General features: G+C 36.7%; 32 protein-coding genes and 1 pseudogene across 59 annotated transcripts in view; 13 read left to right on the plus strand and 20 right to left on the minus strand.

Annotated features, from left to right (window-relative positions):
* Positions 1–798: 798 nt before the first annotated feature.
* LOC119993575 (heme oxygenase 1, chloroplastic-like) lies at positions 799–7,185 on the minus strand. Of its 2 annotated transcripts, XR_005466551.1 has the most exons (5): positions 6,566–7,185; positions 4,984–5,207; positions 4,534–4,641; positions 4,218–4,396; positions 799–882 (listed from the first exon to the last, which is right to left on the minus strand). XR_005466551.1 is itself a non-coding variant. In XM_038840761.1 (4 exons), the coding sequence occupies exons 1-4, from the start codon at positions 7,005–7,007 to the stop codon at positions 4,304–4,306; spliced, it is 867 nt and encodes a 288-aa protein (XP_038696689.1). In that variant the 5' UTR covers positions 7,008–7,185; the 3' UTR covers positions 4,213–4,303. The 2 variants fall into 2 exon arrangements, 1 of the variants encoding a protein (XP_038696689.1); XM_038840761.1 differs by lacking the exon at positions 799–882 and having other exon boundaries at positions 4,213–4,396.
* A 683-nt stretch (positions 7,186–7,868) lies between these two features.
* LOC119993577 (SPX domain-containing protein 1-like) lies at positions 7,869–10,652 on the minus strand. The gene is made up of 3 exons (XM_038840762.1): positions 10,300–10,652; positions 9,611–9,737; positions 7,869–8,609 (listed from the first exon to the last, which is right to left on the minus strand). Exons 1-3 carry the CDS (start codon positions 10,591–10,593, stop codon positions 8,164–8,166), a joined length of 867 nt encoding a protein of 288 aa, XP_038696690.1. The 5' UTR covers positions 10,594–10,652; the 3' UTR covers positions 7,869–8,163.
* A 6,304-nt stretch (positions 10,653–16,956) lies between these two features.
* LOC119993574 (ubiquitin carboxyl-terminal hydrolase 26) lies at positions 16,957–30,775 on the minus strand. Of its 2 annotated transcripts, XM_038840759.1 has the most exons (16): positions 30,646–30,775; positions 30,235–30,362; positions 27,972–28,077; positions 27,295–27,894; positions 26,789–27,044; positions 25,276–26,030; positions 24,630–24,738; positions 23,285–23,463; positions 22,660–22,944; positions 22,371–22,578; positions 21,482–21,553; positions 20,987–21,217; positions 20,310–20,573; positions 19,507–19,648; positions 18,273–18,606; positions 16,957–17,185 (listed from the first exon to the last, which is right to left on the minus strand). In XM_038840759.1, the coding sequence occupies exons 2-15, from the start codon at positions 30,350–30,352 to the stop codon at positions 18,512–18,514; spliced, it is 3,420 nt and encodes a 1,139-aa protein (XP_038696687.1). In that variant the 5' UTR covers positions 30,353–30,362; positions 30,646–30,775; the 3' UTR covers positions 16,957–17,185; positions 18,273–18,511. The 2 variants fall into 2 exon arrangements, with proteins under 2 accessions (XP_038696687.1, XP_038696688.1); XM_038840760.1 differs by lacking the exons at positions 16,957–17,185; positions 18,273–18,606; positions 19,507–19,648 and having other exon boundaries at positions 20,437–20,573; positions 20,987–21,105.
* A 1,162-nt stretch (positions 30,776–31,937) lies between these two features.
* On the minus strand, positions 31,938–33,529 carry LOC119993784 (stemmadenine O-acetyltransferase-like). Its single transcript, XM_038841014.1, has one exon. It carries the CDS (start codon positions 33,527–33,529, stop codon positions 32,213–32,215), a length of 1,317 nt encoding a protein of 438 aa, XP_038696942.1. The 3' UTR covers positions 31,938–32,212.
* Positions 33,530–38,417: 4,888 nt separating this feature from the next.
* LOC119993816 (stemmadenine O-acetyltransferase-like) lies at positions 38,418–39,904 on the minus strand. The gene has a single exon (XM_038841089.1). It carries the CDS (start codon positions 39,895–39,897, stop codon positions 38,596–38,598), a length of 1,302 nt encoding a protein of 433 aa, XP_038697017.1. The 5' UTR covers positions 39,898–39,904; the 3' UTR covers positions 38,418–38,595.
* Positions 39,905–46,456: 6,552 nt separating this feature from the next.
* On the minus strand, positions 46,457–47,782 carry LOC119992680 (stemmadenine O-acetyltransferase-like). The gene has a single exon (XM_038839476.1). The coding sequence runs from the start codon at positions 47,780–47,782 to the stop codon at positions 46,457–46,459; it is 1,326 nt and encodes a 441-aa protein (XP_038695404.1).
* A 6,933-nt stretch (positions 47,783–54,715) lies between these two features.
* On the minus strand, positions 54,716–55,372 carry LOC119992681 (BAHD acyltransferase BIA1-like). The gene has a single exon (XM_038839477.1). The coding sequence runs from the start codon at positions 55,370–55,372 to the stop codon at positions 54,716–54,718; it is 657 nt and encodes a 218-aa protein (XP_038695405.1).
* Positions 55,373–65,257: 9,885 nt separating this feature from the next.
* On the plus strand, positions 65,258–67,024 carry LOC119992682. The gene is made up of 2 exons (XM_038839478.1): positions 65,258–65,456; positions 65,649–67,024. Exons 1-2 carry the CDS (start codon positions 65,258–65,260, stop codon positions 67,022–67,024), a joined length of 1,575 nt encoding a protein of 524 aa, XP_038695406.1.
* Positions 67,025–72,654: 5,630 nt separating this feature from the next.
* LOC119993605 lies at positions 72,655–73,486 on the plus strand. The gene is made up of 2 exons (XM_038840800.1): positions 72,655–72,919; positions 73,015–73,486. The coding sequence occupies exons 1-2, from the start codon at positions 72,670–72,672 to the stop codon at positions 73,239–73,241; spliced, it is 477 nt and encodes a 158-aa protein (XP_038696728.1). The 5' UTR covers positions 72,655–72,669; the 3' UTR covers positions 73,242–73,486.
* Positions 73,487–84,635: 11,149 nt separating this feature from the next.
* Positions 84,636–87,972, plus strand: LOC119993569 (EIN3-binding F-box protein 1-like). Its single transcript, XM_038840753.1, has 2 exons — positions 84,636–84,961; positions 85,425–87,972. The coding sequence occupies exons 1-2, from the start codon at positions 84,818–84,820 to the stop codon at positions 87,318–87,320; spliced, it is 2,040 nt and encodes a 679-aa protein (XP_038696681.1). The 5' UTR covers positions 84,636–84,817; the 3' UTR covers positions 87,321–87,972.
* A 14,467-nt stretch (positions 87,973–102,439) lies between these two features.
* Positions 102,440–103,678, plus strand: LOC119993496. The gene is made up of 3 exons (XM_038840651.1): positions 102,440–102,994; positions 103,075–103,247; positions 103,340–103,678. The coding sequence occupies exons 1-3, from the start codon at positions 102,488–102,490 to the stop codon at positions 103,479–103,481; spliced, it is 822 nt and encodes a 273-aa protein (XP_038696579.1). The 5' UTR covers positions 102,440–102,487; the 3' UTR covers positions 103,482–103,678.
* A 1,203-nt stretch (positions 103,679–104,881) lies between these two features.
* On the plus strand, positions 104,882–107,984 carry LOC119993497 (methyl-CpG-binding domain-containing protein 11-like). 2 transcript variants are annotated; one of them, XM_038840652.1, is made up of 3 exons: positions 104,882–105,026; positions 105,169–105,275; positions 106,868–107,984. In XM_038840652.1, exons 2-3 carry the CDS (start codon positions 105,174–105,176, stop codon positions 107,756–107,758), a joined length of 993 nt encoding a protein of 330 aa, XP_038696580.1. In that variant the 5' UTR covers positions 104,882–105,026; positions 105,169–105,173; the 3' UTR covers positions 107,759–107,984. The 2 variants fall into 2 exon arrangements, with proteins under 2 accessions (XP_038696580.1, XP_038696581.1); XM_038840653.1 differs by having other exon boundaries at positions 104,900–105,038.
* A 1,967-nt stretch (positions 107,985–109,951) lies between these two features.
* LOC119993340 (glucan endo-1,3-beta-glucosidase 11-like) lies at positions 109,952–115,221 on the plus strand. Its single transcript, XM_038840441.1, has 3 exons — positions 109,952–110,405; positions 111,339–112,378; positions 114,545–115,221. The coding sequence occupies exons 1-3, from the start codon at positions 110,345–110,347 to the stop codon at positions 114,623–114,625; spliced, it is 1,182 nt and encodes a 393-aa protein (XP_038696369.1). The 5' UTR covers positions 109,952–110,344; the 3' UTR covers positions 114,626–115,221.
* A 1,393-nt stretch (positions 115,222–116,614) lies between these two features.
* LOC119993341 (umecyanin-like) lies at positions 116,615–117,625 on the plus strand. The gene is made up of 2 exons (XM_038840442.1): positions 116,615–116,906; positions 117,138–117,625. Exons 1-2 carry the CDS (start codon positions 116,741–116,743, stop codon positions 117,482–117,484), a joined length of 513 nt encoding a protein of 170 aa, XP_038696370.1. The 5' UTR covers positions 116,615–116,740; the 3' UTR covers positions 117,485–117,625.
* A 6,050-nt stretch (positions 117,626–123,675) lies between these two features.
* LOC119993056 (putative disease resistance protein RGA3) lies at positions 123,676–126,523 on the plus strand. The gene is made up of 2 exons (XM_038839965.1): positions 123,676–126,161; positions 126,295–126,523. Exon 1 carries the CDS (start codon positions 123,941–123,943, stop codon positions 126,152–126,154), a length of 2,214 nt encoding a protein of 737 aa, XP_038695893.1. The 5' UTR covers positions 123,676–123,940; the 3' UTR covers positions 126,155–126,161; positions 126,295–126,523.
* Positions 126,524–128,409: 1,886 nt separating this feature from the next.
* LOC119993794 (WD repeat-containing protein 11) lies at positions 128,410–139,898 on the plus strand. Of its 2 annotated transcripts, none has more exons than XM_038841032.1 (20): positions 128,410–129,516; positions 130,082–130,562; positions 131,462–131,549; positions 131,673–131,854; positions 131,980–132,116; positions 132,408–132,474; positions 133,494–133,662; positions 133,765–133,879; positions 135,006–135,081; positions 135,173–135,355; positions 135,479–135,639; positions 135,901–136,006; positions 136,890–137,094; positions 137,206–137,489; positions 137,648–137,769; positions 137,883–138,027; positions 138,125–138,217; positions 138,696–138,769; positions 139,082–139,135; positions 139,212–139,898. In XM_038841032.1, the coding sequence occupies exons 1-20, from the start codon at positions 128,531–128,533 to the stop codon at positions 139,510–139,512; spliced, it is 4,029 nt and encodes a 1,342-aa protein (XP_038696960.1). In that variant the 5' UTR covers positions 128,410–128,530; the 3' UTR covers positions 139,513–139,898. The 2 variants fall into 2 exon arrangements, with proteins under 2 accessions (XP_038696960.1, XP_038696961.1); XM_038841033.1 differs by having other exon boundaries at positions 137,206–137,366.
* Positions 139,899–140,044: 146 nt separating this feature from the next.
* Positions 140,045–143,489, minus strand: LOC119993795 (actin-related protein 6). 2 transcript variants are annotated; one of them, XM_038841034.1, is made up of 8 exons: positions 142,640–143,483; positions 141,784–141,988; positions 141,643–141,706; positions 141,366–141,450; positions 141,201–141,251; positions 141,049–141,111; positions 140,815–140,961; positions 140,045–140,665 (listed from the first exon to the last, which is right to left on the minus strand). In XM_038841034.1, the coding sequence occupies exons 1-7, from the start codon at positions 143,356–143,358 to the stop codon at positions 140,832–140,834; spliced, it is 1,317 nt and encodes a 438-aa protein (XP_038696962.1). In that variant the 5' UTR covers positions 143,359–143,483; the 3' UTR covers positions 140,045–140,665; positions 140,815–140,831. The 2 variants fall into 2 exon arrangements, 1 of the variants encoding a protein (XP_038696962.1); XR_005466568.1 differs by having other exon boundaries at positions 140,150–140,665; positions 141,201–141,273; positions 142,640–143,489.
* Positions 143,490–145,137: 1,648 nt separating this feature from the next.
* Positions 145,138–155,717, minus strand: LOC119993542 (topless-related protein 4-like). 5 transcript variants are annotated; one of them, XM_038840715.1, is made up of 26 exons: positions 155,607–155,717; positions 155,310–155,403; positions 155,039–155,218; positions 154,820–154,933; positions 154,570–154,728; positions 154,287–154,467; positions 154,080–154,203; positions 153,281–153,390; positions 152,124–152,301; positions 151,881–151,990; positions 151,706–151,775; positions 151,501–151,571; positions 151,279–151,374; positions 151,113–151,208; positions 149,714–149,841; positions 149,366–149,600; positions 149,114–149,278; positions 148,959–149,051; positions 148,630–148,776; positions 147,847–147,951; positions 147,572–147,754; positions 147,062–147,190; positions 146,884–146,979; positions 146,336–146,524; positions 145,824–145,990; positions 145,138–145,740 (listed from the first exon to the last, which is right to left on the minus strand). In XM_038840715.1, the coding sequence occupies exons 2-26, from the start codon at positions 155,387–155,389 to the stop codon at positions 145,548–145,550; spliced, it is 3,399 nt and encodes a 1,132-aa protein (XP_038696643.1). In that variant the 5' UTR covers positions 155,390–155,403; positions 155,607–155,717; the 3' UTR covers positions 145,138–145,547. The 5 variants fall into 5 exon arrangements, with proteins under 5 accessions (XP_038696643.1, XP_038696644.1, XP_038696642.1 ...); XM_038840716.1 differs by having other exon boundaries at positions 151,917–151,990; positions 152,124–152,313; XM_038840714.1 differs by having other exon boundaries at positions 147,853–147,951; positions 152,124–152,313.
* Positions 155,718–159,757: 4,040 nt separating this feature from the next.
* LOC119992683 lies at positions 159,758–162,196 on the minus strand (annotated as a pseudogene).
* Positions 162,197–166,295: 4,099 nt separating this feature from the next.
* On the minus strand, positions 166,296–167,888 carry LOC119993627 (auxin-responsive protein IAA29-like). The gene is made up of 4 exons (XM_038840829.1): positions 167,466–167,888; positions 167,094–167,368; positions 166,911–166,995; positions 166,296–166,612 (listed from the first exon to the last, which is right to left on the minus strand). The coding sequence occupies exons 1-4, from the start codon at positions 167,705–167,707 to the stop codon at positions 166,564–166,566; spliced, it is 651 nt and encodes a 216-aa protein (XP_038696757.1). The 5' UTR covers positions 167,708–167,888; the 3' UTR covers positions 166,296–166,563.
* Positions 167,889–173,469: 5,581 nt separating this feature from the next.
* Positions 173,470–174,519, plus strand: LOC119993319 (transcription factor MYB82-like). The gene is made up of 3 exons (XM_038840395.1): positions 173,470–173,569; positions 173,660–173,789; positions 173,884–174,519. Exons 1-3 carry the CDS (start codon positions 173,470–173,472, stop codon positions 174,329–174,331), a joined length of 678 nt encoding a protein of 225 aa, XP_038696323.1. The 3' UTR covers positions 174,332–174,519.
* Positions 174,520–174,725: 206 nt separating this feature from the next.
* LOC119993318 (TBC1 domain family member 17-like) lies at positions 174,726–185,825 on the minus strand. 2 transcript variants are annotated; one of them, XM_038840393.1, is made up of 16 exons: positions 185,641–185,825; positions 185,341–185,514; positions 185,167–185,218; positions 184,969–185,076; positions 183,767–183,851; positions 183,286–183,340; positions 182,484–182,885; positions 181,516–181,593; positions 180,230–180,289; positions 179,322–179,420; positions 179,095–179,205; positions 178,209–178,280; positions 177,997–178,113; positions 177,295–177,444; positions 176,181–176,281; positions 174,726–175,252 (listed from the first exon to the last, which is right to left on the minus strand). In XM_038840393.1, exons 1-16 carry the CDS (start codon positions 185,701–185,703, stop codon positions 174,925–174,927), a joined length of 2,055 nt encoding a protein of 684 aa, XP_038696321.1. In that variant the 5' UTR covers positions 185,704–185,825; the 3' UTR covers positions 174,726–174,924. The 2 variants fall into 2 exon arrangements, with proteins under 2 accessions (XP_038696321.1, XP_038696322.1); XM_038840394.1 differs by lacking the exon at positions 181,516–181,593 and having other exon boundaries at positions 185,641–185,823.
* A 21,859-nt stretch (positions 185,826–207,684) lies between these two features.
* LOC119993781 (zinc finger BED domain-containing protein DAYSLEEPER-like) lies at positions 207,685–212,066 on the plus strand. Its single transcript, XM_038841007.1, has 2 exons — positions 207,685–207,909; positions 209,795–212,066. Exon 2 carries the CDS (start codon positions 209,819–209,821, stop codon positions 211,823–211,825), a length of 2,007 nt encoding a protein of 668 aa, XP_038696935.1. The 5' UTR covers positions 207,685–207,909; positions 209,795–209,818; the 3' UTR covers positions 211,826–212,066.
* Positions 212,067–212,735: 669 nt separating this feature from the next.
* Positions 212,736–217,117, plus strand: LOC119993782 (zinc finger BED domain-containing protein DAYSLEEPER-like). Of its 5 annotated transcripts, none has more exons than XM_038841013.1 (3): positions 212,736–212,964; positions 213,208–213,404; positions 214,824–217,117. In XM_038841013.1, the coding sequence occupies exon 3, from the start codon at positions 214,873–214,875 to the stop codon at positions 216,877–216,879; it is 2,007 nt and encodes a 668-aa protein (XP_038696941.1). In that variant the 5' UTR covers positions 212,736–212,964; positions 213,208–213,404; positions 214,824–214,872; the 3' UTR covers positions 216,880–217,117. The 5 variants fall into 5 exon arrangements, with proteins under 5 accessions (XP_038696941.1, XP_038696938.1, XP_038696940.1 ...); XM_038841010.1 differs by lacking the exon at positions 213,208–213,404 and adding an exon at positions 214,050–214,183; XM_038841012.1 differs by lacking the exon at positions 213,208–213,404 and adding an exon at positions 214,064–214,183.
* Positions 217,118–218,514: 1,397 nt separating this feature from the next.
* LOC119993592 (CCR4-NOT transcription complex subunit 10-like) lies at positions 218,515–225,662 on the plus strand. The gene is made up of 6 exons (XM_038840782.1): positions 218,515–218,973; positions 220,537–220,623; positions 221,827–221,988; positions 222,109–222,195; positions 222,278–222,349; positions 223,376–225,662. The coding sequence occupies exons 1-6, from the start codon at positions 218,773–218,775 to the stop codon at positions 225,314–225,316; spliced, it is 2,550 nt and encodes an 849-aa protein (XP_038696710.1). The 5' UTR covers positions 218,515–218,772; the 3' UTR covers positions 225,317–225,662.
* Positions 225,663–227,627: 1,965 nt separating this feature from the next.
* Positions 227,628–231,856, minus strand: LOC119992557. Its single transcript, XM_038839311.1, has 3 exons — positions 231,181–231,856; positions 229,849–230,033; positions 227,628–228,389 (listed from the first exon to the last, which is right to left on the minus strand). Exons 1-3 carry the CDS (start codon positions 231,683–231,685, stop codon positions 227,814–227,816), a joined length of 1,266 nt encoding a protein of 421 aa, XP_038695239.1. The 5' UTR covers positions 231,686–231,856; the 3' UTR covers positions 227,628–227,813.
* Positions 231,857–234,440: 2,584 nt separating this feature from the next.
* LOC119992684 (cold shock-like protein CspE) lies at positions 234,441–234,758 on the minus strand. Its single transcript, XM_038839479.1, has one exon. It carries the CDS (start codon positions 234,756–234,758, stop codon positions 234,441–234,443), a length of 318 nt encoding a protein of 105 aa, XP_038695407.1.
* Positions 234,759–236,196: 1,438 nt separating this feature from the next.
* On the minus strand, positions 236,197–247,301 carry LOC119992605 (N-alpha-acetyltransferase 35, NatC auxiliary subunit-like). Of its 2 annotated transcripts, none has more exons than XM_038839380.1 (16): positions 247,088–247,301; positions 245,968–246,035; positions 244,951–245,106; positions 244,249–244,416; positions 243,618–243,768; positions 242,028–242,107; positions 241,073–241,345; positions 240,823–240,966; positions 239,727–239,861; positions 239,323–239,421; positions 238,492–238,548; positions 237,880–238,084; positions 237,451–237,569; positions 237,147–237,215; positions 236,700–236,798; positions 236,197–236,619 (listed from the first exon to the last, which is right to left on the minus strand). In XM_038839380.1, the coding sequence occupies exons 1-16, from the start codon at positions 247,203–247,205 to the stop codon at positions 236,380–236,382; spliced, it is 2,181 nt and encodes a 726-aa protein (XP_038695308.1). In that variant the 5' UTR covers positions 247,206–247,301; the 3' UTR covers positions 236,197–236,379. The 2 variants fall into 2 exon arrangements, with proteins under 2 accessions (XP_038695308.1, XP_038695309.1); XM_038839381.1 differs by having other exon boundaries at positions 236,380–236,619; positions 244,951–245,054; positions 247,088–247,160.
* A 736-nt stretch (positions 247,302–248,037) lies between these two features.
* On the minus strand, positions 248,038–251,024 carry LOC119993824 (probable glycosyltransferase At5g20260). Its single transcript, XM_038841102.1, has 3 exons — positions 250,864–251,024; positions 249,652–250,006; positions 248,038–248,765 (listed from the first exon to the last, which is right to left on the minus strand). The coding sequence occupies exons 1-3, from the start codon at positions 251,022–251,024 to the stop codon at positions 248,103–248,105; spliced, it is 1,179 nt and encodes a 392-aa protein (XP_038697030.1). The 3' UTR covers positions 248,038–248,102.
* Positions 251,025–253,614: 2,590 nt separating this feature from the next.
* On the minus strand, positions 253,615–257,698 carry LOC119993588 (translocase of chloroplast 90, chloroplastic). The gene is made up of 3 exons (XM_038840775.1): positions 257,398–257,698; positions 256,925–257,056; positions 253,615–256,265 (listed from the first exon to the last, which is right to left on the minus strand). Exons 2-3 carry the CDS (start codon positions 257,049–257,051, stop codon positions 254,032–254,034), a joined length of 2,361 nt encoding a protein of 786 aa, XP_038696703.1. The 5' UTR covers positions 257,052–257,056; positions 257,398–257,698; the 3' UTR covers positions 253,615–254,031.
* A 2,564-nt stretch (positions 257,699–260,262) lies between these two features.
* On the minus strand, positions 260,263–262,998 carry LOC119993798 (actin-related protein 2/3 complex subunit 3). Of its 2 annotated transcripts, none has more exons than XM_038841065.1 (5): positions 262,841–262,998; positions 262,525–262,609; positions 261,900–262,008; positions 261,516–261,785; positions 260,263–260,721 (listed from the first exon to the last, which is right to left on the minus strand). In XM_038841065.1, exons 2-5 carry the CDS (start codon positions 262,525–262,527, stop codon positions 260,579–260,581), a joined length of 525 nt encoding a protein of 174 aa, XP_038696993.1. In that variant the 5' UTR covers positions 262,528–262,609; positions 262,841–262,998; the 3' UTR covers positions 260,263–260,578. The 2 variants fall into 2 exon arrangements, with proteins under 2 accessions (XP_038696993.1, XP_038696992.1); XM_038841064.1 differs by having other exon boundaries at positions 262,525–262,631; positions 262,841–262,995.
* A 1,709-nt stretch (positions 262,999–264,707) lies between these two features.
* On the minus strand, positions 264,708–270,957 carry LOC119992685 (probable disease resistance protein At4g27220). The gene is made up of 5 exons (XM_038839480.1): positions 268,124–270,957; positions 267,348–267,782; positions 266,622–267,257; positions 264,955–265,010; positions 264,708–264,807 (listed from the first exon to the last, which is right to left on the minus strand). The coding sequence occupies exons 1-5, from the start codon at positions 270,896–270,898 to the stop codon at positions 264,708–264,710; spliced, it is 4,002 nt and encodes a 1,333-aa protein (XP_038695408.1). The 5' UTR covers positions 270,899–270,957.
* Positions 270,958–279,603: 8,646 nt separating this feature from the next.
* Positions 279,604–282,860, minus strand: part of LOC119993797 (probable disease resistance protein At4g27220) — a 9,787-nt gene continuing 6,530 nt past the window's right edge. For all 12 annotated transcript variants that reach the window (XM_038841063.1, XM_038841054.1, XM_038841058.1 and 9 more), the window contains 5 exons: positions 282,024–282,626; positions 280,614–280,678; positions 280,298–280,354; positions 280,075–280,142; positions 279,604–279,939 (listed from right to left, as the gene is read on the minus strand). In XM_038841063.1, the coding sequence (XP_038696991.1) occupies positions 280,324–280,354; positions 280,614–280,678; positions 282,024–282,626 (699 nt within the window). In that variant the 3' untranslated portion in view covers positions 279,604–279,939; positions 280,075–280,142; positions 280,298–280,323. The remainder of the gene's footprint in view (positions 279,940–280,074; positions 280,143–280,297; positions 280,355–280,613; positions 280,679–282,023; positions 282,627–282,860) is intronic.

A 282,860-nucleotide genomic window follows, 5' to 3' on the forward strand; every position in this document is an offset into this window, starting at 1 on the left:
TTACCTTATAAGCCACTCAACATATCCACATTTTTCCAATGTGAGACTCTTGTGTGGGTTCCAACACCCCCAAATATGGGTTCAATGCAATCCATGCTAGAATTGTTTTCCACAGGCATGTCCTCTATTACAATTACAACCTACTTCTCCACAGTGCAGACCTAGACTTCGTGGTTATTTTCCAGGTATGAGGACACACATACTATTGGATTTTTAATCATTCTGCTATATGACAGATTCTGTGGTGTAAGATGAGGTAGGCTACTCCAGTCGTGATTTTCGGGATCAAGAGGAGAGGAGTTGAAGAATGTTTGGGAGCTCAGGCAATGAGAAACGTAACGAATCATTTGGACAATAAATGAGTAGAAGAGGAAGTGTCATCAACTCAAAGCTTGACAGTGAAAAGATTTAGGTGTCGAAAATCTTTTCACGATCAAACCTAGAGTCGATGGCACTTCCTCTACTCATTTATTATCCAAAGAAGAAGCCGATTCGTACCTTTCTTGTTTCTTCTCCTCTTCAAAATTGTGTTGCTTATTGTTTTTTATTCCACACATTTTCATATAACTTAACCAACTGTTCTTGGAAAAGAACACACGTACTCTCACATACCAAATTATGCACGAGATCATTTTTTTTAAAAGAAAATATGAGATTATTAATGTTTCAATTACATTGCAGAGTAGTTTTTCTTATGATCATTGTTTTGCCTCATTATCCACTTTGTCATTGGGAAAGTTTTCTAAACTGATAAGAACTGAATTTACTAATTGTGTTCTTTTTCTTCTTTCTTTTTTGTTCAGTCAACAAAGAGTTATTGTTATGATTTCAATTTGCATCAAACCTCCCTGTTTCTAATAACATTGCAAATACAGAAAGGAACTGTTGGACAGGAATTTTATTCTAGGGTATAAAGAACACTGTCTATTCCATCTGCAACAGATCCAAGTTGTACTGTGATCTCAGTGATTGCTTCGTGCAATTTATCTGGGTCATGAGTACTTGCTTGTCTGCCCCATGACATATATCGAACACCTTGTATGGCATACCTTGAAACCATAAGTTGCCTTTTGTAGTCTTGAACTTTGTCGGTTGCTTTTTTAAGTCTCCTTTTGGTTTCCATCAAAGCTTCTTGTAGAGATTCGATGGTTTTCTGGGGATCGTCCTCGTATACGTCTTCCCTTATAGGGGAGAGGTTAAATCTGGGATCATCTCCACCTTCTTCTTCTTTAGAAGTAGAACCTTCATCAGTTCTAGACCTTTTTGCAGGTGGAGAGTTAGGAGTATCCATCCTTGAAGATTTCTTGAGGAAGATATTGGTTTATGCTGATTCTTAGTTTTGAATATTTATACGAATGGAATATGAAGGAAGTGTTGGACTAAGACTTAGTGTCTAGGTCAACATTGTGTTTTTGATGATTGTGTATGATTGTATACTAAAATGTGTGTGAGCATGCTTGACTTGAACATATCCTAAAATGCTAGAAAACATGCTTAAATGGTTACTTGGTTAATTGTTTAATATCTTAATTGTGCATATACAAATGAAGGCTTATGTATATCTCTATGTGAATTTGGTACCTATATATTTTTGAGATAGTGCTGGAAATTAAGTTTTGGAAACAAACATATATGGACTAAGTTAGGGCATTAATCTTCTAATGATCATAATTTATCTTACTTAGGTCCAAATGACTTGAAACTTGAACCACATGCACATGAAGGTCTAATATATGTTCTAGGACTATAATCATGATAAATTAAGTGCATCACATATATATTTGGTCATATGCTTAAATTCCGCCAAAACTAGGTTTTACCTAATTTTGTGCATATGTGTTCTTTGTGAACGTGGTGAACCAAATGAACTCCGATTTAAATGAAATTTCATGTGCATCTTAGTTTCATCACTATGAACATATTTGATTTAGTAAAGTTCAAGAGAAAAGGTCATTTACACTGAGTTTGCAAAATGACTTTGAATTTACACTTAGAATTTATCGGTTTCACTATTAGTGATCTAATTGCTTGGTTGAGTGACAAAACGATTTCCGATTGTTATGAAATTTTACCTGGACATTCTAATACATATAAAATGATTTATCATGCAGTAATATGAATTTTCTGGGTTGTTTTTCTAATGTAATTAACTTATGCGCTCCATATGAAGCTCTTTGAGTTTACATGCAATTGGGGAGTTCTACCTCCTATTTCTTTGTAGGTTAATCATCATTGTGGTCTCATATGACTCAGAATTCAGTATGCTCAAGTGAATTGAAGTCCGGTTTTCGAGTATGAGCTTGGATCTCTAGAAAACCAAGAAAAACCTATGTTCATCAACCTTCCACTAAGGCATTTTGATTGATGATTGGAACTAGCCTTAGGGCTATATAATATGGATATATTGGTGCTGCCAAATTCAAAGTTTGAAGTCAAGATTGGAGGGGTATGTTTGGTCACGTGAAGGATCTCTTATCTTCATCAAACAAGATCTTGCACATGCTTCCTTTATTGAGGTCAATGATCAGATTTTTGTGAGAAGACAATTGATGAAGCTAAAGGACAAATGCAATGGTTGAAATTTGTAAGAGATGAGAAAGTATATTTTGCAACTAGACAAGACTTAGATTATGAAGATATTCTTGAAGACTACAAGCTCCAATGGTACACTAATCTATGGCTGAGATTGAATTGTTTTGAATTATGAATGGATCAGATTACAACAAGACTTGAAGGGTTAAGATGACCATTTAAAAGGTGGATCCAATGGTTGTGCATAAGACCATATTCTTGCTTGTAATTTTTGACTTAAAAGAAGATCTTGATTTTTGGAGTTAAAGATGGTTGCAAGTTGATACACATTTTGTAGGAAATCATTGGAGATACCAAGGCCAAGATTTGGTGTAAGTTTGATCAAATGGTCAAAGATGACAAAATTGTTGGAGATACCAAGGTCAAGATTTGGTGCAAGTTTGATCAAATTGTCAAAGATGGCTGCAAGTGCACATGACAACTCAAATCTTGGAAAGCTAGACTTGGAAAATAATGCAAGTGCAACGGCTACATATTGTAAGGTCAAGATTTAATGATCTATTCATTAAATAGCCAAGATTTGCACATGTAATTGAAGGTCGAGATTTGAAGATGGAAAAAGATCCAATGGTGGAAATCACAAGAGCTTGGTAAATTATAAAGAGGGGTTCTTCCTCATTCCAACTTGGAGAAGCCAAAATTACATTGAAGAAATTCTTGTTCTAAAAGCTTCCAAGCTAGTTTGTGCCATTGAATCCAAGCTTCTACCCAAGCCACTCTAAAGGCTTCCTCACCATTTTGCTTTTGCAAAGAGGGAGTGCTTCTCATTTGGCTTCTTATTTTTAGATTCGAAAATTCTCATTATTCTTCATTTTCTATCCAACCCGTGAGGTGATATTGTGATTCTTGAGTGTTCCTCAACCCCATTTGCTTAGTGCAAACCTTAAGTGAACCATTTATACCGAACACTTGTAAAAGTCCCTTCATTGGGCAAAAACCTTGTTGAGGTTGAGTTTAAGGGAGTGCTTGAAACCCTTGGTTGTAAAGTTTGAAGATTATCTTGAAATCTTCAGTTTTAAGGGTGACCTAAAAACCCTTGTGAGTTTTGTGGAGTTCTTGAGAAAACCACATCCTTAGTGGAGGTTGGAAAATCTTAGGTTGGTGAACCTAGGTAGTAGATGTAGGAGAAGAGTCTCCGAACTACTATAAATTGCTGTGTGGACTTTCTTGATTGCATTGCTTGCTTGTTGATTGATTAAGTGTTTTGATTACAGAATTTTCTGAACCACTAGTCTGTCCGTGCACTGTTCACATAGCTAAACTTTGAATTTTAATCTGAATTTTTGATATAGTATTCATTAGGGTGTTGTGATACTGCATACCAAATTTCATTGAATTCTGACTTGATTTGCTAGGTGAAATTTGAGTTGTAAAATCTGTGCGCAGTGCGTTGTTTAAAAAATCTAATTTTGCAATTCCTTGATTATTTGATAATTGATCATTCACCATATTGTATCACATCTTGCATTGAAATGAATATTGATTAAGATAATCATTAGAGTCCAAATTTGTGTGTTAATTGTTAATTGACATTGATTTTCTTTTAAATTATAAAAAGAGATTCCTATCAGAATTTGGGGACACAATTCACCCCCCCTCTTGTGTTAAGTACGATCCATCAGGAACAACAAATACATTTTTAAAAAATGGAAAGGATTGAGGTATGGACACCAATGTTCAAGGCTTGCGCCTGGTACTTACAACGGGGTCATCACGACATTATTAGACGCAGAATATCCCCTGAATTCTTGAACGATTGCTCAGTTTCCTCCAAACAATGGTTCTTCTCTTCTCTGGTCCAGCTCTGGAACAAAACACCAATTAAAAGACATTCAAAGAAGAAGGCACAAAATCATCATGCATGAGAAATGAAAAACCGACAGACCGAACAAATTGCACGGAAGAACAGACTTATTATAGAATAGTATGTATGATATTCACCTCAGCAACTTTATTCAGCTTGTCTTTGACACTCTGCAACAGTTGGGAAAGATCACCATCCCATTTATAGAACTCTAATTCCTTCTTGTCAAGTATCTTCTCAGCTACCTAATATGGAAGAAACACGAATTAGAGAATGTTACCTCTGAAATAGCAATAAATTCTGGGGATTATTATCTCAAAAGAGAGTAAGAGATATCAGATGGACAGAGCTCCGTAAAATATTTGTTCATGCCAGCATAGGACATGACACAAGATGGGTTCTGCAACTCTGCATAGAACGGAAATTCGGAATATGTTGGCATAATTTCTGTTAACATGCACCCATTGCGTATATGACTCATACCACAAAATAAAAAAGGACTGAAATTACCCCCAAACAAACAGTTCATACAAAAGATGTCTCACATTTCATAATCTTGGACATGCTTTTAAGTACAAATCCCTTACCTTCTTTCCAATCATTCGACCACCAGCTGAATGGGCAAAATATATATTGTAGAAATGGCAAATGAATGCTTGAGGATCTTTGTCTGATAATTCCTTCAAAAATTCCGCATAGGTGACACCTGGAGAAGAGGGCTCGGGAATAACATGGCCTTGTTGTATGAACCAATCCAAATCTTTTGCCAATGCTTCAGATCTTTCCAATCCCGTGTTTCTGAACTCTGCATCTACAACAACAAAAAATGAAGTAAGATAATACTTGAGAGGTACTTTCATCCAGCAGAACCAAAAATCAATACACCTACAAGACCACATCCTCCATCATATCATCGACCTCACACACCAAGTGCACTTAGCATGAATATTCGCATTAAGTGGAAGCTGCAATGCTAAGGATGCCATTCATAAACATCACATGAGAATGCCACGAATACTGAAAAGAATAATTCAAGTACTAGAAGAACTAGATCCTTTCTTGTCCCAATAGACCGTTAGAGTTTGGTACACCACGCCATGCTGAAACTACCTCTACCGATTCGTAGATTTAAAGTTACGTCCATAAACAGAAGGGCGAAGGCAGATAAAATTTATAATTAGAAAGAGAATGAAACACATTTTACTAACACTAGAAAGACAGATCCCTGACCAATTAAACACCAGAAGATTAGGTGTAATTTCATTCTATACAGAAAGTGGGCAATCAACTGAACAGGAAACAAAATTAATCAGGCAGGAGCAGAGCCTCAGCAACACCAACCTAGAAATGGCACCTCGCGGAATATAGTCGGTCAATATCAGAAAAGGCAATAGAACACAAAAAGCTCCACCACTAAGATTAAACTTCTGATAATAGAGTAATTAAATTCCACACATGTTGATGATTGTAGTCAATCAAAATTCATTCTCCTTTTTAAGGAAATAAAAATTCTATCCAATTTATGAAAATTTACTAAAAATCTTAAATTCTCAAATGGATGCTGAAATTATACAGAAGCCATCGCCTTAACTAAAGGCTAAAAACATTATGCAAGTACAACTATCATCGCAAGCGTGAGACTCATAAAATCAGTCCCCTCTCTTACAATGCCAACTGCCAAGTGATACAACTCCCATAAGACCAAAGCACAGGGCTGCCGTATTGAAAAAATAGAATCGTAGATTCGTCATCCTTCCATCATCACAAAATGCCTTATCAGAATATTCTATCTCCTATAACCCACTACTCACAGAGTCACACATGTAAAACACTAAATAAACATGCGTAAACTCCATATCCAAGCAATTTCAGAGAAGCCAACAGAAAGCAATTATACTTGCAGCAACAGCAAACATGCCCACAGTGGCTTATAATATAAAACACCCCCCACAGTGATATACAAAGACTGCAGCGCCAGATATACAATTGCAAGACCAAAGAAACCCAAAATCCCACATTTGAACACAGAGGAAAAAATAAGACCAACGAACCATCCAGACAATCAAATTGAACAAGAACAAGCAAAGGTATCCCATAATTAACGACAACAAACAAAAGGTACCTTAAAACATTATCAGGGCAAAAAAAAGCTCGCAAAAACACACTCACAAAAAGGAAAAGCAGCCTTTTCGACGATTTCTTCAAGTGTATGATACACCAACTTGCTATCCACAAGAAACCTCAAATACCCTTCAATGGAAGGCTCCCATTTGGACACAGGCCGCTCCTGTGGCTCCCTTGTTTCCTTTTCGCCCTCCTTAGCCTGGTCTCTAGTGTGCAATTTCATCGCCACAAACCTCATCTCCTCCACAAACCCCTTTGCCTCTCCTGGGTAACGCCGCTTCGGCTTCTCTGCTGTGGTCGCAGACACAACAGTGGTGGCCTTTAAGGGCGACTTAATCATCCTGGAACAATTGGGTAATCGAAACTGAAGAGAAATACTTTTGGGTATGAACTCGGAGCCGAAATTTGCAATCCGGGCTTGTGATGGTTTGAGGTGGGCTTTCTTAAGAAGATATTGAGATTGAGAAATTGGCGTTAGCGTAGCCATGTTTGTTGACAAAGATAGATTCTTGATAGTTTAATGTAGAAGAAGAGTGCACGGTACCGCTTCAAGTAAGAAAATAAACAAAGGAGAGTACTCTTGAAGGCAAAGCAATAGCTACAAGATACAGAGTGCGTGTTTCTCGAGAGAAGAAAAAATAATTGAATAGAAGATTGTGCCTTTATCAGTTTATCTGGTCTGTCTGACTGTCTCTCCGTAAGTTTCTTTCTGTATGGAAAAACACAGGAGTAGACGACGGCGTTTTAGTCTTACACTGTCACCGTCTGGACTTTGGACCAAGAGCGCAACCGCCAACGTCTATCCTTACATTTTTCTATAATTTAATAATCCTAGCAATTGACATCGAAATTATTTGAGATTTTAGAAATCAATTTGTAATTATTGATCTTTATTCTTCAACAAATTTGAGTTCACTCAAAACCTTTCATACAAATTAAATGAGATTGAATAATTGAAGAATTATTTTTATATACTAAAATATTAAACAATTATTTGCTAGATATATATTCTCCTATTGGACATAAAATAAATACCTAAAATGCACGGATCATTTTTTGAGAATGTGGATAAGTAAAATAACAAGTGTGACCCATTTTTTTGGGTTTCACACATTCTAAATCAATGGTAAAAACGTAGGTCCGTATAAGAGAAGTCCTCAAACATAACATGTAGTCCAGTCTAACCTATCCCGAGTTATGTGGACTGTTTTCAAAATGCAAATTTACGCCCACACAACTAATTGATTCAAAGTACATGCCAAAAAAAGAAGCAGCAGCAGCGCAGCAATTAGAGATGTCTCATGTCTGTATTGCATACTTAATGATTTAGTAGCAACCTTCACACATGCTTCAAATTAAATGAACTTCAATTCATAAACAATACTCAATGAGCCATCCAACATAACCACTCGAGCCCACAAAATGTAAAACCAAATTGGATGATCAAGTTTCAATTTCAATGAGATCACATATTCTATCATACACACCATTCTCTACTTCATTTTACATCAGTGTTAGTAATATCTAAGCCATGCATAATAAGTACAGGAAGTACACACACAAAAAAAGAAGGGAAAACAAATAAAGGAGTAATGAAGAACACTAGATAACTCCCTGCTATATTTTTTCTCCTCAAAATCCAACTATTTGGCTACTTGTTCCAGAATTGGTATCTTCTTCCATGTCTCATCCATGCCACTTATTTGCAAAGGTGGCAATGAGAAAACACTAACCGTTGAGCTCCTGCTTCTAATTTCCTTTAAAGATCGTAACGCTGATATGGTGCTCTTCATGTATAAGCTCTCCATGTTTTCAATTTCTGTGAGTTTCTTGGGGACTCTGAGCATACCACTGCCATTGGTGGTGGGGGTTGAAGGATTGGAACCTCCTTCAACATCCACTGCCTCAGCAGATAACAAGGATGGTTCATTCTTGGGGAAAAGCTGATCAAGCATAGTCTCACACACTTTCACAAGCTTGTACAGCAAGTCTGTGGTGACGAAAGGCTGTTGTAATACCCATTGGATGAAGGGCAGCCGAATGAGGGCGCCAGTTCTTTTGTCATACTTCTTCAGTATTTTCCCAAGTCCTGTCAAGTGCAAATGCATACCAAGTTACTAAAAAAAGAATTTAAGCCACTACCTACAGAGAAAATAAATCAAAATTACAAGATACCCACAACTTCAAAAGATGAAACAGGAGAATCGAATAAATATTAGAAGGCGGAATACAGATGAACCAACTTAACAATCCATCTGTAATTTATAAGTGAGGAACCATGCAACAGCACCGCTTTACTTTTACGTGAATGGATGTTGTAACCGAATCCTAGTTTTGCAAGTAAAAAAAAACAAAAAGAGTGTGAATATAAATATTAGGTAAGCCGATTCCTGTCCAGTTATTTTTTCTGGAAGTCAACGCATCTCAATCTGCTCGATAGAATCTTAACTGCCAAATGCTCGATAGAATCTTAACTGCCAAAATGTTAACGCCCATGAAACTCATGATTTGATTCAGATTATCTCACATGTAGCTGAAAGCCCCACAAACTTTAAAAATACTACAATTGGCGAATATCCCGATTCATATGCAACTATTAAAACTAATTTCCAAGAAAAATATGCGGCAACCAGTTTCCGCGCAAAACTAATGCAGGACAAAAATCAACAAGTAAAAAGATTATATAAAGACAAATATTAGAGACACAGAGCGCTAAGGGGAGTGGATTTATACCCAACGGATGTAATACCCTTTCTACTAATAAGTTCCCAAGGTTTCTTACTAGACTCAGGTTTATGCAAGTAACAGTACTAGAACTTTGTATACACTATAACAGAGAATATCCTGATTCCTCAGTTGTGTAAACGATAATTTTCCGAGCCATCCCATGTCCATCAATGAAATATTTGGAAATTCAATACCAGTTGGATGAACTCTCCGTAAAATATAAGTCATGAGGGCTGCTTTACATTGTAATTAGAGCTTAGAACTTCCAATTTAGAATGCCAAAAAATGAGAAGAAAAACAGCAAAAAAAAAAATTAAGACACTTGAACAGAACAGTGAAAATGAGATGGAACAATTGAATTACCAGTGTAGTTCAGGGCACTGTAATTCTCCAACAAAACCATCTCTCCATGGAAGTCCACAAACTCCTTGCGAATCTGAATCATCTCTTCATTGAAATCCTTTGCTTTTGCAACCCTATCTTGTAACTCCTGCAAAAACACAACCAGAAAACTTCAGCTCTCACTACCCATGTCCATCAGTTCCGTCATCCAATCTTAATACAAATTAGAGGAAGAAACAATTCACAGGCCACATCAAAAAATCAACTACTCTAACAAAGCAAAAACTTTAATATACTCTTAAATTAATAAAGTTGACATATAAAATCCCAATCGTGATTGCAAAAACTACTTAATTAACAAGGGTTCATGGAATAGTTAATGGAATAAAATTGACTCTCACAGGTAAATGGAATAATTAGGCGCATCGTTACAGTAGTTGGCCGAGAAAAAGGAGGAACAGAAATGGCCACATCGCTAACAGACTTAACGGTTCGTTACAGTGCGCGAGTAAGACGAACCCCATGTGCGCACTACGCACTTCATCGGCCATTGAAAACGACAACGTTTCTGCTATGTTAACCTAAGAATCGATGAGGAGTTGTTCGAATTCCGACTCGTCGTTCTCTCAATCAGGTAATTTTCTCCCAACGAAACAGATCACACAGGAGCATAAGAAAGAGGACCAAATCAAATCAATAGACAAGATTACCTTCAATCTGATTATGTACTCTTCCTCCTTCTCGACGAAGAAGGTGTTGAATTTCTCGAGCTCGTCCTCCAACAACTGGATGAAATCAATTTCCTCTTTCGACATGCCATCTCCGGCGGAACCACTGCACTCTCCACCGGCGGAGTCCAATCTGAGGCGTTTATTGGGCCTATCTCCGCCTTTGGGCACTATTAGCTTCAACCGCTTCTTCAGTTCCTTGTAGGAGAGGAACTTGTCGCGCCATTCAGGTAAAGTCTCCTCGATCTGGTTGCTGAGGCTCTTGCCGAATTTCATGATTTTAGTGAACAAACTCTCTGTCTGTTTGGAAGGAGAGAATGAGAGGGAAAGTGAAGGAAATATAAGGGGTGGAGGTTGATATACCGGAGCCGGTAAAGGAAGGAAGGAAGGAATATTCGAGGGGTTATTTTTGGAATATCCGGGTTTGTATGAAAGGATATCTCTTGCTATATTCCCTCTGAAAAAGACATGTTTTATTATTTTTATTCGGACAATTGGCACTAGGAACATTTTAGACAATTTAATTGTAAAAATGTAATGGATCTTTTTAAAATTGTAAAAAAGTGTAATTTAAGGGTAATTTGATCATCTGACTTAAAATATTTCTTGGTTTATACCTAAAATACCCTTCTTCTTCTTCTTCTCTACTAAAAGCAATCTCCTCCTCCTCCTCCTCCTCCTCCTCCTTCTGGTTCTCGATCTGCATTGTTCTTCGTTACCCTCTTCTCCATTTTTGGTCGAGCTTCTCCTCTCTTCATCGCCTTCTTCTTCGTTGCTAGATCGGGACTACATCGAGTTGCTCTTGTCTCCGTTTTTGGCAAATCTGGACTATGCTTTGTTGCTTAATTTGGGTTGTGCTTCGTTCTCTCTTCTCTCCTTCCTTGTTATGTCTGGTTTGTACCTCTCTTGCTCGTTCTGGAAAAACATTTACAGTTGCAGAGATGTATCACTATAGTATCACCAATACCAAAAATCCACTAAAATGATACAATTGAACCAGTATGCATACTTCATTTTCCTAATTACTTTCTCTTTCTTGATTTTCTTTTCTTGGTTACCTCTCTTGCTTGTTTTGGAAAACATTTACAGGTGCAGAGATGTATCACTATAGTATCATTATAGTATCACCAACACAAAAAATCAATTAAAATGATACCATTGAACCTTAAAGACATGTAATGCAATCAAATATACATTCCAACATTTGTATCATCATTTTATGAGGAAAATATATAAATTGAACACTAAATTGGATCTTTTGTTTAAAGTATCACTATTGTATCAGTTCAACAAAATACCAAAGAAAAATGTCATATCTGCACTAAAATTCACCAGTAAGCAAATCAAAAATCCCTCAACCACTTACATTCCCACAAATTAATTGTTGATATCAATTTAATGAAATACACATTTAGTATCACTATAGTTTCAATCATTTACTGCAATTACAAAAGTTTCACTATAGTATCAGTTTACCAAAATTTCAAAAAAAAAAAGGTAGCTTCTGCACCAGAAACAACATTATTCAAACCAAAATTCGAAAATGTTGAAGGAAAATACATGAAAATTAACCACGTGAAAGCCTCAAATGCACAAAAGTACCAGTATTGTATCAAAAGCCCTAACAGATTTCAACTAACCCTAACTAGAAAATGTACCAGAAATTAACCAAAATTTTCAAAAATCAAGACATAAACATGATTTGAAAACGAACAAAGGTTTTCGGTGCACAAATTTCAAATAATATCACCAAAGTATCCATTAATCGAAAAAAACTTTGGGTATGTAATATGCTAACCATTTTCTAGAAAATCAGTATAGTATCACTCAAGATTGAGAAAGAAGCGTCATTATGGATGTGAAATATCTTAAAATAGAGGTTTTAAGGTATGAAAATCGGTTTTTTTACAGTTCGTGGAGAGAGAAAATCGCTGTGTGATGGAGAGGTTTCGTGGGAGGGATAATGAAATATGAGGTTATTTTGATAAAAGCAGGTCCCCATTAGACTTTTTTAAAAGGATGTTTTAGTGGTTGTATCTTTTTACAAATAAGTACAATCTATTGTACTTGCCCCCAATTTTCCCTATTTTATTTTTAATTTTTCTTTTTGGCTCTTTGACAAGTGACTTTTTGATGTGGCTTAATCTTCTTTTTTCTACACTAATTATATAGTAATTAACCACTAAAACATGATACCAATGAAAGGTAGATCGGTTGACAATCGATTGAGTTAGACATATGTGTACCCAATATTGAATTTCAATTTGAAACATATTTTTTAGCGATATTTAAAAAAAAAAAAACCCTACTAAAACATGATTATGTGGGAACTCGCAGTAAGATAGTTTCTATCAATCCACCAAAGCTTAACTTCCAACAACGTGCATATAATTCATTTGAGATATTGTACGATTGAGCCTTTGTTTGACCCAAAAGAATTTGCTTTCGGATAATTTTAACAAATTTTCTAGTTATTTCGTTCATTTTGGGAAAATCAAACTTCAATCAAAGAGAAGCAAACAAAATGAGTTCGAATGTAAAAATGACACGAACCGAGGAATCAAATTGACCCTATTTTTAATAGCACTTGTGGAGGATATGGTATGGGAACTCTTACTTATTGCAATTGCTAGTAAATCAAGCTATAAATGTAAAAAAAAAAAAATTCAAGACTAATTTTAATAAGGCGGTAAAGTATTAATGTATTGACATTCGAATCACCAATTAAAGTGATAAAGATGATGCGTATCATCCGGGTTTGAATCCCCTCCTTCTTTGTTTAAAAAAGAAAAACATACTAATGTAGTGACAAAGCCGAGCCAAACACAAAACAAGTGAAAACATAGGAATCATGCTCGTTACTTGGAATTTCCATGATTCAAAGGTGGATTTTTGTTTTGGACGTTTTAGCCATTTTCTGCCAGCAGAAGATTCGGATCTGTTAGTGGGATATTCTTTACTTAAACTTGGAATCTACCCATCCACATTTTATGGAAAAATGTGTTTTTACTACTATTTAACTACTTTTCTTTTTCTATTCCTTATTTAAATTAATTGTTTCAATTTTACTTTTAAGTTTAAAATCACCTTAGTAAATAGATTCAATTGAACAATTAGTTGCATATGGTCAAGGTGGATTCAGGGGGGGAGTCGGTGCAGTAGTGAACAAGTTAATAACCTGTTCACTTTGTGAACCATTGGATCTTTAAGGCATGATCTGACGGTCAATTAATCTGACTCCTCTTTATACAATTGTACTCTAACTTTTTCACAAAAAATACAAAAGAAAAAATTGACTCGTTCTCTTCATACTCTGTCTCTCATCAAAGTAAATCCTTTCCTTTCTTCTCGCCATCTCCTTGGTGATTCCTTCTGATCAAAGCTCATCAACTATCTGCTGCAAAGAGACGGTTGAGGTCAAGAATAAGATCGACAAAGGCCATCAGATCTGACTTCTATTTGTACTCTTATCTCTATCATAAAAAATACAACAGAACGAGATCTGACTCCTCAAGCCCTCCTTTGCTTTCTTCTCACCATCTCCATTGTTGATTCCATCTAATCAAAGCTCCTCAAGTATCTGCTGAAAAAATGGTTTTGATCCCAAATCCTAGGTTTGAAAGTTGAAGTTGGCATTATTCCTCAATCTCTAATTCAATAGCCTCTTTCATCTTTACCAGGTCAAGAACCCATTGTTGTTAGAGAGGGAAAAGTGAGAGAAAAGCTTAACAAGATAAGAACAAATTTAATTTAAAAATATTGAAAATTTGTTAGGTAAACTAAAAACCGTTGGATATAAATCATAAGATCCAACGGCTTAGATAATGAACCGGTTAATAGCCAGTGCATTAGTGCACCGGCACTCCCCCGGGTCCGGTCAAGGTTGGGGACTGGATCTTACCCCCACATAAATATGTGGATATTTTGAGAGATTGTCTTCATGAATTGAATTTGCGACATCTGAATTGCACATTATAACTCTACCACTAGATCACATATTTATCTGTAAACAATAATTGCAGAAACATCAACAATTTAATCTTCTAAATTACTATTATCATCATAGGTTTTTTATTGATAGTTTGAACTTTGAACCATGAAGTTTTTTTAAACGAGCATTGGTTGTCATAAGCCCTTCAGTTGTGAATTGGGTAAACTCATGAACCCATACAATAACTCACAAAATTACGCATGTTAAGTAAAACATTTATTGAAGATAAGTTACGAGAAAATCGTTTAAAATGGTATGGATATGTTCAGCGTAGAGATGGTGGTGTGGCGGTGAAGAGAAACAAGGGTATTTGTATAGGAGAAAGTAGGAGGCGACTATGAAGACGACCTAAAAAGACATGACTTGAAGTGATAAGAAATAATATAAAATTAGGAGTAAATGATTGTATGCTGTATGATATAAATAAATGGAGAAAACTAATACACATGACGGATTTTCGTTGATTTTCTCATAGACTCATGTAATCGACACCAAACCTTTGGGATGAATGCTTTGAGATGATGACGATGACATTGGATGGGGAGAGGGATCGAACTCCAGACCTAATGTCTAGGTGTGGAAATGTTTTACCAACTAAGTTGGAGATCATTCCCAATATTTTGGAACTGTTACATACAATCAATAAATGTATATGAGGGATAAAATTGTTTATGGGAATCTAATGTAAATGTTTTATACTGTTTTTAATTGAGAGCACTGTGAAAATATTTTAAAAGAATTCTTTGATGTTTATCATGCTCACATTATTGTTCTTAATCCAACTCAATTGTTATTTTATATGCGTGGTTAATTCATTCATTCAAATCTTACGATTTGCACATTAAAAATATTTTAAAATATATAAAATTCTAGAAAAGAATAATTAGGGGGCCATATATTTATACAGTTAGAGGTCGAGCATTAAAGTCTAAGGACTCATATTTGACAGTGGTTCAATGTTGTTTGATGTAATCTGGTGTCGTCCAACAATGTTTGACGATTCTCAATTTCGTGTTTATGTTTTATTAATTTGTTTTTGTTTTTTCAACCTTAGATTGTATTTCATATTTATGATGGACCCGAATGCTTACTGATCTCAATTACTTAATTTATTAGATAATTTAATGCAATAAGGTCTATTACCTTTTTTTCAAAAAAAAAAAAAAGGACTCATATTTGATGGTAATCAAATTCGAATCTCCCACTCTACTTACTAAAAAAAACTAAAGTTCAAGGATAACGTCTTTTTAAGGGCAGGTATATGCGTCCTTTAATTGTTAGTATTGTTCCCCGTTGGTGCGATATGGGTCCAAGGTCTTTTCTGTATTTTAATGGAGAAAATTCCAAGAAAGGAGTGCCATATTCCTTTCTTTGGATCCTTTTGTGCTTTCATACCTATTTAATTATTAGTAGTTAATAGTTGCACAAGCTCTTTTTTTTTATTCCTAAAACGGGGAGGGGATATTCGAACCCTATTCACCAGAGTGATACACACCAATCTTACCACTTCAACTAGTGGCTTGAGTGTAATAGTTGTACAAGCCGATGGGCCCCAATCCACTCCTAATCAATGTATCCTCAACAAACGAACGAAATTGTAAAAATTTTGAATGTTATAAAAATCGGATCTTGCTGGCCTATTGAACCGTAAAACCGGTGAAACGGTTACCAAGTCAATATGATATAACTAAAATACCAACTAAGCGATTGAGCTTGGAATAATCGGTGAAACAGGCAGTTTTTTTTTAAAAACCGTCGAACAATGTTGATAAAACCGAACAATATTTCAAAACTTGAATTTTGAATTATTGTTTTGTATGGTTAATTTACGATGTGAAACACTATTTTTATATGTCCTATTGTTCCGTATTAAATATGTAAAGTGAACTTGATTTTCTAATTTCTTAGATTTTTTTTATAGATAATCATATGATATTACTAAGATAGTTATTTTTAAAATTAATGTATATAATTTTTAATTAAGCATGCAATCCGATCGATGACCCATTAGCTGAACCAAAAACCCAATCCCTCGCACGGTCGATGTCCAACACGGTTCTTGTAAGATTGAGACACATGAAATTGCAAAAATATGGACTTTCGTTGCGGCCCAGCTGTAAGCCTGTAATGTAAGTAACAATTCGTTTGCTCTTTAAGCCCAGCTTACACATTAGCCCATATTTATTCACAAGTATTCTCTATGTAAATTGCATCTCATAGCGTACTGAAATAAAAAGTCTATTGTGAACAGTATACGCTTCTAACGGTCTGTTGCGGCGGTTGCGCAATGCACCTCTGTGTCAAATGCAGGTTTCCCAATGTTGTGATTCTAGGGACAACAGAAAGAGCATTCCCGTTGAGACACAATGGAATGAGTGGCTTGTAACACATTTTGGAAGGACGCAGGTCTTACCTCTTGTTGAGGGACGCAGCTTATCTGCAGTTAGTCAAGAAAACTCCTCTTGAACCCTTGAAACCGCCAGCAGATTCTATACAATTTACGATCCATCAAATCTCTTAAAATGCTATATCCAAGAGATGTTTAACCATGGTGACATGATTTCGTCCAAGGAACCACCATCCAGTGTTCCCATGCAAGCAATCGGCCAACATAAGAAAGCCACAGTAACAACCGAGACAGAGACAGATAGGTCCCAAGTGAAAAGCGCTGAAATCAAATCTCAAAAGAAGTTTGGCACAGCAGGAAACCTGAAAAAAAAGACGCATTTTCCTTCTTTTTTTTCCACAAAAAGTAGGTCACTAGGAAAATCATCTATTCACAAATGTTACAGAGATGCTGCAGGCTATTCGTATACACAATGAACCAGCATTTCAAAGTAGAGAAAGTCCACAAAGCTCCAAGTATAGCAACTGGCTCTGCACAACAACGACGACAAAAAGCCACTAATCAGAGACCAAATGTTTCAAAGGGAACAAATATATAATGCAAAGCTCTTAGTAATCAATATCAGAGAACTGTATTTAGAATAAATACTGGAGTACTGATGTAAAAGAATAGACCTGAATGGCTGAATTTGCATGTTAAAATGTGCACCTCTTACTGAGAATAAACCATTTGTGCATATTGAAAGGAAGCACATGCATGGAAGTAAAAAAAGGGCACGAGTTTCTATCGGCACTAGCCTGACGTAGACAGCTTGTTAGATGGTTAATTCTGCATAACCAACAAACCGCTTAAACTCAGTTCACTAAGTCATCTGCCTATACTGCTACTTCCTACCCAATCCATCATGGATTTTGAACTTCTAGAGCTAAATTGGATAGAAAAGAAGAGTCAGTTCCAAGTAAGAATTCCTTGCATATTCATGGAGCCCCTAGTGGATTCAACAGTTGTGTCTTCCTAGAACAATATCTAGCTTAGCCCACACTTACATCCTGCAGTACAAAAGCTTATTAACTTCACTTCTATTATGCTGTTAAACTATCCATAATCTAAAGCAGTTAATTGAGAAATATCATACCCTAAAAACTATCACACACATCAGTTTAGAGCTTATTCGAAGTCCTTCAGAACTCAATTCCATTAGATGATTAAAAAATTTCGAAGAAATAAAATGAATAGTATACATGTAGCAAAAACAGGGGAAAACATCAAATACAAGTCGAATGTGATCTTCACGTGGTGCATATGGAAACACTGTCCATATACTTTTGCAAAAAAAAATATACCTACAAGGGGAAAAAAGTGTAGCTAAAGTTTTGTAGGGTTGCAAATCCCCAAAATATTAAAGAGCATCAAATGAGGTAAAGGAATCCTAATTGGACAACTTCTTCAATGTTAAATCAACTATAAAGTATCACACAAATATTCTTTTAATAACTATTTGAGTGCAAATAGAACATAACAAGTAGATTAACCATGTAAGCATACATATCAAAACATTAAGAAAAATCAAAATTTTATTATATACCCTAATATAATTAGAAATCAAATTACCCTTACCTTCAAGATTAGGGAAAAGATTCAACAATGGTCCTTTCCAATTACTTATAGTCAAAAAAGGTAAACAACGCCCGCGCACAAGGCTCCCGTAGTGGAGAGGCTGTTTCCAAGACTGAACTTGTGATCTCTAGTTGCACCCCTGCAATTCTACTACTGGGGCACATGTTCGCCTATTACTTATATCTACACAATTACTTTGGATGCTATGTTTTTCAAAATATCAGCTAACTCAAGAATTATTAAACAACTCGGGAAGAAGTATTTGCTGTCAATAGTGTCCCCCGAAACCCTTCCTCAGTATGCTGGCCCTTCATTTTGTCATCAGAAAGCTCATCTGTGTGGTATTAGAATCAATAAATTAAAAGGCTAATTAAGATTGAGTAGCTCAAAAAGCTGGTAAGCATACAATAAAATTGGTCTTACTTGAAGCAAAATTCAACATGGCGTAAGACAAAATTTAGTATTTTCTCATTTATTTACAGTTTTCCCTTCTTATCACATTCCTTCATATGCCTTGTTTAATTTCAATGATTAATTCTAACACATAAAACGACACCTATGTCGATCATTAGTAAGCACGAGAGAATAGTTATGGGCTCTAAATCACACGGACATTGTATGAACCAATCAATAAGTAGTAAATTCAGCCCTTTTTATTTCCCCGCCACAAAAGGGTAACAACTTCAAAAGGAAATTATGAGAGTTTCATAAATATAGCCAAATGTAGCTTGTTCCATCTAAAAATGTTATATACACTCTTATTGAAGCAACATCGTGAAGTTTCACCCCCCTTTTGTATTCCCTAAGATCATCCGTGTTGTTCCTATACCCCCATGGTATTTCATTTAAAAGCACTATTGTGAACTTAGTTTCAACAGTTCCCCCACGACAGTGATCTGTACATACATTGCTACAAGAAGCATATGCTATACTAAACGAATAAAGAAAATTGTGGCCATTTTTCCCAATGAAAGATTCTCTCAACTATTTGTTTCCCTATGACATCACCATCAAAATTAATGACATCATATCTTTGGGAATTTGCAACGGTTCGATGTTCATATTTGAAGCCACAGTTGCAGAAATTTCCTTCAATGGACACATCTACTTTTTTACAATGATTCTTATTCAGATTCTGTGTTTCATATTTCACTCAGAAAAGATCACTGCCTTCCGGCTGAAAAGAAATGAAATAACCACCCACATACACTTCGTTAAAATATGCATTAATTACCTGCAATATCACGGTGAGCATGAATTTCGGAATCTTGCACCCAAATCTTATCTCCAGGGAAAATATTTAAGTCAGCAAGAGTAGCACCTTCTTGATCAATAACTTTTAAACCTTTGTGTAATATTTGGTTTTCCTTAACAATCTGCAAGCAGTGACTCAGTTATAACATGCCCATAGGCACCAGATAATAGCTAATCCAAGAACCACAGTCTGCAGAGGCATATGCAATGCAAGATAGCTATGTCATAATAAATCTAAAACCTTCCCCTCACCAATTCACATTCTAATATCGTGTTTAGCTCAAACAGGAACACCCAGAAATCTAAGCAAGAATACTGTCTTAAAAAACTACTTCTTTTTTTTTTTTTTTTTCCGTTCCTTTGAAATGAGGTAAACCTATGCTTTGCACAGATAAACCCCGAGCACTTGAATTGGCCCCTAACCCTAAGCGTCAATAAAAGTGAAATGTGTGTGTGTGTGGTGGTTTTTTTTTTTTTTTTCATGCTACTGAGACAAAAACAAGAGTTTACTAGACCTGGCAAACTTATCCACACCATAAGGGGGCAAGAAACTCCTACTTATTTCAATCAACACGCAATTTTAATATTTCAATACTATTCGTGTCCTTTAAACTGAAGGAAACAAGAACAATGTTATAGTCCCCCAGAATTTTCCCTTCTTAATCATCCATTTTTGCAAAATTATCTTACATTCACAAGCATATGTGACGAACACAAAGCATCGAACAATCACTGAAAAATTGAAATTCAGGTAACTATGTGTGTTTTGTCAATGCCACATACCCCAAGAGATTCCCATATCATCATTTTCAACTGATACAGTAACGTGGAACCAGAAACCTTTAAATTTATCATACTCCCATTGCTGGTCTTGCGGAAGCGCTTGGAGACTCGCCGATCTGGCTCAAAAGCAGTCTCCGATGCTTCTAAGATTGATCTTGGAGGTTCCTTGCCACGCACAAGGACAACGTATATGTCCTCATTGCTATAATTAAGTTTCTGCATCAACTCATGGCTCTTTCTCTCACCAATGCAATCCTCACATATCTTGAAAAATTAATGACATCACATTAGAATGCAAAAAAAAAAAAAAAGGGAAGCTTTTTTAGTAGATATGAATGCTCATCATATGCGGGTTTACAAAACTTAACAAATTCTAAGATGTAATAGGTGCATGTAAAATTTTGTTGAATGACTCTGGGAAACAGTTATTGAGATCCACATCCACATCAAACCTATCATATTGTATCAATTTTATGATTTGGATCAGCAACCATAAATCTCCAGAATATTTTCCACGCATTATGTTTTGAAAATGAAGTTAAAAATAGATTTTCCAGAAATGAACTAGCCTATATGGCAAGTAACTTAAGTTTAGATAAGAACATACTCTAAGGGACAGGGTGGAAAAAAAATCTCTACCACACAGCATGAATAAGCATATATAAAATTGGAGTTACCTCTGGCGAGGTCCTTATGACAGGCTGTCCATACTCAATCTCATTATTTACTTCATCATTAGGAATCAGATGATCCTCACATACTGGGATCTCTTCAGAGGTCCCAGGCAATTTAGTTCCTGCAGCATTGCTAATTTCAATTATTGCAGATATGCCTTTCTCCTCTGCACAACCCCACTCTTCACAGAAGCATTGCCAATCATTCTCACTAATTATTGTTAATCCATCTGTCTAGAATACAGAAAAAAGAACAAAGGCATTTAAAAATAAATCATGTGGAAATTACTCCAAAAAGCTCCCTGCAACGTTGACTTGAAAATCTCATTTATGTAGAATTTGAAGTTATGGGAAAAAATTGCATCACCAGCAGGAAAAATCAGGAAAAAAACAATATTAGCACCAGTAGCTTTTAAAAGGAAGAAAAGACCATGTGCATAGACAAGCAAGGTAACACAATGGGTGAACATAGTTGTATTCACATACAAAAATACTTACCGTAGAACCCTTCTGGAAAATTGAACCTCGCCTGCAAACAAGATCAGGAGGCCTTTCTAGGAGCTGTAAATGCTGGTTAGAGTACAAAAGAAAAAAGTCACTATAAGAACTATACGGAATATACTGATTGAAATCTAAGAACATGCTAAAAGAGAGTAACCAGAAATCTATGAAAATTATCCTTCCATAATAAAATAAGGGTTCAAAACACGAGTAGATGGACAAAAAAAAGTGTCAAATACATGCAGGTATCATACATCCAGCTCATTCATAAACTGCCTGGAAGCACCATTGGATGACCATGTTTTATGGAAGTCAATTTCATAACAAAGTTTCATGCATATTTGTGCAAGATCATCGTTTTTAAGAAAACTTATACGAGTCACAAAGAAATATTGGCTCATGGACCAGAAAAACCGCAAGGACTGCCCAAAGGACTAGTACAGATGATTTGTTTTTAGGACACACCATTAGGAATAACACTCACTCAGCTGAACCCATAAATGCAGGCTTTAAAGAGCAAACAAGACGAAATTGCTCTTACATCAATCCACAAAAGTTTTTAAATTCTTTGTTTTTTGGCATGCAATTAGTTGCCAGGGTTGACGAAAGAGGGAAAAAAAACACATTTCTCCCTTTTTCCTGCACCTTTATAATATTCGAACAATCATATATTTGTTCCATGGACAATGAGGGGTAAATTTAAGTGCTGCACTGATCAATAGCAGTCCAGTGTTTATTCACATTATACTTCTTGGTGTCTTAACGATCAAGGATTCAGAACATTAAAAATAATTTACAATTGACAGAAACTCAATCCCTCATGAAGTATGTCTTCCAACAGTGCCAGAATTTGATTTAACAACAGGCATTCAAGGGTGCAAGTTACCTTTTCACATTTCAGTGAATCAATTACACCATCAAGAATTTCAGGTTCAGCATGGGCAGCAATATTCTTTCCGCTTGCAATAATGTAGTTCCTCCATTTTGTCAGCCAAGAAGAGGGCACTAAGTAATTCTTGCAATTCACTGATAGAGGAATACTTTTTCCTGTAGCTAGTTTTTCATGATTATGGCGCTGTTTAAGCTTCACTTCCCTACAAGACGGATGCTAGCTGTAAGTTAACTAAACAATGCAGGTATATAAGATCCATGTCATTTAAATAAAGCATAAATACCTCAAGGAATCCTCTAAGCATGCAACTTCTGAAAGTTCACCACTGCATTGGGGACACTCAAGACAATCTGAAGTAAAATTTAGAAAGCCACAATTATCATCAGGTCTCACTGCAATGGCATCTTCATAAAAGAAGAGCCAGAGGTTGCTAGGGACCAGCACTCGCTTAGAGCCAACTGCTTGCTCAGGCATCAGTTGCCCATGAGGACATGTAATGGAAACTATTGGGCCCGCATCAGCTTCACAGGGAGCATCAATGATCTTTCTTTTAACCCACTGTTGCAACCTATGAAAATAACCAGTAAGTCGCACCATAAAAGTACTATAAACACCTAAAATTGACAAGGTTTGTTTGAAAGGAAAAAGAAATTTAATAAGAAAATCCTCAAGAGAGAGAGACAACGAGAGAGAGAGGAGTTGAAGTAGCAAAAGATTATGAAAAGCAAAAAAAGAAGATAAAAACGTAACCATTCTATTGGTTTCAATGAGTCTAGGGAACATCAATCTCAGGGTAAACCACTACGCTATCAAGTATCCTTGTCGGTCAACTTATGAGAAAAGAAGGTTTTTGGCATGGCAGGCTGAGGAGAAAACACTGAGGAAAGGAACAAGATGAGAAACCATACCATGGCTTAGATACAAAATATCTTCCGTCCAGGCAATTTATTGCAAGTGCATCCTTTGCAACATCAACCATTAGCTTTCTGCGATCCCTATAGCTGTCAGCAGATACCATAGTACGCGCCCTATCAATTAGGCAATCCCTACAATGGTCATTGTTGGACAGCTCTGGCCCCCCATCATACTGAATTTGGATTTGACCCAAAATCATCAGCAATAATAACAGGACGTGAATAGAAAACAGGAGAAAAATACAGAAACACAACTGATAAAAATCTAATGGATGAGTATGGGGAATAAGAGGATCTAATGAAGGGCAAAAATGAGATGGTGAGATATTACATTCCAATTGTTCTATGCAAAGCTAGCAATTGGTCTATATCTCCAAGCCATCTTACAAGGATTCAACGCTGTTCTAGGAAAATGTTGGAAAATGAAAATTCCATTGGATCTATTATGAACAACGAAGCTATTCTCCATTTCCAAAGGAAACGAAATAACAGTTACAACTTAAAGATTACAATATTTATATAGCCTCCATGATAAACAAAAGTCAAACACATCACTTCCAAGAAGGGTTCAAAAAAGCACATACAGGAGAAAATTATTATGGATATGGATAGAAATATTTTTGGAGAAAATATCTCTGATGAAATTGTTAAATTTGACTTATAGTGGCCTTCTAGATAGAGGAGAGGGTACCATATATATGCAAATACAAATCACCCAAACGACGATGTGGGACTTTTTCACTTTACACTCTCCTTCACTAGTCCAAAGGCCCAACAAGTGCAACAAACAAGCAAACCATGGCCTAAGAAACAGGTGGAGGTACGGTCATCCAAGAACACATCACTAGGGGTCCACTTCAATACCATGTTAAATTTTGCTTATAGTGGCTCATACACTCTCCCTAAAACGACCTATTAGAGAGAGGCGAGGGTATCGCATATATGCACATACAATTCACCCAAACTAGACAATGTGGGACATTTCTCTCTTAATATAAATTAATTAGAAACGATTTGTCCAATCTACTTTAGGAAAAGGTTTTCGGAACCATCTGGGAATTCATCAATAGAATCATATAAGCACATATCAAATACGATTGAATTGTAGCCACAACTACATAATTATACGTTATGTGAAAGCATGTAAAATTTGCATACTAAAAGTTTAAGTAATAATGGAATGGAATTTGGAAATAAACAACATTCCTTTATATTTAAAATTCAAGTATTTAATACCAAGTGACGTGCAGTTCAGTGTCAAATGAATCAGAAAACAATAGTTACATAAGTAAGGCTAAAATCCATGTAGAACAAGTGTAACAAATCAAATACAACAAACCTTAGAGTACAGTTCGGTCCAAGCTACAGCTGACACTCGCTTCATGAAGCCAACCTTTGATAACGGGATCTTTTCATGCAAACACTGGATAGGTGTGTTGTCTATCTTACTGCAAGGTTTCACAGAAAAATAACATTAAAAGCCTTGTAGCAGTTTCCATTAAGTAGTATCAAATTAAAACATGCAAAGATAAATCAATAAATAAATAAATAAATAACTACATACATACATACCAACATATATATGTGGGTGCTACAGACCAATTCCCTTCGTTTAAGCACCCACACCATTTTTTGTATTCACACAAAGCTGACAGAGATAAGAAAAAAGGCCACCTTCATAGCATTGATATATGTGCTAAACCTAAGTGCAAAGGGTTAGCATCCCTCTATGGGCATTATCATTACCACATCACGAAAATAATATGATATGAGAGATTAGATAACAATACATGAATCGAAAAATAAAAGATCTTAAGGAGACCGCTACTGACAAAAGGCAAGAATTTACAAATCATTACGCAAGATCATCAACGCCAAGATTGGAGAGCAAAGATGCTTAAACAGATGGGATAAAGGTCACATCAACTTCAGACGAATATAAACACAATGGCATCATGAAAAAAAAAAAAAAAACAAACACTTACGGTGGAGATAAGTTATCAGCCCACATGCGAAGCCAGTCAGTGGAAATCCAATAATATGGTTCTTCAAGTGATTGAACAGGAGCTTCCGAAAGAATGGATCGCACTTCCTCTCTCCGTTCTTTGATATGACACTCCTCTTTATCTTTCTTTAACTTGTATTCTTGGCAAGCATCAAGATATGATGCATTACACTTCTTCATCTCTTCCAACAGATAAGATGGGAGAGAAATACCATTACAACAAAAATTTGCATCAACTTCCATTTCCATAATGTCGGCAGAATGCACCTCGCTTCTCCTCTCCCCATTATTGGCATGTCTACGATTGTACATAAGCATATATGCATCTACCGACGAAAAAAACTCAGAATGATGGGGAATAGTAGACTCAGATGATTGCGGCTGAACACCATTTCTATGATTTTCACTGGCAAAGGTATTCAATCCTTCACTGGAAGATGGATGAACAATCTGTTCGGCATGAATAGATTTACTACTGGAACTTGAAGAGCCTTCTCCGAATGGGTGAAGACCCAAGTTTGAGACATTCTCATCATCAAATTCCCACCACTGCCCTGTATTATCATCCTTGATATGAGCAACGTAATGGCCACTGTTTACAGCTGTTCCCTTGTGAATAAGCACAGCCGACAAGTCATATAACAATTCATCTTGATGTGGTTCACATAGCCTCTTCCGCATATTCAGTTGCCGAGGAAAACAAAACACAGAAGTGATTTTCTTCTTCGTAGAAGTCTACTGACAAATCAATATAAATAAGACATTTGAAAGGTCATCAAACATCAAGAAGCGAGGTTTTTTCTACAGCTATGGTCAAATCCTCAAAAAAGAAAAAAAAAACAGCATATTTAATTGGTAAATGAAATTGAACATCATCAAAAAGAAGAAAAGAACATAAACCATTTCAAGGTTAAAAACAACCCGGGGTTGTGTTTTCCCAAGTGTACAACCACCTGAAGCCAAGACAAGCAATAAATGTTCATATCACCACGCAAAACAAAAACCAAAAAAATCATTGAAAAATGAAAATAAATATAATAAATGAAATTGCAAAAAATCACTGATAAAAAGAGAATGACCATAGTATCTGTGACTAAACCACATCTTATTAAGCTCTTTTGCAATCCCATAATTTTTTTACTGAAAATAGAGATCAATAAAACCTAGTAGATGTTCACATCACAAAGGACTGATTCTTCAGATTTTTTTTGAATGGAAAAATAAATTCAATAAGAAAATCTTCAGATACTTTTACTTTCCCAAAATTAATTGCCAGTAGTTTCCTATGGGCTTCACTAAGTAGGCCGGCCCGCAGAAGCATTTTGGATAAAAAACCCATAAAATTCATCAGTTCATGACACAGACAGCTATACATTACAATTTACACTAAGTAAGCAGCATGCATCATTCAATCAATCCATTTTCTATAAAAGTTCTAAGTAATAGCGAAAGAAAGAAAAACATCATGCTATCCTAAACGTGCTAAAAATTACCTGGGGATTGAAGACACAACGCCTAAGCTGAAAATTAAGGACATCAGGAAGTGTGCGCAGCTTGATGCTGCGAGTCGCATCAACTCGTGCTTTACATGTCTCACAAAAATATTGATTATCTCCATGAAGCTTTTCCACACTAAGGTAATCGTTTAAACTATCATCTAAGTTCTTCAAGCCCTTGACATTCAACTCCAGGTCATAAAAGTCCTCCATGTTTGAAGAAGCATCAGAATCTTTACCACATTTAGAGCACCTACATGCAAAGTAAGGACAAACTCTATCAAAACTAATGTTATGTAAATAATGCTGGGTGTGCAGAGATGCATCTGACAAATAATTACCGCAGCATGCAAAAAAACCAACTACCACTAATCTATAAATGATAGAAGAGCAGCTTACATATTTAAGTGACTGTACTGAAGATTAATCGCTGTAATATAGAAAGAAATAACATAAGAGTAAAAGGATGATCTGCAAATGGCATGTGTAGAACAAAAACATACGTGGTCACATGTGACACACTGCCACGGAAAAGATCTTGAACAATTGTTCTTGCCTCTGTAACAATAGAATGGCTCAAACAACGCTCAAGCAAAGAAAGCAGCAAGGTCAAGAACTCATGGCTATCCTGCTGAACTCCATTATCCAACTCCAATGTCGTTATAAATGGAGCTGAATCAATGAAAGACATCTTACTGGAATGCAACTGTGCAAAGAGCCGGGCTAGCTGATCCAACACCGGATGTTGTTTCAGAACATTATGTTCGACTGAGAAGAGACCTTTCCTGAAGGATTGATTCATGTACAGGCACTGGAGAATGCTGTTGGCATAACATGTTGCACCAAGATTTGTCAAACCAACAGGTGAGCCGGGGGAAGATCGAAGATTTATGCTGGGGTCAGGACCAAGTGTTTGAATAACATTTGATAGTTTCTGCCATAGGCCAGACTTCCGACTTCCATTGGGTGGTGGAGCCAAACCACAGAAGCAATTGGGGTTGTCCTTAGAATTTACCCTGCAGCCACCTTGACAAACTGGCTTCGAAATCATGTACAGCCTATTTACATCATCCTTTGTAATTTCACCAGTTCTATGAATTTTCCTGAAAGATGCAACAAGTGAGGTTAGAGTATGAAATAAGGCATCAGAGCTAATCTCTGCCTGAGATTGTAATTATACCTCAGAATTTCAGAAGTAACGTCTTCATTCTCCCCTTGTCTCAGTCTTTTATTTTTATTGCGAGTATTTGGTCGGCTCATGTTGGCGCCAACGTGCTTTGATTTGCCTATTAAAAATAACATAAAACAAATCACACCAATGGATGATTCAACACCGATCATAATCGCACAAATTCAGATATTTGGAGTTGAAAATTTGCAATTCTAGAAACCAGGAAAAAAACATTTTTTCAAGAATTATGAAACAGTTTACACACTTGTACCTGCTTCTATTGCATTTAATATCTTGAGTGCAAACAGAAATAATATGATAACATTTAGGAATAAGTATGTTAGGAATAAGATTAACCAGAAAATGATAAAGCACCATTTTTTGGGACACATTTTTTGTTAATTTTCTGTCGGGGAGGGGGATTCAAACCAGCAACTAGAGCATTCACAAATTCACACAACTCAGGGTCCTTTGGTAGAGAGTATGGTTGATAGAGTATATGCTAAAGTATATGCTGTTAATTTATGCTAAAGTATACATTAGAGTATAGGCTATTTAGGTGTCTGGTAAAATTGAACCTACACATAGAGTATATATATGTAATTTACCAAAAGGACATTAAACTATAAGTTGAAATGCACACTCATCATGTTTTATGGGGCATCCCTTGTTTGACACATCAAGTAACAATAAGTACGTGTCCTACTCATATGACATCCAAAGCAATCGGTTATATCATCACCAACACAGCAACCAAGCTCAGGAAAAACAAATGTGAGATAGGAGTAATGGCATTCACGTGAGAAAGAACCCAAAAGGTCCAAACAAAATCTAAGGATAGATCACAAACAGGGCCAATAACCAATGAGAGGGGCCAATACAGAACAAAGTGGATTATGATTTATGAGAGAGCACTCAGAGCGAAAACAACAAGAGATGTTAGCTGCTTCACGCTGTTTTCTTCCTTAGATATTATCTCTTTTGTCTCCTTTTATGCAATTACTATGTACTGCTTCTCTCCTTGATTGGTGAGAGACCCCTAAATATGAATGCATCTTTGCTTGCATCCTATGCTACTCTGCTTCTGCTATACCTACTGCAACCTTTTTTTTTTTTTTTTTTTACTTTTTCTCCATTGTTGCTTTGCTTAGACCGAATTGTCTTTTGTTCTGTTTGATGGGTTTCTTCGAGAACTCTTCATTTACCAGCTGATAACTCTTCAATGTTGTTGTAGACCTAAATGGGTTGTTGATAAGGAGGTTAATTTTCTGTCTGGTTGTATTTGGGAATCAAATGGCATATCAGGTGTTTGACAAAAAGCCTCACTGGCGGAGCTCACCAGGACCATGCCTCTGATGATTTCATCTATGTAGTAATCAGGTTCTCCGCTGTGAAGACTCTTCAAAATGGCTGGGATTTGTCACCATCATCGGTCCAAGCCATCTCCCGATCTCTGATTTCTTGCCCACACCAGTCAATCTTGACGACGTGAAGCCGCCAAATGTGGAAGAGGATGCGAGGGTGGCCGGAGTAAAAATACATAGCGTTTTTGAAATACCCTCAGTTGGGCAGCGTTTCATTTTTCGGCATGTTTGGTAGCTGGGCCATGCTCTACCAAACGAGGCTTCAGTCAACAAAAGATAAATAAAGCCATACACAATGACTCAATAGTCTAACCATTCATCCAAAAAAATTATGGGTTCATTTGGTGGAGCTCATAAGCTAGCTTATACGTTAACCTATAAGCTCTGCCCCCATACCCAACCAAACGCTAAAATATGCTAGCTTAAAATAAGCTCCTCATGATGCAGGATGACCAATCCTTATTAGAGTAGGAAATTCTACTCATAAGGATTCCTGATCCTGCATCACCTCATAGGAGGTCATACGCTCTTCATTCACTTATTGCAATTAATATAAGCTAGCTTATTTTAAAAGTATCACCAAAACATGACTGTTTATTTGACACCTAATAAGCTAGCTTATTTTTACCAAAAATATGCGCTACCAAACGGAGCCGATATGTAAGCAAAAACAAAGATGGAGTAAAGCATCATGCCTGCAGAATGGTTCCAAGCTTCTAGCTACTAATGTATTTTACAGGGGAATGCATGATACTTCGCACTTCAGTTGCGTTGGAACCAAGTAAATCAGTTAAGTAAATTTGACAATTCTCTCAACTGGAACAGACATAAAAGAGAAGTTTTAACCATCTTTCATCTTCAGTGAGAAAGTTTTTTGAAATTTTGAAACCATTGACAGTTAAAATCACCTTTGCCCTCGTCATCATCCTTGTCTAACGCTGAAACAAGGTCACTTGACTGCTCTGAAACCCCATTCTCTTCAAGATCAACAACAGGAATTTCTGTTTTCAAGTTCTCCTCTACCATTCTTGATTGCCTGTTAGCACAACAATTTTTCTTGTGAGATTTATGCAAAAGACTAAAAATTTAGGATGAAAATATCATTGATAATCTCGAATCAAGAGAGGAAATTCAAAGATCACAAGAAACAAACAGTAATGGTAATGCATTTAATCGAACCCTAAACGCGAGACAAGGCAGAACGCCGTAATTCGTAACAAGAACTTCATCAAAAAAAACAAAAACAAAAAATCGTGAGGTAACGTAATTGACGGAGCAGAGAGTCAAAAAGATGAACAAATTTGACAAAGAAAACGAACCTCGTGGCGTCACCGGAGGTCAGCGAGAGGCGAAATTCGAAAAGGACAAAGAGAAACAGAGATCAGTGCTTATGAGGAAGCTGTACAGCCTGCACGAACAGAGCATACCCCGGTAAACTAAACGTCTAAACCATGTCAAGTTGTCAACAGATATGAGATAACCCACCATGAAAGGTAAAGCCCAATAGGGAAAAATATAAAGCCCATTTTAATCAAGTTGTCAACAGATATGAGATAACCCACCATGAAAGGTAAAGCCCAATAGGAAAAAATAGAAAGCCCATTTTAATCAAGTTGTCAACAGGTATGAGATAACCCACCATGAATGGTAAAGCCCAATAGGGAAAAATAGAAAGCCCATTTTAAATTGTTCGTACGTAAGCCTTGTCCTAGAAAGGGAACTCTTAAGGCCCAAGAAGAATAATTGTGATTTCTGGTCCCATAAAGGAATTGGGGGTATTTTTTTTTAGGATCATTTACCATGAAAAAGTGCAGAGTAAACACTAAGGCTCCATGTGAAACTCTGTATAGGATAGTATAATTTTCCTATCCAATGTATAATTAAATCCTTGTATAAATTGATGTATAATTTAATCTTATTTGGTATTTGAAAATAATATGATATTAGGCTTTATTTATCGTTATTTACTCTTATTTACCAACCCCTCTTCATCTAAGGAAAAATACTTGGACATTTTTTTGGCAGCTGAACAAATTTTTTGTGAATAAACAGTTGTTGTCGAAAATGAAAAAAAAAAATCTTTGAGGGACGGAAATTTTTTTAATATGTCAAATGTGTATTCAACATGTAGTCCATTGTGTATAAATTTTGTCAAGTGGGATGTCATATAATATTTTTTTCGACGTCGAAACTTTTTGGAGGATCAACGAAGTACTTTTTTTTTATAGTTGAGGGACAAAATGAAGAGAAAAAATAATTTAAGAACGAAAATGAAACCACATATATAGTTGAGGGACAAAAATTTATATTTAACCCTAGGTCGAGTTGCAAAAAAAAGGCACCCAAATATCAAATTTGTCACCATATACTCACTTTGTCAAATCTTACTTTTTTGGTGTTGTCAACTTGTTGTCATTGGTTAAGGCTTGTGCTGTTTATAATTTGATTGATTGAATGTTTGACTTGTATTTAGGTAGGATAATATACCAATGATAAGGATTCTTATAAAATTGTGGAAATAAAATGCCTTTGTTGCCCAAGTTTTAGCTAGGTAGTGGAAAGTTTCATAATGAGAAATTAGTAATAGGATGTCATTCAGGGCACCTTTAGTTTGAGAAATGAATTTTACGACTAGATCACTTGAAATAATACACGCACTTACTCTTTAGTTTTTGAAATAAAGGATTTGACATTAACAAGTACATAAAGAATAACCACTTGGCGATAACATAACTAATTATCTCTCTAGACTAATCTCGCCTAAAATCGAGAGTTCGATTATAAACTGACACAGTTATTTCCAAGTAGTTTATGTGTGTCTAGGCTCGATTTTGGGCTTAGCATCTTGTCCAAAAGACACACGTTTGCTGAGTTGTTCTCGATTACCTATAGTTTTGAAATGGAATTTGTGTTGCAGCTGCCTTGGAGCTGTTGAAGAATATTAGGATCCAAAGTAGCGAAAGCAAGTAATTCTTTGTTACGTTCGAACATGGCCATCTCTTCTTCACCCAACCATACCAAGGCTTCAATTCCATCCCCATCCCTTGTATCTCGTATGAAAGTCATATTTGGGATCAACAAACTAGTAACACTCGCCCATATTGGCTTCCCCCAGCCAAAATCTGCTTCATACATTGGCATTCCACGCAAAGTAGTGCAAGCAAAATGGTGAACACTTTCCTTTCTCTCCGTCTCTTCGTTCGGTTCGCCTATAAGATTTTCACCTTCTTTGATCTTAAATTCTTGCATCGCTTTCCTCAGCTGGTGTAGTAAGGTTTTCAAGTTCAGATCTCTCCATTTCTCCACGTTTATCCGCGTACCAACTGAGGCTAAAAGGTTGCCAACTGCGTAGTCCGATAAACGTGGCGAAAACCGTCTTCGCAAGTCTACAGCGCGGTAGCAGATAGATTGGCGCGGAAGTACTCCATGGACTGAGCTTGATGCTGCTATTGCACACTTCCAAAGTAGTGCTGTCACAGCTTCTGCCTTGGAAGGTCTTTGCACGGTTGAACTAGCGGTGCTACCTTTAAGCGCAGCGATGCTAGAACCATCAAAAACAAACCTCCTCATTATGCACTTGCCTCTAGGAAATTCAAAGGGAGGCAATGAGGAATCCAGTGGAGGAAAAAGAGATGGTCCAATAGAAAATTGTGGTTGGACAACGTTGTGATCTTCTGCAGAGTTGTGGGCCATGGAGGCCCAGGTGTTGACAAATGTAAAAAAGGACAGTCCATCTGCAACTCTATGTGAAAGACATATTGCAATGGCCATGCCACCACATTTAAAGAAGTTGGCTTGAACAACTAGTAAACTGCCTGTGGCAGCTGCTTTAGACTCGACCTCGACAGGGAGTAATTCTTGAAGTTGTTTGATGTCAGGTTGTTGAATAATGTCCGATAAAACACAGTCGATTACTCGAGCTTCCACAAACTCAACACCCTTATCATTGCATTCAATAGAGGTGTTATCTCTGAATCTTCCAGCAAATGGGTAGTATAGGGTGAGAGTTTTGGACAAAGATATCTTGAGAAGCATTGAGCGTTCATTGTCATGGTAGTGACCATTTGCTGGGTAGAAGTAAATGAAAGGAGTGTATTCGATCATAGAGAGTTGATCCAGAAGAGAGATCTTGGAAATCTTGAGGTGATTGGGAGTGGGTGAGGATGGCTTGATTGTTTCTCTCGCAAGAATCTTGACTTTCATTGTGGAAGAATCCATGGGACCTTGGTACCTTGACATGGTGAGATACAGGCTATATAAATACATGATGCTCAACTTTTTTTTTTCTTTTTTTCTTTTGGTTGTGTCGTTGCTCAACTACTCCTACTGTGTGATTTATTTTTGTGCTACGTGTTTTAGAATCTAACCATGAAATCAATAAGAGTAGTAAAGAAGAGAACAAGTATTCACTATCATCTTTGAGTCTTGACGAAATTATTGAATGTTTGAATGAGGACAATCTACTATTAGGAAGATTAGCCACTCCTAATTTGACGACTAGATGAACCTCATGGCGTCGCCAGAGAGAGGTCAGCATGACATGAAAGGTAAAACCCACAATCACCACATCCAAAATCCACTTCAATATGACGTCAAACGCCACATTACTACCCTTTTATAAATGTTGGACATAAACGTCCAGGTAAATTTCTTTCTTCATTAATATTATACAATCAAATATTTTGTCTGTAATTCTTCAAATGTTGTTGTTCTTTAATCTACTTTAGTTATCTTTGTCACAGAATGTCAATAAAAAAAATTAGCATTATATGATGTACGTAGGACTAATGACATGATATTTATAAGAAAATCAACTAGTAGGATTGAAATGTTACATTGTTAGAATCGCGTGAAATTTTGATTAGGTGACTTGTTCTAACGTGGTGATCAAGACCAGTGGCTATTCCAAAAGTCGCACCCTAATTTTTTTTTTTTGTGACAAATTCCACTTTTTAGTGTCTCAAATGAGCCTTTTTTATGTTATAATGTTACTGTTTTGAAAAACACAGTAACATTATACCAACATTTGTCAAACAATGTCATGAATAAGAGTTAAAAAAACAAACTAGCATTATACTCACATGTAATGGCAAAAACTAAAGAATGGTTGGAAGACACTCTAATATGTCAGAGATAATAAAAGTGGCTTAATGTAGTAGTAGTTGAAAATTGTTTTGGATTCATACAAGGAGTGTAACCTCAGTTCATACAAGGAGTGTAACCTCACCTTGCATTTTCGAGATAGGTGGGAGAAAAGGAAAGCAAAATAGAAGTCAAATGTGGCATTAAAAACATGGGATGAAAAACTGGACTTTTTCTCCACTAAAAAGTATACGAGTCCTCAAAATTTGAAGGATCTTTCACCTTCTCCGAAAACACACAAAGCAACTAAAAACATGATATCTTAGAGGATTTCATTTGTTTTCCTCTGAGAAAAAGAGAAGAGGGAGAAAGCAACATACAACAGTTTCTCGTTGATATTTATATACACAGATCTAGCAATGGAACGAAAGAAGAAACCGAAGAAAGCGAGAAGAAGAAGGAAAAGAAAGAGAAGAATTTTTTGTGGGGAAGAAGTAGTAGTTATAATAAATTGGGTAAAAATACAATTAGTCTGAGTACTTAAATGTCTAAAAAAGATTAAAGGTACTAGTTGTCAAAAAATTACAGTTTTGAGTACAGACCTAGATTTTTCCCTTTCACTTATGGATCTAGCCCGTATATCCGAATGAAAACTCAGGCCCAATATGAATTATTGAGATTTGGGACCCGATAAAGGAATTGGGGGTTTTTTTTTTTTTGACTGGTGAAATACATATTGCTAAAAAAAATAAGGTATGAATCATAGGGGAAAAAAAAAAACTAAACCCTTTCAAACAGATAAGTGATCAGCCATGAAAGGTAAAACCCACTATCACCACATCCAAAACCCAGTTGGCCCGTTTGGCTCTCCGTTATCAGCAAAAATTTCCTGCCGCGTGAGCCTTGATCCTGACGCGTCATGTGCACAAGTCCATTTGGTAGTCGGTTTCGGTGGGGTCACACCACACCAAATGCAGGCCCAAACGAAAGCTTGTAAGAGCTGCTTTCAAGATGGAAGCAGTTCAGCCGAACTCGATTTTGGAAATAAATACGAGCAATTTATTATCCGCCTACCCTCGGAATTTGTATGTAATTCCAATTATGTTCTTGTCCAAAATTAAACCTAATTCGCGTATGTAGGAACCTGACCTCAAAGCTCTCAAGTTTGCGCCGCTCTCTCTTGCTCCCATCTGCTCGCCGCTTCTCTAGTCTTTCACAACAATTCCCGAAACCGGCGACAAAGAAAGTTCACGTAGAAAGAAGTAGCCGAGACCGATCTTTATAGTTTTACCTGATTATAGCTGAATCTAGGACCAATCTTTCTGTAGGGCTGTCCTCCGGATTTCTAAAGGTGTTGGCAGATTTATTTTGGGAATAATATTTTGTTCTCTTTATGGAAGTTGAAGAGTGGAGGTCATTGAGCTCCAACGTATGCTTCTCTTGGCTTGTAGTCCAGATTGATTTCACATGTCTATCGTGTCTCTTTGGTGATGATTCTGATGAAGTATCATGTGAGATGGTTCCAGTTGATGACAAATAACCAAATAATTATAAATTTTTGAATAATATTTTAATTCACCTCACCGTTTTGTACATGTCAATTGCCAAACACTAAACTAAACTGTATATCATCTCACCTCACCATAATTTTTTTTATGACACCAAACGCTTTTTTTCAACAGAACTCACCTCATAACACCACGCTTTTTTACCAACATCTCATCTCACAGCATCAAAATACAAAGCACTCCCAAACTGTAACAATATGACAACATGCCACGTTACTACCCTTTTACAAATGTTAGACATATAGATCCAGGTACATTTATTTATTTTGTAATATTATACAATCAAAATATTTTGTTTCACTTTCTTCAAATTTTGTTGTTCTTTAATCTGTTCTATTTATATTTGTCATAGAATGTCAATAAAAAAATTAGCATTCTATGATGCAGGACTAGTGACATGATATTTACAAGGAAATCAACTAGTAGGATTTAAACGTCAAATTGTCATAATCGTGTGAAATTTGACCGGGTGACTTATTTCGAGGTGGTGATTAAGACTAGTGGCTATTCCACAAGTCCCACCCTAATTTTTTTTTGGTGACAAATTCCACTTTTTAATGCCTCAAATGAGCCTTTTTATGTTATAATGTTACTGTTTGAAAAAAACAGTACCATTATACCAATATTTGTCAAACAGTGTCACTAAGAGTAAAAAAAATTAACATTATATTTACATGCAATGACAAATTTATAATGTTACTATTTTAAAAAAGTAACATTAACAGCTATGAATGATTTGTTGTTACCTCTTTAAAGTCATGTGGCACACTTACCTACTCTTGACTTCCACTATTGTGAAAAAACTATAGAATGGTTGGAAGACATTGTAATAAGTCAAAGAGATAATAAAAGTGGTCACACTCATCATCTCTTGATTTCCAGTGTTGTGGAAAAACTATAATATGGTTGGAAGACATTGTAATAAGTCAAAGAGGCAATAAAAGTGGCTTAATGAAGTAGTAGTTGAAAATTGTTTTGTGGACTCATACAAGGAGAGTGTAACATGGATGAAAAAACTACACGTTTTTCTCCACTAAAAAAGTACACGAGTCCTAAAAAATATTAATGGGTAAAATATCCTTACCCAGTTAAAAATAGGAGTGACAAAAATTTGGTTTCGATCGAACAAAATTACTTATCTATGAAATATTTACATGTCCAGACCCTAATTTGGATTGGATTGCGGACTTACTTAATTGACCAAATCCGGATTGGTTTAAATCCAGACAAGTAAATTGAAAAATAATCTAATTCGGGTTAGGATCCGGATAAGTAAACTATTATGTTTGGACCCGGACCTGAACCCAATTTTAAACCGGACAAAGATTTTGTGTTTGGATCCAGATTTCAGACATATAATTTATGTCAAAACTTAATTTATTCCGGGTCGGACCGATTCAATCATGCGGACCGAACAGAGTTTTGGCACCCGTAGTTAAAAAGATTTTCCCAAACAGATTTGTTTTTGTTTTGACGTTCTTCAACTTTCTCAGAAAAGAGAGAAACTTGAATCTAGTCATTAGCTTCCATTAATTAAAATTTTAGAATCTAAGACAGTCAGACCTTTCAAGGACGAAAGAGGAGGGATTGAGTACCGAAAATCATGAAATTTCTCCTGAGAATCACCCTCTGAGCTTGGGTAAGTATAGCCTTTCTTTCTGTGTGTTCGTTAGACTCTCGTAAGGAAATTGGGTCTTTTGTGTTTGTTTCCACTTGCTTGTTTTAGACGCACTTCACGTTTTGTTGAAATTCAATACCATATCTGCTAGCCCTTGAGAATTCGGCATGCTCTTATGAGTAATCATTTTGTCAAGACTAGAACACTCATATCAGTCTACCATAACCATGGATGTCAAAATCTCGATTCGAATCGATGTAAAATCCCAAAATTGATAAGATCTATCGATATTACCTTACGATCTTACCGATTTTAAGATCTTACTGATCATATCGATCTTAACCTTAATAGACTTATGGAGTCATGAGTTTATGGGTTGTGGTCTACGTACTAATAATGTGCTTATGTTTTTAATCCTAGTTTTTGTTGAAAAATTGGTTCTAATCTATTAACATGTTATAATTTTACACAATTATTGTGCTTGCTTTTCATAGTTCTCTAGAGGTCTTAAAAAATTATAATTTTGTGAAATATTAACATGTCTATAAATAAATAATAATCACATTTTTGAATCTTTTTATTACCTATAAACGATAGTATATTATATCATGTTAATTATTTATTTAAAAATAAGTAATTATATTATTTTACATTTATTTTTTAAATTTTATAAAATTTGACGATTTTATGATTCGATTTTGCATGCCTTCCACCGATTTTATATAAGATCCCGATTTTTACAACCTTGATCATAACAATTAACAGGTACAAAATGAAGTAACTTTCAGCGAAATACAAACACACACAGTCACATGCCCAAGACACAGGACAACAACAAACTCTGGACTCCAAAGACCATAAGAAACATAAGCGTAGAGGTGGAACCCATCCAGCTGTCCACTGGACAACTGATCGGTAAACTTCCATACCTACTGATGCAAAAAAAAACACGCCAAACCCCAATCCGAGTCTCCTTGACAATAACAAGGGCTTAGAAGAATCTATAGTCTTGAAAACACATCTGTGTTCCAGCTGCTGTTTACCTGTTGAAGACTATTAGTATCCGAAGTAGCGAATGCAAGCAATTCTTTGTTACGTTCGAAAATGGCCATCTCTTCTTCACCTAGCGACACCAAGGCTTCAATTCCATCCCCATTCCTCGTATCTTGTATGAAAGCAATGTTAGGAAACAACAGTTTAAGAACGTTCACCCATATTGGCTTTCCCCACCCAAAATCCGCTTCATAAATTGGCATTCCACATAAAGTACTGCAGGGGAAATTGTGCACATTTTCCTCTCTGCCCGTCTCTTTGTTCTGTTCGCCCAGAGGATTTTGACCTTCTTTGATGCTAAATTCTTGCATTGGTTTCCTTAGTTGACAAAGTAGAGTTTTCAAGTTCACATCTCTTCCTTTCTCTATGTTTATCTTTGTAGCAACTGAGGCTAAAAGGTTGCCAACTGCGTAGTCTGACAAATGGGGTGAAAACCTTCTTCGTAAGTTCACCGCACGGTGGCAGAAAGATACGCTCGGATTTGAAGCCGATGCTGCTATTGCACACTTCCAAAGTAATGCTGTCACTGCTTCTGCCTTGGAAGGTCTTTGCACGCTTACACTAGCAGTTTTAACTCTAAGTGCATCAATGCTAGAACCATTGAAAACAAACCTCTTCATCATGCACTTGCCTCTAGGAAACTCTAAGGTTGGGAGTGAAGAATCCAGAGGAGGAAAAAGAGAAGGTCCAACAGAAAATTGTGGATGCATTACTTTGTCTTGTGCAGACTTGCGAGCCATGGAGGCCCAGCTGTTGACAAATGTGAAAAAAGAGACTCCATCAGCAACCCTGTGCGAAATGCATACTGCGATGGCCATGCCACCACATTTAAAGAAGTTGGCTTGAACAACTAGTAAACTCTCAGTGGCAGCTGCCTTAGACTCGATGTCGATAGGGAGTAGATTTTGTAGTTGTTTGCTGTCAGGTTGTTGAATAACGTCTGATAAAGCACAATTGAGCACTCGAGCTTTCACAAACTCAACACCCTCATCATTACATTCAATGGAGATGCGATCTCTCAATCTTCCTGCGAATGGGTAGTATAGGGTGAGAGTTTTCGACAGAGATGTCTTAAGACGCTCTGCAAGTTCATCAGCATCGTTGTCACCATTTGCAGGGTAGAAGTAAACCACAGGAGAGTATTCTACAATAAATTGTTGATCAAGAAAAGAAATCTTGGAAATCTTGAGGTGAGGGGGAGTGGGGGAGGATGGTTTGATTGTTTCTCTTGAAACAATCTCGACTTTCATTGGAGGAGCCATGTGAGTTGTGAACTTGCTGCCTTTACATGGTGAGATATAGCTATATATATATATATAGAACGGGTACCAGTCCATTACTGGCTTATGATAAGAAACAATAATTCAAGAGGAAGAGACAACAAATGAACAGGAGAAAAAAAAAGAAGATTCCTGGCTGAACAATAACCATGCATTACACGAAATATAGTGCTTGAGGTCACAACAACACGTGAGCTAGTGGCCCATGAACGTAAACAACCTCAATTGCCAAGCCACCAATACTGAATTTGTAAACGTCCAACTAACAATCGAATGCAACTGATCACCTTAATTGAAATGTGCAACAATTGGAAGTAAATGCAATGCATGCAACATAACTGACAATGACTTTAGCCAAGCCACGTATCAGTTTAGTGGTGAAGCGGCATTTTCCTTTACCCAACTTCTTGTGGTCTATGTCTTGGTCTCTTGGGGTGTTTGTCTTGGAAGGACGGCAATCTTTTTTTAAGGAAGATCACCTACTCCCTTCTGTTTTATTTAACTTTATGTTAAGGTATTTCAGAATCGAAACACAAACGAAATCAATCAAAAACAAAAACAAAAACCAAAACAGAAACTAAGCAAATTATTTGAACAAAAAGAAAGGGAATGGCTTGAGAATAAGTCAGCATTGTCTTGGTGAAGGATGCTTCATTCATCGATGCTTGATTAATATAAACAAATCTCTCTTATCTAAAAAACTTGTACTACTGGACAAATATGACTTTGAGGAACCAATCTCCCCTTGGCCTGCAGAGAGCTGTTAGTTGAACATTAAGTTGTCTTGTTAAAATTGATCCTTGTTTTAACTTTGTAGTTACCCTTTCGTCATTTGAATCACCATACTACAACCATGCTGACTTAGGGCCCGTTTGGATGAGCTTTTTTTGGAGCATTTTTATTAGTTGCTAATATGAATGCTCCATGTCATCCAAACAACAATTTTTTGGCACCTATTCCGAGGTATTTTCGTGGAACATTTCTACTACTTTTAAAATGCTCCAACTTTGAACAATTTCACAATTTTTTTCCTATTTTGTCCCAGGTCTATTATTGATATGTTATTGATATGTCAAATATACCCTTATTTAACCTAAGTTACAAACTCGACTCTCACCTTCAATTACCGTCTTGCACATATTGAATAAATAAATAAATTAAATTAATAAATTAAATTGGTATAGCTACTGTCTTGCTCGTCCTTCTCATTTAATAAATTAATTAATAAATTAATTAAATTTAATTAAATTGGTAATTGATTTATTACATTATTTGTATGTTTGGATATAGCGTATACAACAAAAATGTATAATAGCTTTGCATGTAATTTTTCACAATATGCTACACAACACAAATGTTAACAGTAAAAGTTCAACCAAACACCTACCCAGCATTCAAGCAGCATATCTGCTACTAAAATTGTTCAACATTTCTGCTAGCCTATCTGCTACTTTGCAAATGCTCTACTAAATTAGCCCTTAGTTGCCTGATATTTGGGTTGAGGAGTGGCTCTTGATCTGAACACCTAGGTTTACCGAGCCACTCCGGGATGATGTTCAATGTTGATGCCAGGATTGAGTTGTAAACGCTTTAAATTAGCTGCTAAATCATCACTTAGACGCCTGATTTTCACACAAATTCTTGAGTCCCAAGAATGTGTTCCATCTAAATGTTAGTATTTGATCAAAATAATTGTCCCAAGTTGAAGTCGCCTGTTGGAAAAGGAAAATTATATTGCTGTAGCTTTGGCGGCCAAATAGATTTGACTAAGAAAGACATGATCGACAGGGAACTTCAAAGCATTAATTGTGGTAGTTGTGTGGTGATGTCCATATGTGCAAGTGTACATCACTTGTTTATCCACATGCTATTTTTCTTTGTAAGAGTTCAGAGGAGAGGTGAGCATTGTAAGAGCATATGCATCAATTTCTCTTAACGGATTCTCTAAAATACAGACAAAATGTCACTTTCCCCTATTTTATAGATTTTCTATCAAACCAACACTACATTAGATTACCTATCATAATCTCTATTGCATTAAAATAATATTGCTTTCTCTTTCCTTTGTTTATTCTATTAATATAAATTACTTCTATTTAAAATAATAAATTAATTCCATTTAAAACAATAGATTAATTATATTTAATGTTATTTAAAATAATAAATTAATGTTATTAAAAGTTGGAAGTTTTTTTTTTGACTTGATTTCATGTCCAGGGAAGAAGTGTCTGAGCGAGATAAGAGAGAAAAAATGAGGAGAGAGAAAAAAAAGTGAGAGGAGAGAGAATGGAGAGAGAAAGAGAGGCGTGAGGGGAGAGAGAAGGGAAGAGGGAAAAAATGAGGAGAGAGGAGAGAGAGTTAAGTAATAAAAAGGGTTATTTTATATTTAGGGAAGTGAATAGTGGTTCTCTAAATGTAGGGAATCACCTTCATATTTTGTAAAATAAGGAAATTTTAGGTAATTTGATGCAGGGTTATATTTTGACAAGTTCTCTATAATCGTTCTCTATTTTAGAGACAAATCCATATTTAGATAATCTGATGTGGATGCTCTAAGTACTTGCATAGCATAAATTCGGGGAGAGAAAAACAAAGTCTTGTAGTTCCGGTTAGGAGTGTGTTGGTTTTGTAGTGCTAAGGGTATTTGGGCAGTGAGAGAGAGTCCAAAGGTTAAGATCTGTTGTTAGTTCTTGAGTTCAAGAACTCATCTCTTTTGTAATCTTCTTCATATTAGTAAAATTCTTCAGTGTTCTTCTCCTGAGGACGTAGGCAAATTGTGTCGAACCTCGTTAAATCTTGTATCTTATTTCTCTATTTTGTTTTCGCATATTTTTTTATATTCGAATTTTGTCGTCAAAAGCACAACACTGAAGGCATAGGAATAATGGGGTTAGCAGATAAAACAACGGATGGTATTGAATGCTCAAAGGTGATCAACGAGTAAAGCAAAAATGTTTTGCTATTGTTGTGGTACTTCAAGAAGCAATGCAGCAAATGCAAAAGTTCATTAATTCTTTCAATCTCCCCTTGGCCTGCAGAGAGCTGTTAGTTGAACATTAAGTTGTCATTGTTAAAATTGATGGCAAAAAGATACTTTTCGTCCCTCAACTATGAGGCGAGTTTTATTTTGATCTCTAAGTTTTTTTTTCTCCCATTTTCGTCCTTTAACTATTAAAAAGTATCATTTTCGTCATTCAAGTGAGATTGAGGTTGAGAAATGCTTGCATGACACCTATGTGGCATGCAGGAGAAATCTGATATGATGAACAATAGGATGCCAAGTAGGATTTTTCCATCACCGGATTTATTCGAGGGACAAACGGAGTACTTTCCCAGAGTTGGGGGACGAAAAAGGGAGGAAAAAAAGAGCTAAAGGATGAAAATGAAACTTGACCAATAATTGAGGGATAAAAAGTACCATTTTGTCTAAAATTGATCCTTGTTTTAGCTTCTTAGTTACCCTTTCGTCATTTGAATCACCATACTACAACCATGCTGACTTAGTCGCATGATATTTGGGTTGAGGAGTAGCTCTTGATCTGAACACCCAGGTTTACATCGATCAAAAACCCACGACTCCTCTGTATAAACGAAACATGCATATCAAAATAAGCTAACAGCAAGCCACGAAATTTATGTTGGCCGAAAATGTTTAAATGATGCAAGAAAGTAAACTCAATGTCTCACGCGCTTACCATGTGACAACTCTTGCTTGAAGAGGGTTTTTTTTTCTGAGAATTAATGAACTTTTGGATTTGCTGCATTGCTTCTTGAAGTATAGCTAAAACGTTTTAGCTTTACTCGTGGATCACTTTTGAGAATTCAATACCGTCCATTGTTTTATCTGCTAATCCCTTTTATTCCTATGCATTCAGATGGAACACATTGCTGGAAATCAAGAATCTGATTTCCATTTTCATAATTTAGGATGCTCTTCTGACTAATCCTATTGGTGTTCAGGTAATTTCCTCGGCTATTTTTTTTTTCCGCAAAATTTTGTATTTTAAATCATATCGATGTTCTGAAAACAAACTCTATTGTGACCAGGATATGGAACGCTGTTGTGTGTGAAAATCAGGTGTCTGAGTAATTGTTTCGCTGGTAATTTAAAGCTTTTACAGCCCAATCCAGGCATCAACATTGATCATCTTCTCAGAGTGGCTTGGTATTTAATCCCTAACTATCTTAATAGTATATGTAAAGCCATGGCATTACATCTGCTTCTGTGTGCAAAATTTCTTTTGCTGATTAATATGGTTTGTAGAAATGAAAGAGACCTGATTAATATTGAGACTGGCTTCTTTGCTTGAAAAGAGTCATAGTACAAAATGAAGCACAATTGAGCACTCGAGCTTTCACAAACTCGACACCCTCATCGTTACATTCGATGGAGACGCGATCTCTAAATCTTCCTGCGAATGGGTAGTATAGGGTGAGAGTTTTTGGCAGAGATGTCTTAAGATGCGCTGCAAGTTCATCAGCATTAAAGTTACCATCATTTGCAGGGTAGAAGTAAACCACAGGACTGTATTCTATAATAAAGTGTTGATCAAGAAGTAAACCACAGTACCGTACCAATCCACTATTGGTTCAGTGGTCAAGTGGCATTTGGCTTTCCCTAACTTCTTGTAGTGTTTGTGTTGGAAGGACGGCAATCTTATTTTAGGAAGATCACCTGCTCCCTTCTGTTTTATTTAACTTTATGTTAAGTATTTCAGAATCGAAACATACGAAATCAATCAAAAACAAAAACCAAAACCAAAACCAAAACCAAGACAGAAATTAAACAAATTGTTTGAGCAACAAGAAAGGGAAAGTCTAGAGAATAAGTCAGCATTGTCTTGGTGAATGAAGTCAATACTTTTTGTTGGTGTCTTGGTTTTTGCTTGGATGGATGCTTCATTCATCGATGCTCGATTAAGATAAACAAACATTCTTGGCCTGCAGCGAGCTGTTAGTTGAACATTAATTTGTCCTTGTTAAAATTGATCCTTGTTTTAGCTTCTTGGTTACCCTTTCCTCATTTGAGCCACCATACTACAACCAGGTGACTTAGTCGCATGATATTTGGGTTGAGGAGTAACTCTTGATCTGAACAACCAGTTTCCGAGCTCCAAGAGACAAAAAAAAAAAAATAAAAAATCCATGCAGATCCGTGCCCAGGAAAAACAATATTTCTTGATTTTTTGGGCTTCAATTTCTAACATGATATCGGAACAAATGCTCGGTCCATTTCGACATAATCTCTACCAGTGTTTGTTTGTTGGGTCTCGCATAACCAAAACCATAAGTGCATAGGAGTGTCAAAATTTGTAATCCCACATCGGATTGGCATAGCCAAACAGAATGAAATATAAATAAAGGTGAAACACTTCTCTCACACAACAAACGCCTTTTATTGACGTAAGTACTAAAGAGACGGCTGTGCGGACCTGTGGCAGAAAGCAGAAAATATTTGTTGATGTGTTTGAGTTTGGATTTCTAAATATTTTTGAAAGAATTAATGGACTTTTGCATTTGCTGCATTGCTTCTTGAAGTAACCACAACAATAGCTAAAACACTTTAGCTTTACTCGTTGATCACCTTTGAGCATTCAATGCCATCTGTTGTTTTATCTGCTAACCCCAACACATTCCTGGGACTCAAGAATTTGTGTGAAAATCAGGCGTCTGAGTGATGATTTAGCAGCTAATTTAAAGCGTTTACGACTCGATCCTGGCATCAACATTGAACATCATCCAGGAGTGGCTCGGTATCTAAGCCCTAACAATTCTTCATAAGCGTAGTAGTATCTGTAAATTCACAGCATAAAAACCTGGCAATCTCTTCTTCGCCCAGCGACACCAAAGCTTCAATTCCTTCACCCATATTGGCTTTCACTCCAAATGGCATATATTTTGTGTTTTACTATTTTCCTTATCTTTGATCAACGGAACAATAACATTCTTCTTCTAACCCGCCACTCCTTATGATTTCGAACAAGTTACGGGTTTGAGCACGCTATAAAATAACTAACATTAAAATCAACATTATTCATATAAAAAAAACATTCTTCTTCTAGCATGTGGATTCAACAGAAGAAAGAAATAATAAAACTTCATGGAGATGTCAGATGCATGAACATAAGTTGCAAAAAACATTTTCTTTTTTCGAGAATAATAGAAACTTGTATTAAACCAACAAAACACGAGTTACACAATACATAGATGATGAGACTAGACTCATCTATAAGCATAACAAGAAAAAAATGAATTAGTAAATCAAGAACAAAGGAAAGATACAAAACAATAGCATATGCCACAAACGGACTAACAAAGAGATAATACTCTTTTTGAGAGGCAGGCAAGGGTCTTGGAGCAGCCGTTGCACGATGAGCTAGGGAGATATCCTTCAACCTTGATTAGACTTATGATAAGACGGACGTCAACGTTACCAAAAACCATCAGATCTGAAGGCAAAACCTTGGTATTGAGGGATGCCATAACCATTCTTCTTCTTTTGCAAGCTTAATTCACATAGCTTTCTTTTCTAGAGTCTCGAATTCGGATTTATGCCATATCCACTAGAATCTCCATAGAAACCAGGGCTTAAAGTTGCAAATGCAAGAAGCTCCTCATTACGTTCAAAAACAACCATCTCTTCTTTACTCAACCACACCAAAACTTCAACCCCATCACCGTCTCTAGTGTCTCGAATGAACGCCGTATTTGGAAACATTAGCCTCACATAAGTCCACCCTATTGGCTTTCCCCACCCAAAATCAGCATCAAACGTTGGCATCCCAACAAGACTACTACAAGAAAAGAAGTGCATATCATCAGCTTCTCCTTCTATCTCTACATCCTTATACCCCAAAAGACTTTCACCCTCCTTTCTCCTGTACTCTTGCAACACATTCCTTAACTGGCGAATCAATGTTTGTAACTCTAGCTCTCCTTCTATGTTTATGTGAGTAGCGACATATGCCAAAAAATTGCTAGTTGCGCTAACGGGCAAGTTTGGCGACAATACATTCCGCAAGTTTATGGCGCGGTTGCCGATGGATGTTCTAATAGTTCGAATTGATCTTGCTGAAGTAATTGCACACTTCCAAAGAAGCGCTGTTATTGCTTCCGCCCTAGTGGGATTTGGCACACTGGGACTAGCAACTTTAGTCTTGAGCGCAGCTACGCCTGACGGTCGAAAAATGAGTCTTCTCATTACACAGTTACCTAATGGAAATTTTATGTGATGAAATGACAAAGAGTCAGTAGGAGGAAAAAGAGACGATCCAACTGAAAAATCTGGAACTTGGATGGGTTGATCCGACTTGGAAGCAATCAAGGCCCAGGTCTTGACAAATGTAAAAAAGGAAAGTCCATCAGCGATCTTGTGAGTAAGACATACCGCGATCGCCATGCCACCACATTGAAAGAAATTGACTTGAATTAGTAGCAAAAAACTTGTGGACGCGGATGTGGTTCCGACCTCAATAGGTAGTAGTTTTTGGAATTCTTCGGAGTCGGGTTGTTGCTGTTGGACATCAGATAGAGCACAACTGATTCGTGCTTCCACGAACTCAACACCTTGATCATAGCATTCGATTGAGTGTTCGTCTCTTAACCTTCCCGCAAACGGGTAGTACCTGGTTAGGGTTTTTGATAGAGATTCCTTGAGAATATGTAATCTTTCAGATTGGATATTCGGTGTGGTTTTGCCACTCGAAGGGTAGAAGTAAATTACCGGAATGTATTCTATGAACATCATTTGATCGAGCAAAGAGAGCTTGTGAATGTTGAGGTTATGGGGAGTTGGAGAGGATGGTTTGATTGTTTCTCTTGAAACAATCTCTACCTTCATTGTAGAAGAAGCCATGTATGATTTTGTTGTTTACATCGATCACATAATATCTAATGTAGAGATATGAATTGTTGGCCTAGTTATAGCCATAATTCAGTTAGTATTTTGATAGGTAAAAAGAAAAGTTCATTTTTTTTGGAAAAATTCAGATATCGATGGCTAGCTATATTAATTATTAAGACTTTTTGAGCTGCGGACATGTTCAATATCAACACTTAACTCAAATTGTTGCATATTTAAAAGGTGAGTAGTTACTCAAATAAAAAAAAAAGGTGAGTAGTTTTCAGATGAGGACTCCCTCATATAACTTATATGAGAACTTTTACTCTCAACAATTGGATTCATTCAATGGTTGAGGTTAAAAATAATACGATCTATCATGACAGAGATATCACACGAACAAAGAGAAAATTGAAATAGAAAAGTGCATCAATCAACACAAGAATATAAGTGAAAAACTTTCAAGACCAGTGGAAAAATCATGGCTGTTGTCAAAAGACAATCAAGAGAAAATTCATTATGTAGAAAATTTGTACAACCACACACTCAATTTTCTCTCACCTAGGAACTCAATTACACCCAAGAGATAAACCACAAAGTTTTAAGTTTTTCTCTACCTTGTTATCTCTTTGTAATACTTGTCTTCAGCTAACTCTCTTGGCACTCAAATACCACTCACGGGTCACCTTTATAAAAAAAAAGAAAAAAAAAACTTTTGTGATCAATCTTGCGTTGAACACTATAAGCATGCCTTGTCTGTTGTCAAACATATACATATACATATGTCTTTAAGAGCACGTGCATCAGTTTCTCTTAACAGATTCCTTAAAATATAGACAAAAATGTCTTTTTCCCTTATTTTACAGATTCTCTATCCAACCAACACTGCATCAGATTATCTATCACATTATAATAATATTTCTTTCTCTTTCTTTTCTTTATTCTTTTAACTTGTATAAATAAGAGAACAAATAATTATTTTTAACATCTTTGGTGACCCGATAATATAAAAATTAATCTGAATTAATATATTAAAAATAATTGAATTTTTTCTCCCCACAAAAATCACATTGCTACACTTCCCTTACCAACCAATCCCACAAAAATCACATTGCTACACTACCCTCACCTGCCAATCCCTACAAAATTCACATGCCTACACTATACCCTCCACCTACTATTCTCCATTCATCAATCCCCAATGACCACTTCTATATATCCCTTTTATAAACGACATTTATCTTGTCAATACCAAAGATCTATCTCATATACTTGCTGTTGTTTACTACATTCATTTCCATCAATTTCCAGCGAGATGCAGTTTTGTTTGGTTTTGGCCCAACTGGAAAATTTTGCAACGTTGTCTGATTTTGATGATTTTTCATCGGCTGAAGCGAAATGGCGTTCTGAGTTGAACCAGGCAACTTTAGTCCACGACCCCACCCCCGGTTTCGTAAAATTCCATTGTTTAGGGCCTCAAACGGACCGTTTTCTATTTTTAGGGGTATTTTTATAATTTTACATTTTCGTGTTTTATTCATATTAGGGTCGTAGCCTTACTTTTTCATTCTATCAAATATATCAAAAATCTAGAGAGTTTTCTCTCAACTTTTTGGAAGATACCAGTGTTACTATTTCATCAAACGTTGGTTTGATTGTTATTGTTCTTTCTTTGTTAATATGCCTGTATTAAGATAGCTACTGTTTCAATTTGTACACCGAAAGTCAAAATGTGCCAATTTGGTAGCTTGAAGTTCAAAATTGTGCCAAATAAACAACTCGGGCAGGATTTCAATATTTTTGACAGTCAATTCTCCTATGTGGTGGGTTGACCATTAAATGCAATTCCAACGTGGAAAATAAATTGCCACATGGAAATTACATATCACAAGCAAATAAGATAATGATAATAGATCTAGCTCCTTCCTCGGTTGAGCCTTTTCACCTCTCTCCCGGTCGCTGGTTGAGTGACTTGAAGCTTCGAATCGTTTTCGCCAATCTAATAGGGATCTCTTGGTTTCATCTGGACCAACTAATTTATCAAATCAAGCATGCAAGTCAGAATTCAAATTGAGAATTAGTAGAAGAGCTATACATATATATATATATGCTGAATTTGTTAGAGATACATAGCGCTGCCGTTTGTTGAGCTTGAGCACAAGTTAACCTTATGGACACTCTCAAGAAACCAAATACACAAACCAATTGCCTAAAGCGCAACAATTGCTAATGCACGAACAATATAAGCAGAACTAATGAAATTAATAAGCACAAAAGTAAGTAAAGGAGAAGCACAATTTTATGTGGAAAACCCAAATCGGGAAAAACCACGTATGACTCTTCCAACACATAAACAAAATCCACTAAAGTTGAGCAAACTACTACAAGTCCGTCTTTTTACGTTTCACAATCTTTGAATTGTATTTGGAGGTCACCAGCCATGCTACAAAACTCACGAAAGATGTAAGAGATTCTTTAACCGAAGGGGTTCCAGTCAAGTCAGTCATGCATCTTCTCTTAGGGTTTTTTTTTTCTGATCTCTCACAAACAACGTTTTTACTCTTCCTCCTTTTCATGATGTGGAGGACCTCCTTTTATTGTGGGAGATATCCAGTCTTCTCATTAAAGATACGAATCTTGGAACTAGGTTTAGAAGATTAGAATTAAGCGTGGGTCAGAAATAATTCTTTGAATCCACCCTTTGTTAGGGGAAAGTTCAATTGCGCTTGACGTAAATATGGAGTGATTGACAGGATGAATAATAATAAATATTGGCCAAAGATTTGTATGGCGACAAATTACGTCATGTACTGTAGGTGAGGTCGAAGTCGAGACTGAGGTTGGGAACAAGGTGACAGGACGTAGACTTAATATCGACGACATGGGGGTCGTGATTAACCATCGGGCTTGGCAAATCCTCAAATTAAAGCAAGTGAAGTTTTTATCTTTTTTTTTGGCATTGAATGGATTGGACAACAACCCCTGCCTACCGTATCCACAATAACCTCCATAACTCTCTGGTCTTATCTTTAACAATAATGTAGAAATAATATAGAGAGGAAGCAAGTGGGCTCCAAATGCAATAAAATAAACGGTTGCTTGATGCTTTTCAACGTAATTTGCGCTTGAATATCATGTTCATTTGCTCTCCTTTTCATGTAAATCTGAACCATTGACTGTATGTATGCTATTTTTTTTTTTTTTATTTGGTGGGGACTGGGAGACAAAATAGTCTGATAATCTAATAGGAATAAATCATTAAAAATAATGTTCCAAATACAGTTAATTTTATAATGTCATATTTTGATGATTTTCATGCTAAGAAACAATGGGTGCTCCTCAAAACCACGAGTAGCTTAGATGGTCTTCATTTGTGTGGTTTTTATAGAAGTTTCGAGTTCGAATCTCCTCATTCCCTTCTTCTGTATTTTTAAAAAAAAAAAACACACGGTGAGTGCTCCCTTGCAGAAAGATGGAAGCAACCTCCTTCCTTCAATAAATTGATTTAAAAGGATGAATATTATAAAATGCGAGAGAGATGAAAAAATAGTAATGAGGCCCAGTAGGCCAGGCAACATTATTGGGCCTCTTTTGAGAAAGGCTGAACTCATGTGCAATAGTTCGGCCCATAATGAAATAATAATCCAATTATACAGCCCAAAAAAAAAAAAAAAAACACTCCTCCCAGCTTCAATTGTGCAAGACCATTCAAGATTTTATACATTATAAGAACCAAAATGATACGTGTGTATATTTTGGTGTACATAATTGTCCATAATTTAGGTGGTATAAGGGACATCATTGATCCTGCCATCAACATTAAACATGCATCTTCTCAGAGTGGCTTGGTATCTAAGCCCTAACACTTCTTCATATTCATAGTATCTGTAAATCCACAGCATTACATCTGCTTTCGTGTGCTAATGTCTTTTGTTGTCAATGTGGATTGTAGCAATGACTGAGACCTGGTATTTTGCTTGATATAAATTTAACCCAATAAGAATTTTGTTCTTATCTTAAAGGTCAATGGCGTGTCGAGCAGCAATTATGATCTGTGGACTAACCGTGTAGCGATTGTATAGGTTATGCCCCTACTATGACTATGTTTCATGCAACTTATGATGTTTATGGTGAGAGCAAACCCTAGGTATCTCCTTCTATTCTCAACCTAGGCAACAAATCATTTGGATGGTGATCAAACACCTAAAAGCATTAAGCATACGCATAAACACTCAATGGAGAATAAAATTCAAGAGATACCAAATTAAGTCAAATTTATTAAATCATCAAAGTTGGGTTACATCGACCCTAGTAAGAGGATTAGTTCCTCATATTACAAACCAAAGAAACAAATAACAATAAAGAAAATCATAAATAAAGAGTTGGAAAGAATAAACCCATAAAATCCAAGATAACTCCCTTCTCCCTCCTCTTCAATATGGTTGGTGGCTCCTTCAATGTTAAGTGAATGATGCTAGGTCCAAAGATGTCTTCGAAATGGTGTCTCAAACCCTTTTATACTCCCTAAACCTTAGTTTCGTTTATCTTGTAAGTTTTTGTCGTTTTGGACTCGGTCCACTTGGAATTGGGGGAGTTTTTGCGAAGGCTACAATGGAATTTTGCGATTTTGGATTTTGGATTTTGGTCGATTGATCGACCATGCGTCTGGCCTGATTTGCAATTCTTCATCACGACTTTGAATTTGACTTGGTTTTGAGTTTTTCTCCGGGTTCATGTCTTGGTTTTGAGTTTTTTTCTCCACTTTTCACCTTTACACCTGAAATTGTAATTAAGCATCAATTGGACAGTATCAACTCTCAATTATAATCAAATAACAAAAAAACTAATGTAATTGGGTGTCTAAGATCATCTAAGTTCTCAGTACATCAGACAACAACCCATGCAAACCCTGAACTCCAATGGCAGAAATCTCTGCATCACAGACGTATATATGCAACAAACAGGCTTAGACCGGTGGAAGAGATGGATACCTGAACAAATCTGGATCAGATACGGCGAAGGTGTTGGTGATGGAGTCAGCTTTGGTGGAGCTGTATTTGGGAGAGGATAATCTTGCCCTATACTCACCTCATGAGTAAAAGAAATGGAGGTCATTAGAGAGACTCGGGCCACCATATAGGCAGAATACAATCAATAGCAAAAAAAAATGGGCAAAGCATGAAAGTGTAAATGCAACAAGCATAGAAAAAATTCAGACTCAGTCACTAGATGGGCCATGTAGAACTATTTCCCATGATCGACCGCTTCTATTCTTGGATGATATGCGCAACCGAACAAGGTACCTCCTCAATCCATACATGTATGCCCTGTACGAGAAAAATATGTTTGGCCATAGAATGAGCGGCCATATTGGCTGTACGTTGTAGATGGACAAACTTGCAACTCAAAAAGAAGCAAAGCAATCTCCTTTATCTCTATTATCATCGGACTCCATATAGCATGAAACAAATCACCCTTATTAATTGCTTTCACAATAACAGAAGAATCTCTTTCAAATATCAACTCTGTAAAACCCAAATCAAGGGTAACTTACTGTATGTAGAGTTGCCATGGCTTCAGCCATGGATGGATCAAGCGCTGACTTTCTCATCAATGAACTACTTGCCAAAACATCTCCGCTAGCATCTATGAAGATAACACCCAGTCTATGATTATTTTGAGACTGTACAATTTCAAATGAATTTTGAAGCCCCAAAATCCGATTTGTAACTAGGAGTCATGAGTTATTGGCAGTTCTGCAAAACTCACAAAAGATGTTAGAGATTCCTTCACCGAAGGAGTTTTGGTCAAGGAAGTTCCGATGATCGAAGTTCAAGTTAGTCGAGTATCTACTGGCAGGTATTTTCTAGTCTTTCATAATCTATGTGTTTTTTTTCTTTTTTTTCTATCTTCCTCCTTTTCATGATGTGGGAGATCTCCTTTTATCGTAGGAATATCCGGTCTTTTTATTAAAGATACGAATCTTGGAATTGACTAGGTTAAGAAGATTTGCATTAAATGTATGTCAGAAGTAATTCTTAGAATCCGTCATTTGTTAGTAGAAAATTTAACGTTCTGGTTTTACTACTTAATTACATGAGTGCACGTCTCAGGTAAATATGGAGGAATTGACGGGATAGATAATGGCCAAGGATTTGTATGACGACGGATTACGTCAAGTATTGCTCGAAGTCAAGATTAAGGCCTAATCTTGCCCTAGGTTTCTCAACTTAGAGAGGTGAGTTTTTTTTTTCTTTTAATTCATGTCATGTTGACATACTGACATTACTGTCACATATATCAGGGTAGAATTGGAATACGTATCATTTTCATATATATATATATATAGATCATGATGTATCCTTGATCGGCACAAGCACAGCACAACCAACTCTCTTTGGTCTTTGAAGCATAAAATATGAAAATAAATAGCTGGATTGTGATTTACATATCTTAATGTATCTTATAACAATTAAAATAAACCTCCCGACAAGGCTTTTTTGAAAGATCTAACATAAGAATGTGACCCCCCCCCCCCCCCCCCCCCCCCCCCAATATATTAAAAATAGGTAGAATCAGATATCACGTGGGCCTCTATAACTTTCGGAATTGGATTCAACAGAAAGGAAAGGAAAAAAAACCTAAAATTCACAAGATTAATGGCAAAAACATTGGACTTATATATCAAATATCAATAGAAATGGAAACATTAAAAACTCACAATGTCAAAACTTGCCTTTTTTTTTTTACTGCAGAGAAAGGAGATGAGGAGGCTCGAATTCGAGATCTTTCGAAATCTCTATGAGATACCACATACATGAGTGTTATTTGAGTTACTCGTGGTTCTCGTCAAAACTTGTCTTTCTTTTGGCAAGAGGTATAACTAAAAGAAACACAACCAGGTGGTGATCGTCCTCATGAAAAAAGTTCGTCTTTCTAGAGACTAGATTAAAGTTTTGAATCCTTATTCATGCCGGAATCAAGAATACTGGGGTTTAAGGTCGCAAATGCAAGAAGTTCTTTGTTGCGTTCAAAAATGGCCATCTCTTCTTCACTCAACCACACAAAAACTTCCAGTTCATCCCCCTCTCTCCTACTCATAATAAAAGCTGTATTTGGAAGCATTAGCCTCACAAAAGTCCACCATATTGGCTTTCCCCACCCAAAATCAGCATCAAACGTTGGTATCCCAACAAGACTACTGCAAGAAAAGAAGTGTACATCATCGCCTTCTCCTTCTATCTCTACATCCTTATACCCCAAAAGACTTTCACCTTCCTTTCTCTTGTACTCTTGCATCACATTCCTTAATTGGCAAACCAATGTTTGTAAATCTAACTCTCCTATGTTTATGTGAGTAGCGACATACGCCAAAAAACTGCCAGTCGCGCTGTCTGGCAAGTTTGGCGACAATATTTTGCGCAAGTTTATGGCGCGGTTGCCGATGGACGTGCTGACACTTCGAATTGATCGTGCTGCAGTAATTGCACACTTCCAAAGAAGCGCTGTTATTGCTTCCGCACTAGTGGGTTTTGGCACACTAGGACTTGCAACTTTTGTCTTGAGCAAAACTATACTTGACGGTCGAAAAATGAGTCTTCTCATCACACAGTTTCCTTGTGGAAATTTAATGTGACGAAATGAGAAAGAGTCAGTAGGAGGAAAAAGAGACGATCCAACTGAAAAGTCTGGATCTTGGATGACTTAATTTTGCAATCAATATCTTTTATTGAAGTGGGAAACACCTATATAGCTATTACATTGGTTTACAATCAATGATCTACGTAATTACAATCTCTATCAAAGTCACTATCAAAGTCAACAATTGAGGCATCAATTAGTCAACAATTGAGGCATCAATTATGAACTTAGACAAATCAATATTGATTGCCGAATCTTCAATTAAGGAAAGTCTTCAATCAATATTGAGTTTGTCAATAAAGTCTTCAATCAATAAAGTAAATCTTGGGTAAATCTTTGACTCTATTCAACACTCCCCCTCAAGGTGGTGCATAGACATCGTATATGCCCAGCTTGACAAGTGAATCAGCAAACACTGAATTTGACACTCCCTTGGTTAACACATCAGCCAACTGATCTTCGGTCTTCATATACGGAACTTCAATTATTTTTTCTTCTAGCTTTTCATACACGAAATTCCTATCAATTTCCACATGTTTAGTCCGATCATGTTGCACTGGGTTCTCAGCAATTTTAATTGCTGACTGATTATCACAATACAATTTCATTGGTCTTTTAATTGACAAACTCAGCTCCCCCATAAGCCGTTTGAGCCATAACAACTCACAAATACCTTTCACCATTGCTCTGTATTCGGCTTCTGCACTAGACAATGAGACAACTTTTTGCTTTTTACTTCTCCAAGTAACCAGATTTCCTCCAACAAAAGTTAAATACCCAGTGGTTGATCTTCTTCGGTCTCCTTTACCTGCCCAATCTGAGTCGGTATAGCCCCATACGTCTGCATGCCCATTCTTAGAAAAAAGTAAGCCTTTTCCCGGTGCAGATTTTAAATATCTCAGAATTCTAATAACTGCATCCATATGTTGTTTACCAGGATTGTGCATAAATCTACTCACAACACTGACCGCATATGCAATATCTGGCCTTGTATGAGACAAATAGATTAAACGCCCAACTAACCTTTGATATCGTAATTTGTCTATTGAAGTTTGATTCGAAGACTCTTCCAATCCATGATTTTGTTCCATAGGAGATCCAATTGGCTGACATCCAAGCATACCAGTTTCTGTTAATAAGTCAAGCACATACTTTCGTTGGGATAAAAATATGCCTTGCTCAGAACGAACAACTTCAATGCCCAAAAAATATTTTAATCCTCCCAAATCCTTCATATCAAATTCAGTTGACAAATAGTCTCTCAGTTTACGCATTTCTTCAGAATCGTTGCCTGTCACTACCATGTCGTCAACATAAATAATGAGAGCCGTTAATTTATCACCAACTCTTTTCAAAAATAAAGTGTGATCTGCATTACTTTGCTTATAGCCGAATCTTCTCATAGCAAGTCGGAATCGACCAAACCAAGCTCGAGGAGATTGTTTCAACCCGTATAAGGCTTTCTTCAGTTTACACACGACACTTTGATCACCTGGAGCTTCATATCCTGGGGGCAGAGACATATAAACTTCTTCTTGTAGCTCACCATGTAAAAAAGCATTTTTTACATCATATTGTTGTAGAGGCCAATCAAAATTTGCAGCTAGGGATATTAGGACTCGAACCGTATTAATTTTTGCAACAGGAGCAAACGTTTCCTGATAATCAACCCCATACGTCTGGGTGAATCCTTTAGCCACAAGCCTAGCTTTATACCTATCAACCGAACCATCAGGCTTGCACTTGACGGTGTACACCCACCTACAACCAACAGCTTTTTTTCCTTTCGGCAACTCCACCAATTCCCAAGTTTGATTTTTCTCAAGTGCTGTCATCTCCTCAGTCATTGCAGTTGCCCATTTTGGATCCAACAACGCCTCTTGCACTTTAGTAGGAATATCTATGACAGTCATATTACTGACAAAGCTTCGGCATTCCTTTGACAGTCGGTGAGTGGATGCATACTGAGCAATAGGATATTTCACTTTTCGCACAACCTCTGGTGAAAATCTATCTGGTGGAACACCACGAGTACTTCTTGGTGGGAGTACGTATCTGTCAGTTTCAATCGAGACACAAGTATTATCACAAATATTGTTAGTATTAACATCAGACTCAATGCTTACCTCAGGAGGATCTGTACGAGGAGTATCGGGAGTGGGTACTAGCGAAGATGAGAGAGAGGGAGCTTCAGCAACAGTATCGGCAACACACAGTGGATCAGGAAACAACTCCATCCAATTTGGAGCTTCAACAACAGTATCACCACTCGGGCCCGGAAGCGTGGAATTGGGTGAAGAAAAAAACATTTCATGTTCAGAAAAGGTGACATCCATAGTAACATAGAACTTACTTGTAGGAGGATGAAAACAACGGTAACCCTTTTGTGAAGGATGATAACCGACAAATACACACTTGAGGGCACAAGGATCAAGTTTCGTGCGGAGATGTTTCTGTAAATGTACAAACACAACACAACCAAACACCCGGGGAGGAAGTGTGAGGTGCGATGGCAGTGTTACATAGGATGCCAATTTATCAAGTGGTGTCTGAAATTGTAGAACACGAGTGGGTACCCTATTCAAAAGATATACAGCTGTGGTAACAGCTTCTTCCCAAAAACGTGGTGCCATGTGGGCTCCAATAAGGGCAGCACGTGTAATCTCCAAAATTTGTCTGTTTCGGCGCTCAGCAACACCATTCTGTTGTGGTGTATAAGGACAAGTGGTTTCATGCAAAATTCCATGAGTCTGAAAATAAGCTTGTAACTCCTGATTTACAAATTCACCACCATTATCAGATCGAAGAACTTGTAAATTAGCAGAGAATTGTGTTTTGATCATGGTATGAAACGTGCGGAAGCAAGCAGCCACATCACTCTTATGACGCATAAGGTAAAGCCAAGTCATACGAGTGCAATCATCAATAAATAATACAAACCATCTAAAGCCAGTAGAAGTAGTAACAGGGGCAGGTCCCCAAACATCCGAATGAACCAACGCAAAAGGCACAACTCTTTTATTAGAACTATCAGAATAAGTAGCACGATGACTCTTGGCCAAAACACATGTATCACACTGAAAATTGGAAGGTTCACATGTAGAAAATAAAGTAGGAAATAAATATTTCAAGTAACCAAAGGAGACATGACCCAAACGATGATGCCATAACCGAATCTGATCTTCTGATGCCCTAGATGACCCTTTTGCTGATAGAGATCGTCCCATACTAACATCTTCCACATAATATAATCCCTCTCTCTTAGTACCACGCCCAATTATCTCCCCGCTGCAGAGATCCTGAAGGAAACAAAAAGTAGGATATATTAATACTAAACAATTTAGTTGTGTAGTAACTTGTGGCACAGATAAAAGATTATTGGAAAGAGCAGGATCTCTGCAGCGGGGAGATAATTGGGCGTGGTACTAAGAGAGAGGGATTATATTATGTGGAAGATGTTAGTATGGGACGATCTCTATCAGCAAAAGGGTCATCTAGGGCATCAGAAGATCAGATTCGGTTATGGCATCATCGTTTGGGTCATGTCTCCTTTGGTTACTTGAAATATTTATCTGGTGGAACAATAAAGTGTGCTCCAAGGATAATGAAGGAGTTAAGTTAACCCTTCCAGCGCCCGTAACCGGATATGAAACACCATTGGCATTGGTGACAGTAGAGCAATTTGGTAAACAAGCATCATGTAATAAGGACGCATCAAAGGTCATATGATTAGTCGCACCAGAGTCAAGAATCCAACCGGGACCTTTTTCAGAATTTGTTGCAAGAAGGGCTAGACCAACACTACCTGACTGTTGGAGAAGAGTAGGATCTACCACAGAGTGAGTGATATCAACTGGAGTAGTGGAAGCCATGGTATCCATTGAAGAAGGAGTCGGTGCCATTGGGACTGTAGGTGAGGTGCATAGCGCAACTTTACCACCTTTTCGAGCTTGTAATCGCTCTTTGTGAGCCTGCCACCACTCGGGATATCCATGCTTTTTGAAGCAAGTATCTACAATATGTTTGGTGCTGCCGCAATGAGTACATTTACCACCAGTAGGTACTGACAGTGACAAAGAACTTGTTGGAGTTCCATATTTTCGAACTGCCATAGCCATCTGAGGAACTTCTGAAGACATCATTGTATTCCGGCGAAGTTCTTCACGTCTCACAGTTGAGAAAGCATTATCAGGTCCAGGTAGAGGATTAGTACGAAGAATATCTCCCCGAACAGAATCATATATATCATCAAGCCCAGCCAAAAAAGAATAGACTCGATCTTCATCAATTTCAGCCATTCGAGTCTTAATCACATCTGGCTGAGTAAAGGTAATTGGACGACTATGATCAAGCTCCTGCCAAATAACCTTAAGATCGGAATAGTATGCAGCCACAGGTCGCCCTGCCTGCTTAGTTGTCATAGCTTTTCGAGACAGATCATACAAAATAGATTTATCAGCACCCTCAAAATATGTTTGAGACACAGCATCCCAAACATCATTCGCAGTGGGTAAACGAATAAAAAGATTCATTATATCGGCCTCCATAGAGCCAATAAGCCAGCCTTTTACAGTAGCATCCTCCATCATCCACTTGTTATATGTAGAGTCACTAACAGTAGGTTTCGAGGTCGTACCTTTGAGATATTCCATCTTTCCTCGTCCAGCAACGAACATAGTAACCACCTGAGACCAAAGAGTGAAATTTGAGCCATTCAGTTTGATCCCATAAGGAATAGAGGTTGGTTCTTGAGTTGGCGTCACCACAGGTGGAACTATAAGAGCACCGGATTCAGCCATGAGTTGTTTGTAATTTCTGGATGAGATTCTGGTTCAATGGTGCAATCGGCACCTGTTATGGACGAAGCAATCGGCTTCTGTCGGATGGTTGGAGCAGTCGGCCCCTAGTAGCTACGGTGATGGAGAGGTAGTATGTTAAGAGAACCTTGCTCCGATACCAACTTAATTTTGCAATCAATATCTTTTATTGAAGTGGGAAACACCTATATAGCTATTACATTGGTTTACAATCAATGATCTACGTAATTACAATCTCTATCAAAGTCACTATCAAAGTCAACAATTGAGGCATCAATTAGTCAACAATTGAGGCATCAATTATGAACTTAGACAAATCAATATTGATTGCCGAATCTTCAATTAAGGAAAGTCTTCAATCAATATTGAGTTTGTCAATAAAGTCTTCAATCAATAAAGTAAATCTTGGGTAAATCTTTGACTCTATTCAACAGGATGGGTTGATCTGTCTTGCAAACAATCAAGGCCCAGATCTTGATGAATGTAAAAAAGGAAAGTGCATCAGCGATCTTGTGAGTAAGGCATACCGCGATCGCCATGCCACCACATTGAAAGAAACTGACTTGAATGGCTAACAAAAAGCTTGAGGAGGCGGATGTGGATTCGACCTCAATAGGAAGTAGTTTTTGGAATTCTTCGGAGTGGGGAGGTTGTTCGAGAACATCAGATAAAGAACAATTGATTTGTGCTTCCACGAACTCAGCACCTTGATCAGAGCAGTCGATTGAGTGTTCATCTCTGAACCTTCCCGCGAACGGGTAGTACTTGGTGAGAGTTTTTGATAGAGATTCCTTGAGAAGATATAATCTTTTGGATTGGACATTCGGTGTGGTTTTGCCACTCGAAGGATAGAAGTAAATTGCCGGACTATATTTTATGTAGGAGATTTGATCGAGAAAAGAGAGTTTGTGAATGTTGAGGTTATGGGGAGTTGGAGAGGATGGTTTGATTGTTACTCTTGAAACAATCTCTACCTCCATTGTAGAAGAAGCCATATATGACTTTGTTGTTTACATCTATCACATAATATATAATGTAGAGAAATGAGCTGTTGGTCACTACTTAGAATTTAGGTTGGAATCCTCCCAGACGCTAAACACAACAAATATTAAAATTAATATACTATTCATCATATATATGTGTGTATGTATGTATGTATTTGTTGTGCATAATGGAGATTTAGAGTGCTGACAAATAGAGAAATGAAAACTCACAAAAAACAAATATATAGTGAACAGAAATGGAGAGACAAAAAGCCCAAGCCTCAATATACCAATGCTATCATGCACACACTCTTTTGGTCTCTTAGAAAATAAAAATGATAGGGATTTCAAATCTTTGGTACCCAAAATATAATGTGTCAAGCAATGAGTGGATTTGTGTGGATCCTTTACATTTAAATTGAAAATAAAATAAACTATTTATTGTGTGAAAATTATATTTGATACAATTGTGATACTAATTTTTGAGATCTCTATCACTACTGTTATGAAAAACATCACGGGTCTCTCCTAGAACTAAGCTCTTACACTTACCCAAGAAGAGCTTCAAATCCTTACTCCATGACCATAATAAAGGAAAGATACCAAACTTGACCATGGAACCGTAAATCGAAGAATTTTTCAGTTCGATGATCGGTCCACTTTTCAAAATCTTGGGAATAAGTCAATCTTTAATTTTATAATGTAGTAAATTTGATGATTTTCATGCTGAGAAATAGTGGATGCTCCCTTGATATGCTCTTGATGAATTCAGTTTGAACCCCGGTTGACCATGGAACCGTAAATCGAAGAATTTTTCAGTTCGATGACCGGTCCACTTTTCAAAACCTTGGGAATAAGTCAATCTTTAATTTTGTAATATAATAAATTGGATGATTTTCATGCTGAGAAACAATGGATGCTCCCTTTATATGCTCTTGATTCTCGCATATAGTGGTCATGATTTCCAAATTTTAGGGTGGGTGTGGAATTTGGATTGAGGAGAGGGAAGGGAAACTCATTAAACAAAAAGAATGTTAGGATGAAAACTTTCTCTCACTCATGTTTCATACATAATTTTTTTTTTTGTTATTTTCTTTGTTTGATAGCCAATACGAAAGAAATGAAAGGAAATTGATTTATTTACTAATTTATCATTGTTTTTATGTTAAAGTATTATGTATCAAGATAAAATAGATTATTAACTTATAAATAATATAATTGAGCACTTCATTTCCTTCAAATTATCCGTGTTTGGACAGAAAGTATTTTCGCAAAAATTTAATAAATCTTCTACTCAATTTTCTTTTCAAAACTCTCCCCTTTTTTTAAACAAAAAACTATCCAGACAAAAACAATTGGAGGAAATTCATTTCCATTCTCTTCCCTTCCCCAAATCCCTCCATCCAAACACACTCTTAGTGTCTCTCTTAATATAACTAGACACAATTACCAAACAAAAAAATATTTAATTAAGATAGAATAGAAGCAACCTACCTCCAATAAATTGATTTGAAAAGGATGAATGTTAAAATGCGAAAGAAATGAAAAAAGCCATGAGGCCCAGAAGACCCGGCAACATTGTAGGGCCTCTTTTGAGAAAGGCTGGACAGACTCATGTGCAATAGTTCGGCCCATAATGAAATATTCCAATTAAACAGCCCTACCAAAAAAAAAAAAAAGCCCTCCAATTGTGCAAGACTATTCGATTATATATTATGAGGAAAAAAAAACCCTCATCTACACTTTAGCCGTCCTTTCATAAAAGGACCCAAACCCAAATTTTTTTCAATGCCAGGTTCATCATGATTTTTACCCTGTTATGGCTTCTTGTGTTCCCCCACAAGTGTTGACATCAAGAATATATATCACGATATCAGGCTCAAGATTCGATTCCAACTGCAATCATATTTCTTTACGATATTTCAAAAAAAAAAGGAAGAATATAAGGGCTTAAAGTAGCAATTGCAAGTAGTTCTTCATTACATTAAAAAACAGCCATCTCTTCTTCACTCAAGCAAACCAATGCTTCAATTCCATCATCATATCTTACGGGGCATTTGCCTCATAATAGTATGAGGTGAGCATGAGATGAGACATGAGAATGAGATGTCTGAAGATGCGATTGAGATGTCCAAATCCCATGCAACAACTTCGACTACTATAGCTAGGGACATGGCAAGCATGTGCATGTGAGGTTATTTGGAGAGATGGAGTGATAAGGTAGTCATTATCCATGCATTACATGCTTACTAACTGAGTGATAAAATCAAGTCCAAGTTTCACCTCTATCAACGACAAAGTGATAGCTCAACACAATCTCGAGGGAAGTTACACTCTGATGATCGTGATAGCTCAACAGACTGATAATTAAGTTCTTATCATGCTGTTGCTATGCCTAAGCTTCACGTGTGGACAACTAAAGGATTGGTTCTTTCTGTGCAAAACATAGCTACATAGTTCTCATATAGTTAAGTGAGTATAAATATTTGTTATGACTACACTGTACAGTACGTTGGATCAATACAAAATTCATTTTATCAATTTATCTCTTAATTTACAAGTGTTCTTCATTTTCTTCTATGAGGAGGAGATGAGTGCGTGGTGAGTGTGAGATGAGCATGGTTATGTTTGGTATAAAATAAAGAGTGAGAATATTAGTAGTACAATTTTCATATTACCTTTTTTTTTTCTTTTTAAAAAATAAAATAATATTTTACAACAAGTGTACGTCAAAGAGTCTTCTACACATCAGGATTTATTCTCCCTTGTGGACAATAGTCATTCTCTCCATTTTTGTGAGTTTGGGTATATATTAATCCAAAACTCAACTAAACAAGAGAATATATTAATCCCGCCCTCATCTCACTCTCATTCCCCCTCAAAATACCAACCAAATGCGACCAAAGCAAGTCATGGAGGAGAGGGCTTGGCTAGGAATGCAACCGGACATAGGGTCTACTGAGGCCCATTTGGCTGATTTATCATCCCAGGCATTCATCGGCCTGTTGATTTTTGAAGTTGACCATGAAAAAGAGAAGTCGAGATTTGTCTTCCCATTCATGTGCTTATAATTAAATTAATTGTCCATTAGAGTTTTATTTTAGTGATTTGAGATTTTTCTCAACAAAAGACTCATGATTCTTTTTAAAATTTAAAAAAAAAAAAGACTCTTAAAAGATAGAAAAATCAAATTTTCTCATGAAATAACCGAAGCTTATAATTTATAATTGTAAAATAAAACCATGTAAAAAAAAGGTTAAAAGAATTAAACTAGCATTGAAGGTATGTAAAAAAAATTTTGAAGATTGATTTGAGAAGGATATATACATACTGGCCTGCCCACTACAGGCAGATGATTGTGTATGGGAAACATTTAATCAATTCAATTGATATTGCCCAATATTGGTACTAGTCAAATTCTATCTAGAAGGAACGATAGGGTTTGACTCTTGATCCATGAACTTATAAATATATTTTTATTTGCATGGAAAAATTATTCATTAATTAGGAATCTGATTTTTTGTGGTGGACCATGCACATAATAATAAGTTATTTCTTATTAAGAGTATCATGAAATACTCGAATTTCTCAAGCTATTAGAATCATTATAAGTTTAAGTTAACTATATTCTCGCTGCACGCAACACTATTTCTTGATAAGAATGACGAGTATTTTCACTACTTAATGCTACTATTGAGTCAACACACAATTCAGTTGTCCATTTGCATTTAGATCTTGAATCTCCAAGCCGACTAGGTTTTGTGTTAGAGATATGTGTCATTCTAAAACGCACAATTTAGGTTGCATTTCTATTGTTAAATGGAACGACTTCGTTTTGTTCCTTTTATTATTACCGTTGATGTATTTTTATATTATTTTCTTGAACTAAGATGACCGTTGGTCGTCTCTCTCGTCTTATGTACTCTGGCTTGCTTCTTTCTCTGTAAGAAGCTTGAATGAATTCATATCTATTTCTCTCTCTCTCTGTCTCCAACTCTACTTCTTCCTTCTAATCTCGTTTCTATCAGACTGCTTCTTCATTATATTACATGGTATCGGAGCAAATGATGGCTCAAAATACTAATGGGGTTTTGGGTAATCCGAACCCAACTTCTTCTTCCATTCTTGGGAATTTTCAAAATGCACGTCAACCCATTGTGCAAACTTCAAATCCTTTCAGAAATCCTTTTCATTTGACGAGCTCAGATTTCTCATCATCCACTTTGATCTCACTAACCTTGACAGGGGGTAATTTTCATCTATGGTGAAATCAACTTGAGACAGCTCTCAAGGCACGGAACAAAATGGGATTTGTTAATGGAGTGTTGAAGGCACCAGAGGAGAGTGATCCAGCTTACCAGGACTGAGAGCAATGTGATAGTCTTGTTAAGACTTGGATCACGAACTGTTTGTCTCATGAAATTCTTGCTAGTGTCTCAGCTTCTCTAACAGCTCATGATCTTTGGATGGATCTCAAGAATCGTTACTCTACAGCAAATCCCACAAGAGATTTTGAATTGGTTCGAGCCATCTCTACGATCAAACAAGGGAATTCCTTTGTCACGGAATATTATTCGAGAATCAAGGCATTGTGGGATGAACTTTCTCAAAATAAAGTGGTTCCATCATGCAAGTGTGGAAAATGTCAATGTGGTGTCAGTAAGATGACACTAAAAGAGCAGAACAAACAGAAATTGATGCAATTTCTTATGGGTTTAGATTACCACTTCGAGCATGTCACCAACCAAATATTGATGATGGATCCTTTGCTAGAGGTTAGCAAAGCATTTGCACAGATAAGTCAACTTGAGAATAGATCCACAGTTCATCAAGATGGTAAGAAACAATCTACAGTACAGAAGGATCATGCTCTGCAGGAGACCTTGACATTGTCAGTTCAAGCATCCAACAATTTTAGCAAGCCTTCATACAACAATACAAAGGATTACAAGCCTGGGAAGAGATCTCAGAATGAAAGAGAAAAGTTGTTTTGCAAATATTGTAAGAAAACGAATCATAATGTTGATAAGTGTTTCAAGCTGGTGGGGTACCCTCCAGATTATGAATTCCAGAACAAAAGGAGCAAGCAGGGAAATACAAGTTTCACTGAAAAGAGGAATATCAATCAAGTTGAGTCTGTTGTCCAAAATAACTCAGGAGGCAGCATACAATTCACTGGAGATAAGTACCAGCATATCATTGATCTTTTGAAAGCAAACATGGCAGGAAATCCCTCCAACAATCATATTGTTGCTGTTTCTGCAGTAGGAGGTAACATGTCTTTAAAGCATAGTTGGATTATTGATACTGGAGCTTCTGATCATGTCATTTGCATACATGATTATTTTCATACATATAGAAAACTGCATAATTCGTATGTCACTCTTCCAAATGGTAGAAAACGTGAAATTGATTTCATAGGAGATGTTAGATTAGGCAATGACATAATTTTGACAGGAGCATTACATGTTAAGGACTTCATTTTCAATTTGATATCAGCTAGCAAGTTGGTGAAGAAGAAGCCTTATGCTCTAATTTTTGATGAAAGTCAATTGCAGGATACAAACACATTGAGGAAGAGTGGGATGGGAATAATGCATAATGAACTCTACTATTTGCATGAAGAATTAAAACCACAAAAGAAAGCTTTTGTAAAGATCTGCTCAATTCAGAAGGATCAATCATGGCACAAAAGATTAGGCCATCCTTCTGCTAGGATCACAGGAATGTTAGGAAAGGATTTTGTTGATACTTGTAATAGTTGTTCAATTTGTATTATGGCAAAGATGAAGAGAAATTCTTTCTCCCTTAGCTAAACTAAGAGTTTGAAACCTTTTGATTTGATTCACATTGACATCTGGGGGCTAATGGAATTGTATCAGTTGATGGATTTAAATATTTTATGACAATAGTAGATGATTTTACAAGAATTACTTGGGTTGTTTTGATGATAGCAAAGTCTGAAGTAAGGAACCATATTGAACATTTTAATAATTATGTTCAGAATCAATTCCAAAGTAAGATTAAGACCATAAGGTCTGATAATGGTTTAGAATTTAACATGGTTGACTATTTTAATAAGGAAAGAATCATTCACCAAAAGACTTGTCCATACACCCCACAGCAAAATGGAGTTGTGGAAAGAAAGCATCAACACATCTTGAATGTAAGTAGGGCTCTCAGGTTACAATCTGGAATTCCAGAAAAATATTGGAGCTATTGTGTTCTTACTGCTGTATATTTGATTAACAGATTGCCCTCTAGAACCCTAGATAAGAAATGTCCATATAGTATTTTATATGATAAGGAACTAGCATATGAAGTTTTAAGAGTGTTTGGATGTCTTTGTTATGCAAAGGTATTAAAGCATCAGGAATCAAAGTTTGACAGTAGAGCTCAAAGGTGCCTATTCTTAGGATATCCTACTAATATCAAATGATATAAACTTCTTAACTTAGATACTTATGATGTTTTTGTTTCTAGAGATGTGATTTTTCATGAAAATGAATACCCTTTTAAGAAAAATGCTGAAGATCAACAGACTGAAGAAAATCATAATCAAGCTGAAGCTGTTAGACATACTGAAAATGATAATCATGACATTATGGCTCCATTTGGTAGAGCGGAAAGATTGATTTTCAATGCTAACGGAAAAGCTGTGAAAAAAATGCTGAGCTTAAAGCTGTGAAATATGCTGTGAGGTGTTTGGTGAAGTAAAAGTTGATGTTAGCGGAAAAATGGTTGAAATAAAGTATTGAATATTAGTATTTTATTTTTATATTAAATTAAAGCTAATAAATATAATTCTTATTAAAATTAATGTTAAGTATTAATTAATAAATATTTTTAATTATTAAAATTTTAATTATTTTTTATTTTAACTAAAAATATATAATTAATAAAAGTTGAGCATGGGCCCCACATTATTAAAAAATATATAATTTAATTAAAAATATATAATTTACATTTAAATGTATTAAATAAATATTATTAAATCTATGGGGCCCACATTAATTTATGTATAAATTAAAAGACACAATGATGACTGTGGGACCCACAATAAAAAATTGAAAAAAAAAATGTTGAGCGTCAGCATCAAATAAGGTCCAATCTGGAGCTTATTTGATGCTAGCGGATCCGCTACACACGCTGTGCTGTTTGGCAGAGCATTAGTCGACGGCGTTTCGCTTAGCGGAAACACTGTGGCAAATGCTCTGCCAAACAAACAGTATGAATGATCATAATAAATTGCAGGATAATAATAAAAAGAGAAAGAAGACACCTGCAAATTTAAATGATTATGAATGTAATAGTGCTCAAGTCATTGCATCTGCATCTGCATCTCATCAAAATTTACAAACTGTCAATACCATTCCTTATGAGCATTTTCTGGGTACAATTAGTTCTCATAGAGAACCCAGGAATTACATAGAAGCATTTAAATCCACTCACTGGAATGAAGCTATGAACAATGAATTGTCAGCTTTAAATGAAAACAACACTTGGCATTTAGTCACTTTACCAAAGGGTAGGAAAGCTATAGGTTCAAAATGGGTGTATAAAATTAAATATAATCCTGATGGTTCTATTGAGAGATATAAAGCAAGACTTGTTGCTCAAGGTTTTAGTCAAACCTTAGGCTTTGACTATCAACAAACATTTGCTCCAGTTGTCAAGATGGTAATTGTGAGGATATTCCTAGCCTTAGCTTCTACTAATGGATGGTTTGTGCATCACCTTGATGTGCACAATGCCTTCCTGAATGGTGATCTTATTGAGGATGTCTATATGAAAATGCCACCAGGGTATAGTGACCATAATCCTAATCTGGTTTGTAAATTGAACAAATCATTATATGGTCCTAAACAAGCTTCAAGACAATGGAACATAAAGTGTAAGGAAGCCTTACTTAAATTTGGATTCTTACAATCCAAATGTGATTATTCATTGTTCATCTATACTAAAAATGGTTCTAAGGTTCTGTTACTACTTTATGTTGATGATATGTGTATTGGCAGTAACAATCTCAACTTGATAGAAGAGGTAAAATCTTTTATAGGAAGATGCTTTAAGGTTAAGGACTTAGGAGATTTAAAATACTTCCTAGGATTGGAAATAAACAGAACAAACACTGGCATGACCCTGTGTCAGAAGAAATATATATCAGATTTGTTGTTTGATTCTAACTTCCAGGATTGCAGCTCTATCAATTCACCAATGGATACAAACACCAAACTCTCTATTGATCAAGGAACTCCTCTGGATGATCCAATGGTGTATAGAAGACTTGTTGGAAGATTGATATACCTGACTTTAACGAGACCAGATATATGCTACACTGTACATACTCTGAGTCGTTTCATGAAGTCTCCAACTGATCAACATCTCAAAGCTGCACACAGGATCCTTAGATACATGAAGGGCACTCTAAATCAAGCTCTATTCTATCCTGCTGTCAACACTTCTCAAGTAAAAGCCTATTGTGATGGTGACTGGGCTGCCTGTCCTGACTCAAAAAGATCAACTACAGGTTACACCATTCTTCTGGGAGACTCATTAGTGGCATGGAAGTCTAAGAAACAACAAACTGTCTCCAAATCTTCAGCTGAAGCTGAATATCGATCTCTTGCTTCTGTCACAAGTGAGCTTGTTTGGATGAATGCCTTATTACATGAAATGAAGAATGACATGATCAAGCCTGTCCCATTATTTTGTGACAGCAATGCTGCGATTCATATAGCCACCAACCCAGTTTTCCATGAAAGAACAAAACACATAGAAATTGATTGCCACTTGGTTAGAGAGAAGGTGGAGAAAAGATTGATTCATCTGCAGCACATTCAGACCATCCATCAACCAACTGATTTGCTCACCAAACCTATGTCAGTAGTTCAACTGCAATATCTTCTGTCCAAGCTCAACATTGTAACAGACCATGTTGAGCTTGCAAGGGGGTGTTAGAGATATATGCCATTCTAAAACGCACAGTTTAGGTTGCATTTCTATTGTTAAATGGAACGACTTCGTTTTGTTCCTTTTATTATTACCGTTGATGTATTTTTATATTATTTTCTTGAACTAAGATGACCGTTGGTCGTCTCTCTCGTCTTATGTAGCCTGGCTTGCTTCTTTCTCTGTAAGAAGCTTGAATGAATTCATCTCTATTTCTCTTTGTCTCTGTCTCTGTCTCCAAGTCTACTTCTTCCTTCTAATCTCGTTTCTATCATACTGCTTCTTCATTATATTACATTTTGGTTCCCATCATAGTAACTCTTAAGATATAGGGTGTAACAATTTTGATTTTAAGGTCAATTACAAAATTAGTATTGTAAGACTACTCGAGCTCAACAATACGCAAAAAGACTAGCAAATTCTCTTGAATTAATGCGGCTATTTTTTCTTTCACGTTGCAGGCAACACTATCTCATCATAGGAAGGACGAGAGTACTTTAACTACTTAGTGTTGGTATTGAGTCAACATACGATTCGGTTGTATCTTTGAATCTAGATCTTGAATCTCAAGCCAACTAGGTTTGGTTGTCATCATAGTAATTCTTAACATATAGGGTGTAACAATTTTTGATTTTAAGGTCGGTTACAAAATTAGTATTGTAAGACTACTCCAACTCAACATTACCCAAAAAGATTAGCAAATTTTCTTGAATCAATGTCACTTTTTTAAAGTTGATGAACTGATGTAACACATCATAGTCATAGCACGTCAATTGTGGAACTATTTAGAAAAAGCTAGTTTAACTGGAATATTGATGAGTGTCGGTGGAAATTAATTGTTCTTGTTCTTGTACTTGTCCTACGGGTGGTAGAGGTTGCTATGTGGTGATTGGATTATAGTGGCAATCTATACCTCTGAAATTTTCAAGTGCAGTGGCCAGTACTGATTGCATGCTTGCCTTATTTGTCTCCATTTAGTCTTCCAAATGTCTTTTCATGCCTATTAATCCGCCCTCCCACTCCATCACAAGGATAATATTTGAGTTTGTAATTGATGTCCAAACAACTCTTAAGACTTGAAGGTCATGCACCAATGGAGAAGATTGCCCAGAAGACAAGGCATAAGAAAAATTAAATAATTTATGATTGAAATGTAATACAGAAGTTACTAGGCATACGCCCTGCCACCGCTGCAGAGTTGCCTCGACGGCATTGGCTCGCGTGAAAATTTTGTAATAGGTGTACGAGATCTTGAATTCGATTCATCGGTTCCATTTTATATTTTTCGTTGAGTTGAAGTAGGTCAAATATTGTATTCTTTATCGACAAAATATAATATTTCATCCCTCAATTATATTTTTAGTTTCGCTTTCGTCCTTCAATAATTTTCTCTCTTAAACCGTGGTACTATATCAAATAATTCTGATAACTAAAAAAAAATTATGTTTGACCTCTCACTGGACATAAATTTTACACATGAAATCTCCCAAAAAATACGTAAATCTCTTCACTGCCTTCGCCACCACAAATCTCCTCCTCCTTCTTGCGCCCCACACCGCTCCCTGAACTCCACACTTGGTCGGCGTGCGACACTGCTCCCTTCCTTGTCTCGTCTCTGGCGCTCCGCTCCACATCGTTCCGGCTTTGCGTCTCTTTCTTAGGCCCACCAATGCACTCTTCTTTGATTTGGAGACTTCCAAAAATCAGGACCCATTTGCTGATATTAGTCCTCCCACTACAACAAATTAGCCTTTTTATCGGCAAATTAAGTGACTGCAAGTACCCATTGAATGATTGATTATTGTCAGGCAACTACAGAGTTACGACATTTAAGCCAATTCATATATTTTGGACATATTCAGACTATTGTTGATAGTTCTCTAGTTAAAAAAACAGTCATGTTTGTGGATCAGCGTGGATATGTTCATATATTTTGGACAGATTCATATGTTCGTGGACAAATTACAATTTATTTGTTTTTTTTTATAGTTTAACGATGAAAAAGGGTTGCACATTAATTGTTTAGGGATATAACTATATAAGTAACATTTGTCAAAGTTTGCTACTTAATATTATTCTGATATGTCAAATAGATGTCACGTATGATTTTTTCAACGTCTATCTCACTTGAAAGAATCACGAAACACGAAAAGAGGTACCTTTGAATAATTTAATGACGAAAATGAAATTAAGATATAGTTGAGGATGAAATGTTACAACCTCCACGTGCCACCAATGAGAGTGGTTGGAGTCAAAAAAATGACAATAGGATATTATTGGGTAATTGTGTCTTTAGTCCTCACCCAACAAGGAACTGACATCATCAACTACAAAGTAAAATGCTAAAAAAGAAATTATTGGGTAATTGTGTTTTTAGTTCTACGTAAATTCTCAAGTCTCCAAACACCTTGCCTTGTAAGTCTTAACCTTTGAAGTCAAACTTGTCTCTCCAACCAAATATTATATTCTATATTTTTATTGAATTAAAAAATATATAATATATTAACCAATGACAACACCATACACCATTATAATATATTTTATAAAGCTCGTATTCTCATTCACTTTATTTTATGCTTTCCCACTGTCTTCTAACCCCATCTCTTCTTCTTCTTCTTCAATGTTGACCTCACAAGGGGTGGTCTTGGCCACTGCCATGGCGGTTTCCGGCACGGTAATTCTCCTAGCTCTCCGCCTCCAGAAGTCTCCCCCCATCGTCCAAATCCCCCAACAATCTCTTCGACCCTGCATCTCTCCAGGTACGCAAAATTCTTACAAAACAACGACACACAAACACAGAGTGACACAGTTTTGTAAAGATAAGTGAGTTTTTTGCGCGTCGTTTGAATTTCAGAGGGGAAGAAGAATAAGAAGAAAAAGAGGGTGCAATTTGCAGAGGATGTGGTGGAGCCGAGAGGGAATAGCGGAAGCGATACTTCTTCTTCGATCAAGTTTAAGAAGACCAGCTATGGTGGAGCTAAAGCTAAAGACAGAGGAACAATGCCAGAGAACAGAGTGGCTCTGTACAATGGGATTCTCAGGGATCGAGTGGTCCACCGTTTCTCTTACTCCTGCTACTGATTTTGATTTAGCTTCGTGTACAGAATTTCTGTTCAACTTATTTAATTTCTCTGTAATTGTAGTAAGTCCATGTTTGTACAAAGTTTTCTCTTCTTTATCTTTTCTGGGAAAATTTGGTGAGAAAAAAAAGAAGAAAAGTTCAGGAAAAATAGAAAGATGTCTGGCCCACTGTGATGGTATTTCCTATGTGATGATCTAACTTGCTTGTTCAAGACTTAATTGATTCCCCTGTTTTCTTTCCTCTCGTTTTTGTGCAAGTGAAATACAAATTGTTTATTTTTTATATATATTTCCAGATAATTGAAGTTTTTCCCCAAAATTCATCTGAAAAATAGGACAATTATTTTGAGTCATTTGGAAGTTTCTAGTATTATTTGGGTATGTGTCACCACAATATGTATGCATTTATTTCTATGGACTTAGAAAACCCTGAGTTAGATTTTCTGCAATATTTTTGTGATAATTCATTAGGTTTTGATTTAATTTATTATGTCGTTGATAGTAAATTTCTGTACATTCAGTCCTAACGATCCGTATTTATCCCATATGGAATATTCAAAAAGACAAATTTGTATACTAGTGTTAAAAAAATGTTTATGTGCTTCCCGTACTACATAAGACAACGAAACTCAAACCACATGTGAAAGGTTGTGTGTGAAACCAGTTTATGCTTCTGGGTGAACACAGCCACGTGCTTACCAAGTCCACTGCCTTGTTGTTTTAACTTTTAAGATTAACCAATGACTTAGCCCCGTTTGGGTAAACATTATTTGCTAGCATATAAGCTAGTTTTGAGGATATATTGTTTGTGACAATATGTTTTATTTTTAATATATTTTACCAAACTAGGCTTTAATGATTTGTATAATATATATCAATGATGTCATTGTATTGAGACTCATATTCACCGAGTCAATTACAGTGACATCATGCAAAAAATTATTATTATTATTATAGAAATTGTGGATATTACTAACGAGAAGTGACTCGATTAGTAATCGACTGGGTTAGATATAAATATGTCCAATGTTAGATTCCAATAAAAAACATATTTCTTATTTGAAGAAAAGAAGAAATTGTGGATATTGTTGAAGGAGCAACTGAGAATTTTATGGTAATATTGCTAAAAATGAGAAGAAAATGAAAGGGGCTTTCTAGAATTGTTGTGTGAGATTCTTTTTCTAAAGATCAAAAGAAACATGGGGCGTCCAAATAAAGTAAAGCAGTAATCTGTCAGAGTGTTGCGTTGTTGTTTTGTTCCATATTTCTTTTTCCATCTCTTGGTTTATGTAACTTTTTTTTTTTTTAAAAAAAAGCATATATTATTTTTTATTAATTAAATAAATGAATTATATTTGTTAATTCATAGAATTTTTAATTTTCATATGTTTATCTGACAATCGTGATTTGTAGACTATTGTACGAGCCATATAATTGTCTAATAAGTGCATTCTGGAAAGAAAAACTCAAATTGGTCATAATTGGATTCCAAAAAGAAAAAGTGGAACATGACCCATCCATGCATAAAATGAGTTCAATAAGATCACCACCCACATGAAAAGAAAAATAAAAGGTCCATGACATGTGCATTACTTATATATTTATATATATGCTTCTTAGATCAAATACATGACCTCACTAATGTTGTAATTTTCTTTCTTTAGACAAAAATGAAAGAGAAAGGGGAGGTGGATTTTAATTAAAAACACCTAGGGTTCTTATTAAGTGGTCCATCAATGTCATCATATCTCCATTTTGGTCAATAAAAAACCTATGCTTTTGCTTATTATTAATCAACCAAGTAAACCCCACCCATGCTTTCTTTATTGGCCAGCTTTGTGTAATTATGTATCCATTATTTCTAATTAGGCAAAACCCAGCATGACGTGACAATATCATCAGTAATTAATAACTTAAATCGGGTAAGAATCAAATCTTGTATTTTGCAAAGTTATATAAATGGCACTTAGCCCATGAAAACATAAGAGGAGTTGTAGTTTACATATGAACCACTCAATTATCGCGTTATGTCATACCAATGCGAGATTTTAGTCTTGATACTCCCTCTATCAAACTGGATCGAGACATTGTTTGATCAGTTACTATATTGAAATTCTCAGTCTTGGACGTTGAAGATATTGTCGGCTCTAGGCCATAAGACCACATCGACTAGTTTTTCATGGACCGTCGCAATAGATACATAGACTCATGAAAACACGTCTTCAATGTGAGAGATATTGAGTTTTGATTATCAACCAATGAGAGATTTTAGTCTTGACACATATTATTACTCTTGCAGACGTTGGTTGAGATGGTAACGCCTTAATATTTGGCAATCTTGCTTGAACAATACTCGTTTTGTTGTGGGCTTGCGTTCTATTTGTATATTTTGCTTGACCAGTTTGTAATAGAGCAATGGTAGCTTTGGATGCTGTACTAAACCCACACCAATTATTGCTATTGATGAGCCATCAAAGGGTTTGAGAATATAAGGGTGTACTGTGAAAAATCCCGGCGTCTCAGATTCAATCAAAGAAAAGTTAAGGTGGGTCACCGGCAACATGTAAGATACGTGAACAAGAGGCCATCAGAAGAGTCTTGATATCGGAGGGTGTCAGCCAAAGAAGCTTCAACGATCTAGTCAGTATGACGAAAAACCAAATGAAGAGATGCAATCAGTGCAAATGGGTGTGGACAAGGGCAAAGCTAGGATTTGATGTTGGGGGGACTACTAAAAGTTAATGGCCGCCCTCGGAAATTTTTTTTAGAGTTATTTATAACATTACACATATTTAATTGATAACACATGTTACCAAGATTAACTAATTAATTAGACATTTAAGCTTATCGATAGTTGAGAGTCTTGAAACGAATTTACAAAGCAACACGGACACGGTTATACACTTGAACTATTCATGTTATTCAACTTGAAATGTACAACGGCTATGGTCTTTGAATATATACAAGCTTTGTATGAACTCTGTTGGTTCAAATACACATATACAAATATACAAAACGGGATATATACATACGAACACAGATACAGAATATATATATATATAGATATATATATACATACACACACTGTATATATATATGCACGCTCACGCTCATACATCATATATACATACACACACCATATATATATACACACACATACCATATATATATATATAACCACATACCGGCCATCATACATATACAAACGCATATATGGAAACATACCTACATATACACGCAGTGATATCAAATAACTAACAAAAACTAAATGAACAGAGTCAGAGTTAGAGTATAATATGGATCAACACATGTTGATATCAAATCCAAAGAATAAACGGGACAACAATGGCCAAGTAAACAAAGAGTAAGTAGGGAGATCCAAACCGAGTATAAACAGAGAATAATCGGATATGAACTAGGTATAAACTGAACATGAACAGGGGCATCAACATAGCATACACTACCGATACACACGACTTCAAGTCACAAAAACCAAAATCCAGATTTTAACACAGTGAATGGACAAATTCCAGGTATCAATATGAACATAAATGAATAAACAGGAAACAGAATCGTTACCTCTCCTTCTTTTCCTTGCTTTCTCCCCCAATTTCCTCTCTGGTTTTCTCCTCCTCTCCCTACTCGGCACCTCTCTCCTCTTCCCCGTTTTTTTTTAGTCTCCTTTTGTTTTTTGTTTTTCCTCTTTTTTTTTTTGCTCTCTCTGTTTCTCGTTTGTCAAAATGCATAGAATGTGTCCAGTGAATGCATGGGAGTATTAAAAGACTGAGTATAAGATGTATATGAATATGTATGAGTAATTAACAATCATGCAAGTATATATAGACATGTATGGATAATTAACAAATGTACAAGTGTATATGAACATGTGTGTACAGCCTAGGTTAACATATACATGACAAGTGTATAAAAGATGTACATGTATGGTTTAATGAATGTATATATACAGGTATGCATATAAACATCTAAATGAGGAATAAAGGTACATGGTATTTAGACAATATAAAAAATAAACAATTATTTACATGTAGAAAAGTTGGGATGTTAATGAGAAACTAAAGAACAGGCCCACTTCAATATGGCCCAAGTAAGGATATGATGGAATGCCAGGTATACCTTTAAAAAGAAAGCCCAGCTTTTACTATAATATGAAGATGAACATTTTTTTTCCAATATGTTGGGATCAATTTCTTAAATGTACAAGTATATAATTCTTTTTACCAAAATTTTGGGAGACTACAAACTAGGATAGTCCCCATCCGCCCTTAGGCGTGGATGTGACCACAGGGAGAGGCAAGGCATAGTAAGTGTTTAGGATGGTGATGATGAAAAGAGTACGATGTAAGTTAGGGGAGAGTCTATCCTCTTTTCTCTTAAAAGAAAAGAAGGATTTTTATAGATTAAAGTGAGTGATGATGACATCACACCATAAATGACTAAAGGGATAAGTCACTAATTGTGGCTCGTCCTATGAGACGGGACGGGTGCAAGGCTCAAGGTTGTCTCAGGAAGGTAACCCAACATTCTTGTAGCCAAAGAAAGGCTTTTGATTGGTCATTCCTTAGGGTCGACCCTGGGATTGCGATTGAATCAAATGATGACGGCAAAGCAAGGGGAAGAAGTGGGTCGACCCTGGGGATTGTAGCTGGATCAAATGATGAAGGTGAAGCAAGGAGAAGAAGTGGGCTGAATGTAGGTGATATGGACAGAATGTTTAGTCATGCACATGATGTGAACAGTACAAGTAGAAATTAGTAAATTACAACTGTCATAATTGTAGTGGGCTTTGGGCCTCTTTAATAGGAAAAAAGTTTAGAAAATGACATATTAATACCACTTTTAAAACTGTTGGACATTTAGATCCATTCCAAAAAACTTTATCTCTCATAAGTCCATTTTTATTTTTTATAATATTTAAATCATTTAAATTGTATTTTATTTATTTTTTGCCCTTTTTCAAAAAGGGTTAGATCTAATATGATTTTCTCACTTGATATATGCTACATCTCTCTTATCTCACTACATCTTCTCTCTCTACCGCATCTCTTTCTTATCACAATAACCTTCTCTCTCCTACTGCATCTCTCTCTCATCACAACAACTTTCACTCTCCTGCTGAATCTCTCTATACTACATCTCTCTTTACTACGTCTTTCTCTCTCTCTCTCTCATCTTTTTTTATGGTTGTCGTTTTGGTCCAAATATGACTGGAAATTATGGGTCTCTATGAGAGGAGTCTAATAGTGATGGTGGTATTGTAAATTGTCGTCGAAATCAATCAGATCTGAAGTTTTTGTCCAAATTATGACATTGGCCGACCAATGTTACTGTTTTGAAATAGTAACATTGACCGACCAATGTTACTATTTTAAAACGGTCATATCTGATGATCGTTTTGGGATATACATGACTGGGCATTGTGCATCTCAGTGAGGGGATTTTAATGGTAGTGGTGGTATGGTGAACTGTAGTTAAAATCGATCGGATCTGAAGGTTTTTCCAAATAGTAACACTGACCGACTAATGTTACTGTTTTGAAATAGTAACATTGGTAATACTGGCCGATCAATGTTACTATTTAAAATAGTAACATTGACCAATGTTACTGTTTTAAAATGGCCATATCCGGTGGCCGTTTTGGGTCATACCTGGCTGGGCATTATGTGCTTCAATGAGGGGAGTCTAATTGTGATGGTGGTATGGCGAACCGCCACCGAAATCGATCAAATCTGAAGTTTTTTCTAAATAATAACATTGACCGACCAATGTCACTGTTTTAAAACAGTAACGTTGGTCGAAACAACCATATCCGGTGGCCATTTTAGGCCGTATTTGGCTAGGCATTGTGCGTCTCAGTAAAAGGAGTCCAACGGTAGTGGTGGTTTAGCGAATCCTCACCAAAATCGATCGGATCTAAGACTTTTGTCTTATGGTGAGGGACTTCTGAACATCAACATCTCAAAATCCCATCAGTTCTAGAAAATTGTGAACTTTAAGAACAAACAAGATGAAGAGAAGCTTCAATCGAGCTCACCAGATCGCAATTGAAGAGCAGATTGATACTGCTTACAGTTAGAGGAAGATGAAAGACAAGCGCTCCACGAGTCAACATCCACAGCTTCTCGTCTCTCAATTCAAGATACCAACCAAAGTTTAACTTTTTTTCCTAAATCAAAAATAAATTAGAGAGCTTTTATGTCTCGATCGATTCGATGAAGCTCGATCTTCAATCCAACTCAATAAAGAGGACAGAGTGAGTAAATATATAATTATGAATTTCACCAAAATAAAAAAATAAAAAAATAGTGAAATTTTCAACAAGAAGATAAGTGTACTTATTGTGGGAGGAAGAAGACAAGGGTAGAAAGGTAATTAGCATACTAGTGGTATTTTAGAGGGATATATAAAGTTTTTCTGACTGAACTTAAGTGTTCAAAAGTTTCACAAGTGGTACCAACCTGGAATTTTCCCAAAAAGTTAGGGCAGTCCATGGATGGTCACATTGGGCCGGACACCTGCACACAAACTATGGGCTTTGAGCCCGTCAGTTTGGAGATCGGATTAATATAATTAAGCCATACCTTAAGAAAATTGGCCTGGACTATTTTTAGCCACTACAAATATCTCACCAGCTACATACTTTTACCATTAGCTAATTTTCAGTTTGAATCTGGCGGATGTGTGGGAGCAGGAGGCCTTGTATGACTAATGAACTAACTAACTTGCTGAAATCTTTTAGGTATCTTTTCAACTACATCGAAGCTTTCAACACTTTGAGATTGAGAGGCTTCTGTATACAACCGTGTAAAGGGAAGAAGAGAAACAGAAAACAGTTGTAAGATTGGACATCTGAACTCTTTCCCCTTTGTTCTCACATTTGGACTAGATATATAGAGAAAGAGGAACTCACTTGTCTGTATTTCTTGGATTAGAATGTTGAGATGTGATTGAGCTTGGTAGTCCATGCTTGCAACGTCGACAATGTTAATTAACCTCGAGATGAACAAGCATGGATGAGAATCTTCTATTCTCAGGTCCATTGGTTTATTTCTAATTTCATCGTGTATGACTGTGAAACACCGTGCGTCATCCTCAGTGACAGAGCCAAGAAGCTCATCTGCCTGCCCAACCCCAGGTCCTCTGTCAGATGCAATGAAACTTTTAATACAAGTGCTGAACATTTTAGCTGATGAAACATGCATATGTTTGGGGAAAATATGGGTAGCCTTCACACCCTCCACAGCTCCACTTCTTCGACTGATTTTGTAACTTACTAGAATCTCGAGAACCAAACAGAAATTCCATATATTTCTCACAAGTGATCTGATTGTTTACCAGATTCAATGACATTGTGATGAGGGTTTGTGAATTTATAGATTGATGAATGCTTAAAACATTTTCAACTGATGAAACAAAGCATGAGTTCAGCACTATTTGGGGTGGCTCGCTAAGTGCCAACACTTCTGGCTTAGCTCACTAGTAGGAACCGAGTACATACATATACACGCACACATATACATCTGTATTTCTTAAATTGGTTCGTGGAAATTCACGTCAATTATCTCAGCTGCTAAGTTGTATAAATATTCAAAGGAATTCTCAGCTGCTAAGTTGTATAAGTATTCAAAGGAATTCGTCAGCAGCTAAGTTGTACGCACGGTATCCAAAAGAATTCGTGGACTATATACGTCTCATATTATGCACATAAAATTATGTACATATTGCTCAACAACTATGATATATCAATTGTCGGGATCCAAAATAGTACCGAATGGTAGCGCATGACACGTTTACGGCTACCCCTAATCGGTTGACTAGGGTTGAAGGTTTTTTCTTTTGTGTTTATTAATTATAACGCAAGGTCTTCTGAATGATTTTTAGGTTGTTGGAAGTTCAACTTCAATTACAAAATTTATAAACATCAAATATTTTTTGGAATTTTTCTTGGGAAGAAATTCAGTTTCAAGGGGTTCACTTAATTTAGGTTTCAATTTAGTTTTAAGTTATATACTCATTTCTTTTAATTTTATTTTTCTTGAAAGAGAAAATTAAAGAAAAATAGATACATGCACATCCCCTAGCCAAAAAAAAATCATTTTGTTAGGAAATTTTGTCAAGAAACAGAGCAGGAATGGAAATATATGGAAGGTTCATATAATGCAAGGCAAGTTGTGAAGGTGGGTTTGAGGATTAAATCATAGATCCATTGTCTCTAGCCCCTCTATATTTTTTTTAGAATTTATGGTGCATGCCCATTTCTTCTTGTGGGACCATCAAACCATTTGATCACACACAAGCCCTAATCATATTCACATCAATTCATGCATTCACTTCATGTCACAATCAAGCTTTATAATAAAAATAACAAGAAATTAAGTGCCACGTAGGCAAGCCCCCACTAAGTCTGTTTTTAAAATATGGTCAAACTTGCATTATGCAAAGTATTACAAGCTTTAATTCCTACAAAAATTGTCATATTATTATATACCAACCAAATCACTAGATTAATAACTAAACCCTAACATGTCCCTCGCGTTGGCAATGTTGTGCCTCATTTGCTTGTACGAACGGCTAAACATGTTAGTGGGTGTTCTATTTGATTGGCGGATTGTCCAGTCGATGTTATTTCCCTTGTTAGGAGGGATCTTTGTAGTTCTCCTATTGATTAATGAATCTTCTTTTTTCAAAAAAAAAAGATTAATAAAGTCCTAACTAATTTAGTTAAAAGATGGAGATGAGCCAATCATGACTTAATTTTTTAGGTCTACACCAACTTGCACAGAAGTGCAACTAAAAGGAGAGAGATTTCCAATTTTGCTTCCAATCAAAGGAATTAAAAGGTACAAGTGGATGAAAAATTGAGGATTTATGCAATTGATGTGATTAATTAGGTATTGTCGGTACATGAACCTACAACTACTCTCCATTCTCCAACTTGATTAATTAGGTGTTATCCTCTCCAATTTTGATCTCTAATTTTGAGTAACTTAAACCCAATTTTTTTTTAATCGACAATGACCCAATGGGCGTGTTTTTTGGACAACCCGCTAAGTCCAAACTCTGGACAAACTAGGCATGCATAAACCCACCCACAAGATAGTTGGGTCAAGTCTCAGCACAAACCACTTGGAAATATTACATAAGTTTAGAATCGAACTTCTAATCTCAGGTGAGATTCTTTATGCCCTTAGTTCAGAAACATAAATAGTTAGGTTATCGCTAACTAATAATTGTAATAATTTGTTTCAAATGGAAGCTACACCAACACCACCACCACCACCACCAAAAATTTAAAATTGGTCAATTAATATGCTAAACAATGTTCATTAATTTTTGAAAAAAAATTGACTTTAATTTAATATAAGAATTGAAATGTATACATATAAGTCTCTTAGTTTATTATACATGTGCAAGTGCCTTTCACAATTATACAAGAATATAGAACGACCCATAAGTGCATTGCATTGGAGAGGTGATTACAAACAAAAGACACGATTTTGGATTAGAAAAGAAAGAGATGGGAAAGTTAGATAGTGTGTATGTAATGACTTTGTTAGCAAATTGAGAAAGTCTAGTTGCCAAGATTGGATGTCTCTCTCCAATTTAAATTCATTGACTTTAACCCTAAATCTACTATAATATGAAGCTAATTATTTCTCTTCCTTTCAATTTTGTCATTGATTGGAGATGCACCCTACCTATAATATATACATATATACATACACACATCACTTTCTATATATCTTTATATTTACCTATCTAATACAATACATACCCATCAAATACTATCGTCCAAGAGAAGAGAACCAACCAACCAAAAAGGCTACCATCTTTGCCTCCTAATTTGCCAATAGACAAATTCCCACAACTGTGTCTAACCAAGGTTGATTAATTAGTTGACCTCTTAAGGCAAAATTGGTTGTTAATTCATTTAACTTGGATGGATCTTAAGCTCACTTGGCCCACTCTTTCTAATAAAAGGATAAAGACAAGTATAGGGTTAATCAAAATTAGAGAAAAAAATAGTAAATGAAAATGTCATTTTGTAAGTGTGTGTGGCTAAATTACATGTATACCTTTCATAATAGTTTGTTTAATTACTTAAAAAAATATTGGGTTTTAAAAATTAAATAATTTTAGCTTATTATTAGCAATCCTAATTAATTTAAAGCTATTTTATATTATTATGAGGAAGAAAAATAAATTTTTAAATAGATGATATATATATATATATATATATATATAGCTTCTTTTCTTTTTCCATAAATGGAATTTGCATGTTCAAGAATTTATTAACTATTATTATTATTATTATTATTATCAAAAAGGACTTTACCTCTCATAAACATTGTGTGTAATTTTATTTTTCAATTCAATGGATGGAATATTTGGGATGGTTCCGTTAATTGCTCTTGACCTAAATTGGATGAAATTAAATGCAAAGAGTTCTAATTAATAGATGACACATTGTAACAGCCATTTGCTTAATTAGTTGGTAACCTAGTTTAATCGAAATAATTATCTCTTTGATGAAAACATTATTATAGAAATTATTGGCAGTCAACTTCATTTCAGTTCGTCTACCATAAGTTTCTATGACCTAAAGTAAATTGATTTAATAAAGATGGTTTTTTTTAACTAATTTTGTTGCAAGTAAAAATTTTATACACTTTTTTGTGTAATTTATTTATATTATAAAAGCATAAAACATGAAAAATAAAAAATAAAAAAACATTAATTAATTAAAGTATAGACATTTTTTTTGAAACAAAAGGAATGGATTCAAATTCTGATCACCAAGATAATACACACCATCCTTATCACTCCAATTAGTGGCTCCGGAGTTTAGTATGGACATTTTTAATAGGAGGGGTATCTCGATACTTCGATTTGGAAAATAATTTCTTACCAAGTTCATTATTTTTTTAAAAAAAATTATTAAAAGAAAAAAGGCTTTTGAACTATATCCGTGTGACATCACTTAAGATATTAGGACCATTCAAATACCCGAGATTTACATAAGTCAAAAACGACTATTGAAAATAATTTCTAAATCAGAAAAACAAATTAACAATCTTTTTTTTTTCTACGATTTCTTTGATTTTAATATGTATTTTCAGCTTTAAAATTAAAAAAATTTTGATCCTTAATAATCCATTATTTTCTTTTCAAGAAGTCTATTATGATTAATCATCCACTATTTTGAAAATGGCAAGGAAGGACCCAACCTCATATAAAATTTTAATTCTACAAAACTCTAAATTTAAAATAAAAAGGGAAAAAAAAAAACTGAAACAGCAGGTTCCCGGTAAAGTATGTAAAGTCGGACCGTTGGATCGAGGCAGAAACGATTTTGGGGAAGAATTTATTTCAGCTCTCAAAACTCAAAATCAAATGTATCTCTGCAATTATTTACATATATATACACATATACACGAATGTGTCTCCGCAGACCCAACAGTTGAACACAGTTTCCATTTCAAACTCTCTCCTTCTTTCTTTTTTGCCCTAGTTTCTAGGGTTTAAAGTCCTTCTCCAGACCTCTCTGATTCTTGGTAATGCATTCAAGCTTTTGGGGTGAATATCTGAACTGCATCTTGGGGTTCTTGTTGATTTTGTTTTCAAGTATCTGTCTTGTTTTTGCTGGGAATAAAGGTTTCTTCTTGAGGATTCAGTCATGCCCACTCTCGTTAACTACAGTGGTGAGTTTTATTTTTGCGAATTTGTCTATTTTTTGTGGATTTATTATGTTGGTTATGCTTAGTTTTTGTTAGATCGGTAGAAAATATGAGCTTTTAATTATGTATGGGAGAGTAATTTTTAGAAAATTAGTTGACATTTTTTTTCCTATTTTGTTATGTATGGCAAGAACCGTAGGTTCACGGCATAAGGGGTTTGTTGGGAAATTGCATATTGATTGTCTCTGACTGGATTATATCCTTTAGATATATCTTTGATCGTGGAAATGGTTACCAACTTGCCATATTTGTTCTGGATTTGGTACTGAATCTGTGCTTATATAGTGTTCCATTTTTAGCTGCTTTCTTTGCTTTATAACTTGCTGGTGGTACGGTTTACGGTTGTTAATTGGTTTGGGCTCTTTAGCAGAGAAGGGTTTTCTGGATTTTGTTTGCTGATAGGAGACTTTGCCAATGGGTTTTGCAGGAGACAATGAATTCCATGCTGGGGGCTCTCATTATACAAATCCCATGTTGTTTCCGATCGGACCACGAGCGGACGTCAATGGCCCTTCCTTGTAAACGGGCTCGCATTAATGCCACAATGCTCCCCAGCCGAAGCGAGTTTGCACAGAATATGCTGCCATCAATCGAAGTTCTTCCCGATGAGTGCCTGTTTGAGATCTTTAGGCGCCTCCCTGGAGGCAAAGAGAGAATCTTTTGTGCTAGTGTCTCCAAGAAATGGCTTATGCTTTTGAGCAGCATTCGCAGGACTGAATTGTGCAAGATTCCAGTTCTGGAAGAAACTGATATCGTTTCGTGTGAGGAAGACGAGGATATTGAGACTGATGGGTACCTTACAAGGTCATTGGAGGGAAAGAAAGCAACAGATGTGAGACTTGCTGCAATTGCTGTGGGAGCTAGGGGCCATGGGGGGCTGGGGAAGCTTTTTATCAGGGGAAGCAATCCCATTCGTGGAGTGTCAAACATTGGTCTATCAGCAATCGCCCGGGGTTGCCCTTCTCTAAAAGTGCTTTCCTTGTGGAATGTGCCCTCTGTTGGGGATGAAGGTCTGTTTGAGATAGCTCAAGAGTGCTGCTTGTTGGAGAACCTCAATCTCTCTCATTGTCCTTCAATTTCTGACAAGGGTTTGGTTGCAATTGCAAAGAAGTGCCCTAATTTGACTGTTCTTAACATTGAATCTTGTTCTAAGATCGGTGATGAGGGCATACAAGCTGCGGGAAAATTTTGTCCCAGGCTACAATCCATCTCCATCAAACACTGCCCTCGTATAACAGATCTGGGAGTATCGAATCTATTTTTGTTGGCATCTCCTGTCTTGACGAAGGTCAAGCTTCAGGCTTTGAGCATCACAGATTTGTCCCTTGCTGCAATTGGATACTATGGCAAGGCTATTACCAACCTTATCCTCTGTAATCTCCAGGGGGTGAGTCAGAGGGGCTTTTTGTTCCTAGTTGTTGCTCAGGGTTTACAGACATTGGTGTCTTTGACAATCACTTCTTGCCAAGGGATAACTGATGCAAGTCTCGAAGCCATCGGAAAGGGTTGCACAAACCTGAAGCAAATGTGTGTGCGTAAATGCTGCTTTGTGTCCGACAAAGGACTGGTGGCTTTTGCTAAAGCTGCAGGATCTCTTGAGAGCCTACAATTGATGGAGTGTAACAGGGTCACCCTACTAGGGATCATTGGAGCCCTCTCAAACTTAAGAAGAAACTTGAAATCTCTCACCCTGAAGTATATGGGAGTGAAGGATATGGAAATGAGGTTACCCATGTTAGCACCTTGTGATTCTCTTCGATCCTTGTCCATTAGACTCTGCACAGGATTTGGCAGCGCTAGCCTTGCTTTGATTGGAAAATTGTGCCCGCAGCTCCAGCATGTAGATCTCAGTGGGCTGTGTGGGATAACTGATGCTGGGATGCTCTCACTATTTGAGAGTTGCAAAGATGGACTTGTCAAGCTGAATCTCAGCGGCTGCTTCAACTTGACAGACATTGTAGTTTTGGCTTTGGCCAGGCTACATGGCGGTACCCTTGATATGCTTAATCTTGATGGTTGCAGGAAGATTACTGATGCTGGCTTAATGGCGATTACAGACAACTGCTTGTTACTCAGTGATCTTGATGTGTCTAAATGCTCAATCACCGACACTGGTATTGCAATCCTGTCTTCTGCAGAGCACCTTAGTCTTCAGGTCCTTTCATTGGCAGGTTGTTCTAAAGTAACAAACAAGAGCGTGCCTTTTCTTAGAAAGTTGGGAAAGACCTTGGTTGGTCTGAATCTCCAACAATGCAATTCCATCAGCAGCAGCAATGTTGACTTACTCATGGAGACTTTGTGGGGATGTGATATCCTCTTCTAATCGGTAATGGAAACAGCGTCTTCTTTTTATCAATTAGGGAGAATATGAAGTAATTTAACTACATCTGGGAGTGAGTAACTCCTCAATAACCTGATACATGGTAGAAATCAACTTCTGTGCACGAATGGGGAGTCTTATTCCGCATATAGTTTTTGCCCTTTCAGCACAAGGGCCTGTGAGCAACTCAGTGGATTGGTTGTTTTCAAGGAGACTTTGGCAGATCACTTCTCCGTAGTTTTTTCCAAGCTTTCTTGACATGGGAGAGCTTGTTGCAACTATTTTGCCTTCATTGATGGGAGGCCTTCACTTTCTTGACCATTGTCCTCAAGAATACAAATTACCAATCACTGGATTAGGGTTTCCATCTCATATTATACCCTTTTATAATTTTACATTACGGTCGCCGGTCGGCGGATTATTTAGTTAAATGCTAGTTCTTATAAGTGTCTTTCATTAATGTCTACCAATAGTTGGAGCTCTTTCAGGTGTTGTGACATTGCTTAGAGGCTGTTTCATGCTTGGTGCCTCCATTTGTGGGTTGAAGTTTTCACCAATTCTTGGCTTTGCAGGCTTCCCTACTCTATGAAATGTACTCAGCAACTATGCTTATTTAGTAATGAAATGTTATATTTCTCTATCTGATTATGCAAAATTCCGTTATGTGAAACAAATCATGGATGAATTTTTTTTTCTTCCTAAGAGTGTGTTTGGATTGAGGGATTAGGAGGAAATGAAAGCAATGGGAGAGGAATGGAAGATAAAGTAACTTAAAATATTTTTCTCTTCAATTATTATGTATAAGGGTAAAATAGATTTTTCATTTATAGATAACTTAATTAGTCATTCTTTCTTTTCAAATTATCTCATTTTAGAGAAGAAGAATTAAGGCAAAAATTTAAAGAAATCTTCCCTCAATTATCTTAAAATCTCTCTTTTTTTTCCTAAACTATCTAAACAAGAGAATTAGAGGGAAATTATCTTTCTTGTAGCAAATAGATTTTTGATGAATTCGGCAAAATTATGAATTCTAATTAGAGAATGAAGTTTTCTTTTTTATTTACAAAATTAATATTTTTTTTTGACATTTTTACATGGAAAAACGTGAACCCTAAACGGGTATTTGATAAACTAAACATAAATGTAAGCTCTTTAGCAAGATAAATGGTGCAAAATTATGAGCTCTCACGGAAGGATGAACATTTCTACGTAAAGAGAGTGTTTGAATTTAGCCGTTGGCCATTTGATAGGTATGATAATACCTATTGTTTTTGGTAGAAATCTCCCCCTCTTAAGCTTCCTTTTGATAAATAATGAGTGTATTTATGTGTTGATTTGTATTTTGATAGGTTGATTGCGGTTTGGATGAAAAGCGACAGAAAATGGGCTGAATTGAAGGAAATGTCCACCGACCTTCGTGTGTTCAAATACTTATAACTTTTTTGTCATGTTATCGGAATCGAGCGAAATAAAAGGCATTGGAAACTAGACATCTCAAGCTTTCCGTAGACGCTAAAATCGTGCAAATCGGACGTCGTATGGAGATTTTGGAATCACTCCACGCCTAGGCGTAATATTTGTGCACGCCCAGAATCATTCCTGCACGCCCAGTCCAGGAGATGGACTTGAAATTGAAGTGGTGCACGCCTAGGATTGCGCCTAGGCGTGAATTCAACACGCCTAGGCGCACAAAGCAATTTTCTGGGATGTTTTAATCCATGAATTGCCCGAGCCGCAGAGGACTTTTTGACTTCGAACTGATTTTCTGGAGAGCGAAACCAGAGGGGGGAGGCGACTCTTGGAGCTAGGAGGAGAGATTCTTCAGCTCAACTTGGATTTACTCAACTAATTGGGTTTATTCATGATTTTCTCATCTCTCTTCTTGTGTTTTTCTCTCATTATGTGTAACTAAACCTCTTTGCCAAGGCTAGGTTGAAGCCTTGGGTTTGATGACTTTGTTTATGACTTGATTTACATATATATGAGTTGATTTGGGTATAAATCTTGTGTTTCTATGTTTGATTGCAATTTCTTCATGTTTGTGGTGTTTGGCCAACACTTTAGGTTTTTGGATGAAATTGTTTGGAGAATTTGCTTAGACAATAATATGTCAAGTAGATTATGCTTCTTGAAACACTTGATTATGAATGTGTCTCCCTTTAATTAGGTGACAATTTGTATGAATCCTAATCTCCATAGAACTTCATGAATTCCTATGCATGTTTAGACCAATAAGATGGCTAGAATGTATTTAGGAATATCCGACCTAGACCAATAAGATGGCTAGTAATCGATTTTAGGGAGATTTGGCTTAAGTGCGCTAAAACCGACTTAGGTACGGATTCGTTATGCCCGAATTAGCAAATATGTGTGTGAATTTATGTCATTGTAAGTCATTTCCCAAGGGGGATTCCGAAGCCTTGGTGTTCATCTCATATTCGTTAACTCATCTCATTTGCATTAGTTGCATCCTTATTCTAAGAAAATACCAAAAACACTTTGCTATTTGCTTGTTTTAGTTTAATTACCAAACCAAACAATCTTGAGTTGAACTTTACTTTTGATTGCATTGTCCATACATACATACAAATATACATTTGGATTAGATATAACAGATTCGACCATTGCTTATCATTGTGCTGTAGTCGCCGACTAGTACACTTGCTAGTAAGGTTAATTTAGACCCAACACCATTATAGGAAGTGTGAGTTCTTATGGTGTGTTTGAATTGAGTGATTTGGAGGAAGGGAAGGAAAAGAAATGAAGAAAATGGAAGGTAGAATACCTTTCTTGCTCTCATGCTTGGATAAATAAAAAACAAGAAATGAAAGAATTTGTTATTTCTTTGTTTAGGTAATTACTATAAAAGAAAAGAAAATGAAGAAAATTTATTTAATTTACTAATTTATCCTTGTTTATGTGTTAGAATGCTATGTATAATTTGTCTCCCCTCCCCCTCCCGTCCCATCCAATGTCATTTTGAGGAGAAAGTATTTTGAAAAAAATTTAGTGAAATCTTACCCCAATTTCTTCAAATTTCTTCCTTCATTTTATTTTAAATTATCCCAACATGTAAATTGGGAGGAAATGTCATATCCATTCTCTTCCTTTTCCCCAAAAATCACACACTCTAAACGTATATTTGATAGATTAGGCAACTCGTAAAATCTTTCGGAAGGATAAATTTTTCTATATAAAAAATTATTTGAATTTAACCATTATTCAATAGAACCGTGTGCTCTAAATGGATATTTGATGAATCGGGAAAAATCGTATACTTTTACGGAAGGATAAATTATTCCATTTATCAAAAAAATAAAGTATTATGTATAAAGAATATATTTAAAGTTAACTGTTAAAAAATTAGAAGTTACGATTTCTTAAAGCCAAACACAGATTTTGCACCACCATGATAAAAGATCTGGGGGAGATCCAATGTTAAAAAATATTGAATTCCTCCGGTGGATAACCCTAGCCATCACTGGAAAATAGGTCTTGTAAACGACTTAGATGAAAGATTCATAAATTAACAAAATAACGTGGACGTTCGTAAACTAGAACTCATATATATATATATTGAAATGCAGATTTTGCACCATCATGGTAAAGGATCCGGGGGAGGTCCAAAAACAATGAATTCCTTCAGTGGACAACTCTAGCCGTCACTAGAAATAGGTCTTGTAAAATAGGTCCAAGTTATGGTCAGATCCAATGACTTAGATGAACATTCATAAATTAACAAAATAACGTGGATGTATGTATATTAGAACTCATATATATATATATGACAGGTTCTGTATTTGTTGTATTTGTTGATGATGAGATTGACTAAATGAGGCCATAACAAGAAGCAAACGTGCCCGCCGATTTTCTGATGAATATAATTTGTGCAATTTGATATTCAACTTGGCTAATATATATATATATATATATATATATGACAGGTTCTGTATTTGTTGATGATGAGATTGACTAAATGAGGTCATAACAAGAAGCAAACGTGCCCGTCGATTTTCTGATGAATATAGTTGATGCAATTTGATATTCAACTTGGCGATCATTTGGCTAATATAGAACCTGTAATATATATATATATATATATATATATATATATATATATATATATATATATTGCAGGTTCTACATTTGTTGATGATGAGATTGACTAATGAGGCCAAAACAAGAAGCAAACGTGCCGCCAATTTTCTGATGAATATAGTTGGTGCAATTTGATATTCAACTTAGCGATCATTTGGCTAATATATATATATATAGTTGGTGCAATTTAATATATATATGTATATGTGTGTGTGTGTATATATATATATATATATATATATTACAGGTTCTATTTTTGTTGCCGATGAGATTGACTAATGAGGCCATAACAAGAAGCAAACGTGGCCGCCGATTTTCTGATGAATATAGTTGGTGCAATTTGATATTCAAGTTGGCGATTATTTGGCTAATATATATATATATATATATGACAGGTTATGTATTTGTTGATGATGAGATTGACTAAATGAGACCATAACAACAAGAAGCAAACGTGCCCGCCGATTTTCTGATGAATCTAATTGGTGCAATTTGATATTCACTTGGTGATCATTTGTCCTTTATTAGTCATGAAAATGCACCTTGAGGCTTAAATTAGACCTCAAACAATCTGCAAATCTCCTTCACATGCACACAATTTTGACATTATTATTATTATTATAAATTCCATTTACGTCTCTTTCTATTTTATTTTTAAGTGGTCTGGTCCTTTCGACTAAGATATTATGTTGGATGATAAATCTATCACGTCTCATGATAGTCCCATCACTAGCCTTCTTTTTCCCATCATAAATCTCATCTCACCACCCACAAATCAATATTGTCCGCTCTGAGTTATTCGGTTCCCCCAAATATATCGGATCCGTATGATTTTGTTCTTCTTGAACCATCTCACTTAATGGTACTTAGACATAAAACATTTTTTCTCGGGAGTTTCTGCAAATTGAATTCAACTTCGTCATTCATATGGTAACTACGACCATATTGTAACTCAAATGGTGTGTGTAATAGTTTGCAAATTAGGTGTGGTTAGTCAAATACATAAGAAAATTTGTGTACAGGGTTTGAACTAGGAATTGGCCCACATTAATTTTCACAAGCCAACTTGCACCACTCAGTGCCAAGATAAAACCTTCAATGGGACCCCTAAAGATCTCAGCTCTTTGAATGCAATGAATATCCAACCAAAAGCTGTCATGCTTCTAACCCAATTCCCAGTGGCGCACCAGACTCACCGTTCGTTGAGTCAGGCCATGGGCTCCATTCATGGACCCTAACTAAATTCAACGTCTCTCACGCCCCAATCCAAACATATGAGATATTATCAGTTTTGGGGATAAATTTGCACAGTTTTATACTAAAAGGGCCGTCATATGTTTGAAGATGACTTTTCTATTATGACAGCATTACGTATCCATAATAAAATCATCCATAAAGATTTATAATTTATGTGGCATGCTATACTAAGAAAGATAAAATCACAGTTTTTTTTCTTTTTTTTCCTTAAACGAAACTTCACAATGTTTTATCGATCAAAATACGTGTTAGATTTTAAAAAAAAAATACATATTTGGATTCAACATGTAAAACTCTTTCCAAAAAAACTAATAATAAGTTTAACATGGGCATTCTTTATTACATTGTTTTTGAAACAGTGTATAAAAATCTACAACACTTTTAAAAAAATATAATTACGCACATAAAAGTGTAATAAGAGACCTTGGTAGTTAGAAACAATGTAGTAAGAGATTGTTAAAACGATGTAATTGCCACATGATTATGGACAATTATGTATGAAAAATCCTATGGATATATATCATTTCCGGTTCTATTATAAGCATCGAGATATCTCCCTCTCCATCCAATGTGTGACAGAGAACTTCGCTCTTCTTTCTAATATGCCATGCAAAACTAAAACTAGGATATAGTTGGAGGACGAAAAGTGCTCTTTTACAAAGAAGTGGGAGGAGCTTCAATTTTTTTGCTACAATTGTAGTTACAACTCCCTCCCAAATCATGTTAAATTATGGTTTTGTTTGTTTGAAGATGACATATTAGAGTTTAGGAATTAGAAATTAAGTTTATAGAGTTTAGTTTTTAGGGTTTTACCAAAACGAAAAGTTTAATTTTTAGGGTTTAGGATTTTAAATTTTTTTTTTTCAAAATCTATAGTATTCTAACATTATAAACATCAAAATGCTCAAAAATACACTTTTATTCATAATTTAAGATAGCTTTGAGGAAAATTGTAACTATAATTGTTGCAAAAAAATTCGAGCTGCCCTATACATTTTACAAAATGGTTAATAGCTGAACCATCAATGAGACCCCATGTCCCCATCCATCGCTCTCATGAAATTGCAAGGAGCTTTCGTGAAAGAGGAGCGTAAGTAAAATCGTAGCCGTTAATGCATGATCCGACGGTCTTGATGGGTCCCAACTCACGTGATGGAGTTTAGTGGGGCCAACTCTGGTGGGATGTCAACCGTGTACTTCTGTTTCAAGTACATGCGGAAGAGAAAGCTGAAAGCCAATCCAAATTTGGAGTTTTACTAAAGGCTTGTTTGGTTGTGACTTGTGACAAAGACTCCAAAGTAACTTTTGATACTTCGATTATACTATATTTGAAATATGAAAGGATTAATATGAAGAGGAGTAATTATTGCTAAACAAGATTTTGTTCCTAAACAATAATGTGATTATGGACATTATTGAAAGAGCCACTTGGTTGGATTTTTTTGTAAGTTTGTGATAAGAACCAGACTTCTAGTATTGAGAAAATCAAGTTCAACACTAAAGAAAGGAAATACAGAAAACCCTAAAGGAACACAACTGAAGATTGTTTTTGGATAAAAACGTAAAGAACACCAAAAGAGGCACTTATACAACCTCGCAACTAACGAGATACGCTACTACACAACACCCAGACACATAAAAGGCCCAGACTAGTGACCAGCCCATGGGCTTCCTAACATTACTCCTCCCTTGAAAGAACAATCTTGTCCCCAAGATTGTGTGTGAGGAAAACGTTCCACAAACTTTGATGCCTCCTCCCAAGTAGCCTCGTCTGCTGGTAAACCTACCCACTGTACCAAGAACTCCAATTGATCCTTTCTCCTTTTCTTAATCTGCCTTTGCTCCAAGAAACACAAGGGTTCAAGTTGAAGTACCCCATCTTCAGTAAACTTCGGTAACTCACCCATTGTAACCACCTTCTTGCCAATAGCTTTCTTAAGACAGGATACGTGAAAGACTGGATGAACCCGTGACCCATCAGGGAGCTTGAGTTTGTAAGCCACGGCACCAACTTTGGTGAGTATTTCGTAGGGACCATAATACTTGGGAGCCAACTTCATATTACCCCTCCACTGCACAGTGTGCTGCCTATAAGGCTGCAATTTAAGGAAAACCATATCGCCAACCTCAAAATGCCTTTCCGTGCGATGTTGATCCATAAATTGTTTCATTCGATTTTGAGCCTCTACCAAATTAGTCTTCAACTGTCGTAACAGTTGATCTCGACTTTTTAACTCTTCTGCGACTGCTTCTACCTTGGCTGTCCCAGGCTCATACGCTAGCAGAGTAGGTGGAGGTTTCCCATAAGTAGCTTCATAAGGAGACATCTTAAGCCCACAGTGATATGAGGTATTGAACCAGTACTCTGCCCAAGCCAACCAACGGGTCCATTTTTTTGGATGTTGTCCTGAAAAACATCTAAGGTAAGTCTCAAGACAGCGATTTACTACCTCCGATTGCCCATCAGTTTGCGGATGGTAACCTGAACACAGGTTCAGTTGAGTACCCTGCAACTTGAATAACTCCGACCAGAATTTACTCACAAATACTTTATCGCGGTCACTTACCACCGACTTCGGTATTCCATGCAATTTCACCACATTTTCCATGAAAGCTTGTGCTACTGAGATGGCAGTAAAAGGATGTCGTAGAGCCGCAAAATGAGCTCCTTTGGAAAGTCTATCCACCACTACCATGATAACCGTATACCCATTCGAATTTGGTAATGCTTCTACGAAATCCATGGTCAACTCCGACCAAATCTCCTCTGGGACAGGCAGGGGCTGTAGTAATCCCGGTGCTCTTATGGTTTCATATTTTTGCCTCTGACAAATGTCACATTCTGCAATGTACTGTTTGACAAAAGTGCGAACACCAGGCCAATAAAAGCTTCGAAGAATTCTGTGAATAGTTTTCCTGTAACCCTCGTGACCTGCCATCGGACTATCATGCATCTCGTACAACAACTTCTGTCTCCAAACAGAGTTAGGACTAAGGGCTATTCTCCCATTATATCTCAAACATCCATTCTCTATCGCATAATTTTTAGTTAAAAATGAAGAATGATGTAACTTCTCCTTCATTTCCAGCACCCACGGGTCGGAAGCCAAATCTTCTTTTAATTCTTCCAGCCACACTGGTTCCACATTAGAGATAGCACATATAACATCTTCAATTCTTTCTCTACGAGACAAAGCATCCGCCACCGTGTTATCCACCCCCTTCCGATAAACAATCTCAAAATCATACCCTAACAATTTAGTAATCCACTTTTGTTGCAAAGGTGTGTGGGTCCGCGAGCCTAAGAGATGTTTGATGCTTTCATGATCAGTCTTGATGACAAACTTGTGGCCAATTAAATAAGATCGCCACTTATTCACAGCGAACACCACAGCTAACAATTCTTTTTCATACGTGGACAAACCCAAATGTTTTGGAGCCAAATGCTTGCTAGCAAAAGCGATAGGTCGATCTCCTTGAGTTAACACAGCCCCCAAACCCACACCACTAGCATCAGTTTCAATCACGAATGGTTTGGAAAAGTCAGGCAGCACCAACACTGGTGTCGAACTCATCGCCTTTTTCAGAACTTCAAATGCATCCGTTGCCTCCCCCGACCACTGAAATTGCCCTTTCTTCAAGAGATTAGTGAGCGGAGCACTAAGTTTGCCATAATCCTTCACAAACTTTCGGTAATACCCTGTAAGTCCTAGGAAACCTCGCAAGGCAGTCAACGAAGATGGAGGGGGCCAGTCAAGCATGCTCTGAATTTTGGTTTGATCGGCTGCGACTCCCTCAGCGGTGATCACATGACCTAAATAATCCACCTGCGGCACCCCAAAACTACATTTGGAAAGTTTCACAAACAATTCGTGCTCCTGCAAACTCAAAAACACAAGCTCCAAATGTCGTAAGTGCTGCTCCATGGTGGAGCTATAAATCAATATGTCGTCAAGAAAAACGACCACAAATTTCCGAAGATATGGCTGAAAGACTGCATTCATGAGTTGTTGAAATGTACCCGGAGCATTGGTTAAGCCAAAAGGCATTACCAAAAACTCGAAATGCCCATCATGAGTTCGGAAGGCCGTTTTGGCCACATCTGCGTCATCAACTCTAATTTGGTGGTACCCCGCTCGAAGGTCTAGTTTAGAGAAGATTACTGCCCCATGTAATTCGTCCAGCAGCTCATCGATGACTGGAATGGGATATTTGTCTTTGATAGTGATGTTATTGAGTGCCCTATAATCTACACAAAGCCTCCAAGTGCCATCTTTCTTTCGAACCAACAAGGCCGGCGACGAAAACGGACTGCAAGAATACCGAATAGTGCCAGCTGCCAACATGTCACTAACTAACCTTTCAATCTCAGCCTTTTGAAAGTGTGCATATCGGTAGGGCCGAACATTCACTGGAGTACTCCCCGGTAGAGTAGGTATTTTGTGATTCTGTTTACGCATAGGTGGTAGACCAATAGGTTCATCAAAAATCCTGCTAAAGCGCTGAATCAATGCTTCAACCTCTGGAGCTGTACTATTCTGTATTTGTCTGAGTTCAGCCTCCCTCTTGAAGTAGGAATATGGAACAACAGGAGTCACCACTACTCCCAAAGGCTCTGGCACCTTCAACAGTCTTTCCATTCTACACGCCTCAATAACTTGGACAGGTTGAGATGATAATCCCGTAATAGCCACTTCTTTACCATCACTAATAAACCACATCCGAAGATGGTCGAAATCCCATCTCACTTCTCCAAGAGTTTTCAACCAAGCCATACCCAAGATGGCATCACAACCCCCTAGTTTGAGAACAAAAAAATCAACAGCCCCTCTATATTGATCAATGTGAACCTGCACAGACGGACAAAAACCTGAACTACTCATACTCCTACCATCCGCGATTTTAACTTCCATAGCCGAGTTATTCTCCAACTTGCAACCCAATTTTGAAACTAATCTGGGGTGGAGAAAATTGTGAGTGCTTCCGGAATCAATCAAGGCTGTAAAGGGCTGATTTCTAATGCAAACCGTGACTCTCATAGTTTGAGGAGTAATGGACCCTCCCAGTGCAGCAATTGATATATGAAGTGCTTGTGGCGCACCCAGTTCAGTACCCAAACTATTATCCGGAACTACCTCTTCCCATTCCTCGAGTAGGAACAAGGTTTTTTGTTTACACTTGTGTCCTGCCACCCACTTTTCATCACAATTGTAACACAATTGCTTCTTCTTCCTCTCTTCCATTTCTGTAGGAGTCAAACGTTTCACAGGCGGTAATCCTGCAGAAACCTTCTCCTCTTGCACCTTAGGTTTAAACGGCATCTGCTTCCCACGTCTTGCACTCAGTTTATCCTCCATCAATCTGGCTAACCCCATTGCCGATATCAGAGTGGAAGGTCTTAAAACCTTGACCTCCATACGGATCTCATCTATCAGCCCACCAACGAAACAACTAATTAAAAACCCTTCAGGCAACCCTTCTACCATGTTCGCATACTTCTCAAACGCCTTTTGATAATCTCGCACCGACCCCGTTTGTCTTAGCTTCGCCAACACCTCTGCATAGTCTTCAAACTGGCTTGGCCCGAAACGAGCCGCGATTGCAATAGTAAACTGTTTCCAACCATCCCAAACCACAGTCTTGTTCATCCACTTGAACCACTGTAACGCCTCACCCCGAAGATAAAAAGATGAGAATCTGATCTGCAAATCTGGAGGTGTTTGGTTAAGATCGAAAAATTGCTCTGCACAATAAACCCACTCTGATGGATCTCCTGAATCGAACTTTGGGAAATCCATTCGTGTCCCCTTTGGAAGAGTTCCCACTTCGACTCGCCGATTCAACGTCTCCGGAGAGACCTTCGAGACTCCTTCCACCAGCTTTGAGATCTTTGTAGACTCCTGATCATTTTGCAATCCTGGTGCACTACTCGACATCTTCTCCAGCTGTACACTCATTCCTGCGACCAAATCTACCAGCCTCTGCATCTGCTGTTCATTTTTCTGGAATCTTGCCTCGAACTGCTGTTCCAATGTCTGAAAGCGTTGTTCTGTCCTTTCTGCCGCCTTGACAAGCTCCTTCTCCATGTCTTGTTTCTGCTTTCGAGTAAGGACCATGCGCAACACTAACCTGCCTCTGATACCAGATGATAAGAACCAGACTTCTAGTATTGAGAAAATCAAGTTCAACACTAAAGAAAGGAAATACAGAAAACCCTAAAGGAACACAACTGAAGATTGTTTTTGGATAAAAACGTAAAGAACACCAAAAGAGGCACTTATACAACCTCGCAACTAACGAGATACGCTACTACACAACACCCAGACACATAAAAGGCCCAGACTAGTGACCAGCCCATGGGCTTCCTAACAGTTTGAAACGCTAGTATTTCATTTCATGATAACGAACGTTATAAACCTAATGCTACGAAAATATTTATAAACGTTGGACAGTATAAGAGTACACTAGAACATTACAAACACAAAACAACACCAAATTATACCGTACTACATCAGACTACAAACTACACCGGATATATTCGAGTAGACTAAACAAACAGACACCAAAAGAAATAATTTGAGTAAAGCAGATCTATCGATTTGAGCAATTCTCCAAATAAATCTAGAAGTATATCTAATTATGATTCAGATCCACAGATATCATGCATATCTATGCTTGAATTTGTTGTTCGAAATCCAGAACGTGTTGATGGACTGCTGATCATACACCGCTCTTGAAACTTAATCATCTCCAAATGGATATCCAGGGGGAGAAACCTACCATATGTTCATATTATTAGAACAAAAATTAAAAAAAGATATTAGATATTATGATTAATATTGTAGTTGGTGTATTAAGATTTAAGAGTCAAGACCACTAACTTCAGTATGCATCTTAATTTTCTAGGTTGGTTCTAATTGCTATAAAATTTATTTTTTATTCCTTCGTTTTGTGAATATAGAAAATATTTAGTAGTCTTGATATACTACATTATATATCTATTTAGTATACCAAAATCAATAAATAGGAAGTCAATTTATAAATGATTGAGAATGATTTAAAATTTGGATTATAAATTAACCATGTCCATTCTACTCCACCTGTAAGTTGGCACCAACCTGATGGGTGTGACATGGCAAACTAGAACCATGCAATAAAACTCAATAATTTGTGTTAGAGACAACTATCTTTATAATTGATGGCACCAAAATAACCTCCATTGAAATCTTCAAACGTGACACAAAAAGCCAGGATCCCTCCAAGGAGAAGAAGCATCCTCGGCTACTTACCAAGGTAGAATTGAGGAGTAGGCATCCGAAGAGTCCCACAAGTCACATAGTCGATGAGAGAGCGTCTCGGCAAGACCTAGAGGCCCCTCGATCTAACATCGAGCATAGGTCTTTTGTAACTCAGGGTGACCAAACATCATAATCGGGAAATCAAGAGTCCAAGATGAGATCGACTCCATTTAGTAAAGGAATCAAGATAGAATCACCTTCTTGTAAATCTACCAAAGAGCAAGGAGAGCATATTTACTCCTACCAATTGAAACTCATTTTACTCATATAAAAGGGATCCTGCGGGTAAATGAAATCCTCAACTTTACACTCATGTACTTTCCTTGCTACTCGAGAGAGTTTCGAGCATCGGGCACTCCCATTCATTGATTTACAGATTTGAACATCGGAGAGGTTTCCTGAGCACACCCTCAATGCCCCTCTTAGTTAACGTGTTTAGTCCTCATTAGTATCGAGGACAACATCTGACATCAATTCTACCGCTTGATACGTGATCAAGACAAAACACAACTTCGTAAAAAATAATGGGCTAAAATATTATATATATCCTTGGACTTTAACATTTTTCTCGATTATGTCCTTAAACTATTTTTTTTCTTGATTCTATCCTCAAACTATTGTTTTTCATATCGTTTATATCCCGAGTCAGCTTTCTGGGGTTGACTCCGACGAAAACGCTGACGTGGCACCCACTTTTTTTTTTATAAAGAAATTCAATTAACACGTGTATAATTGAGGTGGAAATTCTCAAAAAAATTATAAAAAATTCAATCTCCAATTCGCCTCTTCAAATCGTAAAGCACACATCTTATAAAACCCAAATTTACTAAGATTTCTATTCCAAAATGGTTGACTGCAAGATTGATATCATCAGTTCGACGAAATCGATCAAAGAAGTTTCAAGAAATCCAAAAGTTGGACATAAGCCATTACAATATTCATCTTAAATGATACCAAAAGTTTAACAAAAAATGGTCCACAACCAATGACTATTTACATTACATATCAATAGTGGATTGTTGACTTGGATAGGTATTTTCATCTAGCCTCGTTTGCGCACTTGAAGAGCTCTCCCCATGATAACCAACATAAGTTTGTTGTTTCATTGCTGAGCCTCTTCTCATGTCAGTTCTATTGAAGTTACACTCGCTAAGGTAGTTAACCATATGTGGGTGGATCCTCCCAGCTACTTCCTGCAATTTGGGGAAAAAATGTCATACACCATTACACACTAAAAAAGTTAAGATAAGATAATAGTATTTTGGCATACCCTAAATCTGCTAGGATTATTGGCTTGTCCTGCATTACAAACTATATCTGGACCTCTGCCACTTCTTCCACCTGACCCTCTCCCTCTTCCTCTAGTATGTCCTCCTCTTGTTCTAGGTCCTCTATCCCTCCTTCCACCTGCCTCTCTCCCTCTTCCTCTAGCATGTCCTCTTCCTCTATTTTGTCCTCTGCCAATCACAATTCCACCATCAACTTGGTTTGAAGCTGTAACTTCAGCCTTGCAAGTCCTTACATTATGTCCTGTGATCCCACATCTATGACATCTCATTGGTGTGGCAACTCTACTTTTCTTCATTGTTGATCTGGTCTCAACTCTATGTCCTGTGATCCCACATCTATGACAACTGTTAGGGAAAAGGACAACAAAACATAACCCAATATAATTGCACAGTTGAAAGCGATATTATAGAACCACCAAATAAAAAATTGCGCACCACTCACCGAACTTTGCAATGGGTGACAGAAATCCCTAACAAATGATTTGCCTCTGTGCCAGCAACTCTTCGTTCAATATTATCGACGTCTGCAACGTTTCTCTTTCCTGCTTACGAAGAGCAAACAATGTCATATAAAGAAAACCCTAAAAATTGGGCGGAAAAGCAATAGACTTTCGCGGGCAATTGCATATACATGTGTTAATTGATTTTTTTTTTAACTACACGTGGATGCCACGTCAGCGTTTTCGCGGGAGTCAACCCCGGAGAGCTGACTCAGGATATAAACGATGTGAAAAACAATAGTTTGAGGATAGAATGAAGAAAAAAAATAGTTTAAGGACATAATCGAGAAAAATGTGAAAGTACAAGGATATATATAATATTTTAACCAAAAATAATGAATTCCTATATTTTCTAGAAATTATTAAATTACTTGCAGCAATGATGATACTATTATCACCAAAATAATTAGTGTCCCCGTCTGATTGGTTAGAAAGAGATTCTTTATATGCAAGCTCCTCTGCAATTGGCGGCTTCAGCGATTCCTGTAATGGGTAATCTGACGGTTGTGATTGTCTCATGCCACCACAATGCGTCATGTCACAATGATGATATTGTCTACTTCATTCAAGTAAACCACGTGCGACTCACACCTCGTATTGTAATATGTATCCGATCAACGGTCCAGATCTCATCTTGTATATGCTTCAATCCCGCTTATAAAAACCCCAAAGTCCTCTGTCTCTTCAACGCTGAAAATCTCCCACCTTTATTAACTCTGTGTGAAACAATGCTTCTTCGAAGTTCATCGACGCCAATACTCGATTCATGGTTCCCTCCCTCGTCCAAAGACTTCTCGCCCGAACCCGATAATCTGCCCCAGATCCACAGAACCCGTTCAATCTCGCTCTCGGCTTCTTCTTCGAGCCTGCTCTCGTCTTCCTCTCACGAAGATTCAATCAAGAAAATGACAAGAGCTCTGTCCGAGTCCGATCTCAGGGAATTGGCGGTACCGATGAAGAGACCGTTCGGGAGTACTTGGAATGGGATTTCATTGGAAGAGGAGGTGGAAGAGGAGACGTCAACAGCGTCGTTGTGGAGTGAGAAGGATTGCGAGGTTGGAGGGGGAATTGGCGGCGGTGGAGGAAAGATCTGCGGGGGTGGCGGTGGTGGATCCGATCGTGGAGATTCAAGCAATAATGGGAATGATAGCATGGATTCTTATTATCAAAGAATGATTGAAGCTAATCCGAGTAATGGGTTGCTGCTAGGGAACTACGCGAGGTTCTTGAAAGAGGTATTTCCTCAAACACAACGCGTGCACTATTTTGATGTGGTTAAAGTACGGATTTTAATGTTTTTCTTGACTTGAAATAGATCCGAGGAGATTTTGAGAAAGCGGAAGAGTACTGCGCCAGAGCAATCTTGGCGAGTCCGAACGACGGGGAGTTTCTGTCCCTGTACGGTGACTTGGTGTGGCAGATCCACAAGGACCCTGTTCGTGCAGAGACTTATTTCGATCGAGCAGTCAAAGCTTCACCTGATGACTGGTAAGAATCAATGAAAGAGTACACCTTTTGCTTTTATTTGTGAAATTTAAGCTATGTTTCTGATTATTTGATCTTGGAATTGGTGGGTGCAGTTATGCAATGGCTTCATATGCTCGGTTTCTCTGGGATGCTGAAGAGGACGAAGAGGAAGAAGTAGAATCAATGAAGGAAGCTTCACGGCCATGTTACTTCAATGGAGCTCACTGTCCTTCTCCTCTGGCTGCTGCTTCTTAGACTCTTCTTTCAGCTGCTCCTCTGTCCTACTTTTTGTATGATATTCTAGATATTATAGTAACTTTATAACCTTCTTTTTTTTTTGTTTCTCTTGTTTATAGCTATTTTTTTTATGTGCTAGCTTTTTTATTCGCTTTCTAAGATGAGTTGTAAAAATGAAAATAATGAGATTAATAGATGGAATGGTTTTTGCCTTCTGGGTATACTGTCTTCATGACAGATAGATTGACATTTTTGATGCATGTCGAAATTGTTGCATTATTTCCATTTCTTGCAGAGCATGACAGTAAGGTTACGTTATTTTGATCATTACGAAAACTCTCGTTTGGTTGCATCGAGAAATAATGATAGTAATGATAGATTAGAAAATGGAATAGGAATAAAGTATTTATTGACAGAAAGCTTTGTCATCCAAGGAAAACCAGAATTGGAGGCCAATTTGTTCCCAGTATTCTCATCATAAGAAAAGAAATCATAGCCATGAACTTCCACTTTGCCATTGAATTCTAATTTTTCCAAACTTAACTTGAATTTGAGGAATGATGGTAATTCAGGGAGCCCTATACATGGTTTTTTCCTTTATGATTGATATTGATACGCACGAAAATCATTATAAAGTGAGCCAACCAGAACCACTTATTAAATTCGTAACAAGAAAGAGTGCTACTAGCATTCCATTGCTCTGCTTGCTTCCTGACAATACTTTACAAGCTAACTTTTTCTTGTCAAGTTCCTTGCAAAGTTATAATCGAATTCAAGTTCATTTCTACACCTAGCAATCGAGTTTGATGTCAGTTATACATAGCAAACCAAATCAGAACTAATTTTCTGATGTTTACCTCAGACCACACGTGGTTGATGAGCTTTAACGAACCATAGAAAACCCACAGATCATCCAAAATAAATAAAGTAATAAACCCTAAAAACTCACTAAGCTAACCAAACTTGAAGTATAATTGGCAAATAATGGAGTGTAAATAAAACTTAGAGAAAAATTATAAATTCGATTATAGACTTCATATTTCACCAACTTAAAGGTTATTATTATACCAAAACCACTAGTTAGTGTGGTAAGGATGATGTGTATTACCCTCGTGACCAGCATCCGAATCTCTCACTGTTTTTCTTAAAAAAGAACTTAAAAGGTTATTACCTCATTGGCCCAGCCCAAGAAAAGTACGGTCTGTTGTCGAGCTTTCTTTATGGGCTCTAGAATAGCCCACTAAGATACAAAAAGGAAAAGTATTACCGGATTAGCGCTTGTTTATTGAGTATTTGACAGCACGATCATAACCGTTCCCTAATCAGGAAAAGGACACGTGACAACTTTACAGGCAACCGTCACGGAGCTAAGTTACTCAGCACAACTATCGAAGAAGAAGCTCGCCAATGTTTTCGGGATAAAAAGGAGAGGCCCACACAATTGTGTGATAATCCACGTGTGCGCTTGCTGATAAATTGCGGCTCTCTCGCTCATTTGTTCTTCGAAACCAGTGCAAGAAGAGCAAATTCACAGACAAAGACTCCATTTTTCGACCTACCCAGGTAGAATTATAGGTATATAAGTGTATGTATGTGTGTATAGAGGGAGGGGAAGTGCAAATTGTTTTTTTTTCCCTTACCTCTTTCGAGCTTGCTTGCTTTGTTAATGGTGTTGTTGTAAGACTTAATTTCATGTATCTGGTAGGTTAAATGGCGAGCTCAGAGGAAATACAGAAGGAGAGGGAGAAGGAGAGTGCAGAGGACGAGGATTTCTCTGTGGAGCTTCCTGCTCCTCCTGGTTGGAAGAAAAAGGTCTCTATTTTTGTTCTGTGTTTTTATTGATTAGTACTCTGTATGATTCTCAAATTTTGTTGTAATAAAAAAATTGAGTGGATTAGTTTACTGAAATTGCTTTAATTGTTCGTGGGTTTGGTTGCTTTTTTTTGATTAGTTGAATTGCTTGGTAGAATTTGGTGGATTGATGGCTTTTACAGCTAGGGTTTTTTTTTGTGGTTGCTTTTCTATTGCTGCTCGATTATGAGTGATTATGCCTCTAACTTGAAATTTAAGTTGAATTTTCTGTGTTTTCATGCATTAAGTTTGCAAGTCTATGGTGTTGCTTTCTTTTCAAAATTGTTTCTTTGTGCTATTGTTGTTATCAGTGATTTTTTCTTCTAATCTAAAGCAGTAGTGGTTGGTCAGTTAGGGTTTATATGGAAGGGATAATCTCTTTCTTGTTCAATCATTTATACTCCTATTTCCAGTTAATTTTAGCGGTTGGAAATAGGAAGAAGGGGCAGTTACATGCTTATAAAATTCTTAACATTATCAATTCATTTTATAACTCTGCAATGTCATCTTTCTTGATTCCATTATAACGGGGAAATACTGCTAATACTCAACTGATGCAATTTCCTACTTCTTAGCATTGCTCAATATATGTTTTTTATCATTCTAGGATTTCAGCTAAATATAAATGTTGAAGCAGACCTCTTTAGTCTCATTTGTTTTCTGATATTATCAGTAGATTAGAAATTATCCTCAAAATTAAAGGGCATAGTCTTGTGCCCAGGTCTTGATTTGGTGGGAATAGCAGTTAAGTACATTATTTGTGGCATTGGATTGAGCTTCTGATGGGTTTCTACAGATCTCGTCTCAGGATGTCACTAGAATGATGATATATTGATATTTTACACGCTATTGTGGAATTTTATTTTTTGTAACAATTTTGGGCTTTTATACGCATGTGATGATCCGTATTATAAGGATATTTTAGCTTTTGATTCCTATTTTATCTATATTTTGGCTTTTATGTGTGTCACTGCACCAAGTACTCTCTGTATCTTGGAAGTCTTAAAATCGTGGTGGTGAGGGAGGGATAACTGAAAGGAGGGAAGAAAACGTCAGAAAGAAATAATGGTTGGAATAACATCTGTCTTTTTTCATATTTTATACAATGAAGTTGATGGAAAAGGTAAGGAGAAGTCGAATTAAAGGGCACCAGATATCTAGGTAGAGGAATGTATTTGCCATTTTTTAATCCTCCCATTCTAGTTTACTGGTCTTCCTCTCGTGTTTGTTGTCCAATTGACCAGCGGATGCAGGGGAAGACCTTATCTCCCTACTCTTATTGCCCTCTTTTTTCCCATCTTTCTTACCTCTTTGAATTGTAAGTCATATTCATGCTAGCAACATGGACGGATACAATTGGGGGCAACTGACTTGGTTTAAATGGTTCAATCATGAAAGAATTGCATTTTTTCGTGTTCTAGAGTGTTTCATTTAACCTGTTACCGTCACCAGTTCCTTTACCATTACGTAATTGGGGAAGCTATATATTTCATTCTCTAAATTTAGCCGTTGTTTGAGTTGCTGATATAGGCTGATGTTGTGTTCATGGGCAGTACTTCCCCAGAAAAGATGGAACCCCCAAGAAAAATGAGATCATTTTCATTGCCCCAACAGGCGAGGAATTCAGTGGCAGAAGACAGTTGGATCAGTATCTGAAAGCACACCCTGGTGGCCCAGCAACATCGGAGTTTGATTGGGGCACTGGTGAAACCCCAAGGCGATCAGCTAGGATCAGTGAGAAGGCTAAGGTCGCACCTGCACTGGAACCTGAACCCCCTAAGAAACGAAGAAGATCATCACTTTCTAAGAAAGATAATCTACAAACAGAAAATGCTCCCAAAGGAACTGAGGAGCCAAAAGAAATACACATGGGGGAGGCTGAAAAGAAAAAGGATAATGCAGATGTAGAAGTGGAAAAGGATATCGTGAAGGCAAATCAAGATAGTAAAGATGAAGCACAAGATACTGGTGCAAAAACAGAAGCAGCTTCTTCTAAAGAAGCCAAGGGAGAAGATGTTAATATATCAAATGATACTGAAAAAGATGAAAAAATACCCGACACTGATCCAGATCACCCTAAAGGGACGCAAATTGGTACAGGTGCTGGTGATTCTGGAGTGACGGAAGATGAAAATGAGAAAGTAGAGGGTGAAAAGGCTGAAGAGAAGTATGAGGAACCACAAGTTGTGACAGAGAGAGAGCATGGCTCTGGAGAACAGGACAAAACATGTACAGAAATTTCCAAGGAAGAGCAGAATGAGAAGGTTGGGGAAGAAAAGGATGAACACATGAGAAGTGCTCCTGAATCAGAAGGAGAATTGAAGGAGAAAGCTGTGGATGGCAATGATGAGAAACAAGGTAAGGCAGGTGTCAATGAGCCAAGCAAGGAGGCGGAAGAAGTGACTGAGAATGGCAGCTGTAGTGGCGATGTCAACAAGGTTTAGCATTAGTTATTGTCTAATAAATTAACTGAATCTCCTCCTCTTTCAAATCTTGCTATCGATTGTTTGCTTAGACATTTATGTATACAGTTGTAGACTAGGTGTATAATGTAGCGGCTTTTGTTGTACTATATTGGCATATAGCCTGCAGTAACTGTTATGATATTCTGTACTTGTAATGTCGTATTATCATGAAGCTATAAATAAGTTGACCTTTTGAGTTTTGAGAGCCCTGTAATACTGTATTGCTCTCTCTCTCTCTCTCTCTCTCTCTCCAGGCCCAGCTACTGGTATTGCTTTTTGTTGAGATTGTGCTGCTTGGTTGACCGAATAATCGATGATTGTCGGCCAAGGAAATTGGACAACGAACAGGATTTAAACCATGATTAGTGTTACATACGCGAGTAGATGAGTGCAGCATCTGGTGCTGTGATTCAACTCAAACGTCTATGCACATCATCAAATCTCTGTCTGGTGCAATTTTTTTTCACTCCAAGCAGCCAGAAGTTGGTGTTAGAATTGTCTCAGTATGGTTAATGATAGCAGTCTGAGGTCTCGTTTGTTAACATCCTGCTCTGTGTGGAGCACCATTGTTGTACATTTATGCACTTCTCAGTGTCAGAACAAGAGAATTCACTAATATGAATCAAGTAAAGGTTGGTTTCTTTTTCCCCTTCATTTTACGCAATTGTTTTCGATAGTTTGAGAGCTTGTCCATAAGTGTTGTTTACCTTCTACCTTTACACAATTAATTTGTATTTTTCTCATTTCATACTCGTGGGAAGAGTACGTCTGATACTAACCAGGACTTACTGGCATCATAGGCTTCAAAGCGGAAAAAATTAAGGTTGTGGTGGTGCCTTATTTTGGTCATTGAAAGATTAGTCATATTCTAACTCAGTCATCGAATGTTCAAACGTTGTAACTTGGGAATCAAAAGTTGAAAATTGTTTCCATATACACACTCGGAATTTTTGACAATCAACTCGCGGCATAATGTGGTCATACTTTATGCATATGCAAAGAGAGAGCGGAGAAGAAAGCAAATTATTCCTTTACATGGGTAATTGTAGTTGGTAACACAAAAGCACACAAAAGTTAACCTTAATACCCATTAGCACCTCATCAAGCCAACTCTAAAGTTACCCTTTTATGTCAGAAACAAATAACAAAACTACTTCCTCATCATCAAAGAACCCCCTCCAATTTCAGTTTTAAGTGTCTTATTGTAATTTCTTTTTTTAATCATTTGAGCATAATTTTTTTTATAAGAGGGAGGTCTGAATTGAAAATTCAGGAGGTTTTTTTTATAATTACTATATAATTAGCTCTAATTAACAAATTTTGAGGGGATAAACTATATGAGGCTTTGCCCCTGTATATATGTCCATATGTAAAAGGGTTTCTTTAGATGAGAAATTACAAAATTAATGTGTTAAGGATTTGTTTTCATAATGAGAAAATTCTTAGATTGATGAAAAGTTCTTTTTTTATTTAAAAATGGCATTTGAATTTATGGGGATTCTTATCCAATCACTTCTTTGTTTAAATTTTAAACAAAGTTTTGAAATTTTTTTAAAAAATAAAAAATGGAGGAATGTTGTTTTATGCCAAAAATACAAATCAGTCGAGCAATCACAGACATAGAAGTGACGAGGCAGTAACCAATGAGTAAATATCAGTGTTTTGAAAACCGGACCGGACCGGCCGGTCGGACCGGTCCAACCGGTGACCGGCCACTTGTCCGGTCCGGTTGAGGTGCCAGAACCGGTGATTGGTGAACCGGGATATTTCCGGTTGAACCGGCCGGTTCTTCGGTTGAACCGGTCAGAACCGGACCGGTTTTGACCGGTTCGGTCATTTATTAATGTTAATAAAATATTTTTGAAATTTTGTTATTTGTAGGGTTTGAACTCATGACCTTTTATTCATTAAAAAAGGTTTTAACCACTAGGCTATGAGATTTTCTTTGTTTAAAATGGTACTTTATTTGAATATATTGTATTTTTATGAAGTTTTCTTACATATTATATGCATATAATATAAATATATATATAAATAATTCATTACATTAAAACCGGTTCGAACCCGGTTTGAACCCCGGTTGAACCTTTAAACCGTGAACCGAAAACTTTTCCGGTTTGATGACCGGTCCGGTTTTAAGAACCTTGGTAAATATGCAACAAAAGGGTTCTGCTAAAGAAGGCAAGCCAACGCTGCTAAGCAACAAAACGTTAGATTCTTCCGTTAGTTTAATCAAAACCCAAAACCCCTTTTTTCCTTTCCTTTTTATACTAAAATCTCCTGTGGAGAACGACCGCCAAAAACCTGCTCTTTTTGGCCTTGATTAGATCACTGGAGCAGGAAAAAACTAGATTCAGGAACCAAAATTTTGCTGAGTCAAAGTGAGGGAATACGAGAGAGAGAGTATAGTATGGGAGAGATAAAGGTGTAGTTTTTGAAGGAAAGTGAAGGGAATCTTTTTGTGGGTGTTATGGCATATCACAGAAGGAGGAAGCATTATTCTCGTCGACGTTATTTATCAGCTGCTCGTTGCCCGGAAAAGTTGTTGGATTCCGATCAGTCAATATGGCAATGAAACCTGTTTGGTTTCTTCTCTTCTTCTTGCTTCCCTTCCTTGTTTCCTTTGGTAATCACTCAATTCCAGACCTCCGGTCCTTGCGTCTTTTATGTGCTTATTGGGATTCTGTTAGTGAATTCAGTTGTGTTTGTTTGTTTTTGGGTGTTTTTGGGGTTGATCTCGTAATTTGTTGCTGGTTCTTGCAACTGGTTGGTGCTTTTTTAGTTTTTTTTGCTTTATTTTAATTTTTGTTGAAATTCCAACGAATTGTGATCTTATACTTTCGTTATTAAACGCCAAATTGGCAGCTGGCTTTGCTGCCTTGCTCTTGAAAGTTTAATTTTGAATATGGTTTTTGCTAATTGGTTTCTCTTATACTTATTGCTTGATAACATAAATCATACTTATTGGTCCTTCTTCTTGACAATAAAGCTTATGGGTGTACATGGTTCGTACAATCTTACTCATATTCGAACTTGGAGGTGGAGGTTCTGGTAACTCTAAATTCTGTTGATTTGGGACTTCTCCTGGATCCCATCTTTCTCAAGTATGCCCATATTGCTAGGGGATAGTTTGCTGTTCTTGGTTTTGATTATTAACTTTCTGCTTGACGATTGGTTTAATCTCTCTTTCGAGATTGGAAGAATTGAGATTAATTGGTTGAAGTGTGTAGTGGATTTCCTTTTTCTTGTTAAATATAGTTGCTATTGCCTCACAATTGATGTATTAAGTAATATGAGAGTAAATTTTTATTTTATTTTATTTTGAAGTGGTCATTCTGGTGTTCCTGCATCAGTCCATGAAAGTATTCCATAGCTTCGGAATTTCATCGTCTGTCTTTGAATTTTCTGCACTTGGGTGGGAGAGAGCTGTAGTCTTACAACTATGATTGGTGGCTGAAAGTAGTCTATTGATGCACTCTTTTTTTTCTTTTTTTTTTTGTGATAGGCAGTCTAGTCTAGTGATGCACTTAATGAACTTTTTTACATTCATGTTCTGCAGAATGCTTGAGAGTGCATGCTTTCACTGGAACTTATGGAATAAATTATGGAAGGATTGCAGATAACATCCCTTCACCCAATGAAGTTGTTACACTTCTTCGAGCAGCAAAAATAAGGAATGTCCGGATATATGACGCTGATCACAGTGTCCTGAAGGCTTTTGGTGGGACTGGACTTGAACTTGTGGTTGGACTTCCAAATGGATATTTGAAAGACATGAGTGCTAATGAGAGTAATGCCATGAATTGGGTTAAAGAGAATGTGCAGGCATTCATTTCCGATACAGATATTTGCGGGATTGCTGTTGGAAATGAAGTTCTGGGAGGGACTGATAACGAACTGTGGGGACAACTTCTGGGTGCAGTAAAAAATGTCTACAATGCCTTAAAAAAGCTTGGCCTCACTAAAGTAGTTCAGATTACAACGGCTCATTCACAGGCTGTTTTTGCTAATTCCTTCCCTCCCTCTGCTTGTGTCTTCAAAGATGGTGTTGATCAATATATGAAGCCTCTCTTGGAGTTCTTCTCCGAAATTGGGTCCCCTTTCTGTTTAAATGCATATCCATTCCTTGCCTACATGTCTAACGTGAACGACATAGATATGAATTATGCTCTTTTCCAGCCAACTCAGGGGGTCCGTGATTCAAAAACTGGTCTCCATTATGATAACCTGCTTGATGCTCAGATAGATGCAGCCTATGCTGCTCTGGAGGATGCTGGATTTAAAAAGATGGAAGTTATTGTTACGGAGACAGGTTGGGCCTCGCGTGGCGATAGTAATGAAGCTGCAGCTACAGTGAATAATGCAAGAACTTATAACTATAACCTGCGTAAAAGACTAGCAAAGAAGAAAGGAACCCCTATGAGGCCAAATAATGTGGTGAAAGCATATATATTTGCAACATTTAATGAGAATTCGAAGCCTGGTGCAACTTCTGAGAGGAACTTTGGGTTATTTAAGGCTAATGGGAGCATTGCATATGATATTGGTTTTCGAGGACTCAAAGCTTCATCTGCAGGTTCATTGCGTTTCTCTTTGAAGGTATATGACTGTTCTCATCACGCCCTTGAAATATGTCTTTAGATGGTACTTTTGTGGGGATGAAGATTGCTCATTGAGATCTACCTTAAAAATATAATGTCAGCGCCATGACTTGTGGGGATTAATCATTGAGAATGAAATGCTATGACATTATTTTGGGGCAATATTAATTATACTGGAAGAGAGGAATAAAACTAGCCTTTTGAGCTTCTTGTAATATTTTAGTTTCAACCTCTTCATTTCATGAATCCAGTTGTTTCTAATTTATTTGGTCAATAGAAAGGGAGGAAAACACAAAAAAATACTGAAAAGTATTACTATTTTGAGTAACGAAAGAAGCTTAGAAGGCAACTCATTGCAAAATGTTGTTCATGTTTTACTGAACTTTGTGCTATTGTGCATCCACTGCAAGAGAAAAAAAGATGCACTTTTGATAATACATTGATTAGAGGTTTTTGCTTGCCATTTCATGACTCGCTAAAGGGCTGGACAGCCTAGCTTGACACCACCATCCTTGCCACAGCAACTAGAATAGCGATAATTGCAACTTGCAAGTTAAATCCTATAGGACAGGAAGTCATTGAATTTTCACTTAAGAAATGTACAGCCTTCTTCTTGCAAGTTGCAAGTTGCAAATGTGTGTATTCATTTAAGAAATGCACCTGCAAAGGGTCTCGATCTAATATAGCTTTTCAACAAAGGAGGTTACTGGCCTAATTATTCTGTATTTCCAGTGAGATTTCTGACCTTCTAAATGTATAGCTGGCTGTGGCGCCATCCAGCCAAACGTGCCCTTCCCACAAACATCTTTCATTTCTCTTGCAAGTTGCAATCTTTTAGACTCTGTTGGCAGTATCATGGAAAGAGGCAGGAATAAAGTCAGAGTTGTGTGTACTGGGCTTCTAGTTATGGGTAACCTGATGGCTGATACCTCTTAGTGACAAAAATATTTTCAACATCATCAGTTTTCTTTCAGAAAACTTCCCTTTTGATCCTAAGTTTCCTAGAAACTTAATGATGTGGTTATGAAGTGATACAATCATAAAGGTGCACCCAACAAACTATTTGTGCCACTGTTGGGCTGGCTTTAGACCACAAACTACCAACTACTTTTCACTTTTTCCTGAAGTTTTATATGGTCAATAATCAGCTGGATTAAACATCATGTGTGGCTATTGACACAAAAGACTTAACTGATTGTGACTGAAGACATTTACATTGCAGTTGAGGCATTAATGTTGCAGTGTAAAGTTGGTTTTTTTGATATGGACATCTGTTAATTTTCGTGAACATAAATGTTTTTTTTGATATTTGTTGTGCACTAGGATATGGAATAAAATCTTATACCATTGATGTTGTGGTTAAACTAATAATTGTGATTAAGGATTTGAGCCTAGTTGAAGATACATAAATTTGTTTGGCATCGCTTATATTTATCTGCCTCTTTTTTAATTTTTTTTGATATATTTTCCTTAAAAAATTTAGCAGGAGCTGATAAGAATAATCAATCCATAACCAAACTTTGATATAACTGATTACGCAGTTGAAAATCAGACCTACCAATGTGAGTAGGGGGAAAAGTCATCTTTCTAACTGCTTGATTTTCTCGTTTGTTTTTTTTTTTTTTCCTCCTTTTCTTTTCTAATTTCCAAAATGATGCTTGTTTGTTGAATGGCTCATTTCATCATTACATGTAACCATAATAAAGTGAAATATTTACAATTCTTCCGTAGTATACAGAAGCCTACGGTGAAGGTATAAATTGACTAATGTAGTTCCGTAACAGCTATGTAATGCATTGCATTGCTTGACATTTTCATTTGACTCATCTAACCTGGGTGGCATGGCACCACATTGTGTTTTTATCGATGATATTTTTCTTCCCTGTTAAAAGACAAAACCATTGTTTTACATGACCATTTATTTGGTATGTATTATTCTTAAGATGTCACTTTCTATTCATGTGGTTGAGTTCAATTCAGACAATCGACACTAGATAACGGTGTGGATAATCATGATCTTCAATCATTTATCATGCTGTTTTCTGATATCGCCGTTCTTTCTTTTTGCACGTAAAGTTGCTGCTACTCATTGGCTTTTATGTACTAAAAACTTATATTTATCACTTAAAAGAAATTACCCATGAGATTATCTGAACTGTTACAGGCTTTTCGAGCGCTGGATTGGTGTTCTTCGTATCCGCTCATGGTGACAATCTCTGCGGTGGCACAACTTCTGCTCTTATGATGTTGGGTGTTCGTGAGTGCACTAAACCAGCTCAGAAGTTGAAAATGATCGAGGCTTGGTACCATCTCGGCATCACTTTTCAGAGTACACCCCATTGATTCTTGAACTTCAAATAAACATTCCTGAAGTTGCTGATAAATTTTATATAATCTCAGCAAACGTATACTACTTTCAATGGGAAAAAAAAAAACCCTACTTCATAAAGTAGCGTTTCCCGTTTTCGATTACATTTTGATTTTAAGCCTTTCAAAGGCAAATTTATGCGTAGATATGGCATAATGGAGTTGGTTATTTATAGTTTTGCTTTAGATATTAAGGGCGAGCATAAGACTGACATTTGAAGAATCCTAGCTATATGCAAGATGAATTTCTTTCTCTTTTTTTAACTTGTTTTAATCATTCTCATATTCTGATGTATCCTTTTTCTCAGAATTTGGTGGGTGCTTCAAATGTTCAATAAAAAAGTCCACACGTTTATTGGTAAGAAGAGGAGTTGTTATTATTAGTCTGAAATCTGGAATGCTTTTTCAATACTTTGTTGATGAAACTTCATGGCATTAGTGGAAAAAAAGGCAGCCATGTTTGAACGTTCTCTACCTCTTTTTGTGGGTTCTTTAGATTAATACTGCCCATTCATTTGTGGTCAATGACGTGTTTTGACTTATAGTAATAGGAGGGTTGGATTGAAAAAGAGGAGTACTTGAACTCTCCAACTTTATAAGATTAGGTATCATTAAATATGACTGGAGAATGAAATCTAGACTATAATAATTGGTGGGGTTTTTTTTTTTTGTGCTAATGAAATCCAACTTGCTCTCCATGACTAGAAGAAGATACACTACAATAGAAAGAACACGACACTGAGACACTGAGTATCTTGATCTCTTCAAAGATATTTGAGCCCTATATAATTCTTCTCATCTTGAGAATCGGTCTAAGAGAGTTCTTTTGCCTCGACTTATCTAAGATACAACAATCCGACTTGGTCGAATAGCTAACTCGAACTTGGATGGTTAGCCCCGAAGCCACACAAAGACATCAACTATCGCTGCCTATAATATTTTAGAAAAATGTTTGAGACAAGAATGCTAATTGATAAGGGGGAGAAGTGTGTGTTGTGACTAGGATAGGAGTATATATAGGTGGGTTGGAATAAAGATGCTTGTTGCCAAACCCCAACTGAATAAGATGAGAGTAGCCGGCCAACTTCTGGCTTAATGTGAGATCAACATTATTTCGTACCATAAGAGTGTTTGGATGGAGGGATTTGGGGAAGGGAAGAGAACAAATTATCTTGTTTTGGCTAGTTTATAAAAAAATTAAAGGGATGAATTTGAGGAGAATTTGAGGGAAAATTTCATTATATTTTTGTCAAACATATTTTATCATTGTACATAATACTTAAACATAAAAGTTAAGGTTAAATTAATAAATTAAACCTATTTTCTTTAAATTTTTATTTCAAAAATGTTAAGGATCCCAATTATCCCAGTATTCGATCTTGATCATTGGTTGATGTACGTGTAGAGACTCGTAAAATATGATATACATCAATCTAGGGACATGATTGATTATTGAGATAATTGAGATCTCATTTACTAGGATCCCTATCACTTCTGCCCCCTAATTCCATTTGGGTTCCATACTACCATGTCAATTTCCTAATTAATTGGTCACATGTAAAGTGTTCAAAGCAGAATTGTCTAAAATCTTTTTAAATCTTTCAAGGGACCCAAATCCATCCTTCACACAAAAAAAATTGATGAAGAGTAGTTGTTGTAGATACAAGTCATTTTCATTGTTTGGGGAATACAATAGTCGAACATGAAAGTCAATTTTTTTTATTCACTTTTCATTGAGCTTTGCAAAAGGGAAAAAAAAAAGAGCAGAGATTGTATACCCATATTCCACCCACAAATGGCCTATTCAACAACTACTCCGCTGGCGGAAAGTACTCCAAACGACTTGGCCTCCATTTGTTTTTTTTACCTTCCCAATACTGTCTATAAAACTGTGCATAGATAGACAAACAGCACAAACCGTTCCAAACACCGAATTTAGAGCTAGTTTGCCAGGGGCGATCTGAGACACTAAGAACACAGAAACAGAGCAGATATGGCAGCACTACTTGCTTTGTTGTTGGTGACAGGTTCCTTTGTAGGAAGTTCACAAGCAGTAGAGTATGTTGTAGGAGATACTACTGGCTGGACGGTACCTTCTACCACCACTTTCTACTCCACCTGGGCTTCTGGCAAAAACTTCTCCGTTGGTGATGTTCTAGGTGAGTCATTCATATATTCAACGAGTTTCAATAATGATAGGGATCTCAGTAATTGGTATTGAGTTGTACGCACAGAATTTCATGTATGTGAAGCTCACAGATTCACTTGTATTCTGTGCATCTAGTTCGGGATAACTGGATCCTAACTGCTGGAATTTTTATCATTTTCGTTACACTTTATAGCTTCTTTGATAATCTTGGTCTTCTTACCTTGGTTTATGATGTTTGTAGTGTTCAACTTTGCGACCAGAGCACATGATGTGGCTGTAGTGACGGAGGATGCTTATCAGAACTGCAACATAGCAAGTCCCATCAATCAAACAAACACCGGACCGGCACGGATCACTCTCAGCAACGACACTGACTACTACTTCATTTGCACCATCTCCGGCCACTGCAGCGGCGGACAGAAATTGGAGATTGATGTTGGTGGAACAACCAACTCTTCCACACCCACACCTGGCTCACCACCCGGCACTACAACCACCTCACCACCACCGCCTTCTAGCGCAGCATCCTCTTTTGTTGCCGCTCTCTTCGTCTCCTTGTCGTCCATCGCCATTGGTTTCTTGTACTGATTAGCTTATGTTAGTGCTCTCATACACTTCCTTTTGATCTCGGATTTATTCTTGTGGTAGTTGATACGTACTTGACAGTTTTTATGCTCATATATAGACAGATTCCATTTGAATAAACTGTGCTAGTTATTTTTTCCTAGAGTAAACAGATTTGAACATCAAAATTATCAAACCTGTGGATTAATGGAAAGAGTTAGAAAAGCAAACATTACAATTACAGCTTCTTAACCAAGTAATGAAGAAAAACAATCCATTGATTCAGTTGCAGTAATCTGTAAATGGTGTTGAATAGAGTCAAAGATTTACCCAAGATTTACTTTATTGATTGAAGACTTTATTGACAAACTCAATATTGATTGAAGACTTTCCTTAATTGAAGATTCGGCAATCAATATTGATTTGTCTAAGTTCATAATTGATGCCTCAATTGTTGACTAATTGATGCCTCAATTGTTGACTTTGATAGTGACTTTGATAGAGATTGTAATTACGTAGATCATTGATTGTAAACCAATGTAATAGCTATATAGGTGTTTCCCACTTCAATAAAAGTAATTGATTGCAAAATTAAGTTGGTATCGGAGCAAGGTTCTCTTAACATACTACCTCTCCATCACCGTAGCTACTAGGGGCCGACTGCTCCAACCATCCGACAGAAGCCGATTGCTTCGTCCATAACAGGTGCCGATTGCACCATTGAACCAGAATCTCATCCAGAAATTACAAACAACTCATGGCTGAATCCGGTGCTCTTATAGTTCCACCTGTGGTGACGCCAACTCAAGAACCAACCTCTATTCCTTATGGGATCAAACTGAATGGCTCAAATTTCACTCTTTGGTCTCAGGTGGTTACTATGTTCGTTGCTGGACGAGGAAAGATGGAATATCTCAAAGGTACGACCTCGAAACCTACTGTTAGTGACTCTACATACAACAAGTGGATGATGGAGGATGCTACTGTAAAAGGCTGGCTTATTGGCTCTATGGAGGCCGATATAATGAATCTTTTTATTCGTTTACCCACTGCGAATGATGTTTGGGATGCTGTGTCTCAAACATATTTTGAGGGTGCTGATAAATCTATTTTGTATGATCTGTCTCGAAAAGCTATGACAACTAAGCAGGCAGGGCGACCTGTGGCTGCATACTATTCCGATCTTAAGGTTATTTGGCAGGAGCTTGATCATCGTCGTCCAATTACCTTTACTCAGCCAGATGTGATTAAGACTCGAATGGCTGAAATTGATGAAGATCGAGTCTATTCTTTTTTGGCTGGGCTTGATGATATATATGATTCTGTTCGGGGAGATATTCTTCGTACTAATCCTCTACCTGGACCTGATAATGCTTTCTCAACTGTGAGACGTGAAGAACTTCGCCGGAATACAATGATGTCTTCAGAAGTTCCTCAGATGGCTATGGCAGTTCGAAAATATGGAACTCCAACAAGTTCTTTGTCACTGTCAGTACCTACTGGTGGTAAATGTACTCATTGCGGCAGCACCAAACATATTGTAGATACTTGCTTCAAAAAGCATGGATATCCCGAGTGGTGGCAGGCTCACAAAGAGCGATTACAAGCTCGAAAAGGTGGTAAAGTTGCGCTATGCACCTCACCTACAGTCCCAATGGCACCGACTCCTTCTTCAATGGATACCATGGCTTCCACTACTCCAGTTGATATCACTCACTCTGTGGTAGATCCTACTCTTCTCCAACAGTCAGGTAGTGTTGGTCTAGCCCTTCTTGCAACAAATTCTGAAAAAGATCCCGGTTGGATTCTTGACTCTGGTGCGACTAATCATATGACCTTTGATGCGTCCTTATTACATGATGCTTGTTTACCAAATTGCTCTACTGTCACCAATGCCAATGGTGTTTCATATCCGGTTACGGGCGCTGGAAGGGTTAACTTAACTCCTTCATTATCCTTGGAGCACACTTTATTGATTCCTGCTCTTTCCAATAATCTTTTATCTGTGCCACAAGTTACTACACAACTAAATTGTTTAGTATTAATATATCCTACTTTTTGTTTCCTTCAGGATCTCTGCAGCGGGGAGATAATTGGGCGTGGTACTAAGAGAGAGGGATTATATTATGTGGAAGATGTTAGTATGGGACGATCTCTATCAGCAAAAGGGTCATCTAGGGCATCAGAAGATCAGATTCGGTTATGGCATCATCGTTTGGGTCATGTCTCCTTTGGTTACTTGAAATATTTATTTCCTACTTTATTTTCTACATGTGAACCTTCCAATTTTCAGTGTGATACATGTGTTTTGGCCAAGAGTCATCGTGCTACTTATTCTGATAGTTCTAATAAAAGAGTTGTGCCTTTTGTGTTGGTTCATTCGGATGTTTGGGGACCTGCCCCTGTTACTACTTCTACTGGCTTTAGATGGTTTGTATTATTTATTGATGATTGCACTCGTATGACTTGGCTTTACCTTATGCGTCATAAGAGTGATGTGGCTGCTTGCTTCCGCACGTTTCATACCATGATCAAAACACAATTCTCTGCTAATTTACAAGTTCTTCGATCTGATAATGGTGGTGAATTTGTAAATCAGGAGTTACAAGCTTATTTTCAGACTCATGGAATTTTGCATGAAACCACTTGTCCTTATACACCACAACAGAATGGTGTTGCTGAGCGCCGAAACAGACAAATTTTGGAGATTACACGTGCTGCCCTTATTGGAGCCCACATGGCACCACGTTTTTGGGAAGAAGCTGTTACCACAGCTGTATATCTTTTGAATAGGGTACCCACTCGTGTTCTACAATTTCAGACACCACTTGATAAATTGGCATCCTATGTAACACTGCCATCGCACCTCACACTTCCTCCCCGGGTGTTTGGTTGTGTTGTGTTTGTACATTTACAGAAACATCTCCGCACGAAACTTGATCCTTGTGCCCTCAAGTGTGTATTTGTCGGTTATCATCCTTCACAAAAGGGTTACCGTTGTTTTCATCCTCCTACAAGTAAGTTCTATGTTACTATGGATGTCACCTTTTCTGAACATGAAATGTTTTTTTCTTCACCCAATTCCACGCTTCCGGGCCCGAGTGGTGATACTGTTGTTGAAGCTCCAAATTGGATGGAGTTGTTTCCTGATCCACTGTGTGTTGCCGATACTGTTGCTGAAGCTCCCTCTCTCTCATCTTCGCTAGTACCCACTCCCGATACTCCTCGTACAGATCCTCCTGAGGTAAGCATTGAGTCTGATGTTAATACTAACAATATTTGTGATAATACTTGTGTCTCGATTGAAACTGACAGATACGTACTCCCACCAAGAAGTACTCGTGGTGTTCCACCAGATAGATTTTCACCAGAGGTTGTGCGAAAAGTGAAATATCCTATTGCTCAGTATGCATCCACTCACCGACTGTCAAAGGAATGCCGAAGCTTTGTCAGTAATATGACTGTCATAGATATTCCTACTAAAGTGCAAGAGGCGTTGTTGGATCCAAAATGGGCAACTGCAATGACTGAGGAGATGACAGCACTTGAGAAAAATCAAACTTGGGAATTGGTGGAGTTGCCGAAAGGAAAAAAAGCTGTTGGTTGTAGGTGGGTGTACACCGTCAAGTGCAAGCCTGATGGTTCGGTTGATAGGTATAAAGCTAGGCTTGTGGCTAAAGGATTCACCCAGACGTATGGGGTTGATTATCAGGAAACGTTTGCTCCTGTTGCAAAAATTAATACGGTTCGAGTCCTAATATCCCTAGCTGCAAATTTTGATTGGCCTCTACAACAATATGATGTAAAAAAATGCTTTTTTACATGGTGAGCTACAAGAAGAAGTTTATATGTCTCTGCCCCCAGGATATGAAGCTCCAGGTGATCAAAGTGTCGTGTGTAAACTGAAGAAAGCCTTATACGGGTTGAAACAATCTCCTCGAGCTTGGTTTGGTCGATTCCGACTTGCTATGAGAAGATTCGGCTATAAGCAAAGTAATGCAGATCACACTTTATTTTTGAAAAGAGTTGGTGATAAATTAACGGCTCTCATTATTTATGTTGACGACATGGTAGTGACAGGCAACGATTCTGAAGAAATGTGTAAACTGAGAGACTATTTGTCAACTGAATTTGATATGAAGGATTTGGGAGGATTAAAATATTTTTTGGGCATTGAAGTTGTTCGTTCTGAGCAAGGCATATTTTTATCCCAACGAAAGTATGTGCTTGACTTATTAACAGAAACTGGTATGCTTGGATGTCAGCCAATTGGATCTCCTATGGAACAAAATCATGGATTGGAAGAGTCTTCGAATCAAACTTCAATAGACAAATTACGATATCAAAGGTTAGTTGGGCGTTTAATCTATTTGTCTCATACGAGGCCAGATATTGCATATGCGGTCAGTGTTGTGAGTAGATTTATGCACAATCCTGGTAAACAACATATGGATGCAGTTATTAGAATTCTGAGATATTTAAAATCTGCACCGGGAAAAGGCTTACTTTTTTCTAAGAATGGGCATGCAGACGTATGGGGCTATACCGACTCAGATTGGGCAGGTAAAGGAGACCGAAGAAGATCAACCACTGGGTATTTAACTTTTGTTGGAGGAAATCTGGTTACTTGGAGAAGTAAAAAGCAAAAAGTTGTCTCATTGTCTAGTGCAGAAGCCGAATACAGAGCAATGGTGAAAGGTATTTGTGAGTTGTTATGGCTCAAACGGCTTATGGGGGAGCTGAGTTTGTCAATTAAAAGACCAATGAAATTGTATTGTGATAATCAGTCAGCAATTAAAATTGCTGAGAACCCAGTGCAACATGATCGGACTAAACATGTGGAAATTGATAGGAATTTCGTGTATGAAAAGCTAGAAGAAAAAATAATTGAAGTTCCGTATATGAAGACCGAAGATCAGTTGGCTGATGTGTTAACCAAGGGAGTGTCAAATTCAGTGTTTGCTGATTCACTTGTCAAGCTGGGCATATACGATGTCTATGCACCACCTTGAGGGGGAGTGTTGAATAGAGTCAAAGATTTACCCAAGATTTACTTTATTGATTGAAGACTTTATTGACAAACTCAATATTGATTGAAGACTTTCCTTAATTGAAGATTCGGCAATCAATATTGATTTGTCTAAGTTCATAATTGATGCCTCAATTGTTGACTAATTGATGCCTCAATTGTTGACTTTGATAGTGACTTTGATAGAGATTGTAATTACGTAGATCATTGATTGTAAACCAATGTAATAGCTATATAGGTGTTTCCCACTTCAATAAAAGTAATTGATTGCAAAATTAAGTAATGGATTCCATGCTTGTAAACTGTAAAAACAAGATCATTGCGAACCCAAAAAGATATACCTGAATAAGAATCTTGATGGCGTGAAATGGAGTTGTAATTATTATGAACAAACAATTTGATTAGGGAAAAGAATAAAAAGAAAGGCATAATTCTTTGAACCAAATAGAGTGGCAGATTGGAGCAAAGTCACAAAGGAACAAATATTCATGGCTAGCAAAAGGAGCAAAAACTGATTCCTAATGCTTCATCACAATCATTCTTTGAATCATCCTTTTCATTATCCAAAATATATATTCAAGAACTCAAAACATTGCATTATTGAGTAGTGGGCAGTAATTATGATGAACAAACAAATTGACTAGGGAAAAGAATAACAGGCACGAATAAGCAAATGATTTCCTAATTGGAAGCTCAAATCAATTTCAAAAAAAAAAAAAGAGGTTTTAGTTTGTTCTTATGCCATGACCCATGCACCTAATGAATCTGTTTCAAGTGTAATCCAGATTCTTGGCTAATATATTAAATGCAGTACCATGAGAGAATGTATATCAGCGGGGCATACAAGGCACTTGAATCAACAAACAAGCTTTGATAGGCAGATTTGCCCTAGTTGAATCAACAAACAGACTTGGAGATTGGGGCAAACATACAAAAGCAACAAATATTCATGACTTGCAAACTGACCAAAAACTGATTCTTAATGCGTCTTCATAATCATTCTTTGAAATCAATCTTTTCATTGCCTAACCTATATATGAACCCATTATCAGTTCGGAAGGTTTACACAATCAAACATCACCTCTCAACTCTTATCATTTCCATCCACTCTAAGCAATTTCTCTCCGTTCCTTTCGATCATACCAAAGAACATGGGTGACATAATTCTCTCGGGCAGTCTAGAAAACCTTGTGGGAAAGACTGGCTCTCTTGTCCGCGATGAAGTTTGTCTCGCATGGGACCTTGAGAGAGATCTGAAGAGGCTTAACAAGAACTTGTCCACCATTAAGGCGGTGCTCTTGGATGCGGAGGAGAAACAAGTACAAAACCGGGAGCTACACCTCTGGCTCGGGACACTTAAGGATTTCTGTTACTAAGCAGAGGATGTTCTGGATGAGTTGGAGTACGAAGGTTTGCGGAAGAAAGTGGTTAAACAGTATGGAAGCACCAAAATGAAGGTATGCCGATTCTTTTCATCCTCGAATCCACTCGTATTTCGATTTAAAATGGGTCACAAGGTTAAGGAGCTTAGGGAGAGTTTTGATGAGATTGCAGCCCAAAAGTCTATTTTTCATCTCACGGAGCTAGGTGACAGTAAACCAGTGGGGCATAGGGTGAGGGAGTTGACGGATTCTTTTGTGCTTATGTCTAAAGTTTTTGGGAGGGAAGCTGAGAAGGAAAGAATCATGAGTTTTCTCTTGCAACCAAGAGGAAAGAGCGTGGGTGTGATTCCCATAGTTGGATTAGGAGGGTTGGGAAAGACTACACTTGCTAAGATGTTGTACAATGATAATAGGATCGATGAGCATTTTCCATTAAAGATGTGGGTGTGCATATCAGAAGATGGATTTGACAAGAAAAAAACTTTGGTGAAGATTATGAATTCCATAACCAAACAAAATCTTAGTGATTATGATTTAGGAGAGATGCAAATTTCTATTCGAGAAAAACTGAATGGCAAAAAATTTATGTTAGTTTTGGATGATGTTTGGAGTGCCAATCGTAATGAATGGGTTGAATTGCTAGACTTGTTAGAGGAAAGCGAAAGTGGAAGCAAAATTATTGTAACAACGCGTAGTAATTCCGTAGCCAAAACTACTGGTACTACTGGAGCATACGAGTTAGAAGGTCTTCCCTTTGAGGATTGTTTTTCTCTATTTAAGAAACTGGTATTTAATGAAGGAGAAGCTGAGCGCTATCCAAACCTAGTAGAAATTGGGAATGATATTGTGGACAGATGCAAAGGGGTTCCTTTGGCAATAAGGACCTTAGGAAGCTTACTCTACGCGAATAAAAATGAACAAGATTGGATTTCTATAAGAGATAACGAAATATGGAGATTGGATCAGGGTGAAGAAGACATCTTACCCGTCTTGAAATTGAGTTACGATCAATTACCGCCTTACTTGAAACCATGTTTTGCTATTTGCTCAATATTTCCGAAGGATTACGATTTTCTTAGTCATGAGGTGACTCAACTTTGGATGGCGCATGGGCTCCTTCAATCATCAAATGGAAAGGAAGAGTTGGAGGATATCGGATTACGCTACATCAAGGAATTATGTTCAAGATCTTTCTTTCAAGATATTTGGGATTTTGGTTACATTTGGAGCTTTCGAATGCATGATTTAGTGCATGATCTAGCAATGTCCATGGCTCACGACGAGTGCTTGGTGGTAAATGAACGCATCAGGAATATTTCTAAAGGGACTCGACATATCTCAGTCTTTGATGTCAGGGCTTTGCATGACATAGAGGATCCAAAAAGTTTGCGGACCGTAAAATTTGAGATATGTCCGACGGAAAGTCCAGTTTGGCTATCTACATGTAGACATTTAAGGATGTTGGTTTTAAGATCCTCTTCTTCTGGGGTGCTACCTTTAATTGGTGGCCTAAAACATTTGAGATATCTCCACTTAACTTTTGATGAAAGAATCAAGAAACTGCCTGATTCATTTTGGAAGCTTCACAATTTGCAGATTTTATATCTGAAAGGTTGTGTGGAAGAATTACCAAGGGACATAAGGAAGTTGATTAGGTTGAGATCTTTGGTATTCACAACTAAGCAAAAGCGATTGCCAAATGATGGACTCAGCAGTTTAAAACACCTTCATTCTTTGATAGTTGCAGATTGTACCGACCTTGAAGTCTTGTTTGAAGAAAAACAAGATGTTGCCTTGTTGCGCCTTTTATTTATTAAATCATGTGAGAATTTGATTTCTTTGGCACCCACTCCAAAATTCTTTGCTGCATTAGAGAATTTGATAATCGAGAACTGTCCTCGCCTTAATTTGACGGAAGGGGTTGACATTGATCAAGACATTGAGTCTAGGCTTCATTTTCTATACATCAAAGGGTTACCGCAGTTGAAGACCTTACCTCAATGGCTTCAAAGGTCTTCTAAAACTTTGCAAGACATGGCAATCATCAATTGTGAAAACTTGTCGGCTTTACCTGAGTGGCTTCCAATTTTCAAATCACTGAAAAGACTTGTACTCGAGAACTGTCCTAAACTGTCGACACTTCCGGAGGAGGGGATTTCTCACCTCACAGCCTTAGAATCACTGGTGATTGCACATTGTCCTGCACTGAGTGAAAGATATAAAAGGAACGCAGGCGAGGGTTGGGACAAGATAGCTCACATCCCAAATATCATTTTTTATTAATGATCAGGTGACAAACCCTTCTCTCCCAATAATTCTCACATTTTTTTTGTAGTTACTGTCTTTGGCTTGCTAATGGCTCTTCTCCTTTTGTAAAAAACATGCTGGTCTTTTATTATTGCCTCTTATTATTTGTTTTTCAGGTGTTGGAGCGCTCTAATACCAGGATCTAGCTTACTAAAAGTGGTGTGTGTGTGTGTGTGTTTTTTTCTTTTAATAATTATGTTCAGACACTTTGAATTGGTAGATACTAGGAGTGTTGTTTGTATAAACTTTGTGCTTAATTATCATTCAAAAATTGCTTGAGTACTAATGTAATTGTATTCACTGCTCGTTTCATGTGTAAATATATTCATCATCTGTTATTTTCAAATTTCTGTTTTTATATCTTTCGTAAATTATGTCGTAAAGGTTTTTTTTTATTTATTTTGTTTAATTTAGTATTCTTGTTGAGCTTAAGCCAATTCCACCAAGGAAATCAGTGTGTTTTTCATGAAATATAATCATAAAGTTACAAGACTCCAGACACCTATTTACTTCAAACCCATCTTCATCAAGACTCAAATTGAAGCAGCCACATCCTGCACCATATTCTTCGACCAATCTTGTCCAAGCCCCAACCACAACCACCACCACCAGCAGCAGCAGAACCACAAACCAACCTTCAGATACCAAACACAACCACAGTCTCCGATCAATCTTATCTAAGCCCCCAACCACCACCACCAATAGCATAACCACAAACCTATTGTATAAGATACCAAATATAACCAATGATGGAAAGTAGCGTTCTCGAAATTCCCACCTCCAAAATTGCACAAATAAGATTACTTTGTGGTGGGGAGCAGAAGGAAACATGGAACCTTAATGGGTTTTACTTGACCTATCTAGAAAAAAAACGAGAGAGGAGTGCATGAAACACGAATTATAGAATAGAATGTCACCTGAGGATGTGTCGAGGACATGACCAACGTTCTTTTTTGTGGGTGTTTATATTGTAAGAATTGAGGATCAATGAAGTGTTGAAAAATCACATTTTTTGTGACATTAATGATGTGTGCTTACTAAAGTGGACGGTGCAAATAATGCCCATCCTTTGTGCTTCGTATTTAAGAAACTAGATGTCTTGTGTTCATATGTAACGAAAGATCACTTATTTAGGCATGAGAATAAGATTACAATAATATTAATATATATCTGTTTGTAATAAATAAGTAAATAACTTGTTTGTTTGGTGCAAGTTTGATCAAATTGTCAAAGATGGCTGCAAGTGCACATGACAACTCAAATCTTGGAAAGCTAGACTTGGAAAATGATGCAAGTGCAACGGCTACATATTGCAAGGTTGAGATTTAATGATCTATTCATTCAATGGCCAAGATTTGCACATGTAATTGAAGGTCGAGATTTGAAGATAGAAAAAGATCCAATGGTGGAAATCACAAGAGCTTGGTAAATTATAAAGAGGGGTTCTTCCTCATTCCAACTTGGAAAATCCAAAATTACATTGAAGAAATTCTTGCTCTCAAAGCTTTCAAGCTAGTTTGTGCCATTGAATCCAAGCTTCTACCTAAGCCACTCTAAAGGCTTCCTCACTATTTTGCTTTTGCAAAGAGGGAGTGCTTCTCATTTGGCTTCTTATTTTCAGATTCGAAAATCCTCATTATTCTTCATTTTCTATCCAACCCGTGAGGTGATATTGTGATTCTTGAGTGTTCTTCAACCCCATTTGCTTAGTGCAAACCTTGAGTGAACCATTTATACCGAACACTTGTAAAAGTCCCTTCATTGGGCAAAAACCTTGTTAAGGTTGAGTTTAAGGGAGTGCTTGAAACCCTTGGTTGTAAAGTTTGAAGATTATCTTGAAACATTCAGTTTTAAGGGTGACCTAAAAACCCTTGTGAGTTTTGTGGAGCTCTTGAGAAAACCACATCCTTAGTGGAGGTTGAAAAATCCTAGGTTGGTGAACCTAGGTAGTAGATGTAGGAGAAGAGTCTCCGAACTACTATAAATTGCTGTGTGGACTTTCTTGATTGCATTGCTTGCTTGTTGATTGATTAAGTGTTTTGATTGCAGAATTTTCTGAACCACTAATCTGTCCGTGCACTGTTCACATAGCTAAACTTTGAATTTTAATCTGAATTTTTGATATAGTATTCATTAGGGTGTTGTGCTTTATTTTTTTGGAAATTAATAATATTCATTTTTGCCCAAAGAAACTAAAAACCAAAATAAAACGGTCATGCTCCATGGACAGACACGGTGCGTCCTATTGTCTGAAGGTTCAGTCAAAGAGACTCAGTCCGTACAGGAATTCTCTATACTCTCTAGATCTATGAAATCCCACACGACCCACCGTGACTACACGTAATTTCGTTAATGTCGATCCCAAGATCGCAGTCCCACGGCAGCGACAGCTGGGACTGCCTGCTGCCTGGCCCACCCAGCCGCAACAACTTCGGCTCCGCCGACATCAGCTCCTCCGGCCTACTCGCCTTCGCTTCCGGATCATCCGTCGCTGTCGTCGACTCCCGCACTCTTCAGCTCATCTCAACCATCCCTCTCCCTCCTCCACCTTCCGCTTCCTCCTCCCCTTCCCTTTCCCCATTCGTCACGTCGGTGCGGTGGACACCACTCCCGCTTCTTCGTGACCTCCTCTCCACGGAGCCTTCCACTTCTCACCTTCTGCTCGCCGCCGCAGACCGCCACGGCCGCATCGCGATCCTCGACTTCCGTCTCCGCTCCGTTCTTCTCTGGCTGGACACTGATTCGAACCCCAAGCTCGGTGTCCAAGACTTAGCGTGGATCCTCGCCCGTCCAGATTCGTACATCCTTGCCGCCATATCTGGTCCCTCGTCGCTCTCTCTCTACTCTACATCCTCCGCTTCCTCACGCTGCATTTTCAAGTACGATGCCTCTCCTGAATTCCTCTCCTGCATCCGCCGCGATCCTTTTGACTCCCGCCACTTCTGCGTCATCGGCTTGAAAGGATTTCTGTTGTCGATCACAGTTCTCGGTGATAGGGAGGAAGATGTGGTAGTCAAGGAGCATGAGATTCGGACGGATTCTACTGAATTACAGAAGCTGGATAGGGATGCGGCGAGTGCATCTTCTTCGTCGCCGGCGTCGGCCGTGTTTCCGCTTTATATGGTGCGGTTCGCGTTCTCGCCGCACTGGAGGCATATCATATACGTGACTTTCCCGAGAGAGTTGGTGGTGTTTGATTTGCAGTACGAGACAACGCTCTTTGTAGCTTCGTTGCCGCGCGGTTGTGGCAAGTTTCTCGATGTCTTGCCGGATCCGAATAATGAGTTGCTCTACTGTGCCCATTTGGATGGGAGGCTCAGCATTTGGCGGCGAAAAGAGTAAGCTCTCTTTCATCTCCTGTTCTGAAATATTTCTCATAGAGGTCTGCGCAATTGTACTACACATATTACATGCATATGACAATGCCGACAACTTGTTCAATAAATTTACCTTGGTTAAATGAAATTTTTTTTGTAGAAAATAACTAATTTCTGTATAAAACAGTTATTGTAACTATGTTGAAGATGATTAGCTAAACCTTTTCAACATCTAATTGAAGTTACAAGTTGTACCAGTGGTGATGAACTTGTCGCTTGTAGACGAAAGACAGAAATTGAGCACAATTAATATTACTGCAATCAAATTCTGAGCAAATCAAGAGTAATGCCAGGTTCAAATAAGGACTATCCTATCACTATTTTTCTTATAATTCATACTGGAAACTTTGTACTTGGTAAATTCGAATAAACTTTCCTCGTCTTTATATTGTTGCTTAGGTGTCCTTTGATACCAGCTTCTTTCATGATATTATGCACAACCAATGTAGCTAAGGTTTAATGTTCTTGAATTTTCATTATTTTACTCTAGTATTGAGAGAATGAAACTACTTGCACACTGTTACAGGCGTGAACAGGTGCATGCGATGTGTTCCATGGAAGAGCTGATGCCTTCAATAGGGACATCTGTCCCTTCTCCTTCAGTTCTTGCTCTCACCATCTGCCTGTCAGAGTCCACCCTCCAAAATGTTAGCAAGATTTATTCTGATGTACCAAGTTCTCCTTCCCCTGCGCTGGATTTTGACAATCCATTTGATTTTTGTGACGATAACCGTCTTATTTCTAAAACTCATATTGTCTCCATTTCGGATGATGGAAAAGTATGGAACTGGGTCTTATCCATTGAAGGGCTTGAAGACGCTCAGAAGGACGTTACAAACTTGCATGCAGTTGCTGATGTCAGTGAAATGCCATATCAAGAAACCAATGCCAATAAATCAGTTACTTCTGCTCATCTTGCCCATGGAGGAGTGAAGCAACTAGAACATGGGAATGGGAGAAGCCGATCTTCTAGCTCAACCTTCAGCCCGGCAAATATGTCAGTTAAGGTAGATGAATAAAAAATTTTAAATTGTTATTTATTGCTTAATGTATACATCCCACATGAGTAGTTTCTCTAGACTATTCCTATTTGCAATATGCCTCGTGCTGTGACGCTCTCAACCTCCTTATACCGAGTTCGTTTTCTGTGGATGGCTAGTGAAGAGAAAAAAATTGATCCAAGAATATTGGTAGTACGTGAAACCCTTTGCACATCTATTACCTCTCCTTTAATTATTGCTGTCATCGCTGATCAGATGTTGAGATTGATGAACTGCAAGCCATGAGTTCCTCTCTTAATGAGACTGTGCTGAACTGCTGATAATTTTCACACTTTCCTTTTATTAGTAAAAATTGGCTGTATCTTTGAAACTCCTTTTGGTTTCTTGCATTTTTGTTCAAAGGCCATCCAATAATTCTATTAGTGATTAGCATTAATTCTGCCCCAACCTACTGCTACATCACTCTTGGGCGACGGAAGTTTGGGGTACGGTGTGGAATCTAATGGGTGTGAATTGGGTTTGTTGTTGTAATTTGTTGTCGGAAGTTGAGGCTTGGCATCTCCTCTCCTCTAACAAATCCAAAAAGATTGTTCTGCTTCTAGTCTTTCAATGTACCTGTTGATTAATTTGGAAGAAGCGTAATGCTAAAAGTTTCGACGATAAGGAGAGCTCAATTGGAGTGTTTTTGGATAGATGGCTTTCTGTTCCCAAACTTTGTTTGAATGGAACATGCCCTAATTTTTTCGATTGTATTAAATTATGGAATTCAGTCCTTTCCGGTTTGCTTTGGGTTGCACTCCCTTTGTGCTGATAATAAATTCTTTTCCATTCAAAAAAGAAATTACTTCTGCCTCTGCAATTTTTTGGTAATCCATCAATGCTTATAGTCCAAATCATTAGTGCAGATCAGCTTAGTAGGACAGCTTCAGCTTCTTTCTTCGACGGTGACTATGCTGGCTGTACCATCGCCTTCTTTGACTGCTACTTTGGCTCGTATGTTTCATCTTAAGACTTGTTTAATTTATTCGGTGAATTTCTGCATCTATACATTGTTCAGAGTTGGCAAGGCATTACTTTTTACATTGAATGACTTACTTATGAGATGAATACATGAAGGTTGCGGGAACTATCCTGCTGTAGCCGTTCCACTGGTCGCTTTGGGATCTCAGAGTGGAACAATTGACATCATTGATGTTTTTGCCAATGCGGTTGCTGCGAGTTTTTCTGTTCATAATGGTACTGTTAGGGGATTAAGATGGCTTGGAAACTCTCGAGTGGTTTCATTTTCTTACAGCCAGGTATATGACATTTGTTTTTTGTTTAATATTCTTTGAGATAAAATCATAACTAAATTCATTTCTTTCCTCTTTTTTTAAGTTCTTCTATGACATATATCTTGTTTTCTTTTGCTGTTTGGATTCAGTCAAATGAAAAGGCTGGAGGTTACATTAATAGACTTGTTGTGACCTGCCTTAGAAGTTGCCTTAATAGACCATTTCGTGTTTTACAAAAGCCTGAACGTGCACCCATCAGAGCTTTAAGAGCTTCTTCATCTGGAAGGTATAACCTTTTGTTTATGATCTTTATTCATCTTACTTTTGTTATTATTCATTTGGGGTCCCTCATCTTTATTGTCATGCGCATCAATTATCCGTTTCAAAGGCATATCAGTTTCACCTTAAAGTTCCGTTTGTTTGGGAATTCACTCTCTTCATCCCTATTCTTGTTTCCTTCAAGTTCGACTCATTAGCTAACAGTTCACTCTCTCTAGACTTTTCTCATTGGTTGAATGCTTTTCATAGCTTTATAGTCAACTTTGTTGACAAGATCTATGCTCAAACACATTTTCAGGTATCTTCTTATTTTGTTTCGTGATGCACCTGTTGAGGTTTGGGCAATGACAAAAAATCCTGTTATGGTATGTTCACTGTTACATGCTTCTACAATTGCTTCTTAAATTATTTCTAGTAATCGAATGTTACTTTAATTTCCTTCTCAAAAAAATTATACTGGTCAGATGCTTAGTACTTCTGGTTGCATGGCGTTGACATCTTGCATGAGTTCCAAGGGTTTTTATCGATTCACTTAAATTAGATTTATTGTATTTGATGTTCACTAACGCTTAGTGATTCTTCTTTTTTTGTTTAAATGAGAACAATCTGACCAATACCTTTATTGCTCTATGTTTCTTTAAGTTACCTGTTGCTTAACGACCATTGCGGAGTGGAACTGCTGGAATAAAAGCCCTTAAGTGTTAAGGTGGTCAACTCTTTTTCTGAGACAACATATATGTAAAGGGTTTGTGTAACTTTAGATACCCAGACCTGCTCAGAAACATATGCCTATTGATATTAGGGTGTTTAGATATTCTTGGAAGTTGGATGATCACTTTCTTTTAATCTTGTTTTAAACCTTAAAGTTGGAGCATATTTCTATAATCATTTTTGTTAAATGAAAGTTAGCCTACTTGGAAACAAAGTCTTTTTTTGCAGAACAAAAATACCCTCTTTTTTTTTTTTTTTGTAACCATGAAATCTTCTGCTGAGTAGCTATTTGTTTCATATGTCCCAATTTTCAGATTTCCCTGTATACTATATATATACCTGCACACTGATTATCTTCAAGGAAGTTTTCTTCTTACATTCCCTTTTATTTTGGTGAAACGATTTTTTTTTGGGACGTTTTTGCACACCATGTTGATATACATTTTGCACCTTTCATTATTTCTTGTGATGTAGATTGATTTGATATGTCATATATCTGTGATGAATGAGTGACATTCTTTTTTCCACATCCTTAAATTCTGTGACATGTAAAAAGCTATCATCTGATCCATCCCGACATGACATCTGCAGTAACATTTTTTCTGCCTATTTTTTTTGTGGTTATTATTGACTGTTTTTTTAGATAATTATTATGCTTTATACCTCCATGTAGCTTAGATCATTAGCCCTTCCATTCACGGTATTGGAATGGACTCTTCCAACAGTTCCACGGCCAAGTCAAAATGGACCTTCTAGGCCATCATCATTTGCATCCAAAGATCCTTCACCTGTGGCACCAGAAGGAGTATCCTCCCCTTCAAAATCTTCTTCATCTGACTCTAGTAAGTTCGCTTCTCTGGTCTTCTCAAATTTTATTTGTACCGGGGGCTGGTCTAAATAGCCTCTGTTTTACTGCAAGAACCTAAAGGTAATTCTATTGGCAGAGGCTGCAACCTCAGATGCATCTCAGGATGACACTTCCGAAAGTTTTGCATTTGCACTAGTAAACGGTGCACTTGGAGTTTTTGAGGTCCATGGACGGAGAATTCGGGATTTCAGGTATAATCTCTTATTAAATTATGTATATGAGTTACTGCAGATAGCATAGCTAGAGTGACAGAATATTTTTTATGAATGGTTTAGCATTTTCTTGATGAGGGAATATATGAAAAGAAAACAGCATCCAGTGTGCAAGCCTCCCACCCTAGAGATAAGAGACTGGGAAGCATAGATTTGCAGTGCCTTACCCTTGTATTGTTTATAAGCTTCTAGACGTAGGATGTTTTTGTTGAACTACTATTATTTAGCGGTATTTGTAAGAACTACAAACTAAGATGACTTCGACAAATTGTTTGCATTCCAGGATCCTATATGAACTTCATCATCGAGGTTCAGATGATGATGATCATGACAAGTCACCTTCATGCACTTGCTTGATTTGTAGACATGGAGCCAGTATGGTTGTGAACTTTTTCCTTAGCATGCAGCCTTGCATGTAGCTTTTGAGAACCTGATCTATGCTAGAAGCATTTTTTTTAAATGAGAAAAAGGAAAGGGAAAGAGTGCAAAGAGAGATAATTAATTACTAACCTTTGTTTTCTAAATTGAACCTTGCCTCCCTTGGGTAATTTAAATTATGTCAAGATGTATAATTGTTTTCTCAGATTGGCCTAGTCTGTTTATTGTTTTAAAACTTATTGATTTTACATATTATCTATGTCATGCTGCCATCGTAGGGCCTACTGCTTTGGATGATTATAAATGTACCCTAGCCATGAGGAATTGATGTTTTTCTTGCCTAAAAGATGACGAGTTTTTCTGATTACATTGAATGTACCCATTGCTTAATTGTTGATAATCTCATATTGTCAATAGTACTCTAATTTTAGGATGTTTCTGGTTTTCTACACATTTACTCTAAATGACCAATGAACTTGGATAGAGAATACGATAGACGTCACAAATTGCAAGCACTCTACATAAGATAGGGCTGTTTGAGCTCTTGCATTTTGGAGTATCAGTAGCTTGTCTAGTTTATGGGCAAAAGGATGGAACCTGACAATAATCATAACTGATCAAATTTTAATCTGAATTATGTGTTTTGTTTATATTACATAAACTTATAAGGTATAACTACTTTTTGCTTGCTTCATCTCATATAAGGTTATTTTGATATTTTCTCTAGACCAAAATGGCCTTCTTCTTCTTTTGTCACGTCTGACGGATTGATTACAGCCATGGCGTACCGATTGCCTCATGTTGTATGTATTATATGTTCTTATTAATCTGATTTAGAAATTATGTCTTCTAAAATTTTTGTAGCTAGAAGCAGTGACTTGCATTATTTCTCAGGTTATGGGGGACAGGTCAGGTAACATACGGTGGTGGGATGTTACAACTGGGCATTCTTCGTCATTTAATACTCATAGGGATGGAATCCGGAGAATCAAATTCTCACCTGTTGTCCCTGGAGATCGTAGTCGGGGCCGTATTGCTGTCCTATTTTATGACAATACATTTTCTGCATTTGATCTTGTAAGTGCAAAGAAATGGGCTTATAGATAAGGCTTTCATCTTGTTTGTGCCTCCATTATGTAATCTAGGAACCTGACCTTGATGGATGTTTCCACTTTGTCCTGATTTTCTACATATTTGCAGGACTCTCAGGATCCATTGGCCAATTCTGTTTTACAACCTCAGTTTCCTGGAACCCTCGTATTGGAACTTGATTGGTTGCATCTGCGAACTGATAAAAATGACCCACTGGTCCTGTGCATTGCTGGAGCTGATAGCAGCTTTCGCCTTCTTGAAGTTAACATGTAAGTGTTCATTTGAGTTTGTGAACTCTTTTACTTTCTTTTGGTGCCCTTACATGTGAGAGGATGTTAAATGTGAAACATTGTTATCATGAAATAATATTGATAAAGCAATGCAAAGATTTAACTGTAGCTTTAGCATAAACATATTGCTACGCAAACATGCTAGGAAAAGATGAAAAATCTGTTTTTGCCCTTGTTTGGCTGCTTGAAAAAATATGAACCAAATTTCTTCGTACTAACTTTTCTCATTTATTCATGTAGTGGTGACAAAACATTTGGCCCGGAGCCTCAGACTCGAGCAATCAAAGAAAGATTTCGCCCTATGCCTATATGTTCTCCCATACTCCTTCCTACACCTCATGCATTGGTAACAAAATACTTTCATTTACCTTTTTGTCTTATAACATACATCTTCTTGTGGATGAGACGATTTGGAGTTAACTCAAAGCTCGAAATGTGGAGGCAAGCCTTTTAGTCTAAATGATTTAAATTAAGCAGGGTTAAAACAGAATATATGAAACGTAAGTTTGGTTAGAGCAGATAAGGGAATGAATAATCAATTGAATTAAATGAGAGAGGAGTAACAAAAACATAAGTTTTTTAAATATCTTGGTTGATTATCCAAGATTACATAGAAAATAGTGAAGATGTAGCTAATAAGATTAAAAAGGGTGGAGGAGTGCATATGGGGTTTTATGAAATGTGAATGTTTCATTGGATGTGTGGCCACGCGAGTGAAGATAGGATAAGAAATGTGATTATTAGATCTAAGATAGGAGTAGCAACAATTGAAGATAAGTTGCGAGAAAATCGTTCAAGATGGTATGGGCATGTACAACTAGAGATAGTGGTACCGCGGTAAGGAGAATCAAGAAAATTTGTATGGGAGAGAGTGAGAAGTGAAGAGGCAGACCTAAAAAGACATGACTTGAAGTGGTAAGAAATGATATGGATTCAATATGATTCGATGAAAGTATGATTCTAGATAGAAATGAATGGCGGAAACGAATACATGTAGTTGATTCCCGTTGATTTTCTCGTACAGTCATGTAGCCGACCCCAAACTTTTGGAATAAAGGCTTGGATGATGATGATTAACATACTAGTGGGGGTTACAATAAGAATCATTTTTCTGAATGATGCATATTCGGGTATCTAGAAGACCATGCTCTATTTGTGTTTAACATAGAAGTAGGATTTCATGGTAGGATGTGCCTTGTGAGTGACCTTTCTATTACTATCTGTTACAGGCATTGAGGATGGTCTTGCAATTGGGTGTGAAGCCTTCTTGGTTTAATACTTGTAGCACAACCATAGATAAGAGGCCTCATTCAATTCCTGGAACTGCTTCACCCACAGGAGACCTTCGCAGTTTTATGGTTGACATACCACCTGTTGGTGACTCTGTAGTGCCAGAAATGCTCTTGAAGGTATTGGAGCCTTATAGGAAAGAAGGTGGGTATTTTGTTTTCTGAATTGTATTATTCTATGATGGATCTTCAGTTGGGCACTTGATCTTTTCTTTTACATTTTCCTTACCTGTTGCCCATGTTTTTCCACTCAAAGGTTGCATCCTTGATGATGAGGCTGCAAAATTATATGCTACGATAGTCAAAAAAGGGTCTGTCGCAAGATTTGCGTTTTCAGCTGCAATTTTTGGTGAAACTTCAGAGGCTCTTTTCTGGCTACAGTTACCCCGTGCCCTCAACCTTTTGATGAATAAGCTGGTAAATAAAACTCCTCAGAAGGCTCCTATCTCCACATCATTTCCAGAACTTGACAACACAGCTATGTTAAGTAGGCTTTCATTGAAAGGGAATTCAATGTCAGGAAACACAAGGGGTTCATCGGTAAGTTGTTGGTGTGAGAAATGCTTTATATTCGGATCCATAAGAGAGAAACGTTTCCATTTTGATGATGCGTTATGCCTCTTATATGGTTAGAGAAGTCGCAGGTACTTTTTTATCAATTATGGCCTCTTTTGTAATTTGAGTTGTTGGTTCAACAGAGTCAAGGTCAACTTAGAGTTATGGCTTTTGAACAAGAAGAGTTATGGCAAAGTGCCAGTGAGCGCATTCCTTGGCATGAGAAATTGGAGGGAGAAGAGGCTATCCAGAACCGCGTGCATGAGTAAGTGCTATCTTCATGTTATAAGGCATGTGATAGGATCTCTATGCTGTGGTTATGAGGGCGTTGCCTAAATATTCTGACAGATTCACTCTTCTATAAACTGAATTGCACAGGCTCGTTTCAGTTGGGAACTTAGAAGCTGCGGTTAGTTTATTGCTTTCTACCAATCCAGAGAGTCCATACTTCAATGCAAATGCTCTTCGTGCTGTCGCCCTTTCTTCTGCTGTGTCGAGATCTCTGCTTGAACTTGCAGTCAAGGTGAGTGTTACTGTAGAGGACAAGAATCAATGCTTGAATGAAAAATTTTATCTTGGATCTTTTTGCGCTGCTGCTTTACTATGAACTATTCATCTAGGTTGTTGCAGCCAACATGGTAAGGACTGATAGGTCGCTCTCTGGCACACATCTTCTTTGTGCAGTTGGAAGGTATCAAGAAGCGTGCTCCCAGGTTGCATTCCTATAACTTGATCAAGCTTTTCTTTTTTGTTTTCTCCCTTTCTTTCATATGAACTTGTAGTCTTTTTCTTAATTCCGATGCATGTAACCCCCTCTCTTTATCTCTCTCTATTTGCGTGTATGTGTGTTTGGTTTTCTATAAGTGTCTTTTCAATGGCCATTGTGTCACTAACTGACTGGGAATACTCGAGTGTGACTACTGCTTCATGTTTAACATTGGATCAAACTCAAATAGATCAAAGTATTAGCCTATTAGGTGATCTTTCAAATCACCACAGTTTCATTCCAGAGAGTTGTCTTTCTGGAAGTTATGGCTATCACTTATCTTTCATTTATGAAGAATCTTTATGAAGATACATATTAAAGATATCAGGGATATCAGAACTCTTTCGTATGATACTTTCAAAGAATGGATTGATCAACATACTATACTATAACTATGCAGGACTCATTGATTTTGTCTTTTGCAGCTGCAAGATGCTGGTTGCTGGACTGATGCTGCAACTTTAGCCGCTACACACTTAAAAGGATCTGATTATGCAAGGTTTGTGATTCTCTCGTCAATATATGAGACAGAGGTAGAGAGAGAGGTCTTAATTGCATCTTTCAAAATTCTCATTTGCTATTTATTTTTTTGTTGCTTAAAACTGTACATTTATTCCTTATTAATACGGTCATTGCCATGCTTGAAGTGGCAGAACACCGTAGGCTTAAATTTATCCAAGTTCTGATGAAGTTTTCATATTTTTGTACTTTTACCCTTCAATAGTTGTTTGTCATGAACCCACACATTTAACAAGTCTATTCTCTTTACTTGTTCTGATAGCCTGATTTCGTTTCATGTTTATGCACACAGGGTATTGCAACGATGGGCTGACCACATTTTGTATGCAGAACACAACATCTGGAGGTAGTACCATTTACAAGTCACATTTTGGTTTTTCTTTATTTTGTTGTGATCTTATTGCTAAAAATGGTTCAAGCAGGGCTCTTATTCTATATGTAGCTGCTGGTGCATTGCAAGAAGCATTGGCAGCACTACGTGAAGCGCAACAACCTGACACGGCTGCAATGTTCATACTTGCTTGCCGTGAAATCCATGCAGAAATTATAACCAACTTAAGAAATGCAGATGATGAAACGAATTCTACTACTGAGGATAAGCTGGTTAATTTGCCAGGATTGAACCCAGAAAATGAAGACGTAATTGCAGTCAGTGAATATTATGGGCAATACCAAAGAAAATTAGTGCATTTGTGTATGGACTCACAGCCGTACTCTGATTGATGGACTATATCACTTGTCGGCAAGTTTCTACCATGTCAATGTTTGCAATGAAATCTGCAAATTTGTTCACAAGGATTTACCTTATCGGCACGACTCTGGAAGCCCAATACAAGTTCAAAGGACCCTGTTACTTGTACAACTACATATAGTGGCAAAGATGATATGGATTGGCAAATGGTGAGGTTGGCCATTTCCAGGGTACTTGACATTGGTCATATGAAGTATTTTTGGACTTCACCAAGTATGGCATTCCTCATAAAGTTGTGCTGAAGAAATACCAAAAATGTTTTAGCGATATCATTCAATCGTCTTGGCCTTACAAGGTCAATTGTTTGTAAATTTTGAGGCACTTAATTACATACTACTGTTTTAATGTTCTTCCTGCATGATTTTTTTTTCAAAGAGACCCATATGGGAAACAAGGTGGTGCCTGGGGAGCAATTGATATTACATTTATTTTGACATTAGAAGAACCATTACAATTTTCCTTTAAACACAGAGTGGGTCTTACACATCTGAAGGCACTACAAACTCTCGACAATCTCATCGCTACCTCCTCTTGGAGTTGCGGTAGATTCCATTACAATGCAAAGAAGCAACCATTCAGTGTGGCCTGATGTAGCAAAAAGCCAATAGCTAAGAGTACAACCCTAACCATTCATTTTCATTAGCAAAACTGACAACGAACCATGGTTTTTAAAACTTAAGCCCATCAGAACAGTAAAATCGACAGAGGAACAGCACGTATATACACTCATTTCTAAGGTATCTACTTCTTCTGGGCGGACGATGAACTTTTTCCTGGACGGATGCTGAAATTTTACTTATCTGGTTCTTCTAACGACATGTGGTTATGACTTGGATCATTTTCTGCCTCCCCTTTACATTTTAAGGAAATATTCGTCATTTGGGCCTCTCAAACACACAGTGAAGGAAGAAGAAAAACTCGTCACACAGAGAGTCCTTCCGCAGAAGAACATTCTGAGGCCAGAATGAGGAACCATATAATGCTTGATAATTTAAATTTCTATCAGATATCCACTTTCTATATGATCCAGGCCTGCTTCCACCATTCCACCTTTAATTCAAGCAAGGCAATCTGTGTGGAGAAGAGAGTACATTTTTCCGCGTGCACCATTGATTCCCATGAAAGCTGCAAGAAAATTTGAAAAAGTTGTATAATCTGATGACATTTGGTATTCAAGTGGTTTCGTGACTGGGAAATTTCATCCATCACCTTCGTCTTATCAATGTTTGGTACATATTATTATTCCAAATAGATGTGCTCCACATATAACATACCTTCAAGATTTTGCAGCTCAATGAAAGAATCTCTTGCGGCACCGAGCAGATCCATGCTCCTCATACTCGGACTTGGTGACACACATTCCTTCAAAGTCTGGACTAGATGCCAAAAGAGATCCCCCTCTCCACACACCTAATATGGGACTGGACAAAAGCCACAAGATCTTACAATCTAAATTGTAGAAATTTAAGAAAAACTAATACCTTATTATTGGAGGGTAGAGTTTTTACTCTTCTTGAGTTGTTATCTTGACATGATAGTCATCCGGGACAAGAGGCCGGAGGTCTCTTTCTCTGCAATTACCATATTATGAACAAAGTCAGACTGGAGCCTTGAGATTAATTTCGATGAATGCAATCTAGTTGGCAGGAAAAGAGCTTACAGTCTCTCAACAAATCGAGGAAATAATGTGCTTCCACCAGTTAATATGATGCTGCCAAAGCACAAGATTATAACTAGAATCCGAAATTAAAATTCAAAAAGACTAGTAACAAACGTATTTATATAAATAAATACTGATTGACAATTCAGGAATTCAAGAAGGTACCTTTCATAGAGTACAGGGTGAAGAAGTGGATGGCAAGAGTTGACTGCTCGAACAATGCACTCTGCTAGTCCAGCCTCGTTCATTCCTGCAAAACACAGGATCAACTCAGCAATCCATCTGATTTCAGCTCCAAAAAGAATCAGCAGTCCCAAAAGATTAGCATTTCTTCACCAAGCAATGCCTAGAAATTTATAGTATAGTAACTATAAGCATAAGCTTCTTGTCCTCGAGTAAAGGAAAACCATTTGCAACTACAACACCATAAAAAGGAACAGACCCAAATCAGCAGGCTGGAAGATCATCTCTGGGACAAGGAACCGCTCATTTGTCAGGTCGAACTCCTGCAGAAATGATAAACTGTAAAAACTACTGAAGACGCCCTTGCAAAGTAATAAGTTGAAGAAAAATGGGACACTACATTTTTAGTCAAATCAGTTCTCTTTCTCTCCTCGGACTTCCCTGTGAGATCCATATCCTTCTCTGCTTCAGCAGACCTAGGTGGAGCTCCATCTGTCAAAGTGTATCTCCGAGCTTCTTCAGGGTCCTTAATAAAGCCCTTTGTGTGATTGACACCATCAGGGAGGACATATGTACATCTGAGTAAATTGTCTCTTCCACGCTTCCTGTAGATTTTCGTCAAAATTTTAATGCTATTGACTACAACTATCCACAAAATTAAGATCATTATCAGTTCTCATTCAAGAAGCTTTAACATTGTAATGTTTGAAATTTATCCAGGTTTTCTTACTTACCATAAACTCACTCACCATCATTTCAATCTGCTACAAAATCACAACTCAAAGTAACCAACTTTGAATACGAAGCTCAACAAGCCCCAACCAAGCATTCCTTTTTCCTTTTTTTTTTACTGAGCAGACACCCATTTAAAACCCTTTTATTCCTCCACTTATCCAATGATTAACTTATACATTCAATAGCAAAATTATACTATCCTATACGGAGCCTCAATGCAAAGAACCCAAAAACCCCTACATTGCATTCTTCATTGTTTTAATCAGCACAAACCCTTTTAGAACCCCATCAATGTCTTCAAAGTCACCCAAAAAAAATACTTCTTTGAGTAAAAAAAACTCACAAAACCCCTAAGCGGCATTCCTTATGTTCATCTTCCTCAATTTAAACCCACAGCCCCTAACTGGCATTTCTCTATGTTTTGCTCTCTCAACATAAACCCACATAGAACCCAATCAATTCTTACAAAATCAAAACGCCAGATAAAGCTTTTTGAATACGAAGGAACTGCAAACCGTTACCTGGCAATCTGGAGATCGCGAGCGACATCAAGCGAGACAAAGCACAGCTTCTCCTTAACATCGTCCATGATGAAAGTTTCGTCCATCACATTCACCGCTCGATAGGACACCAGCTCTTTAAGGTAATTCGTGAGGGCCTTCCCTCCCAGGTCGATCCTCTTCACGGCATAGTTGACGGTGAAGTTCTGGAAAACTGGTGCGGCATGCGTGAACGAGAAGCCACAGTCAACGACGAGGCTGCACTGGGCCTTTGACACAAGCCCATAGGGCCTCCTACTGGCCTCGTACAGATGAACCAACGAGGGTGGATCGGCGACGTAGAGGGCCTTGAAACCGAAATCCTCGAAGACAAGCTCGTCAGTAGCACGCTGGATGGACGGAAGAGTAAAGAGATGCTCGGTGAGGAGGAGGGAGGTGGAGGACGGTGAGACATGGAGGAGAGAGGAGAAGAGGTGGGCCCAGATGTCCCGCTGTAGGTCCGGGTTTATCAGGTACCCACGATCGATGGGGCGGCGCACTGCGGCTGAGGTCAGGTCTTCGGAAGCGGCGTCGATGATTGAGGTGGTGGATGAGGGAAGTGGAGTAGGGTTCTGGAACTTTTTCGAGGAGAGAGGGCGGTAGAGGCAGTTAGGGATGATGATAGCGGGGTCACGCTCGCCGCCTTGACCCGCCTTGATGAGGCTGCCGCCGTTGTCTAACACGATGACGTTAGAGGACATGATGGAGAACTGGAGGAGGGACTGAGGGAGTGCTGGAATGGAAGTTTGGGGGCGTTTATAATTATATTTCTCGCTTCAGGGCTAAAAGGGGAAATCTAAGAGTGTGTGTGATCCATTTATAATTTATTTAGATATTTGTACGTTTTGCTCTGAATGCTAATCCTAGTCATACTTAAACAAACCTTCCTAAGGACAGTTGCAATGGTTTAAGGGGAAATGTCCCGAACAAAATTAATCTTGGGTTCCACCTCTATTACATAAAAAGTCAAGTCAAACACGTATTCTAATACAGTCACATCAGCAAAACACAAATTTCTATACACTTTCTCTTTCCACCCAACCCAACAACATTTCATTCCTCCATATTATTCACAACAAAACTACACCAAAACACCAAATACCAATACATCCACATCAACAAAACACTTCTCCCAATACAGCCACATAAGCAAAACACGTTTTACAATACAGCCACATCAGCAAAAGACAACATCTTTGTTGGTCCAATAATTATATACCATTGCAAGTGCCCTAAGTGTACATAATACACCTATCATATACCATGGGTCAAGTGAAGTGATGAGTTTGGATTGACGGGATCAAATAAATTAATCAACTTTACATATCTCATATGATGCACTCCCAATTATTGAGTTGGACAAATTGGACATCATGAATTAAGATGATTAGGATACCACAGATATGGTTGTCAAAATTTCTATCTAGATTGTAAAATCGTATGATTTTAGATAAGTAAAACGATTCGGATCATTCAAAAATCATTCTATGATGAGATCATACAAAATGTGTTCTTTTTATATTTTTTTTTTCAAAATTGTGTTCTTTTTGTATTATTTTTTTCAATTTAGGTGATGATGATTTTGAGAAATATAGGATAAAACAATGAAATTGTTAACGATAGTGGATAGTGATTGTAGAGAGTATTCGATGGATCCCTGGAGCAGGCAATGCTAGGACTTGTACAGTACCACTCTTGCCTAGTCTAAACAATGCCACACTACTAGAATTTTAAATGTTTTTTCTCATTTTGGTTAGAATTGGATTAGTTGGATGATCATATCTAACGTATTTATCTTTTTAGAAACCCAGAAAAAAAAAATTGAAATGTAATATTAGTTTTATGAGACCTACGAGGTAGTTCGATTGACAATCAACTGAGTTAGACACTGAGTTAGACATATGTGTGCCCAAGATTCGATTCCAATGATAAACATATTTCTCAACGATATTTTAAAATAAAAAATATTAGTTCTATGAGTCATAAATGCGAAAAAAATATTTAATCTTGTGTGAATGTATCTTCTATATTTATGTTAATTAATGTGAACTTATAACAATAAATGTACAATACGTGATTTTGTTAAATAGACGTGACAACATTTCGGAACAACACAATATTAACGTGGACGCACAAAATTTCGATGGGATGGGGGTGATGATGAGTTCTCAACCATGGGATGAAATGGAGAGCTCATATTTAAAAAATTCTAGGTAATTTCAACAGCTACCTGGATTGCAGCTCTCCCCAATTCCAATTTCGATAAAACATGAATCTGTTTGCATGTTACTTATATGTAATACATAGATGTAATTTCAGCATCTATTAAAATTGTTTCCGAAATTTGTGCACGAATGTTATTTACCTTTTTAATGTTATACACTATAGCACATGTGGTTTTTTAAGAGAATCTTGTGTGCCCTCAGATTAATCGAGATCTCATCAAGAACCAAAAATAAAAAAAAATCCGCAAGAAAGTTAAAGGATAAACAATGAAAACTTTTACTATATCTCAAATTCACAACTAAAAAAAGTACCAATAAATAACAGACTGAAAAACCACAAAAATTTACATAATTAATAAGTCATAATTATTCTTTTTACTTGATGAAAAGAACAGAAAAAAAGAAGTAAACAATAAACTACCAGGCTGCTAGCCCAATCATTCCTACCATATCTTCCCAAGTTTGCTTTCCACAGTCCAACTTTAGTTTATACCTTCTCCTTCTGATGCATCAACTTCTGGAATTCACCATGTAAATTCTTCCATCTCTAGTGATCAGGGAGGAAAGGCCAATTCCCGGCATGCCTCTGGCCAAAGAATGGTTTCAGTAGAATCGCGAGGGAGAAGACGACCAAGGTCCTTGGTCAAAGGCATGACATGGAATTGTCACCTTTGGGCTTGCTCTGGACCAGCTGTGCCTGGAGTGGTGTTTGGTCCAGCACCATTTTCGATCGGAGGGGCAGTTCCCCATTTTCCTTCTGCTTCCAATGGCTCAAGTACATGTACTGCGCCATCTGAAAGTCCTAATGCAAACTGATTGGGGTCGGAAGGATGTGCCGCAATAACGACAGGATATGCCCTGCAATGGTAAAAATCACACCATCAGATTTGCTGAGTAGAAACAAGGCAAATTTTGTTAACTAATAGTTAATAAAAACGAACTTTAGAGTAGAAGGCAAATAGGCAGCAGCACTTATTCGGCATCTCAATCTGAGTGTTGAGGCAGTGAGAGCGCCAATACTTCCATCCTTGAAGCACACATATATTGATTGACTATCACAAGAATATGTAGCATGTGAGATTGGACCACTTGCCTCTCGAGGGAACCACTGTTCGAGAAAATAATTTTGATCATAAGAATGCTAGCAGCCATTAATATAAAAGTCAAATCACAGTTCTAATAGAAGATGAGGGAAAAGACTGCTAAATTCAAATGATTACTGCTGGTTCAGTTTCACATTTGTAATTTCTATAGGCATGCAAAAGATTAAACATATGCCGTCTATTGATCACAATGCAATATTTTCTCTCTTCTAAAAAAAATGACTCTTGATAAGAACTCATACAAAGAACATGAGTAAAAACCCGATGTGAACTTAAATTTTGAGCCATATAAAATCTAGGTAAATCTCTCTTAACATATCCATGTGTATATAATGTACAAGAGGGCAAACCTGCTTAAGACATCCCAATTTTGGAGCTTCAAATAAGGCTATCTGAGTTTCATGAACTGCAAGCAGATGGATCTGATCATTGTGAAATTGAACACGGGTGTCCGCGTGGGGATTTGTGTGTCTCCCAGTTGGAAGTTGCAAGAACACGCTGGTCTGCTTCTCCCATGCATCTGTGCTCCAAACACAAAGCTGAAGATAAAAATAAATGTGCAAGTAAATTTCATACTGCATCAATTTCGCAACGCATTCAGGCTCTTCTACACAAAGCACAAAAAAAAAAAACAAAAGAAAGAAAAGAAAAAGATGAACATGAATCCTATTATATGGGATTTCTTAATTAAATCTTATATCTGGGATAAAAGCCTTGTTCTACAAGCATTGGGAAAGCCCTCAACTGAGTAGAGATAGTTTCTAGTTAAAGAAATTTTAAAAAATCAATCACCTTAGAGCAGAGCTTATAATGCCAAAAAAGTTGCAGTTAAGCCTCTAAAATATTTCTTAATTGTCATCAGGTAATAGGAATGCCAATACATTTAAAAACTTCTTACCTGGTTGTCAGCTCCTGAAGATACGAGTACATTTAAAAGGTCAGAGAAGGCAAGGCCAGTAATCATTCTCTGATGACCTTTTAATTTGGTCTTCACCTGTTATATGGAACATACAACAATGTCAATACTTAGAACCCCTTTTTCTAAATGTTCCAGATTCAGATGGATAGCAGAAGACCTCATCAACCCGAACGTTGTAGATTTGTATAGAAGAATCCTCCATGCCTATAGCAATGATATTATTATCTTGAGGATGAAAAGCCAGAAATGTTGCTGCTGGTGGAGCGGACATGAATGTTGTCATTGTCTGCAGTCAACAGAGTATCAAGAATTGTAGTGGCACGGCAAAATAGCACCAGAAATATGGATGGAGATGTACTGATAACCCAGAAAGCCAACAATAATTATCTCTTAGCTTCTTGGACACAACAAATTTTTTCGACAATTTCAGATCTTAAAATATTTAAACTGAAGCACGCATTTGCGATATAACATATACCAAAATGCAAGAAATCACAGTAAAAATGCATAAAATTGCGCAAGATTCAAGCATGTAAGTTCAGATAAATCAATTCTGTAATTTTCTGAAAAACAACCCTGAAGTGTCAAAAATCCCCAAGACAATTCCTTTGCATTATTCCCAAAAAAAAAAATTAATCAACCACAGACATTAAATAAGTCCAAATACCTTAAATGTCCTCATATTAAAAAGAGAGATCTTCCCCCCTGATGCAGACATCACATAAGAGTCATTCTTCGAAAGTGCAAAGCATGAAACATCTTCAGAGAGGAGGTTTGGGGAGGGCAAATCATTAGTCATCAATATTCCACTTGCTGGCTGCCATAACTGTGCGACGATACTAGCAGTGGCCTATACAGACAGAATTTTTGTATACTGTAAGTTCATAGATATCAATGCAACAAGAAAAATCAAATGATACCAATCAAAAGAGGGTTTAATACCTTTACCATTTGATCATTTTTCTGCCATTTCCAGAGCTTGTGCATTCCATTAGAAGCTAATGCCAGTATGGCAACTCCTGAATTTGTATAAATCAATCGGCAAACCTGAACCATACAAGAAAACTTGAGGGAAAACGAAGAATACAAACTTAAGCAAAACTTTTCAATGAGTAAGAAGAAACCAATACACATCATAATTCTTCAACTTAAAAGTATCTCATGCTTCAAAAGTAAAGTTCACTTATTAAATTTTTAAGACAGCAAGACGTATTTTTCTTCCTATTTTTGTGGAGAACGTGAAATTACCCAAGGTTGAGCCACATTGGAAGTTTGGAACCACCAATGCAAAAAAAAAAAATCCGGGTACTAGTGTTCATCCGCAAACCAAGCATTCAAGAACAACCTCGTATCCATGGATTGGACTTTTGAATGCTAAAACATGATAATCTGTGCCTTTTCACTTGGGATCAACTGCACTGACCCATCACAACGACTGAAAACTAACCAACTGTAAATCTGAGATAAATCACCGGTAAATGGGAATATTTCTGTTCATTATAGTACATATCCTTTTTCGCAACAAAAGAAGATGCGCACGTAATATTAATGTAGGAAAGGAGAGATTGCAAGAAATGAAACAGAAATACAAAGTAGAAGCTGATTAGGGTATGGTATATCAACAAAATCAACCAGAAGCCCATCATTCTTTTCAGAAGTCGATATGAAATTGAACAATAGTTCAAAAATTAACTCTTGGATGAAATTAAGTGTGAAGGGCCATACCTTCGCAGGCTGCAAATTATCAGGGAGACTTAGGGAGCGGCACTGTGATGGTTCATTGATTTCTGCCAGTTTCCAGATCCTAGATTTTTCTACTGAGTCATCAGCACTTCTTGGCTTCAAATCGGCGAAACTTCGACCATCATTGTTCTGCGGAAAATCAAATGGAAGAATCTAAATAATAGGATGTATAACTAATTAATTAAATACGACAAAAAATAATAAAAAGTAGTCGAGATTCAAACAAGCCAAAATGCACTGACAATACTGATAATTACAAATAAAGTTCTATAATCGTCTTGATGACACACACCAGTGATAAAAACACTCACCACACCAACCACGGTTGCCACTGAAGCAGCTTGATCCCCAATGGTTGGTCCAGCAGTTACGTTGGCAGAACCAAATTTGCCTGTAGCAGAAGCCTGCATACAATTGTGTCAGACAAACTAATCTGCAAAACATAAAGCATTTTTAAAACCTTTACCTTCACAACAGCTGCAGAAGCAGCTCTAGAAGCATCAAAAGTGCGATTTTCCACTATTCGTAGAAGCCTTATCCCATCTGCATTGGCTAGAATTTTAACACCATTTTCTTTTGTTGACACTGCGAGCAGTATTCCATCCTTGTTGAATCTAATACAAGGGGAAGCCTGCAATTTCGTAAGAACAGGACTATTAGGCAGGTAAATGATAACAATTAGAAATAAGAAGAGTGATGATGCACATCTTATGATTACCGGGAGACCACCATCTGCATCAATGCTCATCAGTTGGTTATCATTGTCAATATCCCAGAATTTGATCATGGACTCATCACCAGCAGCCAAGAACCGATTCTTGGTAGTATCAAATTGCACAACTCCCACAGATCTCTTCCCAAGACCGATGTAAGTACGTTTAACAGCACCTTCACTTTCATTCCATTCCACCAAGTACGACTCACCTTCTTTATTTGTGCCACATGAGAATAACCTACAAGATGTCCATATGCAATAAATGTCAGTTGTGGTAACAGAAAATAGCAAATTTCCCATATAAAATAGAACATTATCAAGATGATAGTGTTAAAAAATGAGCAGACAAACCTTGTTCCATCAGCACTGTATGCCATTTTAGTATATGAATGACCCGGTGCATTATAGTCAACTCTCGAACCCGCGGTATCATACAACCAGGCCTTTATTTTTCCATCTAAAGCCGTAGAAAAGATAAACTGGGTGGGAAAAAATGGAGATAGATATTAGAAAATGCGTAACTGTATTGTAACAATTACGGGAAACAAAAAGGAAAAATTGCAGGAGTAATACAGAAGGAATAGAAGGAATAAAATACTTTAAAGGTCCATAGAAGATGGAATAACATTATTCTTTTTCTTGATTGTTCGATGGGATGGGGATTCCATTTGACCTAGAGGTGCTCCTCAATGGGCATGCACTGTGCTCAAGCACACAGACGGGGGCAAAGCCATGTACAGCTGAGGGGACCCCCCTCAAAAATTTTTATTTAGTGCTAAGTACATAGTAATTATAAAAGAGACCCCCCTGAATTTTCAATTTAGGCGCCCCTCTTGCAAAAAATTATGATAAAATGATCAAAACAAAAAGACATGTGACAATTATTACTTATCCTATTTTATAAACTTTTGATTTTTAGTGTTATTTTTCGTACTTTCAAAGGTATAACTAATAGATAATCCCAAAAAAAATTCTGGGGTGTTGCCCCCGGACCCCCACTTAGCTTTGCCACCCTGACATAAAATCTAGTGTCCACTCCGCGACCCCCTCCTAGTATGTCCTGGCTTCGCCCTTGCACACAGTCAAAAATACAAGAGGGGAGGGAGAGTTGCTGGGTAGCCAAGGCTCCATCAAACCCAATAGACCAGTTACAACGGCAGTAAATAACTGAGCCACTGGATTTTCTTTGCACGAAAATAGTCATAGAAATTGACTTTATCTCTGAGAGAAGTCAATAGTAACACTTCTAAAACTTTAACTTGGCCTCCACCCAGGAAAATTTAAAAGCGGGCTGGAATCAAGTACCTACTGACTCTAACAAGTGACAACCACTAACTGCTGGACAGTTTCAGAACTTGCCTGAAGTAACCTTTTCCATCCAATAACGGGGGCTCATTTTCTACAACCCATGTCAAACACATGTAACCAGCTTCTTCTGTCAGGACAACCTCTTGGTCCAATTATCCTTTATCAAAACAGATTTATTCTAGAAGAACTAAAAGCGGTACTTGTATAAACTGGACTATAATGTTATGAGGAAAAAAAAACTCTTAGCTCATGAAGGACAAGAGATAGAAACGGAAAAATAAGTACAAATAACTCAAACCAAAAATTAGGCATTCGTTTCTTTGGAGGAGATTTCCATAATCTGCTCTTTTTCCCGTCCATTAGAGAAATGAGAGCCAGCCATAAAACAAAAGCTGGAACTACAATACAATTAGAAACCTCCACAAATTTGATGGTCAATTACCTGAATATTTTCCTTGTAATGTGGACATACAGAATAAACAATCGCTTCATGACCTTCAAACGTATATTGCTTAACACCTGTATCTGCATCCCACACCTGCATTATTTAAACTCTTTTAAATGTTATCCAATTCATGCAATCCCATAAACATAAATTCCATTTTCACCTTGATGGCCCTATCATCACCACAAGTGACAATGGACAGTTGCTTGTTCGGATATGAGAAAGCGAGATCATTAACGCTCCCGACATGAGCCTCGATCTAAAAACCAGAAAGTCATTTGAATAAGCACCATAAAATCAAAACCCTACATCGGAGAAATATGGAGAGAGAGAGAGAGAGAGAGAGAGAATAAACTAAGTAAACGCAATTTTCAGGGACACAAACCTCCAGGGGATTATGCAGATCACCACCGTGGTAGCGGTATACATGAACAATGTGCTTAGAATATGCAACTCCTGAAACAAGAACAAGGGAGTTTCATGTCTATCAACAAGCCCAATTTTGTCTCTCAGCGCAAAGCACGACAATGTACAAACTGAGTACACCTCAACCCCCACTAAAAAAATAAAGGAAATCATTCAAAACAAACCAAAATAAGTTCCATCAGGACTCCAGATCACTCGGTTAACAGATGCAGTATAATCATTGGCCAGGGATGCCTACCAAAAAATCAAAATTGAAGATTAACTAAACGTTTAAAACTCCAAGAACCATCAGATACTTATATAGTGTTAAAGAATCATGTTTTCAACTGAAAGCCAAACCTGAAGAACCATTGAGAGTTTTACTTGATCCCACACCTTAAAGTTTTTCTGAGCAATCTTTTCCTGGCTAACCAATTCCCATACCATGACATCACCCATGTTTGTTCCAACTGAAATCAAAACTCAAAAATAAGCATAGAAGGAAAAATAATAGTAGACATTTGGCATCCTAATTCTATTAAGTTCGAACTAAAAGTAAATTGACAACTGCACTTTATGTTCTTTCCGCAGGATAGGACTCACCAAGAAGTAAATTTGATTGCAATGGATGGAAATCCATACTCTTGACAGGCGAACCCTGATTTAAAGACATAACAACAGTCTTGGGCAGGTCATCAGAAGAGGAGCTTTGACCATGGCTGTGGCTGTGGCTGTGGCTGGCATAAGCAATGGGAAAAATGTTGACTGGCAGATTGTTGACCTGATAATCAAACTGTCGCATCCATTAGAAAAAATCATGATTTAAAATTTAGTTTGATGTGTGAGATGAACAATGGCCTGACAGTGGACTTTAACTAGCAGAATTTCACCGTGGTGAGAAAAAAACATGCACGTGAGCAGAGATAGGGGGTCAGAGTGTGTGCAACTTACTGGCCTCCTGAAAGAAAAGGAAAAACCTAAAGACTAGTGATTATTTCCAAGCTTTTCCCCCCATTAAAAGATAAGTTTTCCCCCACGCATACTTGTTTATAACTTCCATATATTGTACTATAAAACCAAGAAGAAAAAAAAAGCCCGAGGGATTTGGTTTATCTTAATTAGAGATTGACTGAGAAACAAGGAATTTGAAAACAAGCATGATATTATGTAATATTTTGAACCATTCAAGGTAGTTTATCTTCCAAAAAAAAGAAAAGAAAATGCTCTTTAATTTTCACAACTATTTGTATGCCTAAACTCCTATTTACGTAATTACTAAGTGACTAAATTTCCCTTTTTAGCCTAAACCAACAAAAGGATAACTAGCGGACTGAGTAAACTGAGTAATATAGTTATACTAGCACAAATGCATTGTTGGTGTTGAGTAGATCGTAATTACTTGTAATTTTTATACCTAAGATTACTAATGAACCACGTTCAAAACTCCACTAGAGTAGTTTTTTAATAAAAGCTTTGCCCCCACTTAACAAAATTCCTAAATCTGTCATTGTTACATGCACATGATATAGACATGCACATACAGAACAAAAAAACACAGACAGACATAGAGAGTGAGACAGAGGGAGGGAGTCAGCCCTGTTCTTTTGCATCTACCCAGGAACAGCTAATGAGATTGGAGATTGTGTACTTAATCAATATATATAATTAAAATCAGATTAGCAAAAGCTTCAAAGTTTATATGTTGTACTTGATCTCTTGATCTTTCCCTTAGTAAATTGTTTAAAAGTTCAAGTGTCTACCTCATCAGGTATTCCATAAGGTCTTGATCTCTTCAACATGTGTTCAGAGTCTGCCATTTGGTAATCCATAGCCAGGTTATTGGTAGGAGTCCTAGGGCGCTTCAATAGGGCTGCCATCAAGATAAAGGCATCCACAAAAGGCAAAAGAATAAATTAAAAAAAAATATATCTAAAAGTTCATAAACCAAGCCCAAGGAACTGAAAAGGGACTCGCAAAAAAGAATATTTGACACTAGAAAAATAAGGGGGAAATAAAAATCAAATGCCAACCAATGACCTATTGATCAAATCTTCATATGTCTCCAACTTCACGCAAATCTTATGCAAGTACATAAAATGCAAAACAAAATTTTAAATTAACAAAACTGAAAATATATGGAAATTTCATATTCCCACCATTTTCAGATTCCCTATTCTGCATCAGAAAACCTAGTAATATATCATGTATAAATATTTCCTTATTTGTTTATTCTTCAATCCACTCCCTTTTTCTTTTCCATTAGCTTTTCAAGTAAGATCATCAATGCTCTACTTAAGCAACATAATAAGGCCAGTGAGGCTTCAATGACCTTGGTGATATTTTTTTTTTTCACTAACATTAAAATGTCAAAACCCTGAAAACACCGTCCCCGCATATTAGGCTGGGAGAAGGCTTCATACATCTTATTTGTTCCCGACCTCGGCTACTACGGGAGCCTTATGCACAGTCGTTGTTTAGCTAACATTAAAAAGTACAGGTTGTGCAAAACTTTGTTAGGCAAGCTCAGAAAATCTCTTTAAATTAGTTGTTCAAATCTACCTGCATTATTCGTTGCCGTCAGACCTATGGGCCCAACAGAGGCGCTAGGGTGAGGCACTGAAGATGGATTAGCCATCCATCCAGCAAGAGTTGTTGGAAGAGCAGCAGGTGCAGGCTGAAATGGCTGCAAACATGCCTAGCAATTGTCAAAAGATTTACCATTTCATAACTAGCTATAAACAGGGTAACTCTCTCCTTATCACTCACATTATGAGTACTAAGTGATGGAAAACCCCCTGCTGCCTTGGGGACAACACCCATCAAGGGATTTGTAACTGGGGACAGGGCCTGTGCACCATTCGGCTGTCCACAAATATGGTCCACAAATAGCGTCTTTATGTCGGGATTTGGCCTGGGGTTCTTACAAAGCTGATGCTGCCAATTTAAACTGCATTTCAACAATAAAGAACATTAAATAATATTTAATACGCTAAGCAGGAAATCCAAGCACATGTCGAAAACGCAACAAAGGAAAGTATTTCTAAAGGACCTTTGGTTTATCAATGTTCGCAATCTGGAACTCTTCAATGTAGGATACTGAAGTTTATCACGGAATATAGGGCTTGCTTCAATCAACTTCTTCAGTTCAACAACCATTACAGCACGAGCTGACTTAGTATCTCCATACTTAGATAATTGTTCATTATCTCTATAAACCAGCGAACACCCAAAAAAAACCCATTAGTTACTAAATCTAAGATAGGAATAAATCAACCAACACAAACGATAATAATCCATACCTAAAGTTGTCCAACGTCAATAGCTGCGTGATTTCTTTGAAAAGCTCCTCATTGAAAGCAGAAAACACTTTTAAGTCCTTGACTAAAATATCCACAGCTTTAGCCCGATCCTGTCTAAATATTTGACATTTTCCAAGCAAACTCATAATTCATAACCTCGTAAAACATGGCAGATAGACTACTGCAAATAATTACCATCAATGAAATAAGGGCACATACTTGTCCAAAGCTTCAAGGTATTTCTGCTTTCTGATCTCAAAAAAGATCTTCATGGAATATCTGTTATCATCAACTTTAGTGAACCCAGATAGATACTTCTCCACCTGCTCCCATTCCCCATTTTTCACCAACTCCTCAAAATACCCGATATTGAAGAAAAAACCCGAGTCTTTCTCCAACCTAAGCAACCCAGAATTATGAATAAACCAAAAATAAAAACTAATACAAACTGAAAGAAATGAGAATTAGAAAAACATAAGAAAAGGCACACATGTGAACAGTCTCTTTGAACTTCTCTTCATCCAGAAACTGAAGTATGAGGAACACGAGTTCTTTGCTGAGCGAGGTCATGATTAAAGCTCTATCTGCAAAATATTCCAACAAACACCGCTCATCACGATCTAAACTCTCACAGATCAATAATAAAACAACAAACCCCTCTAAATTTTACCATAAACACAACAATATGTAATAAAAGTGAAACTCAGTTATAGAGGAATGGAAATCAACAAAAACACCAAAATCATATCAATTATAAGCGAATGAACAAAATCGCAGGAAGAATTACAGAAGCAATTGAGTTCAGCACGTTATTACTTCTGCCTCTGTTTTGCTTTCAGAGATCTGTAAACTCCTTCCTTTCTCTCGCTTTCTCTCTCCTTTTTTTTATATATTTTCTCTCAGCTCTTCACGAAGGTATTTATAGAGGAGGGGGCTGCTAGGGATTTGAAGAGAGAGTGGGGAATCAGACAGGTTTATCTCGCGAGACGACAAAATACGATATCGATACGTTCGAAGTCAGTGATAAGTCGCATGATAAGCCCAAGTTCTTATCATAGATAAGTGGGAGGCGTTAATACTTGTCGTATTTGATAAGCACTCGGACTTCCCAGCGCGATTGAAATGTTAGATGCCGGCTTTTATTTCTCTCCTGGATTCGTGCGCTTTTCAGAGTATTCATTATTATAATTATTGGAATATCTATTTGTTTCGAATATGAACTCTACAATTCGTTTTAAATTATAGAGTTTACAATTTGAATCCAATGGTTTGAAAGTTATGTCACATAACACTACATTTTTGTTTTTTTATTTTTAAAATTTTTCTGACTTTATCTCCACTATTAGATGACTCCAGAGAATTACGTAACCCTCAGATCCATTTCTTTATGTGGAGGAGAAGGTTAAATGAATATTATGCCTCAATATCACTTCAAACGTTGAATAAGTCAAATATCATTTTAATCTATAGACAAAATGTAACAATTTTAACATTTCTAGGAAGTAAAATTTTAGGTTGGATTAAAAAAATGTCATGATAATGTTTTCAAAAAAAAAAGTAGAATCATGTGAAAATAAAGAAATATAATTAAACTCTACATTATTACAATTTTTAGGGGATCTACCCGTGGGTGATCATTGTAATGGTCAGAAATCATCATCCTCATTTTTGTGATCCCACGACTCTTCGACAAGTATAATTTTTATAACTATTTCATCATCATGCTCCTCTACTACGATCTTTGACCCATCTCGACGTCGACCTCCCATCATCTCGACGTCGACCTCCCTATCATTTTGATATCAACTCTCGACCTCTTACGTTTTTGACGTCAGTCCCTATTGTCAGCCCTTTCAGACTAACCCGCCACTTTTACTACCTCGTATATCTTTAAGAGCAATCTCGATACTTGTGCCAACCTATACATCCTAGACATCTCTCCATCAAACCCATTGTGTGAGGGCTTACTTCTAACATGAGAAACCAACTCTTGCCCTGTCCCTTTCGTCAGACAGAGAAGTCAAACCTGGTACTGACACATCCCTATTGCAAATCGCTCTTCTCTCTGACAGTAACCTGGACCAAAGTCTCATGTAGCTAAAAGACACGTGTCCCTCTAAAGATGCGATAAAAGTCAAGATCCTTTCATAGTTGGAAGCATCTTCTTCTCCTTCTTGCTTCTAGACCCCCTTATCTCTCAAGCTTGCAAGCAATTTGAAACGAGGATGGATCATCTTACATTAAACATTCATAGGCTATTACGATCTTCATAATATATTTTTTTGTCATCACCATCATTATTAACTTGATCGTCGGAAACCTTTTGGCTGGCTTTCCATTGATGTCCAAGGTTCTCGATTATCAACATTTGTTCATTCTGCAGATTGCTGGTGGCCTGCTATTGAACGTTCTTTGATTGTAGATCCAAACACCTAAAATCACTCTCTCCAATTGCATGTAAAACCAGGGATGGAGCCAGCATGTTCAAGGTATTCTTTTCATTGTTTTTTCATGATGACAAAAAATATAAGTAAAGTAAAGTAGGAGTTAGCATAATTGTTGATGTTATATATATATATATATATATATAAAAGAATTTTAATACATATATTGAACAAGAATTGAAGGGTAGGGTAGTGATTAAAGTTTTGGAAATTGTGCCCTACACCCAAGTTCAAGTCCTACTATATCATTGGGGCTCATGGAGCCTTTGATTTTTTAAACACTTACTATTTTTATTTATCTCTTTTAAAAATAACAGTTTTTATTTTATTAAAACTATAAAATGTATTTAACGTTTTTTTTTGTTAAAACCGAACGTTGCCTCGATTTGAGAAGTCGCGTCGTTCTGATTTTGTTGAAAAGACGCACTCATTCGAGTGTTATAAATAGAAGGACAAAATCTCTATGAGATATACAATTGAGAAAGACAGAGCAACAATTATTACAATTCTTGTGGTGTTCTTGTGAGTAAAGAATACTGATAGAAGTTCTGGGCTGTTTTATTCTGGGAACGACGTTGTTGTATACTGTTAGCACAAAATTCAGAGGCAAAGCCACGAAATCGTTTTAAAGAGAGCGACCTAGTTCGTGACTCAACCATCTTCTCAAATTTGATTTGGTTTGTTATCATTTGCAGATTTACGAGGTAATATCAATCTGTTTATTGGGTTACTGTTTCAACAATAATGCACTTCATGTTTTTCGTATTTATACTATACATATATGTAATATTGCACATCTCATTGTTGTGTATTATAAAAAACTATATCATGTACACGTACATTGTTAGATGAAATCAACGTGTAATTTTAATAATGTTACATTACAATTATCAATACAATCATGCGTAACTCCTAGCTTTTTGTTAATTAAATTTTACTATCACCATCAGTGGACATTCATTCATATTGATTGAAAATAAATTCTATCATATTTTACTTACTATATTAACCCTTTGTAACTTACTAGTTTACTTAAAAGGGAACAGATTTAGGGCTGATATTAACAAAAACGAGTAGACATTTTTTAAACCAAGAGTCATATTATACAAATTTGTCCTTTGAACATCCGACGTAGGCTTAAACTTAGGTAGTAAAGTTCTCGCATACAAAAATTTCACACCCAAAGACATAGCGAGTTGAGTCATAACTCAGCGCATGGTCACAAGGGTTATTGCTCCAAGTGATAATCGAACTTAAGACATTCTGAATCCATATGGTTTGATCACAGAGAAGTTCACCACTAACCTATCATCTTTACGAATAGATACACGATTTAAAAAATAAAAGAAAGAAAGATAAGCGAGTACAATAATATCATACTCGAGCAAGTAAAGAAGAACCTAGTAGTAGTGCTGTGCTGTCCCAGAAATTCCTTATTTTTATAATTTTTCTTTTGATTTATTTATTCGCACGATAGAGACGTCTATTTTTGTATTAAATGGATAAAGTGAAGGGGGAGTTCCCAATCCACCTTAAATTTTATCTTCTCATAAAATATCGTATCGCGATATGATAAATTCCCAATTCCGCTTCCCAACTACCACAGTTTGTCAATTGATGGGGACGCAAGACAATTTAAATTTATCTTCATTTTATTTCTATATCTAGAAAGAAATATAAGATATATAATCAGGTGCGGATACTTCATATGAATTTGTGGTGTGCGGCTTTATGAGGACCAATAAGATCTCAAGAAATAGTCAAAAACAATATCTACTATTATTTTATCCCAAAACTTATCTTCCCAAAAAGACAAAATCTTTACTGGAATTTTAAGAATCCAATTTGTTATGGGTTCCACATTTATGGCAATAGAACATTGTATTTATCAAATCCAACAAGCATATAATCAGAATATTGTGTGGCAAAATTGGTAAGTAAATCATTACCAAAACCAACAAGTTTTGATTGGATCCTCTTTATTCTACTATTTCTAACTTTATGACCAATTAATGAATAAACTAAATAGTGCTATATATATATATATAGGAATTCTCCTAATGATTCACACTACTTTATGACCAATTAATGATTTACCCTTTTGGTCTACATAGGAGAATATATATTAGTGTGTGTGTGGGGTAAGAATTGTCACATAAGGATTTAAAATGAAAGTATAAAGGATCACTTTTTACTGATGTGAAAGAGTCAGATGACACTGGTGCTACTGCTTTGGATCCCACATTTTTTTAAATTAATGGTATAAACATAGACTCTTATTTTACACCCTTATGTGAAAATTCCTGATACCCTTATGTGACAATTCCTGATAATGTAGATAAGTAAAATGACACGTGAGACTCCCTATTTTGAGTCTCACATATTCCTAATCAATAGGGAATATAAAAATCCACGTTTTAAGTAGAGTTTTTGTCAAACTCCAGATTCGTGTCTTTTCTTCTTTCTATAACTAAAGGAAAACAAACGAAAAATCTTCGGGGACCAATTCATATCCTGTATCGTGGACCTGGAAACTGGCAAAATACATATAAACATACCAAAAACATAAGGTTGAAATATTGAATGCGACAGAATTTGCTTTTGTCACAGGAAGTTGCAAGGAAACTTTCCTGCTTTCACTTTCATCTTTTTCGTTTTCCATGTGCATTACAATCAACATCAGTAGGTCGGTCAAGTTATTCCCAACGGATTCAAAACTTCAAATATCTGCAATAGTTGCAACGTCTTCATGCATTAATATCATCTACAGAGAAGTATGCACATACCTGACTCCACTTTTCGGGGAAGGTTGTTTCCACAGAAGAGCAAAAGTGGAACTAAATTAAGTAATGCTGTACTAAATCTAATGATTTCCTTCCTATAACTTTCCGGGGCAGGACACAAAACCTTTGTTTACAGTGTCCGTAAGCAGCCCCCAGGTAGAAGGAACCTAAACTTATCTGCATTTTCTATCAAATATGCGGGGAACTGCAGAAGAAGAACTGGGTATTGTTCTCATCTTCTTAATCAGTGCCTTGAAGGTCTATTCTTCAGGTAGCATGTCAAAAAGATCATCTCCACGACAAATGCGTTTTTGTATTCTGGAAATAGTTTAGAAACTCCATTTTACCAACACGGTCAGCATGGCTGTAACCAGTAATCTTAAACACGAATTCTTGAAGATGGCGAAAGCAAAAGCTACAATGCCAGCCTGTATCAGACAAGATCACATCAGTTTGACGTGAATGCCTATACCTTGTCCAAGGGTTATAGATATGGATCGAGGCCCTCCAGCTGCTGTAATCCACAGTGTCGGCCATAACGAGTAAGTGTCCAGCTGAAATCGCAGCCAGGTGAAGCAATCCATTCATAGCAGCCCGCTGCTCTGACTCAAGTACGAATGGGTCTTCAAGCGAATCAAGGGTTGCAACTGAAGCTCACGCCACCTTATCTCAAGCACCCAGCTCATTGCTGAAGATGATGCCATCAAAGACATGACGTGGTTGGGAGAGCGTAGACCAACCATGGAGGCAGTAAAGATGTTCCATTGAAACATTCTCTGCAAAATAATGAGGTAGGTGATTGAATGGTGGAGGGGGCTTGTCCTAAAGTGGGTGGAAAAAATATGAAATTTACTTACATGAGTAAAGGTTCCAATGAGACAAATTGGTATTAGTATAAGAAGAATGATGACAAGAAGTCTAGGAGGAGCTCTTTAGATGACAGGTGAATAGTTTGTGGTGCCATACTTCAAAGGTGTAATATCAACATCATCTACCAACATGTTTTCCCCCAATCAACTCGCCAAGAGATCAGACTCTATATATCTCAATCATCTGCATAAAGATCGCCAGGGAATTAAAAACTAGAATAACAAGTAAATGAAATTTGATAGATCAAATCAAAAGGCAAGTTAAAAAGCCATAAAAGCAAATTGCAGAGGGACGCTTAGTGTGAAACCTTAAGTATATGTACAAGATACAGATAAAAAAAATAAAAAATTAGAACTACACGAAATTCTTATCTTCACAAAATACCAATGCAGTAGCTGATATCTTGCATGCCATAAGAAGTCTCTATGGACACATCTAAAGCATTTACATGACTTGCAAGTCTACATTTGAAAATGTAACTAGCTACCAAAAAGACTTGACACAAAAGCTTCTTTATCGTAGATCATTACAGAATTACACAAGAATGATAAAGTAGAAATGAGAACTAAATCTACATCCTGGTGGGGAACACATATTGGTATCAGAATACCGTTAGTAATTTAGAAAAGATAATGAACTCAATTGCTTTGAAAGCATGCCTAGGAGTTGCATACGCACTTTACTAAAAGAGAAAGCTAATCTTTTCTATACAAGACAAATATACTTAATTTTCTATTAAAGACAAATGAATGCTCAATTAAGCATCTCCAAGCAACCTTTATCCTAGTAAAGAAGTCAACCTACAAATAAAAGGAAACCTAAAACAAAAGAAAACCTGAGTCACTAAGAAAAATAACATTGTGAAGGACTATTTGTAACATGTTATGCTAAGATTCCGCATCAGAGACCAACTTGAGTTGAGGTTAATAATGAGAGCATACAAATTGCAATAGATCTGACACCAAAAAAGTGTGATGGCATAAAAAATTGAGGATATCCAGTACTTAATTGAATTGGGACAAGGGAGTTGCCTCAGTCCTCAGGTCTATAACGAGTACAAGTGAAACAAGCCTATGAAAGTTGGTAAAAAGAAAGGTAACAATGGAGAAAAACTTGTGAAATAGAAAAACCAATACTACCAACTCCAACGAATTGAAAACATCGTTTCTAGCAGCATTATTGAAGCCAGCAGCAGCAGCAGAGTGTTGGTATATCTCTTTTGTCCCATTAAATCTATCTGGTATATTATGTAAAAGAACACAACTTACAATCTTTATCATACTGAGCTCTCCAGAGAGCAACTCTTCTCAAAAGAAAAGGTACTGAGTTGGAATCCCATTCTAACTAAGGATTCTTATGGAGGAAAATATAGATTTCGACAACTTTATCTACGTATACCTCATAAAGAAGTTGCCTTTGTTTACAAGAAAAACCATAACAAGTGGAAAGATTAAGTAAAAAAAGAAAACCCAAATCAGCTACAAGTCTACAGATAAGGAAACTCATTAATAATATGTATATGCTTTATACACCCAAATATGGCAAGTGAAAATTTTCTGATACATTCTTATGCCATTTAACATTGTAAATTTTTTTTCTTTACCTTCTGCTTGTCATTCCAGTGCTGGTCTCAGACCTTATTCTCGTGCAAAGCTGAACGTTATGTTAGTCAAGAAGACTTTCTTTTACGTATCACTGCATCGCATCTTAGATTCTCTTACATATAAATTAATGTAATCTGGAATGTGCGACACCCACATAATTGCGCACACGTAAAATCAATTGCAATTAAAGAACAGAAACCTATGCTTCATGTAGCCCAAAATCACAATTTCAATTTTCAACTGGAAAGAAATATCATTTTCAAGGAATCACTGAAAGTTTGAAATTCCCTTAACACGACAGGCCAACCCAAGACCTATTTGAAATAAACAAAATTTATGCCTCCGAAGCTTTAAAAAAAACCCCTAAATAACATCGAAATGACAAGAAAACAAGAAGGAAGTTCGATTCAGACGAAAATCAAGCAAATTACGAGATGAAATTCAAATAACGATAATCAATATTGCACCTTTTCAGCTTGAGTTTTCCATTCCGGCCCATGCAGAGTTCATTCGTGGATTGTAGAGAGTTCGAAGACAGAGAGAGGGAGAAGGCTCGAGGATAATCTTTATAAAAAAAAGAGGCGAAAAATGTATTGTTTGTTCCGTCATTTCATTTTCGTCCTTCGAGGATAATCCAAAGACGATTAATCCCCTATGCGATCCCAACAACCCTCAAATCTACATAATATTAAAATAATCATTTATTAAAATATGTAAAACCCCATATTAAATAGGTCACCTTTTTAGATCTCGACATTATTTTAATCCAATTATAGAATTGTCCAAAATAAATTAATTTATAAATTATTGGGTATTTGATGAAGCTTTATAAGGTGACATTGACTTAATTTACCAATAAAAGAAGTAAAATGTATAATGCATATGAAAAAAAATTCAAACAGTTAAGTTCAAATACCAAGCAATAATATTGTTTACATGTTAAGAATAAAAAATAGGAATACTAATTTATCATCCTCTCCCTTCTACCCAAAAATTTATTGACAATTTTATTGCGTACGCGAACCGTTGTTCTATCTTGATATAGATCTTCCCCAACATTAGAATCTTCAGTTGATCCATCTTGGAGGGAAACTACTTGAATCATCACTCATGCATATAAATTATGCATCATTAGTTACTTACAATCGACAAAAAGTTATGAAGTGTCATTTATGCAATCAATATTTGAACTTGAGTATTAAAGAGATTAAGATGATATTTTTCTCAATATGGGTAATTTATTCCTAACCATTCTAAAAATTCTCACAATGACATTTTAAAAGAACAAGTGTGCGTGATTGAATACCTCATGAGGTTCTATTATTCGATGTCCACTCTTAAAAGAAGATAAATGATATTTCTCATTTTTATATGGTGCGAGATAATCGGTCCTATGAGAGTAACCCACATTCACTAAATAGGATTTTTCATGTTCCAATAGGATCAATGTAAGCAAATTAATTATATACTTTAAATAATAGAAACAAGTTAAGTTAGGGGAATTTATCCATACTTGGTGAGAGTTTTGGAAAATTCAGGGATGTTGTTGTTGTTGTTGGTTTTTGTAAGACATGTGCATCATACGTAGATCCTTCCCAACCAATGAATACAAAAATATATACATCATATTAAAATTACACACTACCATTACATCTTGTGTTGTGATTCATTTCCTCTCAATAAAACGTCATCTAAAAACTCCATTTGGAACAAAATGAATATGAATTCTATCAATAACGCGAACACAATATTTAAAATAATATTGATAATAATTGATATCCGGGGTCATTCTCAGGGATCGTTTGGTAAGTAATATTCAGTAGCATATCAATTATTTGCTTACCAAACAACCATTTTGTGACACATAATTATAGACAATTTTAGGATAATAAAGTTAACATTTCAAAATGGTACTCACATGAACAATTTTGTAACAATTACAAATTTCATGACCAATATGTCCCTGTCTTATTAATGAAATGCCGAAATTAACCCCGTGGGGAAGTATAGTAAATTGTTAATTACGATTTTAATACGATTTTGCTAGAATTATGTAGTAAATTATTTTAATTACTTTATTTTCTAATTAATTAAAAATATGAAACAGTTAATTTTAAATATATATAATTATTTTAATTATTTATCTTTATAAATATATATAAATATATAATTATTTATCTTTATTTTCTAAATTATTTGTGATCTATTTTACGACTTTTTTTACACATATTATAACTAAAATGCATAATACCTAGTTTCTCACGACATTAAATCATCAATCTTAAAATATAATTGTCATGCATTGGAAGACCAAGACCCTCAAAATGCCTATTTAGGATCCAGTGTAGATGAACTCTAACAGGCTATCTGTTCAACAAGGGCTCTTAAATGTTGAAGGATGACGTGGCAGATTATTCAGGGAATGATTAGGATATTTATGCAAGAGAAAAGTGACGTGGCTCTGTCTTGGCCGCGGCTACTCGTCGGTGTCGTTTTGTTAAGGGAATATTAAGCGTAATCAACGAGGACAAGACATTAATTCATTTAATTCTTTCATTAATCAAATGAAGACTGAAGGGTGGCATTGTGAACTCAGTTTGATTTCATTTGCGGGGCCCACACAATTTTAATTGTTCTGGTTGTCAGATTTCCTGAACTTGCCCGAAATAATTAAATAAATTCAGCTAATTATTTATTACTTTGTCTATTAATTGAACCCTGGTCCATGAATATTGAATAGCTTCAAAATCTTCATTTTGGTTGGGCCTACTACAAAGGGGAATGGACTCATGGGCTGAGTTGAATGATGGACTAGAAACAGGTAAGAGCAAACCAAATAGCCCGATTACTAGTTTGTCGTTGTTACACGCCGATGCCAGCTTAGCTTGGTTATCGCTCGTGTATTTTTATCCGGTGAGCCTGTGGGTAGAATTTGTGTGCAATTATGTGAGTGTATGTGTGTGATGTGTCGGAAAAAAAGAGAAGTTTGTGGTTGTTGGGCCAAGTTCAAGTGAGCCCACTACAGACCGCAGTGGCTATAGTTATTATATTTTCCGCTTAATGTTTTCATATATAGTTAGGTAAACTGCTGCCAGCATGGAGCGATCAAAAATGATCATGTTAAATGAAGAAAATAATGCTATGAATTCATTTCATAGTTGAAGGAAACAAGAAAGCCTAGTTATATACTGGGCATTTGGTTCATAATTTGAAGGAGAATAAGAGTGTGATTCCTAATTCTCTTATTTTCTTGAGTTTTGGGAGCGCGAAATCCCAATCATTTCACCTTTTATTCTCCATTGCGGAGCATAAACTAAGCTCACCAAAATAGTGAGAACGGATTATTCTCACTTGTGAAAATGGACCATAATAAGAAAAGACTATTTGAGACTATTTTACTCGTATGTTGAATGAATAACAATCGATAAATATGATCTTGAAAGATAAGAGATAATAAACATATATCTTTATATTATTTTTAAAAAAACAAGAAAAAGGTATTTTAGAAATTGTAACATTATAATTCTCATGCTTATGTTCACTCTCAATTTCATAACAAGTTGGAGTGATAAGAATGTTATGTATCACACTGATAACCAATGTTCGAATTCCCCTCCCCATTAAAAAAAGAACACGTGACGATTCTCACTTTATACTCACCTCACACCAATTATCACACTTAGCTCACTCACTTTATTCCACTGTGAACCAAATGCCCTGTGTATAGATGCATATGAATACAATTAATCACAATGATTTTTCATGTGCAAGAACGGAAACACAATATCATTGACGCTCTATATCCACTGCAAGATCATTCACAACCCATACTGAACTATGAAAAACTCATATGCAACAAAATTAATACAACAATCAAAATCCTCGTAAACAGTTTATAAAACATAAAGAAAGGTAAAGTCATTTCTTTTCTTCTATAGAAAAACTTATGCAAATCTCATACACTAGTTACTTTAATCAGATCTTGATCAATTATAGTTATGTAAAGTTGGATTATGAAAGCAACATAAACCCAATATGGTTTTCTATTCTCTCCTCAGCAATTTGAGACGTTCCACTGACCCAACAAAAACCCTGCAATATCAAAAGAATTTCATAAGATCTCTTAGAAGGTGCACAATTCATGTCCATCCTCGATTTAGGGTATGCTTAACAGGGGCATTGGCGGATGTCGGGGAGGAGAGGGTTTGGAAACATTCGAATAAAAACAGACATTTTTTTTGTATGGAAAGGCCCGAACCCTCCGCGAACGCTCCTACCAAGCATAACTTACTTATCGGGGGTGTTTGGTAGAGCGTATGGCCCCAGCTTATAAGCTAAATTTTAAGGTGGCTTATAAACTGTACCAAAAAGATACATGGTATGAACGTACCTCCAAGGAACATGTTCATCAGCAAGTAACCAGTCGCCTTCTTTGTCCTCATAAGCAAGCATATAGTTTCTATAATTATCATTGCCTGCAATTCCAAACATTAAAAGATCAGAAATTAAGACAGACAATCACAAGTTACAACTCCTTATAATCTTAAATGTCAAGTTTCTTGAGGGCACTTACATATATCAAACATGCTAAGCAGAGTGTCTGTAAGTGTTTGATAAGAATGATGAAGGCTTAGATCAATTTTTCTTGCTATGCCCACTCCTTCCAGCTTCACCTTCACATACATTGAGTTCGATTGTAATCTACCATTGAAACTGCCACTGGTCTCCTGTGTCATTGAATTAATCTCCTCACTTTCTCTGTCATAATTGTCGCGGAAAAGCTTCTTCTTCTTCCAACAACACTTGATTGGAGGCCACCCCACCAAGCTTCCTCCATTTCCATCATCACTACACAATCAAATGCTCCAATTCGTTAGCTTTTTTCAACTAAGAAAGAGAAAGACAGAGACAGAGGTAGAAAGTGAGAGACAGAGAGGGAGAGTACTTGTTGTTGGTTACACAAGGGGTCTCATCGGTGTATTTGCGATCATCATCATCCTTATTCGGGCTGTCATTCCAGACCAGAAGCTGGAGCGTTCGAGGCATTTCCTCATGAAAAGCATCATCAAAACTGCGCTTTTTCCTGTAGCTAGAATCGCTCACACTAAAATCAGTAGAGAAAGCTGGACCCAATTGAACCACGTTAACTGGATTTCCCGGAAGAGCAAGACCCAATTGAAGCTCCATTATCTAATCCAACTCAAACACAGAATGCAGAAAGCTTTTGTAAAATCGCTAACGAGAATAAAAAGAGAGGGTTCGTGGAGAGTATGCAGACAAGGTGTTTGTGAAATTGAGTGTGAGAGACAAAAGAGAGAGTTTTCGGATTTAAGCAATCTGGGTGTCTTGGTATTTAATAGTTAAGCGAGAAAAAACAAAGAAGGAACAAGGAAGCAGTGCGGGGAGGGAAGAAGACAATGTGTAGGCAACGAAGGCTAAGGTGTCCACGTCAATGCCGACCAACTTGTCCCTAGATGTTCCCCTTTCGCTATCTTTTCGATGCACTATTTCAACGCCCCGTCCCACGTACAGCGCTGAAAAGGTCATTTTGCTCATTTCTCTCTGTCATAATGTTCGAGTCCTACAAGGACGCGTGTCTCATAAAATAATTGAAAAAAATCCTGCTCAGTGTGTAATTTTGACAATCTTATTTTGTTTTTGAATCAATAATTTCACACATGTTTTTGTCTATTATAATTGGACCATTATATATATAATAATATGCACATATATTATACATATTATATGCTTCTAGAACATATAACAAGGGGGGACATATCTTTTGCAAAATTATTTATATGAATTATAATTAATTATAATTGGTTGTTCTTTTTGTATGTCCAGTGTAGTTGGGAGAGGGAGGGAGATGATCATGGACAATGCAACTGAAAACACAGATGTTCCTATGTCTTTCCCTATATAAATATAATATATATATATATATGCCAATTATAATATAGAATCAAGAAAATTCTTGTTCCCAATAAGTCCTTTCTTGTATCCTATGCTTTGTATCAATGTTTCCAATGCAGTGTTGTGTGTCCTCCCCACTTTTTTTGGCCTTTTCTATGTCCTCACGTAGGTATAGCCGTATAGTGCGTAGTCCCAATAAATTAATTAGATTTTAAAAATAGAGGTCACGTTTGGTTCATTGTAAGCAATGTATTGGGAAAAATGTGGGATCATTAAACGAAATTCAAGTTTCTGTTTGGTTTGTTTTATGCTTTTATTTTTCAAAAAGGGAAAATAACAATTTTTTCCTATTTTTTAGATAGATAGCCAAATATTTTGGATTATTTTCTGTTTTTTTTTAAATAAAAACAAAAAAAATACATGAAAACAAACATATCAACACATATCCTAAAATTTGTTTTCTTACCTTTATTTTGGCCCAAAACTAAACCCAACAATGCAATATACTGACATACAAACCAAACATACATCCAAAATGATAAAGATCACAAACAGTTGATATCTCAGTTATCTCAATTATTGAGTTACACACACATGATCCAAGTGATTTTGTAGGCTCCACATGTCTCACATGATACATATAATAATCCTGTGATAACGACTTAACAATTGAGATAACTGAAATACCACCTGTTAATAACCGTGTAAAACAAGAAATATTTAATGGTATTGGCATGTCACGTCATATATTCATCGTTTCACTACAATCAATGGGATGTTTTTCAAGTTATGAATAGTTGTGAATTTCAATCATTCTGAAATGTTTGATACCCCTAAAAATTGATCCCAAAAAACCCTTATTTAATGTGTAGCGTTGGATGTGAAGTGTACCCTATATGTGTTTTTAATCAATGACTATTTTAATGCCACATAGATTTTGAGGTTTTTTGAGGGTCACAAAATAGAGAATGTAGCATCGTGGGTGAGTGAATGGCATGAACTATTAGGTTGAACCACTAAACATCTTCTGGCAAGTGCAACACTTCACATTAATTATCAAAACTTAAGTTGAACAAGAGTGAGACCACACCATGCGGACTTCACGTGATTTGCCCGGACGACCAGGGAAACCGGCGGCAGCCACTACGTGTACGCGGTGCCACCCACTTCCCATCGAGCTGGGTCGAGCCCACGTGTGCCCTTCGTTTGATTCTAGGCCACCCTTGTATTTGGGAACCTGAAATTTAACAGATTTTAAAAGGCAAAAAGATATTTTTAGTCCCTCAATTATGGGATGAGTTTCATTTTTGTCCCTAAGCTTCTTTTTTTCCATTTGGGTCCCTCAACTATTGAAAAGTATCATTTTTGTCCTTTTAAGTGAGGTTGAAGTTGGGAAAAACCTGATCTGACGAATAATATGATGCCACGTAGGATTTTTCAATGGTCGGATTTATTCGAGGGATAAACATGGTACTTTCCCATAGTTGGGGGACGAAAAAGGGAAAAAAAGAGAGTTAAGGGACGAAAATGAAACCCGACCAATAGTTGAGAGATGAAAAGTACTCTTTTACCGATTTTAAAATTGGTTTTGATGTGTCTTGTTTCTCTCAACAAAGAGTTCCTCTTAGTTTGTTATAAACATAAGCACTACTCATATCAAATATATTGTGTAACTTGAGTTTAGCGATTCTCATCAGACTGCGCGACTTTATTCTTCCTATGCTTAGGCTCAGTAAAATAACTCTTCAAGTGATAGGAACTTGGGTTATCCAAGCAAAATGGGACTTGACTAGTCTTAATTCTCCATAGCGCTCGTGGGCTATGTTATGTCAGATCCAACAAATGGACAGCAAGAGGCACTTCCAATTGAATCGAGAATATGCTCTGATATCATATTGAAAATCTAAGCCCTACTCACATTTAAGATATCATCCGATCTAAATTTATCGATTCTTGTAGATATATAGGACCCGCATGATTTTGTTCTCTTTGTATTATCTTAATTAATAGTATTTAATTAGGCTCAAGAAAAAGAATCTTCAAATGATAGAGACTTGGATTTTTTTTCTTATAAATCCACGTTATCACTTGGGTTATCCAAGTGACGTGGGACTTGACAAGTCTTGACATGATTAAAACTAATATTTGATTGGTTGGCTTTTCTTAATGTATGTGTATAAATATTGGTTATTACCTAATGTTTGATTCATTCCCATTTTAGATTTAAAGTAAACATGTGAACATACTTGTTCGATGAGCATTTTTTTTTAGCCTAGTCTTTTGGCTTATATGCATTTGAAAAATTATCAATCCACAAAATAAGCCATTATGTCCATATCAAGAAACATTAAAATCAAAACGTATGGTTTACCTTCATGAGAGTGAGAGAAATGAATAATCAATTTCCAAAGCAAGAAGACTTGGTGGTTGGCTGGTAGTTGTGACTTTGAAGTCTCATTGTGGGATTAGGGTTTCCCCACATTAGACTAAAACACAAAAGCATCTTCTTACCGACGGGACCATACCACCTCTCTCTCTCTCTCCCCCTCTATATATATATATATGTGTGTGTATGTATGTATGTATGTATGTATGTATGTCTTATTCAATCCCTCTCTTTGATTCTCTCTCGATCTAAACTGTCTATTCTTTTGGACTTTTTGATTCATTCTCCCCCACAAGCGAGGAAGTGTGGATGAACTACAGAGGACATTAATGTCTTTTTCTCTCCAAGCTTGGTAGAGAATTCAATTCATGTTTAATGGTGGGTTTGCATGTTTGATGAGAAGCAATAAGAACTGGGCCAACACTAAGAGGACCATTGAAAATCAAGTCTTGTCAAGATTTGGTCCCCATGCATTATGTGTCGTGCTTCGATGGTGTTGGTCCAGGGTAGGGCACACCAGGCTTGACCCATCACCCGTCCATTGCCAGACTAAACTTTAAGAATTGGCCTCTATACAAAAACCTACCTTAACATTCTCCTAACATGACAAAACTTCCTTAGCCAGCTGCTAGTGTGGGAATTGACTCAAGAGAGAAGTTGGACAAAATCGTAATTAACGCGAATTCTAGATCTGTTATAAATATAATTAAGTTTTAAGAGTTTTTTTTTTTTTTTTAACGATTTACCGCTGAAAGAGAGAAGAAAAATAGAGAGTGAGATACTTTAGAGAGAAGTATTTGTCTTCTTGCAAGGTGCGAGTTTCACTCATTATAATTTTCTCTAATATAGTGAATATGGATCTTAAGTTTTTCTCGAACCACGTAAATCTCTTGTATTCTTACAGATTCGCTTTGATTCTTAATCTCTGATTTGCTTGGATTTTAATATAGTTAATCTTTGTCTATTTCTTTGATTTTAGTACAACAGCTAGCTAACACATGAATGATGTTATAATGATAACCTAATTGGGCATGTCTCTTAATTCCTTTTTGGCTTAGTGGGCTTTAGTAGTCCAAACAAGCCTAAAGTCCCTTACCTAAAATCCAAGCCCAGCCAAGGCCCAGTTGGCAAGTTCAGTTCCAACTAAAAGTCTAAAACTATCTCAGTTGAGGATCTCAACAGAAGTTTATGGGCCCCAAAGAAAAAGAAAAGACAAAAGAGAGAAAAGGCCAAAACCCTAGTTTAAATTTTGTAACAGGGATGAGCACTCAAATAAATCAGAGATCCCTACAAACTACAAAGAAGTGGTAAAAAAGGAATGAGATTATTGCTCCTAAAAGCCAAAAGTAAAAAAGCCACCAACCTCCACCTGATGAGACATCATCTAAACATCAACCAATCTCCAGCTAATATACCCACCATATATATAAACAACTTCATGTCTTTATGTGCAATGAATCTATCCGTACATGGGAAATCTCTACCAAGAAATATATGGATGGCGGGGACATGCCCTAATAAAAGTAGGGCAGTCCCCCTTGTAACAACAAATTTAGGTAGTAAAATTTTATTTTTTTTTTATTTTTAGTTTTAGAAATCATGATAAATGTGTAGTATTCATCATGATGAACTCAACAATGTATTTTTTTTATTCGAAGTAAAAATCAAATTTAACACGAAAAAGACATGACATTCTAAATTATCGGATATAAACTCAAAATATTGAACGTTTTGATCACGATGAATTTGATTTTTATTTCGAACAAAAAATATATTGTTATATTCGTTATGATGAATAGTTCACATTTATAATTTTAAAAATTACGCTCGCCTTGGCACCCAAAATATGTACACATATATATGAGTTTTTTTTCCCCTTCATATTTAGTAGTGTGACATGTTTTATAACACCCATTGTTGTCATCAACGTCATTAGCTCAATAAGTTAATGACGCTGGTGCGACCAGTGTCATTAGGGTAAACAATACAAGAACACTAGTCACATTAGCATCATTACGCTGAACCATTATCGCCATGATTGTTTATTTTTTTTTATTTTTATAAATGATGCTATTAGTGCTACTAATTTAAGGTTTAGGGTTTAGGTAATTTATAATGACGCTACTATCAATGGCGTCATTGAGAAAACATTACGCTCATGATGCTACTTGGAGCAACGTCAAGTGTTATTGTGGGAATAAATTTCAAATGGGTGCTACATTGGGAATTTGAGATATAAAGCATTGCAGTGCGCTAAATAGGGGGGGGGGGGGAGGGGGACTCCACATATGTATGCTTGTCATGTGGTAGGACTCACCAAATCAAAAGCTGAATTGTAGAGATAATGGTGCACTTAATATATGCAGTGGCTTTTCTTTTCAGGGCCGTATGTAAAAATGTCATAGAAAAAGCTAAAGGAGCAACCAGCTGGGAGGGGCCTGCATGATAATGTTTCACGAATGATTAATGCATATTCATGCACAACTGCGCGCCCTTGCAACAGTACTTTGTGCTAATAGATACGACACCACTTTCTTTCAAAGCCTCAATCATTCTCTACTCTTTTTCTATAAAAACTCTTTTATGTTGTTTGTTCTCTCTACTTTTATGTCTTAGACAAAGTAAAAGCCAAAGCTGATAGATCATAATGATGAGGAAATGCTTTTGGAAACCAGAAGAGGACTTGATCCTCAAACAATATGTTGAGACATACGGGGAAGGAAACTGGTCTACTGTGTCCAAGGAATCAGGTTCATTACTCAAGTGTACTTGGTAGGCAAAAAATGAGTATTGCAATGAATACAACAATCTAATATAAAGTTACTAAATTCTCCATGCAGGGTTGAAGAGGGGAGGGAAGAGTTGCAGGCTAAGATGGAAGAATTACTTAAGGCCCAACATAAAACGTGGTGCCATGTCGGAAGATGAAGTTGATCTCATCATTCGAATGCACAAGCTTCTTGGCAACAGGTTCTTTTCTTGACTAACTCCCTCAATAAAGCTATATCTTCATCTCCAATCTTTGTTTACTAACATACATATATATGTATGTGTGTATGTATAGATGGTCCTTGATTGCTGGTCGACTTCCAGGTCGAACTGATAATGAAGTGAAGAACTACTGGAATACCCATTTGAACAAGAATTGCACTCTCGGCAAGCGAAGAAGTACCATGGACTCAAACAGCCCCAACCACATTAAGAAAGATGACAAAAGGAAGAGAAGCAAGAAACTCCGAGACGATACGAGTCCAGGAAGCTACAATGAAGAACTGGAAGGAAAGAAAGAAGAGAAAACAGAGAATGCCGTTGCTGATATTGTTACCTGGATACAAGATTCAATGGGTTTCAACACTTACCCTGAATCTCCAATAGTGCCAGACCATACTGTCACATTTGGGTTTGAAGGCGAGCCTTTTCTTGCCAACTTAGATTCATTTGTTTTTTGTGAACCATTTGAGTTCAGTGGAAAGGACATATGCCTGCAGGAGACCGACCTGTTCATTGCATGAGAAGCCATTCTCATAATCAAGGCAGGTTGGTCGTTTTTAGCAAGTAACAAAACCTATGGAGAGACAATCCCCATATGGAAGGATGAGTCTACTTAGTTTTTTTTGAAATAGAGGTAGCCGTACTTGGCCTTTCCTACATATTTCACTCTTTCTCTATGACAATCACATTTTAGACAGTAACATAAATAGCCATGGGTTATCTCATCTCTTTCATACAACACAAAACAAGTAATCTCGACAAAGCAAGTCACCTCAAGAAAATAGCACAAGTTCACGGCCAAATAACAGTAACTTGCTCCTTCGGATTTGAGCTGGAACAATGCTCGAGTCCCCTCTTATGCTAATTAAAAGAAATATGAATTATCGAAAAACAAAAAGAAACCACATAATTGCAGACTATGTTATGGCAGTAATGATGTAATTGAGACTTCACAAATACCGGCAACACAACACTGGTTCCATTCAATGGCTAGGAGAGTAAATGACAATTTGTTTGCTGTGTTGTATAGCTCAGATAACTTAATCATACAAGGCAGTTAACGTACAATCGCCATAGTCAAATGTGAATAAATGGCTAATAAACCATTCACATTTCACAGTACTTCATCATCTTGTTGATAATATAGTAAACCATCATCAGCAGGCAATGAAGGTGGAGTTCCAGGTGGTATGCAAGCAGCACCATGCTCACCAGCACATAGGCACAGAGCCTCAGCATCCTTAAGAATTGCATCGAGATCAATCTGAAAACTCAGCTCGTTGATGAATTTCAAGAGTGTATCGAAGTCCATCTGCTCCCCCATTATCTTGTTACGGTAGCGCTTCAAGATTGCTACACATACGTACAAGTGTAGATGCTCGGACAAATGATGCGTCCATAAAACTTCCCATAAACGCATTGTTTTCTCATACTCAAATTCCCTGAGGAAAGTAATAAAATCACATCAAGAAAAATGTCCCTAAACCCTAAACACATAAACAATCTAACATGAAATATGTTTGTTGCACATGCAAGCATGTCCCTGTCATTCACTCAATGACAACAGAATGTAAATTGTCAACAGATTTATAAAGCATCCACAGTGGTAACAATGTCATCCAGCCCTCCAAAATCATTCTCTCTCTTTCCTTCTCTCCTATGTGGCACAATTTAATTGGGTGAGTGGGTCTCACAATGAACACTATTCATCAACACTCCATACTCATTTTATCTATTTTCTCTCTCTTCCTTTTAATCTTCACTCTCTTCCTTTTCATCACCTCTCTCTTCACTATTCATCAACTATATATATACTCCAACTCTCAAGTATCATTTTTCCACAACTAAATTTTCAAGTGTCATTTTTCACCCATTGTGTGCATGTAGCGCTATACTTATCAAAAAAGTAACATTTCAAATACTTGAAATACACTCCATTATACCCATTGTGATGATATAACACTATACTTATTCAAAAAGTGTTGTTAACAATGTCAAATATAGCACCATTGTGGATGCTAATATGACTTCTGGAAACCACATTTGTAACTCACAAATCAAATATCAAGTTCCAAAAAGAAAGGAAGAAACGAACTAACCTCATGTTCATTTTACCATGTAGAACTTTTGTTACATTTTGTTCCATTCCAGCCTCTCCAATTAACAGAGAGGCTGTTTGGAAGGTTTAACGAATATCAAGTTTTATGACAGAAAATTATACATTTTCTCATGCAGGATAAGCTACAAGGGAACTCAACATTGAAGGCATATCTAAATACCATTCGCAGCATTCTCAAAGAAATAATTGCCTAATGAGGAATTGAAACATGGACAATGAAACATAGTAATGAAGAAATACATTAATCTAACCTCTTAAATTGAATTAGAACCCAGCGGAAGCAAAAGAAGTAATTCAAGCAATCATTCTGCTTGAAATAGTTATGCAACGGGACGTCTAGAAACTCCACTAGCTGCAACACATAAAAGGAGAACTAGAAGAGTAAGGACTTGTTATTACCAACTAGCAGAAAAACTTGTATAAAAATAAAGCAGAAAATTAAACAGTTCAACATAAAAGAGACATCAAAAGATTCAAAAGTATACGTATTGGAATGAAAATTCAGAATTGGAATATAATGAACCTACAATGCAAATGGGAAGCTTATTTCCTCTTTTTGGCTGGTAGTCCACCAACAAGAATAATGGTCACTAAATACAAAGAAGAATGCTTGTGTAGTTGTGTGCACTTACAAATTATAATTGAGCCAAAATGACTTCTGCTACAATCTCATACTCAAACCAGTTTTAATGATCACTAAGGTAACGACTACCCAAAGAATTATCTAAACAGCCATCCTCAGCATAACCTTGGAGAGGCCCTTTCTTTTTTGATTGTATGGCTGAGAAGAGTATGGGCCGACAGAGCATAAATACTTGTAGAAATAGGACAAGATGATAGATCCTATATCTCTTGCCATTTTTTACTAGCATGGAGGATAGAACAAGAGAGTGGTAAGTATCCTCTCTTGACCAATAGAAAGTTATAACTTCTTCTGTTTTAATGAATGCAATATAAAGCAGAATAGTAATTTTCTTGATTTTGTCTCTTTTTGTCTTATCCCTTTTAAAATTCCCTTGAAGAATCCCCCAAAAAATGAGAGGCGAACGAATATAATCCTTATTGAAAGCAACAGATTTTATATCATGGAATGAAGAAGAGATATACTCCTTTTACAAATATCCACAATTAACATCACCGACCACATTATTTCCACGACCCAAACATGAAACATGTGTAAGAATGTATTGTTTATGTTAGAAAAACTGATATTCCCCCCCTTGAAAACTTCTATCATTGTTAAATTTTTGATATTCGCAAGGAGAAATATATTAAAAGGTCCTGAATTGTATATCTAACACTCAGAGGAAAACAAACTAAATTGCATGAAAAGGGAAAGAGAGAGAGAGAGAGAAAGAGAGAAACCTTGGATAATGCAAAAAGTTGAGAATGCATGCCATTTTGGTCACGATTAAAATTGGGTCCAAGACGCCCCATCAATGCCACAAAACACCAAAATGCTTCTGGTTCATCCCCCATTACAAACAAAATTGGAGATAATAGATCGCTCATACCCTATAAGACAAAGGGAAAAGGTTTAAAAGAAAAATATATATATATAAGATATTATTACCAACAGTGCACAACAGTTTTTTTTTCTTTTTTTAAAAATAATTGGTGGGGTTATGCCATTAATTGTTTCAGGGGGATCAAACATTGCACCTTGTGCAAGCAATAAGGAGCAGTCAACACTATTCCAGCTCTTGCTCCTTAACTGTGCACACCAGATTGCAAAGGCATTTATTTGTGTCCCAGACATGGGAACACCAACAGGATGCCAGTAATAAATTTATAGTCACAGACCCCTGCCAGAATTAGAGAGCACAAAACATCTCTGGCATATATTCTAGCACAATTTCATTTATTACAACTACATCTAGAAAAGAATACCTACTTCAAGAAAAAAAAAACCCCTATAAGATGCCCGGGGGGGGGGGGGGAAGAATTGAAAACGCAGCAAATAGCCATAGTTATTTAACTTCATTAACCAATACTATGTAGATCTTTTTTGGGGGGTTGTGGGCAATCAATTTAAATCAGTAAAAACAGTACATGATAAGCAATTACCTGACAGTACCCCAGGTCGAAGTTGTAAAAGGAGTATGTCAAAAGGATATCACGTAAAAGATTCACATTTGGATTATCATCACCATCATAGAATGCGAGTGATCTATCAGTCCTAACCTGCATGAAGCATATAAAAACTAAACCCAAATTCTCATCTTAGAATTTAATTAATTATAATAATTTACTAAAAAGTGGTGAAACTTAACACGTACAACATCTTTCTCTATAAGTCCTTTCCTTTCCCTGAACTTTGTAAATCTTCTTGCCTGTTCATTCGAGATACTCTGTACAATAAAGACACAAAATATATCAAATCTTACAGATATAAGTCAAACCACAGATGAGTAAAGAACGCCTAGATATCAGAAGAGGATATATCAGAAGAGGATCATCAAGCAGTACCACACATTTTATGAGTCTAACTGCAGAAGACCATCAGCAAATGGTAAATTTTCCTGACCTGGGTAATGCTGCCAGCTTATATTTTTATATCCAGCATACAATTTGCCGAAATCTTTAGAAAGACATCAAAATTCTTTGATAAGGCGTTGAAATGTGATAAAGGAAACGATATTTCAATTGGTTATCAAATAATAAGTATGCTACTATATGACGTCCCAAATACCTAACTACCCTTATTCAGTAGCAAAAAAAAGATCTTCACTGGAAAGACAAACAAACTAGGTACAGTGAAATTTTATTATTTTTCCTCACTCTTTTAGTCTAAGCTACACACTGTTCTACAGTGCCATTTTGTCTCCAAATATCTATGAAGAGTTATACAAACTTTTAAGCTAAAGTAATCATGTCCCATGTCACACAACAGACTTCAATGCGAGCAACTTCTCACGCCACCAAGTTAAAATCACTTGTTACATATTACGTTCAGCTGGTTGCTTTATCGATCAAGTTTATTTTTGCTTTATAGAACATCTATTTGAGATACAGCTCCAATGAGCAGACCAGTTGGGCTTGCTAGTCAATGGTTTTGATGCAATGAGAAAGAAGATAGAACATTGGCTGCATACAAAATTTTCAAAGCAATTGGACACTGCCTAACTGAATCCCATTAGAAATCCCATGAAATTCAACACGAACCTGCCATTGGTGTTTTATGGTCTCATACTCTGACTTTTTAACGGATCGAAGAAATTCCCTTTCTGCATATGTCGAATCATATGAGTGGTATCCCAACAAAAATGCCCAAATCTGCAATCAAATTTTTCAAAGAGTTCTCTAAATAAGAATCACACACTTTTCAAAAGCCAAAAAAGAATACCCAAATTTAAAAAAAAAAAAATTTTTACTTGAAATTACATATGCACCTCTCTTCGTAGATTGTGTTCAACACCCCCATAGAATATTCTTTTTCTCAAGGCTTTTGAATCCATCACTCGCCCTTCAGAATCCAAGAAAGTGGCCCACTGCAAAAACCATCAAAATTTGTTGAAAATAACATATCAACATTCGTCATGAAGACTAAAACATCAAGACACATGCACTAAGAAAAAACTTCCTCAAATAACAGAATTACATCCACAGCTACTCAAAAGACCTCTGCGATAGCTAGCTTGAAAAGAGGTATTTAAATTTCAGGCAGGATCTATGACCCATGAACTCAAAGATCATAGCTTTTGTATTGGAGAGACCAATTGGCTGGTATAAATTATGTTGCATAAAGGGAGAATATCCTGCACAAGCACAGGCCTGGTTTACACCATTCCTAGTCCCTAATCTTGATCACGAACAAGTGGGTAAAATCAGGGTTGGTGACTTCAATTTCTGAGAAGTGCGAATTGTAATACAGGACTACCAAATTCAACGAGGGAACATGATCTTCAAGATGTTAATGCAACATAGACATAGTTCATTCACCTTTTCTTCTCTTTCTTTTCCCGCACACCCGTGCCTCAAATGAAAAGCTAATATCATATAATGAGTATTAAGAAATAGACTATGCACATTCATCTATATCTTGAACTAACTCAATAACTGAAATTGACAGCAAGATATCACCACCTGAATAAACACATTGCCTTAAAATTAGTACAATAAATGGGAGTTTCCTACTCCAGGAAATAAATAGAACGTACGTTAATAAATAATTTTGCAGCGTCAAAATAGAAGTGATAAAAGATTCTTTTCAAAAGGCTAATTCATAGTATATGTCGCAACACACACTTCATAATTAATAAAAGAATTGTGAATAATTATTTGCACTTATCCACAGTACCTCTTCTGATCCTAGTGGTGGCTGTCGCGGTTTTCCCCATATTAGTGATTGTTTATCGAGCTGCCAAAAATTAGAAAATTTGTTAATTTATAGGGCAAAAGAAAAAATGAAGTATGTGAATCACTTGAGGCAAAAGAAACAAAATTACACAGTAAAAAAGGGGGCAGGTGTAAGAAAAGAAAACAGGGCACACGAATGATGAACTTTCAGCAGAAATTGCACATTATCCTTCTATGAAAAAAGGTCACAACAAAAAGGGAGGCACATAATGGACCACAGTTAAATTTGCATCCTTAACAGAGCACGAGAATACATAGTTCAGCCATGAGATTCTGCCATGAGCTTGTAGGCAGTAAATCATATATTGTGTCACGAAAGTGGAGAATGAAACTCAAATTATGACAGACAAGGCCGAAATCTCCAAAAGATGACTGAATTTTTATTGGCGTAAGAAAAAAATGAAAAAAAAATCTCAGGAAGAACAATCAGCTAAAATGACATAAATACTGTAATCTTGCCCAAAAAATGAGTACTTCAATCATCATAAGCAAATAAAAAGGCACAACAACCAATTATTGTTATTACTATTTCTTTTTTTCAAAACATGGAACCTCTCCAAGGTACAAACACCCAACAATTATGTCAAGTACACAGTATTTCAAGAACATATAAAATCGGCTGGTCTAAAGACCACAAAAAGCAGCTTCGACAACAATTGTCTGGATGTATCAGTTAACTATTATCTAAACAAGGACTCCTTGGGCCCACTTCAGCAATGCAGCACAGAAATGCGACCCAAAATCCATCAAGACAGCTGCTCATCACCATCACATATGCCACATCTGACGATCGACAAACAAAATATGGAGTCATCCAGAAAAATAATTTCACGAAACCAATCTCTTACTTGGGGACGTTGAAACACAAACGTACTTCCGATCAAAGAAAGATGCAAAATTATTTAACGTAAAAATAAATCCAGTTTGGTGGCTGTTTACATGTGATCATAGTGATTTTGCTGGAGCTACAAGCAGGTTAGTATTCTACACATATAAACTATCAGATAAAACTCATCAACACAAAGGAGAGCAGATCCTACACTGTAGCGCTCAGCAAACCATCTTGCCATTCACTCCAGATCCATGACTGGCGAACAACAATCAAGCACACAATGGGGCAAAATATTACTGGACAATAACAAAATCATCAGCCATGGAAAGAAAGAAATTATAAAAGCATGAGACATAAAGCCAGGGACTAATATTAACGCAAGGCTTTTCTTATACCTCAACAAAATTTATTAGCTCAAAAGTCCCCACATTGGTGGCAGCTTCTTCACCATGTTTTTGTTTCCTACAACTTTTCTGTTTGAAAGGATAGAGGTCTGTATCAGACGGCCCAGGAATAGAATTCCCAATTTTTGCAATAACGCAAATAGAGAAACAGAAGGAGGATGACAAGAAGTTCCAGTTTTAAAAATAACATTGGCAAACAACAAACCCTAGTTATCCTAAACGATAAGGACATAAGGTGATGCATTAAAGCCTCTGCTTACAAACTACCACTCTTTTATATTTTGCCTTGCATCTCACTTACTTCCCACCATCTGCTAGATGGTTCAAAATGTAATCTACCTTATTAACAGTTTAAAAAATGAAGTTATCATACTATGATCTAAAGGCCAGATGAACAAGACACACACAGATAAATGGGATAAAGTTAAGCTCAGCTAAATGCTAAAAGTCCCCATCAATCACTGCAAAAGCCAAAAAAAAAAGGGAAAAGAAAGCAAGAAAAATTAACAGATAAAGAGCTGACGACATAGTAAAAATCATCAAATCAAGAGGGAAATGCAATGCAAATGGCAATGACCAGAACATTGTCGTCATGATCAAGTATCTTATTATAAATGGTGCACCTGCAATCATACTAATCAGAATTGATACAATAATGGACAATAGTGGAATGAAACTACAATTTGGAAGATTGGAAGATCCAGATATACCAATGACTACACATACCCTTAAGAATACATGATTATGACGTACATGCAAATGCTTGCAAACCACAACAATGGCACATAAAATCTTTCAGCAGTTTTTAGCAGGGTAAACCAGGAATAATGATAAAAATAATTTCCGAAAACAAACTGGAACTACTTCTCACTCAAACCCCCTTCCCCAAACAACCACCCAGAGAGAGAGAGAGAGAGAGAGAGAGAGAGAGAGAGAGAGAGAGAGGGGATGAAGATTACGTCGAGAGAATCCGGAGCAACAGGGATTTCATTCGGAACTTCATCTACAGTGATGGATGCCTTGTGTGGGAGATCAATCGGTGTATTGTTGTGAGTTCTCCTCTCAAGAGAACTAAAGCCATTGCTAGGACTGTCACCAAATAGTTGTGAAGTTGTTTCTCGGGCAAATTTGGTCACAAGAGAAAATTTTTCCAACACATTGATCGAGATATCTCGGGCAGGATCATGATTTCTTCGCCTCTGCCTTCCATTGTATCGGGAAAAACTAGCACCTTCATCATGAGAACCCCCACCACCCTTCTCCCGGTTCTCATGTGAAAGAGATTCACCCACTGGAGTGACTGCTGACTGTCCAGTTGTCACAGAAACAGCTCTAGGCAGCTCGAAAGAAGACAAAGTTCTCTGCGGAAAGCAACTTAGGAATGAGAAAGAAAAGCAGTTTCGGAACAATTTTTAATCATAAAAATAACAATAGATAAGTAAAGTACAAGTGAAAAAACAATATTGACCAAATATATCGTTCAAGTCCATCAAATCTGCGTTCAAATATCTAAGATAACTCAAGGAATAGGCCACAAAACTTAGCTTCTAACGTAGTAGTTTTCCTCTCTCAAAATAAACAGGGAAGAAAACAGAAATGAGACCGTGCATGTGCAAATCTGCATAGCACTTTCTTCGATAGAATGCTTCTTTAACATCAAATATTTAATTAAAAATGCTAAGAATGAGATGGTGTAACAAACACTGAAAGTGATTCTGACTAACTAGGGAACAAAAGAACGAATAGGAATACAGCACACACCTGCAGTGGACTTTGAAAATCATTCACAAGAAATATGTTTGCATCTTCTGCCGACCTGAAAGAAATCAAGGCAAAATAAGAACATTACAAGGACTGGAACAAACTAAGAACATCATTAAATTAATAAACTGAAGTTTGATATTGACTATTTTACCAGCTTTTGCTTATTTCTAGCGTAGAAGCAGGGTTAATAAGATTAAAAAATGCACAGTACGAGGTAAACATAAGCAACACCAAATTTGCCCTACATTTCCCTAGAGATGGATGCAGTCAAGAAAAGAAAAATATAAATGAATGATGCATTTAGTATAGAAAAATAGAGCTTAATCACCATCTCTTTTGCAGTTAGGAACATCTAAATATTTTGAGTTGTCACAAGTCGCAGGGAAGGGAAATGTGCTGCAAGAAGTGCAGCTTAGGGAACGCAGATGCTCGATGCATAAAAAAATGTGAAACTTGGGGAAAGAAAAAAGTAACCAACCTCACAAGAAAAACATGTTGCTTTATTGCCGCTAGGAATTCTTTTACTCCTCCATTGTAGAAGTATAGAGGAGGAAATGCAAGTCCTGCAAAAAATGACATTCTAATTATGCATATAACCACAAACATATGCACCCAGTTTCAATCTCAAAACACTCGATCCACAAAGTCAGCTACACATAACTTATGCGACCATCAAATGATAGAAATAATCACTTAACTACGAGAAAAATCATCGCCACTTAAATGTTTTACGACGATTAAAACTGATATCTCAATACACTTATTAGTAACTAAATGGTAAGTCAACAAATAAAGAAAGTACATAGACATGCAACGATTCGAGTTTAGCCAGTTATTTTTAGGCATGCCCTATGTACATCAAGAACCTAATTTGCTAAAGTTTTATATTCCGATTTATAATTTCACTTCACGCAGATGTCTTCTGCTGGGCAGATAGATTTACTAATCCAATATTGTGCCCATATCCAAAGGAAATACCTTAATCAAAGAGAATATTCAATTAATTACACTAACCACATGGAAATTATACTCCGATAGGCAAGGACCAAAGGGGAAGACACAAAAAGGAAAGGGTAATATGGGAGCAACAGATCAAGAAGGGAACGAGAGCCCTCTATCCATTTCTGTCACTTAGAAGGAAGGACAAGGAAAATGATATGGGTCTCACTTCTCAGTATGAAAAATCTATAAGCATATAATTCCCTTCCTTTTCCAACTATCTAGAAGATATTTCAAATGCTTTGGAAGCAATGCTCAAAATCCAACTTCTATGCTAACGAACCGCAGAAGTGGCTTCCTCACTTCCTTTTTCCCTATCCCTCTTTACATTACCTTTTATCTCTCCACCTTTGCTTACCAAATGAAGTGTTTGGTGAACAAAAAGTCGAAGAGAAAATACTTGATGAAGGGTGCCAATACATTGGATAACATTCTCCATATACTGATGATGATGTTAAGAAAATTTCACACACTTGGAGATTCAAGGAGGTCAACCACCATCACTTTAAAATAGAGAAGATCAATGTTAGAAAGAGAATCCAGAGATTACTAGCTGTATATTTATGTTATTACTACCAAAGCATGAATCATAAATGAAGAGTCAACTACACTGCCAAGTAAAAACATTAAATGGCCAGAAATTTATATACTGTCACAAGCAAAAAGATTTAGATTATTCACCTGATGCCAAGACAACTATTATATACTGCCATCCAAAAGCTGGATTGTGTCTACGAATGGAACGCATATCAGTGAACGGCAATGCCTTAATAGTGTATAGATTTCTATCTGCGGAGATGAAACCACAGAACGGTAATGAGAAATCGTGTTTGTTCTACATATGAAGAAATTTTATAAATTTAGTCCGAAGCTAACAACCTTTCTCAGACAGCTTCGCATTTGAGTTCTGCCCTTTGTAAGGAATCCACGTCTACCATGTCAAAAATAAACCTTTAAGAATCACAAGCTCAGCCAAGAAACACGAATATACATCTCCAAACAATATCCAAGGATAAGTGGAAGGAATTCGTCCAAAGAAGAAGTAATTGTTACCATAAACAGAGAAGAGCCTTGCTTAATCAACTTCAATCTTCCACTAATCCTCTCAGACGCGAACTGAGTCGGGTGAATTGTAACGTTATCCTTTGTATACACAACTTCCGCGCCATCAGGTTCGCTGGACGTGCTCTGTTTGCCGCTATCGCACCTCATCATGCTCGCCGATCCCTAACACAATTGAAATCGCACAAAAAAACCATCAAAAATTCAAGAAAGTATCGACATGAAATTCGATCATTTGGAAAAACAAAAGAAAATTCGAAGCAATCGTTGAATTTGGTGTTGAGTGATTACGTGCAGTTGAGACGCGGCGTAATCTGCGTCGTCTGATAAATCATGGAGCTCCGCTTCTTGCATCACTGGGGATTTTTGTTGTAGAGGGAATCAAGAACAAGAGAAAAAATTGCTTCGAGACGAAGGAAATGAGGGGAGAGAGAATTAAAGGACTAATTTCCAGATCCAGATTTGGGTAAGAGCAACCGATGTAGGACCCGAATGGGCAGTTTCGGGTCAAGTCTCAAAACTAACTCATTAAGTTTCCAAAAAGTTCAGGGATAAGATCCAAAATGGTCCCTCTACTTTGACAAAAGTGTTTTTTTGACCCCTCTATTTTTGGTTGTTAAAAATAAGCCCTTATAGTATGTGAATTGAAACATTTAAGCCTTTATGATAAACTTTTGTTAAATCGTTACTCACGTGGAGTAACGACACCATTAACTTATGACGTAGACATTACAAGTGGCACACAAATTACACTTAAAAGGAATAAATAAGCCCTTCAACTTTAACTTCAAATAAGCCCCTCTACTATTAAAAAATAACAAAATTGGTAAAAATGCTTCTCCACGATATTCACCCTCTAAATTCTTTTTTGGGGTATCTCCAATGATGCAACCAACTATAAAAACAAACCCTGATATGTAAAAAGCCTCAGACTCACCACTAACATGAAACAAAATTGTATAAACCTGTGACAGAAAATAGCTTCCAAAATAGCATGAATAACATCCAAAATGGCATAAATAACATCCAAATTAGCTGCCCCTTAACATCCAAATAATATCCAAAATACCATAAAAAATAGCATAAATAACATCCAAATAGTAGTCATAACATCCAAAATAACATAAAAAAAACATCAAACTTCTTTGACTTGTTCCTCACAACTACATGATCTATTGTGGGGGCACGATCTTCTTTGACTTGTTCTTTTCGTCGTCTATTACTCAAGACATTGAAGTCCCAGGCTGAAAAGAAGAAGAAGAAGATTTGTGTTAATAATCAAGATTATAATTAGAACATGTCCATAGACAGAAAAACATAAATAGTATTGAAATGACTTACATTGAGGATGGTACGACCAGATTCAGGGTTCACGTAAACTCCATGACCATATAATGGTAATTTTTTTTCTCGGCTTGGACTTGGGCCTACACTCCTTATGGTGAGGACTAATATAGTTAGATCTTGTTGCTGATGAAGTCCCTGCCTGGCTTCCTTGAGTTACAGCCACTGTTTGAGATGAATTTGTAGTTGAAGAACTCCTTACGTGGCTTCCTTGAGTTGCATTTGTAATCCTACTTTGTTGACTGCTACTAATGTGTTCTACTGTGTCACTTGATGAAGCCTTACTAGGACACTTGGTGTACCTACTATTGTGACCCTTTCCTTTACACACTTTGCATGTCATATTCCTTCCTTCCCTGGGAAACCTCTCTTTTACTTGAACCTCATCCATTTCCTTTCTTTTGTTTTTCATTGGTCTCCCTGGCATATTCCTCATCTTTGGTGGTTCCATAGGATCAAGTGAACTTTTAGGCCACCGGATACTCCATTTATTGGCTGAAGTGGAAGTTCATAGGCCTTAAGATATGTCTCTCTTTTGTTCCAATGACTTATGTAATCTTTTGGTTTCTGTCCATTGTCATATATAGCACTAATTGCATGGGGACGTGGGACTCCACTCAAAACCCATGAACCACATGAACATTCATGCTCATTAAGCTTCACAACATATTGAGCTCTTCCAAATTTCACCTCATATAAACCAGCACCATTCCATTCACATTCCCATGCAAGGCTATCCTTCACATTTGAGGATTCATGATCCTCCATCAATGTTGTCTCTCCCTCTTCCTCATTAGTTTCATCAATAAACTCATCATCACTATCAACATTATCTTCCTTCTCACCATTGCTATCTTCAAGCAAAGCCTGACACTTCCTGTACCTCCTCTCCTTCCTCCCAGCATCAAACAGTTCTTCATCATCTTCTAATGGGTTATCCTCTGGCAGGAGTATTCTATCAGTGTTATCCATTCCCTAAATAGATTCGCAAAGGAAACTGAAGCTCTCACAAAGAAAAAAAGACCTAGAAAACACAATGACTACACGTCAAGGGTGCATACTAGTAGGGGAAGAAGTAGGTGTCGAAGCAGGCTTGCTCTTTGTGAATGCAAAAGCGCGATTTGGAAGAGAAAGTGATTTAGGGTTTTGAACTTTTGGAGAGTGATTTGGGTTTTTTCGTTTTACACTACCAATTCATTTTCCACTTTTTTTTATAAATAAAATCCACTTCACAATTCTTATGTCATGTCATCATCCAAGTTAACGGTTATGGATGACAAGGGATTAAATGTTCTGATTTGCATAATATAAGGGTGTATTTTTAACAAATAATAGTAGAGGGGCCAAAAGGACACTTTTGCCAAAGTAAAGGGGCCATTTTGGATCTTCTCCCAAAAGTTTAAAACCGACTCACAATTTCCCAAAACGTTTATTTTTGTTGTTTAAACCAAAAATGGCCAATAAATTCATTATCTAATTCACTAATCATAAAAGAAAGAAGATATGAGTTATCATTTGGAGTAGTGTATGAAAGAGTCGTAGCTGATGTTAGAATTAATTGAGAAATTACAGGAGAGTTTATCATCATAATAGGTTTGTAACAGGGGTCCATTCTAAGTTCGTTCCTATTTGTCATAGTTATGAATGAACTCACTATCCAATGTGAGCTATATTTGTACATGTTGTTTATCGATGATATAATTCTAGTGGATGAGACAATATTTAGAGTTAACACAAAGTTAGAGATGTACGTGTAACGAACCTTATAGTTTAAAATATTTAAATTAAGTATAACTAAACAGAATATATGAAATATAAATTTAGTAACAATGATACAAGGGAACGAACAAACTATTAAATTAGATGGACGAGAAAAAATAAACTTTTTAAATATCTTTGTTCGATTTTGCAAGATAACAGAAATATTAGTGAAAATGTAACTAATAAGATTAAACATGGGTGGATGAAGTGGAGGAGTACATTCCGAGTTTTATGTGACTAAAAGATTTCTTTAAAACACCTCACTAGTTAAAATTATGAGGGATGACTTAGTTAAGTAAAATTTTTTATTTTTTTCTCAATACTTCTATTTTTTAAATTTTCCTTAAGGGAGGTTCACCCTTGGTTAATGGTGGTTCCACCATGACCTTCTCACACAATCAAGACATTTTCTTTTTTTACCTAAGTATCATTAAATGAGACGGCATAGGAAGAACAAAGTCGTATGGATCCGATATATCAATGGAGATCGAATAATCCAGAGAACAGACAATATTGATCATAAATTTATGACATTATGACACGAATTATGTCCCCTTAAACCTTGCACCCCTCGAAAGGGTCAACAAAAGAAAAGGATGAGCTTATACCCCATTGCCATTCGTGAGTCAAATCTTTTGGAAAAAGGCTTCTTCTTATGAGGATAAAACTTTTAGGCGCTTCTAAGGAGGTGAGAACAACTGGAGTTGGTGGAGAGGGAGGTGTCTTTCTTGTCTCCACAAAGCTGTGAAGTGACTTTGACCTAATTGTCATGCATGATTGGAACATACACCATCATCCAAATTAATTGCCAATTCTTCAACCTTCACTTGTACACGTTTTCTCTTTTCACATTTGTGTTCCATATTTCGTGCTGAATCAGATAAGTCCTAAGACCTACCAATCTGATTACTATTATAAAGTCAAGTACTGCATGTATCATTTGTAGCTTTCACTCCTATCTACCATTCCTAAGACAATGTCAAAAGAAAAAGACTCACAGGAAACTCTATGATAATGGACATTATGTGGTGTACCAATTGGAAAAACTGGAGAATAAAAACAAAATGCTGGGGTGCTTTACTTCACTATGAAGATATTGAAGACGAAGAACACAGAACTGTAGAGGACAACTAAAATAAATATAGAAAGAAAGAAACACAAAGAGTAGCAAAAACTTGAAGAGTCATTCACACGCATAGTGATATTATTGTAGTCAAACAACAGGAGAGGTGCTTAAGAAAGTATGTTTGCTTTCTAGAAGGCCCAACATGGCCCACCAGATATCAAAGTAGGAATTGAATACTGTTAAGACACAATATATCCCATATCGGTAAGACATAGTGCTTCCGAGTGGTTTATACTTATCAATTAGGTCTTTTCATGGGTTTAAGTGACTTGGGTCAATGTTTAATTGCCAGGGTCATGAGGAACGTGAGGGTAATTCAATATATTCACAGGAATCGAAACCCCAAAGCGGACAATATAATTGACATGTATGGAGTGTGGATTTTTTATATAAATAGTAAATTGAATTCCCATTAATTTCCTTTTGTAAAAATAAATGTATTTATAGGATATATAAGTTCAGACAACACAAAGCAAAGGCATGCAAAGTTGGGTTAGCTATTGATCTCTTTACTATAACTTGATAAGGTAAAGTTAAACAACCTAGGTAAACAATTCTCATACACAAAACTTTTGGAATAGGCGGGAATGGAGATAGTATTTAACTATTTATATCTACATAGAGAGAGAAAAATTGAGAGAGGGAAACTCTCCAAGTCCTAGGATCTGGGAAGAAAAGAAGGAAGAATGAGGTTTTAGGCGTGGGGCAATTCTGTTTGGTTAGTGGCACGCCAACTTATTATCCTCCAAAATCATGAAAGTATGCAAAATGATCCCTTTCGTTATTATTATAAAAGATTAGAAGAGTCTTGGTGGGAAAAAGTGGGGGTTTCAATAAGCAAAGCCCAAGAATAGTGTCTCCGAATGCATCCCCAAGGCTGGCCTCCTTTAGCTCCGGTGTCTCCGCTTTGTAGTTTTGGCCTTTTGGTTTATTTTCCCTGAATTTTTTCCTTTTTTGCTTTCATAGTTTCATGTGTTTTGTGTTAAGATTACCAAAGAACGTTGCTTTCTCTATAAGAAATAACATAGTGCATAGCGAGAACTAGCTTCAATAACATAATGCATGTGTAATAGAGATTGATATTATCTAGAGTTTTTTTTTTTTTTTTGAAAAATCGATGGATTAAAGCACAAGGATGTACAATTAATGTATCAAAAATATTGATCCATTATCATCATGAGCAATCCTCCATTTTAATTCCTCTGTGAATTAAGGATTAACTTATATTTATATATATTAATTGGTGGAGGAGGATGCAAATAAAGCCAACCATGTTATTTTCTTTTTGGCATAATGGATTAAATAAAAATACAAGCATGATATGAAAAGTGGGGAGTATATATTAAAAGAATAGTAATAATAAATAAATAATATTAATATATGTCTATATATATATATGTATAGTATATATAATATCAAAAGGAGGAGTTGTTTTTCTTTTCTTAACCTTTTTTTTTTTTGGGGAGGGGTTGTAATTTTTGGTGGAGCAAGCTATAGGAATATTTAGTTATTTACAGGGTGCATGCGCAAGAGAGAAGGAGAAAAAGGCAAGAGAGAGTTCTAATTGAGTACAAACCAAGCATGACAAAACCCTAAAAAGTAAGTTATTTGTGCTTCCTCCTTGACATCGATCATTCCCCTCACCAGCTCCTCCTCACTCTTCTTATATATCCCGAGGCACCCCCCACCCTATCTGTATATTACACACCACATATTCTCTCTTCCTCTAATTCCCCCTTCAATCCAATCCATATTTGTTGATCCTCTTCATCCACCACTTAATTATCCTATAGCTTTCTCTCTTCTTCTTCTTCTTCTTCTTCTTATATTTGTATTGTTGAAGATTAGTTCTTGCTTGTGTCTTCATAATTTTCAATTGATAAACACTTCATTTTTGAACCCTAGCTCAGTAGCTCTCTAGCTATTGCATGGCTCTCTATTCTTGATTTGAATCAAAACTAAACACCATAGACCCTTTTGGCTAGTCTCATTTCTATATGTGTGTGTGTGTGTGTTCAACATATGTAAGTTTATGCTGTCTTTTATTTTGTATGAATTGAATCCATTTTTGTAGTCTTTACTCATCGATCCCTTTCTTGTGTGCATATGGTTTATAATTTTTCATTATTAAATTATATGATTTTTTTGGGTGATATCTAGTGTGTTGATTTTGTTCTTTACTTTTCTAAAAGTATATATATATAATTGAATCCAAAAGTAAGGATATTAATTGATTACGATAAGAGAGGATGAATCATGATTTGGGCATATATATGTGTATATGTATATCCCCACTTCAACCACTACCATATACCCGACAAAATCCAACATCCTACTCCACCAAAGCAATGGCAATTAATATCGCATATCTTTTTTTGATCATATTATTGTTCTTTTGGTGACAAAATAGGAGCAATATGTCAGATGTTGAAGAAGAGAAATGGCAGGGTGTTTGGGAAGAAAATTATAATGAACAAAAAAGGAAAGCGATATTGGTGAGGTTCAATCCGAAAACGGATTTACGAAGTGAAATTGAAATTATGTTGCGTAATATACGATCTCAGATTGAGCCGCGCCAATATCACTTTCTGTCTCTATCTATATATCTATAATCTCTCTCAATTTCTTCATTGTTTTCCTTCTCCTATTCTTTGTGTTTGTGTGCATGTAACTAGAGCCCGCCTTTTCTTTTGATGAAGTTGTAGCCGTATTGTTTTTTCTGGATTAATCAAGAAGCAGCTCTATCTGCAGCCAAATTAAGGTGTGTAATGTCTTTGATTCTCTACCTTTGACTTTTAAACAGTCTTCCTCCTTGTTTACGGTAGATTGAATGCGCGCGCGCACACATATATATATATATCCTCGAATATGAAGTAAACTCGACGAAATAAGAATCAAAATTCTTATAAGCCATTTGAAATTGGTTTATAATGTTTCTACTACTACTACTACTATATAGTGTCGAATTACTTTTAGGAACGAAAATTAACTAAGGAGTAGTTAGGATTAATCGATAAACAACGGTAGAAATTTGTCAAAGATCTGTCTAAGCAATGAAAGATTCAGCTCTACATACATATACATACATATATATATATATATATAGAAATTCTCACATAGGGTTTAACTGTAAAAGTGTAAAATAAGGGTCTATATATATATATATATATATATATATACAATCCGTCTCACATGAGGGATCCCGTTGCTCAGTTATTTGCGGGATACAAATTTCTGCCGTTAGATCAATCTTGCGGTCCATATAAGCTTTTATGTTTTATCCCCTAACCCATCGTCTCTCTGACTCTCGATCTGCCACTCTCTCTCACTCAAGCGGCCGTCTCTCTCACTCTCAATCTGCCCGAACCCCATCTGATCTGCTTGTCTCTCTCACTCAAGCGGCAAAGCAATTCCACAACTCAGGCAAAGAATAATAGATCATAGAACAAAAATGAGTCCTATTCTTATGAATATCTTACAATCACATGAAAATCATACTTTTCTGATTCAACTGCAAGAATATCTGCCCCCCACTCACAATCCAATCGCACAAAAAACTCATAGAAAAATTGTCAAAAATCATAAAATCCCTAAACTAGGAAGATTTTCATAATAGTAAAAATACTCAAAATTCCATCATTCAAAGAAGCCCAAAATCCCTAACACCGCACATAACAAATCAGACTCTGCCGTTGAACGAAGAACCCCTCACCACCTCAAACAGACGATGTAAATCGATGAATAATCCCTAACAAAAGGGTCTCAAGATGAAGATGGTGTAAATCGGCGAAGATGTAAGTCGACTCTGCCTTGCTTCGATCATTTGGGTCTGGTTTTGATGAAGACTGTCATTGCTTTGGTCATTCGAGTCCATACGCACAAGATGGTGCAGATCGACGAAAGAAAAAGATAGAAATTCGCAATCGGGTCTTCATATTTTGCTGTAGATCGACGAAGGAGAAAGAAAGAAATCAGGTCTTCATATTTAGCTGTAGATCGATGAAGGAGAAAGATAAAAATCGAGTTTGCTATTTTTATGGGTCAAAAAAAGGATTAAAGCCTTAAAGGGTAGTGGGGATTTGTAGCCATTGGATTGATCTAACGAATGGAAAAGGATGTCCCGCAAGTTAAAGCGGATGCAGGATCCCTCATGTGAGACGGATTGTATATATATATATAATTTCATTAAGTTATTTGTTTTGTTTAGGTTCCAAAATTGTTAGAAAAAAAAGGAGACGGAATGTAAGGCACTTGCAATGGTAAAGTGTTATTGGGCCAACAAATATGTTGTCTTTTGTTGATGTGGCTATATTGTAAAATGTGTTTTGCTTATGTAACGGTATTGGGATAAGTGTTTTGCTGATGTGGATGTATTGATATTTGGTGTTTTGGTGTAGTTTTGTTGTGGATAATATAGAGGAATGAAATGTTGTTGGCCTCCATGTTGGGTGGGAAGAGAAATTGTATAGAAATTTATGTTTTGTTGATGTGGTTGTATTGGAATATGTGTTTTGCTGATGTGACTGTATTAAAATACGTGTTTGACTTGATTTTTTATATAATAGAGGTGGGATCGGTTCAATATTTTTGTTGGCCTAACAAATATTAAACCATTGCAGTTGACAGTTTAGTGCCGCCAGAAGAAGTACAAAAGCAGTAACAACTTTTAAAAAAAATATAAAAACCGTAAGTACGGGTGCGAGCGTTGACCGCGTCTCCGCCTTAAAAGCCAAACCATGCAACCAACGAAACAGAGAAACGCCCCGCCTCTGCTCTGTCTGAATCTCCTCACTCTCTTCTCAAACTCGACGGTTCTCGCTTTAGTAATTAATTATACCTATATATTAATTTACTAACTCAATTGAATTGTGCTTGAATTTCATTGTTAAAAATTTCTGAATATATGCAGAGGTGAAAGTATCGAAGACGGCCGGGCATCGCTTGATCGGCATACCAAGATTTCAGGGTATAATTAACTAGTTACATGCTCACGCTTCGCGCGACACATAATTAATTTAAAAAATAAAGATTTTTGATAATTTTTCGATACTTTGTTACCATGATGAATAACAGAGCTTGAATTATAGAAAATGAAGATAATTGTGAGATGAACAAATAACTACAATACATTTTTCTCAATATGTTAAGAAATAATTTTATAAGAGGGAGCGCAAAATTTGATGCATAAGGAAAAAATATGTTCAGAGTTTAACAATTATTGTTTGGGTTGGTTTTTTGAACAAAGTTGTAAAATAACTAAAAAACATCTCATAAATTCTAAATTCTATAGAAAATATAGCGCACCTCATTTGTCTCCTAGTTTTTACATTTCATTTATTATTGCTTCTTATGTCAGCAAACCACAATTTTTCATACTATGTCAATAAGCATATATAATATATAATTTGTTGTACTCTGTATCTCACATTTGATTAAATTCCTCATTTGTACGATCATCCACTAAGGCATTATCTTATACGGGATCATCCTCTATGAAATCTCTTAAGAATGCATCCTAAACTTGATCTTTTTCATCATTAGAGTTTATTGAATTGTATAATTTGGTTATTGTTTGACAACTAATTCCATGATTTGTAGGGTCATATCGTTAGGAATTTTGTTGAAATTGTTCATTTTTCCCATGAAGTTTTTGTAATATCTCTTAGAACTTTATTGTGATCTTGTATGTTTTTGTGTGTTATTTTATACTTATATTGTGAATATGTTTCATTTAAGCTTTTATCTTTTTGTTTTTCTATGCAATTAATATGTGATAATTGATATGACTATTTGTTGTATTATTAAATATGATTTTAAAATTATTTATATATTATTAACTGTATGTGCTTGTGGGTCTTAATGTTATTCAATATATTTAACTTTTTCTTTTGTCCGTTACTTTTTGTTTTTTGTGTAGGTTTTTTTTAGAGGCATCCACGTGACACCAAGGAGAAGCATTTTGAATCCTCCGTTATATATATATAGATTGATGATTGTTTCTTCAACAGAATTTTGAGTTCAAAACATTTATGCACTAATCACTATTTTTTTCTCTAATAATTTGTATTGGAACAGTTTGTTTTAACTGTTTTTGTTGAATTGATGGTGCAGATCACATGTATGGGTGGTCATTTTTATTTATGCCATCGAGGTTAGAACTTAGAAGCTTGTCTATGAATATCAGCTTATAAACGAAAAAGATAAAAGATCCCAGCAATTGAAATCCCAGTTTCTCAGTTTTTGAGGTGTTCGCACAAGATTTAATATCCACGTGCACATTAAATCATGTGTATACACCTCAACAACTAGAATAACTGGGATCCCAATTGTTGAGATCCATAGTATTTCTGGTTTGTAAATTTACTAACACGATTTTGAAGATCACGCTGGCCAAGACGACTACTACAAGTTTGTGGCTTATAGTTAGGTTAATAAAAGTCCAATAGAAAACCGTAGGACTGAGTTCATAGGAAATGGGCCGACCCAAGTTTCCATGTGTCATTGAATTGGGCATATGCAACTTTAATGGGCTCAAAGATTCGTTGTAAATGGGCCAACTATTATAATGGGCTGGGCCTTTAAACATTTGTAGCATTAACCCTCTTGGGCTTGGTTTGTGTCAACACTCAAGAGAATTCAAATTAAAACATCCCATTCAAGGCATCCCATGTTCTGTGAATCGAGTGGTTGAAGCTGAAGCAACGACTTTCGAAGTAACAGAAAGAAAAGCAATGATTGTAGTGGGAAAGTCAGAGTCGAAAAGAGGATTCCTCACTTTGATTTGTTCAAATAACAATTAAGGTGAAGCAGGGTCAGGAACAACGAATCTCTTTATGATAAACAGATTCATTTTGCAAGTTCGTTATTATGGGTAGTTCTTACAAAGGATCGGACTAATGACGTATACAATACTTGAATTCTCGATGTAGATGTGACATGATTGGTTCTCATCCTTCAGAGACTACGAGTGTAATAAAAGCAAGATTAGAATCTACCAATCAAACAAATGTGGTTTTCTTTTTCAAAAATGTTAGAGATCTCAGTCATCCCAACAGTGGATCTTGTTCTTTGATTGATGTAAGTATAGGAGCCCACAAAACCTAGTGATTAAATCAGAGAGTGACACATCCGCTACTGTGATTACTGAGATCCTTTTTATTGGGATCCCTATCAATTCGATTTATTTTTCTCCATTCCATTTGTCTGGGAGCTAAATGCACTTTTTAGCTTTAGACCCACAACACACTAGTAATTCAAAGATTCCCTCCCTTTTTAAATTTAGATTTATACGAAATAAAATCTACAATATAATTTATTTTACAATCAGGGATGCTTAAATAAGTGGTGCATCCATGTGATGGAATGGATCATAATTGAGAAGAATGGGAGATGCTGTTTATTGGGGGCCCATCTCTGGTCTCCAACAGATAGATCCAATGGCAATCCCCAGCCCATCCGCCACCACGTCCTTCTGTTCAGTTTTCATTGGACAAATTACAAAAGTGTCTCATCTAAAACAGGCTGTTCCTCTCAAAAAAAAGAAACCGTTAAGTGGGCCCACCATACAGGCCCACACCATAGACGGAGCGAATCGTGCCACTCTTTGTCGCATCCCGTCCCGTTCTACTCAATTTTTTGAAATATCGTTGAAAAATATGCTTCTCATTGGAATCGAACATTCGACACACATATGTTTAACCCATAAAATTATTAACCGAGCCACCTCTCATTGACTCTGTTCTCCCCAATTGTTTAGGCGGCATTACAATTAGAATGGTTCCTGTTAAAGGTGGTTAGTTTGTACTTCATTATTGAAATCACCGTCCATCCTAGTTAGGCTCCTTAAATAGGTTAAGAGGTAGAGATCATAGACATATGTCATAATTTAAAGAAGTAGGTGAGAAATAGAAGAATAAGGTGAGATAGAAGTTTGGCACAAATCATTTAAGGTCTTGTTGGTTTTGGCCTAAGATCCACACGATTTTTTATCGTTATTTGAGTTATTGAGTTTAACTTATAGATCACATAAAACTCTCAAGTTCCTCAACACTTGAATGTGGTGAAAATGAGGAGTACTATCTTTGATGGCAGATAAAATTATTACATGATCACCCCATAAATTATTGTTTATTCTTTTTTTCCCTCTCTTGTATGATACAATGGTAAAAGATGGAGTGATCCGTACAACAGCAGATCAACAGATGATCAGATGCTCTCGTGTGCACTTGACTAGTCATGAATCGTGCATTAAAGGACACTATGAAGTATGAACATGTATACCATCAGTTCAGATCATATCAGATGGAGAGATTTGGATTGTTTCGGGGAGTTGGATAGTGGGTCGGGTCCCATCAATAATATAATCAGAATGATACAATGATTGTGGACTGTGGATCCATCTACGCATCCAGTCTTGCTTCGCTGCATCCTTTGCAGTTGTTTTGCCCAATTATTCAGTCTTCACAGCTTTTTTACAGTACCACATAAGTGTTAAGGAATTTGGACAGGCCTAATACATGTGGATTCAGTGGCGGAGATAGGCGGGTGGAGTGGGGTCAAGTGACCCCACTCAATTTTTTTTTTTTAAAAAATTAATATATGTAATATTTTATTTGTTATTTGTCAAATTGTAATATGTTTGTTTTTATGACTATGATTATTTGAGTTATTTTAACTAATATCATTTTGTCCTCTTAATAGGTTATTTTGGTATATAATTGTTTATCATTATAGAAAGTGCGACCCCAGTGACAATCCATCCCAACTCCGTCACTGTGTGGATTTATTTGTTACAGAGAAAAACTCATCTTTACTTGTCACATCTTTTACATGTTCAGAGGTGATGATACACTTGTCACGATTTTTTTTTTTAAACGAGCCTCTTTAGGCCTCAAACACACCCGGCAACCGGACTCTGATACCATATTAAGAATTTGGATAGGGGGTTAGCCCACGTTATATGAGTCTAACACATGTGGATTTACGTGACATGAAGGAAAGCTCATCTTTACTCAAAATTTTAAGCTATATATTAAGTCCATCTTTGTGTGGTTTCCAACAATACGCACAATGAATCAACACTACTACAATCATTTTCACTTCTCCATTTTCTTGCGTGATGAGGAAGAAGAAGAGATTGAATTGACACGTACTTACCCGTCTTAAAGACTCAAAGCCAGACATGAACGTGAATAGTATATAACAACAAAGACATGACGGTATGACACGAACCTAATTAATTAAGAACTGACCACTAAACGACCTCTGAGCCAATAAATCATCGTCACGGCACCGTTCGTCGGTGCACGAGGGAGGTAGATTAAGGTCACATCCTATTCTGTGAAGACTCAATAATTACCAGAAAGATAAGGAATGGGAGACTGCACCTGCCGAAATATGTAGGGCTTTTAGATGCAAAAGGTTATTGGATATTCTCAATGATAATCGAACTCATTATCTTTTAAGTCTTAGCCCCATATTCGAACACTTATGAACATATATTACATGTAAATACATATAATATCTTATGTTATCCCAATATATATTTACCAATTGAGTGATACGCCATATCCTAAAAACGTGTATATGTGCCCCAACAACAGATATATAATTAAAATAAATTATAGACGAATATATATATATATATATATATATATATATATATATATATAGTTTAAGACAAATTTTTTTAAAAAATGCCATGTGCAAATATGTCCCATCAGGTCCCTCCTGACCTCTTCCCATCATCATCCTCCTCATCATCATATCATACGAACATAAAAATGAAATGATTGCATATATATATATATATATATCATCAGTGATCTATATAGATTACAATTTAATTTTTCCTAAAATTAATATATCCAGTTTTGTGAATTGATCTGATGATTTTGCATTTGGATCTCTTCGGATTATTTTTTACATTACTAGTACTTATAAGATAGAAGCAAATTGAAGTTGTAAATTCAAGCTGAAATAACACAATGAAAAATTCATTAGAGTTATGCATAATATATATTCCACAAATTTTTCTTGCAAGTTGCTTGAAATAAATAGATCTACAAGAATGAAAATCATTTTAATAATCACATATTTTATGCATGAATTAATTTACTTAATTTAATAGGAAAGAACATAAAGATTGGGGGACCATAACAACCCATACCCCCTAAATAAATTAAGATATTATTGTGATAATATCACAAGGCATCTGTGAGGGTGATGGGGGATGATCACAAACGCCTAGCTTGCTCTTTCCATAATTTTCTTCGAAGTTATTATTAACCAATCAACATTCTTACGTATCCAATACTTTTTGTCTCGTATATTCCAAATACTGAGATTGATGCATAGTATTTAACTAGTTGCATGCCCCCGCTTCGCGCAGCATGAAGCGCGGGCACATAATTTGTTTGGAAAATAAAGATTTTTGATACTTTGTTACCATGATGAACAACAGAGCTTGAATTGTAGAAAATGGAGATAATTGTAAGATGAACAAATAACTACAATACATTTTTCTTAATATGCTAAGAAATAATTTTCTAAGAGGGAGTAAGAAATTTGATGCATAAGGAAAAAATATGTTCATAATTTAGCAATTCTTGTTTGCGTTGCTTTTTTCTCCAAAGTGGCAAAGATCATTAAGAACATGTATATGGACAACATTCTATGCATAGTAGTAAATGGAAAAATCATGAATTACATTCTAAACCTGAGTACTTAGTAGAGTCAACAGAGCGAAAATATGTGTCCCCATTTATTCACGTGACTAAAAGGTAAAACTAAAAGGTTCTTAAAAGTGATCAAGTTTGAAGTGCAATACACTTCATAAAGATTTTAATTATAATGCGAGTACATTCAGTAGCAAGATAATATCACTGCTATATATAACATGACATTATTGAATTGTAACATATGATTGATCACATGAGGCGGAAAATACGTGATGATTGAAAGTGTTTCTTAACATAACTTCAATTTTATTTTATTACATGTGGCAAAAGTTTGAGCCATACAGAAGCAGATGTGGCAGCTTTTAAAACACTTCAATATTTTGTAATACTTTTCCACAATTATTAGCATTGATTTTCCCATAATTAACATATTTAATATTATGTTTATTTAATTTTTGGTGGGTCTTTATTATTAGCATTGATGATTTTCTCATAATTAAGGGGAAGCTTTTTACCCCTCTCTTTGCTATTCTCCACAATTCAAAGGGAATCATCCTTGAGGCCTCCATTTTATATATATAAACTAGTTGCATGCCCGCGCTTCGCGCGGTACATATTTTGATTGGAAAATAGAGATATGTGAAAGTTTTTCGATACTTTGTTAACATGAAGAGTAGTAGAGCTTTAATTGTAGAAAATAGAGATGATTGTAAGATGAAGATAAAATATGTACAATACTAGTTTTTTAATTTGCTAAGAAAATTTTTTTCTGATAGGGTGTAAGAAATTTGATGCATAAGGAATAAGTATGCTATGAGTTTATCAATTTTTATTTGCGTCGCTAGTATCTACAAAGTGTTATAGGTCACCAAAGATATGTTTATGAGACAATATTGTATGGTTAGTACAACAATCTCTACAAAGTGACATTTAATATTGAGAAGTACAATGTAGCATAAGTAGTATTTTTGAAATGATATTTTTGGAATAAAATTCTTAATATTTTTAGAATAAGATTTTTGAATTTATATTTTTGAAATGTTATGTATGACTGGTAGATTTATGCCTATAATCACTTTGACCTTCAACAACTCATTGAATTCTACCGTTCTTTCCTGTCACCACTTACATGTTCCAATACCAAATGGGCTGAATTTACTTACACATTAAAACAATATAGCATGGAAAAGCCTCTCATGTTGTGTATGTTGCAATCCAAACAGACTACTAAACCTGACCAAACTCTAAACATGCACAATACATCAACTAAATACTACAAAAACACACAAAATACATCAAAAACACACTAAATGATAAAAACACACAAAAATTCCCACAAAATGATGGTAATTAATGCCAAAAACACACAAAATGTTTTCAAACTAAATACTACAAATGAATTTCATTAATTGAATAATATCAAAAGACTCTCATAATTAGCAATACATGATCTTTGAGAAACCAAAACAACATCAAACCACTCCTATAAAACATTAAATTCCCATACAATTCAATATAATTTTAAAATTATTTGAATACTATTAACTGTATGAGTGTGGTTGTGGGTCTTAAAGTGTATGAATGTGGTTGTGGGTATTAAAGTTTTGCAATATATTTATGTGTGTGGTTGTGGGTCTTAAAGTTTTCTAATATATTTTAAAATTTTCTTTTGTCTATGTAGGTTTTTTTGTAAAAACGTCCATGTGGCACCATGAATTAAGGAGAAGCCTTGTGGATCCTTAGTTATATATATATAAATTGATGATGATTGATTGATGATGATGATTGATGATTGATGATGATATGAATCATGTGAGACCCGTGATTTCACATTAATCATGTGCATTAGATAGTAATACTTGGATCTTTTCATTAGTCAATCATAATAATTTATAGTTAATTTAATTTTTTAATACTAAAATCGGATTGGGCATCCTACTGGTTCGACGGTTTTGTAAGCTACCCTACAACGCACTCACACAAGTAAAAGTCAAGTCTATGTTTTTTTCTTATATGCAACCGCCCCCTAGCTATCCTGTCCCTTCTCAGTTCTCTCCCTTCCCTCTATAAAGCTGATATATGAAGAAGGTTGTATATGCTAGAGTGGTCCACGATAAGCTTTGTATGGACTTGCCCTATCTCTCCCTCTGTATATGATTTGGAGAGAGAGATCTGAAGAGGCTAGGTAGCTGGAGATGTTAAATCCTATGGAGGGGAAGTCCTGGTCATGCTTTTCCACGGCTTTCTTGAACTTCCGTGGCCATTGATTTACCATGGCAAGCTCAAGAAAGCTGTGGGAGAACATGACTAGTTCAGGACTTTAATTGTATGAATTTTGCGGTCTAGATCTATCGAATTGCTAGGCAATGTAAAATCTACGGCTGGAGCTCGTAATTGGTAATTCTTCACAAATTCTGTTTGAAATTTCCTTCTTCTTTTCTTAAAGATTATAACTCTGAATTATGGGAATTATTTTATATGATTATATCTACTGCAACAAGTTTGACCCATGCATGGAAGTACACCTAGAATGTTAAAGTAAATTATTTTTTTTTAAGGGTGTCAGTAGATTTAATTGAATTTTCTGTTATATATATATATATATATTTTTTTTTTGATAATTGAAGCAAATTTTGGGAGGAAAATAAATTAAAAAGAACAAAAAAAAAAAAGGCAAGGGAAGGGAATTATGACTGCAGAGAAGATTCCCTCTCTATCATCAATGATGGTTGTTCTTCCTGTTGGGGTTTTCGATTCTCTTGCATGATGATCTCCTACATTTCTGTGAAACATATTTTACTATTTATCACTTTCTGACGTCATTTTTAACCACTCTCTTACATCACTATTTTGTTATTCTTTGTTATTTTTCATTTTTTCCCTTTCAACTCTCTCTCTCTCTTCCCCCCTCCTCCCTCCTTCCCTCCCTTCCTCCCTGCCATAACTTCATAATTAGTCCTTCATAACACATTTTATTCATAATTAGCTTCATACCCAATTGTTGATTTTTAAAATTTTATGGAAAATTCAATTCTTTTGTTGCTGGGTTTGATGAATTCTTTAGTTTTCACTGGAGCAATAATATAGTGCCAACTTTGTCTCTGCCATGGTGTTTGGCATTTTATAATGAGATGGCCAGATGGGTGTACAAATAGCATAAGAGGCATGCCATTGGACATGCAATAGCATCCAAATATAAGAATTAAAGGTTATTAATTGGGCTCATTCAGTATAAAAAAGCAATCCCCAGTTAGTTGTTTCAACTACTTTTTATTTCTCTCTTTGTTTTCTTCTTATTGGGTTTTTTCTTGGAGTATCCAATGATGTTGTCAAAAGTGGCTAATTATGCATAATTGAAAGTGTAAACTAGGAGGGGTAGATGGAAGTTGTTAAGGGAATCTTTACCTAATAAACAAGTGAAAGCAAAAGAGTTTTAAATGTCTGGCCAAGAGAATGCAACATGTGTGGTGAATTGTAGGTCCATAAGAGAAATTTTGTGTCTATGATGGGGCAGACAAAGGGCCATGGCAAACTCTGTCCACTATAATATAAATAACAGCAATTATTGCTAATATAAGAAGCTAAATTTCTCATCTACTCTCATCAGTTTATGGACCAAAACTATCTACCTTTCTTGAATGCCAATAAAGCCTAGATATATATATAAAGAAACTGAAATCTCAATAATGTTAAGTTGCAATTATATTTCAAATATGCATGATCAATTTGGAGATTTTGGTGGTGATGCTACATATCATTACTAATTATTTTGTTAAATCTTATATTTATGGAGGGTGAGTGTGTGTATATATAGGGGTTTAATTTGGGCTTGAACATCTATCGATCATATCTATGTCCATAAATCATTATCAACTGGATTATGGACCTTCTTCACACAAGAACAACGTTATCACTGGATTGAAATATATTTAACTACACAAGACTGTTCAGATTTAGTATGGAGTCTGTTTTGTGCGTAGTGACTCAATTCTAGAAGATTGTTGCGGATCCTATGAGTAGATTTTTGGGAGACTTACTTCGTGAAGCAGAGGTGAGGGCCGATAGGTCCGAACAGGAGCGCTCATGAAGAAATTTTTTTTGGGCCTTTAATGTATTTTTCGGCCCAATTATTAAGAGTAGAGTTTGGGTATATATGGGTTATTATAACCCTAAGTCTGTATCTTGTATTATTTCTCTGAAATAGTGAAAACTCTCTACAACGCCGAGCACGTAGACACAATTGGCCGAACCTCATAAATGATAACTTTGTTGACCTTTTGATGGATAGGAATGGTAAAACTATGCTGCAAACAAAATTGAACAGTTTTTGATATACAAAAGTATCAGTAATAGTATGTATAAATACAATTATACAAATTACTAGTTGAGAAGTAGATGATGAAAAAAGAGAGAAGTCATAGAAAAGCTTGGTTTTGCAAGTAAAAGGAAAGAAAAGTGCTAAAAGCCTAAAATTACATATAATTTTTCTTGTATTCATTAATTGGAAAGTTTTGTCTTTGCTTTATATTTTTATGATATGTAGATTTTACTCTATTTCGTCAAGTACACCCATTTGCAGGAACTATCTATGCTGCCCAAAAATAACCCAAACAACGAATTAAGATTGCACTAATGATATAGAAATCATTTTTTAAAATGTGAGCGCCTACACAATAAGGTTCTCAATTTGCAAGAACAAATGTAATAGCAAATTATAAATTACTTCTACATCAATCTATTACAAATAGAGATGTCAATGAAAGGCTTGATCACATTATAACAGACGTTATTTTCCTTTATAATATTTATCAAAATTTTTTTATATGAAAAGTTTAAAGCAAAATAGATTACTAAATGTTTTAATTTCAGCCAAATAGATCACTCCGATCAATTTCTAATGCAATCATCGTCGAAAAATGTTGACTTGTCACATTTTGGTCACATTGGACTCGATGACGTGGGATTTTGCTGATGTAGAATTTTTTTGTCGAATGTTTTATTGTTTACAAATAGGTTTCTGAAGGATGTTCAAACCATTAGATAGTCAATTAACAAGATGTTACAAGATACAACTAAAGTTTACTGTCCATCTGATACTTCATTCTCTTCTGTCGATATCATCACTAAATATTTACACTGGTTAATCTAATAGATATCTTGATGTAAGGTTTACAAAAGTTTTGTTTCTAACAAGGAATCGTGGACGCCAAGCACATTTCATTACACTCAAATTAACCAACCATCAACCAAAACTCAATGAAAGAAACTTCATCTACTAAACAAGTTCAAGAATCATGATTGAAAGCATCTTCTGCGTCCATATGATCGGCCCTGCTCCATATGGTAGGCCTCACTCCATAGGCGTACCCGCTCTATGCGTCCGACCATCTCGCTCTATTACTGGGTTTAAAAAGCAATTTTAGTGTGAGGTCCAAGATGGCCTTCATGTGACTCTGGTCTGTGTCTAGTACGCATTTATTGTGATGTGTTGGGCTCATGGCCCAGTATTCTTATTATCCTCTGTACACTTCTCTATTAGCTTAGCCCCTCTCTTGTGGGATTGTGGGAGATCTATATTGCGTACTTAAGACATCTTAGAGACCCAACCTTTCTACTTTCTAGTCGGTAACCAAATGTCGTGGACTTGCGTTCTTGGGCTTTTGTTTTTGTTGTTTGGTTAATTAGTTGCTTGGGAGAGATCCATCTGTTTCTTTTTTTGGTGAGTTTGTTCATTTGTTGTTAATTGCCACGTCCATGTAGTTTGCTTGATGTTGCCTGATGTTTTCTTTTCTCAAGTAGCAAACTAGAATAACAGTAACTGAGTAAACCAACTAACCCATTACCCATAGCACATGGAAAGGCTTGAAACCAGATAAATCTCTCTTTCAATAATATAAGTTCTATATGGAGTCAAAGATACTGAATCGAATTTTAGAAAAGATTAAAGGACGTGTTTGGGTATATGCAGACATATCTTTGTTGTATTTATTTGCATGTTTATATGTATGGACCAGCCCGGATTGTGTTTAAGTGGTCTGATAAATGACTTTGATAATGCATGAACGTTATATTGAACTCCACTAAAACTACTTCATAATTTTACAGGATGGATGCATATAATGATAATTCTCAACTGTGATGAGATATGTAATTTTTGGTTTCTCCGAATCATGAATAAGAGTCTGAGGAGATGTCCAAGGCCATGAATGGTTGAGGGTAAATTGAGAACTTTAATGTGTATTAACAAATATTTAGGGTGTACTAAGTGAGTATGTGTACTGAGTTAAATACATGTGCAAATAACTCCTTCCATATTAATATTAATATTTTAGATTAAATAAGTAGACCCCCTTATCAACGAGCGAAGGTTTAGTTGACAATCGACTGGGTTAGGCATATGTATGCCTAAGGTTCGATTCCAATGAGAAGCAAACTTCTCAATGGTATTTCAAATCAAAAGTAGACCCCACGAGCCTATTGGCCCAACTTCCTTAAACTTAAGTTCGGCCCATAGTAATAAATGAGCCAAGCTCTTAAACATGACGCCCTGTGCAACTCTAAACATGTTTACAACCCTACTCACGAATCACGACTGTTTGAGGTTCGATTGGCAATAGACTGGGTTAGGTATAAGTGTTAAGTGTGCCCAAGGTTCGATTCCAATGAGAAGCAAACTTCTCAATGGTATTTCAAAAGTAGACCCCTCGAGCCTATTGGCCCAACTTCCTTAAAATTAAGTTCGGCCCATAGTAATAAATGAGCCAAGCTCTTAAACATGACGCCCTGTGCAACTCTCGACATGTTTACAACCCTACTCACGAATCACGACTGTTTGAGTTTCAACGTCTAAGATGAAGAATAATGTTACACGTTATAGAATCGAAAAACTCTTTGTATCCCGAACAATTTCTTCTATAACCAGCCATAACAGTTAAATTGCGTTATTACATTGTCTAATTACATTGATTTCATTATTACGTTGTCTAATTACATTTACTTTCATTATTACATTGTCTGATTACATGTTATGATTGAATTTCTCAGGGTAACGCTACAGTATATAATCAAATATAAATTAATTGTAATATATTATAATAATAATTTGTACTTGATTTTTTTCTAAAATATTTAAATATCATATAGTTCGTTTAAAGTTTAAACCATTCCCGGCCACTACGGAACATAGCCACATAGGTTATTGGGCCTCGGGCCCCACAGTTGTCAAATGGTCTGTAATTATTGGATGGGCCTTTCAACATCACCACCAGACTGCACCACCCACCAAGGGAAGCGTGTGACGTGGCATCAAAGAATTGGTGTCGTAACGGGCTTTGGTAAATCAGGAGTATTGGACCTCAGAGTCCGAATCCAAAATAATCCAAACTTCACGCCCTATTTTTTTATGTCATTCCACAAACCTTATCTCACGAACCAAAGTCCCAACCAATACCTCGCACTTTCCAGGTCCAATTAGCTTCTGGGGTTGGTTCCAAAGCCCAATTCTCTCCCCCTCCTCTCTGCCTTCTCTCTCCTCTTTCTCTCTCTAAAATTCCAGATCTCTCGCGCGGTTGCGGAGGGTCGGAACTCGGAAGCTCGCCTCCCGAACCTCTTATCGTGACGGAGATCGCTTACTGTTCGTGATATCTTTCGGTATGAAATTTAACCCTTTGTGTTGTCCTAATTTTCTGACTCAATTTCGGTACGGTTTTCTGTCCCAAGTTTGAAACTTGTGGTGGGCTTTTGTTCTATTTTGGTTGCTGTGGTGCTATATTAAGTCTTTAATTTGAGGTATGGTTGTTCGGTTGAGGAATTCCGTCGCCGATGTGTTGGATCGATTGGTGTCTGCCTGTCTGGGTTAATTATATCATATATAAGAGAACTGTTTCTTGTTGTTTTCAGCCATGGATTTTGTAAATCCGGGCTTATTTTAGCTGTCTTCCTTCACGAATCGGCGAAGCCCAAGCGCGAGTCGACCTAGATCTGGTTTTTTCTCTACGACCCGTTTTAGCCCATTTTTTTTTGGGAAAGTGCTGGTGTTGACCATGTTCAACGTGGGCCCCGTTACTGGGTTTCATAAAACATAAGCAATTTACTGTGAGGTCCAATGTCCAAGGATGGCCTTCATGAGTTTATGTAACTCTGGTCTAGACTACATCTCTGGTCTGGACTACTAAGACTAGTATTCTTTACTCCTCATAGGCTCATACGTTAGTCAGGTGTTTTGTTGGGCTCCTGGCCCAGTATCTTACAGTCTTGGACATCTCTCCCTTAGCCCCTCTCCTCTCATGTGGCCTGGCATGGCATGGCATATGGGAAAGTTTTCTTTTATCCCGTACTTTGCGAGACCGAAGCCTCTCTAGACTCACTTTTTATTCCGTAATCAAATATTGCAGACTTTTGTTTTTATTGTTTGGCGAGTTAGTTGCGTGGAAGAGGGCCGTCTTATTTTCCTTAGCTCGAATAACAAACACTAAACCAACCCACCCAGTGACTAAAATTTGGGTATGTGGAGGCACATCTCGTTGTACTGGCACATCTCGTTGTACTTATATGTGTGTTTATAAGTATGGGACAATCCCGGATTGTGCTTGGTCTAATGTATGGCTTTGATAATGCATGAACTTTATATTGAACTTCACTAAACCTGTTTCAAAACTACTTAAAAATATTAAAGATGAATGCATATAATGATAATTTCAACTAGAATGTACCAGCATGATTGTTTTGTTAATTTTATCATGTCTCTCTTTTTACATCAAATTCTCCGAACCAAGGCCATGGCCATGAATGGTTGAGAGAATCCTTCAGGCACAACTGCACTGATATAAATTTGGTATCTACTGGCACTTGACATGCATACACACAAATCTTACCCGCACAATATTTGAGGTTGGGGTTAGCTTCTCTTGGTCCTTGGTCTTTAGTTTTATTCAACCTTCTATTATTTTAGTGTTTGTGTACTCTTTGTTGTATATCATTGGTTTTCTCTTCCATCGGTTGCATTTGCTTGACAATCCCTTTACTTTTCTATCAATCCTTTTTATTGTTCCGGCATTGATCATTGGCGGTAATTATCCAATGGTTTTAAGGTTTATTTGTGAGAAATAATAACTTCCATCTAAGCTGAAATTTGAATTAAATGATTGGAATATTTTAATTTCTTCATGTTTTGATAGTATGGGTGGTTATTGAGATGTATTACATTTCCTAGTTTGAAGGATCATAATCCGACTACCCGCGCCTTTTTTTTTTGTTATTCCAATGGCATGAGGTTTGGAAGTGGTAAAATTATTCTTTGCCTGTTTGGTTTACACTTGTCACCATTTAATGTGGCTCCTACATCTGGTGCTACAGTTCTTAAGCATATGCTATTAGAGTATAGCTCCCTTCATTTAAAACCTAAATTTATTACCCGCATTTCTTCTGAATTTATTTACTAAATTAGTTTTCTTAAGTTGTAATTATTTTCTACTGAAACTTACATTGCACCATATGTAATTTACGCTTGTCTAATTTTCTTTTTTGCCACCTGAAGCACGCATTGACAACTTGAGGAAACATGGCCACTCCCGAGGAAAACAATGAACTGGCTCTTGCGGAAATAACTCCAGAGACACAGCCTAACAAGCGAAGGAAAAAGAAGTCAATAGTGTGGGAACACTTCACCATAGAAACTGTAAGTCCTGGATGTAGAAGGGCATGCTGTAAGCAGTGCAAGCAAAGTTTTGCTTATAGCACAGGCTCAAAGGTAGCAGGTACCAGCCACCTCAAACGTCATATTGCCAAGGGAACTTGCCCTTCACTTTTACACAATAAGGATAACAATCAATTAACACCATATACCCCAAATTCTAAGATGGCTGGAAATGGCAGTACCTCTGATCCACCAAAAAGACGCTATAGATCTTCTAGTTCACCCTACCTGTCTTTTGATTCAGACCGTTGCCGCCATGAAATTGCTAGGATGATTATCATGCATGACTACCCCCTTCACATGGTTGAACATCCAGGATTCATAACTTTTGTCCAGAATCTTCAGCCCCGGTTTGGGATGGTGAGCTTCAATACTGTTCAAGGGGATTGTGTTGCCACTTATCTAAGGGAAAAACAAAGCCTTATGAAGTTCATTAGGGGGATACCTGGACGCATTTGCCTTACATTGGACATGTGGATGTCAACTCAGAGCTTAGGTTATGTGTTTGTGAGTGGATACTTCCTTGATAATGATTGGAAAGTCCAAAGGCGGGTTCTCAATGTTGTGATGGAACCATATCCTGATTCTGATACTGCTCTCAGCCATGCCGTTGCTTGTTGTCTCTCAGACTGGAGTTTGGAGAATAAGCTGTTTTCGGTAACTTTTAATTATCCACTAAGTGATTCTGGGCTTGAAAATCTTAGGGCGTTACTTTGTGCCAAGAATCCGCTCATTTTTAGTGGTCAGTTATTGATTCTGCAGTGCATTGCTCGCACTTTGAGCAGCATAGCAAAAGATTTGCTAGGGGAAGGACGTGAAGTTGTCAAGAAAATCCGGGACAGTATAAAGTATGTGAAGACATCAGAATCACATGAAGAGAAGTTTCTTGAGCTCAAGCAACAGCTTCAGGTCCCCAGTGAAAGTAGCCTGTCTCTTGATGATCAAAAGCAGTGGCATACAACATATCATATGCTGGTGGCCGCTTCTGAGCTAAAGGAAGTATTTTCCTGCTTGGATACTTCCGATTCTGATTACCGAGAACCCCCATCCATGGAAGACTGGAAGCAGGTTGAAACTATATGCACGTACTTGAAGCTCCTCTATGATGCGGCGAACATGCTTACGTCTACATCTAGTCCAACTGCTATTTCATTCTTTCACGAAGTGTGGAAGATTCAGACAGAGTTGGCTCGTGCTGTTACTAGTGAGGAACCCTTCGTAAGCAGCATTGCAAAAGTAATGCAGGAAAAGGTTTATAAGTATTTGAAAGATTGTAGCCTGATTTTGGCAGTTGCTGTAGTCATGGATCCCCGGTTTAAGATGAGACTTGTTGAGTTCAGTTTCGGCAAGATATTTGGAGAAGAAGCTCCTACGTATATCAAGAGTGTCGATGATGGAATCCATGAGCTCTTTCTAGAATATGTGGCACTCCCTCTACCTCTTACCCCAGCCTATACAGATGAAGGAAATGCTGAAAACAATGGGAGGGGCGAGGGGACTCTGCTGTCAGATCATGGATTAATGGATTTTGATGTTTACATCATGGAAACTACTAGCCAACAGATGAAATCGGAACTAGACCAGTATTTGGAGGAGTCTTTGTTGCCTCGGGTCCAAGAGTTTGATGTGTTAGGTTGGTGGAAACTGAATAGGCTGAAGTACCCAACTCTTTCGAAGATGGCTCGCGACATCTTAACGGTTCCAGTGTCAACTGCTGCCCCCGACTCTGTATTCGATACCATTGATAAAGAGCTGGACCAGTACTTGAGTTCCTTGCGACCAGAGACCGTGGAAGCCCTTGTATGTGCAAAGGATTGGCTCCAGAATGGATCACCAGAAGTCGCGAATGCACTTGTGAAAATAGAATATTAGATGTATAATGGCATGCTCATCATGGTAGGGTTGCTTGTTTGTAACTTTTAGCATTTCAGTTAACTAATTAGTTTATCATTTGTACTGTTCGAAAGACTTTAATAGATTGCTTGGACGTGAGACTTGATTAGCTTTGATCGACGATGTACAATTAACTGCCCTGGGACAAGTTTATTTGTAACTTTGCTTATGGTGTTGTAATTTTCTGCTTAGGGGGTTTATTTGTATCTTGATTAGCTTTGCTTGAAGATGTGCCAAAATGATGCACAGGTCATCGAACCTATGCAAAATGCACATGTCATCTCCCGGATCCTTGTCTTGTATGATGTTGCACGTTATAGAATCGGAAAACTCTTTGTATCCCTAATAATTTCTTCTATAACCAGTCATAAAAATATTATTTTATTTAATTACATTAAATTGTGTTATTACATTGATTTCATTATTATATTGTCTAATTATATTTAGTTTCGTTATTATATTGTCTAATTACATGTTATGACTAAATTTCTGAGAAATACGTAGCATTGCGGTATAGAATCAAATATAAATTAATTGTAATATATTATAGTAATAATTTGTACTTGATTTTTTTGTAAAATATTTAAATATCATTTCGTTAGTTTAAACCATTCCCGGCCACTATACTGAACATAGGTTATTGGGCCTTGGGCCCCGCATTTGTCAAATGGTCTCTAATTATTGGATGGGCCTTTCAACATCACGACCACCGGACTGCACCACCCGCCTGGGGAAGCGTGTGACGTGGCATCAAAGAGTCGAAGAAATGATAGAAAAAGAATTGGTGTCGTAAACGGGCTTTGGTAAATCAGGAGTTATTGGACCTCAGAGTCCGAATCCAAAATAATCCAAACTTCACGCCCTATTTTTTTTATGTCATTCCACAAAATTTGTCTCACAAACCAAAGTCCCAACCAATACCTCGCACTTTCCAGGTCCAATTAGCTTCTGGGGTTGGTTCCAAAGCCCAATTCTCTCCCTCATCTCTCTGCCTTCTCTCTCCTCTTTCTCTCTCTAAAATTCTAGATTCTCGCGGTTGCGGGGGGTCGGAACTCGGAAGCTCGCCTCCCGAACCTCTTCTAGTGACGGGGATCGCTTACTGTTCGTGCAATCTTTCGGTATCAAACTTTAACCTTTTGTTTTGCCCTAATTTTCTGACTCAATTTCGGCACGGTTTTCTGTCCCAAGTTTGAAACTTGTGGTGTGATTTTGTTCTATTTTGGTTGCTTTGGTGCTATATTAAGTCTTTAATTTGAGGTATCGTTGTTCGGTTGAGGAATTCCGTCGCCGATGTGTTGAATCGATTGGTGTCTGGGTTAATTATATTATATATAAGAGAGAACTATTTCTTGTTGTTTCAGCCATGGATTTTGTAGATCTGGGCTTATTTTAGGTGTCTTCCTCCACGAATCGGCGAAGCCCAAGCGCGAGTCGACCTAGATCTGGTTTTTCTCTACGACCCGTTTTAGCCCATTGTTTTGTTGGGAAAGTACTGGTGTTGACCAAGTTCAACGTGGGGCCCGTTACTGGGTTTCATAAGCAAACTGTGAGGTCCAAGGTATGAGATGGCCTTCATGACTCGCGAGTTTATGTAACTCTGGTCTAGACTACTAATACTAGTATTCTTTACTCGTTATACGTGTTTAGTCAGGTGTTTTGTTGGGCTCTTGGCCCAGTATCTTACTGTCTTCTACAACTCTCCCTAGCCCCGCTCCTCTCCTGTGCCCTGGCCTGGCATGTGGGAGAGTTTTCTTTTATCCCGTACTTTGGGAGACCGAGGCCTCTCTAGACTCTACTTTCTATTCCGTCAAATATTGGGGATTTGTATTGTTGGGCTTTTGTTTTTATTGTTTGGATAGTTAGTTGCGTGGAAGAGGTCCCCTGTTTCTTTTCTTTTTCCTTAGGGTCCATGTATTTTGCTTAATGTCTTATTTTCCTCAACTACACCAACCAACACTGTGTACCAACAGTGTTTGGGTATGTGTAGGCACATTTTTGTTGTCCTTATTTGTGTGTTTATATGTATAGGACAGTCCCGGATTGTGCTTGGTCTAATGTATGGCTTTGATAACGCATGAACTTTATATTGAACTTCACTAAAACTGCTTCAAAAATATTAAGATGGATGCATATAATGATAATTCTAGGTTGTACCAGCATGATTGTTTTGTTAATTTTATCATGTCTCTCTTTTTACATTAAGTTCTCCGAACCAAGGTCATGAATGGTTGAGGGAATCCTTCAGGCACAGCTGCACCTGAATGATATAAATTTGGTATCTACTGGCACTTGACATGCATGCACACAAATCTTACTCGCACAATATTTGGGGTTGAGGTCAGCTTCTCTTGGTCTTTAATTTTATTCAACCTTCTATTATTTTAGTGTTTGGGTACTTTTTGTTTCGTATCGTTGGTTTTCTCGTCCACCGATTGCATTTGCTTGACAATCCCTTTACTTTTCTATCGATCCTTTTTATTGTTCTGGCATTGATCATTGGCGGTAATTATCCAATGGTTTTATAGTTTATTTGTGAGAAATAATAACTTCTATCTAAGCTGAAATTTGAATTAAATGATTGGAATATTTTAATTTCTTCATGTTTTGATAGTATGGGTGGTTACTGAGATGTATTCCGTTTCCTAGTTTGAAGGATCATAATCCAACTACCTGCGCCTTTTTTTTTTGTTATTCCAATGGTATGTGGTTTGGAAGTGGTAAAATTGTTCTTTGCTTGTTTGGCTTACACTTGTCACCATTTAATGTGGCTCCTACATATGGTGCTACGGTTCTTAAGCATATGCTATTAGGGTATAGCTCCCTTCATTTAAAACCTAAATTTATTACCCGCATTTCTTCTGAATTTATTTACTAAATTAGTTTTCTTAAGTTGTAATTATTTTCTACTGAAACTTACATTGCACCATATGTAATTTACGCTTGTCTAATTTTCTTTCAAATGTGAAATTTTGTTTAGGGGGGTTCTTTTTTGCCACCTGAAGCACGCATTGACAACTTGAGGAAACATGGCCACTCCCGAGGAAAACAATGAACTGGCTCTTGCGGAAATAACTCCAGAGACACAGCCTAACAAGCGAAGGAAAAAGAAGTCAATAGTGTGGGAACATTTCACCATAGAAACTGTAAGTCCTGGATGTAGAAGGGCATGCTGTAAGCAGTGCAAGCAAAGTTTTGCGTATAGCACAGGCTCAAAGGTAGCAGGTACCAGCCACCTCAAACGTCATATTGCCAAGGGAACCTGCCCTTCACTTTTACACAATAAGGATAACAATCAATTAACACCATATACCCCACATTCTAAGATGGCTGGAAATGGCAGTACCTCTGATCCACCAAAAAGACGCTATAGATCTTCTAGCTCACCCTACCTTTCTTTTGATTCAGACCGTTGCCGCCATGAAATTGCTAGGATGATTATCATGCATGACTACCCTCTTCACATGGTTGAACATCCAGGATTCATAACCTTTGTCCAGAATCTTCAGCCCCGGTTTGGGATGGTGAGCTTCAATACTGTTCAAGGGGATTGTGTTGCCACTTATCTAAGGGAAAAACAAAGCCTTATGAAGTTCATTAAGGGGATACCTGGACGCATTTGCCTTACATTGGACATGTGGATGTCAACTCAGAGCTTAGGTTATGTGTTTGTGAGTGGATACTTCCTTGATAATGATTGGAAAGTCCAAAGGCGGGTTCTCAATGTTGTGATGGAACCATATCCTGATTCTGATACTGCTCTCAGCCATGCCGTTGCTTGTTGTCTCTCAGACTGGAGTTTGGAGAACAAGTTGTTTTCGGTAACTTTTAATCATCCACTACGTGATTCTGGGCTTGAAAATCTTAGGGCGTTGCTTTGTGCCAAGAATCCGCTCATTTTTAGTGGTCAGTTATTGATTCCACAGTGCATTGCTCGCACTTTGAGCAGCATAGCAAAAGATTTGCTAGGGGAAGGACGTGAAGTTGTCAAGAAAATCCGGGACAGTATAAAGTATGTAAAGACATCAGAATCACATGAAGAGAAGTTTCTTGAGCTCAAGCAGCAGCTTCAGGTCCCCAGTGAAAGTAGCCTGTCTCTCGATGATCAAAAGCAGTGGCATACAACATATCATATGCTGGTGGCCGCTTCTGAGCTCAAGGAAGTATTTTCTTGCTTGGATACTTCCGATTCTGATTACCGAGAACCCCCATCAATGGAATACTGGAAGCAGGTTGAAACTATATGCACATACTTGAAGCTCCTCTATGATGCGGCGAACATGCTTACGTCTACATCTAGTCCAACTGCTATTTCATTCTTTCACGAAGTGTGGAAGATTCAGACAGAGTTGGCTCGTGCTGTTACTAGTGAGGAACCCTTCGTAAGCAGCATTGCAAAAGTAATGCAGGAAAAGGTTTATAAGTATTTGAAAGATTGTAGCCTGATTTTGGCAGTTGCTGTAGTCATGGATCCCCGGTTTAAGATGAGACTTGTTGAGTTCAGTTTCGGCAAGATATTTGGAGAAGAAGCTCCTACGTATATCAAGAGTGTCGATGATGGAATCCATGAGCTCTTTCTAGAATATGTGGCACTCCCTCTGCCTCTTACCCCAGCCTATACAGATGAAGGAAATGCTGAAAACAATGGGAGGGGCGAGGGGACTCTGCTGTCAGATCATGGATTAATGGATTTTGATGTTTACATCATGGAAACTACTAGCCAACAGATGAAATCGGAGCTAGACCAGTATTTGGAGGAGTCTTTGTTGCCTCGGGTCCAAGAGTTTGATGTGTTAGGTTGGTGGAAACTGAATAGGCTGAAGTACCCAACTCTTTCAAAGATGGCTCGCGACATCTTAACGGTTCCAGTGTCAACTGCTGCCCCCGACTCTGTATTCGATACCATGGATAAAGAGCTGGACCAGTACTTGAGTTCCTTGCGACCAGAGACAGTGGAAGCCCTTGTATGCGCAAAGGATTGGCTTCAGAATGGATCACCGGAAGCCCCGAGTGCACTTGTGAAAATAGAATATTAGATGTATAATGCGATGCTCATCATGGTAGGGTTGCTTGTTTGTAACTTTTAGCATTTCAGTTAACCAATTAGTTTATCATTTGTACTGTTCGAAAGACTTAATAGATTGCTTGGACGTGAGACTTGATTAGCTTTGATCGACGATGTACAATTAACTGCCCTGGGACAAGTTTATTTGTAACTTTGATTATGGTGTTGTAATTTTCTGCTTAGGGGTTTATTTGTAACTTGATTAGCTTTGCTTGAAGATGTAGCAAAATGATGCACCGGTCATAGAATTTGTGCTAAATGCACGTCCTCGAAACCTTTATATCAAAAGTTTGGTATCGATTAGATATACATTTATATCAAGTCCTCGAAACATTTATCTTAAAAGTTTGGGATCGGTTAGACATTCATTTATATTGTATCCATCATAAATTATAGTATAATATATGATATCAGTGATATCACCTAATCATGTAGAATCTCATATTCTTGTTAGACCTAATAATGTAGAATGTTATATTCTTCTTAAACTCTGATCAATTAGATTGGTATGGACACACAGCTGCCTGTATAGGTCCCCAAGTGACCAGGACCCAAAGTAGCACAAACGGGCATGTGGACCTGCAGATCCAATCCACATGTCAGAATTTGGGTTTCAAAATTTGTTCGTTGTATTACAATCTACAAAAGCACAACATAATGCACATATATAGCACAATATGAATCTACCAATCTGGTTGAAGCTAAAATCCCTTGACATATAGACGAGACCACAAAATGGAATACCATTGACAACATCCTATTGGTTGAAGTCACAAAAAAAAAAAAAAAAGGTTCTGAGTCAGATAATAACACATATTTACATGTCTAAACCCTAATCCGGAATGAATTTCAAACTTACTTAATTGAATGAACTCGGATTGGTTTAAATCTGGACAAGTAAATTGGACAATAAACTAATCCGAATTAGGGTATGGATGATACGTGCTTGTTTGCACGTAGTGGTTTGGCACAAGTCTATGGTCATCATGGGAGAGGTGTCCCACTTCTATTTTATTATCTTATCTACTTAATACGTGTGTTTCCCATTTAGTTCTTATGCAACTGTCAGTTCATGTGTAAATAATGTGTAACTCCTTCCTAAGTAGTAGGAATAGGAGAGTCGTGTGTTTTCCTTATTTAAAGTCCTCCAATTGTATTTTGTTGGTATGTTGAATATATATCCAAAAAAGACTGTCTTTCAGTCGCAAAAGGAGATCCAGCTTCTCTCGAACGAAGCTACTTATTAACTCTTCCATTCTTCAATCCACACTCTCTCTTATCAAAAAGCCATCACGGTTCGTAAGACTAGAAACAGTTCGAAGTCGATTCAACTCGACATGGGTGATCGTAACAATGGATAAGTAAATCGATCAAGATATATGTGTTTAGATCCGAATCCAGTTTTAAACTAGACAACAAATTTGTGTTTGGATTCGATTTTCGGACATAACTTATTTTCAAACCCGTTTGAATCTGAATCGGACAAATTAGTCATTTGGACCGAACATAGTTTTGTACCCTTGCATGCAAAAATACCATTAAATATTTTATGTTTTAATTTTAACTCATCTTGGACTAGTAACCCAGCAACCCGAACCCAGATTTTCTCGCTCTATATCCGTATCTCTCCCCTAGAATTGGACTTGCTATCTCTCACCCTGCAAGTCAGACTCACACATCTGAAGCACAAACCTATGCTCATGCTCTCTCCAAACCTAGGGCTTTAACTTCGATTTCGGATGAAGTTCAAATTGCGCGGTTCATTTCTATCGAGATTTCAGTGAAAAAGATAGCTAGGGTTCTTTCAGTATCTGCATTCAGATATACAAGTAGGGGTTCGAGGCGAGTGTTATTCGATCTGATCATGGATTCGCGAGATTCATCTTCTCAATTGCCGGCGTCGAATCGAGACGGCCCCTCCTTTGGCGCCGGTGATGATGATGCCTTCATTTCCGCTACTTCTGCTATCGCCAAGGAAGCCTACCAACACTTCCAGGCTCGTCGGTATGTGGAGTGCCTTGAGCTCTTGGACCAGCTATTACAGAAGAAGCCCGACGATCCCAAGGTAATGGAGAACATACATTACTCGTCCGTGTGTTGATGTTTGTACGCATATGCTTATGTATGGAGGATTTTGCTTTAGTAAACGGTGATATTGAAGTAAAGGTTTGATTGGTTTGCTATGTGCGGTCCTTGAGTGAGTAGTCTTGCCATTTTGTTTCTGGGGGGAGGTGCGTGTGGTTTTTGTGTTCTGGTGAATGTTTCCTTCCCCGAGTTCATGTGGGAAAAAACAGTTTCTGAATTGTTGTGCTCTCTTTCCATATCTTCTGAATCCGAGGTGTGGTCACTTGACTTTGTGGAGTGTATGATATATTTTTATGCGGAAAGAGTGGTGTTAATATTCAGTTAGGTTGTGTTAATCAACTTACAAACAATTTTTCTGGGTGCATGAATTGAATTGAAGAACAAAAGTAGCATCTATGGTGCAATTGCAATTGTTGAAAGATTCAAGCTATTGGGTAGAATGACTAGAACAGATGGATGTTGTGGTTTGATTGATTCTTAAGCTTTATTTTTGTGTTGATATTTGTTTCAAGATTAGGGATTTTGTTATATGGCCTAGTATTTAAATTTCTCGAAGGCGCTCTGAGTGCTCGTGTGAGGGGAGAGACGCCTGCAGTCTTTTAGCCTTCAAGTGAGACTCCTGGCTTCAAGGCATTCATTTCGTGAACTTCTACTTTTAAGATTACATTTTGGGGCATAACTGAATAAGTTGGAATGTTGAATCACCTAACAAAAATTATCTAGGCAATTAAAATCTTGAAAGGATTATACATCAGTAGATTCAGACATTCAGTACAGAAATTTTCTGCCACGAAAGTCCTCGTAAATCTGTAGGGTAAGTTGGCACTTCCATGAACAGGTCAGGAGATTTGAACAGCTCCAGCTGTGATGTTGATTGTTTTATTGAATGATTTGTGCTTTATTGGGAAGCATAAGTCTTGATATTTTAGACGTTCAGCCATGTCAATTTGATGATAATTTTGTTTTGGACAATAAATGTGGGTTCATTTAGCTCTTTACATTCATGTTGAGTGGTTCATCAGTTAGACCATTTGTTTTACATTTGGCTTTGTTGGGAATTTACATTTGGCTGTTGGTTTTGGGAATTTTAAATTAACAAGTTAATTCTATTTGGATAATGGTCGAGTTCAGTGGGTCACTACTCCAGTATGCACTGATGGTTTTGGGATTTTACATTTGGCTAGATTCAGTTTTGACTTTTGAGGAGGAGCTTTGATTACCTTGTTAGGGGCAGTGTTAGTTTTTTTGTTGCATACCATGATCCAAAACTGCTGGTAAATCTTATCATGTTTATGTTCCTATGCACAATTATTTGAATTACTTAATGTTGGTGACTCAATTTAACTTAAGCAGCGTTCAAATTATGATATATTCTGTGTCTTCATGTTATGTTTCTTGTTGATTTCTGAATCAACAAAGATTCTCTAGGCTCTTCTTGACATACCAGTTGTTGAGTTCTCTTTTTTTAAGCTGCGGTAAATTAATTTTCTGTTTTTAATATCCTTTCAAGTTATATTCATTTTTTTGTTGGTGAATGTTCCAGGTTATTCATAACATTGCAATTGCAGAAAGCTGTAGGGATGGTTGTTCTGATCCAAAGAAGTTGCTTGAAGCACTTGATGATGTCAAGGTATACGAAAAACCTCCCCAAGTCTGTTGTGATTTATGCAACGCCATCATTCATCAACACAATGAATACACCTATTATTTATATACTGCATTGTGATGTTAAAGAGATTTTGCATTGCAAAATGAGTATCTGTAACATTGTAATTGCGAATACAATCGGGATGGTTGTTCTTTCTGAATAAGTTGCTTGAAACATGGATGTCAAGGTGAGAAAATGTTCACCTCCCCAAGTATGCATTCGAGCACATCATTCTGCAACCCAAGAAAAATGCTATGCTATGCTATACCTAGTGCACATACTTTATTTAAAACATTTGGAGTTCTTTTGCTTTACAAAATTGCTATGGTTATATTATATTCTGTGCTTTATAAACCTCTTGTGCGCAAATAGACGAAATTTTTCTGAGCAAGGAAGAGGGAAAAGAGCGAAAAGGAGACATTTTCCTTAAGAAGCAACCAGAAAGAAAATAAGACATGGGAGGAAATTAGAGAAAACTCAATATATATGTATATAAATATATTTTTTTTTTGTAAAAAACTCAAAATAGAATTTGGATGAGCTTCTGTTGTTACCTTCTGCGATGTGTAAAAAAAGGTAAACAACCACCATGCACAAGGCTCCCACAGTGGGTGGGGTCGGGGACAAACATGATGTATGCAGACTTTACTCCTGCATAATTTGTGGAGGGATTGTTTCCAAGAATTGAACCTTTGACTTCTAGGTCTGCAACTCTACCATTGGGCCACATGTTGTTGTAGACAATAGGGAAAAAAATATAATAGAAGCTCTCTTTCTTCTATTGGTAAGAAAGTATGATTGCTATAAGATGGGCATGAGTGTTACCCAATAATTTTAGACTGGAAATTCTTGAAAGGCTTTCTAGTTGTGCCTTTTTTATTTGAGTTCTTTAACTACAATTTGTCAGTAGCTCTTTGTGAAACTGGTAGCTTTATTAATTCTCAGAGCATCTGAAATATGGACAACAAACAGTTATATTTTTTAGCTAAAATTCAGCGTTTCCGCTTTTATTTTTCTTAGGAAAAGTTGTATGGACCAGGTCACTGACCATTGGGTCAACTTCTGTATTTCTATGTATGAACTTGCAAGTATGATCATACAACCACATCATATATCTGGGCTGCTGTGAAATGTTTCATGTTTGCTAAAAATCCTTATCATCTTTTTTTGTTGGTATTAACTCAGAAAAGAAACAAAAAGCTTGCTCAAGATTCTGAAGACCAGTTGGATTTCGGAAATAAAGTTAATTCCATGCCTAAAGGAAGTGGTAATCAATACGGTGCTGGAAGTAGTGCGAGTATTGTTTGTGTGGATGAATTTGATACTTCTGTGGCAACGCTAAACATGGTATATTCCCTTGGTCCCGTCTAGTTAATCTGTTAATGATACTGTTTAAGTTATTCGCTATTGATTTTTTTTTAATTTTCTGGTTTGATTGATGTGTCTGTTCTATATTGAATCTTATAGGCAATTGTTTGGTTCCATCTTCATGAATATGCAAAGGCATTAGCAGTTCTGGAACCTTTGTTTCAAAATATTGAGCCCATAGATGAGGTCTGTAATCTTGAGCTGTAATACTTTTTAGTTTGATGACTGCAGTATCCTGCTAACTTCTTCTCCATTTATTTATATACAGACAACAGCTCTTCATGTTTGCTTTCTGTTGCTGGATGTTTTAATTGCTTGCAATGATGCACCGAAATCTGCTGTAAGTTCTCATTGTAATTGTGTGACTGTCTTCCCTGCTTACAGCTCTATTACGTGGTTCTCCAATTAGCATTTTCTGCTTCATTGGCAGTGCTGTAGTATTGAGTGATGGGGTGGGCCTCCTCAGTTCATTTTAACCATCCTTTAAGTCGTGTTTATTGCTTTTACCTTTCTCGTAATTTTTGCAAGACCATATGATGAGAGGATAGGGTAATTAAGACTATAGAAAAGATGTGTACAATAAAGAGCTGTACTTTTGGTGTGCATAAAACTTCTTTTCTTTGGGATCATGGTTGTTATTCGTTACTTTCCAGCTATGTGATTTGGTGATAAGAACCTAGATGGAACCTGACAAATCCTGCTTGTTTTTCTTTTCTTCACCTTCTCAAACTATATATTATTTTCTTAATTACCAACCTTTTTTTAACTTTTGCGGGAGGCTAGGATGACCACATGATTAAAGGAAGGGGGTGGGGGTAATGGGGTGGCTACCACTAGACTAAGGTGCTAACCCCCCTTGTTATTAGCTTAACATGGAGTTTCCTTATTTACGAGCAGGGAGAGCCTTTCGTTAAAGATAGGGAAATATCGACATAACCTAGTTTTCATAGCCCCCCTACGACTATCTACATTCATTTTTCTTGTCAGGGCATGGTTGGTAATTCTGTTTTGAATGATCTCCCTGGTGTGCCTCCTTCACAGACAATTTAAACTATCATGGAGAGGTTTCTAGTTGCGTAACCTTCTTGAGATTATTGTTTTGATTGGGACAAATTCTTAGCTTTTCACATGTCTCAGTTATGGAAAAATGCCCGACATATCATGCTTTAAATAGCAGTATCCGTCACGATGGTGCAACTTCTTTAGATGTGTTACTTATGCTATATTCTTGTTATGAAGTTTATGGCAGCACGAGTTTAATGCTTGGTGGTTAGACTTATTGTTATTTTTTTCCTATTGAAAACTATGTTTATCGGCTTAATGCTAAATGGTTCTTGTTTTGATTGTATTTTTATTTTTTCTTTAGAATGTTCTGCTGTATCTGGAAAAAACCTACGGGGTTGGTTGTCTGAGCCAAAGTGACAACGGAAGTGTGGGACAGCAAGCTGCAAACCTTGTCGCAAAATCATCTTCTGTTCCAACCGATGTATCTGTGACAGATGCTGCTAGTTCAGATTTGACTTCTGGTGTAAATGATACAGAGAATCCTTTATCGAGAACTTTGTCAGAGGAGACACTAGAGTATGATTCCATGTTTTCGCTTGATATTGGTGGACAGAACTTGCAAAGGCCAGCTAGCATTTCACCTTCAAATGATTTCTTAAGGACACCATCTGATAAATCTATCACAAATGTAGAAGTCAAGCTCAAATTGCAACTTTACAAGGTTAGGTTTCTGCTTCTCACTGGGAACCTTAAACAAGCAAAGCGTGAAGTTAAGCATGCTATGAACATTTCGCGTGGAAGGGATTCTTCCATGGCTCTCTTCTTGAAGGCTCAGCTTGAATATGCTCGTGGAAACCACCGTAAGGCCATCAAGCTGTTGATGGCATCAGGCAACCGCACAGAAACAGGGAGTATGAGCATGTTTCACAATAATCTTGGATGCATTTATTATCAGCTTGGGAAATGCCATACATCATCAATATTTTTTTCCAAGGCTCTAAGTAATAGCTCATCATTTCGGAAAGAGAAGCCTCTGAAGCTGTTGACTTTCTCACAGGATAAATCACTCCTCATAACTTATAACTGCGGTGTGCAGTATTTGGTTTCTGGAAAACCCATACTCGCCACTCACTGTTTCCGGAAGGCAAGTGTAATGTTCTATAATCGACCTGTCTTTTGGCTCCGACTCGCTGAATGCTGTTTGATTGCCTTTGCTAAGGGATTGTTAAAGGTTAGTCAGGCTGGGCTAGACATTAAAGTTCAGGTTATTGGCAAGGGTAAGTGGAGACAGCTGGCAGTGGAAAATGGAAGTACAAGAAATGGACAGGTAGATTCTATTGAAGAGAACAATTTGGTTCTGGGAAGTGACGAGCAGCCCAAACTCTCTCTGCCACTTGCACGGCAGTGCCTTTTTAATGCTTTGCACATACTAAACTCTTCTGAGCCAACTTATTTGGAATCTGGTTTGCCTTCTAGTATCTCCTTGGAGGAAGACGAATTGAGTGAAACATCTTTCAAAAACTCTAATCACAAGAAGTTACCTTGTGCCAACTTGAAGGTCTCAACTATATCGCCAAACTTGGGTCAGATTGATGCAAATGGGGATTCAAAAGAGCAAAAGACATTAACAAGTCAGGATAGTATTCAGAATTCTGTTTCCTATCATGAAGACGTTCAAAGAAGGGAAAGTCAGATGATTAAACAAGCTCTTCTTGCTAATTTGGCTTATGTTGAGTTGGAACTAAAAAACCCTTTGAAGGCCTTGTCAACTGCGATATCTCTTCTGGAACTTGCAGAATGTTCGAAGATTTATATTTTTCTAGGTCATGTGTATGCAGCAGAGGCTCTCTGCATGTTGAACAAGCCAAAGGAAGCGGCTGACCATTTGTTGGTTTATTTGTCTGGAGGAAACAGCTTTGAATTGCCGTTCATCCAAGAGGACTGTGAGCAACTGAGAGTTGAGCGAACAGTAGATTGTGAAGAGTCGAATGGAGTATTTGGGTCTGACAAGAGTGCCCCTCAAGAGGGAACACAAGGTTCTCTCTTCCTCAAGCCAGACGAAGCACGTGGAGCCCTTTCTGCAAATTTTGCTGCCTTGTCTGCAATGCAAGGCGAATTTGATCGAGCCCGCCATTTTGTGATGGAAGCATTGTCCCTGATGCCGAATAATCCGCAAGCAACTTTGACTGCAGTTTACCTGGATCTTATGCTTGGTAAGTCACAAGAAGCTCTTGCCAAATTGAAAGAATGTAGCCATGTCAGGTTTCTTCCCAGCAGTTTACAACTGAATAAATCTTCTTGATGGTCATCCCGGTCACATCTCGATTTTCAATTTTAGTTAGCGGTTAGCTCACCAATCCTTGTAGAGGATTTGTAACATAAGTATAGTCCAATTTTAGAAAATAAGTTCTCCTTTTTGTTATATCATTTATTCTTTTTTGCCTCTCCCATATCTAGGGTTGATTAATAGGTGGTGTGGCTGAGTGTTTTGGTTAGAGCAAAATGCCCACCTACCAAAGTTGAGATGTAATTCTGGTTTTCATGTTTTAGTGGCTAATCTATTTGTCATTCGAGAATAGATATATCATTTACTTCTCTTGAAATCGAACAGGGAAGAAGTTATTGGAATTTCTTATCATTTGAAGGAATACTTCGTACTTGGCTGTCATTACAGTGAAACCTTGTTTTCCTTCCTGCATCGAACTTTTCAAAGCAGGTTTTGCAAAAAATAAGGCTCCCGCCCACGGTATAAGTAAAATGTATGCAGATATGTGGCGTGACTCTCTCTTTTGCATGCTGTTTTTGGATATTATTATCATGCAATTTTGTTATTACTTCGTTGTAAATGTCAAATAGGTACCATCCAAAACAAATTTAGTACCTCTCTAAAAGGCTTTTTTTTTATTTTTTTATTTTTATATGAGATCATTGCTTAGAAGATTCAGGTGAGGGAAGCCCTTTAATGCAATAGATATGATATTTATCTGAAAATAGCTGGGGAGTCAAGGAACAATCATTGCCAAATACTTGCGTTTCCAATTTTCCATTCACCCTACTTTTTCTCACTCATGAGAAATAAAGAAGAAAATAGGGTCGGAAAGGGGTTAATAGAACATGTGGTCATTGAAAGATTATCCGTGTTTTATATTGGTCATTGACCATCAAAATGTGTCACTTCAATCACCTAAATTCAAATGTGTAGTCAATATGACATGCCAGCATTTTGACTAACCAAAACAAAAAAAAAAGTTGACCGTGTAACAACTCACAAAGTTTAGTGACCGAATCGTTACATTAAAAACGTAAAGAGTTGAGTTGTAACAGACCCTATCTATCAATGACCAAAAGTATCATTTACCCCTATAACATTTGGCCGTTTAGTTTTTGATATTACACCAAGAAACAATCTCTCTATATCGTTCGATGTGCGGTGACTCATTGGGCTCGTTCAAGTATACCGGTTGTTTTACAGGTTTTTCATGTTTGGCTACCCGACCCGTTGAGGTTCCTCCGCTCCAAATACCAGTGACACGAGAAGCATCTGAGAGCTACTTTTCCTCTTACGGCGGTAGAATGGCCGCTAATTACCGTTACTACACGCTACTTTTCGTAAACGACGGAAGATTTTATTTATTATTTTTTTTAATCTCAAAGTTGTATACGTGGCATCCTTACAATAATTTTGAAATTTTATTCTTATTTTTATTGTAATCGCGGCATCATATTATTGCAAGGAGGCATGCCTTTTTTTTTTTAGTTTAACAATATTTAATTAAATAATAGTTGAATCTATTTTTTGGATTGGTTTTTTATTAAATAAAAATTTATTTATAAACTTTATTTAGTTATAAAGTACAAAAAAATTAATTAAATTATTAGGATGTATTATTGTATAATATATTTTAGTGTTATAAAATAAAGTAATGATGTATTTTTTAGAAAATAAATCATCATATAACAAATATTAATTAACTAAACTAGGTTCAGAAAATCATTTATTACAATTTATAATTAAAATTACACAAATTTCATAATTTATTATCTCACCTCACATTAACACATTTTTGTTCATCCAAATGCTAAACTGCACATCAACTCATCTCACCACAGTTTTTTTTTTGTGATATGTCAAACTTTTTTTGTTAACAGAACTCACCTCACAACACTACAATTTTTTACCTTACAACACCAAAATACAAAACACTCCCAAACAAACCTATTGTTACATCAAACCTTAGAGCAGTTCAATGTATGGCAATGATAGTTGAAAGACGTTGAGGTGAGTCCAAATTGTCGCAACCCAATATGGGGAAAAAGAAGTTATGTTCACCAGCTCCCCAACCTATAAAATAATAAAATCATGGACAAAGTTCAAGGTATGGCAATGGTAGTTGAAAGACGTTGAGGTGAGTCCAAATTGTCGCAACCCAATATGCGGAAAAAAGTCATGTTCACCAGCTCCCCAACCTATAAAAATAATAAAATCATGGACAAATTTGAGGAGGAAGAGAGAGGATTGCTGCTATGGGATCTGCACCGCCATGGAGGATGGACAGGATATGCAGCAAAATACAGAACACCACCTCCCACAAAGCCCTAAAACAACTTTGTCATTAAGATTAAATATAGCAGATCAACTTTCTCAACTTGGAATAATTTTAGTGATTTTGACTTGGTATGTACAAATATAAAATAAGACATTGTTTTTGTTGGGCAGGATCCAACGATTTATTGATTTAAAAGAAGATAGAAAATGAAACTTTACAGCAAAAATAATAAGCAACCAAACAGCCAGGAAGCTAGTCAAAATCATCCACTCTAAGCCAGTCGTTTGCCTCATCCTCTGAATCTTTATCTTGAGAACTTGAACGGCTAACTTTCTGCACCACACCCAAAGCTTCAGACCTTTCATTTAGCTGGACCCAGTCACTTGATCTAGCTGGTGAAGAGCTACTGTCCTGTGCTGGCCTGAGAGCTGATGATCGGGTAGGAAGGTCATTTTCATCGTCCTCCAAATCACTGAATGAGACATCCTCATCATATTCAAGCTTTTCCTCAAGGTTCACAGCAGTGCCTGCATCAATACCTGCTTCTTCTAACCTCTGGTCACTCTTCTGTTGATTACCAATTTCTATCCTTTCTGTTCCATTCACAATTTCCGCAAGCTCCTTTTCCTCAGAGTCAATATGTTTCTGACTCTCACCCTCCTTGACAATTTCTACAAGCTCCTTTTCCTCGGAGCCTGTACGTAGTTGAGTCTGACCCTCCTTGGTCTCCTCTTGAGATATAAAATTTCTAGAGCCACCTGAGCTCCCAGCCTCTGCATTCCTCTTGTTCTTGATATTCTGGAGAAGTATGTTTCTTGTTTCAACTATCTGCAAATACGTAAAGTTTCAGTGATGCAATCCTCAAAAGGAAAAGGAATAAATCTTCTACTGGTGCATTGGAATGTGTTTTAAATTTCTTGAGAGCCCAACATAATTTTCCAGTTTAGTTATTGAATAGGAAATCCTCAGGGCAAGCAATAAACTGGTTTCTAAACCCTTCATGCATTTAAATGAAATCCCCTCAACCTAACTAAACCAAAACAATAACTAAAATAAAACGAAGGAAAGCCAGTAACCTGGCTGTACAGATGATCCTATAGCTTGGATAAAGGAGGAAGGTTGTGGTGGATCGGTGGCCAATGTAAAATTTGGCCAAACCTATCAACTCACCCAAATGAAAAGTTCTTTAGGGTGTCCCCTGCTTTTACTGTGGGTGAAGGAGAATTCATATCACTAATTTCTCATGTAGATTTATGTAAATGATCATGATTAATGATGGAGAAATGTTTACTGGAAAAATGTAAACAATAAATAGAGGCCTTATATATATACCCATCCAACGATATAACTATACATGCTCCATTCACTTCCAATTAAAACATCTGAAGAAGACCCCCCCCCCCCCCCCCCCCCGCCCCTTTTCTATGCTTTTTAAGTTTTAATCTCAAGCCACACCAGATAAGGCTACAAACAGATCCAACATCAATATTGAGATGGAACCGGACAATGAAACTCGTGTTTTTGGATAAGCGAAAGATTTCCACCACAATATAAGAAAACATGCAAAACAGGTGACTGTAAAAGAAAAGTTAAGGGACATGAGGAACACCAAAAACACTGTATCAAGTGAAGGGACCATTAACAGATAGTGCAGAACCTATCTTTAGGTTTTCTGTAGGCCTTTAAGTCATCGCTTAAGTTCAGTTTTCTAACCATTCGAGTGTCTTATTTACTTTGTTACACACCAAATATATAAATAAATGTCATTGATTAGTTTGCTTCCCCTTCCTAGAACAACTAATAGGAATCTAATACTCAGTATAAAAATTGTGAACAAATCAGTGAACTACAAAAAAAAAAAAAAAATAGGCATTGTCGGCTAGACATATAATAAATTAATAATAGCTAAAGTTTCTTACAGAAAGCCAGAAGAGAAGGCCCAGCCACCAGTCAGTATTGTTTCTCTGTTTGAATCCTTATTTTAGGGAAAAAAAAACATAAGAGAGGCAACAGAAGTTTGTCCATTTATCGAGGGATTAAAAGAAGCGGTATTTGAGATTGAGAGCCAGTGTCCAGATCCAACCCCATAATACTATAACTTCCAAACAGGGAAGAGAGGCAACTTCAATTTCATATACTCCTCCTTCCCTCTTCCCCATTCAAACAAACATCCACGATTGGATGAAGTGTCATACAGTAGGTCATTGCTAGGTTTTAACACAAAACAAAACAAAACATATATATATATATATAGAGAGAGAGAGAGACTATTGACAAAAGATCTTACCTGGGGGGATGACAGAAGCTCACATTCATGTTCATTCAGTCTTGGAAGCAGCAGTATAAAATATATCATCAAAAATTGTTCCTCTCCCATGAAATTTTGAAGATTAATTCTAAGATCTGTGAAACTAGGAACCAAACGTTCAACAGCTGAGACATGCTCCCTTTGAGCATCAGAAACTCTAAAATCTGCAAAATAACAAGCCATGAATCAAGACAAATGGCACAGTAATGTAAGCCATATAACTCCATCTCCCTACAGGTTGCAAGAAAGGTAAAAGAGGTAATTTGAGTTATCTGGGATACTGCCAACATAAACAGAAAACTCTTCAACTTCTATGGAACGTTTCAAAAGTTCAGCTCATAAGAGATAACCCCTATTCCACTGCTCCAACAGCTAAGAAACAACCCCCATATCTAACAATATAATTGTCTTTTCACATTATATGCATTCTGTCAATACATTCTTTAAAACTAAAAAGCAAATCAGCAATATTATTAAGATATTTTACAGAAGCATCACAACTAACTCGAAGGAAAGGACTAAAATTTATAGAAAATTTGATTTACCAATGCAACGCTAGTATAAGTTCAGCATCTAGCCTTCTTATCAATCCCTCTAACTCTAATCATTCTGCCATATCAAATATCCTACTTTTTTTTTTATTAGTATATCAAATATCTTACCCTCCTACATAAAACATGTTTGAACAGAAATGTTTCCACCCAAAAAGCATGAGCATTACTGTTCATAAGGATTTCCTGAATGCCATACCAGACATTAGCAGACCTGAACTATGCCAAGAGGCCCAAGGTAGTTGCTCAGATTAGTATCCACAAAGGCAAGAGACAGGCAAATGCATCAAAATTGGGTTAATATGCTCATTACCTTAATTGATTCAGTAAGTTATTTGAAACATAACATCTGATTTCCCGTTCCACTCCAGACATCCAAATTGAAAAAGAAAAAACGCCAACATAGTAACTCAGCGTTGCATCTCTCATTTAGAATGTTAGGAACCTACATGACTTGAAATTTAGTGCTCTATTTCCACTCAAGCATCTAAAATGGAAGAAAGGATGATAAAATGCCAAAGGTTTGTATGAAGTTGGAATGTAGTATTATAGATGGAAAAGCTAACAAAGCTAACTACAATTCCTCAATACAACCAAAAGGCACGTTAAAAGACGATTTCAAAAGCAGTTTACACACAATCAAAAATGTGAAATGTATTCATGGTTCGACAATCAATTTCAATTAGAACTAAAAATCCGCAGTATATGTTATTAACAATGATACACTTTTTTAAAGTTAAAATTTAAGTTTCGGAATTACCATGATCATTCAGTGGTAAAGGGAAATCGGTCCAACACTCTGGCCGCGCAGATATCTCATTCACAAACTCAATAACCTCATGTGTGACCCCTGGAACATAATCCTCATCTTCATCTTCTTGGTTCTGAAACTGCAAGAAGTCGGAGGCAAACTTAGAGATCCCAGTGACCGCTTTGTTGCTCGAGAGAAGCGACAGCCCGCTCTTGAAGCTACCGCCGATTTCAGCGAGATCGTCGCGGATCCCAAGCAAAGCCTGCCGCGGGGAAGACGATGATTCCGGCGGTTGTTGTCCCTCTTGTTCGGACGGCAATAAGGATGGTGGAGGAGCGAGGAAGGCGGCCACCCCCCTCAGCTGGCGGCCGATAGTCTCTCCGATGACCGACAGGTCCTCTTTCACACCCCCGCGATTCGAGGGACTACCTTCTCCATCGTCATGTTGCTCCGGCTGGGAAGAGGAATCCGATTCTTGGGATTGAAATTGAAGAGATTTGAAGAGCCAAGACATTGTTTTTTTAAGATTATAGGGTTTTGGGTTATTGAATTGGGGATGTTGGAGATTCGAACGGAGACATGAAGAAGGTTGAAGCTTTTGTCTGCTGCTTTGGTTTGGTTTTGGGTTCTGTCACTCACTCTCCTCCATCTACTTTGAACACTTGAGTTGAGAGTTATGATATGATTATTGCTCTTTTCAAAAATCAAAATTATTTTGTTTACTCCTATTACGGCAGGTAGTGAGGTGAGTGTATGTTCACGCCACGTCACCCACTTTTTTCACAAATTTTATAATGCTACTTAATGATTAAAGGACAATTATTAGGGTGATAAAATTCGGCGTGGATGATGAAATTTATACCATTAGCATTAAATTAAGTTTGAATATAAATTATATGTTCGAAATTCATGTCCAAATTTAAGATCTATGTTCGGTTTAAAATAAGTATGGGTCAAAACATAGAAATCTTGTTCAATTTACTTGTCTGAACCTTAACTTGAATTAAATTATTGTCCGATTTATTTGTCCAAATTTAAATCAATCCAAGTCTGATAATTTAAGTACGTCTGAAATCCAATCCAGATTGGGGTCCGAATATGTAAATATTTTCATAAAGACGTACTGTAAATATTTTGTAATGATGTGACTTTCAAACATTAACCTAACAAAAACAATTATATAAAACTAAGAGCATCGACTCAACGATCTATCAATAATAGGACTAAAAATGAATGAAAGCAGACTAACGCAAGATCAAGAGAAATTGATCATATCAAGTACTACTTCCTTGAAAACCATCATCGTCCTCAAGGGTTTAAAGCTTTTTCCAACAAAGGAATCCTTAAGTTCAATGTCTCTCAAGCCTCCAAGGCAGTTCCAAAAATCATGAAAATACAGCCATCAATTTTTTTTTTTTGAATACGCATTAATAATGCTCAATGGTTGCTATTTGATGGGGCATGGGTTGCAAAAAATATATTTTAAATGCGCCATCAAAATTTTTCATGCTCTAATATATTTGCTTCATTTTGTTGTCGTAAGATGTGAGCATGAAACTTCAAATGCCTATATGTTTGCTCATGGCTAGGCCCCACATCACACACAACACAGATTTTACACTAAAATTAATATTGGGTCTCACCTCTATTACATAAAAATGAAGTTCTCAAATTTACATCATTATATCAATATATTTTGTTGACTCAGCCACATCAGTAAAACACATTCTCCAATGCTTTTTGTTGGTCCCAACAAAAAAATACTATTACAATTGCTATTGCTCACAATACAACCTTAAGCTGAGCCAACCTTTAGTTGAGTCAAGTGATGCCTCTGAACAAACTAGTCCACAAGAATGAATACAGGTTGCCTTGTCAATACTACATGTGACATGTCACATGTGTTGTGTACATTTATATACACGTTTTTCTTTTATGTATAGCTAGCGCCATGGTAGGTGCCAAGTGGAAGGCAGCTCAACATCCAACAACGATTCTAGTTGAAGCACTAGATACACTGGGATAGGGGGCTCCAATTTCGGCTTCAATTTTTCCCTAAAACTATATATGTTAAATCATGAATTAAAATGTATGATTAATTATTGTGGTGTTAATAATATTAGAATATAGTTGATTTTGGGAAAAAAAAATCAAAATACTAAGTTCTAAGCCGTAAACCTTAAATTCTAATTTCTAAATCCCAATACTAAAAACTAAGTTATAAGTTCTAAATTCTAAACCCTAAACCTTAAATTCTAAACCCTAAACAATAATTTCTAACTCCTAAACTCTAATATGTCATTTTTAAAAACAAAAATCATGGTTTGGGGGAGAATTGGAGCCGGAATCGAAGCTCCTCCCATCCCACTAGAAAGACGATCGCATCTGTGAATTCAACACAAGCCCAACTTTTTTCCTTCTGAAATATCGTTATTTGTTTTCTTTCGAGTATGGATCTTTTTTTAGGCCAAACCGACTGTATGTATATATTTCTTTGTAATAAGATTGTCAAAATCGAAATCTTATCTAAGATCAATGAAAGAACAATAAGATTGAATTGTAAGATTTGACAATTTTTTTAAAAATAAAAGTTAAATAATGTAAACGGCCAAATTAGTGAACCACACTACCTGCTTCCAAACTCCACAACCATCATAGCCCTAAAATTAAATATCCATATTTTTTGTCGTAAAGACCAACAATTTTAAGTATTAAGTATTAACAAGCTGCGCAAAATCTCTTGATGATATATTTGGTAATTTAATATATATTTGATGGTTACCCAATCTATTTACAGATAAGCCCATAAGCATATTTGCCCATTAACCCATTGCCCATGCACTGATAAGCCCACTCAATTAAGATCGGTTAAATTGTTAAAATCGATAAGATCGTTAAGATAGTACGATGTTATTAAATTTGCTATTTTAAACCTATCCAGATCGTTTTGTTGACATAAGAACGTAAGATCATAGGATCTTACTATCTAAATCCTTATTTTAACAACCATGTGTGTGTATACACTTGATTATTACGGAGTGAGCTCACAAAAAAGCATTTTTCCCATCACCAACTCATCTCTTACTGAAACAAAAGCCATGCCATGCAATAACCCATGAAAGTTCAAATGATACAGAATTAGAAAGCCAAACAAACCAAAATAAAAAAGACCAAGCAAGGAAACTAAAGCAGAATCCGAAGACTGAAAGGGAGAGAGTTTTAAATGTGTACATTAGTACATACACACTCAACCAACCAACCTCCTTCACTCAACGAGCACTACCGCTGTTATCACCACCTCCGTAGCTATCGTCGCCTCCACTAGGGCCGTCATCGCCGGTTCCGCGAGTACTTCCCTGGAGAGAACCACCGTTCGGTCCAGTGACATAATCGACTACGGTGCTGTCGTTAGATTCAGTCCCGATCTCATACTCTACCTCCTCACCTTTACGTAGGGTACGGAATCCCTCGGTTCGGATAGAGGAAAAAAGGACGAACACATCTTTGCCACCATCTTCGGGGGTTATGAACCCGAAACCCTTGTCTTCATTGAACGACTTGACCTTCCCTTGCAACCTGCTACCCATCCTAGCCTCAAAAATCCTAACCCTGAGAGAGAATGAAGAAATCGCGCTCTCTCACACTCTTTGCGCCTCTCTGTGATTTCGGCATGAGGGGATGATAAATTGGATATTTGGATAGGATCTCAACGTTTGCTGACTATGGGTTGTCCAAGTTGGGGCACTTAGCACATAAATGTGGCCACTACTTTTTAGTTTTTATCCATGTTTTATGTTAATTTGCCATTTTGTACCAATCAACGATGGTTTGAACAATCAATTAGATACATTCGATTATAATAGAAGCAAATTTCTAAATACTATTTCAAACTTTTTTTTGCCATTTTGTAGTGAAGAACAAATTACAGAACCAACCACATTTAAAACCAGTGTTTTTAAACCCAACGCAACATATTTTACAAAAAAGAGAGTAAATTACCGGACTCAGACAAGTCAACCGCACTGGGTCTTTCGGTTGAACAAACCAGACCGGCTCAACGACCATAATTTCAGATTTTTCCCTCCAAGTGGCAAGCCGTCGGTTAACACATCGTCTGAAACCTTTGCATGGGAACGGGCTACCCGTGATTCTGAGTTTTCTATTGTAACTGGAATCGGGATACACTTCGGCCTCCGACTGCTCGGGTCGCCCAGGCGGGCGGGATTTTAAAACACTTAAAAGCTGAAACCGTAAACTCTGAGAGTAGAATCTACCAACTCAATTGGTACGTCGTAAATGTTTGACAGATATGTCATATTACAATTTAATCTCTGACGTTTCAAATGTTTCAAATTGACCACTAATTTTACTGAATTGTTCCATGGATAGTTTTTCTAAAATTTGGGCCAGTCAATGTGCTAACGTGGCACATTGACCAAATAAAAAATAATTAAATAATGGCTTGGCATATTGACGTGGCATGTTGATGACCTAACAATAAATAATCAAATACTAAGTTGCTAACACTTATGTTATTTGAGTTCTGTTATAATAAATAAATATTTATTCAAGTAAACTTTTTGAAACACTTATATACCATCAAGAACTATTTTGTTACAATTTTTATAACTTCTCCGGTAATCGTTGCATATGCTCATAGTTCGTTGAGTCAACTTGCAATGTGTGTATTTTATTGAAAATAATTGACTTTTTTTATGTCATGTCATCAAATTGGTTGACCAGAATTGTTTAAATCTTGACCGTGTAACAACTCAGTAATATCAATGATCAAAATAAAATGTCTGAAAAAGACTAAATTGTAACATCAGTGGTTAAAATGAAATGTTTGTTTGAAATTTGAGAGACTGAATTGTAACATGACCAATCTGCCAGTGGCTAAAAGTGACATGAACTCAATTGGTATGGTTGAGGCTAAAGTTGGTCGGAGAATATCACCATTAGAAGGGGGCTAAAAGGAATGAAGGCAAAATGAAGGGATCAGGGGAAACAAATGCAACACAAACCTACATGTTAATAATGTTTTTATTTTTCCTAGAACAGTTTATTATACGAGTATTAACGAATAATTTATGAAATAAAAAGTCTTAAAGAAACTAATATTAAACAGTTGCTGCTGTACCCTTACTCAAAACACCCCACAAGAAGCCTATACGCCTTTCAAAATTGGTAGGGATCATGAAGAGAGACTCAAGATCTCTTGATGACAGTAGTAGCGAGATATGGATGGTGGATGAACTCAAAGGAAAGCTTTAGTGATGGGTCAGAAGCTCCTATCTTGCAAATGATATTCAAGGCGATCCCGTTGTGCTCCGCGACTTGCTCTAATCTTTTGAGTTCTGCTAATCTATCTGGGTCATTTGAAAAACTACTTCTGACCTCTCTTGCTATCCTATGAGCATCCTTAAAGTAGTTGTACCTGAAGAGGGTCTGGAGATTGAGAGAAACCGGCTCTGTGTTAGAAGATCACCAAATAAGAAAACATTAGCAATTTGTCACGGGTTACTCACAGATAAGCGCACGTATGATGTAGATTCACTGAATGATGAGTATGAGATGTGATCAGGAACGCAAGCTTTCAGTAGAAGCTCGAAATGTTGAATAAATCTCTGGACAAAACGAGCTTTAGTCAGATAACATGTGTAACCATGCACTAAACAACTCTACACAAGTATTTGCAGGCTGAAATAATTTAATCAAATTGTATAAACTTAAAATCTCAAATTTGTAGACATTTTTGGGTTTAAAAACCCACCCATAAAAGAGAGTACTTTTAAGCTAAATACTATTCTCATAGGTTACTCGCCCCGTATCAATTCATTCACATACTAGGAACTTAAGAGGAAAATTGCATCTCTGCTTAAAATATAACTACTTATGTTTACACCATTGCAAATAGACCTTAAAAATACAAAAACTACAACAAATATAGAAGTATGTAAGGAAACTATATGTACCTCATGTTCAGAATTAAAGGGGCTTGGACTCTGTAAAAGCATTTGTTCATTCCTCAATGCAGCAAACATCTAGAATGACAGATAAAATGAGTTAATTGAACAATACTGAAGCCGAACATTTAAAATGAGAACATGGGATCTATTTTATATACAAAAAAAAAGTTCATTTAAACATTATAAAAGAGAAGGAAAAAAAACCAAAATGCTGTTTCAAAACCTCAAACTATGTCTGACTTACAAATGCACACGTAGATCAAAAGACAGGAACACAAAACCTGAGTACTCTCATCATAAAGGTATTTACCATGGAGAGCCCTTCAGCAAGCAATATGTGGCACTGTAGAAACAAGAGAGCTGGTGGGATATGGGCTTCCCTTGCCACATCCTTAGGTGAATCCTTTTTTTTCTTTCCCTTTCGTTTGGCTGATGAAAGTACAGGAAGATATCAGTATGCTTTAATAAGCCCAATATGGCATCTCCAATGGAAAAACCACCACAATAGGTCTAAGGAAAAGTTTCAATTCTAATAAACTGCTTCTGGATGTGGATGCATTGAGCCCAATCCGACAAAGTTATTCATCGCGTATTGAAAGACTGCCATGAATCAATCTGTCCGATAAATCTATTACCGTTCTTGTTCATTTTTAAAATTTTGGACATTAATCCTAGTGTGAATTTGAAAATTAACTATCAGCCTACAAAATATGACCATCAGCGAATTGGACATACTTACTGGTGCAACTATTCGCTGCCATCTTAAGATGTGTTCTCTCAGCAAGCTTGACCAAGACAACGTATAGATACCAGTATACCATGCAGTATTCACCGGGCGAATAGAGTTCTAACTCAAAACCCAGAATGATAAAACGACAAGCAATCCAGTACGTTTGTTCTTCTATCCAAACGAGGATGTGTTTCAATACTCTCACACATGCATTCTGCAAAACCAATTAAATTTTAGTAACATATGAATTATGCCATTAAATGCTGAGGAAATACTCAGAAAGCGGAAAATGAAGCCAAAAAAAAAGAAACTGAAGGGGAGACCAACACTAAGATGTATATAATAGATAATTTACAACTGTCCACATTGCTGAATTATGAACTAATACATGGACAAAATACCATTAAGTTCAGGCGAAACGGTGGCAAGGCCAGTACAATAACTTTGATTGCCTGATTGGCCAGGATGAAGTGAGATTTTCTTTCTTCATAGGCTATAATGCTATCTCTCTGTTTTCTTTTTTAGTTTGGATAACAAGGACACTGCTAGTAAGAAGATATCTGTTTTATGTTACATAAAGGTATCTGCAGTGTGTACTATGACAGATGACAAGACACATACCTCTTCACCTGAAAATTTCGAGACCTCTTCCAGCTCCTTTCTGAAATCAAGCTCTACCTGGTACAAAGAAAACAGGGGCATAAATACACGAAAAACGAGTCCTGGTGCCTATAAAGTTCCAAAACAGAACTTCGATCCATTTGACGCATCATGTGATCCGTAGAGGTAAATTATATTGATTAAGAAAAGGATTATTTAGCTCAGTGGGCTAGAGCTTATTGTTGTTAGGAATGACGGACTAACTCGAATAAAAACCAGGTAATTTATTTCATAATTTTACAGGAAAATTGAATCTCCATGGGAAAAATTAGCGTTCCAGATAAGTAAAGGATGGGGATGGGGTTTGGATAATGTGAATTAAAGATACTAACATAAACACTCAAAATATAATAGCCGCAGGCCTGCAAAGTAAAGAGTTAGCCATCCCAAAAAAATTCACGGAAGACTGAAAGAGGTAAGTCAAATAATTCAATCTCACTGATGGCACATCAAGGAATAAATTTCCAAAGAAAAGCTAATGACTAGTAAACTACAAATATTGAGCAAGGTGATGAAGGATTTTGCAGACTAGTCTTCTCCAATAACTAATCTTTCCAATGCAAAAGCTCTAGAAGATACCCACATGGAATCATATGAGATGTAGTATTTAAAAGGACCCACTGAGGAAAGAAGTTCAATGGTTTCTTCTAGCAGCTTAGAGGGCTTACCAATCAATAAACTAAACAGTGTTCATTCTTAAAATAAAAACTGTCTAAAGACTGAACAGAAACGGTTCAAAACTTGGGGACAAAAGGATATTCAGATCGTAAATATCACACAAATGTCACAAACCTGCATATATATAACACACCAATCTTGCAAAATTTTTCCAAGCTTACACCTCTGCCAGGCGGCATTTGTACAAAGAATCTTGAGCATATTGATCACTAACTGCATCAAAAAATGTTATTATAGATATATTAGATATCTATAATAGATGATGGGCCATCTGCAAGATGCCAAGAGAATACCAAAAGCTATTATCATGCGTTAATAGCACCATGCCAAACATGAGTTGGATTTCAACAGGAAGTAACCCAGTAAGTATGGACTTTTATTGCATCGCACATTCCAATTAAAACTAACCAGCAGAAACAACACAAAAAAAGATGAAATAAAATAAGAATGTTATCATACAAGGATACTAGGAACAGAAAATTAAATATAGCATACTGACAAATGGTAATTGTTCTCACCTGTCCGAGTTGTACAATGCATTCAGTTTTTTGAACATCATGGTTCTTCATTACTTCGGGCAAAGCTGCAGCTTTAGTAATTACAGCAAAGATAGGATCTCGCCCATAGAGTTTCCCATCTTGAACGAGGAGCACCTGATTTAGTGCTTGTAATTAGAATATTGAAAACATGATTGCATAAACGTATTTCATGCCAAAGGGCACAAAAATAAACAACAAAATGAACCAAAAGAATTTTAGCATGCCATCACTAAGCACAACAAAGAGGTGGTATTCACTTCAAATAAAGAAAACGCATGTGCTATAGCAGCGCTAGCACTGTGTTCTTTCTACTGCAAACAAATCCAATTTATATTGGATGCATCACACTATAGTGAACTAATTTCTTGATGCTCTAATTGTGGGTCTTAATTTTCCTCCTTTCATACAAAATTTCCTACCATGAGGTACACGTTGACAAAGTACAATAATCAGTTTAGGGACATAACTTTTGAACCATCCCAGCACAAAAGTTTGTAGTCTTTACTTTCTCTCCTTGACATGCATGGTCATTCATCTCCTGCTTTCTAATTACCAATTTACCATTTACGTGCTACAACACATCCACATTGCAAGTGACCAACTAAGCTACCCCAAAATAAAAAAACAAAGCAGAAAAGGATCAGGAGCTAAAGAACCATTTCAACTAGTAAGCTCAAGCAGTAAATCACACTACAAACAGTAAAATTACCCATAAATTCACATCAACAGCATATAAGAACTTGGAGGGAAATTATTTCAAGAAATCCTTTCCTTCAGCACTTTTCTATAAGTTATGCTCTCAAGATTTCGCAGTTGACATCACATAACAATTTTTAAAAATTTATTTCAAAATTATATGGAAACAATGAAATCAAAATGAATGCTCCAATGAAATCAAAATGAATCCTCCAATGAAATCAAAATGAATGCTCCATTAACAGAGACCAACTAGCAGCCAGCATCTAACAAAAAGACATAGCAAACTTTAAAAAATGGGTGCACAAGCATAAAAAAGGAAGAACATTGGTCAATTCATAAAAGCAAAGAGAAAACAAGGGAAGAAGAAGAAGTAAACCTGGAGATGAGCTCTTGCAACCAAATCTGGTTGCAATTTTTGGAATTGAACCACAGAACGCAAAACACCTTCTAAAACCGGGTCCAATGGATATGAACATATAACATCAAGATCATGGAGAAGTTTCTCAAAATAATCAGTAGCCTGGCAAATGGAAAAGGAAAATATCTTATCATAACCTCTTTTTTGCCCAAGAAGCTACAAATGGAAAAGGCTAATAGCAGGATGTATCAAATTTGAAAATTGTCACCTTCATCCAAGTAAGAATTTCAATTGCACGAGGTGGTGTTGGGGCAGATAACCTGCTGTTTAAACTAGCATCAAATCCAATTGGTTTACGACCAGAGGCAGTTGTACTATTTTCTACACTGTCTTCGCAAGTCCCATGAGCACTAGCCCTAAGGAATTCTGCTGATTTACGCATGCATTCTAATTCTGACACGCAGAAAGCTACATGTTTTCTTGCCAACTCCAAGCCTCTTCCTTGAGGCCGTCTCATATGTGTAAGAAGATGGAAAAAATGCTGAAGGAAAGGAAAATACAGTTATAATATTATCTAAACAAACAAAGCATGATTTTTATTATGCCTAATGGGAAAATTTTTAGATAATGCAGAATGCCACAAACAAAAAGTATTTAAACAATAGGAAGCACGAAATCCATAAGAAACATATTTGATAAAACTGAAGCAAAAAGTACAGAATTACTAGAGAATACAGAGTAAGATGGAAGGAAATAAAAAAGCGAGCACAGAATATGGAACTAAACCCTGCTAATTAGAAGTATTGACTCGGCAACAAGAAGGAAAAAGAAATTTCGAACTTCGAAGTTGAAAAACATATTTCACTTAATTATTCTTAGTTATAGGCTTAGATGCATGTTGACGAAGTTAAAGCTATCAAATACAGGTTTGGTATATGATATATAGTAAAATACATGCTTGTCGTGCCAGAGGCTTTAAAATCTTACTAACACAATAATCTTATGCGACTGAAGATGGGCTCAATGAATGACAAAGGAGTATATATGCCTGCTTCAATTGTAATAGTTACATGCAAGCAAGATCTATCCTCCAACCTTCTTTATCAAACCTGATCACCATGTAAAGAGACAAAACGACCATGGAGTTTTCTTAAAGTGGATGAAACATACAATTAATGCACATGCCACACAGGTCACATAATGGAGTAAACATAGGCCAAGACCTTACGAAAGCGTAAGCGGCATAACAAAGCTTTGCAACAGTCTTCTTCCAAATCAAGATTATTCTGTAATGGCTCTATATCTGCATCAAAAATAGACACACAAGCAGCAAGATAAATATTTTAATACATCTTTCATGTTGTATTAAAATGGTAGTAGCAGCAATGTCATCAAAAAATGTCCAACCAACGTGCCATAAGGCCCATAAATGAACATAAAATAAAGCATTCAAGAAAACATACAGAAGCAACCATACAAAAGTGAGTTTATTTCATCTCTTACCTGTAACCAATGGAAACAAGCATCGCATGATTATCTTTTTTAAGGATGCATAGTGAGTAAAGCAACTAGTAACTTCACTTCAGATTTTCACTAGCATAAATTACTGGTTTTTTTGAAACCAAATATAAAAAGGATTAAAAAAAAAAAAAACACTGCACACAAGGCTTCCACAGTGGCCGGAGTCAGGTCCAAGCAGAACGTACGCAGACCTTACGCCCACATAATATGTGGAGAGGTTGTTTCTAGGAATTGAAACAGTGACCTCTAGATTGCACCCCTACAACTCAACCACTGAGCCAAATGCTCGCCTGTGTAAAGGTAAGAACAGTCTTGCACAAGGTTCCAACAGTGGGGGGGGGGGGGTCAAGGACATGCAAAATGTACATAGACATTACACCACATAATATATTGAGAGATTGTTTCCAGGAATTGAATTTGTAACCTCTAAGTTGTACCCCTGCAACTCTACCACTGGGCCACGTGTTCATCTGTTTTGAAACCAGACATGCTCTTTGAAATTACCCATGGGTCCTCAAATAGAAATGAAACATCACTACAATCCATGATAGTATGATACAGAGTAGTACAATAAAAGATAGTCACGCAAAGAACATATGGAGCTCATGGATATACCTTTTTACAAGTGAAGAACGTGAAATTAGTGTTTATGATATCATGAACTGTTAATTTCAAGTTATAAAGGAAAAATTTTAATGCAGGCAATGAGGGAGGTATATGCTACCTAACTATATTTTGCATATTTGCCTTTGATTGGGTAATCTGCAGCCCCACTGACACGGGAGGCTACAACCTCGACTCATGCTTACTTCATGAAGAAAGAAGATGCCCAAAGATTCTCATTTTTTTTAAATGTTAAGTGTTAACAAGATGCCAAAAGTTTTATTTTTTTCTGATCCAAAAGATTATAAGGTCACTATCTTGAATAAGCTAGTATTGAATTGTGATACTTGTTTTGCACTCAATGTCGTACTAAGGGGCATTTCTATAACATTGCAACAGACAGAGTCAGTGATACACTCCATGATAGATTTCACCAGTACCTATAGTACTGCTTTTAACCTTTCATAATAGAATTGACCAGAGTTTCCTGATCATAAATATTTTTAACTCTTTTCTTAATTCAAATTGCGATGCTTTCAATACATAAATAGTACATACTTATGCATTTATGATCTGGTAACCTTTGCATTTTGTCAAAATCAAATTATGACAATTTGCACATTTGGAACATTGGAACAAAAATTAAAAATGAAGGAACATAATTTGGGTCAAAATGATCAGAAGAATACTCTCAAGGTCTCTCTTTTTCAATGATGAAGCTTTAGAGGCACGCAATTGGCGCGATGTTGTTTCTTCAACAGCATTTAACATTGACAAGCACTTCTCATCTCCATCCCCATTCAAAGGAAGACCATACGACATTGTAAAGATATCCTCTTCCTGCAAACAAAAGTTACAAAATCAGGAAATAGTTTCATCACCTTGATTTTGATTGTGGTACTGATGGAAATCAATGAAAGTCATACCATTTTTCACTTAACTTTTCAGGGCTATAAGAGTGAAAATTGCCGACATAAACCATTTTACCATCAAGTACAGAGGAAATTAAATGAGGAATATCAAGTCTGTATAAATCTCTAACTTTTTTGTTTGTTTTTTTTTGTTTGTTGTTCAGATGAAGAAAATGTTGTGATTGAGAAGCAAGTTTGTGTTTTCAGGTGGCAAGATTCTTTTCTAAATATATGAGTTGATAACAGTTTGCTTAATTTAATCCATAACTAGTCTCTCTTTTAAAAAATTTGGAGATCCATAACTAGTCATAAATGCACACCGCTCAAAGCTAGTTTCATAAAAAGCAGACAGGTATTAAGTCATTACTAAAAACATAATTGAGTCGATAGAGCTGTTTGAATACTTTACTTCATGTGTGCGTGCATCTGAGACAACTGAAACAACTGCCTTGCACGTTGCATGTATGATTCTGCAGTAAGAATGTAACAAGGCATTTGAAGCTGTCCTGTCAGGTCTCAGAAGATAGATGCAAGCAAACACAGTTTGCGCCAATGAGTGACCCTTGTGCCATGTGGCCTGCCATAAAATAAAATAACTCAGTCAGACCTATCTGTCACCACACATACACAGGACATGAATTAACAGGACACGCTGATAACAATCCAACAAAACAAATGAAGATACATATGCAAGTTTACATATATGATCTTATGCATACAAAACATACACTATTTTCTTCATCAAACATTATACTTATATATATTCGAGGAAATTTTTACAGAAAATAATCTGACAAAGGATATAAGTGAAAGCATTATCAAGTAAACTGCACAGAGAAATTCGAGCTATAATTAGGGGAAGTGTATCTCCAAAGGTGAGATTGAGAAAGCGTGAAAATGAAAAAGAGAAGCTCACAAAAGAGAGTGAAGCCACTTTGTTGTTTGATAATCAACCTTATTCTTTACAACTTCTAATTTCAAATATGAATAAAATAAAGTAACTTGTAAACTTCTGAAAAGCAGTATACGGCTGAAGTTTACAGAGTGATGGAACAGCTATATCTAAGCTAGATGGAGCAGGATTTACATCGTAATTCAGTGCTGAAAATACCTCACAAGCTAGAAGATGGTCCATGATGTCAATGGTGCACTGTACATCGACAGTCTTGTCGTTGCTTATCGGAATTGGAGCAGCACCATTTTCAATAGCTTCATCTACAGAATAGTATTTGAAAACAATGCCTGAATCCATCTTTGGGTCCATTATCTAATAAATTTGCAAGCACAAACTAGAAAGAATCAATTAAAAGATCAAATCTTACAAGCAATTACCGAATGAACAGATAGCATAACAATATAACATAACTAATGGTACAGCCCATACTAGAAGTATTATGTACTCTTTGCAGTTTGCATCCAAAAATGAAAAAAGGAAAATCATCCAGCACTGATGATAAAGTATTAAACAGAACTATGAGATCAACGTTATATTTGAAAAAACAAATGAAATGTATACAACCACAAGCCAATAAAGGTTACAGACAAGTTTTACTCACTATGCAGGAACTCTCAGTTATCACTTGCACACAGCATCAAGAACATGATTTGAGCAATGGACTACGCATTTGCAGAAACCCTCTTAAAGAAAGGTATTGCAAGAGGAACTTCCCAACAATGCCTATTTCAAAGTAAATACTCTGGAAAGATATATGCAGCAAAAAGATGCAAGTGATATATCAGATGTAAATTACTGAGACTGGGTGCAGCACCAGTGTGAGAGTGTCAAACTACAAAATAACTTTAATTAATAAAGCCGAGAACATTTAAAAGCAAATATATACGTTTACTCTCTTGAACAGATTCAGGATAACGATGTCATATACTCTTAGAGGGGCTTATTTGATCCAATAAATCCAAGTTAGGATGTGTTTACGGGTTGGGCTAATCAGAAAAAAAAAGAACAGAGAAAACCCCAGATTATTATTATTGGCACATTGCAGACCCTGCCTCCACTTAGGGACTCCTGAACTGGGTGTTCTTTCCTTTTTTACCTCCTATTTTTTCACAATGAGCAGTAATAGGAAAGCCAGCACAAGTAATCAAGGATTCAAGATATAGGATCAAATACCTCTAAAGCAGACATTGCCGCAAAAAGATTGAAATTTTCTCCACGAACAAGCTCACCATCTTGAAGATCTATAACCAAACACTCAAAAATTGTGAGTTGAACCTGAATCTAACTAGGTAATTACTCATAGATCAGAATGTTGGACCAGCCAAGAATATACCGGACTCAATACCCTTAAATCAAGCAGCACCAAGTCTGCTTTAATGGTATAGATATGTGAAAAAAGAACTTTATTACTCTCCCTCCCATTTTGAAAACTCCGGAACAAGGGGAAGTGTCGAGATACAGTACTTGATGCTTCTAATATACAACTTGAACCTGGATGATATACGTAGTTCCTTCCTTGTATGTAATAATATGCTGCCGTTTTACTATATCACTCAATGCAAGTAATCACGTGTATTACACATTCAGTTATTAAGAGCTTTCCTTCATTGTATACAAGTCCATGTGTACTTCATTTGTAAATTAATTTTGATTGAATGAAAAATTTAATTTTACTCCAGATTATTCCAACCTAATTTTCTCTTCGTTTCTACCACACTTTCCTAGTAATCAAACAAGATCCAGTTATGAAATTCTACAGACGTTGAAAATCTCCCCTCCCCTCTCATTCACAGAAATTCCAAATCTTTCCCTTTCAAACGTCCTAGTAAAGAACTGATGTGGCCTTGGCTCCTCACTCTATTCAACTAGCTTTTAGGGTATAGTTTTTGTGTGGTACCAATGGTATCAGAACATGCTCCTGCTCCATGTTCCAAGTTTCAGTACTAGATGAGGCCACCTAACAGAGGATGATCTTGAAGAGAAGTGAGGACTGAGTGAATACTTAAAAAGAGATGCGCTTCCTGCCGTCCAGTGGGCAACCACCGCTAATGTAATGCTATAATCCCATATGCCCACACATGAGTTCTCCGAATGTTTCTAACAATCACGTCGCCAAAAACTCACACTGTTGAGATAACACATCACCCTCTTGTTTCCTCCAAATGAAATCAGGAAAAGCATCATTGAAAAAATATTCATATTTCACTAATCAAACTCAGAACTCAAATTAACCAACAAAGCTACTACGCTCACCGAACTAAAAAAAATTAAAAAGAAGGTAGGAAGTATCGACCTTCACAAACAGCTTCCAGAAGAGGAGAACAGTCTGCCCACACGGTGTTCTCGCTGGCGGGGATGGATGAGTTCTGGAGAACGTCAGGCCCCACGGATGCCCCCTCCTCTGTAGCCATGGTCAAACTGTTTGGACTTTGGAGTCTCCGTCTTCAGAGACTCATAGACTTGCAAGTCTTAGTTCATGCTGTGCTTCGAAGTCCGACGAAGCACATGAGAACGAGCCCAGTGGAGAGAATATGTTGCCCGAGGGATTTACGCTAGGGTGTACTATATGGATCGGGTCTTCTACCCAACAACCCAACAATTGGCATCGGTTCGGATCCTAAGACAAATACTGTGATTTTTAATTTTTTCTCCCACTTTTTAAAGAATAAAGAAGGTTTTAATTAATTAACCAGGGGTATTGTACAAAATATATTAGGTTATGTAACTTAATTAACGTCCTAAGGAAGCTGTAAATATGATAAATCGCTGGTTAAGATAGTGCATTAGGTTATTGTGGCCATGAGTTGGGTTTTGGCCCAACATATCCAGTCAGAAGGTAGGAAATTTTTATGCATGCAAGTCTGACAACTCAAATTTATGCTTATATCGAATGTCAAAACTCAAAAAAGCAAGTTTGTATAATGTCATTCTTAATTATAAAAAATATTACATTAATTTATCTTTTTTTTTTTGTTCTGACATTACTGAATAAATGTCCACTTTGTAATTTATTAGTAAGCCACGTGATGGTAGAACGATTGATATCAAGTAAAGTATATAATACAGAGTCATTTTAAAGACAAAATCGTACGAATTTTAAGGACATAATGGACAATATCTCTACAACAGAATTAGGCCAAACCTACGTCTCATCTCCCTTCTACTTCAAATTATAACAAATTCGAAGACAGATCACATTCACATAGCCAAAAAAAAAAAGAAAAAAGAGTGTCATCTATTTGCTTCATGTAACCTAATAACTTATAAAAAGAATGATGACTACACGTTTGTACAAATCCAACGAATGACTAGATTGGTAGCCTAATATTAAGCCTTCTAAGCCAAATCGAGTGAAGCACCATATGAAGAACATCGAATGGCCTAGCAGGTCTGTTCAGCTCGAAATGCTTTTGCACCATAACCACCCGCTTCTGCAAATTCAAGTACCTCCTATTAGAAACCCCTACCAATATACTCTTAATCTCCGGGATCTTTTCCGGTGGTATCGTTATCGAGAACTTGTTCCAGTTGAGAACATCACTGAATGGTAACGAATAGTGATCGGAAATGATCACCGGAACACACCCGGAATTGATTGCCTCAACCAATCTAGGGCTAGCCACTTCGAACCCGCTAGGGCACAAGCAGAATTTGGTTTGAGCCATTAACTTGGCATAGTTTTGATCCTTTGGGAGATATTCATGCACTCTAACATCCTCGTCTTTGTCCTTCCAATGATGTAACAAGATCTTGCGTATGTCTCCGTGAGCGCCACCGGCGAAGAATGCTAGGATATTACGGCGAGAAGGGGGGTAACTTAGACGGGGAGGGTTTAGCATTCCCGGAGGTATGTTCATTTCCGGCAATGTGACATCTCTCATGGGGTGAAACCCTTCAGAAGTGTTGGCATTGCACATCACTCTTATAAAATCTTTGTATAGATCAAGGTCGTCCCGAGAGATTTGGGGAGCCTGAAATTTCAAAAAAAAAGAAGAGCTAAAATTTGTAAGCCTTAAATTGGTTCGGTTTGTATAAACACGAGACATTATTCAATGGTCGTGACACACCATGTCATATCAGAATCAATTCACGAATGGTTGGTGACAATGCATATGTAGTTAAGATAGATAGTTTGCAATTAAAATTTAAAAAATGCACCAACTACCTATGAATTAACACGTCTCATTGATTCTATTGCATCACATAAAAATGTGATGTTAAAAAGTACCGTTAAAATTAATAAGCCTGGAGTTTGGTTAGGTTGTATAAACACAAGAAATTATTCAATGGTTCTAACACACAATGTCATATGCTGATGTCATATACTAAAACCAATATAATAGTGTCAATTCACGAGTGATGAGTGACAATGCATAAATAGTTGAGAATGAAAAATAGTTTGTAATTCAAATATAAAAAATGTACTAACTGTCTGTGAATTAGCATCATTCCATTGATTCTGATGCACCACATCAAGGTATAACGTGGTGTGTCAGGATCACTGAATAATTACTGCTCGTATAAACACGTATTTATAGGGGTGTAAACAATCATAGAAACCGATTGGACCAAAAAACTTATCTATTGATCGGTTATTTTCAAAAAATAAATTGACATATTTCTTTAAAGAACCGACTAACAACCAAAAAGAAATGAAAAAATCACAGATGATCAGTAAATTTATGTTAAATAATCGATTGAAACCGATCGTTTACACTCCTATTCATTTAAAGAGAGAGTTTTAACACGTACAAGTGTAGATTGTGTTCATGCGACCAGTCAAAATGTCAAATTCAATGTAAGATCATGTTGTAGAATCAGTAAGAGGAAGTGGTAGAGACTAGAGAGCTTACATACCCAATCATGACAAGAGACCATAAAATGGTCAGCTCCAGTACTTCTATTCCAATAAGGGTATTTATCCGCTACAACCGTAACATAGTCCTTGAAGATCCTAACCAGACGTTCACGATCATACGTTGTGATAGGCAAGTAGATGTACTCAACAATGTAAGCTATACTAACAGGCACGAAGAATGCATGGGCCTCATCAGGATTTTGGGCCAAAAATGGGCTTTTCCCACTCTCGAACTCGTCAATGAATTGGCCCTCAATTGCATATATGTGCTTCATGGGCCCAGTATGAACCATCGGTAGCTCGCCTTCTTTGTAAGCCCATACCTTGAACCTCTTCACCATCTCTATATGACTCCTGATTATAATAATAAACAAAAATAAATAAATAATTAGACAATTTTCACAGATTTTAAGAAATAATTAATAATAAAAATTGAATTTACACCGATTTCTGAATGAAGAAGTAAACATGGACACTTTTTCAAAAAGGCTTTCCTTGTTTACAACACAAGGAATGAACTAAGAATATATCCAAAAAGGAAACTAGTTTTAGTATTTTTTTTTCCTCTGATGATTCCCTAATTGATTGCTAAGAAAAGGTAATAAAAAATTTTGCATTTAAAGTGGAATATTGCTAATTCAAAGGAAAGTATCAATTAATCCCATAATAATCATGATATTAAAAAAAACTAAAGAATATGAATTCCAGCAACAGGTATTCCAGTTATTCAAACTGTTGAGTTGAACGCACAGGATTTCATGTAGGATATGTGGAGTTCACGAATTCACTTGGAACCCTAAGCGAAAGTTAAAGAATATGTAATACAATATATCAAAACTTGATACATGCTTCACCAAAAACTAGGCCTAAAAACCCTAAAAGGAGAGAAACATTAATCTACTAATTAATCACTCAGAGAATGATCATTGATCATATATAATATTGGTTTAGTTTATAAATAAAATAATGTTGTTAGCCTAAATTAGCACCAAATCAACACCATGATTTTAGGTAGCTAAACCACATTCTGTGAAATTAATGAAAAATGGAAAACAGGCCTCCTGTTTAATATGGTAACATGAAAGGTACGTTAAAACATTTTAATTCAAAATTGAATTCAATACGCCTTTTATTAATTTCGACTTGCTCAAAAATTAAATATCGATTGTGGCACCATAAAAAGAAAAAAAGAAGAAGAAGAAGAACTCAACTGATGAAATGCATACGAGTTTCTGTAAACTGATCCTCTGGGGATGAACATCTCTTCCTTATCCGATGTATAATTTCGAACCCGAATAGCTTCTCGTATCGACGCTCTTGCCATAGCCAAATCTGCTTCAATTCTCTCCAAACTACTGCTCTTCTTGATCATCTATACATATAAACAAAAAATATATATAGATATACATATTGAGATCTATATATTATTCGTATATACGTACATACAGCAAAAATTGAATATGTTTAATGCATACCTCGACATGACTAGAGATGTTGGTAGCAGTGGAAGCTGGTCTTTCAGTATTATTGCCAGGCAAGGCTTGTGTGGTGTTGTTACGAATGAATGGTTGTGGGGGTGTTAAAGGAAGAGAAATACTGGTTAGAATATTGTTGGTTTGGTTTAAGGGAGAGAAGTAAATGATGATTACAAGGAGAAGAGAGACTGGGAAGATTGACAACAATGGTGAGAGGCTGCAGGAGCAAGTGGTCATGGCTTGCTGGTGCAGTTTTCTCAGGCAAAACATATGCTAAACTTCTGGTACAGGTATATTGTAATGGGAGTATATATATATATATATATATATATATTATCAGCAATGCTACATACCTTCCCATTTTACCCCAAATCCTATATTGTAAATATACATGTAAAACTCATTTAACATCCAACGGTCCAAATGAATTGAGGGTAAAACGGGGTAATAAATTGGGATTCTCAAGCATTTTTGAAGTTGTTGGATCAAGTTTTCTAAGCCTTTTCTATTGGCGGACTAAGTTAGGCATGTTAAAATTTAAAACAATTATGATAGGGATCCCAGCTGTTGGTATCCCAGTTATCTCAACTATTGAGTTGTAAGTACAGTATTTTATATGCATCATGTAAGACATCTGGAGTCCATGATTTCACACTTGGATCGTCGGGATTCCAATTGTTGGGATTTTTATCATTTTCGAATTAAAAATGGGAAATGGTGTGAATCACTACTTTTAAACCAATTAATGCAATGTAACAAGAAGACGTTAATTACATCTAATTGGGCGCCACACTACACCGTCAAAAAAATTCCGTTTTATTGATACACCCTTAATCACTCTCAACCAATTCTGAATTTATTTACTTTTATGTAGATTGAACTTATTCTAAGAATTCTTTTCCAAAAAAAATAAAATTATTCTAAGAATTTAAGAATGCATATGTGGTGTTTTCTTAGAAGAGCATATCACATGTTCTTTTTTTAATTTACTAATGAGATAGAAAGATTATTAGATATGCAAATCAATGTAAAGGGCTTCTACCTACCAAATTTGAACCAATTGAGATATATACTGATATATGGGGATTCTCACACATTCAGACGTCCTTAAATATTATTGTTTATAGACCCCTTTTTTCAAATAATCAAGAATTATCATTTTAATACAAGATCGAACGCACTGTTTCAACCAATTCTCATGACCATTGAATGTAAAATTTTGTCTAGGAACCTCCGCATTTGAGAATTTCATTATATTATATATATAGATAGGATTTTCTAGTGCAAAACTTAGCGTTTTAAGAGTAACGTCATTGTGTGATCATAAATAGTATATGGCATGTTCTCCTTTAAATTCTTTACAAAGTAGAAATATTTTTCTATTTATATGCAAATTAATGTGACGCGCTTCTCCGGTTCACCCTAACAATTTTGAAGCAATTAAGGTCCATATAGTTACTGGATTTATATTGTAAACTCAACTTTATATGGGCACTTGTCATTGTGTGATAATAAAGGAATGGGCCTGATCCAATACATAGGCCTAACCCACCATGCCTATCTTTGAATGACAGCCCATACGCTTTCCTCTCACTCTCACTCTCACTCTCACTCAGTCACTCCGATGAAGAGGAAGAGTCTCTCCCATCGAAATTACTCCATGTTTATCATCCAAGTTTAGACTTAACTCTAAAGTAAAATTCCAGTCACAAGATGTTGAGTCCCTACCAAAGGAAATTCCAGATAAAATCAATCCCACTCCGTGTCTGCAAAACCTAGAAGAAACCAAAACAAACTCAGAAACCAAATCGAACCCATAAACCAAAGAAACTGAAACATCTAATTACTCCAATTACCCCATGTTTGTAGAAATCTCCAACCCAGAAACTCCATGTTTGCAAATCTCCATTTTTTAACACCCAAGAAACATAATTCTCAAACCAAAAATCAGAGTTGCATTCGCGATCCGTTTAGGAAGTTATTACCGAGCCCAAAAAAAGATCTCTTCGTCGGAGAAAGATCGAAAGAAAGCAATAGATGAAAGCTTCTCTGTCACTTTGTGTGTGGGAATAGCAGAAAGCAAAAGAAACTTATTATTTTTAGCTTTTAAAATATAAGCCATTAGATACAATAGAATTAGATCTGACCATTGATTAGTATTACAATGTGGTATACTGTAATATTTTTGTAGCATAGCCCGCGGACCCGGCAAGATAAATAATTGGCTCGTATTAAAGAAATTTATTTTACACCTGTTAGCTCTAACAAAGAGGAAGTTGTGCAATAGAGGAGCATAGTGTACCAATCAAGGAGAAGTTGTGCGAGAGAAGGAATATAGCTAATCAATCGAGCATGTGGAGTTAAATTTATAAGAGATGGCTCTCATAAGAGATCGTGTTACAGCTCATCCTCTTAGGCCTGTCATGAATGAAACTAACTCCATAGTCGCAGCAAATAACCAACAAAATAAAAACAGCATTTCAAAGGTGTTCAAACTCCATTGTATTTAATCAACTGTGCTGTGTATTTGGATTACACCATGAATAGCAAAACTTCAAAACAAAAAATGAGACCTTCCCAAGATTTCCTGTACATTATTACAGTCATCTGTTTGCTACTTTTATCTGCTAAAACTGACATAAAATGATAATCAGTTTGAAGGAAAAAACTCAAAATGACTCTCTCCAATTGTGTACTCCATGCTACCTGTTTAAGGATCTAAAACAACATTTGGAAGGGCAGAGACAGCCCAATATGGCTTCTAAAAACATGTCAGCATTGTCTTCTTTATATACCTTAGGGCTTCATAGCTTAACCTCCAGATATAGATTGCTTTTGCTGTCATGGTTTCAATACTGAGAGTAAACAGATTCATGCATCACAAAGAGCAACAGAAGTTTATGCTTATCCGCTCTCCAATGTTTCTCTACCGTTCTCGGTTCCCTTCCTACGAAGTAGAGACTTAAAAATAGTGAAAACCGCAATAAGGGCAACCTCCACATGCTCAGAGGTACTCACCTTAACAGAAAACTGTCCCATTTTCTGACTATTTAAATTTCCACTGAGCGACAATTTCGTGCCCCGGATTGGCTGGAACTCAGACTGGAAACCCCCACCTAAGACTGTTTCTTTGTTAAAGGAAAGAGCTGTCATTGAAACACTAACATTGTCTTTCCTCACAGGATAGTCACCCCCTCTTAAAGTGGTCTCAAAACTACCACCATATGCTGCTTGTCCCATACCCCTCATCTGTCCGGCACTAGCTGAAAACTTCAATCTCTTCCCCGCCAATATTGTATCTTCAAGCTTGGCACCAAAAAAATAACTATTCCCATAAGATGCCAAAGAAAGTCCACAATCTGTAAAGTTGCACTTGAAGCTCCTCAGCTTTGTGTTGCTACGAGCAGTGAATATCAGGTCTTTGCCAGCAGATTGAACATCAAGACCTACAGAATATGTGGGCCCCATTGGATCTATGTAAGCTGCAGAACACTCTGACTGAATACTGAAATCCTGCTTGTCCTTGCTCACTTGTCCAGTTATCGAGGCAAATATATTCCGTTTTATTTCCACAGCAGTCTCCAAGTTCACCCCATCAAACCCCACATCATGATCCCATCCTTGGGGATCGAGAACAGGTCTTGCAAGCCATTGATCACTTGTCAAAAGGCAGCGGTATCTGTTTGCTGGGCAATCTGAGTCGAAACTTGGAGGGACAGCCATATCAGGCAACAAAATAGCTTCGGGTTCCTGCTGGCCATCAGAAGGATTTTCCCCACCTAGATTTTCCTCTTTAGCAAGTTTGCTTTCCCTTCGCCTCCGGGACTCTTCTTTCATTTGTTTCTTCAAATAAAGCATCTCCCGATAATCCAGCTCATCAAGATATGCCCTCTTCTGGGTCTTACTTAACCTCTCAAATTGAGCTTTAGATAGAATTCGAATTGGAGGAAGCCGATCATAATCATCATCTTCCTCAATCTCTGAAAGTAGAATCTCATCAGTTTCATTGTCTGCTCCACCAGGATTCAATACAGGGTGATGCCGCAAAAAGGACGAGAGGAGACGAGGCAAAGAAGGGAGCCGACTGCTGCTCAATGGCCCCAATTGAATACTATCTTGAAATTGAAAGAGACTATTAGTATCACCAAGAACTTTGGTACATACACATAACAACATGAATTGAGATTTCCAAGCCTGCCCATTTGGAAGTACAGTTTCCCCTGCAAAATTCCTTTTACATTGAGGATGATTCTCCACCAGAAGCACTGGGTTCTCAATTTTTGAGTCAGACACAGCCTGGTGTATATAATGTTGCAACAACTCTGAGCACCGGGTCACATGTGATTCATAGCTGACAGGATACCCGTTGGGTCCTTCGGGAATAGCTGGGGAAGAATGAGTCATGACAAGAACCGTGTTAAACCAAACCGCTGTACCAAATATTTCAGTCACAAGCTTCAGAAGAGGGAAGTCACCATAACCCATGTTGATGAGGTCAAGACGTTCGAAAAATAAAACTATATCAGGTGGAGATTTTCTAATGAATCTCTTCACAGAGAGCATAATTTTTCTATTTCTTCTCGTACTACTTGTAGATGAGGGTAGAAGACCAGGAGTATCAATAAAAGTTATTTTAATCCCATTGACAGTTCCCACAACCTCTTGGATGCAATCAGTGGCCGGCCTAAAAGCATTGGTCATGGTCTTCGTCTGGTCAAAAACTGAATTTATGGTTGCACTCTTTCCAACACCCGTCTTTCCCAGAACAAGTATTCGAATTGAGAAGTCCAGTTCAGGCTGGCCAGATGCCTCTTGTTGTGCTGCTATTGCTCTTACTCTATCATTTCTGTGGTTTACACTTTTCAAATCTGATTCTCCCGCTCGTATCAAAGTTGCTAGGTGTATTCTGTATAAAACCTTTGCAACAAGAACACTGCTCTGCGGCTCCCCAAGCCTCTGAAGAAGTCGCAAGAACTTGATTTGGATATTATCAATTTTTGCCAAAGGATTTTCCCTTTTGTCATTAGTGCTATCACTAGACTGCAAAGAATCTTCAGCTGAAACTTGCTGCAGGGAGGAATGAGACTGATTATCCAGATTACCTTCCGAAGTGCATGGTAAATCAGGAGATCTTGTGGCTGCCATGAAAATGTGTGAGTGGAACCAGTGTGGAAATACTTCAATACACACTCGCCCAATAAAAGAAACCAACACATGCTAAGAACACCTTCTATGTCAACAATAACATACCAATTTAGAGTAAGTGCTGACAAAGTAAGATATAAATAGTAGATATAATTATTGTAATTGTCCCTTCCGCTATCATCTCTATACCAAAAATAGTACTACCTTGGCTAGTACTAAATCATTTGAAGTTGCTACAGACAAATGCTTAAGGTTCAATTACTTCATATCAAGTACATCTTGTATAAACAAAATGGCTATCATAAGCCGATAGTCATAAATATCGAAGTTCCTTAATTTGAATGTTGTGAAAACATGCCAAATACCATTTCAATCCATCAAGCGCTAAACCAAATCGCAACTAAACACCTTAGAAAAGGCCAAAGGAGAAGGCATTGGCTCCTTGAAGACATAGAAGAGAGCACTAAGAAAGTTTGGACACTAGTATCTGATTAGGTCCAAAGAAATTAGATGCGGTGAAGAAGAAAAGTTGGAATCAATTCAATTCAATCAGATGCTCTGGATGTCTATAAGTTACGCTTTCAATCGGCAGTTTCACTGAAACAAGATAAATTACAAGAAATCGTTATACGAGTAAGGATTTAGGCAATACCGTGATCACCAGATTCTTCATTTTGAGGTCCATCTCCAAAAAAACTGCCACTGCCGGATAATGGTCTAGATGAGGCCAAGGAATTAGATAGCATTTGAGAATTGGCCCAATCTCTAATACTCTTCATCCCTCCTACACATAATAGAAATACTCGATAAACAAGAAAGAAAATAAAAGGAAGTAGAGTTTATGGGTATCCTTAACATCTCTGATTTCTTTTTCTTTTCTAGGAGAAGAATGAGGATACTAGACGCTGCGATTCAATCAAACTTCTGCAGTCAACAAAATTTTCAAACTTCTCAAATGCAGGTCAGTTCATAATATCCAAATTCTTCTTCTCATTTCTCTGCCACTGTTTATAATCATTTCAGTCTCATTTCACTGCTTATATATAACCACTAATTACGATGGTAGCACTAACAAAGAATTGACGACGAAAAATCATTTACAAATGTATCAGCAGTAACACCCACCTGCTTTTAGAAGATTCAGCTTCCAAAAATCAGCAGCAGCAGCGCTTCACAATCGAAATCTCAATTCAGATAACTAAAACCAAATCACAGAGCCAAATGTTTTCAAGCTGAAATCAACCTCCGAAGAGCGAAGCAACTCTGAAAATCAACGATGTCACATAGAACCCTAGCATTCGACCGAAAACACAATCAAAATCCGAATTCGAAAAGGAACAACGAGGTGCAAAAACGACGACGCCTTCCGGTTCGAGGCAATCAGTGTCCGGTGTACGGCGAAATCGAGAAGAGATGCAAAGATGAGGCTGAGTAGGACGAAGATCAAGATAAGACGCGAGGAAAAAAACACACAAATTTGAGCCCTAGACACCGTAGATAGGGGAAAAAATCACATGTTTGCGAGACTAGTGTACTGTTTGGGGTATTTTTTTATTGCCAACCACGTCAGCAGTGGTCGTTCCTCCTTCCACGTGGTAGTTGATTATTGGTTAGATTTGAAATTAAAAGAGAATGTAGCATTTGGAAAACTACAAAAAAAATTCAGAAAAATTATAAATGTATAATATATATTTTTTTGAGAGGAATGTATAATATATTTATACATATACGTATAACTTTTTTTGGCATCATAAATTGAACTATATATTTTTTGTTTATTACCCAAAAAAAATTCGATCTTTTAATCTTTTATAGAGCATTTACAATGGTAGAATTTTGTTGGCCATGTATCTTAAAATCCATAAATTTATTGGGCCATAGATTTGACAACAGCAATACAATTTTGTTTGTTGACTCTTTTTTAATGGGCCAAGGGCATGGTCTTTTGACTTGCTCACTTATTGATTTTATTTGGGCCTTCAGGCACCTCAATTATCACACTCATAAATACACAAAAATAAATATTAAATCTCACTTCTATTACGTCAAAAATAAGTTAACAAAATCCCGCCGGGATAGCTCAGCTGGTAAGACCTGGACAGTTACACTGACAGGTCCAAGGTTCGAGTCCCTAAAAGGGCTACTAGAAGCTTACATGGTCGTTAACTTCAGGGCCCGTGGGATTAGTCGAGGTGCGCGTAAGCTGGCCCGGACAGCCACGATAATCAAAAAAAAAAAAAAGTTAACAAATTTACCCCATTGTATCAATATATTTTGTTGGTCCAATTACATCAACAAAATGATCCCCCAATACATTTTGTTATCCACAACAAAATTCAACAATTGTTGCTCTAATATGTAACGGAAAATGACAAAGAACTCAAAATTTGGTAACCCAAAGGAACCCAAATCTAGTTGGCATGTCCATATCAGCATCCTATGTGGATAAAATTTGAAATTTGAAAATTTTACACAAATATTCACTCTCTCCCCTTTCCCTCACACACACACTCTCTCTCTCTCTTCTTTCTCTTCCTCTCACTGTCGATGGCTGGGTCACAACATGGGTCAAGCACCTCCGGTGGCTGTTCCTACCGATAGATGGCTGGGCTAGGTGCTCCTCAATGCGGGGAGTTCAGTGGTGGTGCCCGTTTGCAAAGGCAGCGTCGAAAGCGACCGGATCTGACGTTCGAAGGTCTGGCTCCATGGCAAATTCCTTTGGATTTTCTGGTCAATCTTGCTAATATATCCGGTTGATGAGGGCTGGATTGTGTTCTTGATTATTGTCTGATCATTTTGGGACCAACACCGACACCAAACGTCGCAGGACGTTAGAGTTGTCGTCGGTCAGTGGTGGAAGCGGGGAGAGAAGAAAGAAGGGGAAAGAGAGTTTGCTGTTGCTCACATGCGCCACAACAAACTCTAAAGGAGAGATGAGTTCTTCCTAACTAATCCACTTGAATGGGTCAAGGGTATGGGTGAGAATCCATTGTGTGCTATATGTGGGTTTGGTTACAGGAGGATCTTTGTACGATGAAGGAGCCATACCAAATAAACAATTCTTTCTCATTCTATTTTTTTGAATTTATTTTGTTTCCTCTAAAATATTCAATTTGCTTCTCTGATAAAATCAATGGAATATCCCTAATCCATTTATTTTATCAATGGAATATCCCCAATCCATTAATTTTATCAATAGAATAACCCAAATCCATTGATAAAATCAATGGAATAAGTTATTTCGTTGATATAAATCAGCAGAATTATTAATTTCATTGTTCTTAGTTCATATTGAAAAAAAAATCAGATCGGTGTGTCGACAGCCATGATCGGTGATCAGATGATTGATTTTTGTTTTCATCGTGAAAATAAGAGAGATGGAAGGAGAGAGAGAAAGTAGGGGTCTCTCCGTCTCTGACTATCTATGAGATAAGAGAATGAAAGTTTGTGAATTTTAATTTTCTCTCACTTGTACAATCATCAGGGGTCTCTCCGTCTTTGACTATCTATGAGATAAGAGAATGAAAGTTTTTGAATTTCAATTTTCTCTCACTTGTACAATCATCAGCTAAGTCATACTACCACCTAGATTTGGGCTCTTTTGGGCTCCTATATTTTGGGCTACCTAGCATTGTTGATATGTAACACACCCAATAATTTGGTTAAATCAAAAGGCAATAAAATCAATTTGAGGCCCTATTTATAGTACTCTAACCCTTCCTAACCTTAGTTCACTCTAATTACGAAAGCATAATAAAAACATTATCCTCAAGGTTTGTTTTGGCTTCAACCCCAGAAAATTTTACAGAATGCAAATTAAAGGCTCGGTCTTATCAATCCAGTTGCCTTCGACTCTTGAAAATTTGGCAAATTTTTTCAGTTCACGATATGGGTGTCGACTTTCAAAAACATCCCACAAATCAGTTATCGAGATCATGTACTCATAAGTTGTTCAAAAACAAAGACATCATCTCCAATTGCTTGAAATACATTTCAAGCAAGGCGTTCGGAATTTAGCAAAATACTGCAAAGAGCATCATTGTGCATGATGATCTTGTGTTTCTAGTCCATTAGTTCATAATAAATGGAGATTACAAGAGCACACATTGTCCATCCAAAGAATATATACTGAAATTGGCCATTTTCACCTATATCATCGACAACCAAGTAACTAACTGTGATTGCGATGAAAACTATGTGAGGAGAGAGTAACATACCCGTTCCAATGTAAAGTCTTTCACAGCTCGTTACTATCATTTTTATATGGGTCCTAGAAAGCAACCTCTTAGGCTTTTACTGAAAATGTTCAAGGCACAATGATATTCATGAACTTCCTCTTGGCAAATGCCAACCACCATTTATTTGGAGTTCCATTGGGTCTGTATGCAACACTCAACAGTCTTCCGCTTGTTTCCTCCCTTATCTGCTTCAGATAGTTTCTGAATAGCTCTGCAATGAAAAGTTCAAAAAGGAAAAGTGTTTTAAGGACACCAACTGATTTGGTAATAAATCTCAAAGCCAACCGCTGCATGAAACACAGATCAACAAGGATGAGAGTGACACCAAGAGTTTTCACAAGACAGCATATGAGACAAGAAAAGAACGCAGAATTAATAACGATCGCTTAAATTTTAATCCTTGTAACATTCCTTGCCCACTTGTACTTCTGCAATGAGAATAAGAAGCTGAGAATCAAATTAAGTTCAAAGTAGAAACCAGTTGCCTCGAATCAACTTGATAGCCATCATGCACCATTCAAGCAGTGAGAATTGGGGATTGCAAATACTGGGCGGGTGGAGAGCATAACAAGGATGTAAAGGCGGGTACAATAACAAGATAGCCATAATTGACTGACTCGTTATTTGATAGAGGCCAAATAAATACTAAAACCATATTCTCAAAGCATTCAAGCCAGCAGTCCAATATAATAAAGTTAGGACGAAAAGTCCAGGAATTCTCGACAGATAAGATGTAGCACCCATAGGGTTTGTGTTTTGACTTTTGAGTTTAGAAATAGGAAGATCTTAATGCAAAAGGTAAATAACACTTGTGCGTAAAGCTCCTGTATTAGATGGGGGAATTGAACCTTGAAACAACTTAAAGATTCTTTGATGTTGGATATGGTCAGCCAAACAATAACAATTTGATAAAAGTCGCACAAAATTTTCAGCACTTCAAATGTAGACAAGCCTTTATGTAAGTCATTATAACAAAGTCATCTAACAGAGAGAAAGGAGGTTTACCTGCTTCCTGTCGAGATTGAGGGAAGGGGAAAAGACCTGGAAAAGGAAATCCAGGTTCTCCGGGAACAGGAACCTTCTCCAAACCCAAGTTAATAATTGCCTTGGTCCCTTCAGCCAAAGTCCTGCAGCCCTCAAGCCTCTTCAAAGCAACATTGATGTAGAACGTTAGATAAATAAGGAGCTTATCAGCTGGGCTCTTAACATCAAAGTTTCTGAAGAAGACATTGACACGAAAGAATGTAATTGCCTCATCAACAATATCGGTTCTATCTACATAAAACAAAACATAACGTCAACGCAGAAGGCATAAAATATTAACACAGAAGAAAACCAAACATTGTTGTGGCATGGATTAAAAGAAAAATGAAATGCCACAAGCGTCACCTTGATCTGAAACTGGAGCAGGACCCTTTATATGGCTTTTCAAAGGGAGTAGCGGGCATCCACAAGCTTTGTCAACTCCTTCCACATCAAGAAAACTAGAGTGATAAACCTGCCAAGAAGAACATCACTGAGTTCCGAAAAAGAAATTTGCATCATCCTTCCATATATAACTGCATCGCTATCAAGACACAAAGAAAAAAAAGCAATCTACAAAAAACTATCCAAAGATAAAGCAAACAAAGCATAGAAGTGACACAATTACAAGTTAACATATTAGATTCTTCAAAACGTGCTTCCTTGAGGTGGCCAAAGACAAAACTTCAGACAAACTCAAGCACCACGCTGAAACAATGAATGCTGGGATTTAAGTGCCCACATTTTGATTAGCACATCCTATCCTCCTAATTGCTAATCCTATCCTCCTAATTAAAAATTCAAGTTTAACAAAACTTACATTTTTCAGTTTCCTACCAACAACATAACACTCTAAACAGAAACAATGGCCACAAACCCAACTCCAAGACACAAAACTTCAATTTACTGATAATCAATGATATAAAAATGAAGCCACAAAATGAACAAATTGGACCACAAGGGACAGTTATATGAGGATAGATTTGCGTACCATTTCTTCTTCCGGAAAGTTCTTATCAGGCAGGAACAATCCAAGCTTAGGAATCAAAATTTACGAAGTGGGTGTTCAAAAAAACCTGCAATGAGCATCAATGGGACCTTCGATTTCAATGAAGAACATCGTGATTAGAAGATGATCCAACCGACACAAATCGGTGCTAAAACAGCATGAAATAGCATCGAAACATAAATACAAAGCTCCAGACTATTCCAAAAACATTAAGAGACCGTAAGCATCGATGAAAACGTGAAGGGTAAGCAATTCAACATTGTTGTTCAACGTAAATGAAAGCGTGATCCGAATTTACCAGAAATTTGCATTCTTGTCGGTGGAATTGGAGATAGACTGGAAGTTGAAAGGGGATGGCTTTTACGTTAACTTTGGTGGGTAACCAACCACTCTTGGGGGAGAAGGATGACTTCCTTGCTCAGATTTGCTGAAAGATCTTGCTGCGCGAGCCAGACAACTTTGTCGTTTGTTTCACATCGTTCAATTTTGGGCCTAGTCTGTTCAATATCTGGGAAATTCAAAGTCCATATCCGTCTTGTAGTTTCAATGAATCGGCCCAGGATTGATCCACAATCCTCTAAGGCACAATTGACATGTCTCTCCTATAATCTTATTTAACTTATTTTCTGGTTACTTTGTAGGTTTCATAATTATCATTGTCTCTATGGTTATGTAATTTCGATAACATTATCTCTCAGTCCTAATTGTTTTTCAACATTCTCATTCAACTACCATGTTTATTTATCTTTAGGTATGTAGCCTTTTGACTCATAAATACTTCTATTGCTACTTGTTTGATACAAATGGTCGTCTTTCTTCATATAGAGTTTGTGCTTCTTCAACAAAATCTCAATTTTCCTTCTTAAGCAATTTCTCCCTATAAGATATATATTTATTATAGGAAAATTTTCACAATCAATGATTTCTGATTGAGGGTCATCGATAATCCTGCAAAACTCATAAAAAATGTTCGAAAATCCTTTTGATAGGGTTTTTCGTTAGCATGTACATCTTTTTCTCTTTTGGGCAGGGTGAACATCCATTGGAGTTCAAGAGATGGGCAAAATCAAACAATTATATTTTTAACGGTGAATGGAGTAGGGAGTTTGTGATGAGAGGAAGTTGGTTATAGGGGACCAAATTGGGCTATTTTGGAATCCTTTCAAATCTATATTTTTAAGTTTCTAAAAACCATCGACCAAACAAAACTTTAAACAACTGGATACTCCTCTTGTGTAAGGGACTACTCCAACTATACGCTTTGGTGAGATTGCAGTGATGACCTCACTTTTAGGACAATCATTGTGATTCAAATAGAACATTTCACAATGGTTAATAACAAGTGCATACTTCACCAATTTTGTTCATAAAACTCATACATCACAAAAATAGTATGTATGATGTTAAAGCTCTTTAAAAAACACTTGACCAAATTACAAATTCCCATTGGTGAAATAATTATTTTAGGCTCCATTTGATAGAGCTTATTTGCTGTCAATAATAAACTAATTTATGAGCTATGAAAAATCTAGCTTATAATCTGAGAAAAATAAACCAACTTATAAACTGTGAAATAAATTCTCTATTGTTTGGTGAAAGTTATACCTAAAACTAGTTTATAAGGTGTGACAAAGTAGATTTAAGTTTAATTTGAGAGAGAATAAAAAAATATAAGAATTTAGGAGTTCCAGAAGTAGCAAATTCAGAATTGAAAGAGGTAGCAGTACAACACTCCACATCTCACATAACGAAAGTCCATGGATTCTATCATACTTAAAGAGAGGGAGCCTGAAATTTTTTGAATCCAGAAATAAAACATAGTTATGTTAGAAATACAAATAAGATGGTCAGGATGTACATTATATGATCGAAATTACTCCTAAGTAGTCACTAGAACTCTGTACAAGTACATGCGTTGCTCACCTGATGATGCATTTTGTATGTCCTTCTAAGCCTTCAATAAGTTCAGGTGAACATCAATTCAGAGCAATATGTCCTTCTAAGCCTTCAAGAAGTTCAGGTGAACATCAATTCTGCAAAAAAGGCGTGTGTTAAATGATTGATTGGAGCGAGCAACTCTCCTAACCCGTCAGAGAATTGAAGCCAAAGGGACAAGGAGTTGCTAAGATTGACAATTCATGTGTATTGATGAAATAGATATTCAACTAATTACATATTTCTGATCCCTTACCAAAACGAATTGAGTCCAACCGCAATCTACGGACATGGTAAGAAGCAATCTGCCTCCGATTTTTGCGCCTCATCCTGATAAAATGGAGCCATATTTAAAATAACTATATTGAGTTTGAGAGGTAAACAGAATGCATTAATTAAAATCAGAATGCATTATGCAGCATAGCAAACAATCGAGAAGCTAAAGAGAATTGCATTGAGTTTTGTTATAGTATGAACCTCTTTCTCTCCATTGACAAATCTTCAACTCCAGCATCATCATCATCATCATCATCCTGATAAGGGAGTTCAAATGATGCATCATCGTTTATATGAAAGCATGGTTCATTGATTTTCAGCTTTCAAATGTAGCACCAAGATATTTGACTAGAAATGACAATGCTCCACTGAACAACATATAAATCACATCTACAGAGTTACTGATCTGAACTCACTACTCAAAGACAAATTAGAAAAAAAAAGGATTGCCAAGGAGTACATCCCTAAAGGCAGAGAACAGGAGTAAAACAAAAGTGAACCAGAAATTGCAAGTCCAACCCTATAGAAATGCTACTTGAATTCCTAAAATATTATACCAGAAAAATTATTCATACAGGAGAATCTTCAAAACCTCCAACTTAGTGCAATCACCATCAAATGCCATGATCGACAAGATGTGTAAAAGGAAGAAATAAAGCTAAATTTATCTAGATTATGTGTTGTGGTTTTGTTATGACTTATGATGCATTATATTTATCTCCATTATCTGTTTTGGTTCTTTTTATGATAATCACTCCCCCTTTACAGTTTCTCCTTTAATGTCTTGTTGATTAAAAATGGAATTGAAAGAAATGATATGATTGGGGGGTTGTGTAAAGTGTAAACATCAATCCGTATGACTGATCTATTGATGTCAAACTAATTAAAGACAACAAATATGTTTGAATCAAATAGGTTTTTGTTATGGTTAATCTATAAAATGCATATGAGTGCAACTTGATTGGACAGTAAGAGCGAAAAGAAGATGCGTACCATTTCTATATAGAAGGTAGTATTAAGGTCGCCATTCCAACGCTCTTCATAACCAAATAATGTAAGGAGACTCTGGAGCCTCAAAATAAATATGTTTTTGTTATGGTTATCTATATAACATATAAAATGCATATGAGTGCAACTTGATTGGACAATAAGAGCGAAAAGAAGATGCATACCGTTTCTTCATTATACAAGCTCTGTATGATAGTATTAAGGTCGACATTCCAGAGCTCATTATAAGATGATACATGGGGACTCCAGAGCTTAAAAGTGTAAAGTGGTCCCTCACAAAAAGTTTTCAGACTGGGGCAATTTCCCACAGTTACTTTCTTCAATGATGGTAATTTGAAGGCATGTTTCCCTGAGCCGTAGAAGCTTGTAAGGTTTGGCATACGATTAATATATATTTCTTCCAGTTGGTGGAAAATAATATCATCCTCTGTCTCACTTTCCCCTGCACGTGCTACAATGGACGTCATCATCGCACATTCATATACCCTCAATTTCTTGAGCTGCATCATGCTTTTAGTTGTCAAGCAAGACATTAAGTAAGTCAGTTTGTCACATCTATATACTTCCAGTTCAATCAAATTGCAGGAAGACAGCAGTGAGGACGGAAACTGAATTTTGAGACTGCCAAATGTTGAGAGCTCTCCAGCCTCGCCAATGAATCCTCCATTTGGGAATATCTCATTGAAAGCACTATGCCCAACAACAAGTTGTTCCAGGAATATCTCCTGTCAAAATATTGTTTAAAAGTAAAAAAGCTAAGGAGGAATTATTCACTCAACATGCGAGTACAGTGCATACTTGCAAATATATATATATATATTTGAACTTTAGATCTTTGAAGCAGAGTTTAAAGTCCATACCTTTTCGTGCAAATAAAGATACCCATCATGCGCCCCTTCTTGGACATTCGAACATTCAGAAGCCAATATTTTCAGTTTATCACATCCAATAACTTCCAATTCCTTTAACAATGGCCATTTTGAGATATGAATTCCAGGGTAGAAACTTTTTAGTTGTGGTAAGTCAACAAGTCTCAGGGAAGTGACTTTTAGAAACTCAAACCTAACATCCGCATCTACCCCTTCCATTGCAACAATTTCCTCAACTGCTCTACAGTCTTCAATATGTAACCTCTGAAGTTCTTGAAGACCACTGCCTATAGGGAGTGGAAAAATATATCTCACACTTGGACAATCCGCGATTGTTATGAACTTTAGTTTTCTGAATATGGGGGCCTTTGCAATATGCATCTCCAAACCATTTGGCCCTTCCAAATCAAATATCACATCCATTGACTTGCAATTTTCTATATCCAAAACTTGTAGGTTCTGGAGTCTTGTCAGCATATTAGACGAAAAAAAGTCCAATAGCTTTTCACAGTCATACAGGAAAAGATAACCTAGTTTGCAAAAGGATTCTGAGGGGAGTTCATTGTGCCATATTCTTTTCAGGTTAACGGATTGGATGCATAATTTTTCAATGGTAGGGAGTTCCACCTATAAAAATGATTCTGATGACATCAGCTAATAATCCAAAAAGAACGCAACACAATATGAACATATTTAAGAAAATGAAATTAAACTAACCTTTTCATCAAAGAGAGGAGGTGGGAGGTCACCATTGCTGACGTCCTTTTCATCAAAGATGAAAGATTTCAATCCCGGGCATCTCGCTATCCACATATTGGACAAGGATGGAAATTCAATAGAATTTCCTGTGCAGAATCTTTTTAGTTTTGGAAGATCTTCGAGATACAGGACATTCAATTTGGAGAAGATCATCTGACCTGTCACTCCTCCTATTATCCCTTCCATTAATTCACAATCTCTTACCTCAAGTTCCATGAGTTGAATGAGACCTTTGACCACGACAACGGGGAATAAGAACTTTAATTTATGACAGCTTGACAATCTCAACTTTGTCAATCTATGAAAATGTGGCATTGCTTGAAGATTGTTGTCCCATATTTTTTCCGCACCAATATCATGTAGGCCTAACTTCTCTAAGTAGGGAAACACTATCTGCATATACACAAGAGAATTCTATTTTTGAATTAGATAAGTCATATTCTCTACCCAACAAATCTGTACAAAAATATCATGCGTAACGTCATGCAATACAACCTTAGTAAAATTATAGGCTCTGTTTTGTGACTTTTGTCTGTTGGAATACACGTGTGCTACATATATGTGTCATGTGTTTAACAAATATGTGTCCATGTTGCTGTGTATGTGGCATGTTGTAATTAAGTCACGTGTGTAGAAGTAACAAATATTTTATAGTTCTCTCCACTCTTTCTACTTGATACCCAACAATGTCAAACACAAAGAGAAGGAAGCAATAAAAGAACAAGAAAAAGTACCTTCCCATTAAGAAGTGGGATGGGCTCATCCTTCATCTTAGAGCAGATGCTCGTGAGCTTCGGTAAACGCCGGAGTTCTATGGATTGTACTTCCTTTAACTCAACCACATCGCACTCGCCATCCTTTTCACTTTCAAAGAAAAAAATCTCCTCCATGTTTTTACAGTTCTCCACCATGATTTTTTGCAGTTGCAAAAGGGATTTGGCAATTGAGAATGAGAAAAGGTTCTTCAACATGTCACATCTTTCCACTCTCACAATTCTCAATTTACTAAACGACTCTACTCCAAGTTGGCCGTGATATATCATCTCAAGGTTAATCAACTCTTTAAGAGACAATACCTCCAAGCCTGGAAAAATGTTACAAGGAGTTGTTGTGTTTGGGTTTACAATGTATTGGAAGTTCCGACCCATTCGGACATGCAAACATCTCAATCTTGGAAAACCTTCCCCATCTAACTCAGAAACACTGTTAACACCACCCAATTCATCTAGATATAGATCTTCACTCTTCTTCAACAATTCCTTAACACCAGGCTTCAAATGAATGCTTGTGGGGAGTTTGAGTTTCAACCCTTTTGAGGTTTCATACTCGCTAGTCCAACGCCACCTATTCAACATATCCAACCTCCCGGTCCAGACATCTCCTATTAGTATTTTAAATCTTTCTAACTTGACTGAGAACAAGTCATTTGGCATAATATTGGAATTCGGAATGTGAATATCTAAGCTAGTCAGCTTAGACAATTTGTTTAACTCAGCAAGGCAAACATTTTGACCATTAACTCCTTCAGCCTCCCACTTCACAAAGCTGTTTTCCATATGCAATTCTTCTAATCGAGTGAACGATGAAATGACATCTGGTGGAATCACTGCAAGATTTGAACATCCATTGACACTGAACAACTTCAGACGAGTCAATTTTCTTATTTCCTCAGGAAAATGGGAGATCTTTGAATTCACAATGCGAAGAACTTCTAGTCCAACTAGATTTCCTATTCCGGCTATATCATCCAACTCACACTCCTCAAGAGAGAGTGTGCTAAGGTTGTTTAGATAACAAAGAGATGAAGGCAAGGATCGAATTATTATATTCTTAATTTCTAAGACAATAATTCCTCTGATCCCTTGGAAAAATGAACTAGGAATCTCCAAATCATGATTTTTGGAATGCAGAATAAACAACTTCAGCTCTTCACATTCCAACCCTTCTAATAATTTGTGAATATAATTGTGACGAAAATATATCGAGGAGAAATTTGCAACTGTATTCTTTTTGGGCCATTCTTCCAATTCACCATCATATTCTTCAATGAACATATTATGCTTTTGGCGTGCAAAAGACACAACAAACTTGCGAACCACATCGTGCATTTTGAAGTAACCATTTTTAGCATCTAATAACAAACATGCAGATTTGAGGTCTCCAACCAATTTGTGCAACTTGTTTCTCCTATCTTCCAGCTGATCAATATCTTTGAAAGCATCAAGGGTCATGTAGTAGTTCACCAAATCCTCAATGGCATAATCAATATTTACCAGTAGACCACAGAGCAAGAACAACTGTTTCATCGCATCACTTCTCAAGTGATTGTAACTTAACTCTAGAGCTGAATACACTTGTGCATCGAAATCATCATTTCCAAACTTATCTAATTGTTGTAAGGCTTCTTTCCAAGTATATGAATCCTTTATATCACTTAGAGCCCTTGCAACTGTCGTAATCAAAAGTGGCAAACCTGCACATCTTTTAGCTATTTCAATGGCAAGAGGTTGCAAATTGGGAACTTTCACGACATCCCCTGCCATTTTCTCAAATAATTTCTGACCCTCCACATCATCTAATGTATCAACCAAAATTTTCAAACTATTAGTACCAATCTCGGTTAATACCTGTCTATCTCTAGATGTCATCAATATTTTGCATCCTTTGTGGTCATTCCCGAAAGGTATTCCTAACTTTCCCAGATCAAGCCTTGCCCAAATATTATCAAGAATCACTAGAATTTTTGTTTCTTTTAGCAAACGTTCACGTAACTGGATGGATCTCACTGAAATTGTCTCCGCCTCGAATTTGAAGCCTAAGGCCTCTGCAATTTCTCCTTGAACCTTTCTCAAGTCTTGATTTGAAGATACCTCCGATAAAACCACCACATCAAAAATCTTCTCTACATTGGCATGTTCAGCAGCTTTCTTCACAAGAGTAGTTTTGCCCACACCACCCATACCCCAAACGCCAATCATGTTGACATTAGGATCTTTTAAGGCCTTCATAATTTCTTCCAAATTGCGTGTTCTCGATTCGAAGATCTCATAATCCTTGATGGGTGGAAAACGTATTCCTTGTGGAGCAGGACGATATGAAACACTAGGAAACTGCTGCTGTTGCGACAGATATTTGGCTGCGTTATTCGATTTCTCCTCAGCCTTTTTACTAAGCTGATACCTTGCCTTTACATTAGGACATAACCCAAAGAAGCACCCTTTCTTTGCCCTCTCTATTTCCTCGAAAAAAACTTGTGCATCCTCATTAAATCTAGTCACCCCCTGTAGCCAAACTTCAACCTCCCTTTCAATCACCTCCATATTTCTCCTAGTTGCATCATCAACAGCATGCTCGGTTGTCTCTCTCCTAAGATTCAGACTTCGGAGTTGATCATTAAAATTATCAACATTTCTTTTGAAGTTGAACACATAACTAGTTTGACGCTTAATCCAACATGCAGCAGGAGCAACCACCTGCTCAGCAACAATTGGAACAACAGTCTCGGCCATTTCCCAAAAGTTTTATTCTCCTTAGTTTTGTCTTGATTTTCTGTAGTTACACAAAGAGTGAAACAATGTTATGAAAGTTATAAGGGAGTAAATATGGGAGTAAATGAAAGAATTAAATCACAATTGTAGAAGTGCTTTTGATAGGAAAGTTATGAAACTTCAACATCTCATGAAAAGAATTTTCAACCTTCATGTTTTAAGAAACATAATATGGACATATAAAGCATACTGATCGACAGAGACATTTTGTATATCTAGTTGTAAAGAACAAGGATTCTCGTGAAAGTAATATTTTTAAACCGTGGAAAATTATTCCATAGCTATGCATGAATCCATTTGGGAACAAGTACGGTATGACACAAACAAATAATTCGATGCATAAGACAAAACTGGCTGAAGCATGGTAGTTAGTATCAGTTGTGAAATTCAAGCCACCAATTCTAACATCTATAATTAATCATCACTACAGATAAAAACACTAATTATAGAATTCGAAAACCAACTAGGACTTTTTTTCAAAAAACAGTATTCTACATATGCTGAGCCAAGTGGTACTACGTTGATGAGTAAAAATTCACCAACTAGGTTATCACCTAAGTGATCCTTCAACATAGGCACACTAACATGTTATGTAAACTAGCAACAAACCCGCGCTACGCTGCGGGTTACTACATTTTTATTTGGTCTAATATATAATCAAAATAAAACCAAAAGAAACAATACATCACTTAATAAACTCACAACCACAATATCTGGGGATTTTTTATTTTTTTTATTAAAAAACATCAATAAATGCAACTTTAACGGAGCGGTTATGATAAACATACATGTGATTGGTATACATAAGTATACATAATGACATAGCATGCCATATAAGCAAATGACTAGGCAATTTTAAATTTCAAAATTCAAAAATCAAACCATACAAATCACTTTTATCACTCCTCATATCTCACTTTTCGCTCTCGTCTATCTCTCCTCTCCTCTCTCTCATGAGATTATCTCTTCTTTTCTCACGGCCAAAATCGGACTTCCACCTTCCGGTCACCGATATGATCGTCGCTGCCTCCAAAAGAATCGTCCGGCCCCCAGGAGCAATGCCCAGTCACCCCTTGCCGTCATCGGTTGTTGATTTTGTCGGAAATCCACCATAAACCCATGGGTATCCACCGAACAAAATTCATATATCCGACTGATTCCGATGTCGGTTTGGCAATCCGACGCCACCAATGGACTCCTCTACGTGAGGAGCACTTAGCCCAACCATTCGTCAACCGAAACGACCACCGGAATTAGAGACCCAAGTCGAAGGTATGCTCCAGTGCGTTATTACACTATACATTTGGTAGTGTATTTAGTTTTTTTCTGTTAATTGAACATCTTATGGATTACTTGTGAAGCTTGATAGTGGATTATTGCATTGTCATAATGAAAAGTGTAATTACTTTGTTTCATGGTTTGTTTCTTGCCTAGCTTACCAGATATTGTATTTTGCAAATAGTATATTGAGCATTTAGTGTAGGGTTGTTATTGGTACGGTTACCGTTACCAAACACGGAATATCGTTACCATACCAATTCTTTCGGTAACTCAAAAAATGTTACCGTTACCGTTACCGGAAGAGTCGGTATACCGATGGTCGGTATACCGATCGATCGGTAATGGTAAGTCGGTAATTGGTAAATTTACCAATTCTTAAACTTATTTAAAAAAGAGAAAAAAAAAAATGCATCAAGTAGCATTGTGCTTAATAGTCATTGTATGAAACTACAACACTTTCATCTTGCCTACAATACCAATAATAAAAATGATAGATTAATGAGAAGGATCATTGTGCTACATGTGAATAAGAGAAAATACCTATCAATCGGAGAAAAAAAGAAAGGAGAATTCACATAACATTATTCCAACAATCTATAACGGAAAATCTTTCATTTCATTAATTTATAATATTTTTAGTATCCGAAGTGTTTTAAACTCTATAGCATGAAAGCTAGAAGAAACAAGATAAATAAAGATAAAAGACCATAATGGAAATGGAGAAGAAAAGCATGTAATCAATATCAACAAAACATTTTGTTATGTAGCAAACGCTGCTTTAAAGTTAATGAAATTGCTACGAGTGATATATAAATGATAACCCTAAAAATAATCAATGGTCTAGATTAAATTAGATCAATCTAATGGTCATAATTAAATAAATTTAAAACTAAAAATAATATTAATATATATTTAATATATATGTCGGTAATCGGGAAATTTACCGGTTTTGAACTTTGCTTACCGTTACCGTTACCGAAATCATCGGTAAATTTACCGTACCGAACAATTGGTAACGGTATACCAATCTTCTACTATTTTCGGTAACCAATTGATCGGTAATGGTATACCAATGGATAATTTACCATACCAGTAACAGCCCTAATTTAGTGTATTTAGAACATAGTGTATTTAGCATATAGTGTATGTTGTTGGGCTGCTCCTCGTCATAGTGTCCTGGATTGGTGATTTATTGGTTCATTAAAATATTTTATTACACTTTGATTTTAGTAATGCATTTGTTTTATACAAAACCAAAATATTACATACACTGTAAGTTCCCATAATGTAGTTGCATTGAATATGTTAGTTTCCTTGCTTGATGAGTTCGATTGGTTCACTGTCAGTTTGCATAATGTTTTTAACATATGTTCAATGTTGTCTTGTTTGGGTTACATTATATTTTTAACAATGTAATTGTTTGCCAGTTTATATTGCATTACGAATTACCAATGTATTTAGCGCCGCTGTTTATTACAAAGTCATTTTCCTTAAATAAATTGGTTTCACTTTTTTATGGCATCGAGTTATTACACTCTAGTATGATAGTGTAATAATGACAGAGTCATTTCATTTTGGTGTTGATATTATATGAGTTATTACATTATCAATCACTAAATTTATGTATTTATCAAACAAATATCTATTTCAATATTGTTTTGTAGTGAAGAGATGGGGTTTCAATCAAGAGGAGGTCAATAACGAAGGATGCGAATGGTGATTACCAATATCTGATATTTACATGCGGGAGGTTGGTAACAAGGCGAGGCTTGTTGGTAGACTTTTCGTCGATGGGAAGTGGAAGATTACATTGTTTGAAGATATCCACAACTACGATCTAAGTCCTAGTCATTCTAGATTCTTCTTGTGTAACAGGAAAATAAACCGAGTGTGAAAATGCAACTAGAGATTAATGATATTGCTGAAATTCGATCGAACAAGAGTTACAATTCATTTGTCATTGGTGCCGGTGGGCATGATAATTTTACAGTGTATTTGTTTCTCAGTTGTTAATCCATTACGAATTATCAGTGTATTTAACCAAGCTTATTACATTATGTTTTGACAGTGTACTTGTTTCCCATTTTTGGCAAGTTCGATTGTTATCATGCAGTACCTTATTACATTATGTTTTTGACTGTGTATTTGTTTTCCAATATTTAATGCATTACGTATTAGCAATGTATTTTACAACTAATAGAGGAGAGAGAAGCGGGAAAAAAGTGAGCATTTAGGGTTTTGTGTCCATATACTAGGCATGCCACATAGATTATGTATATTATGTACCTGAAAAATTATGTATGTATGTCATTTTCCTTAACAGAGCGTATATGAAAATTTTAGAAAAGTCTTTTATTATTATGGGACCCACAATTTTGCGAAGATATACACAGATGCGAGAGTATGCAAATAAACAACTACTCTATTTCAAATATATATAGGTGTCTTACGTTTTATAATTTTAGATAGGTAGATATTTAAACTCATCGTCATCTCATTATTCTTTTACACTCCATGCGAAGTCTCCTTCACGAGTAGTTCTAATTCACATTAAGACACACCACCAACCATTAGATAAGACAAGGCACCACTCTTATTACATGAAAAGAAATTAAATTTGGTTAGTTTTTAATTTGTTGGGCCTATATGATTAGGTCTTTTAATTAATAAAGAAAATCAATGCCAAGACTTAGAAAGCATGTGAAAGCATCCAAGTGAAGTGCTTCCGTTATAGATTATGGACAATTATGGACATCAAATTATGGACATGTAGTGCTTCCATTCTACATATACTTATTTTTTCCCCATAAATCAAGTGATACTTTGTTAATGATTAACGATACTTACAGAGTAAATATAACCAAAGCAAATACCTGTGAAGAAGAAAGTTGCGGGTGAAGGAGCGCAAGGAAAGTAGAGCCACTTAGGAATCATAGAAATTCAAAATCACTGCAATCAAAGAATGAATTCAACTTTAACAGTATGATTTGTTGAACTCAACCATACACAAAGCCAGAAACAAAAATTCACATAGCCACGTAAAATCTACAACACCACTTGCTCACTTGGGAACACATACACAAAACTCTCCTTATATAAGATCATCGCATACATCCACGCAGACTCCATAATCGTAGGAATCCAATCAAAACAATGAAATTATAAAGTTAAAACAAATAGAAAATATTGGACATACCATTGCCAAGTCTTTTGTATTCTTTAGTTTGGGTTATCAAAGACTGGAAAATGGAATCAGAGATTAAGAGTAGTAAGTTGAGAAGAAAGTATGAAGGTAGATTTGCAGAGCAGAAACACAATGGAGAGAAATGTGAAGGCTGGGGATAGAAAGCTAGCTATATATAGAAAGAAAGCTAGATACTAGATGGAGTAGAAAAGTCATTGCGAAGACTTAGAAAGTGCGTGGAAGCCCCCAAGTCAAGATGAAAATGAGCAATAAACACGAGATACCCAATATCTTTCTGATATGAAAAGAAAGTGTGTGGACTGTGGAAGCCTCCAAGTCAAGATGAAAATGTACAGTAGAAAGAAAGATACGAAATTTTTTTTTTCAAAAAACGAACAAAATTTAATTTCTATTATAAAGTGGCTGAAAACATGAACCTCGTTTGGCGGGGCCCACCCAGAGCTTTGCTTTATTTTTTGCCACAAGGTGCCAGCTCAACGTTTGAGTGGCTTTGGTTGGTCTTTGAATCTCTGGATTGGTGAGACTCATGGTTGGAAGTTGTCTTTATCAAATCGATTAGCAAAGTTATTGAACTGGAGAGTCCATAAATCGATTAACATTTCTCTAGATGATGATCAGGAGAAAAGAAGGTTGTAAGGGCAGCTACCATGAAAAAAGGAGGTGGTCAAAGTCATAATACTTCTCCTATAGAGGATCTACCTACGAATATACGAAAATTTATTTATATATTTACAAAAATGGGTGGGGTCGAATGTTTATTAGTTGCACCTCTATTATGCCACATCATCATATTTAACAGGGGTTATAACGATCAACATGTCATGTAGAATATTTGACTAGCCGGATTTGATCATATTGGCTAAAAAGGAGAATAGAGGAGTGAGGTGGGTGGGGATTAGCCCTTATTACACCCACATATTAACCCACACAAATTCTATGTGCTGATAAGGTGGTAGAACCTCCTAGTCTATGAAGTAACAATTTCTGCTTATATGAATTAGGGTTCATTCGGCCTTAACTTGGTCATCAGCTTCAATCTTTAATAATAGAAACTCTTGAATCCTGAGTAACTGAATTCTCCATGGTCAAAGCATTGACCTGCAAGTGTATCATCAAATGTCCACATTTAGTATATATGAATAGTATTTTCTGTTTTCCTGACATGATAGCTCAATCAATCATCAAAGCAAATAAAGCATAATTACCATAAGAATATCTACTAAAACCCTATTCTCTGAATAAAAGAGAGTACATATAAAAAATTAATCTTATTGAACCATAACAGTCTCCATGCATATGTTATCTCCATCGTCGTCCTTGTCATCTCCGATGGTTAGCCTATTTGGTAAAGATTATAAGCTAGCATTAGCTATAATCTTACCCAAATAGCTTATTTCATATTTTTTAGGTTAGTTTATTTTGACAGTAAATAAACTCTACCAAACGAAGCCAGTATCATATTTGCCTGAATTCATATTGCAGTTGCGGATTGAGTTATCGATGATGGAGATAGTGCGAGTGTGTGACACACATTCGTCAATGCACAAAGACAATTGTTAATCATTGACATACTTGGCCTCGGCCTAGCCCATTAAGCCTACTATATTGAGTGGTATGGTCTGCTGTAATAAAATTCCAACAGGTCTCGCACTAACACTAGTGTAACAAAACAATTTATTTTCATTTTTAAAAATTATAAATGTGTGGTATTCATCATAACGGATCCAATCATGCATTTTTTGTTGCAAACAAACACTAAATTCAACATGAAAAATATATGACAATTCTAAACCTTCGGTGTAAACTCAAAATATTTGATGTTTCGATTGCGATAAATATGATTTTTGTTTCAAACAAAAAATACATCATTGATTCTTGACAGATAAGATGTAGCACCCATAGGGTTTGTGTTTTGAGTTTATTGTTTATAAATAGGAAGATCATACAAAAGGTAAATAACAATCATGCATAAATCTCCCATAGTGGAAGGGGGACTTGAATCTGTAACCCCTAGATTGCATCCCTGTAACTATACTATTGGGTCACATGTTCGCTTGTGAAAACAACTTAAATATTTTTTGATGTCGGATATGGTCAGCCAAACAATAACAATTTGATAAAAGTCGCACAAAATTTTCAGCAATTCAAATGTAGGCATGCCTTTATGTAAGTCATAATACCAAAGTCATCTAACAGAGAGAAAGGAGGTTTACCCGCTTCCTGTCGAGATTGAGGGATGGGGAAAAGACCTGGAAAAGGAAATCCAGGTTCTCCGGGAACAGGAACCTGCTCCAAACCCAAGTTAATGAGCATCAAATGGGACTTTCGATTTCAATGAAAAACATCGTGATTAAAAGATGATCCAACCGACACAAATCGGTGCTAAAACAGCATGAAATAGCATCGAAACATAAATACAAAGCTCCCGACTATTCCAAAAACATTAGAGACCGTAAGCATTGATGAAATTGTGAAAAGTAAGCAATTAAATGGAAGACAACACTGTCGTTCAACGTAAATGAAAGCGTGATCCGAATTTACCAGAAATTTGCATTCTTGTCGGTGGAATTGGAGATAGACTGGAAATTAAATTTAAGGGGATGGCTTTTACGTTAACTTTGGTGGGTTACTTTATAGGTTTCATAACTATCATTGTCTCTATGGTTATGTAATTTTCGATAACATTATCTCTTAGTCGTAGTTATTTTTCAACATTCTCATTCAACTACCATGTTTATTTTTCTTTAGGTATATAGTCTTTTGACTCATAAGTACTTCTATTGTTACTTGTTTGATACAAACGGTCATCTTTCTCCATATAGAGTTTGTGCTTCTTCAACAAAATCTCAATTTTCCTTCTTAAGCAATTTCTCCCTATAGGATATATACTTACTATAGGAAAATTTTTACAATCAATGATTTCTGATCGAGGGTCATCGACAATCCTGTAAAACTCACAAAAAAATGTTAGAAATTCCTTTTGACAGGGTTTTTTCGTTAGCATGTGTATCTTTTTCTCTTTTGGGCAGGGGTGAACATCCATTGGAGTTCAAGAGAAGGGCAAAATCAAACAATTATATTTTTAACGGTAAATGGAGTAGGGAGTTTGTAAGGGGAGGAAGTTGGTTATAGGTGACCAAATTGGGCTATTTTGGAATCCTTTCAAATCTATATTTCATTTTCCAATTCTCAAACGAGTTTTGCAAAGCATAAACATACTTTTTTTTTTCTTCAGTTTTATGTATTCAGTTTTTAAGTGTTCAACCAAACAAGTTTCAATTTTATGTTTTCATTTTATGTTTTATGTTTTTGTTTTCAAAATTTTTGGAAGTGATACCAAACACAACCTTAACTTTTGAAAATATTTAGGTAATGTATCAATTAATGGTCTATGGTATACTTGACATATGACTGAGAGGGTGGACATTCTGTATATTTACAAGTTAAGAAAGATGAAACGCTACCTTCAAATAGTAGTTTGAAATGCTCCAAAAAAACACTACTTTATGCTACTTGAAATATTACTCTACTAAATGGAGTCATAGTAATAGTTTTGTTATAATTTTTAAGTTTTTAAAAACCACCGACCGACAAAACTTTTACAACAGGATACTCCTCTTGTGTAAGGGACTACTCCAACTATATGCTTTGGTGAGATTGTAATGACGGCCTCACTTTTAGGACAATTACTGTGATTCAAATAGAACATTTCGCAATGGCTAATAACAAGTGCATACTTCACCAATTTTGTTCATAAAACTTGTACATCACAAAAATTGTATGTACGATGTTAAGGCACTTTCCAATGACAAATTTCCATTGGTGAAAATCATTATTTTAGTATCCATCCTTCACTAGATCTTACACAAGCAAGTAGCAACTAGTCTTGCCAAGATCATTTCTCTCGCACCCTTACCGTTGAACACTTATCATATGCCTTCCCCAAATCAAATAGGGATTTAGGAGAAACATAGCTTCCGTAATGCATCATCCAGGAAATTTAACCTTTTTAAAATGCCAAAAACTGCAAACATCAATCTCATTTCCCAAAGTTGCATATCAAGGTATTGTGAATGCCCACCAAGTGTTGATCATGAAAAGCCTTACCAGGTATTCAATCAGGAATTCAGTGAATATTGATGGACCCTACTAATACAGCCATCTATGTTCTCTATTTCTCTTGACATTCATAAGCATTGCGACTTTGTAAATAAAATGAGTATTCCAACCAAATCCAAGTTTCACTTGCATTCTAAATTTAACTATTATATGTAAGTTGCAAGCAGAGCACATGACTGTCTTTCTTTAAAATTTAGGAGTCCCAGAAGTAGCAAATTCAGAATTGAAAGTAGTATAACGAAAGTCCATGGATTCGATTTTACTTAACACGAGCGTACTTGTTAAAATCATGAAAGGGAGAAAAGAAAAGAGAGATTTTCAGCACACATCGTCACTTGACACAGAAAGAAAGCTTAACTTGCCACCTTCATCCTTAAAGAGGAGGCAATGTTGGAGCCTGAAATTTTTTGAATCCAGAAATAAAACATATTTATGTTAGAAACACGAATAAGATGGTCAGGATCTACATTATATGATCGAAATGACTCCTAAGTAGTCATTGGAACTCCGTACAAATACAAGGGCTGCTCACCTGATGATTGAATATCAATTCAAAGTAATATGTCCTTCTAAGCTTTCAATAAGTTCAGGTGCATCATTCTGCAAAAAGGCGTGTGTTAAATGACTGATTGGAGCATGCAACTCTCCTAACCCATCAGAGAATTGAAGCCAAAGGGAGAAGGAGTTGCTAGGATTGAAAATTCATGGATTGATGAAATAGATATTCAACTAATTACATATTTCTGATCCCTTACCTCTCATCCCCAAATGATTGAAACGGCTACGAGCAATTGACCTCATCATCATCATTGCTTCATTCGGATAAAATGGAGCCATAGTTAAAATAACTATATTAAGTCTATTCTAATTTGTTTCTATTAATTTCTTCACATGGAGAAATTTATATTCATTGGATTGAGAACATTTAGAGGCAGATAAAAGTATTCAAACTTAAAATCATAGCCTACGCTAACCAGCCCATACATTAATTAAAATCAGAATGCATTATGCAGCATAGCAAACATTCGAGAAACTAAAGAGAATTGCATTGAGTTTTGTTATAGTATGAACCTCTTTATCTCCATTGACAAATCTTCATCTCCACCATCATCATCATCATCATCATCATCATCCTCCTGATAAGGGAGTTCAAAGGATGCATCGTCATTTATATGAAAGAATGGTTCATTGATTATCAGCTTTCAAATGTAGCACCAAGATATTTGAATAGAAATGACAATGCTCCACTGAACCACATATAAATCACATCTACAGAAGGTTACTGATCTGAAATCACTACTCAAAGACAAATTAGAAAAAGAGAGGATTGCCAAGGAGTACATCCCTAAAAGGCAGAGAACAGCAGTAAAACAAAAGTGAACCAGAAATTGCAAGTCCAACCCCATAGAAACGCTACTTGAATTCCTAAAATATTATACCAGAAAAATTATTCTTACAGGAGAATCTTCAAAACCTCCAACTTAGTGCAATCACCATCAAATGAGTGTTGTGACTTCTGATGCATTATATTTATCTCCATTATCTGTTTTTTTTTTTTTTTTTTTTTTTATGGTAATCACTCCCCCTTTACAGTTTCTCCTTTGATGTCTTGTTGATTAAAAATGGAATTGAAAGAAATGATATGATTGGGGGGTTGTGCAAAGTGTAAACATCAGAAAGGTTTAATTAATCTCATTGACAATGTCTAGATGTGACTTCTGCGGAGATGATAAGAGTGTTGTGCCTTTTGTCTCTGTGTTAAGGGATAAAATCCTACATCGGTTGTTGAGGGGTCTTGTATCCAGCATATAAGCTGGCAGGCCTTCAACCACTTGCCTAGGTCTTTTTATGGAGGGCCGAGATGGTGGGGAGACATGGGTTTGTGGTTGTGCCACTGATCAGATGGTATCGGAGCCAAGATGGTGGGGAGACCTGGGTTTGTGGTTGTGCCACTGATCAGATGGTATCGGAGCCAGGTTACGATCCTGGGACCTGTGGGTCAGTGGCACAACCACAAACCCAGGTCTCCCCACCATCTCGGCCCTTTGGGCCGCAAACCCAGGTCTCCCCACCATCTCGGCCCTTTGGGCCGTGGCAGTTCCCAGGCCCCTCCATAAGGAAAACACCTAGGCAAGTGGTTGAAGGCCTGTACCAGCTTATATGCTGGATACAAGACCCCTCAACAACCGATGTGAGATTTTATCCCTTAACACTCTGCAATATAACCTGTATAAAAATGAGTGTTTGGATAAAAAGAAACATAAAATCAAACAAAGAATCCACTCCACCCTCCAATAATCCAGTTCCACGGTTGAATCTTTCCTAAAACCCAAGCATCAATCCGTATGACTGATCTATTGATGTCAAACTAATTAAAGACAACAAATATGTTTGAATCAAATAGGTTTTTGTTATGGTTAATCTATAAAACATATATAATGCAACTTTATTGGACAGTAAGAGCGAAAAGAAGATGCGTACCATTTCTTTATACAACGCCTGTATGGTACTATTTAGGTCGCCGTTCCAACGCTCTTCATAAGATGATACATGGAGACTCCAGAGCTTAAAAGTGGAAAGTGGTCCCTCGCAAAAAGTTTTCAGACTGGGGCAATTTCTCACATATACATATACCAATGATGGTAATTTGAAGGCATGTTTTCCTGAGCAGCAGAAGCTTGAAAGGTTTGGCATATCATCAATATATATTTGTTCCAGTTGGTAGAAAATATTATCATCCTCTGTCTCACTTTCCCCTGCACATTCTACAATGGATGTCATCATTGCACATTCAAATACCCGCAATTTCTTGAGCTGCATCATGCTTTTAGTTGTCGAGCAAGACATTAAGTAAGTCAATTTGTGACATCTATATACTTTCAGTTCAATCAAATTGCAGAATGACAACAGTGAGGACGGAAACTGAATTTTCAATCTGTGACAACCAAAATTTTGAGACTGCAAAATGTTGAGACTGCGAAATGTTGAGAGCTCTCCAGCCTCACAAATGAATCCTCCATCTGGGAATATCTCATTCAAAGTGCTACGCCCTACAACAAGTTCTTCCATGTTGAGGAATTTGTCCTGTCAAAATATTATTTAAAAGTAAAAAAGCTGAGGAGGAATTATTCTCTCAACATGCGAGTATAGTGCATACTTGCAATTATATATATATATAAGAAACTACTAGGAATTCAACATATATGGGGATCAAATGTAGAAGAACTATAAGCTACACTTTACCCGTTGCTTCTAGTATTATAAGTAGTCCCGTGAGCTTAAAGTGTTCAGTCATGCCCAGTCAACGGGAAACATGAT

This window comes from Tripterygium wilfordii, chromosome 23 (assembly GCF_013401445.1).
Source record: "Tripterygium wilfordii isolate XIE 37 chromosome 23, ASM1340144v1, whole genome shotgun sequence".
Classification (NCBI taxonomy): domain Eukaryota; kingdom Viridiplantae; phylum Streptophyta; class Magnoliopsida; order Celastrales; family Celastraceae; genus Tripterygium; species Tripterygium wilfordii.

What these genes read in the sequence shown, in the direction of transcription:
- LOC119993575 (XM_038840761.1), bottom strand. Translation starts at nt 7,007, where the DNA reads ATGGCTACGCTAACGCCAATTTCTCAATCTCAATATCTTCTTAAGAAA. An exon ending in AAAGGCTGCTTTTCCTTTTT is followed by an intron (nt 5,208 to 6,565) that starts GTGAGTGTGTTT and finishes TTGTTGTTGTAG; the next exon opens with ATGCAGAGTTCAGAAACACG. An exon ending in AGCTGAATAAAGTTGCTGAG is followed by an intron (nt 4,397 to 4,533) that starts GTGAATATCATA and finishes GTTTTGTTCCAG; the next exon opens with AGCTGGACCAGAGAAGAGAA.
- LOC119993577 (XM_038840762.1), bottom strand. Translation starts at nt 10,593, where the DNA reads ATGAAATTCGGCAAGAGCCTCAGCAACCAGATCGAGGAGACTTTACCT. An exon ending in AGTACATAATCAGATTGAAG is followed by an intron (nt 9,738 to 10,299) that starts GTAATCTTGTCT and finishes GTGTTTTTGCAG; the next exon opens with GAGTTACAAGATAGGGTTGC. An exon ending in CAGTGCCCTGAACTACACTG is followed by an intron (nt 8,610 to 9,610) that starts GTAATTCAATTG and finishes TGCACTTGACAG; the next exon opens with GACTTGGGAAAATACTGAAG.
- LOC119993574 (XM_038840759.1), bottom strand. Translation starts at nt 30,352, where the DNA reads ATGGTAGAGGAGAACTTGAAAACAGAAATTCCTGTTGTTGATCTTGAA. An exon ending in GGATGATGACGAGGGCAAAG is followed by an intron (nt 28,078 to 30,234) that starts GTGATTTTAACT and finishes TATTTTTAATAG; the next exon opens with GCAAATCAAAGCACGTTGGC. An exon ending in TGATATGGGAATCTCTTGGG is followed by an intron (nt 19,649 to 20,309) that starts GTATGTGGCATT and finishes CACTGCTTGCAG; the next exon opens with ATTGTTAAGGAAAACCAAAT.
- LOC119993784 (XM_038841014.1), bottom strand. Translation starts at nt 33,529, where the DNA reads ATGAAAGTCAAGATTCTTGCGAGAGAAACAATCAAGCCATCCTCACCC.
- LOC119993816 (XM_038841089.1), bottom strand. Translation starts at nt 39,897, where the DNA reads ATGAAAGTCGAGATTGTTTCAAGAGAAACAATCAAACCATCCTCCCCC.
- LOC119992680 (XM_038839476.1), bottom strand. Translation starts at nt 47,782, where the DNA reads ATGGCTTCTTCTACAATGAAGGTAGAGATTGTTTCAAGAGAAACAATC.
- LOC119992681 (XM_038839477.1), bottom strand. Translation starts at nt 55,372, where the DNA reads ATGAGAAGACTCATTTTTCGACCGTCAAGTATAGTTTTGCTCAAGACA.
- LOC119992682 (XM_038839478.1), top strand. Translation starts at nt 65,258, where the DNA reads ATGGTATCGGAGCAAATGATGGCTCAAAATACTAATGGGGTTTTGGGT. An exon ending in CTCACTAACCTTGACAGGGG is followed by an intron (nt 65,457 to 65,648) that starts GTAATTTTCATC and finishes CTAGTGTCTCAG; the next exon opens with CTTCTCTAACAGCTCATGAT.
- LOC119993605 (XM_038840800.1), top strand. Translation starts at nt 72,670, where the DNA reads ATGACAACACCATACACCATTATAATATATTTTATAAAGCTCGTATTC. An exon ending in TCGACCCTGCATCTCTCCAG is followed by an intron (nt 72,920 to 73,014) that starts GTACGCAAAATT and finishes TTTGAATTTCAG; the next exon opens with AGGGGAAGAAGAATAAGAAG.
- LOC119993569 (XM_038840753.1), top strand. Translation starts at nt 84,818, where the DNA reads ATGCATTCAAGCTTTTGGGGTGAATATCTGAACTGCATCTTGGGGTTC. An exon ending in CACTCTCGTTAACTACAGTG is followed by an intron (nt 84,962 to 85,424) that starts GTGAGTTTTATT and finishes TGGGTTTTGCAG; the next exon opens with GAGACAATGAATTCCATGCT.
- LOC119993496 (XM_038840651.1), top strand. Translation starts at nt 102,488, where the DNA reads ATGCTTCTTCGAAGTTCATCGACGCCAATACTCGATTCATGGTTCCCT. An exon ending in ACGCGAGGTTCTTGAAAGAG is followed by an intron (nt 102,995 to 103,074) that starts GTATTTCCTCAA and finishes GACTTGAAATAG; the next exon opens with ATCCGAGGAGATTTTGAGAA. An exon ending in AAAGCTTCACCTGATGACTG is followed by an intron (nt 103,248 to 103,339) that starts GTAAGAATCAAT and finishes TGGTGGGTGCAG; the next exon opens with TTATGCAATGGCTTCATATG.
- LOC119993497 (XM_038840652.1), top strand. Translation starts at nt 105,174, where the DNA reads ATGGCGAGCTCAGAGGAAATACAGAAGGAGAGGGAGAAGGAGAGTGCA. An exon ending in CTCCTGGTTGGAAGAAAAAG is followed by an intron (nt 105,276 to 106,867) that starts GTCTCTATTTTT and finishes GTTCATGGGCAG; the next exon opens with TACTTCCCCAGAAAAGATGG.
- LOC119993340 (XM_038840441.1), top strand. Translation starts at nt 110,345, where the DNA reads ATGGCAATGAAACCTGTTTGGTTTCTTCTCTTCTTCTTGCTTCCCTTC. An exon ending in TCCCTTCCTTGTTTCCTTTG is followed by an intron (nt 110,406 to 111,338) that starts GTAATCACTCAA and finishes CATGTTCTGCAG; the next exon opens with AATGCTTGAGAGTGCATGCT. An exon ending in CATTGCGTTTCTCTTTGAAG is followed by an intron (nt 112,379 to 114,544) that starts GTATATGACTGT and finishes GAACTGTTACAG; the next exon opens with GCTTTTCGAGCGCTGGATTG.
- LOC119993341 (XM_038840442.1), top strand. Translation starts at nt 116,741, where the DNA reads ATGGCAGCACTACTTGCTTTGTTGTTGGTGACAGGTTCCTTTGTAGGA. An exon ending in CTCCGTTGGTGATGTTCTAG is followed by an intron (nt 116,907 to 117,137) that starts GTGAGTCATTCA and finishes TGATGTTTGTAG; the next exon opens with TGTTCAACTTTGCGACCAGA.
- LOC119993056 (XM_038839965.1), top strand. Translation starts at nt 123,941, where the DNA reads ATGAAGGTATGCCGATTCTTTTCATCCTCGAATCCACTCGTATTTCGA.
- LOC119993794 (XM_038841032.1), top strand. Translation starts at nt 128,531, where the DNA reads ATGTCGATCCCAAGATCGCAGTCCCACGGCAGCGACAGCTGGGACTGC. An exon ending in TTTGACTGCTACTTTGGCTC is followed by an intron (nt 131,550 to 131,672) that starts GTATGTTTCATC and finishes GAATACATGAAG; the next exon opens with GTTGCGGGAACTATCCTGCT. An exon ending in TTCCTACACCTCATGCATTG is followed by an intron (nt 136,007 to 136,889) that starts GTAACAAAATAC and finishes TATCTGTTACAG; the next exon opens with GCATTGAGGATGGTCTTGCA.
- LOC119993795 (XM_038841034.1), bottom strand. Translation starts at nt 143,358, where the DNA reads ATGTCCTCTAACGTCATCGTGTTAGACAACGGCGGCAGCCTCATCAAG. An exon ending in CACCCTGTACTCTATGAAAG is followed by an intron (nt 141,252 to 141,365) that starts GTACCTTCTTGA and finishes GTGCTTTGGCAG; the next exon opens with CATCATATTAACTGGTGGAA. An exon ending in CCTCGATTTGTTGAGAGACT is followed by an intron (nt 141,112 to 141,200) that starts GTAAGCTCTTTT and finishes TGGTAATTGCAG; the next exon opens with AGAAAGAGACCTCCGGCCTC.
- LOC119993542 (XM_038840712.1), bottom strand. Translation starts at nt 155,389, where the DNA reads ATGACCTCGCTCAGCAAAGAACTCGTGTTCCTCATACTTCAGTTTCTG. An exon ending in GTGATGATAGGGCCATCAAG is followed by an intron (nt 151,209 to 151,278) that starts GTGAAAATGGAA and finishes TAAATAATGCAG; the next exon opens with GTGTGGGATGCAGATACAGG. An exon ending in TACAGTGCTGATGGAACAAG is followed by an intron (nt 149,601 to 149,713) that starts GTTTGTCTGCTC and finishes GACATCTTGTAG; the next exon opens with GTTATTCTCATGTGGCACAA.
- LOC119993627 (XM_038840829.1), bottom strand. Translation starts at nt 167,707, where the DNA reads ATGGAGCTTCAATTGGGTCTTGCTCTTCCGGGAAATCCAGTTAACGTG. An exon ending in CCTTGTGTAACCAACAACAA is followed by an intron (nt 167,369 to 167,465) that starts GTACTCTCCCTC and finishes TTGATTGTGTAG; the next exon opens with TGATGATGGAAATGGAGGAA. An exon ending in GATGAACATGTTCCTTGGAG is followed by an intron (nt 166,613 to 166,910) that starts GTACGTTCATAC and finishes TTGATATTGCAG; the next exon opens with GGTTTTTGTTGGGTCAGTGG.
- LOC119993319 (XM_038840395.1), top strand. Translation starts at nt 173,470, where the DNA reads ATGAGGAAATGCTTTTGGAAACCAGAAGAGGACTTGATCCTCAAACAA. An exon ending in TACTGTGTCCAAGGAATCAG is followed by an intron (nt 173,570 to 173,659) that starts GTTCATTACTCA and finishes TTCTCCATGCAG; the next exon opens with GGTTGAAGAGGGGAGGGAAG. An exon ending in CACAAGCTTCTTGGCAACAG is followed by an intron (nt 173,790 to 173,883) that starts GTTCTTTTCTTG and finishes GTGTATGTATAG; the next exon opens with ATGGTCCTTGATTGCTGGTC.
- LOC119993318 (XM_038840393.1), bottom strand. Translation starts at nt 185,703, where the DNA reads ATGCAAGAAGCGGAGCTCCATGATTTATCAGACGACGCAGATTACGCC. An exon ending in ATTTTCAAAGTCCACTGCAG is followed by an intron (nt 182,886 to 183,285) that starts GTGTGTGCTGTA and finishes TGCTTTCCGCAG; the next exon opens with AGAACTTTGTCTTCTTTCGA. An exon ending in CACCACTAGGATCAGAAGAG is followed by an intron (nt 179,421 to 180,229) that starts GTACTGTGGATA and finishes TGGTTTTTGCAG; the next exon opens with TGGGCCACTTTCTTGGATTC.
- LOC119993781 (XM_038841007.1), top strand. Translation starts at nt 209,819, where the DNA reads ATGGCCACTCCCGAGGAAAACAATGAACTGGCTCTTGCGGAAATAACT.
- LOC119993782 (XM_038841013.1), top strand. Translation starts at nt 214,873, where the DNA reads ATGGCCACTCCCGAGGAAAACAATGAACTGGCTCTTGCGGAAATAACT.
- LOC119993592 (XM_038840782.1), top strand. Translation starts at nt 218,773, where the DNA reads ATGGATTCGCGAGATTCATCTTCTCAATTGCCGGCGTCGAATCGAGAC. An exon ending in AGAAGCCCGACGATCCCAAG is followed by an intron (nt 218,974 to 220,536) that starts GTAATGGAGAAC and finishes TGAATGTTCCAG; the next exon opens with GTTATTCATAACATTGCAAT. An exon ending in CTGTGGCAACGCTAAACATG is followed by an intron (nt 221,989 to 222,108) that starts GTATATTCCCTT and finishes TGAATCTTATAG; the next exon opens with GCAATTGTTTGGTTCCATCT.
- LOC119992557 (XM_038839311.1), bottom strand. Translation starts at nt 231,685, where the DNA reads ATGTCTTGGCTCTTCAAATCTCTTCAATTTCAATCCCAAGAATCGGAT. An exon ending in TTTACCACTGAATGATCATG is followed by an intron (nt 230,034 to 231,180) that starts GTAATTCCGAAA and finishes GTTATTTTGCAG; the next exon opens with ATTTTAGAGTTTCTGATGCT. An exon ending in AGCTTCTGTCATCCCCCCAG is followed by an intron (nt 228,390 to 229,848) that starts GTAAGATCTTTT and finishes ACGTATTTGCAG; the next exon opens with ATAGTTGAAACAAGAAACAT.
- LOC119992684 (XM_038839479.1), bottom strand. Translation starts at nt 234,758, where the DNA reads ATGGGTAGCAGGTTGCAAGGGAAGGTCAAGTCGTTCAATGAAGACAAG.
- LOC119992605 (XM_038839380.1), bottom strand. Translation starts at nt 247,205, where the DNA reads ATGGCTACAGAGGAGGGGGCATCCGTGGGGCCTGACGTTCTCCAGAAC. An exon ending in CGGCAATGTCTGCTTTAGAG is followed by an intron (nt 245,107 to 245,967) that starts GTATTTGATCCT and finishes CAAATTTATTAG; the next exon opens with ATAATGGACCCAAAGATGGA. An exon ending in CAGATGCACGCACACATGAA is followed by an intron (nt 243,769 to 244,248) that starts GTAAAGTATTCA and finishes TTTTGTTTGCAG; the next exon opens with GAAGAGGATATCTTTACAAT.
- LOC119993824 (XM_038841102.1), bottom strand. Translation starts at nt 251,024, where the DNA reads ATGATCAAGAAGAGCAGTAGTTTGGAGAGAATTGAAGCAGATTTGGCT. An exon ending in AACTCGTATGCATTTCATCA is followed by an intron (nt 250,007 to 250,863) that starts GTTGAGTTCTTC and finishes TATTATAATCAG; the next exon opens with GAGTCATATAGAGATGGTGA. An exon ending in TGGTCTCTTGTCATGATTGG is followed by an intron (nt 248,766 to 249,651) that starts GTATGTAAGCTC and finishes TTGAAATTTCAG; the next exon opens with GCTCCCCAAATCTCTCGGGA.
- LOC119993588 (XM_038840775.1), bottom strand. Translation starts at nt 257,051, where the DNA reads ATGAAGAGTATTAGAGATTGGGCCAATTCTCAAATGCTATCTAATTCC. An exon ending in TGAAGAATCTGGTGATCACG is followed by an intron (nt 256,266 to 256,924) that starts GTATTGCCTAAA and finishes TTTTCATGGCAG; the next exon opens with CCACAAGATCTCCTGATTTA.
- LOC119993798 (XM_038841065.1), bottom strand. An exon ending in TGCTCCAGTTTCAGATCAAG is followed by an intron (nt 261,786 to 261,899) that starts GTGACGCTTGTG and finishes TGTTTTATGTAG; the next exon opens with ATAGAACCGATATTGTTGAT. An exon ending in TCAATCTCGACAGGAAGCAG is followed by an intron (nt 260,722 to 261,515) that starts GTAAACCTCCTT and finishes TTTTCATTGCAG; the next exon opens with AGCTATTCAGAAACTATCTG.
- LOC119992685 (XM_038839480.1), bottom strand. Translation starts at nt 270,898, where the DNA reads ATGGCCGAGACTGTTGTTCCAATTGTTGCTGAGCAGGTGGTTGCTCCT. An exon ending in ATCTTTATTTGCACGAAAAG is followed by an intron (nt 265,011 to 266,621) that starts GTATGGACTTTA and finishes CTCCCTTATCAG; the next exon opens with GATGATGATGATGATGATGA. An exon ending in TTGTCAATGGAGAGAAAGAG is followed by an intron (nt 264,808 to 264,954) that starts GTTCATACTATA and finishes CCATTTTATCAG; the next exon opens with GATGAGGCGCAAAAATCGGA.